Source organism: Microplitis demolitor, chromosome 4, assembly GCF_026212275.2.
Source record: "Microplitis demolitor isolate Queensland-Clemson2020A chromosome 4, iyMicDemo2.1a, whole genome shotgun sequence".
NCBI classification, from domain to species: domain Eukaryota; kingdom Metazoa; phylum Arthropoda; class Insecta; order Hymenoptera; family Braconidae; genus Microplitis; species Microplitis demolitor.
Window position 1 is genome coordinate 10,590,503 of NC_068548.1, and position 288,358 is coordinate 10,878,860.

Below are 288,358 nucleotides of genomic sequence, written 5' to 3' on the forward strand. Positions count from 1 at the left end.
CGATTGTGAAAGACACAAGCCAGAAATTCTCATGTTCTAGTCCGCGTTGTGATAAATTAAGTAATAAATTAAATAATTAAATTAACAAAATTAATAATTTATAATTAAAATTCGTTAAAAATTTCGAGAACAAAATAAAAATATACTCAGAGAAAAATTAAAACTGTAAAATAAGAACTCGAGTGAGGCGAGTGTCGAGTAAAGAAACGGAGATGAGATTTTACTGACTAAAACTTAAAATATTGTGTCTCGTGAAGTCGGATCAGTATTATATTAAAGAATTACTGTTAGTCGCCGGAAAGGAGTTGAATTAAAATTAATTAATTAATAACAATAATTCTTCTCCAAAAATTAATTAATTAATTTGTTAAGTGCGTGGCGGAAACGGCTATTTTAAATTCAGCGTGTGTAGATAAAAGTCCAGGGAACTCAAGTGCGCGTGTGTGTGTAGAAAATGATTTTCAAATTAATAGTATAGTTGATAAATAATTCGGGAGGTAACCGATTTTAAATTGTAAGTCCAAATGTAGTTGGCAATGAATTTAATCGAGTGTGTGAGTGTGCGATGCCAAGGCAGTGGCTGATTAGTTTTAAGTCGCCAAAGGTAATTGGTGGATTTTATATGCTTTATTGTTATAAGGTATAAAGGTATTAAGGTCAAAAGGTATTAGGTTTAATAGTTATAAGGTAGAAAGTTATAAGGTCTAAAAGTTATAAGGTCTAAGGTCAAAGGTTATAAGTTTATGAAAATTATAAGGTTTTATTTACAAGGTTGTGAAATAATAAAAGTGAATATTGTGATAATAAATAAATCTAGTTTATTTATAACATTATCCTTCCTCGTCCTCCTCTTACAATTAAAATTTACACCGACCCTGAATATTAAGAACCGGTTCTGGAAGACCGTTTAATCCTTCCAGTGGCGCCCTTAAAAAGGTAATTTAAGGACGACCAGAGTAACAGCTTAGCCCTTTCAAAAATTGATTTAAATTTAAGTGATGGACATCACATAAAGAACACTGGTGGCAGCGATGGGATTTATGAAGTAAAAATCCTTCTTGTTGAGTCACAGTTATAATTTTTCTACCATTATTGAGAAAAGGTCGATTTTTGTGGTTATTTTTCTCTTTTCAAAATTTTTACGTCTTAGAATTCCGAGTTTCGTAGCATTTTCTTGAGAGTGCCACACACTGTCTCCGTGGACTTGCCACACCTTAGCAGGTAGCAATTCCACGTTTTGCAAACTCAGCATTTTTCGCTCCTCGAATTCGAGTTGCGAAACGCCTGAGTTCACCGTCCGAGACTTCGCGACCAGATCGCAAAGTCAGCAAAAAGCCGCACATGGACTTCACTGTTGCAGCTTTGAGCTGTTAAAAAATTAACTCTTTCTTTCTCTTTCTAAACAAGTCAGCAATTTTGCTCTGAGTTCAATGACGTTTGACATTCTCGTCTTACGCTTTACCTTAGGGTGTGGTCACCACCATTACCCGTACCAACAAAAACAGGAGACGAAGAAATTTAACTCCTCCTTCAGCCGGTGGTCTAAGGGGTGAAATGGTCAATAACGAGGAAAGACGCGTTATCCGACTAGATGCCACTTTGCACGATGCAAACACTCCACCTTCTCAGTATGACATGACCAAGGAGTTCTATCGAGAGCTCCCTAAATTTAATGGTGAAGGTCCAAATTGCTTACAAGATTTCAAGGAATTTGACGCAGTCGTACGGAGTTGGTTACCTTGCATCTTTCTGGAACATCAGGACATGTTCGTTGCAAAAATCGTAAAAAGAATTTCCGGTCGTGCTAGAGATCAAATCGAATACACTCCGGTCCACAGTGTCGTAGAACTTCTCGAGATACTGGGAGAAAGGAATCAGGACGGCGATCCAGCTCTTGTTTGGCATAAACATCTAGCTTCAGCTAGCCCGAGAGAGGGTGAAACTATCGAAGATTTTTTTTTCAGGCTACGCAAAATGTTCAGAGGCCTGGAAGCTGCGTTACCAGAGGAGAATCGGGAAGCCATCATGTCGCAACAAGAGAAGGTTGCATTCGATATGCTTTATTCCGCTTTGCCTGACCGTCCAAAATGTCACGCGAGTTTAAAAGATCCAAAGACGCTCGAAGATATTTATAAAGCGGTTAAAGAGGAACGAACTCGGGAGTGCATATAACCAAGACGGAAACGCGAATCTAACGACTATTCGCGTCAGCCTCAGAGAGACAGAGGCTACGACCGAGACTATAACAGACGTTACTCAAAAGACGATTATCAGAGACCTCGCAAAGATTATGACGATTACGACGACCGTCGAGAAACCAGAGGACGAACATTTTCTTACTCTAAAAAGCATTACAGACCGAGTAAATACGCTACAGACAGCGAAGACAGTGTGGACTCCGACGATAGCTCAGCATCAGCTGACTACCAAACGTACACTTACACCCCAAGTAAAGGGGGACGTGGACGGACCTACGACGACGACTCAACGTCACGAACGTTTAAGAAAAGTTCATCTCGTTCACGAACAGAAGAACCTTCTTCAACGAAGAAAAAGGTAATGACTTTCTATTCTGCAGACATTGACACAGAAAAACTTGAACATCTGAAACTAGAGACTCCCTGTTGTAACTGTCCTTTCTGCCCTCATCGTGAGGCAAATAAATCTGCCTCTTCAAAAGACATTGACGAACATTTAAACTCAACGGGTGCTCGACAGACCGAGGCGACTGCGAGTATGCCCCGAGAGTCTCGCCGACCTACGAATCTTTGTCAGAAAACTCAAACTGTGAAGGAGTTCAGAATCCTTCAACGTCCGAAACCCTTACACTAGTCATCGGTAAAGGTCCACGAGTCTGGGTAACATTTCCAGACCTCTTACAGGACAGATGCGAAGTTTTGTTGGATACAAGTTCTGACCTGAATCTCCTTTGCATCGATGCTCTGGGGGATGATATCACCTTTTACCCTGAAAATGGCGGTGTGGTGGGCGGCGCAGCGACTAGCAGTATGCCAATAATTGGAACTGTAACCCTCAAGATCTTTGACGTAGATGCTTGTTTCCAGATTGTACCTAGACCACCAGGTGGTTATCTGGGCATCCTCGGAAACGAATTTTTCATCAAAGAACGAGCTGGGATTTCCTTCTATTGGAATACGCTGGTCCTCGAAAATCGACCTACTCGTCCTATCCATTTTACAATGGATGACGACCTTGATGTGGGACATATCCTGTCACTAGGGACAGGGCCAAAAATTTTTGACTCATGTAATTCCCTTCATGGAGAATTATAATGCTTTCTCATAGATACAGGGGAATGTTTGTTTGATCAATTCTTCCGCCCTTAAACCCGAAATTAGAGTAGATCGTGGTGACAAGATGCTACTCCGTGGTTTGAATGGGCAGTCCATGGAAACTATTGGTACTGAGGAACTAAAGGTTTAGGGTTCAAAAATTCGATTTCATGTCTGTGATGGGAATTTACCCTTTCATGGTGTCGGAATTTTGGGCAAAGATTTTTCGAAAAATGAACAAGCAGAGATTTCATACCATCATCAATCTCTGAATTTATCATCTCGACCTTCCCGACCTTTACCCTTCAGTCTCGGAGTAAAACCATCCCGTTCATACGTAATCCCACTCCGTATGCGGATGTCCGTGTCGGAACCTGTTCTAAATCCTGAGATCAAACAGGGCTACCTCCGTAAGATTACTCTAAAAGAGGGACTCTTAATAGGCGAAGCCGTTGTTTTAGTTCATGGCGATCAAGCGATGTGTATGGTCATCAATACTACATCAGATCCAGCAGAAATCGAAATTGAACCTCAAATGCTTGAGGAATTTGAATTTGCTCATCTTGATCCATCTGACAAATTTTTCGACATAGCGGAAATTCCATCTGGAACGCACTCACTCTCTAAGCGAGATCGTATCCAAGCAATCTTCGACAATATTCCTACCAATCATCTCAGTCGCACTGAAAAGAAGCGAATTCTCAGGCTTATTCAGAAAAATCACGATATATTCCACCTCCCGGGTGATCGTCTGGGACGTTCTAAAAAGTTTACCTGCAAAATCGAAACCACGAAGAACAAACTGGTCCGAATCAAGCAATATCGGTTTCCTCATGAACACCGCGACGAAATAAAGAAACTAGTGTATAATCTACTTAAACAAGGAATTATTCGCAAATTAAAATCTCCGTATAATTCTCCTTTGTGGATTGTTCCTAAGAATTCTGACGCTCAAGGTAATAAAAAGTGGAGAATGGTGATCGATTTTCGAAATCTAAATAAGATAACCATTGGGGATGCTTACCCCCTCCCACTCATAATCGATATTTTAGACCAACTCGGCGGGGCCAAGTACTTCAGTGTATTTGACCTTGCCAGTGGGTTCCACCAAACACCAATGGACCCCAGGGACGCCGAAAAGACGGCGTTTTCCACCCCTGACGGTCTTTGGGAATATTGCTGTATGCCTTTTGGGCTTGAGTGTGCTCCAGCAATTTTTCAACGTATGATGGATTCCACATTGAGTGGTTTAAAGGGTACAGAACTATTCATCTATCTCGACGACTTCGTAAGTTATGCATCTTCGCTTGAAGAACATGAGGTACGAGTCCAAAGACTTTTCAACCGCCTTCGAGAGGCTTGGCTAACTCTTCAGCCCGAGAAATGCAAATTTCTCTGCCCCGATATTGTTATTCTTGGTCATCATCATCGAAGGGGGTCAATCCAAGGACGACCTGATCATCCGGCCACTGGCAGACAACCCGGGTCTACTGTATGACCCGTTTATGAATATTCACCTGGTAGAAGAAAACTGGTGCATCATTTCTTCCATTAACGTCCGAGGATTGGTCGATATGTATCCCTTTGAGTGGGACCATCTCCACTCGACCGTGCTAGGTTGTACCAAAATTATCGGCTCTGGGTCCTGCGTGCACTACCTGAATATAGACTTGATAACGGAAATACAAACCTCCATAAACCAAGCTAAAAGCCGTTTGGGCCAGCTCCTTGAAGAAACAACATTCAAAACCCCGCCGTTTGACCGTAATCAACGAGCTCCATGGTTCAGGTTCGTTGGCACAATTGCCCGAGAACTGTTTGGAACCATGGACTACGAAGACAAAGAACATATCACCAAGGAGATCAACAAATTATATCAAGACAATGCAGAAATGGTGCACCTAGTACAGAACGCCATTCACCTTGTCAAGAGTGAGATCAATACTATTCTCCAAAGCGAGGCGCAAATGCAGTCCAATCTAAATAATCTCGCAGATGCCACCACGAACTTTATGAATTCCACCAATAATTCCTTGGGTAAACTCGCATATTTGATGAAAGTCATGATGCTGGGGGATGAACAAAAGGAGATTGCCAGTAACCATCTTCGAGTCCTGAAGGAAGCTGAAACCATCATAGAGGAAGCTAAGGCCGGCCGAATTTCCCCACAAGCTATATCACCAAGCCAACTCTACCGAGCAACCGTCGACATCATGAGGAAGCATCCGGGTCTGAATCCACCTCAACCAATTGACCGAATGGATATTTCAACCTTGTCAGCTGTGTCTACAGTAAAGGTAGCAAGGGCGAAAGGTTACTTACTTATTATAGTAACCTTACCCCTGTTCCATAAGATCCTGTTATTGTCATATGAAATGAGACCACTACCAAAGACGGAAAATCTCAATGGAAAAATTCAAACACTGACGATACTACCATCAAAAGCTTCCTAGTTACCAATCCAGGCTTGAGGAGATTCTACCTAGCAGATTCTGCATATATCAACAATTGCAGATCTATCGGGGACGATTTGTCTTGTCGTCCCGACATACCATTCCATCTTGCGGAAGTCCAAGAAGAAGTAGACTGCGAAATGAAGCTGCTTTTGAAGTTAACTGAAGATATCTCCAGAACGTGCAATGTCCGCATCATCCCAGAATGTAAAACCACTTGGATCAAGCTCAATCAACCAAATTCTTGGGCGTATTAGACTTGTAAGGAAGAAAAATTAATTTTCAAGTGCTTAAGTCCAGTCGAGAAAGAATATCACATCAACGGAACAGGAAAGCTCCATGTTAACGGTAGATGCGAAATTAGAACCGAAAAATACATAATCAAAAGCATAGATGAAGAGATCACTCAGCTGAACATCACCTTGCCAAGGTTAAACTTAACCTTGGAAACGCTATCAACTAATTTAACAGCTGAACCCAAAATATCTGGATTTCTCTTCAAGAAAAATGTCGATCCGCTAAAAACAGTAGACAAATTCCAACCCTGGGGAGCAGGATTGGAAGAAACGGAAAATAGAATGTCTGAAATATCGTTACACCATCAAGAAGACGACATCCACCGAACGATGACGGTGGGAAACATGTCCATCCTAGTTGTCCTGTGTGTCATCCTCGTCGTTCCAATATTCTTCAAATTTTGCGTATGCTCAAGCAAGAAGCGCTGCTTCACCTACAAGAAAAACAAGCAGCCAGGCAAGGTACATTCCAAAACAATAAAAGAAACCAGACGTACCTCAGATTCCAAATCGAGGTCCGTCCAAATCAAGGACCAACCAGAACTCACCGAGCTCCAGGAAACTCCACCAGCTCTTCCAACTCGTGTCGTCTTCTCTGCGAATAAATCAGCAACTCTAACCCGTACCACGAGAGGCCTTCGCCTCTCAGACTTCAACGCTTCGATCTAATCATCCTAAACAAGATAAGAATAATGTATAAGTCAAATCAAAGTTTCACGGAAAAATAGAAATCCTCTTTTAAAGTACTTAAATCCAGACCCAAAATAATTTTCGGGCCTTTCTATAACTTTACAAATTCTTATGCATTTACCGACACTTTACGTCGTCTTGAAAGAGGATTCCTATTTTACCGGAATAACATTTTAAGAAAATTATATTACTATATTCTAATTAAGGAAATGTTTAACATCTAAATTTATAAGATTAAGTTTCGAAAATCATATATCTAAATTCAAAATTCATTCAAATTATAACAAATTTTTAAGTCACCTGAACATTTGAGAAAACAGGAGAAGTGGTTATTCCTGTTAAAACTAAAGAAATTATTCTTAAAAATCTAACTAAGAGACAAGTGTTTACCTTTCACAGCGCATGCGCAACTCTGAACATTATTAACAGCCACTTCTCTAGCCGTTGACACGACTCCTGAGGAAACACCACTCTCCACTAAAATTCGCCTTTTAAAATTCAGCTCCAGGAAAACCTCCTTATTACTCCTATTTCACCTCCTATAATAAAAGGAAATGGAAGCAATAAATAGAAAAGATATTTTTTTTCTCCAAAACAAACATCAGGATGTTACTCACCTCATAATGGTCACATGTTCCTTAAAAATTTTAATTAACTTACCTGGCGCCATTAATTGCGCCATTTAATAATAATAATAATAAATTTAAAAGAAAAGAGGAAAAGAAAATAAAAACCGCTTTTTCTCTCCGGTTACACTCGCATATTATTTATATCCGAGATTTTATACGGTTATTAAAAAGGATGGGTAGGTTCTGGGTTTAAAGAAGGAACAAACGATCTTCAAGCTCATTTCCTCTTTATTGAAAAGAGAAAATTGATAGCCAAAAGTGACCCGAAAGTGATAACATCTCCTAAGTCACCCAGCAAACGCTGGTGATGACCAAATTGCACCATTTTAGTCCTCGAATTTTTCTCCCTCTGGCTCATCTTTCCCGTCCTCCTCAAAGCGCCAAGAAATGTGTACCCAATCTTCCATCCAATCATCTAAATCCTCGTCCTTTTTCCTCCAGAGATGTTTACTCCAGGCCAGGAAAAGCTCACGCTTCAACCGTCCAGGGCAGTAGGGCAGAGAACCACAGCTTAAATAATACTGGACAAACGAATAGAATTATGATGTTATAAACACAATTGACCTTGACTTAACACTTAAACACTTACGTGTAACAGATTGTTGCGTACACCACATGACTAATAGCACTCACAAATATGAATTTCGGGATCCCAGATTGCAAAAATTCTTCGAATATAAGCAAATTCTGCATAGGTTCTTACAAAATAATAAATGGGATCGCCAAGGTCGTACTTCTGACCAAAAGACACATACATTATGCTAGCTCCAAACCAAATGACTAAATGACTGACTTAGCGCATAAATGGCTAGTTAGCAGTAATAAGACGCGTCAGCCGAGAGAGAGGTAGCAGAAAAAGAAATAAGTTAAAGAATAAAAATATAACGGGAACTCTTTAGGAATAAACAAATAAAATTTAAACCTTTGCAAATCCATTCAAAACCTTTTTTTTTTTTCAAAAAAAAAAAAAGGAAAATTTTTACAACCATTAACGCCTTTTGAATAGCCAGGCGATAGAAAAACCCCTTAAACTGGAGTTCAACAACCGCAAATTATTTCTGTTTTCTCGAATGTCCCGGAAATTTCTCAAAACTTTCAATAAATAGCTGTCACGAACCTCGGCATTATCAGTAAGCGCAAGTGCAAATTGACCACCATATACTGAAATTCATAAGTTAACAAATTAAAATATATAAAAAAAAAAAAAAAAAAAAAAAAAAAGTAAGATTAATCCGTTCACCTCTAATAGGGTAGGAACACGACCATCAGCATTCAGCGGGGGTGATGGAGGTGCCACAGAATGGATCCAATCGATCTCACACTGGTTGGTCGCGAATAAAAAAATCGGGTCCGAATCCAAGTACCATCGGGCTTGTACCTCGATGAGAACCTCCTCCAGTGGGATCGGTAAAGGATCCAATTCTGGATCGACAATCTCGAAAAGTGGGCGGTTAAAACACATTTTCAGCAACAAATCCTGGAATTATCGAAATTCAGATCATGAACTGAACCAGACACTACCAAAGTCTCGTATTTTTTTTTTTAATTGAAAATGGGTTTTAATAAAAATTAGCCAACTTACCTCTTATTGCAACGAACGTCCACCAGCTATAAGAACAACTCGACTAAAACACTATACTCAAAACATCTTCTTTCCTTCAAAAAGAATAAATTAAATAAAATTTAACATGACCTTGCTAAATCAGCAGAAAAATTCATGTTAATAAAAAGAATCAACTATAAATTATACTAAGCTGAACAGGAAAATATTAATAATTTTTAATCTAGGGTATTGCCAGAGAGCAAAGAAGGTAATTCCTTCGTCTATATTAAAAAAAAAAAACCCCTGTAAGAACCTCTCCCCATGCATTCCACATTCATACATGACGATTATCCTCTGTTTTGGTATAATTTTATCTTTTTACTATCGTTAGAATTCATCTATTAAGAGGATTATTCATGTAAAAATCGGATAATCTACGCCGTCAACGGAAGAAGCTGTTTGAGAGAATGGTTCCTTTAACTGCCGTAAGATGGCGCCACTTGCCGGTTAGGATCTACTAAGATGAGATCAATACGGCAGTCGATAATCAACATCCCATTGATGCTATGCTACCGCGGGAGCGGCGAACGTGGGCAAAGAAGAGACCGATTAACAAGCTCCTCCATATGCCGAGCGCTCGCTCTCTCTCTCGATAACTGGCATCTCACGCGCTCACTTCTACGCACACAAGATACATCGCCTTAGCGTAACCTATACTGACATCCTAAAATTTAAATTAAAATTAAATCTAAGACAAAAATTATTAATTAATTAATAATAGATCCACCATAAATATTAAATTATAGGAAGATACCTCTTCCTCGTATTCTTTAATGTTGTCCACAACCTCCAAATCGCTCGTCTAAATTTTTCTATCGCTACCAAAGGGAGAAATCCCAGATAATTGATTTAAAATTAAGCGGCGGACATAACACATATTTGAGATTGTATATGGTTAATTAAAAGAATGGGTAGTTTCTCAGGTTAAAAGAAGGAACAAACAATTTTTAGGCTCATTCCCTCTTTATTGAAAAGAGAAAACTGACAGCTAAAAGTAATTTGAGAGTGACAACATCTCCTGAGTCACCTAGCAAACGCTAGTGATGACCAAATTGCACCATTTTAGTCCAATTCCTCAAATTTTTCTCCCTTTGACTCATCTTTCCAATCTTCCGCTAAGAGCCAAGAGATCGATATCCAGTCTTCCATCCAATCATCTAAATCATAGTCCTTTTCCCTCCAAAGATGTTTACTCCAGCCCAGGAAAAGCTTACGCTTTAATCGGTCGGGACAATAGGGCAGAGAACCACGGCTTAAATAATACTGGACAAACGAATAGAATTATTATAAACACAATTGGCCTTGACTTAACACTTAAACACTTACGTGTAACAGATTATTACGCACATCACACGAGTTATAACACTTACAAATATTAATCCTGGGATCCCAGATAACAAACATCCTCCGAATTAAGTAAATTCGGTATAGGATCTTACAAAATAATAAATGGGATTTCCAAGGTCGTACTTCTGACCGAAAGACGTGCACATTGTGTCAGTTCCAAATCAGATGACTGAATGCTCGACCTTGCGTATAAATGCCCAGTCAGCAGTAATAAGACGCGCTAGCTGTGAGAGTGTTTATTCTATCACATGAAATAAAATTTATGAATAAAATAATGAGAGTAACTCTTAAAAACTTTCAAAATTAAATTTTTAAGATTTTGAAATTTACTCAAAAAAAAAAATTTGTTTCTTTAAACTATAAAACATTAACGCCTTTTCAAAAGAAAAAAAAAAACAGGTGATAGAAGAACCTTCAAACTGGAATGCGTTCTATGATAAAATGGTAATTGGCGATCGTATTCGCTCGTGCAGACGCGGCAAATTCTAACTAACAATCAAACATCGCTAGATGTCGGCTAAATGCAGATTCGCACAACACAAACGAATTCTTTTCTCCAGCATACTTCTTTATTTTAACACCTTTTATTTTTTCAAGGTCAAATAGGAAACACGCATACATTTATGTGTACGCATCGTATGCATGCTGAGAGATAAATAACATAATAATCTTATAATCCTAATTTTTGATTAGTATCCTATGTAATATTTATATTTAAAAATAGCTATTGTTTTGGTGATGGATAAATAATAGATTTTAGGGGAAAACTATATAAAATTTATACTAATATATAAAATTATACCAAAAAACAAAAAATTTGCTAGAAAAGATTAGAAACACAAATATATCTCTTATCTTTACATAATCTCATTGTTGTAAGACATTTTAGAATTGTAAGCGTCATCGCAAGCTTTTGCGAAAGAGGGGACATAGGTTTAGAAAAGCAAGAGAGTTTTGCAGCCCTCTTACTTTCCGGGGGAGCGTTATGTCCAAATAAATTTTTTTCCTAATAATTATTCAAAGATAATTATTACAGAGCTCTTCTTTTCAAAAGCGTGCGAAAACGCAGTGTCAGCTTTTTCTACCTATTTATGCGACAAAGAAAAGCGGGAGGATAACTGCAATAAGTTTAACGAACAATCAATAAACTGTTGTCACCTTCTACCACTGACAATAATCAAAATTCCCCATCAATCGCCAAATCAAGGTTTATAAAAAGCAAGAATCGACCTCTTTATCTATTAAAAATCCTCAAAGATTGATAGAAACATCCGGTCCGATCGATATAGTGACGCTAATCACGTGAATTTGCGATTCCATCTCGGGCTGAGTTATTTTGCGCATAAAACCACTTTCCGGGTGTGTAAAAAGGACGCATTAAATATGAAATAATAATCTTATATAAATATCCGTTGATAATAAATATTCTAAAAATATCGATTGTTGCTAAATTGTGAAAATAGTAGAGGAGACCGTGGGAGATCGACCTTCACCCATCGGATAACCAAATGAGACATATTTTTTATCAAATATAATTTATTAACAAACATGCTTATGATGGCTTGGCTATCAAAAAGTGTTCATGGCTATTTTTAATTAAATTAATTTTAATCAATTTTTTTTCATCACCTTCACACTTTTGATAACCGAATGAATTTCATTTCAACTGATAGTTTTTAACACACAGAATATGCCTTCGTAGGCTTGTCTATTTATTTCTGTGCATGGCTACCTGCCAAGCAGATGTAAACAGGTAAGTCAATATAGGAAACTGTAGTGTTCTGATAACCAATCGAAATTGGTATCATAAGTAAGATATTTTAATTACAAAACTAATCGTATAGGCTTGTCTGCAAAAAATCGTTCATGAAACATTATTGTCAGGCTATAAAATTTTAAAATTAGAGCTATTTGATAGGTGCGAGAGAGAAAGTAGAGCGACCGAGGTCCGTGTAATAGATCAAGCCATAACATAGCAGCTCCACGCTACCTGACCGTTGAGTGTATCCGAGTGCGCATGCTCGCATACATGTGAGTGACAGAGACAGCATTTATTTATCACAGTCGACAGTAATTTTAAACTCTAATTTATTATAACTCTAATTTAATTATATTAGAAATATTTAAGGCTGTAAAATAATGAAAAATAAATTATTAAATATATTAATAATAAAAAAAAATTAATTTAACTAAATTTTTTTTCATTTTGCAGCTAAATTATAAAATTTCAAAGTTATAAAAAAATTTATATTCATTATTTAAAATATATTATAAAGAATAATCTATATTATTAAGAGAATAAGGAAGATTTTGGTCCCGCCATATTTACATGCTAAAATTAGTTAATGTTATTAAACTTTTTATCGTTAAAAAGATCTTGACTTGAATTTGTGTCTTTTCATAGTTTAAACTCTTTTTTATTGACAAATATTGAGATAAAACGATTTATCTATATCATTCGAATTACATTAAAATTACGCGGGAAAAAAAGACGGTCGTATTTATTTTCTTTATTTAAAATAATATTTTAATTTTCCGGCAAGGAATCTTTTTTTTCTGTGTACTTTATAAATTTTCTACCGATATTTGGGTAGTCACGTAGTGACAGCAGGTTGCTCGTTACAGAAAGCCAATTTTAAATGACATATTTTAAAAGAATTTTCTTTAAAGTCACTTTTTCCTCATTCGTTTCACACAAAAAACACTTTTTACTAATTTTTGACATCTTAATAAATATTATTTAGCACGTGTTGTTTTGTCACTAATAAATTATTTTCGACTGTACACGAGCATGCGCACTCGGATACATTCAACGGTCAGGTAGCGTGCAGCTGCTATGTTGTGTCTTGATCTATTACACGGACCTCGGTCGCTCTACTTTCTCTCTCGCACCTATCAAATAGCTCTAATTTTAAAATTTTATAGCCTGACAATAATATTTCATGAACGATTTTTTGCAGACAAGCCTATACGATTAGTTTTGTAATTAAAATATCTTACTTATAATACCAATTTCGATTGGTTATCAGAACACTACAGTTTCCTATATTGACTTACCTGTTTACATCTGCTTGGCAGGTAGCCATGCACAGAAATAAATAGACAAGCCTACGAAGGCATATTCTGTGTATTAAAAACTATCAGTTGAAATGAAATTCATTCGGTTATCAAAAGTGTGAAGGTGATGAAAAAGAATTGATTAAAAGTAATTTAATCAAAAATAGCCATGAACACTTTTTGGTAGCCAAGTCATCATAGGCATGTTTGTTAATAAATTATATTTGATAAAAAATATGTCTCATTTGGTTATCCGATGGGTGAAGGTCGATCTCCCACCAGCTCTTAGACTAAAAGATTCAGTGTACAAGTGAATTGTAACTAAATCAGTAATAAAAAAGACAAAAATCATAAGTTCAGCCTTCCGAGTTTCATTCGAGAGTAGCACATAAGTTTACATCCTACTACCCCAGCTGAGTGAGCTGCAACGTTCTGGAGGGATCTAACATGCCGCGTCTAAAAAGAAAGAAGCATCGAAAGGTAGGTGAAGGATTTACATTCTACTCTTTCATAAGATAACTAGTTCAACACAAGAGCACCAGTCTCTTCCGAGACGTTTTTGGTTCTTACTTTTCGAAAGATCCACCATAAATAATAAATTATAGGAAGATAAATCTTCCTCGTATTCTTCAATGTTGTCCGTAACCTCCAAATCGCTCGTCCAAATTTTTCTATCGCTACCAAAGGGAGAAATCCTGGATAATTAATTTAAATTTAAGTGGCGCACATAACACCTTAAATTAACTAAAAACTTAATTCTTCTTAATTAAAATCTTCATTTACTTCGGCTTTACAACCTTAGACATTGTAGAAAAAAAACTGAAATAGTTGCACTTATAACATGGTATCAACTAATTTGTAACAAAGTTTATTATCGAGCAATTAATAAAATTCTATTAATTAAATTTTAATAATATATCATCAATTATGTCAGTTTCGCTTTAGATTATTACCTACAGTACTAATTGACATTTGGTGTATTAATTTTTCAAAGTTATTTTTTATTTTTTAAATATAATTGGAACGGGGTAAAATTAAACAATTTCAAACATTTTGAATTTCAATTGTCCTTGACTTTCCCGCGGTTGGTTAATTATGAAAAATCGATTATCCCCGTAATCTAGTCTATCGACTGGTCCCCGGAAGCTCTGATTTTGGAGGTTCGTCCTTCCACCCCAATTACAAGTTAATGAGAGTGGGAAAATTTACGAAAATTGCCGAGGGGTCGCGAACTTAAGTATTTTTAGTGAGTGCACGAGGGAAATCTACACACAATCGGACGGACCGGTGAGCGCAACTGACAAGTGGCCGCACTTCAGACGAACAGCTTTACTCATCAATTAAATTGGAGAGTTGGGAGAGAGAAAAAAACGGAACAAGGAAATCGGCAGAAGGACTGGGAGAGAGAGAAGGAATGCCACGATATATCGTGAACAACAGAGTATATTGAGGTAAATAAATTATCGGCAGCGTCCATAAAATATTGATAATTAACTTGGAATTAAAATTAAATTATTATTCGTGGGCAGTCGCCATTTCCGAGTTCATTCACAAGGAATAAGAGAAGTTCTCGGCAGAAGCCAGAATTCTTTTAATAATAAACCACGTGGTCCGTCGAATAAAATTGTCGGCAGAGAGGCCAGAATTGTACTTATGATTAATAAACAATTGAGGGAAAATTTCTCGGCAGGAGGCCGGAAATTCTAATAGATATTAAGTCATTGTTATATAATAATTTCATCGATATCAATTAATAAGAGAAAATTAATAATTAATAAGACTGAAAAATTTGATTCCGTAACTAAGTGCTGTGAAAAAGTGATGAGAAATTTTAAGATTTAATTATTTAACATTGAGAAAACTATTGATGTTAGTAAATTAAAGAAATCGTTAAAAAAAAAAAATTAAAGTTGAACGCGAAGAAAGAAAGGCATGAATCAGAGAGAGATAGAATGAGACGCGTGAAGTAGAGAGAGATAGCGTCGGTTGCTCGAGTCAGTAAATCGATCACTAGATGGAAAATTTTTACTGGAAAATTTTTGTGAATTAAAGTAAATGGTTATACAAAAGAGAACATTTAAAAAGAACTACATTTAATTTTTAGAGACAAAAAAAATGTTTATTTTGAAGAAAATTTAAATTGGGTGTGTGTGAGTAAGTCCAGTGGACAATAAATGAGAAATTAAATTGTGTGTGTGTGTGTGTGTGTGTGTGTGTGTGTGTGTGTGTGTGTGTGTGTGTGTGTGTGTGTGTGTGTGTGTGTGTGTGTGTGTGTGTGTGTGTGTGTGTGTGTGTGTGTGTGTGTGTAAGAAATACAATAAATTCCAGGAGAATTTTAAATAATTAGTTCAAAATAATTAGATCCAGGGGATCTGGCAAGTTGCCAAATTTTATTTTATAAGTCCAGGGGACTCAATTTCACATAGATCCAGGGGATCAGGCCAGTGGCCAATTAAATATTTTAATTCATAAAGTCCAGGGGACTAATTAATCAATGTAATGAAGTCCGGTGGACTCCGTTAGTTGATAAAATAATTATAAAAGAAATAAAATTCGGAGGGTAAAATTGTTTTGTGATAAATAAAATTGTTGATTATATAAATTAAAATATTGTGTAAAAAATTTAATTCCTCATCATTCCTCACTTTTATACTTAAAATTTTTGATTTTTAATTGACTTATTAAAATTCAGATAGTTCATTTTCTAAAATAAGAAATTTATTTATTGAAGATTAAAAATTTGTTCATTAAAATTTATACATTTTGTATTTATTTAAATTTTGAATTAATTCATTCAAATTAAAAAATTTAATTATTTAAATTCAGAATACTATTTATGTAAATTTTGAATTAATTAATTAATTTTCGAAATTTATTCACCAAGTTTTAAAAATTTATTTACTTAAATTCAGAAATTTATTTAATGGAATTTTAAAATTTATTTATTCAAATTTAGAAATTAGTTTTATAAATTTTAAATTGATTTAACTAAATTTTAAATTTATCTCGGCATTTACCTTATTAACCGATGGCGCTAATCTTTTGTTTTTTGCATTTATTACTATTATTGTTCATCTATCAACACATTTACGTGACGTGCCGTAATCAATTACTATAATTTAAATAATATTGTGATACAATGATTCAAGTAATGAAAATTTGTGTAAATTAAAATAATGAAACAGAAGTTTATATAAATAAATGATAAAGTATAGAAATATAATGTCTAAACACTCGGATAATTATTTTATAATTGTTTTGTGGTGTCATCTACTAGGTAAGTGAATAAAATATCATTCTGCTAACCTCTATTGACTTCACATTTTCATTTTGAAAGTCGCATTAAAAAAGTGCCTGGTGGCGAGCAGCCGAACTAAAAAAATTACTAACGCTAAAAAATTTCAACATTACATTAAAATTATAAAAAAAAAATAAAACATATAAATTTATAATTTTTAAATAAATAAAATAATACAGATTTTATTATAAATTCATAATTTATGATAAAAATGTCCTAAAACGTGAAATTAAGAAATCAATTTTTTAATGACCTTGAACTGTCAATGTCGTATTCATTTTACAAAGGATATTACAAATTAGTAAAAAAATTTATCAAAAAAACGGCATCGTACTCGTAATTTTAAAGATATATAGAATATTTAAAAAATAATTCACAGTAATTATAAATTGTTTGCTAAGCGTAATATCTTGAATAAATTTCAGCATGAAATTCGTCATCTAGTAATTTTTTATTTCGACAGATGTAAACATCAGGTCTGTACTCTATTTGAGGTGCATAAAGGGCGCTTGAGAATGTAGTCGCGGGAAAATTTAAATTTGAAGCAATATTTATTTTTTTCAGAAGTAATATATTGAATAATGTATGATTATATATATATATATTACATATTTCCGGCATTGGTATCTTGTATACATGTGCAGTTCATATATTCAGGGCATATATGCGTAAAATATATTAAGCAGATATATGTAGTGGGCAAAATTATATAGATGTTAGATATATGTGGCTTCTATGCAGCATATATATTGATATATATTTTTGTATGCTCCCAAGATAAATTTTGACATGTATTCCCGCATATATATTTTTTTCGTGGGGGGACCCGGCTCGCATAAGACCTGCGAGCGTAGTGATTACAGTAACTGACCCTAAAGTCAAGGGGGCCAAGCGGTTGAAGAAGATGATGATTAATAAAAAGGGAAGGGGTAGAAAAAAAGCAGCTCTGGACCAGTTCTTCGAGCGATTTGGGGGAGAGATGACCCTCACATGTAGACGACTCCGGCGACACATCGTTACACCTCCTATGGTCTCCCATTAGAAAGCAAGCAGGGCTCGGAATCCCAGTAGACCCGTTCAACCACCAGCTGAAACATCACGAGTCTCGAACCTGCCACCGTCGACCACAGAATCCTTGATGAGTTCAGTCACTACTACTATCAAGTCCTCGTCCAGTCCAGCTACAGTCACCAAAGCTGTTGAGCTGATATCTACTACGATCACCAGACCTGTTGAACCTGGACCCAATACTTCCAAAGACAACGCCATCACTCCTCCCTCGAGCATAGATAAAAATAAGAAAAAGAACAGGGAGAGAGGGCCTGACTGGGCTAACATGGAATTTCCTGATGATTTCCTATTGAAAGGTGGCTGAGGCTATACAGCTGATGATTCTGCGGAAGAAGAGATCTATGATGAAGATATTGATGAGCTAGATGACCTCATAGATCTTGGTATCAAGAGCTTCGGAAACCCGTTATACATACCCGAAAATTCTGAGTGGCAAGAAACGGAATACCACTCAAGTACTCTCGTGTTGCTCTAATCCTTGAGGGTCCTAAAATGTTATTTTTTTATAATTTTCGGGAGAGAAGTTTTATTTTTATTTCAGAAAAATATTTAGTTTTGTTTTCTTTTTTTCTGATGAAGACTGAGTACGAGTCCAGGAGGGCATCTCATTTTGTTGCCTCCAACCTACGGGCCCATCAATTAAATTTGTTTTTCTATTCAAAAAAGTTTAATTACTTTCGTGTAAATAGGTCAGTATAAATTACAAGAAGACTGAACCTGATAAGAAGCTGCCGGTCCGATAGTTGACCTCTATCACTTGTAAAACTACTTAATAAAAGATTTTGTTAATAAAGACCACTCTCTCAAAGTGTTCCCAACTTCCTGAATGGCAATACTCACCCACATACGCCACAGTCTGGGGGCGGGGAGAAGAGCGTGACAGGGTAGAATTATTCCCTATTGATTATTAACAATCGACTAAACATCGTAGATGAGTATCGTCATTCACATATTGTAAAATTTTAAGTTTAGATTTAGTTAATAAGTGAATGTAGGGGAAGACGAACGAAGAGAAGGACCGATTAACATCACCAGGAATAAGGAAAGGGAAAAACCCCTCTGGCGACAATTGACCACAAAAGAAGCCGCAACACCATTCGGCAGTTAGTCAGCACCCGCGACCGAACAGGTAACACTTCTGAGGGCAATCGGGTGACGAGGCAGTTACGCCAGTTACGAACTAGACCTAGCGTGGCGGTTACCCCAGCTAAGCAGTCAAAGAATAGCGAGGCGTTTTCGCCAGCATCACCACATACAACAACTCCTAAGATCGCGAGGCAGATACTCCAGTTCCTAGTGTAGCGCCAGATACCAGGGTAACAGTCCAGGAAGGTGCAGAACCCCAAGGTAATTCCCGAAGTCGAGGAAGATTCACCCGACTCAATCTTAGATATCCTTCGTCAAGAATGCAGGGGACTTACGTGAGAATATCCGGGGGACTTGCACTTGTAGTATTAAAATTAACTAAAGTAGGTGTGTGTATCGCGGTGAAATTAACAGTGCTACCAAAAACAGATTCTCTGTAAAAAGTCGCGCCAAGTACACGTTTAAAATTTTTTAAAAGTAAAAAAAAATTATTCTTTACAAAAAAAAAGTCAAATCGAAAAAATACCAAGTACCTAGTATGATGCAAAATCATAACAAACATTTTCATAAAATTTCAAAAAAAAAATTGTATAACAAAATTTCAATGTACTTGGTGTGCTTACAAAAGAATAAAAAAAAACATATTTGATTTTATTAGAAATTAATTTTGCTTGAGTACATGTAGTAACGCACACCAAGTACATTGAAATTTTGATATACAATTTTTTTTTTTAATTTTATGAAAATGTTTGTTATGATTTTGCATCATACTAGGTACTTGGTATTTCTTCGATTTGACTTTTTTTTTTTGTAAAAAATAACTTTTTTTTACATTTAAAAAATTTTAAACGTGCATTTGGCGCGACTTTATACAGAGAATCTGTTTTTGGTAGGATTTATTTTTTTTTTTTGTAGTGTTATTATATTTTTCAATTTTTAGTATTATTTGGCGCATAATTCATTGTTTGTCAATAATAAAGTATTAATTAGAGATCTATACATATTTTCAACGCAATTTCTAAGTAAAAATTATAATTTAATTGATCTTCAGATAGCATTAAATTTTATATATATATATATCTAAATATATATAAAAAGTGAAATCAAACTTATTCATCTACTTTTCCTTTAAATTTAGTATAATTAATTAAACAAGAGTTCATTCCGATACTGGGAGACCGAGTAAAACACTCCCAGTAGCTCCCTCCAATTAAAAGATCGTCAGAGTGACAGTCCAGCTCCCGAGGGAGAGGTTCCCCGTCATATAATGCTACGTTATTTGGTCGTATCTAAATTATTTTACAAAATCTTATGATTCACACACCTGTACATCATATTTACTCAGAAATCGCTAGTAAATTGAATTCGCAGAACCGATTTTGCATTTTGAAATGAAAACAGAAATTTCTTTAAAACTAAAAAAATTCCTTGGCGCAAAAAAATTTTGTTTTCGACCAAAATAAAATTTTCTTGGCTTCAGCAAATTTTTTTTTCGCGTTAAAAAAATTTTTCTTGACTTAAGAAAATTTTTTCTCATCCCTAAAAAATTTTGGTTTTCAATTAATTATGCAAAAAATTTTGTTGGGCAAGTCGAAATTTTCTTGAAACGAGTAAAACTTTTTTGCGCCAAGAAATTCGTTTTATCTGTGTACTTATGTTGATAAGATCACTTAAAATACTAAGCTTTGTTCATTTTAATATTTTAGCGTGTAACGAGTAAAATTGGGGTCAATTTAAATCACGAATTAAAAGTTATTAATTAATGAACCACACAGAACCAGAAAAGATAAACCAGTAATAAATTATTATTTAAGTATGTGAATAAAACCCGTAAAATAAGTAAGCAAAATTAGAACCAAAAAGCTACAGTTTCTTCTGACATCAACTACCCTTTTCTGCTCAGATTTGGCTCGCCGGAGTCTAGGGTTGAAAAGGGGTTTTGAAATAGAGACAGTCTTGAATATACAATATTCACAAACACTTTATTTAAACAATCTTATCTTGTACATGGGCTTCGAGTCCTATTCTACTACCTCTACAATAATAAATTACGGTTTTAATTACTTAATCACGGTTTATCACGGTTACGCGGTCAATTCACACCTTCCACAACACACACAAAAGTTACGCGGACTAGTGACGCGGTTCTACCCTCTCCCGGGTGCTTCAGGGGTGTCAGGTCGACTTCCCCGTCGGCCCTGCACGGATTCCCCTCCCAGAGGGTAAGCGGATGGTCTCCGTCAAATCCCCACCTACGCGGATATGTTCACCTACCACCCTTTGGCAGAAGTCCTCGGAGTGGGGACCCTCAACTCTCCCAAAGAGAGTAAAACTTCGCTTACCTGGTCCGGCCGGACTCCTGGTAAAAGAGCTTCCTTCGTGTTGCTGGGAATGGTCTTCCTCTGCACACTCTCCAGGGAGACTAAGTTGCCAATGCGGGCCTTTATGAGCGCTTTTATTACCTGGCCCATCCGCCACACATACGAAAACGAATAAATTCCATCGCCCTCTAGCGTCGCTTGTTTAGACGTGGCGATTGAGAAATTATTCTAAGTCCCTAGGTAAATAATCAAAGGGAAACAGAAAACGACAAAATAATATTTAAAAGGCTGAAATTCTTCTAAATTCTGCGTGATAATATCAACGAGAATTGAAAAAAAAATAATTTAAATGAATATAAAAATGATTTGGAACAAAAAAGAATGTGTTTAAGAGTTTAAGCAAACACTGAATACGGAGAAACTAGCCGTGCGGCTTACACACTCGCGACGGTGAGTCGAGCGAATGGAAAAAGAATGAAAGAATAAGCGATTAAAATTCTAAGTCAATTTTAACTCTCACACATTATTTCTCATATTTTTTCTTATTTTATATTTCTTTCAATCTCTTGAATCTTTTAAACGATTCATATGGAATCATTTTTCACGTTTCTTTCTTTTCCCTTTGATTTTGCTGGCTCGGGACTTAATAATTTTCACTTGGCGCGCATTCATATTATCATACTATATACTCGTAAAAATGTAAAATCACACCAAATCTTAATAATAATAATATAACACTGCCATAGTAAATAAATCAACATAGCTATAGTAATAGTTTTAGTATATTGAAAAGAAATCACAGTAGTAATTAATAGAGATAAATAGGAATTAAGTAATAGTTGTAATCACAATATAAACATGTAGTAATTAAGTGACGTAGTTATCTAGTCATAGTTAAATAAAAAAATATAGTTTTTAAGTAGAATAAGCACCATAGTTTTAAGTTTAGTACTTGTTATAAATCACACATAGTAATAAGTAGTAATAATCACAATAGCAATGAAGTCATAATAATAAGAAATAAGAGTAACTTAAGTACAATAGTAATAGTCATAGATATAAGAAATAATACTAGTCATAATACTACTAGCTTATAGGAAATAGTAATAATACAGAATAATAGTAATAAATGAAGATAGGTAAATCACAACTGGTCCGCACACCGATTCACCATCACAAGCGACATAGCTTAAAAAAGATAATAATCAACAATACTGAGAAAATAAAAAAATATGATTGATGCAGAACTTTGAAAACTAGAAGAAAAAACGATATCAATGGTGGAAAAAAACCATGAAATCATCTTGGAAACAACGATGAAATACCGAGCTATGACGGTGAAAACGCCAAAAAACTGGAGCAGAAGTACTTTGAGGCCACTGTGGAACCACCATGAGCTCACCATGGAAATTACTGCAAACCACTGTGAAGCCACCATGGTACTACTGGAAATTCACCGTGGCAACACCGTGAACTCACGTTCGTAAGATCTTTAAACCACCGTAGAAACGTTGATAAAACACAGTGGAGATAAGGTTGGAACATAGTAGCGTGACTGTACAGAAACCACTGTAGTTCGACCGTGAAACCACTGTCGAATCTCTACCGCTACACTGTCGGAACATTGAAGGCGTGTTTTCAGAGTAAAAACACCGTGGTTTGACCATAATTCTAACATGGCGCTAAAACCACTACGGATGGCATAGACTAAAGTTTTTTCATTTTCTCTTAATTAATTTTGTTTACGCGTAATTTGAATGTAAATCGAATGATATAGATAAATTGATTTATCTCGATGCTTAGCAATGATAAAGAGTTCAAATAATGAGAAGGCACAAATTTAAGTCAAGATCTTTTTAACAGTACCAAATTTAATAACATTATTCCTTATTCGTTTAATAATATAGATAATAATAATGATAATAAATCTGTTAGCTATATAATCAAATGTCTTTTATAATAAAACTCCACAAATGTATTTTATAAATATAAGGCAAAGAAAATTCACTTCTTTTGTTTTACACTAATAATAACATTTTTTATTACAAAGTTTGCGATCCTGTTTGAGATGATATTAAATATCATTGAGAGCCCTGTTCCATGAATCGTGACTGTATTAATCCTGCGTGATCAAGCATACCTGTATGATTCATGCATGCTCATATTCAATTTTCCAAAATTTTTTTTTATAACTCCACTAGCACTTTAAACATAGCTTTGACTGGTGGTAAAGAAAATCTGCTCGAAAATGATATTAAGGAATAGTTGTTAGCCGATTCGACATATTATGACTGATCATTATATTAAAATAATATAGGTCTTCAATAAGCAGAATCTATTTTTCAAGTTAGGCAAATTTTATAATTTTATTTGCATTTCTCAAGCAACAACAAGATCAGTATACTTATCTAAAAAATTAAAGGAACAAGAAAATTTTAAAAATTTTTTAGTGATTTTTGGAAGGCTGTATTTTCGTGAAAAATAATTGTATTGAAAAAAAAAAATAAGCGAATTGAAGCTTGAAAATATTTTTTCGAAAAAACTAATTCGAAAAGTTTTCCCGGCCCCGTAGACCTAAAAAACAAAACCAAAAAATTTAGAAAAATTTTGTCTCGACCTATTTCTTATGATTCCGCAAAAACCCTGGCTCAAAAAATTATTTTGCTGAAAGATCTTCAAACTAAAGATTTCAAGCTTCAATTTGCTTATTTTATTTTTTCAATACAATTATTTTTCACAAAAATACAGCCATTCAAAAATCAATAAAAAATTTATAAAATTTTTTTGTTCCTTTAATTTTTTGGATAAGTGTGCATAATATTTTTACAAAAGTCAAAATTTATATTATTCATCATCCTTTTTACAAAATTTTAAGTGATTACTGATGGTTTCTCACGACCAGTATGTTTCTGTAGCTCACTTAATTCAAGAGCCATAGAAATCAACGGCTTTAGGACTTCATGGACATTTTTCATGATATTTGATTTATCGGATTCATAACACTCTACATAGATACGAATTGTAGCACCAGTACTTCCTGTTCCAGATAATCTATAAATTATTCGTGAATCATCATCGAATAGGATTCTGAAACCCTGTAAAGAAATTATGATATAAGTTTGATTTAGCTTCTAACTATTCAAAATTGATCATCAAGTTGTCACACGGAAAAAAATAATCGGTAGCTGCAACTGATTACTTTTCGGTAGATGCTACCTATTATTTCGGTAGCTGTCACCGATTATTTCGGTAGCTGTTACCGAAAACCAAACGGTAGCCAATACTGAAATAACCGGTAACGCCTACCGATTGCCAATCGGTAGCTGGTACCGATTATTTTTTTCTGTGCACATTAACTGATATACCTGCTTAATGGCAACACTGCCATCGATAGTATCTTTGTAGGAGTAGTTATCAGCTTTTACGACAGTATACTGTTTATTACTGTAGCTTAACTTGCTGGATATAAAATTCGGTTCCCCGATTTTGGCTTCGATTGTAGACATAACTTTATTCGCATCATCGGAGTCACAGTTTTCATAATCATAACGCAAGTAAAAGTTTCTTCCATATTTGTACCAATGATCTTTTAATATACATTCAATAGGTTTTCCAAGTTCTGATATGATGTTAAGCCATGCAAGACAGGCCCAAATGCCATCTTTTTCGCGAATATGATCGGAACCTGTTCCAAAACTTTCTTCACCACACAGTGATATGCGCGCAGCATCCATTAGGTTGCCTAAAAAAACATGTCACAGTAATAAGTTGTGAGTATCGAAAAAATACTGCTGTTATTCCATCTTGTAAAAAAAATTGACTTTAAATATTGAGTTAGTATTTACTAATAATATATTATTTATGTATTACTAACTCAAACATAATTAAACTTTCATAATCTCTGATAGATATAAAACGTTAATATAGTAAAAAAATTTATTTTGCTGTTGTCCCAATGAACAAAACATTGCACAAGGGAGGTAGCAGGGCATCACTGTAATGGTGCAGTACAGTCATAAGCACAAGTCGGGCCACAGCCGCAAAAATTAAAAAGAGGCGAGAAAAGAGAGAATAATTTAAATGTAGTAGATTCTTGTAAAACATGATGAGTGATACAAGTAAATAAAAGTAATGGTACATTTCGATAAAAAATTTTTATATTTTCAATGAAAATATTCATTCTTTACTATCGACTACGGAAGACCCTCAAAACTTCAACCGAAGTAAAATTAATTAAATCATTACCCATATAACAACTTTTTTTTAATTTTTGAGCAAGTCTGCTCTCAAGATCTATAAGTGCTAGTGTCTTTTTCTACATACGTGTCTTGCCGCAGATACTTGTGACCAGATTTCAATAGCAAGCCTAGTGCAAGCCTTAAACAAGAAATTCATGCCAGATTATAACTCAATTCTGGAGGAACGTGGTCGAGACTCGCGCCAAGTATGCATTAAACAATGTGAGAGTGCGAGAATATTGACCGTGTATCTATACCCAAAGCAACTATCAATTTGTTGACATATATATTGAATTATCAAATTAAAAAAAATCTGTAGACTATGGTTAAAAATAGTTGCGCATGGATTGCTCAAGATCTGCTCAAGGCTCAAAATCGACTTTGAGCGCTGAGCAGATCATAAGCAAGCCATGCTTAAGTATCTACTGTAAACTATACTGGTGCAAGAAATGCGTCAGACACTTTTTCATTGCATCGTGTTCAAGATATTTTTAATATTCTTGCGTACGATATCATGAGCAAGATATACACAAATTTTGACATAGGTTTCTTGATACATGATCTTGCGAAAGACACATACGTAGAAAATACACTAGCAGCTAGGGGTCTTGCTCAAGATTCTTACTCCAGAATCTTGCTCGATCACGTGTTACTAGGGTAATATTACAAGACCGAAATCTGAAATTCTTTTTTACGATTCAATGCAAAAAAATCTTGTAACGTATTGAGTAGAAAGTTTACTAGTTTGAAGAGACGACTAATCGCCTCATGGCTCAGGAACCAAGTACACTCGTTGTCGAAGGCACTTTCTACTCAATTCGTTACTATACTATTAATGCGTTATCAAATAACTTAAAAAGTCTAACTGCTAAGAATATTATTTTCAGTATTACTAGTTGATTGACAAATATTTTAACAATAGTTTTTTTTTTACGGATATTTTGTCGCACGAATTTTTTGTCAACGCATAATTTTTGCGAATATTTTTTCAGCGGATAACTAAGCATGTTATTATAATTCGAGTGATAAGTTAAAAGCAAAATTAACATTCAAATTAATCGTAATTATTAATTTTAAAAAATGTAATTATATTAATTAAACTTATTTTAATCGTCGATTAAAAAGAATGTAAACGTGCATTTCTGATTTTACGACGTGAAAATCGAGCGCAAAATCTAACTGATTCTACGGCCATCGATTAGAATAATTTGTATGTTAACTAACACTCCTCAGTCATTCAAAGCCATGTCAGAGGCCACCTAAATCAAATTCTATTTGAATTTAGACGACAGTGGGGTAGTTCCTCCCCTCCAAAATCAACATATAAAAGGACCAGAAAACACTTGCTCGAGGACTTAGGCCCTGGCCATCGCCTAGAGTGAACTGGGGACGCTTAGCGAGGTCCCTACTCTAGCACCAGGACTCATAACGATTTAGTTGAGTCGGCCTAACGATAAGTTGGTTATATCTAGTCAGTTAGCCCAGTAATCAGTTCTATCTCGGCTAGTCTGTTACCAGAATAATTTTATATTAAACTAAATTATTAATTTTATTATAAGTGATATTTGTTTTATTTGAATTAATTAAATAAGGAGATTTTGCGACTCCTTCGTCTGGTTGACGAAAACCAAATTTAATTACTAAGTGAGTGTGGTGGTTTGATGTGCAACGTCTGCCCGAAGAGGATCAACATCGAGTCCGAGGAGCTCGTAAGGATTTCACCGAAGAGGATCGACGTCGAGTCCAAGAAGCCCGCAACGAACCGGAGACCGATATCACCAGTAAGCCCACGTTCAACCAGATAAGACTTCTAATAAATTTATATATATAATTTTACCTTATAATATTCTCTCTTCAACGTAGTATTTATTTTGATTAATTATTAATTTTGTTCCCCGCATCCAATCAATATTTGTGCGCTTACAATAAATTTACTCATTGTCGATGGACGCAATTTATTTCTTACGTGCAATTAATTTATTAATAAAAGGGGAAATCTCTCTACATATTTGGGGACTTGATCAATTAAAATTATTTAATTAAAATTATTCGGGAAATTTTATTAACGGTGATTCGTGGCTACTGGACACTACGTAGCCAGGGCCCACCGTTATAAGAAACATTATAAATCAAGATACGCGGTCGAGTCTCGCGCCAAGTATGCATCAAACAATGTGAGGGCGCGAGAATTTTGACCGTGTATCTATACCCGAACCAACTATCAATTTGTTGACTTATAAATTGAATTATCAAATTTAAAAAATTCTGTCGAGTTTCGATTTAAAATGACCTTAGGTACATCATATAAATAAATGACTCGCTTTTGATTGCAACTTGAATAAAATTATTTGGTCCAGTACTTAAGAAGTTATACCCCATAGCAACGTCTCATGCGCCAAATATAAGTATTTTCCATATTTTATCATTTTATTATTGACATTTGTGCTATATATGTTGTAAAAAGAGACAGAAATAGCCAGAAACCTACAATATAAAGAGAAAGAAAATGCGACAAACAAATGAATTTTAAAAATAAAAAGCATCTTTTTCAATTAAAATAACCATATAAAAATCAAAATCGGTCTTTTAATTTTTATGTAGATATTGTTATTTTGATGAATATATTTAAAAATGTTAATAAATTGTGAACGGGTATTTTTCTCAAAATATCAATACATCAGCTTTTCAATAAAAATTGTACGAGATGCTATATTTTTTGCCGCAGTTGAACTTGATTTAATTTTCTCATAGAGTAAGAAAAAAAAATCTAGGCAACGATTGGCCCTGCGGGCCAACCTAACAGCTTCCCGTTGTTTTCGAGATCAAAGAGCTCGAAAACATTATTGTCAATACATTTTCGAGCTCCTCGAGCTTGAAAATACTCTTGAATACAATTGGTTTTGATGAGCTTCTCAAGCACAAACAATTCACGTTATATGTTCAAGCTTGAAAATTTAAGAAACGAAAGTAATTCATGAACAAGCGTTTTTTTTTAATTTTCATTTACGATTATGTTCAACAAAATAAATGAATTCAGGCGGAAATTGACGTGAGTGATCAAAATAACGATTCAAATGAGTTTTAACTCAGATCAGAGCGTTAATATATAAAGTATCTGAGAAAGAGTTTAAAAACGATGTTTCTTCAATTTTTTTTATTGATAATATCATTCAAACTAAAGAACGTATTACATAAAATTCTGTAGTGATAGAGAAAAAACATACAGACGTAGAGCTGGTATGATTTTTGGGCTATTCGGTAAATTATATTCTGAGTTATGCAGGAAAAACGAAGTAAATTGTTATTATTTTAAATTTTTCAACGTCCATATCTATTGAACTAATCAACCGATTTTGACGTTTGATGTGGAATTTGACGCGTTTTTTTATTGAGTTCTAGAGCTGCCTAGATTGAGGAATTGATCGGATAAGTCACTTTAAAATAATTAAAAAAATCCGTTTTTCTCCATTCCTTTTGCCAACGATATCTCTCGAACGAATTTACCGATTAAGATGGTTGAGGTAGCAATCGACGCGCTTTATCATGTTCCAAAGCTGATTTAAGTTTGAAAACGATCTAATAAGCCGTTTCTGTAAAATTTTAAAGAAAACGAAAAGAAACAATAATTTTTTTTGTATTTCCTTAATATCTTAGTCTATCTTATTAATCGATCTGAAATTTTCAGGAAAGTTGACCACCAACAAACTCTTTCGATTGTCAAAAGAACCATCTCAATCAGTCAATTCATTAACATGATATAGAGAGTTTACATCTATATACACACACACGCACACACACACACACACACACACACTGACCTACATACATCATTCTAAAAAAAGCCAGGATAGCTTCCTAGAACCTCAAAACGTTGACATCTGATGAATATTTAATTTTCGAAAATTGGGGTTAAAACAATAACTTCCTGAAGTATTTACTTAATAACTTCCTGAATTTTCGAAAATTTATAATTTTCTTAGCGAGAAGTTAAAAATACACATATCTATTACTTTCTACTTCTTAGATTTCTACTACTCAGATCTAAACCATTTTTTTCACTGGCTCTAACAAATTTTAGGCTACGAAAATAATTTTTATGCTAATATATTTCATTTAAAGTAGATTCTATGGTAATTTTAATAACCTAGATCTTGTTTATGCTTGTTTTATCATTCTTTACAAGACTATCAAGAATTCATATTTAATATAATCTATACTGAAAAATTTGCTCCGAAACATTACATTCATCCCGTAGGTAGAATAATTTTTCTCAAAGTCACAACTTTGAGTGAACGAATTTAGACTAAAAATCTACAATAGAATTACTAGAGATTTATCACCGTATGTGGGAATAGAATATTATAATATTTTTATGAAGTTTTTATACTTAATTAATTGGAGATTCACCTTTGACTTTTTTAACTTCCCGCTAAGAAAATTGAAAATTTTCAAAAATTCGGGAAGTTATTGGTTTCACCCCGATTTTCGAAAATCGATTTTGCATCAGAAGTCGACGTTTTGAGGTCCTAGGAAGCTATTCAAACTATTTTCAGAATGATGTGCGTGCGTGCGTGCGTGTGTGTGTGTGTGTGTGTGTGTGTGTGTGTGTGTGTGTGTGTGTGTGTGTGTGTGTAAACTCTTTGTAACTTTTTAACTAATGAATCGATTTGGATAGTTGAGGCGGCAATCGATAGAGTTTGTTGGCCATCAACTTTCCTAAAAATTTAGATCATTTGATCCAGTAGACTCGAAAATATATGCGAATTACGAAAAAAATAAAATTTTTTTTATTAGTTTTTTAATGATTTCTCAAAAACGACTGGAATGATCGACTTCAAAATCTAATCAGCTGTAGAATTTGATGAAACGCGTCGATTGCCACCTTAGCCATCTCAATCGGTTAATTTGTTCGAGAGATATCGCGGGGGAAAGAAATGGTAAAAAACAGTTATTTGCAAATATCTTTGAAATAACTCAACCAAACAATTTCAAAACCTGATCAGTTCTAGAACTCAAGAAAATACGTCGATTGCGGCCTCAACCATCAAAATCGGTTCATTGGTTTGCGAGATATCGTTGGAGAAAGAAATGGTGAAAAACGGCTTTTTCTAAATATTTTTGAAACGACTGTCGCGATCAATTTCCAATTTCAATCAGCTCTAGAATTCAATAAAACGCGCCGAGTGCCACTTCAAACGTCAAAATCGATTAATTAGTTCGAAAGATATCGTCGTTGAAAAGTTAAAAAAATAACATTTTATGTTATTTTTTCCGGATAAATCATAATATAACCTACTAAAATGTGTTCGAAATCATAATAACTCATCCTTTTCATGGTTTCTTTCGACCATATAATGTCATCGAACTTAGGTTTTAGTTTAAATCATATTATCAACAATAAAATCGATAAAACGTAGTTTTTAATATTTTTCTCGGATATTTCATATTTTATTCTTTCTTACATGAGTCAAAACTCATTTAAATCTTGAGTTTGATCCCTGACATTGATTTCTGCCTCTATACACTTATTTTATTGAACATAATCAAGAATTAAATTTTAAAAATCGCTTCATTAATGATTTTCGATTTTTAAATTTTCAAACTTCAGCATAACAGGTTACTTGTTAGAGCTAAGATTCAAAAGAAAATGCTTTTCATTTTTGGATTTTTAACTTAAACTACAAAAATAATAGGAAAAAACTTTTTTCGACTTCTAACTCTCAATTAGCTTTCGGGGGGTCACCCTGCAGACTCTAGAAAACCATTTTTATATTGTTTACTACCATCCGTTCTCAAGTTATTGATAAGAAAAAAGTTAATTAGTAACTCTGAAGTATTTAAGGTAATTTGGCACCCACGGCTCTCAAACTTAACCTCCACTTTTTTATTATTATTTGAAAAATTATACTTAAATGTACTTGAGAAAAAAAATCAGAATTTTTTACCACGTCGTTTAAGAGATATAATTAATTAAAATCATGTAATTATACACGGGCTCTTATGGTTGTCATTCAATTTTACCGGAAATAAATAATTTGTAAAAAAATTGACAAGCTTGACCTGCAAAAAAAAAACTTTTTATTAGATAATTTGATATTTAAAGCGTAGAATAAAAAAGTTTCAGAATGATTTACCACACGGTTTTTTTCTAAATTAATTTTTTAATATGATGATTAGCTATCTGTCTTTGTTTATAGACGGACACTTACTTTCTTTCATGTTTACTAGGGAAAAAATGGCAGCTTCGTTGTGCGCGCTAAATTTGAAATCTTCACTGAGAGATTAACTTATTGAATATGAATAAAATTAATGTAAAGACAATAAATAATGTAAATGAATTATTTACATAAATCCAGTTGACGTTAGTTATGTAGAGGCTATGTTTACCTATTTAAAAAGTAAATAAACATAAGATGTAGAAGAGATTATGGTACCAACTGTAAAAAATTTATGACAGTTGGTATAACCTCGAACTATTCTAGTTCTAGTCAATGTAATTTGTGTAAATTTTGTAATTATAATTATTTAACTTTAATACACATTGATTTTGTCTTAATTATTACTAATATTAATTTTAATGATAATTAATGAATACAGTTGTTTATTACTTGTAAAAAAAAAAAAAATATAAAAAGTCATTTTTTTGACTTGGGAGTTTTGAATATTTTTTTATTTATAACTAATCAATAACAACAAAATTAATTGATGGACAATATTAACACAAAATTAATAATGAAAAAAGTTCAATAATAATAAATTGAAAGTACAAAACCCAACTTCTCAATAACTTGAGAACGGGTGGTAGTAAAAAATATAAAAATGATGTTCTAAAATCTGTAGGGTGTCCCCTCGAAAGCTAATTGAGAGTTAGAAGTTTAAAAAATTTTTTTTCTATTATTTTTGTAGTTTAAGTTAAAAATTGTAACAGGGTAATTTTAATGAACACAAATAATTAGTTAATTTGAATTTGAATTTCGTTCCCGCCAATAACCGGCCAACGACCTCGTAAGTTGCGAGTTAGTGATGCGACTAGTCACCGGGTGTCGCATGGATCACTAAGGCTCGTCTGTTCGTCATTTCCTTAGTCTAAGAAAGTGAGAATAGGTTTCCGGAGAAGTGAACGAAAAGTGATACGATATAATGGACTGCGGAACGAAAAATAGACGGAGTTGTCCAGACGACGACAGTGGCAAGACGCAAAAGGATAACCAAGGTAAATATATAAGTCTACGTCCGCTTCACGTGGAACGAGGCGATTGATTAATTAAAATTTAACTGTCTAATTAATTATCAGGCCTTTGGGCTGATGATTACAATAATTAATAATTTAATAAAATACTAATGCGTATTGATCATTGACAGGTTATCAATTGGTCAAATCCATTGTTAAGCGAGAGAGAGTACGGGTGAAATTTCGAGCGGCGAAGCTAAGGAAAACCCAGAGAAGCAGAATAGCCCAGACATCGGCTGGAATCTTGAAATTGTTGGAGTTTTCCTCAAGGTAAAATTTATAATCAATTAAGGCCTTTAAATTAATTATTAGAGGGCCGAATTAATTATAAATAAATGACTTAATATCTTTCTGCTGATTTCATGAAATTAGATCGGTAGCTCAAGGCCCGTCGGCCGGTTCAACCACGCGTCTCGGCATTTCCGTCAAGTCTTTTGCCGCGTATTCGCCATCTTGTCGTAACTCTAAATTTATTCTATTCGAGGCCTCTCGACTGGAATGAAATAATTTTCCGCGTTAATTGTCCGAAAAAAATTTAATTCAATTCAATATCAATTACAAAAGTATCCCAGGCCTGTCGGCCGCTCTAGATAAAATTTTTCCGCGTTGTAAAATCGTAATTTCAGGCCTTGCGACGCCAATTCACCGGCCGAATGTTCTAGTCAATTTTAAGCGTAATTCTAGTCGTAAAATTAGTCATAAAATAATGTTAAAATAATTCTAATTAAAATAATAAACTCGAAAAATCAGAATTTTAAGACGCTAGAAAATTACGGTAAAATTATGTCGAGTAAAAATTAAGAACGGATTATTTTGTCAGTAAATTAAGTTGAGTATCGAAATACGTAGTGAGAATATTATCAAAAAATTTTGAGTAAATTAAATATATAAATTTTGGAAGCAATTGTTAATGGAAAATTTATTAGTGAAAAATTAATTAATTAATAATTAAATTAACACCAAAATTAATTAATTAATTAAAATAAAACGAACTAAATAAATCAGTGAAAATAAATAAGAATTAATTAATTGTGGAAATTTTATTAGTGAAATTTTTATATTGAATTGTCAAGTTTAGTAATTGAGTAAAAGAAAATGAGGTCATGAAATAAAATAGAGTTCAAAGTAAAGTCAGTAATTTTAAGTAAAGGAAAACTGTGTCTGTGATTTAGGTCCGATGGACAGGTTAAGTTTGTTTTAAATAATTATATATCAAGGGGATGATTTTTAAATTAATATTGAGGGTTACCGTCCAGGGGACGAGTTATTAGGTTAAGGTCAATGTCCAGGGGACAATATTAAGGTTTACCGTCCAGGGGACGAGATAATTTAACGTGGGTGTGTGGATGTGGAAAAACGTCCAGGGGACGAAAATTTAGTTTGTCATAAGTAACCGTCCGGGAGACGAGATAATTATTAGTTTCTCATAAGGAAAATATTAGTTTGTCATAAGGAAAATTAGTTTGTCATAAGGAAATTTAGTTTGTCATAAGTAATGTCCAGGGGACACATTAGTTTGTCATAAGAAATAATTATTGTCATAAAGTTGAGAAAATAAAGCAGGGTGCTTAATTTAATAAAAATTTGGAGTAACATTATTTCAGCCTATATTACAATTCCTCTCCTCTCTCACAAAATATTACAAACGACCCTGAGTAAATAATTAATCTAATTTAATTAAAATAAAATCCTACAACATCCGGTTCTGGAAGGCCGAGTCCATCTTCCAGTGGCGCCCTATTATTCGACTATAATACTAGGTGCGACCAGACTTGGCAAGAATAATCTCTCTGTCATAAAATCCAAAAATGAAAAGCATTTTCTTTTGAATTAAAATGAAAGCAAAGTAAAAAAAAAATCACATTCGACAATTATTCAATGTTTTCCACGATTTTGGAAAAAAAAAAAATTTTTTCGTTGGAACTACCCCGTCTGATCAATTATTTATTTAAAAAACAAGTGGGCCACCTCAAAATGTTAAGTAAAAAAATTTTTTTATTCTTGAAAAATTTTTTCTTTATAAGGTACAAATTCTACCCCCATGCTAAGAAAAACAAAAAAAATCTGGGCGTCGGTTGACCCTGCGGGCCAGCCCCAAAACTTCCCGCTGTTTTCGACCTCAAAGAGCTCGAAAACATTAGTGTAGATATATTTTCGAGCTCTTCGAGCTCGAAAATGCTATCACATGCAATTGTTTTTTTATGATCTTTTCAAGCTCTAACAAGTTACCTGTTATGCTGAAGTTTTAAAATTTAAGAATCGAAAATCATCAATGAAGCGGTTTTTAAAATTTAGTTCCTGAATATGTTCAGTAAAATAAGTGTATTGAGGCAGAAATCAATGTCAGGGATCAAAATCAAGATTTAAATAAGTTTTGACTCATGTAAGAAACAATAAAATATGGAATATCCGATAAAAATATTAAAAACTACGTTTTATCGATTTTTTTGTTGATAATATGATTTAAACTAAAAACCAAGTTCGATGACATTATATGATCAAAAGGAACCATAAAAAAGATGAGTTGGTATGATATCAGGCACATTTTAGTACGTTATATTATGATTTATCCGGAAAAAATAACATAAAATGTTATTTTTTTAACATTTCAACGCCGATATCTTTTGAACTAATCAATCGATTTTGATAGTTGACGTGGCAATCGGTGCGTTTTATTGAATTCTAGAGCTGATTAAAATTTGAAATCGATCGCGTAAGTCGTTTCGAAAATATTTAGAAAAAACCGTTTTTCACCATTTCTTTCTCCCGCGATGACTCTCGAACGAATTATCCGATTTTGATGTTTGACGTGGCAATCGACGCGTTTTATTGAGTACTAGAGCTGATTAGATTTTGAAGTCGATCGTATAAGTCGTTTTTGAGAAATCAATAAAAAACTTAAAAAAAATTTTTTTTTTTTTCGTAATTCGCAAATATTTTCGAGTCTATTTGATCAAATAATCTGAAATTTTCAGGAAAGTTGATGGCCAACAAGCTCTTTCAATTGCCACCTCAACCGTCCAAATCGATTCATTAGTTCAAAAGTTACAAAGAGTTTACATACACACACACACACACACACATACACACACACACACACACACACACACACACACACACACACACACACACACACACACACACACACACACACACACACACACACACACACACACTCGGACATCATTCTGATAATAGTCAGAATAGCTTCCTAGGACCTCAAAACGTCGACATCTGATGAAAACTCGATTTTCGAAAATCGGGGTGAAAACAATAACTTCCCGAAATTTTTGAAAATCGTAGATTTTCTTAGCGGGAAGTTAAAAAAGTTTTTTTTTCAACCCACCCTACTATATAAGCCCTTAATATTCATATCGAGTAATATCTACATTCTTCTTGCTACTCCAGATTCTGTGCCTCTTAGGTAAATACAGTCCAGCGGTATATGCTATGCAGGCACAATTCTACTGTAGCTTAGTTTTGTTAACCTGTACGAAAAAATATGTTACCCGGTTACTCCCACCGGGTACATTTGTCTTGCGACTTTGGATTCTGTAACTCTCGAGTTGATGGAGGCCAACGTCGTATGCTAAGCAGACATAATTCTAATCTACCTGACAGATGTGCGCCTGTGTAAGATAAAAAACAACGCCTCATGAAAAACGGGTTCGTTGTTTTCGACACTTTGGGTTTTGTAACGGTTGAAACAAAACAGTCCACTTATTTAAGCTAAACGGGCAAACTTTTCGAGTTTGTTACTCAGTGTGACGATACAATGTTTACATCTACCCGTTTTCTTCCAAACGGGGGCATTCTTCTTGTAATTCTGAAATTTACGCGCGATTGGAAAATACAGGCCACTTATTTGAGGTAAACGCGCATACTTCTTTAAACGCTCACAGATTGGATCGTTTAAAATTAAAATTACCCGTCTCTGCCAAACGGGTACAGTTTTCGTGTTACTTCGGATTCTGGGCCTCTCGGGTAAATACAGTCCAGCGTTGTTTGCTAAGCAGGCACAATTGTACTGTAGCTTACGTCTGCAGGACTATTTAAGAAAAAAGGCTACCCGCTTTTGCGACACAGGTTCGATTTTTTTTTATATTTAGGGTTTTGTAACTGTCTAAAAAAATTCAGACCACTTATTTATCCTAAACGGGCACACTTTTCGAGTTAGTTGCTCATTGCGACGATTTAATATGAAAGGCACTCGTTTTTGCAAAACGGTGACATTTTTTTTATTAATTTCGAAGTCTGTGGCCGTTTAAAAAATACAGGACACTTATTTAAGATAAACGGGTACACTGTTTGAGTCTCTTACTGATCGCATCTTTTTAAAGAGTGAACCTACCCGTTGCTGCCAAACGGGTACATTGTTTTCGTTATTTCAGATTCTTTGCCTCTCAAGTAAATACAGTCCAGCGAAATGTGCTAAGCAGGCACAATCCTGCAGCATCTTACGTATGCAAGTCTACTGAAAAAGAAAGGCTAACCGTTGATTTCGAACTGATATATTATTCTTGTTCATTTCGAGTTTCTTACTCATTGCTATGATCTAATATGTCAAGCTCCTTTTTTTGCCAAATGGAGACAATGATCTTGTAATTTCAGGTGTTGTGCCCTTTCAAAAAATACAGGCTACCTATTCAAGGTAAACGGGCACAATTCTCGAGTCGCTCACTCATCACATCTCTTTAAAAAGTAAAGCTACCCGTTTGCGCCGAACGGGTACTTTCTTCTCGTTACTTTGGATTCTATGCCTCTCGAGTAAATAAATTCCAGTAGTGTATGCAAAGCAGGCACAATTCTACTGCAGCTTACGTAAGCCAACCAAATTAAGAAGAAAGGCTACCCGATTATGCTGAGCAATTACATTTCTCCGGATACTTAACATTCAGTAACCGTCCGGAAAATACAGGGCGCTCATTGACGCTAAATGTGCACACTTCTCGAATAGCTTACTTATTGCGTCTGTTCGAAATGGAACGCCAAGCGATTTATGCGAAACGGTCACTATTCTATCGTAGGTAACGTACGCTGACCGAATTACGAAGGTAGTCTACCTATTTTTGCCGAACGGGTACATTTCTTTCGATACCTAGGATTCTCTAACCTTTTGGAAAATACAGCCCGCTTATTTATGCTGAATGGGCAAATCTTCTGAATTGCTTACTAATCGCGTCTGTTAAAAAAAAAGGGAAAGCTACCTATTAAAGCAAGAAGGTTCATTTTTTCTCATTACTCCGGATTTGATGCCTCTTTGGAAATAACAGACAGACCGCTTATGCTAAGCAGACACAATGTTACTGTAGCTTACGAATGAGAGCTTTTTAACGAAGAAAGTCTATCCGTTTATGCCGATCGGGTACTTTTGTCTCGATACTTGGGTTCTGTCACCTTTTGAATAATACAGCCCAGACGCTTAGGCTAAGTGAGTACTCTTTTGAAGTAGTTTACATATCACGTTTGTTTGAAATAGAAAGTCCCCCCATTTAGTTTAATTAGTAATGATTGTAAAGTAGCTTCCACATGTAGGTCTGTTTAAAAAAGGGAATGTTATCTACTCATACCAAACGGGCACATGATCCTCGTTTCTTTAGATTCTGACCCGTTCCATAATACGGACCAATCGTTCATGCTCAATGGGCACATTAATCTAATTACTTCAGGTTTTGGGGCTGTTAAATAAATACAGGCTACCCACTTATACTAAACGATCGCAATTCCATTTTAGCTCCCGTATTGGCGCCTGCCTAACGATAAAATGCTACCTGTTGATGCTAATCAGGCACAAAGTCTACAGTAGCTTACGTATTTGCGTTTGTTTCAGTAATGAAGGCTTCCCGTTTATGCCGAAGAGTACAGTTTTTTATTACTTCGCTTCCGGTACCAGCTTGAAAATCATAGGCACCTCGCGTATGCTAAACGGGCAAGCTTTTTTGCGTAGCTTACTCATCGTGTCTGTTTTAAATAGAAAGACCCCTCGTTTTCGGTGAAGAGGTACGATTCTCGTTTAGCTTACGTGCCTGTTAAAACTAGATCTGCCACCCGTTTATGAGAGACGGACACGTCATTCTCGATTTGTTTTTCGGGTTCTAGGTCCGCTAGAAAATATGGGGTACTTATTTACACTCATGCCATAAATTAAAGGAACAGAAAATTTTTCGAAATTTTTTAGTGTTTTTTGTAAGGCTGTAACTTTGTGAGAAACAATCTTATCAAAAAATAAAAGAAGGCATTTTGTAGCTTGAAATCTCTAGTTTCCACACATTTTCATCAAATTTTTTTAGACCTTCAGCCATTGCGTAAACATGAAAAATACCACGAAACAAAAATTTTCTAAATTTTTTCTTATCTTTAAAAGAGTCCACGGGCTGTCAAAAAATTTTCGCAGCTAAACCAATGCATAAATCGGTTAGCAAATTTAATCAGCTTTCATTTGCATTTTTTTTTTTTTTTTGAGATTCGTACGATAACTTGTCGTTGAGACATCAGCCTTCAAACAAAAAATGATCCTTTTAGGTTTGATCTTCGATATTTCAGGTACCAATGAGCGCACAGTAAATTAAAGGGTAGCGTTTAAAAACTTGAATGAATTCTCTACAAGATCCTCTCATCATTTCTAGAAAAATTTTTTTTTTATTTTTGACATCCATTAGAACTGAATACAAAAAAATGACTTTTTTTGGTTTTTCAGTAAATCAACCGCTACTCTGCAAATATCGATAAAAAAATAATGTTGCCAGGGAATTTTTTAGCTTAATGTACCCCCAATAACCCTGCAAATTTTTAAATTGATTCATCCAGCCTTTTTTCGGGGTAAATTGATCAAAGTTTTGCAAAACAATTGAATGAACGAGTTTTCATCCTTTCATTGTGTAATCGTAATCAAAATAAAAAAATATTTTTTTCCGACTTTTCTCAAATTTTTGCATTTGTTACTCATCAAATGCAAGAAAAATAAAAAAAAAAAAAAAATTTCCAAAAAATGTTAAAAAGAAAAATTTCAAATACAAAAAAACAAGTTGCAATATTATTTTCTAAAATTTTTTTTATCGATATTTGCAGAGTGGCGGTTGATTTACTAAAAAACCAAAAAAAGTCATTTTTTTGTATTCAGTTCTAATGAAAGTCAATAATTAAAAAAAATTTGTTTTTAAAAATGATGAGAGGATCTTGTAGAGACTTCATTCAAGTTTTTAACGCCACCCTTTAATTTACTGTGCGCTTATTGGTACCTGAAATATCGAAGACCAAACCCAAAAGGATCATTTTTTGTTTGAAGGCTGATTTCTCAACGACAAGTTATCGTGCGAATCTCAAAAAAAAATGCAAATTAAAGCTGATTAAATTTGCTAACCGATCTATGCATTGGTTTAGCTGCGAAAATTTTTTGACAGGTCGTGAACTCTCTTACAGATAAGAAAAAATTTAGAAACTTTTTCTTTTGCGGTATTTCTCATGTTTACGCAATGGCTGACGGTCTAAGAAAATTTGATGAAAATGCGTCGAAACTAGAGATTCCAAGCTACAAAATGCCTTTTTTCATTTTTTGATACGATTATTTCTTACAAAATTACAGCCTTACCAAAATCACTAAAAAATTTCGAAAATTTTTCTATTCCTTTAATTTATGGCATGAGTGTATGTGAAACGGGTAGAGTTTGTCACGTAACGATTCAAATCATTTAGTTATAAGTTGAATATTTTAATTATATATTTGAATTTGAACCATTACGCGGGCATTCCGCCATTTCGCCGATGGAGACAGCGGTCCGTGCACGGTGCTAGCGCATGCGCGCTGAGTATGAGTGTAACGTATTATTTGTAAGTGAATTATTATTATTATTATCATTAATATTATTTATGTTTGATATGCGATACAACTAATTATTTAATTTTCTTATTTAAATATAACTAAAAGCAAATGGTCATCAACCCAGTATTTATTTAGATTTTATTTATTTTAACTACTGCTATCTTTTTCTTGCTATCCTTTTCCTGACCTGAAACTGCTCTCTGATCATTTTATTTGTTTTTATTTTTATTTTATTTTCATTTTCATTTATTTTGAATTTGAATTTGTTCGTGGGACACACGAACTGGCGCCTAATTCGGTTTTCTAACCCAGCCTGAGAGGAACTGTGTGTCCAGTGGAGATTTGGAGCATCTCCAATCGGGAAGTTTGTTTTATTATTTTTAGTTTCAGTTTTTCACCAACGGAGGGCCATGACGGCTATTTGACACTAACCACACTCCGCCGTGAGTTGTGTGAAATAGTAGTGAACGTTATAATCTTCTCCAATTCTTCCTCTTGCATTTCATTTTCTTCTTCCTTGCATAAGTGTTTACATTCCTTTTTTCCTTCAGGTAGAGTTCTTTCGGTAATTTCCCTTTTTTATATTTCTTCAGTTCTTTTTTCACTTTCCTCTTTTTCTTGCTACATTCTTTGTCCCACCATTTTTTCCTCCCAATTGAATTTTCTTTTCTTTTCCAGACTTTTTTGCTCATTCCGTTGTAAATTGTTTGTTTCACCTTTTCCCACTTCCGTTCCACGTTGTCATTTTCATTATATATTCCATTGATCATAGCCAACTGAAATTTAACCTTGCTTTCCTCGTCCCATATAATTTCTTCCCCTGTTTCCTCTTCTCCTTCTCTACTCTTTTCTTTGCTCAGTTTCTTTTTAAAAGTGCAAGTTATCGGCATAAGATCTGATTTAATTCTGTCGATAACCTGAAAATCTTTTATCTCTTCAACATCATTTACCAGAATATAATCTATTACTGATTGTCCTACCTGAGATACAAACGTAAATCCGCCATTCTTATCTCCTTTTGTGTTACCGTTGAGCATGTACCATTCTTCCTCTTCTATTTCCTTAATTAATAATTCTCCTTTTGCATCACATTTTTTGTCTCGGGATCTTCTTTCCATCTCTTCCTCTTCCCCCAGATACCACCTCCCTTTGTTACCTGTCCTGGCATTAAAATCTTCTCCTACTATCAAACTGTGCCTCTGGTCTTCCCCTATTCCTTTTATAATTTTCTTCACTCCTCTTCTGTTGTCTACCGTCCAAATTTCCCATAGATCCTCCTCTAACTTCACTGTATTTTCCACCAGCTCCTCATCGGAGTCTGCTATTCTACTCTCTCCTGCTATCTCTTTTTTTACTCCAGTTATGATTCCGCCACTTGCTGTTCCCCTTTTTTGCTCTTTCTTCGCAAACTTGCATTTCCACTTGTACTCTTTTGGAAGCTTTTTTTCTAGTTTCTTCCATGCTTTCTGCTCAACCCAGGTTTCTATAAGTTCAATTACCTCGAATCCTCTTAAAAATTTCCAAAAATCTGCGTCTTTCTTCCCTAGTCCCACTACATTCCAAAACACCACTTTGAACTCTTCCCCGCGGACTTCACTTTTTAAAAATCCTGTCTCTCTTGACTTGTGTTGCTAAGTCTCTGCTTTATATCTTCCCAGCTTTTCCAATTTCCATTGATACATAATTTCCTGTACCCTATCTTTACCCGATTGTTCTTCTGTTTTTTTTCTTTTGCTATATCTGATAATTTCCTTTGCATCATCCTTTCCTCTATCGTGAGATCGTGGTTAATGTAAATCTTTCTATCTCCAAGGTTTTTCTTCTTTCTCATTATTTCTACTTTATCTTCCCATTGACTTAATCTAGCAATTATGACTCTCTTTTCTTCTTTTCCCTGTATCCGAATTTTTTCTAGCTTTGCTTTTACTCCAAAATTTTCTTCCAAGAAACTTTCCGTTTCCTGCTTTAAATGTCCTCTCGCACATCTAAACCTTTAATCACTATATCATTTTTTAACTCCCACTTTAGTTGCTTCTGTCTCATCATTTCCATTTTCATTATTTCGTTATCTAGCTTCTTTTGTTGTTGCGCAGTCTTTTCTCTTTCATTTACCCATACATCACCATTTAACCCTTCTTTCTCGACCCCTCCTTTTTCCAGCTCTTGTTCCTCCCGTTTCCTCATTCTCTCGGACAGAGCATCGATGTAATCATTCAATTGTCGTTTTTTTCCTCCCATTCTTTATCTTTGGCCTCCATGCAGGCTTTTAGACTGTCAATTTCTTTTTTAATTTCCTCTTTATTGCTTCCCGCAAGTTCTTTTATCTCTCTCAATTCCTTCAATACCTGACTAGGAGCATTCTGCTCCTTCTCTGATGAGTTATTATTTTTCTTTGCTGACTCCTTTTTGAAGTTTACATAATTTTCAATTCTTGTTGTCTGTCTGCTTTTAGACAGCGACAACAGCGCCTTTGCTTTCTTATCCAACTCCGCCTGTTGCTCCGCCGCTTTGTCAGTTGCCTTTTTTGCCACCACTGCCACTCTTGTAGGGCTCATTCTTTCCTAATATGTATACTAACCTTTGAACTTTACGGTTTTTTTAATTACAGACTGAGTTAATTTGCTAACTGTCCTTGATGTTTTATTAATAACCGTGATTCACACCCTTAACTTGACATTTCTCTTACAAAAACTCTCACTTAACTTTACTTTTACTGCTTATATCAACGTATAATTGCAACATGAAAAGATCTCCGACACACACACCTAAGCTCCCTCTATCCAAAACCCCTTTCTGTAGTAGATAAGTTAGTTTCATTTATTCTCTTCTATATTTCGTTCTACATATGATACTGTTTTTGAAATTCGCTTCTCAAATTAAAACAAATACAAAATAAATTTTAAATTGATTGGAATGAGAATAATGACTTAACTATCTAACTAAGAATCAACCAATTAGGTTTCCATAGCAACGCTGAGTTATTTATTTTCACACGTTATCAGTTACATGGATTAATAGTTTATGTGACAAATATTTTTTATTACTTCTAGTGAGATTCATTGTCGTATAACTTTTGTGAATCATTAATTTACATTTTTAACAATTATTGTTCCTAATATACCTTCACATTTTCAATTGCATGTTTTACTCTATTTTATTTTAATATTATTGTGTTGTCTTTAATTTTATTTATAAACCATGCATAATCATGATCAATATGTGCTTGAAGGACAGTGGTAACGGATTCGGAATATACTAGAGAAAGAACATGGAGCATTTCAGGGAATTATTGAGAATTGAATATTAACATTGCTAAAGTATTCAAAAAATTATTTCAATTGGCGATTCTTCGAATAATTCGCTTTTTCCAGGTTTGCTAACTACATGTTCGTTGCTTATTGTGCTATTCGGTTATTCGCACAGTTACTGTGTAAAATATACAACGTCACAACGAAGCATTAAAACACTCGAAAGCAATAGACCTCCGTAATGCCCCCCAAGATCCATCAGAAGATTCTTGGCAATCTTGTACAGATCAAGTTAGATAATCCTGCTTTTGTACAATTTATGGAGCGTTATATTTGTCGTCCTCTTCCGAATGCTTAACTCTTCGATGTACGTACGTTCCGAAAGTATACAATGGAGTGATCAATAGAATTCGGGAAGAAGTTAATGATCATCCGATATTTATTCCAATTGATGAGACGACTGATGTGAAAAAGCGATGTGTATATAATGCAGTAATTTCCCTGTTGTATTTAAACCAACCGAAAACACTACGGCTCATTAATGTAAAGTTTTACGATGTTCGGAATGCTAAAACTGTGGTTGAATTTTTTAACATCTTAAGGGTTCTATGGCCACATGGGATTCAGCACAACAAGGTACTTCTTTTCGTTAGTGATGCAGAACCGTACATGAGACGAGCAGGATGAATGTTACGATAAGAGTATCCGAAGATTAAACATGTAACTTGCCTTGTACATGGTCTTTATCGAGTCGCAGAAACTGTCAGAGGACGTTTTCCGGAAACTCACGACGTGATCGCAAATACTAAATCAATCATTAACAAAACTCCATTACGGGTAAGGCTTGTTCAACAGATGTACCCTAATTCAATTTTACCTCTTGCACCGATTATTACTCGCTGGGGTACGGGAATAGATGCAGCATCTTATTATCAGGATCATTATCACGAATTCAAAAGTGTGACTGATACTCTTGAGCCTGACTTTCAAAATGTCGTTGATGTGCAACAATACTATTAAAGAAATGAAACCCATCAAGACCTGATCAATGTTAATACAAACTATTCGATCATTGTAACTTCGATAACGAATTTAGAAATGCAGTGTCTTAGTTTACATGCATTATGCCAAATTGTTCGTGATGCAAGTATAAATTTATTGGGTAATCCAGCCGTAAATGATCGGGTCAAACAAAAATTGATTGATGTTTTAACAAACAACAGTGGATTTCATGACTCGTTAACTGTAGCTAAAAAGTGCATAATGCTCAATAATTTTGAGAATCTTCCGGATAATTGGGAAATTGATGATGTAAGATATATAGTATTTGTGCCAATTACGTCTTGTGATGTTGAGCGATCGTTCAATCATTATAAGAATATATTCCGTTCCAATCGAAGAAGTTTTGATAAAAGCCTTTATTTTTAAACAAGCTTGCATACGTAAGCTACCGTAAAATTGTGCCCGCTTAGTATACAGCACTGGCCTGTATTTTCTTAGCCGGCATAGAATGCGAAAATAAAACATACCCGTTTGGTATAAAAGCCTTTTTTTTCTAAACAGACGTGCATACGTAAACTATCAAAGATTTGTTGCCGTTTAGCTCAAACGGGTCATACGTCTAGCTATTGTTTACGTTCTACTATATTCAAAATGCTAATTTGACAGCTCTTACTATCATTCTAGTTTGGCAATCTACAACTTGAACATCACTGATTGCCGAACACTACCGATCAAACACATATTATTTTTTTTTTTACATGTATTGGTTTTTCCCTTCCATATTGTCCATGGCCCTGGTCATAAGAAATCCACTATTTAGTAGCATATCCCTTAACCTTTATGACAACCTCACATCGCTTTGACATTGAGCTAACCAACTTCTCTAATCAGTTCAGCGGAATTTTCTACCACTCATTTTTTAAAGCTTCATGTAAATTGTCGTTATTGGAATACTTTCGTGTTCTTATTCTACAATCCAACTCCTCTTTCAGATGTTCTAAAGGATTAAAATCTAGGTTTTGGCGTTGCCACTCTGAGACTTTGATTTTTCCGCGTTTCATGAAATCACAAACGTACTTGGATATGTGTTTAGGATCATTATCATGTTGAAGATACTACCCAGCTGGCATAGGTTGCTTAACGAATGGCAGCTTTCAAGTTCTCAATATATTTTTTTACACAAACCGTTCCATATTTTCTCTAATTCGCTCTAATGGTGCAACGTCAGAGCGTGGATAACACCCCCAACATCGTACTATCACCTTTATATTTAACAGTAGATAATTAATATTGAAAATCATATTGCTTATTTTTAGGACGTCGAACATACTTAACACTTTCATCTGACATTAAATTAAATTTTTTTTCATCATTTCACAAAACTATAGAACAGTCTAAGCTTATCCACGATTTATACTGTTTTAGGAATGCAAGTCGAGACTTTTCATTTTTTCGAAATATTAAAGTTTTTTTGTCGGCCTTCGACCTTGCAACCCGAAGAGTTTTAAGCATCGTTTGACAATAGAAATGTGAATACACATGTTGTATTTTTCTTTCAGTTCATTTTTTATCATCACAGCTAACTTTCGGCAATAGCTAATTGATAACTTTTTTATATTATTATCGACTCTAGGAGATGTTTTTTTTTTTTGGACAGCTGCACTGAGGCTTGTTTTTGACTGTCTTTCGTATATTATATACACTTTGTTCTACATACTAATGAGTTGTTGAAACACTTTGAAAATGCGAGCAACATTTGCTTGTTTAAACCCTTTTTTTTAATGCATTTATAACAGCTTGTTTAAAATCACTTGAATATTGGTTGAATTTTAGTAAATTGACATAACTACGACAAGTGAAGATAAATGAAAATAAAAGTTCCGAGTTATCTAACATCCGTGAACTTTCGAAGCTAACTGCGCGTCAGAATATTTTTGAGCTCACGATTAATTTTTTTCTTTCGATGGCATGTAATGTACGCAAACAAGTTGAAACCTGACGCGTTCAAATAAATGCAGTTACTGCTTCCTACTATATTCAAGGATTTTTTTGATATAGTTTTATTTTAAAGAAGATGATAACAAATTTCATATTGTCAAAATACTTTTGAGCGCTCCTGTATTTGTGTTAATAAATAAGTTCTAATAGTAATATCGAAGAATAAGAATTAGGAAATTTAAGAATATAAATATTGACAATTAGAGAAGTTGAGACAAGCAGCTTTTTTAAAATAGAAATATTTAGGGATAAAAATAGCCTAGAATTGTTTATGAGTAAATTTTATTGTTTGCGAGTAAATCTATTTACCAATAGAATTGTTTAAAATCAAAATATTCAGATAGAAAGTAATCAAATGAAGTTTTATTTTAATTTCAAAGTGTTTATCATTTTGCAATGCATTTATTACTGATAATTGAATTTTTACCAAAGTATTTCCATCCTGTCGGAACTTCAAAACAAGATATCCCTGTATGTTTTGCCACTCGATCTATTGCAGCACTTGTAGGCATGGATCTTGCATATCCTTTGACTCCTGTTTTTTGAAAGTATGGAATGATTTTCAAATAAGCTGCTAAAACTGCTAAAGAATCTGATGGTGTTACGAAAAATGCGTTTTTTCCGATGATCTAAATTAAAAGCCAAATAAAGATCAATTAGTTGATTAGTAAAACAATGGTTGGCATGAAATTGATGCTAATTGCTATCTTACCATATTTCTATCACCATCACCATCGAACGCTGCTCCCATATCATAAACTCCATTTCTTACAGTGTTGACCATATCTGCAGCGTATGTTAGATTCGGATCAGGGTGAAGACCTCCAAAATCTTCTAACGGAGTTGCATGAACGATGCTTTCGCTATCAACACCAAGTTCGATTCCGAAGATACGTTTAGCATATGGGCCAGTTACTGAAAACATTCATTTTTTACTAAGTTTATTCCAAGTATAATGAAGTTATTGAACTGCCATTATTGCACAGTTATAAGTAGATTTGATAAAAATCATACTATTCTACTTGTCCTCATGATGAAAATTTTCAAAAAATTTTGCTACCTCTAAACTCAGCTCGACGAGCTGAGTCAAGAAATACATTTGGTTCCAAAGTTTATGTAAGCATTCATATATATATATATATATATATATATATATATATATATATATATATATATATATATATATATATATATATATATTTATACGATATAACGCGCCGTTCTCCAACGATAACGTCCACAATTCTACACCGATCTTAAAGAAACTTAGGATTTTTTTTGTTATTCAACTTACCATTCCGATAATGTTTCCAATTTTTTTATTTTAATTTAAGTTTTCTGCTTTTAACTTTGAATTTTTTGACAATTTTTTTTGTTCCATAACCTTGAGAATTTTCGAGAATGTTAAAAAAAAATTTATTTTGTTATTAATGTTAATTTGAAAGGTTAAAATAATCAAATAATAAAAAAATCTACTTCCATTTCGGCTGCCGAATGGCCTTTTTACAAATTATTGTCTCCACAGTTTATATGATATATAGGAGTATACAATCAGCGCTTTTTATTGAAAAACTAAGAATTAATTAGTGTGAGACTTATAGTTGATAATTTTCAAAAATAAGTGCGATATTTAAACAAAATAATTAGAGGAATATGAAAAAAATAGGATTTAAAAAATGTATTTCTAGATTGTTACAAAAATATTGCATTTAAATAAATATCATATTTTTAGAATACAGTACTGTCAATATAAGAAAACTACTTTGTTTATTCGCATCAGTTACAACTAATACATGGTATGTAGCAAGAATGTGGACAATATATTGAAAAAAATCTGGACGACGGTTCGCCCCGTGGGTCAGCTCCATAACTTCCCGCTGTTTTCCAGCTCAAAAAGCTCGAAAAAAGTCGTGTGAATCAATTTTCGGGCTCATTGAGCTCGAAAATACACTTGTAAGCGGTCGTTTTTGTAGAGCTTTTGAAGCTCAAACAAGTGACATTTTATGTTAAAGTTTGAAAATTTAAGAATAAAAATAATTAATAAACAAGCGTTTTGTAAATTTTAATTCACGATTATGTTTAATAAAATAAATATACTCAGGATAAAATTAATGTAAGTTACCAAAATAAGGATTGCAATGAGTTTTGAATCAGGTGAGAGCTTTAATATATAAAATATTAGCAAAAAAATGGTAAAAACGCTATTTTTTCGATGATAATATTATTAAAACTGAAAACGACAGATTAGCTTCCTGGGTCTTTATGGTCTTTTGATTTTTGGAAATTGGGGTGAGAACAATAACTTCCGGAATTTTTCGAAAATCATCAATTTTCTTAGCGTGAAGATAAAAAATATACCAGTTTAAGGATTGATGGAGTGTAAATTAACTGCATTTCGATTGTATATTAAAAAATAATAGTTATGTTTCTTATGGAAACGTTGAAGGATAGAACTCTCACACATATGGACGATTATTATTTCTACACAGACCGCGTCAACAATCGTAAAATGCTGATCAACGAAATTTTCATTACAGCAACGTAAAATCAATTTATTAAAATAATGATTAAGTGGTTTTATTTGATAAATTAATGTTACGAGAACGTAACATAGATCTACATCATTTTTTACTATACTTGCACCCTAAGTTTACATTCCTGCCCTGTTTAGAGGGAAGAAAGTCGTTCTTTACTTTTATAAGAAAACAAATGATAGAAGTTAGCGCATACGCTATTCTTCCCTCAAATAGAAGCCAAAATTTAAACTTTCAGGTGCAGATCTAGTGAAAAATTGTACACACACCACGAAGGAAGATAGAATGTCCCAATCTGCGTGTTTGCCACCCTCGTCTTCAGCTCGGGTAGACAATTACGTATGCGAGTTGGAATGTCCGACTTTTCTACCTCAATGTGTAATATACTATTTTCCCGGAAGCCCAGGTTGATAAGCATCTGCCTAATCAATTTTTTTTTTATTTTGAGTTCGAAATACGATAGATCATTAACAATCTAATGATTTACACGAGGAGCAAAATACAGTTTTGTTTATAAAAAGTACATTTCAAAATACGCATGATTGAAATTTAAAAAATCAATTGTCTACTAATGATTTAGTTTCAGTTGATATTTATTTTGAGAAGAGCAATTTTTCACGAAGATTTCTTTAGGAATTTGTTCATAAACTGGCAATGTGAAATAGTTTTTTAAACTACAATATGGCTGATATTCAACATAACAAATAACAATAAATCAATTTCGGATTGAAAAACTTGGCTTGAAAACTGGCCCCAACAAGTCCGGATTTATAAATGTGTTATGTCCGACTTCGCAAACTTTCGTACAGTCACCTATGTTGAACACTCCACAGGAATAGAAATTCCATTTTCTCTTGAGAGAAACAAGGATGGGTTCAATGGAGTGGGACAAAACCTATTCTATCAGATTTCACAAGATGCAACTCACCTAAAAATTTCTCTTTCCCTTAAACTCGGACCCCCATGGTTGCTGCGTTCAAGAAAATTTTGAAACTAAAAATCACTCTATCGAGCACCGGTTTGCATTGCGGTTTGTAGCTGAGTTACCCCTCAGCAAAGAGTCAATCACTAGGTACAGCGGTATCCTCAAATCTCTTATAAATAAAAAAAAAAAAAAAATAAAACCGATCACGTCGCTTTTATAATTCAATTAAATTCATAAAATAAATCATTAAAAATCGCATCGCGAAAGAAAATCATAACAAAAAAAAATATATCAAGGTATACATTTATACAGTCATATATATATATATATATATATATAAAAAAATAATAATAATCACGCATCGCGGAAACAAGTATAACCAAAAATAAATATTAAATAAATGTTCAAAGAAAAAAAAACCAATTCCCTTTAAAGAGCACTGTATCTATTTCCTACGAAGGAAAATAAAGGAATTGTTTTCTTTTAGTTCAATATAAAATAAAAATTTCTGTATCGAAAGAGATAAAAAATATTAAAAAAAAAATAATAAATAATAATAAAAGTGTTATTGGTTGTGAGTGATAAATGTTAATAGAAAAGTTGCGAAAATTATTATATCCGAAAATTCAAACTTAAAATTTGGAGTGTAATTAATTAATGTATAAGGTAATAAAGATATCCCTTTAAAGAGTATTAGCTCTATTTTCTTTAAAGAAAAATTAAAGGAGTTTTTATTGCCAAATTAAAATTGGGGTTTTGAAATAAAGAAAAAAAAACATAAGTGATAATAAATTTCGTGTATTATTCATCAAATAAGTTAAGCAATAAGTCTTCACCCCACCCTCATCAGGAGATCGCTGGCACCGAGATCTAGTAGCCAATTCAAGGGTCTACAACACGGAAACTAGCGCAAGGAAAAATATAAATTTATACCTCAACACTAAAGGTAAGGTAATAATAATTGACTTCATTTCTTTTCTACTCTAATTACTTTTCTAATCAGCCTCAAAAGTTTAAGAGGAAATAAGGGAGCTATCAAGTTAAAAATTGTATGTATTGATCCACGCATTTTTGATCTTCATATACCTATAGAGATAACTCTGTTTTTATCGAAATAGAGATGAAAGAAAGTCCACATCGAAACGTATCCCAAAATAAATAAATTAAGGTTTGAACTAAATGTTTGAGCCGAAAATTGCATTGGTTAGTCCGAACGCCTAATCCACGCAACCAAAAAAATTTACTAAATAATAGTCGGACATAACAAATGTAATTACCTTACTGAAACATTTTGTGATTGACTTTTAAAGTTCATGTAGCGTTAACTACACTGTTGAAAAAAATAGTAATTCTAATTCAAAATGAATTTACATTCCTATAAAAATTTAAAAATTGAAAATCGATCAGAACACTAATTTTTTCAGAGCTTGGCATTAAAATGGGAATAACTAGAAAGCAATGGAGAATTTAAAAAAAAATTTTCAGAGATAATTTTCAGGAAATAAAATCGTCTACAAAAAAGATTCCATGGCATTTTATGATAAGTCCGATAGTTTCGTCAGAAAAGTAAAAAGATCTCGAAATTTACCCTAACTTGACTTCGAGGTCCAATAACTTATGAACAGATGGATTTATCAAAAATTATAAAAGACTTTTTTTGTAGAGCGTTAAATTCTCTACAACAATGTATGCTGGGCTTATTCGTGCAATGAGCCATTACCGAGGTAAAAAATTTCAAACTAAAAAAATTTTTTTTCCCATGTTACTTAAATGGGAAATCGAATTTTTCGATGTGTGAAACCGCAAATTGACTTAGAATTTTGTTTTAAGCGGCAATATTTTTTTTGTTCTATAAATTGTTAGTTTTTAAGGTAGGATAGAAAAAAAAATATCGCCTAAATTTGAAACACCCTATTGCACACGTTAATATTTCCGAATAAAATGTCAATTAAAGTCCTCCCAGAGAGTAAGTCGCTCTCGGTATCCATCGAAACTTTTCGGTTTATAATGATAATGCGTAGTAACAGCGAGAGATCTGACTTGTTTTCTAAGAGTGGGTATTGAAACTGACGGTGACTTACTTTCTGGAAGGACTATAAGTATGTAAACACAAACGTGTGCAATGGTAATGTACCTTTTTATTCAAAGATTCGCGTGCGCGCGCGCGCGCGTGTGTGTGTGTAAATACAATAGTATGTTAACACCTCTACGCTTACAATAGTACTGAAAAAAATTATCTAGTGAATCTAATTCACACCAGAATTACATACTCTAAGAATAAACTGCTACCAAATTTTATATCATTCCGTCAATGGTTATTTAGATCAATTGCGTCTCAAATCAATTATCGTTGGATACATTCTCGACAAATCAATTATCGCTTGGATAAACTGTCACTAGGATCAATTATTTGTGGATCAATTGTCACAGATTAATTGTCAAGGATCAATTGTCTATGGTTCAACGATCGTGTTACCGTTTATAAATATGAGAATATTAACATTTTACATATGGTCAGGATGTAAAAGTCAAGACATAGTGGATCTACAAACTATGTTTTCGTAAGTAAGAGTCAATGTTGAAGACAACGACGCATATGCGTTTGTCACATTTCCCTTTCTCTGATTATTCTTATTATCAGCCCCTAAGGCCTCTTCTCTTATTTATTTTTTATCTTTTAGTTTAGTCTTGTCTAATAAAGCAACTACGGTGTATCTAATAACTACATGGTATTAATCTTACGTCTTCATTCGATGTAGAAAAAGTTTAAGAGTAGAGTTTAAAAGTAAAGTTAAATTATAAAAGTTAATATCGAGTCATACAAAATGACAAAGAAACAAAACTACTACTTTTGGAATAATTTAGCCAAACGGAAATAACTATCAAAATTGAAAATTTAAGATCAAGAGGCCGTTGTAGAGAGAAGGTATGTGGAATGCTATCATGTTACAGCGATTAACTCAGGACCCTACACGGAAAAAAAAATAGTAATGGCTACTCTCTGAGACATTACTGAGTACTTTCTGTATAAAAAAAATTTTAGACAGTACTGTATGCTATCTAGACTGTGTCCACTACTATATAGACTATACCTACTACTGTCCGGGTAGTACTCAGCACTATCCAGAGAGTAGTGGATATAGTCTAAATAGCATACAGTACTGTCTAAAATTTTTTTTTTTACAGAAAGTACTCAGTACTATCCTAGAGAGTAGCCACTACTATTTTTTTTCCCCCGTATGTAAGTAGCCAAAAACGATACATATTTTCTTATATCTATATCTATATGGAAACCGTATACCACATATACAACTCGTTGTATATATATATATATATATATATATATATATATATATATATATATATATAACAGTAAGTTTTAATATAATTAATTATATATGTAAGTTTATAAGCTGATACATGTATGTATTACATATATTTATAATCATGTATGTATACTTATAAGTTAGCACACGTTAATATAGAATGTAATTCTAATTATTGTAGTAATTACCTCCATTTAGACAGTCTACCAGTATATTAAATTTTCTTTTTTCTGAATTCCCTTCAAAAAGTTTTTTGATACTTGAAAAATCAAAAATTTCCTTCATCAACATAACATAATCTTCAACTGAATCAATAACATCAATAATACAAGTTCGGCCATCAACTTGTACACTGTTACTCTGAATCTTTGTGATATCTATATCAATGGTTGGAGTAATACTATACGATTTTAAAGTTTTAGTAATTTCATAGATTTTTTCCGTAATATTATCAGGCGCTGGTCCACCATTTTCACAATTCAATTTTATTCCAAAATCGGCATTTGGACCACCCGGATTGTGGGAAGCTGTAAGTACGATCCCTCCAAGCGTTTTATATTTTCGAATAATTGTTGATACTGCCGGAGTAGAGAGAATTCCATTTTGCCCAATAATTAGCTGTTTTATCTGATTAAAAAAAATCACCTATAAATATTTATAATCTATTTGACAACTGTTAAAAAGCAATCGATACTTTTCTGTAGTTTTTTAATTATTCTTGTTATTCAAGAGTAATTAAGAGTTTCAGCATTACTTGGATATAGCAAAGAAAAATTGATTAATTTACTGTTAAAATTTTATTCGGTATGAAGGAAAATTATTATTGGGTTTTAATTCAGTTCCAAACAATTGAAATTGTCAATGTAGCTGAAAATCAATTAAAGGATAAGTTTTTGAATTTTTATTAATTTTTTGAGGCATAAATTGTTTTTTTTTTCAGCAATGGTCAGAAGTTTTGTCGTGAAAAATTCTAACTACTATAAAAAACTCATGAAACAATTTCTATTTCAAATTGCAGGTCAAGACACGATTCACAAGAATCTTTTGATAGATTCTATTTGGGCTTGTCCAATAGGGTGTCCGTTTTTTCCCAAATTAGATTTTTTTACTTGGCCATGATATAAATCATGATTTGTAATCCAAAAATAATATAAAAAAATACAAAAGTTTATTCTAATGCCGTTTAGCCCTGTCTAAGTAATTATACTTTCCCACTTTAGCACAATAAAGAAAATTTTATTACAACTTTAAAAATAAATGTACAGATACAACTAATACATATTTCGTAGGAAATTTACCGCTCTTAAAAAATAATATCTTATGTTTTTTTCGTGAATCCAACCATTTAAGTAATATCGATGCTCAAAGTTGATAAATTCGAAAAATAATGATTTTGATTAAAATTCTATAATTCTTCAGCCAAAAGATATATACTTAGGCTGTTAAAAATTGTTTGTCGAAAATTTACCGCTCTACAAAAAAGGTATCTTAGATTTTTTCCATAAACTTAACCGTTTAAGAGATATTTGAGCTCTAAGTTAAAAGAAAACTTTCACAAACCAACTCAAAATTTCGCTCTGATGATATAAAACGTTTCTTATATTTTGAGCGAAAATATATCTTAAACGGTTAGGTTTATCAAAAAAATCTAAGAGACCTTTTTTGTAGAGCGGCAAATTTCCGACAAACAATTATGAAGAGCCTAAGTATCCATTTCTTAGCTGAAGAGTTTGTAACGTATCTTTTTCTTAGATAACTCGATTAAACTTAACAAAATTACACATAACTCTTATTCAATAAATTTACTCAATGACTCGAACTCAAAATTCACAAATCGGACTACGTTACACTTCGCCCACCGATCACTCCTCTCATTTCCTCCAGATCCTGACGGGCGCCAGCCGACTTTTATTTCCCCGGTATCAGCAACCGGTCTTAACGTACACGTCAATTAAAACCTAATATCTAAATCCTTCGGAGATGAGAGAAATAAACGGAGGTAGCGGCATGTCCTGGTGCGTTCAGGATGCTAGGTTGTGGAGAGAGGGTCCCGGTTCTTTTTACGCAGAAGAAGCCAATTAATTAAAATTAAATTAAACAAAATAAAAAAAGGAAAACTACATAAAATATCGTGAAGAGGACGCGAGAGCGACGCGAAGGGCTCCAAGCGGCTCGCGGTCGAGTACTCTCGGTCGATCAGACAAATAAATACCTGGGTATGACATCGGGAACCTCTCGTGGACGACGAATCACAAAACTTAACACAATTCTAGATAAATAATAAAATTAAAATAAATAATGCGGTAACTCAAGACGGCAAAATCACGACAAACGGTTCCAAAACTCAACAAACAGAGCCACAAGCTCCAAACGACATCAGCCAAGGGTGTGGTCAAGGCCTACCTTTGGGGCTCTTCGACTCACCACTACTCGCTCCAAGACTCCAAACTCGACTACCGGGTCGACTCGTACTCGAGCGACTCCAAAATCCAACACTCTGACACCATTGTCAGTTCTCAACTGCTCTTCTCTCGTATCCTATTCCATCCACTTCTACACTCTACTATTTCCAGTCACTCTCACATTCTCGCTTCTCCATCCATTCTTCCCCCAACGCATACAAGCCGTGGACTCGCGGGTCTTCCCCCAGTGTCACTCCCCGTGATATCCGGAGTTAGCGAATCTTTGGCTTCCTCGAGCATCGCAAACGAGGCCTGCCATTCCCAAATAAACGTAAACGTACCCCAGCTAACTCCGGGTACCAACTCGCAGGGGCGGCGACATCTCATTCGCTCCTCCGCGATCACCACGTCAACCCCAAGAGCTAGGCCTAGTCGTCATCACTGGTCGGGAGGCACGCTATCTTGGCCACTATCCGCGACACAGCTAGACCTTCCTCGTTGAATCCACGCTCAACCACACAGACACTCCAACACAGACAACATACCGTACTCTCAACACACTGACTTCACCACACACATACTCCATACTCTCTACTCACTATCTCTTACACTCAACTCGACACACATATTGACTCCATCTCTATCTATCACATAGACTCCCACTTACTCCACCTCTAACTTTATCTTCTCGGCAATGTAACATCACAAGTTATAGAATTTTGATCAAAAAACATTATTTTTCAAATTCATCAAATTTAAGCTTCGATATCACTTAAATGGTTGGATTCACGAAAAAAGTGTAAGAAAGCTCTTTTGAAGAGCGATAAAATTTCTACCAGAACGTTTATAGTGCTTAATTCTATGTTTATGTGTTAGAGAGAAATAAAATTTTAAGCAAAACCGCCAATTTTTTTAAACAAGTGAAACTTTGATCTTTAACATCCCCCGAATGGTTAAATTCACAAAAAGAACATAAGAGACCTTTTTTGAAGAGCGGTAAATTTCCTACAAAATATACATTAGTTGTATCTCTACACTTATTTTTAAGGGTGCCATAAAATTTTCTTCGTTATACTAAAATAGAAAAGTATCATTACTTAGGCAGGGTTAAACAGCATTAGAATAATCTTTTTTATTTATTTATTTTTTTTTTTGATTATTTTTGGATCACAAATAAATGATTTATATCATGGCCAAGTAATAAAATCTAATTTGAGAAATAACGGAAACTCTATTGTCCAAGACACGTATACAAGACAATCACGTGGCAATATTGCGCAAGTCTGGTCACAACACTAGTTAAACCACTGAAATTACTCTGAAGCGTTGTGAAAAGGAATTAGTATTTGGATCCCTAGTAACTATCTTAGTCAAGATCTTGAAATCACAGTATTCGCTATGAGTGTGACTGCAGCTCCAGACAAAATATGAACTACGGGAGGCTGTCATAAAAGGTCCTTCATGATATAATGTAATTTAGATAGTTATTATACTAAAAATTACATTTATCATTAGAAAATTGTTATTATTAGTAAAATAATAATAATAATCATAATAATAATAATGATAATAATAATAATAATAATTCATTTTATTAAAAACCGTAAGATGGACGGTGGAGTAGAAGGTCCTTCATGATATAATGTAATTTAAATAGTTATTATACTAAAAATTACATTTATCATTAGAAAATTGTTATTATTAGTAAAATAATAATAATGATAATAATAATCATGATAATAATAATAATAATAATAATTAATTTATCGCGGAGGAGTATGTTTTTATACGTATGTCAAAAGCAAGAAACATAAAAGTAAATAAATATTATAAATATTAGTAAAAAAAAAAGTTATAAAAAATATGTGACAGTTTTATAGTAGTAGCAGTTTTGTTTTTTAGTTAAACGAATCAACAACAAGTAAGTATAATGATAAAAAATAAAAAAGAATGCAGTAAACATTCAGGTTAAGTTGTTTGAAATTCATATCAAAGTCAAAAAACGATACTAAGGAAAAAATCAAAATGTTTATAATAAATTCTATCAAATAAGAAAGTACTTATTATAGCCAAATAATAATAACAATTAATTAAGTTATCCACTGGAGAAGTAAAATTATAAATTTACTCTTTAAACTCAATATAAAATTGATACAAATAAAAATACTAATCTTATTCTTTATTTTATATTATTTACTCCGGGGAAAAAAAGACACAGGTACTCAATATAAATTTGGCAACATTGGGTTGCTTACCATCAAATTATAAAAAGAATTTTATCCAGAGAAATAATATATTAACGTAGTGTCTAAAGAAACAGAAAAAAACCTGTGTTCGGAATAGCCTACCGTGTGGCACGTTATCGTGCCGCACGCTTATTCCTTATTCTATCCCACCTACTTCTGTACACTTATACGCGTATATTTATGAAATATTGTTGTAAGACAGGGCGGCTGAGGTAGCCGTTCGGCACGCGCCTGGCTAGGGCGATCACCGAAGTTAAGTAGCATCGAGCAGGATCACTACTTGGCTGAGTGACCGTTTAGTCACACGTCGGGTTCGAACAAAGGTGTCTGATCGTTAGGCGCGGGATGAAAATCCAGTGATCGGTAAAATGGGAATTTTATCGATCACTGAAGCTTCACTCAAATCGAAACTGTATTAGTTAGGTTTTCTCTGTGGTTTTCCTAGCCACTGCACCCTCCATTGCACAAGGGAGGTTGCAGGGCATCACCGTATTGATGCAATACAGTATAAGCACAAGTCAGGCCACAGCCGCACAATGAAAAGCAGGAAAAAAGTAAAGCGGTTGCGATATAAAGGCAAAAAAGTTTAAAAGGCCGTAATTGCGGCTATACACTAGAAAACAATTAAAATTAAAAAATTACTATTGTAAGACAAGAAGGTAAATACGCTATCCTTGTCTAATCTACTAAGGAAATTATTCGACGCGTCTATGCACGTATGCACGAAACTCTGGGACGTACGTCGAATATATTCAACTTATTATTACAATAATAACTCAGATTCAATTATTATTCAATTAATTATCGCGATCAACTCTACTGAGGGTCCAGCGATAGCCGATGCAACAAATAAAAATGCAAATGACTTACCGGCGTTAACAGTAATTTACTTTTGAAGATTTTCAACAATAAATATTACGTAAACTAATACTTTCAATTTATATAACAAAATATTAATTAACCAAATTGACTTTCTTTTCTATTTAATTACGGCAGCTGGACCAGAACAAATTTTACCAAAAATATATCCACGGACTACACATCTTACCTTTACAATAGTCCGGTCCTCTCTGACTATTTGTCACGACGGTTTTCCGGGGAATAGGTATTACCCACGTGTTATCCCCTCAAATGACCTCGGACCCTAAATTATTAATTTAAATAAAATATTTAAATTTATTATACGACCTGAGTTGTATCATAATAATAAATTAAATAATATTTTCCATCAATAAACATAAACATAATAATTATTAACCCTTTAAACAATAAAGTAAAATTATTTCAGTACACCACGTGGTGGGGAGGGAAGTATTGATTTTCATCCCCACTATATCGACGTACTCTCCCTTCAGTCGATATTTTTATTCGCTCCGTGCGAAGTCATGGTAGGGGAAACCTAATCGATGCCAGCGTGAGCTATGGATGATTTTGGTACTAACGGAGGATATTTTATTCTTTCGGCATAACAAATACACGTGTTCATTTGAATTTTTTGTGTTTTTAATTAAAAAGAAAAAAATGAGCCACTTAAGTTGTGGTGTTGTAAGCTGTAAGCATACAAGTAGAAAAAGTGATTGCAAATTTTATAAATTTCTTGTTGCGTCATGGAAATTAAATCAGAGAAAAAAATGGATAGCTGCAGTAAGAAGGGAAAAGTAAGTACTACCATAACCTTAATTCCAATCATGAGACACTGAAAATTGCAGGCATCAGAAAATTTATAGGTTTTTTTTTATAGACAGTTTGTTTTTATTTTCAAACAATAATAAAGAAAATTTATATTTTGAGTTGTTTATTTATTTATTTACTTAATACTAAAAAAATTATCCTATGTCTGTAACAGTAAGTGTCAAACTAATATCATTCATACATCTTGTATAAAAAAATTCAGTAATGATTTCATTTCATTTTTTATTGTGTTGATGGAAGTGAGTTAGGACCAGATATTTGCCTTTGATTATTGTCCGAGGCTGGAATGCAATTTCATGGGTGATTGATTGAAATCCAGTTTTTATAATTAATTCCATTTTTTCTTTGAAACTAAATGTAAAGTAAATAAAAAATTAGTTTATAAATGTATAAAAATTCTGTTAAAAAATAATAATCTAAGTTTTTTAAGAAATTTTTATTTTGTGTTATTATTTTGTTAGACTTTGACAGTAGCTATTATAACCAACTTTTCACTGACTTCTAAATATTTCATTTGGTATTTTTTTATTGATCATACTTACTTCGTATTAGCTGAACTGATAACAACATATAATAATAATTTACTAAACTTGTCACTTGCTTTTTTTCTACATATTATTTTTATTACAATAAAAAAATGTAATTTTTAATTCGAACTCCTACTAAACTATATGTTCTATGTACTTCAACATCCTCCTTTAGTTCATATATTACTCGGCGCTGCTGTCGCGCACGGAGCGAATATATACTTTCCACACACGTGTGCTACTGACTATAATAAAAATATCGGTTCAATGCATAAAATTCAAAATAATTATAAAAACTTAAATATAATAAACCATAATATCAATAATTCATAAATAAATCATAATTAAACAATTAATGAAAATAATATAAATATTCAAATAATAATAAATTACGACAATTAAATGCGCACATGCGCTTTTTTATCAGCTAGGTGTTATTAAATTCACAGCGAGATGGGAAAGCACGCCCAGCGATTCACGTTTGAATCGCTACGTGACAATGTAATTTTAATAAAAAACTCATTATCATATAGGTCCCTGGTAGGAAGGAAATACTGGGTAAGACTTGGACCAGATCTCGGCCAGTCGTCAGCCAACGCTGCCAAGCCTCGGCGCGAGCCCGGGTCGAACCGTTGGTTAACCCTGGCGGACGACTACGATGTCGCGTAATTAGTCGAAGTGTGCGTCAATGTGACACGTCGCATTTTTAAAATGAGATAAGAACTATGACAGGCTGTATAAGTGAATTATCTAAATGAATGAAATACGATAATTATTGAGATTATTACTATTAAATTTCATAATTTTAAAAGAGTTTTTTGACACACCCTAATGGCTACGTATGGTCCTCTATGACTACATATAGCCATGTATTGGAGACCTTAGAATTCTGATAGGTCAGCTGGTGACTAAAACTATATCAACTCAAAGTAGGCTAAAATCATGGATGTTTACATGTGTCAATATGTCTATCAGCTGATATAAATAATAAGTACTTAATTGCCTCTACAATTATTGTGTTTTTATGAACTAAAAAATTATTTTCGTTAAATTTAAATTTTTTAATCTATTAAAATGGAATTTTCACCAAAAACAAGTAAAAGTCATATACATGGTTGTGTGTATGGTTGTAAAAGTCATGCTTGTAAAAATGATACTGTTCGTTTTTTTTTTCATTTTCCTCGAAAAAGTGAAAACGTGGTTGTCTTAAAAAATAAATTAGATCAAGAAGAAAAACTCAACCGTTTTGATGCTTGGGTGAAAATTTTAAAAATGGGTAAAGCCGTTTCAAACACAACGAAAGTGTGCTTTTTGTATTTTGTAAAAGAGGATTTTGTACCATCAAGTAAGTGTTTATACTTTATTTATGATCTTTAATATATTCTTTTGACTAAAGTTTTAATAAATATAATTTTTTTATTTAAGATTTTAAAGTGCGAAGATTAGAAAACAACATTCAATTCCATCAGTGAACTTGCTATCTAGTTCTATTGATATCGCTCCAAATCCATCAATAGTTGAGCAAAGCTGTCAGCGAATGCAAAGGTTGCATAATCGAAATATTCAAAAAGAGCAATACTCGAACAATCTTCAACAAAACATTCATCATGACGAACTCCATTTATCCGACTGTTCTAAGTTTACTGAAGGCGTTATCCTTATAGATAATAAAAATGAAAAAAATTAGTTGAAAAAAATCTTCATCGTCACATCAGAACTCAAAATTTGATAATTAGAAATAATAGAGATGACATTTATGAAACTCAAACAAAATATTTCGTACGCGATATTATCAATTTTATTTCAAATTTGCACTCCTGAAACTTGTCGAGTAAGAATTCTTGATATGATTGATACTTTGTATAAATGTTTAAAGCCTGCTATTTATTGGACTACTAAAGAAAATGTGTCAAGAAATATACCTCAATATTTTGAACGTTTTTCAAACAATACAAAAATTAAAAAAATTATGTTGTCAATTGAACACTTACTCCTATTATGAAAGTTATTATACATTAAAATTTATGACTACCGGCAGTTTTGATTTCATTCATCAGTAAACCATTTGTTGGTCGGACTTCAGATAATATTATTTTTGAACAAAGTTAAATTTTAAGAATGATGGATAAAAATTACGACTTAATGGCTGACCGAGGATTTACGGTTGATGAACTGTGTAAAAAATATGATGTCAATTTGATTATATCTCCATTTTTGAAACAAAAGTAACAACTTTCACAAGCTGAAGCAATAAAAGGGCGACAAATAGCAAAGGCCCGAGTTCATATTGAAAGAAATAATCAAAGAATTAAAGACTTTCAGATAGTTTCCTCCAAAATGCCTCTGGGACTCATCTTCGAATCTAAAGAATTATTTACCATTGCTTGAGCCATGGTAAATTGAAGTACCCCCATTTTAAAAAATGATAAATTTTGATATAAAAAAAGAAACATATATTTTAGCAATATAAATTTATTTTTCATCTATAAACTTATATATATTTTTATATTGCACAAAATATATAACATTAAACAAAAATACATAGTTGTAATATTAATACAAAGTTATTATGAAGCTCTATAAAGGAAACAGTAGGAAGTTATTCTTTACTTGTTTGTTCAAGTTCTTTCTCACAAATAGTATGTAACATAAATTCAAAATACAGAAATTTTAATTAACATAATAACTTTTGAGTGTATTTGTAATCGAAACTTATAGAAATACCTTTAAATGTCTTATCAAATCACGAATAAATTAAAAAATTAGCTAATGGTACATTTACGAGTGCCATATTTATCTGAACCTGAGCATAGTACAAGTGTTTTTTTTTTTTTTAGATTTACTTGGCCCCATGATTTACTTCCAACCGTTTAATTCGTTTGATTGTATCATCAACACTTTTTTTCCCTTCAGTACGACATTTTCTTTCAAGAATTTTATTTGGTTTGTTATTTTTAAATATAACTCTATCAGGAGAACATCCTAACCAAGGATTGAGTTTTGAGACAATCAAACCACATTGAGTTACTTCAACATACATTTTTTCTTTATAAACTTCACAAGCTAAAAATTCATTCCCAAGACTATATTGTGTGTTCGAATTACTAAATGGAACCCCAAAAAAATAATCAAGTGATTTTTTTTTCCAATCAGGATTTTTATTATTTCAATAGGTATAAATTCTATAGGCAGTACTTGCTGTTATCCTCAACTGTTTTTCTTTTAGCCAAACACTATGAAACTTATAAGTTTCTTCACAGATTGTTTGGATATCACAGGAAAGACAACTTAACACTTTCTTACAACGCTCTTTAACTAAAATTTTAATATTTAATTGATTCAATTCTATAAGTAATTTAGACGCCTCTTGACTATTTATTATAGCAGGTCACCGGACGGTCACAGGACCGTCACATGACCATTTGTTAAATGACGGACCAAGCAAGCGAAAATGCTGCCATCTAGTGAACATATCAATACTAATATTTAAAGCTTAAAAACCAAATGAAAATATATTTTATGCAATGGTTTAAATAATTAAAATGAATACAAATATTCTCTACAAGATCCAAAATATTATTTATTCAAAAAAACGATATCGATATGAACCTCAAATATGAAGCTATGTGAAATCTTAAAAATAAAGATGTAATAATAACTACTAAATAAAGAAACTTTTGTGATAATAATAATATGATTTATGTCATTTCATATTTATTGCATCATTTAATGGTTGAAAGTTATTTTAAAAGACAATTTCAAAATGGTACATGAAAAAATTATTTTCATTCGTCTTTAAAATGATTACCTGTACAAGCTAAAACTTAAATATCTCGGTAAATTTCGGTAATACAATGATCGATTTCTTTGATAGTTTTTATTTAAGAATAAATTATAATTGAAAAATTTTCGTCACATCGCCTATATAGATGCAAATGATCAAATTTATGACGGTTCTTAATGTGACCGTAAATTTTGCATTGATTCTCAAAAAATGCTTCATTAAAAGTCTGTAAAAAACGTCTATATAGATGCAAATGATGAAATTTGTGACCATTTGAAACGTGATGGTCATTCCAGCATCACAGATATTTTTTTAAATTATGTGACGGTCTCAAGACGGTCTTATGACCATGTCCTGACCAAAAATAAAAATGATGGTCATTCTGCATCTCTAGTCATACAGGTTACCTGCACTGTTAAAAATAATTGTAAATTTCGTACATTTTCAGTATACAATGGAGTACTAATCTTAAAAATTCAATGTACTGATAGAAAATATAATTCGGGTTCGGTAATATTAGAATACTGATTCATAATTTTATGAAAAAAATTTTGATTTTACGATTTTGTGTACAAATGTAACTTACATATCAATGTATCATAAAATAAAAAACTTTTCTTTAAGTTTTACCAAACAAAAGTATCCCTCGCGGTTTTGATTCACCCTGGAAACACCCCGGAAACACGATGGAATCACGGTGGATCCACGGCGGTTACACGGTGGGTTTTTTGTCATTTTATCACCGTGATTCCACGGTGATTACTCGGTGTATTCACCGTGATTTCACGATGATTACACGGTGTACCCACCGTGATTCCACGGTGGTTACACGGTGTATCCACCGTGATTCCACGTGCACCGCGTAATCACCGTGGATACACTGTGTAATCTCGGTGAATACACCGTGGAATCAGGGTGGGTACACCGTGTTACCATCGTGGAAACACCATGTAACCACCGTGTATACACGGTGATAAAATGGCATAAACCCACCCTGTAACCACCCTGGATCCACCGTGATTCCACCGTGTTTCCACTCCCAGGGTGTTTCCAGGCTGATTCCAGGCTGATTTAAAACCGTCAGGGATTGCAAAATTAAAAACTCCAGTTTAGATTATTAAGATTCTAGTTTGCAAAGAAAAATCCAAACCCAGTAACATTAATTTTGGATGCCGTTTTTGAAAGTAAAACGTCAGATTATAGTTTTAATAACAGTTTTTCAAAAATTTTTTTACTAACCCACGTATCATAAAAAAAAATTTTTTTTTCTATTATTGCATGATAAAATTATTGTAAAATTCAAAATTGTAGTTTGCATCATTAAAATCCTTGTTTTCAGAAAAAAATTTAGACACCGTCATATAAATTTAGGATTCTGTTTCCGAAATAAGAATATCATATCATAATATTAAAAACAGTTTGTCAAAAATTTTTTTACTAACCCACGCATCATAAAAACAAATTTTTTTTTCTATTATTGCATGATAAAATTATCGTAAAATTCAAAATTCTAGTTTGCATCATTAAGATTCTTGTTTTCAGAAAAAAATTTGGACACCGTCATATAAATTTAGGATTTTGTTTCCGAAATAAGAATATTATATCATAATTTTTAAAACAGTTTGTCAAAAACTTTTTTACTAACCCTCATATTATAAAAACAAGTTTTTGTTTCTGTTATGCTTAACAAGGATATAAAATCAGTAATAGCTTAAGATTCAAAGAAAAAAATTATTTAACATACATTATTCAAATTTTTAATTTTTTTGTTACTTTAAAAATTAATAACTAATGAAATAAAAATATTTTATAAACTTTTTTCACGTCGTCTTGTTGAGTATGTTTATAAAAAGGGCTCCAAGAAACAAAAAATTTATAGATTAATTCTTTAAACTTTTACACCGCCTTTTATGACAACATATACCCGTAAAAAAAATGTTAATTAACATATATTATATTAAGTTTAAGTTTAAGTTTAAGTTTTATTAATAATTATATTACAATTTAAATAAAATTCACGCATGTGCAATTTATGTTTATTCTATATATGGCGCGGAATTTAAATTTTTCCCTTTCCTCTTAATTATTACATGATTATTAAATAAATAATTTCATGTAAGTAATCCATTTAAATTAAAATATGATTCACTTTAATGATACTGAAGTTAGCCGATGTCTGATAATTTTTAATTTTTTTAAAAATCGGTAAATCAAAAAAAAAAATTTTTTTTAATTGTACTTCTAATTTTTTTAATTTCCTACATGTGCATATTTATTTTTTTTTTTTTTTGTAATCAACATGTTGAAAAAAAAAAACCGAAAGTTGCTGATTGTCTGTAAACTTAAGGATAATTTAGTTTTAAGATCCTGAAGTTAATAGAAAGTTATCATTTTTCGGATTTTTTGTGTTGTTGTTTGGTGCAGTCTGGTGGTGTCCAGTACCGAGGGTAGAGAGACCTCTATCCTCCATACACTATATTTTTAATTAATAGTGATTAATTAATAATTTTAATGATAAGAAATAATGTATCTGCTACTCAAGTAAGTAGTTGTAAATAATTAATTCACATTGATTTATCCACAATCATTTGTTGATATGCTTGATAAATTACTAAGTAAACTAATCTAAAAAATTTTATGACGTAAATAAAGTAGAATGATTTTTCTTTTTTATAAATAATACATAATTAATGAATATCGAAATCATAATTAGTATTCATTTTTTAATAATTTTTTTCTTCATTTTATTTCAATCAAATGTTATTCAAATTTTATTTTATTGAATGCCCATAAAAAGTTGAGCATATTTTGGTTTATCACTTCATTTTATATTTAAATGATTTCAGGAAACTTGCAAGCCAATCTTGCACAGACAAAATTTTATGCTGAAATTTGTTGCTTAGAACTGTGGGGCAGCTTCAAAACATAAAGATGTATTGAAATCAATGTATGCAGTAAAATTGTACAGAGGGTGCGGTGAAATAATGCGGCGAATTTATGAAAATCTGAGTTCGTTCAAGCTAATTTGAGTAAATACAATTTGCTCTCCTTTAAAATTTTAATTGTTGCTCAAGTAGTCGAATCACTTAATTGGCTATAAAATTTTTACTAAAAAATTGCACAAATATCACAAAGTTTTTTCTCAAAAATGAAGTTGCTGTTATGTTTGTAAAATCATTATTTAAATTTAAAACTGACCCCACGGTTACTGACAATAAAAACATCGATGATTATTTTGATGCTGTGTCTGAAAGTGTCTTAAATAATCAAGAATGAAGTTATCGAACGAACATTATCGATGATCACGTATTTAAACAAGCTTAGTGATGTTTCTTGGAGTCTTGACTTTGGAGTACTAGGGTCAACGGTGATTAGAATTGATGTCTGTCATGATCCTAATCATTGTGGAACCGATTACGGTATATCAGTTCATTATTTTTTTAAATCATTTATTTTTTGACATACTAATTAAAATATTAAAAGTATATATTATCGCAACTTGTTTTATGTGAAATATGGACAAATTATTTGTGCAAAGCTTTCTGAATTTATTGCCAATATTTCATCAGGTGTTGGTGACTTTATCATAGTTCAAATTATTACACCTCTCACACATTTGTCAAATTAATACTCCTGAACCGAGCAAGCCACTGAAAAAATTCCGTGAACTAACAAAGATATAATAATTAAAATAGTTGCCGAAGTGAGGTGAAAAAAATTTTTCGATCGTAAAGCACTCTCTGATGCTTCGCATCATGAGTCGTGCAAAAAAATTGGTTTTAATGGCATCGGAAGCATTTAGTGGATTGCAGGTAAACAGTTATTATAAATATTAAATTAGAAAATTTAATGTTTCATTGAAATATAATATATCTTACCTAATGATACGAACAGAATTTAATTTTAATTTTCATTCTGTTGGATTATTTAATGGTGTTCTCTTTTACTTTTTTATGAGAAATGTTAAGTAATATTACTAAATTAGTGTATTTTAAAATTCAATCTCTTTTAAAATAACACTAGATATGTAATTTTTAATTTAATTTAATTTAATTTAATTTTTTTAGAATTTCATTAACACTAAGGTGTCCAATAAATTTGTTTAATATAAATTCATATAAACAGTTTGTCACATACAAATAAATTAAAATTCATACTTTTATTTATATAAAAAAAATTAAAGTTATTTTCTTAATTTATTTGTAAATTTTTAAAATGCTTTGAACTGAAAATTTGTATTTCTTACATAAATGTGAATAAATATTTATTCATAAATTTATATTTATATGATACATTCAATTTTGAAACTTTTCCATTTAAAAACGAAAAATAAATTAAGAAAAAAATTTTAATTTCCCCGATATAAATAAAAATATGGACTTTAATATATTTATCTATGAGAAATTGTCTTCTTTTTCAATTTTTTCAAAGTTATTTTAAAAGAAATTGTTCAGTCGCGCATTTATAAATTTTATTATAAATTTATTATAAACTATATCTTTAAATTTACATATTTTTATTATATTTTTAAAATAATTATTTCGCCTAAACTTAATAATTTAAATTCATTTGCTTAAAATTATAGTCTAAATGTATGTTTAAAGATACACTTAAATTTTAGTTTTACTTAAGTTTTTAAGCTGCTTATTTGTTTATTGCAGCCTTCGGCTTAAAAATTATATTGAATTGTCACTAAATAACTAGATTTTTTCCCAGTCATTAAAATATTATATTTTTAGAAAATATTCAAATATTTATACCGAAAGAGATGGGTATTCTCGCTCATCCTCTTATATTCATAAAATACATTTGGGCATTTTTTTGTAGTCTGCATATTATAAAATTTAGTAGACGTACTAATATTTTTAGTAAACATTGCCATTAGGGTCCAGCCATGCCGTTACCTTAATTATCTTCAAGTATGCCGTTGGACCCAATGACGTCAAACTTTGCACCCGGCCTCTCTCGCCACCTACGCCTTCCCAAAAACTGTCACCTTTTAATTACTCCTCCCTCTGGTCATCTGACCTACTTGCCATTCGTTGAAAACTCATCCTACTTCCTATTTTCCGATTCCCACTACTAAATATTGTCATGGCCCACGCTCTGGGTCAAGCTGCCTTTGAACATTGTAAATTTTTGTAATACTAGTTGCTTCTAAAATATCATAGCGCACAGTCGCCTAAAATAAACTACGGATTTACTTAAATTTTGAGTATTTTTTGGTGCAAGATTTATTGCAAGTCTTGCACGTAACATTAATCACTTGCCGTAAACCAACCGCGAGTCAAAACATTGGTCCTTCGAGCCGGATAGTTAAAATTAATTAACTTTCCAGTGGCATTTTCTATTTTTTGTGTTATTATTACGTTGCAATTGCGCAATTTTGTTAATATCGAGTCAGTGCGTGCTCAACAAAGTTTATGTGCAATCAGTTTACATTATCAAGCATCGACCAGTGAACACATCTGCATCGTCTGTTCCTGCCCAACAACTGTTATCCAGTGGAAGTGACATCGGCTGTTCCTGTTCAACTTCTAGTATCCAGAGTCGGCCGTGCTTTCTCACCAAGTTCTGTGATCATCATCCAGTTGATAAAGTAAGTCAATTGACTACCAATTTCCTTACATTTCTTAATCATATTATTCCATTTCTCGAATATTGTTTTTGGTTATTGCCTTTATTTTGATTTCTTCGCGTTTTTTATATTATTGCTATATCAAATTCGCTATTTCACTATGACGGAAGCTCTTATTAAATCGTTGACCAGCAAACGGGCTGGTGCCAAGAGATCTTTGACTGCTTATTCTAATTTTTTGGCTAAATTTGGACCAGAAAGTGATGTCTCGGTTCTCAAAAAAGGTTTCGCGAAATAGAGGAAGTGCGTAATAAATTCCTCGCTTTTCAAGAAGATCTTGAAGGCTTACAGGAGGAATCTGATGAGCTTTTTGCACATCGTGTTGAATTTGATGAAATGTACTATAATGAATATGGTATCGCTACTAAACTTTTGACTCAGTGTTCGAAAAATTTCGCGACACCTGCAGCTCCTTCGCAAGAGTTATCTCAAAATATCGCGCCACAGCCACAAGATATCAATACTAATGATACGGGAGCAAACACCAGTAATGGGACGCTCCAAGTTAGCAATCAGGTTCCTGATCCGCCTGCAGAGATTTCAGCAATCCAGGAGCCAGTTCTTCCGGCGTACCCTGACCCTAGTCAGCAGATTGGAATTTCTCGTGATTTAAATTCTCGAAATCAACTGCAGTTACTACCTCAAGTTTCGCAAAGCTTTTCTTATGATCCGTATGCTAGTACTGCATCCGGATTGCCGACTATTTCGTTGCCAACTTTCAAGGGGACTTACGACACTTGGTTGGGTTTCCATGATTTGTTTAACTCTCTTGTTCATGAGGATTTAAATATCCCACCTGTTCGTAAGCTGTTTTACTTAAAAGGTTGTTTGAAAGGTGAAGCAGCTGAGATAATTGAGGCCATCGAGGCATCTGATGAAAATTATGAAGTGGCATGGGAGCTTTTGAAAGAAAGATATGATGATCGTCATTACATACGGGATTGTCATATTAAAGCTATTATAGATATGCCGTCTTTATCCAAGGAATTGTCAGTGCGATCTTTCCTGGATAGCTTACAGAAGCACTTACGTGCTCTGAAGGCTTTGAAGGAGCCCATAGCTTCATGGAACTCCATATTAATTGTTATACTTCGTGAAAAGCTTAACTCTTCTGCCCGCGAACGGTAGGAGGATCTCAGTACTGGTGCAGGTCGCTCTACTATTAAAAATTTCCTAGAATTTCTTAAACGGCGCGCACAGTTAGAAGGCGTTAGAGCGCAGACTTCAGCTTCAAAACATTTGCAGGAAAAGCAGAGTTCTCGGCATAATGATAATAATAATAATAATAATAATAATAATAATAATAATAATAATAATAATAATAATAATAATAATAACAATAAATCGCAGCAATCATTCATCGCTGCCACACATGAGCAGCGGTGTGTATACTGTAATGAAAATCATCAAGTGTACACTTGCAGCAAGTTCGCTGCCTTAACTCTTTACGCTCGGTATGAAGCATCAAGAAATGATGGTTGGTGTACTAATTGTTTAAAAAAGAACCACCGATCGTCCAAGTGCACGTCTCAACCGTGCCGCAATTGTAAGCAAAAACACCATACGCTTTTGCACTTTGAGAAAGGTAATAATCCTTCTGATCAAACTAATGGGCTTCAAGTTTCGTCACATTTTGCTACGGGTACTTCGAGCATGCATGCTCAATCATCGTCACAAGCGGTGTTAGTTACTGCTATCGTTGACCTTGTCAATAGTCAAGGTAAAAGTAAACCTTGTCCTGTATTTTTAGACTCGGGTTCTCAGGCACATTTTATAACTGAGGACGTTGCAAACTTTTTAAATTTAGTTAAAAAGCCTACTAACATTTTTGTCACAGGTATTGATAATACTTCTACTAATGTTAATTTCTCTGCACGTGTTACATTGCGTTCTCGTGTCAGCAAATATGAAAAAACGACTGATTTTTTAATTATACCTCAGATCAGCCAAACGATGCCTTCTATTACTATTAATCAGGCTGCGCTCGACATACCAAAAAATATCCAGCTAGCAGATCCTGATTTCTTCAAGCCTTCCAAGGTAGATGCGTTGATTGGAGTTAAATTATTTTATAAATTGCTCAACGTTGGGCAAATATCATTAAAAAACCACCCTGAGGCGGTACTTCAGAAAACACAATTGGGTTGGATAGTTACCGGTGAGCTCAATCAATTTCCTCAGGCTACAAGTGTATCTTGTCATATGGCTGTTCAGTCAGACCCTCCAGATGTAAATTTAACTCGTTTTTGGGAGCTTGAGGAGCTTTCAGCCGCTGTGGTCCTGTCACCAGAAGAAAGGGCTTGTGAAGAACATTACTCTCGCTATACCAAGAGAAATGCTGATGGAAGGTATGAAGTTAGATTGCCGTTCAACAATAAGAAATCGGCTTTGGGTGAGTCTTACTCGTCTGCGCTAAGACGTTTTTATGCATTGGAGCGAAAGTTTCAGCAGAAGCCTGATGTTCGGGATGATTATGTTGCATTTTTGAACGAGTATATAGTGGAAATTTAATATGGTGGAAACCTAAAACATGCAAACCTTCTCAATAAGACAATTTATAGATAAATTGAGAAAAATATAGATAGCCCGAACTGGGAATCGAACCCAGACCATGTCTGTATCACGCCGAGTGCTCTACCAGTTGAGCTATCCGGCACTATACTACATTCCGTTCAATTTGATGTATAACTTATTGAGCCACACCGTCCATCGTACGGTATTACACCAATTTAATATAGTGGAAACCTAAAACATATATCTTTGAGACATATGTCACTGGCAGATGACCAAGAAGCAAAAAATAAAGGATTTTTCCTTCCTCATGATGCTGTTTTAAAGGAAGACAGCGTAACTACAAAAGTTCCTGTTGTTTTTTATGGTTCTGCTCAAACTTCTACCGGGATTTCTTTAAACGATACTCTCATGGTTGGACCTAAACTACAAGATGATTTATTTATTATTCTCATGCGTTTTCGTTCTCATACTTATGTTCTTACGGCAGACGCTGAAAAGATGTATCGGCAAGTGCGTGTTAATTACGACGATGCCCAATGTCAAAAAATTCTGTATCGCGCAAATTCAACTGAGCCTATTCGGACATATGTGCTTAATGCAGCAACATATGGCACTACTAGTGCTTCATATTTAGCTATTAAAACTTTATTTAAATTAGCTGAAGATGAGGAAAATAACTTTCCTATCGCAGCTCAGGTGCTGCGCAGAGACTTTTACGTGGATGATTTGCTCTCAGGTGCAGATACGATTTCTGAAGCAATCATTTTGCGCGATGAACTCATTGAGATGTTAAAAAAAGGTGGATTTTGTCTAAGAAAATGGGCTTCAAATCAACCGTCAATGCTTATCAAGAATCAAGAGCATCCTGATAGTACCCATATGTCTTTGGATCCTGATTCATCCATTAAGGCTTTGGGCATCCAGTGGAATTCCCGCGAGGACTATTTCTTTTATTCCGTGAATATTACGCCTCGTGAGACCCTAACTAAAAGGACTATTTTGTCTCAAATAGCTAAACTTTTTGATCCTCTTGGGCTGCTTGGTCCCATTATTGTGTACGCCAAAATTCTCATCCAGCTACTGTGGAAGGCTGGTGTTGCTTGGGATGAATCAATCCCGCTTGAAATTCATTCATCGTGGTCTGCGTATCAGGACCAGCTATCATTGATTGAAAAATTACGTTTTCATCGAGGAGTGACAATACCTAATGCCGTTAATGTACAGCTGCATGGATTCTGCGATGCCAGTGAGAAGGCATACGGCGCCTGTTTATATTTGCGCTCGACTGACACTCATGGACGAGTCCACGTGCGCCTAATTTGCTCTAAATCACGCGTGACACCTGTCAAGCCTCTAACGTTGCCCAGATTAGAGCTCTGTGCTTCCCTACTACTTGCTCGACTTTATCGAACTGTAAAGCCGACTATATTGAAAGAAATTAATGAGTCCTATCTTTGGTCCGACTCCACAATCGTGCTGCATTGGATAAATACTCCAGCTTACCGTCTAAAAACGTTCGTATCTAATCGTGTAGCAGAAATACAAGAAGTTGCAGCATCGTGCTATTGGCGTCATGTCTCTTCACAAGACAACCCCGCGGATCTTATATCACGTGGTCAACTTCAATCGGAATTCATGGCGAGCTCTATTTGGTTTGAGGGTCCATCTTGGCTATTACAGAATGGCTCATTATGGCCTAACGGAGATCTCAATTCTATCGACATTCCTGAGTTAAAGCCAATAATTCCCAAAATTGCTTGTATGAAAATTGAACTCAAAGGGTATAATCTTATTGAAAGATATAGCTCATTCAGCAAGCTCCAGAGAGTTATTGCATACATAATGCGGTTTATTCACAACGCCAAATTAACTAATCAGCGCAAATTTGGTCCATTAAGTGCCGATGAACTTTCGCAATCTCATAACGTAATTATTCAAATGGTTCAATTATCATTATTTAAAAAAGATATTGAATTAATAAAGAGAGGTGAACAGCTTCCTACTACTAGCAAATTAATTTCATTGAACCCAATTTTGGATGATTGTGGTATCTTGCGTGTTGAAGGCAGGATCGCACGTGCTTCTATAGCTTCGGACCGGCGCCATCCTATTTGATTGCCGAGCCAGCATCACATTACAAGGATAATTATAAGAGCAGAGCACATAAAGCTAAAGCATGCTGGAATGCAGTCGACTTTATATTCTGTGCGTCAGATATATTGGCCTATGAACGGCCGGAGTACCGCGAGGACCGTAATTCACAAATGTGTGCCCTTTTATCGGGCTAAGCCGCGCCTTTTGGATCATCATATGGGAACTTTACCTGCTCAACGTGTGACCTCTTCGAGGCCTTTCCTTCGCGTTGGTGTGGACTATTGTGGTCCCTTTTATATAAAGGAAAAGCGTCATCGTAATCGCGGTCGCATAAAGGTTTATGTAGCGGTATATATATGCATGTGCACAAAAGCTGTGCATTTAGAACTCGTCAGTGACCTCACAACAGAGGCTTTTATTGCAAGCCTGAAGCGCCTTTTTGCGAGAAGGGGAAAATCAGTAGAAATTCACTCCGACAATGCTACTAATTTTGTTGGAGCCAAAAACGAGCTTAACGAGCTCTATAATATGTTCAATTCTGAAGCGCATCGGAGCGCTATAGTAAACTTTTGTAATGAAGAAAAAATCTCTTGGCATTTTATTCCTCCCAGGTCTCCTCATTTTGGAGGGATTTGGGAGGCTGCAGTCAAATCATTTAAACATCGCCTCGTCCGCACCGTAGGTGATGCCTTGCTTACTTTTGAGCAATTAGAGACTTATGTAATTGAAATAGAGGCAATACTAAATTCTCGGCCCATATCTCCTATGTCCTCTGATCCCAACGATCTGCTCCCAGTGTCTCCTGCCCATTTCCTTATAGGTAGTCCATTGACTTCTTTTCCAGAGATTGACTTTTCAAGCACACCATCCAATCGCTTGTCAGCCTGGCAGCATGCTCAGCAGCTCAAGCAGCACTTCTGGACACGCTGGCATAAAGAGTATCTGCAGCAGCTCATCAAATTCAGCGGATCCCAGTCTCAACCACCTAATCTCAAGGTCGGATCCTTAGTTCTCATTTTTGAGGAGAATTTGCCTCCTTTAAAATGGACTCTAGGACGCATCGTCACTGTACATCCTGGCCAGGATGGAATTGTTAGAGTAGTTACACTCAAAACCAAAACCGGCGAATACCAGCGATGTGTAAAGAAGCTCTGCCCTCTTCCCATAGATGAAGAAGATGACGACTTCACTCCAGCTGATTGAACCAGGCCGTTCAAGGGGGGCGGCATGTTCAGTCGCACATTTATAAATTTTATTATAAATTTATTATAAACTATATCTTTAAATTTACATATTTTTATTATATTTTTAAAATAATTATTTCGCCTAGACTTTATAATTTAAATTCATTTGCTTAAAATTATAGTGTAAATGTATGTTTAAAGATACACTTAAATTTTAGTTTTACTTAAGTTTTTAAGCTGCTTATTTGTTTACTGCAGCCTTCGGCTTAAAAATTATATTGAGTTGTCACTAAATAACTGGATTTTTTCCCAGTCATTAAAATATTATATTTTTAGAAAATATTCAAATATTTATACCAAAAGAGATGGGTATTCTCGCTCATCCTCTTATATTCATAAAATACATTTGGGCATTTTTTTGTAGTCTTTTAAATTTTATTTAAACACATATTTAATTATTAAATATTTGATAAAAATTAACAATATTAAAATTATTTAAATTCATATTTCAGTTCTTTGTACTAAACTACCAAGTTGACAGTTTCCTTAAATTCATTGAATTCACGTTACATTTATTCTTATATAGTATAGTGTTGTCTCATAGTAAATTTTTAAATTCACAAATTAAAAATTATTTTTTTTTTAGAATATTATTTGAATAATATTGGTTCATAATTCATGAATTAATATTATAATATTTCTATAATATATTTTAAATTCTAAAATTAATTATTTAGAATATTATTGGAATTAATATGAAAATAGTATTGTTTAATAATTCACAAAATTAAAATTATTTAAATTCGTAACATAATATTTTTTAAATTAAATAGTAAGATTATTATTTAAATTCATAACATAATATTTTTGCAATGTATTTTAAAATTAAATTAATTATTTAGATTCATATTTGAATAAAATAGTAAAATTATTATTTAAACTCATGATATAAAATTTTGTAATATTTATTTTGAATTAATTAATTAGACTTATATTTGAAGTAATATTGAAAAAAATAGTAAAATTATCATTTAAATTCATAACATAATATTTTTGAAGTATATTTTGAGTTAATTATTTAGATTAATATTTGAAATAATTCAAAAAATTAAAATTATTCAAATTCGTAACATAATATTTTTGTAATGTATTTTAAATTAATTTTTCCATCAAATAAAGATATGAAATATGCTATTTAAATATATTTCATTTTTAAATTAAATGAAAATAATTCAGAAATTATATTCATTGAATAACGATATGAAATATAATAATTATTGTAGCAGATATATTGTCATTTGAGTCACTCGTCACTCATTTAAAGTTAAATAAATTGTTATTTGAATTGTTCGTCGGAAACTCAAAAAAAACGAAAGAGAACGCACGTTCATAAACAAATCATTACCTTTTATTGCAGGTAACTTGGAAAAAAAAGTGAATTTTAATTTTCACAAACTTGTTTTTAATTTCACTAAAAAATTTTATAGATTTTCACGAGTAATTTTTAATTTATTTATTTTAATGCTCATAAATTCACAGTACACAAAGTAGGTAAAAATCACTGCAACTTTTTATTTTTAACGAAGGCAAAAATAATTTTAATTTTTAAAGTTAACTGAACTTATTGGAATCCTTGATTAAATTTGATGTATTGAAATCCGTGAATAAAACTTGAAATCCGCAAATAAAAATTGAAATCCTTGAAGTAAACTTGAAATCCGTAAGTAAAAATGGAAATCCTCGAATAAAATTTGATGTATTGAAATCCGTGAATAAAAATTGAACTCCTTGAATAAAATTTGAACTCCTTGAATGAAAACGGGATCACACCCGAAACTGTACTTTAACGAAAAAACTTCAAAACGGGGTCACACCCGACGGTAAGGGATTTACATCGCGGACTGATGAGTTTTTCTGACTGACTTCATTAGCTGGTGCAGCGACTTTTATTTGACTTGTAATTTTAGATGGGCCCCCATGGTTGGGGCCATGGGAAAAGACGCAGAAAGACTCTCTCAGAGTTTATTGTTTATTCCTTAAAAATTTTATCGATGATCCAAGTTTTCTCCGAATCTTTGTTTATTTAAATAAATCTGATATCTCATATCAGCAGTTTATTTATTTAAATAAAATAAAAAGTACTGCCATCGGCAGTTTAATTTATTACATTAATAAATAATAAAATTATAGATATTTTCCGAAATTCATAGGTAAAAATTTATAAAAATAAAATTACTATTGAATTTAATGTTTTCGATAAATTTGCTATTAATTTTGGAGGTATTACAGCCCTCTGAATAGTCTTTTCTCGATTTTATGTATTAGGATAGCAGCAGGAGTAAGTTGGTCGTTTACTCTTGCTGCAGGCGTTTCTCTATTTTACTCTGGGCTTTACTCTATTGTTTTACTCCGCCCGGTACTCAGGTTACAGCACAGTATTCGCGCCCCACTTATATGTAATGTTTCGCCTTCCCATATGTTCTCTTTCTTACAAAATGGTGTATTTAATTATTTATCATTATTTTAATTATTTTCAAATTTATATAAATATATACATACATTAATTTTCCTAAATGTTTACCAATTAAAATATATATATTATTTACATTTAAATACATATATATTTCCTTATTTGTTAAACATATTTATCTTTAGATATATATATTATTAATTGTTTAAATGTATAAATCGTATATTATTTATTAATTTTTATGTATTTTAATTTGATTTAAAGTTTAAGTTATTTCTAAATTATTTAGTTTAAATTTATCCGACTTGACATATCTGTTATTTTACTTGTATATATTTTTTTTTGTCCATATATATATATATATATATATATATATATATATATATATATATATATATATATATATATATCCACATATACATGCGTAAGGGATGAAGGATGCCGGGTTCATAACATTCTGTTCATCAGTTACTAACGGAAAGCCAAAGTTCACAACTATTAATATGGTGGCTCAAACAATGGCTACATATTGGAGCCCCGAAACCAAAAGAAGCGAACTGCGATAGTTCAAGAACCTTAATCAATGCTCTTTCATTTGCATTTAACGATCAATCAATTAAGGTTTATATTAATACCATGTGTTTACAAGCCAGTTTACTTTACAAAACTATTTTATATGCATTCTGTTGCTCTGATGATAGATTGTCAGACTGTAGAACAATTTGAAGCAATATTTAATCCAGTATGTATTGTTGCGTTGAATGAATGTGAAGATTCAGTGATTAAAGATACTAAACAAACAGTGATAAAGGCTCGAACCTTTGGTTATAGTAGAATGAATATCTAGACCATTCAAAAGTGTCAGTTCAACATTAGCAGTTTCGTCCAGTAGCCATCGTTCAGACCCAGTAATCAGAAGGACGGCAGTTCGCGCCCAGAGCCCAGCAGAATTTTCGTCGAGTTTTTTTCACATCATTTACCCTACTTAAATAGTTTCAACGTTAATGATCATGAATTCTATTAGGTGAATAAAAAAATTTTTTTTTTTAATTAAATTAATTTACATGCTTAGCTGATTGCCGGCTGCCATTAATCGGCCGATAGTCGAGCGCCATTAATGGGCCGGGGTTATCATTTGTATATTCAGCCGTTTATGGGCCATTCAAAATTGACAATGACCGGCCGTTAATCATCATACTTCGCCCAGCGATGGTCCATCCAAGGGCCGGTTTCCAAACTTTGTATGGGCCTTCTGATTACTGGGTCTGAACGATGGCTGCTGGACGAAACTGCTAATGTTGAACTGACACTTTTGAATGGTCTAGATATTCATTCTACTATAACCACTCGATTTTATAAAATATAAAGAGCAATTTTTGTTGTTTCTTATTATAATTATTTATTTTATTATAATTACATAATTCTCTGAAATAAAACTTATGAAATTAAATTGATTATTTATTAAGAGCCTAGTTGAAATATCTTGCTCTACCACCATCATTAAAAGTGACATTTATTATAAAAATGTATGTATTATTTTTTTATTAAATTAATTTTTATAAATAAAGTTATAAAGTTGCGGTTGTTGGTTGCAAATATAATAACGAACTTAAAAATATTTGGTAACAGGGTAAATTTAGTGAACACATATAATTAATTAATTTGAATTTGAATTTCGTTCCCGCCAATAACCGGCCAACGACCTCGTAAGTTGCGAGTTGTAACAGGGTAATTTTCAACCTTGCCAAATTTGGCCCCTTTATTAATTGATTTTAATAAGGGCGCCGCTGGAAGATAAGACTCGGCCTTCCAGAACCGGAGATGTTAAGTTTAGAAAATTTCAGGGTCGTTGAATTTTATGAGTGAGATAAGATGAGGAATTAAATTTATTACACAATACTTTTATTGATATAATTAACAATTTTATTTATCACAACCAATTTTACCCCACCGGGTTTCACTTTACTTATAATTATTTTATTACATCGGAGTCCACCGGACTTTATTACATTAAATACTTAGTCCCCTGGACTTTATAGAATTAAAATATTTAATTGGCCCCTGGCCTGATCCCCTGGATCTAATTAAATTTTAATCCCCTGGACTTACTATAATAAACTTGGCCACCGGCCTGATCCCCTGGATCTTAATAAAACTGAGTCCCCTGGACTTATTATAATAAACTTGGCCACCGGCCTGATCCCCTGGATCTTAAATAAAATTTAGTCCCCTGGACTTTATAGTAAACTAAATAGGCAACTTGCCAGATCCCCTGGATCTAATTATTTCAAAATTATTAATAAAAAATCGGTCTGTCGGTTGACCCTGCGGGCCAGCCCCAAAACTTCCCGTCTATTTCGAGCTCCTTGAGCTCAGAAAATTGTTGAGGATACATTTTCTCTTCGAGCTCGAAAATACTTTTGTATGCCTTTGTTTTCGAAAGAAAACGTTTTTTACGATTTTTTTTCAAACGATATCTCTCGAACGAATAAACCGATTAAGACGTTCAAGGCGACAATCGACATGTTTTATTGAGTTCTATAAATGATCAGATTTTTGAATTGATTCATCAAGTCGTTTTTGAAATACTTTCAAAATACTAAAAAAAAAAATTTGGAATTAATCGGGTCAGTCATTTCGAAAATATTTGGAAAAAACCATTATCCACCATTTCTTTCTCCCGCGATCTCTCAAACAAATAAACCGATTGAAATGTCTAAGGCGGCAATCGGCGCGTTTTATTGAATTCTAGAGCTGATTAAAATTTGAAATCGATCGCGTCGGTCGTTTCAAAAATATTTAGAAAAAACCATTTTTCACCATTTCTTTTTCCCGCGATCTCTCGAACAAATAAACCGATTGAAATGTCTAAGGCGGCAATCGGCGCGTTTTATTGAATTCTAGAGCTGATTAAAATTTGAAATCGATCGCGTCGGTCGTTTCAAAAATATTTAGAAAAAACCATTTTTCACCATTTCTTTTTCCCGCGATAACTCTCGAACGAATTATCCGATTTTGATGTTTGAGGTGGCAATCGACGCGTTTTATTGAGTACTAGAGCTGATTAGATTTTGAAGTCGATCACATAAGTCGTTTTTGAGAAATCAATAAAAAACTAAAAAAAAAATTTTTTTTTTTTTTCGTAATTCGCAAATATTTTCGAGTCTATTCGATCAAATGATCTGAAATTTCCAGGAAGGTTGACGGCCAACAAGCTCTTTCGATTGCCACCTCAACCATCCAAATCGATTTATTAGTTAAAAAGTTACAAAGAGTTTACATACACACACACACACACTCACACACACACACATACATACATACACACACTCGGACATCATTCTGAAAATAGTCAGAATAGCTTCCTAGGACCTCAAAACGTCGACATCTGATGAAAACTCGATTTTCAAAAATCGGGGTGAAAACAATAACTTACCGAAATTTTTGAAAATCGTCGCTTTTCTTAGCGGGAAGTTAAAAATTCCCCTGGAATTATTTTTTATCATTTACACACACACACACGTTTAATTAATCTATTTTCTGTCTACTGGACTTAATTCACACACACACAGAATTTAATTTTCTTAAAAATTTCTCACTAACATTTTAAATTTACTTAATTTAGTTAATTTCAATTTCCTCTTTTATATAATCATTTATTTTAATTCACCAAATTTTTCCAGTAAAATATCCCATCAAGTAATAGATTTCTTTCTCGAGTAACTGACGCTATCCTTTTCTACTTCGCGCGTCTCAGTCTATCTCTCTCGATTTCGCGTCTTTCTACGTTCACGTTAAACTTTAGATTTTTTTCTTAACAAAATTTTACTAATTTTACTGACATCAATTTATTGTACTCAATTTTAATTTAATTTATTGAATTCTCAATCTTTTCTTATTACTTTTCACAGCATTTGATTACGGAATCTGTATTGTATTTGACGTGTAGTTCCTGCTGATCTTGTTGCCGGTCCGTCCGACTCTGTCCAGAATCACCTCGTGCACTCACTAATATCTAAGTCCGCGACCCCTCGGCTATTTTCGTAAATTTTCCCACTCTTATTAGTTTCTAATTAGGGAGGGAGGATGAGCCTCCAAAATTGGCGTTTTCCGGGGACCAGTCGATAAACTAGATCACGGGGTTAATCGATTTTCGTTAATTAACCAACCGCGGGGAATTCAAGGACAATTTAAATTTAAATTATTTGAATTAGTTAATTTTACCTTGTTACAGAGTTAGTAATGCGACTAGTCACCGGGTGTCGCATGGATCACTAAGGCCCGTCCGTTCGTCATTTCCTTAGTCTAAGAAAGTGGGAATAGGTTTCCGGGGAAGTGAACTAAAAGTGAAACAATATAAGGGACTGCGAAACGTGAAATAGATAGAGTTGTCCAGACGACGACAGTGGCAGGACGCAAAAGGATAACCAAGGTAAATATATAAGTCTACGTCCGTTTCACGTGGAATGAGGCGATTTATTAATTAATTATTGGTCTACTTCATTATTAGGCCTTTGGGCCGATAATTTCCTTAATTAATAATTAAATAAAATACTAATGCGTACTGTACATTGACAGATATTCAAGCATACTAATTCACTGGGAGCAACCGAGACGAGGAAAATTTTCGAGAGACAACCAGCCGGCACGGAACGAAGCAGACCACCAGATACGTTCCTCATTCCGTTGCTGCTGTATAATTTAATAAAGGTAAAAATTATAATTAATTATGGCCACTAAATTAATTATTAGATGGCCGAATTAATTATAATTAATTTACTTAACATCTTTCCGCTGGTTCCGAAAAATTAGATTGGTAGCTCAAGGCCTTGCGACGCCAATTAACCGGACGAATGTTCTAGTCAATTTTAAACGTAATTCTAGTCGTAAATTTAGTCATAAAATATTTTTAAAATAATTCTAATTAAAATTATAAAATCGAAAATCAGAATTTTAAGACGCTAGAAAATTTACGGTAAAATTGTGCCGAGTAAAAGTTAAGGACGGATTATTTTGTCAGTAAATTGAGTCGAGTATTGAAGTACGTTGTAAGAATATTTATCAGAAAAATTGAGTAAATTGAATATATAAATTTTGGAAGTAAATGTTAATGGGAAATCTATCAGTGAAAATTAATTAATTAATTATTAAATTAAAACCGAAATTAATTAATTAATAAATATAAAATGAATTAAATAAGTCAGTGGAATTTAATAAGAAGTAAATATTGGTGAAACATTTATATTGGAACTTTTATTAGTAAAATTTTTATATTGGAAATATAGAGTCTATTAATTGAGTATAAGAAAGTGGCGTCATGAAATAAATAGAGTTCAAAGTTAAGTCAGTAGTTTCAAGTAAAAGGAAAAACTGTGTCTGTGATTTAGGTCCGGTGGACAGGTTAAGTTTCTTTTAAATAATTATACATCCAGGGGATGATTTTTAAATTAAAATTAAGGTTTACCGTCCAGGGGACGAGTTATTAAATTTAGTTAAGGTTAATGTCCAGGGGACAAGAATAAGGTTCACCGTCCAGGGGACGAGAGATATTTTAACGTGGGTGTGTGGGTGTGGAAAACGTCCAGGGGACACATTAGTTTGTCATAAGTACCTTAGTTTGTCATAAGTAACCGTCCGGAAGACGAGAAAATTTAGTTTGTCATAAGTAGTGTCCAGGGCACACATTAGTTTGTCATAAGTATCTTAGTTTGTCATAAGAAATAATTATTGTCATAAGATTGATAAAATAAAGCAAGGTGCTTAGTTTAATTTAATTTGGATTAACATTATTTCAGCCTATTCTTCGATTCCTCTCCTCTCTCACAAAATATTACAAACGACCCTGAGTAGTAAATTAATCTAATTTAATTAAAATAAAATCATACAACATCCGATTCTGAAAGGCCGAGTCCATCTTCCAGTGGCACCCTATTATTCGACTATAATACTAGGTGCGACCAGACTTGGTAAGAATAATCTCTCTGTCATAATTTTAATTGTTAGTTGTAAATAACTTTAATCGATAAATTAAAATATATTATTGATTAAAAATGAGTTTAAATCCAAAAGAAAATAATTATTAATTAGAAAAAACTATAATAATAAGTTATTTGTTCAATTAATAATTAATTAATAGATTTTTTTTATTTGACGAAGTCATGGACCGCTGATTCACTAACAGTATCCCAAAGTTACGAAACGATAATCGGCCAGTAATAAGTAGCCATTCATTGGCCAGCCATCGGCAGCGTCGTTTAAAATATTAAACGGCTGCTGGTAATTAACCATGCTTGGGCCATTACTAATTGCTAATGCTTGGCTGAGTGACGGCAGTCAGACATCAGCCGATCTACATCATTTTTTCCATTAACGGCGACTTTGTATGGGTAATAGACATCTCTTACGTTTCAATTTTCGATGAATAAAATCCAATTGATATTTGATTTTAATTTGATATTAATAAACTAAATATCAATATTAATAAAGGTTAATTAATTTTTATGATTAAAGAATTTCAATAATATGCAAAATATAAGATTAAAAAAAGAAATGCCAATTGATATTTTATTTTTTAAATTATTAAAATTCATATAACTCGGAAACTATAAACTTTAGCGACTTGACTCATGTGACTTCTTTTAATGAGAATAAAATTTCCTACAAAATTCCTTTTAACATTTTCAGTGTAATTTCATTGGTTTACGTTCTGCAAGCCAATAAAGGTCAATTTCATAGGAAAAATGACTACCGCAGCGAACACAAGTGAAACAGCTGGAATTACAGCTAAGTTACTATGGGCACACTTGAAGAACACCAAATGCTCTACAATTTGCGACTAAAACCGCGTCGATATCATAAAACGCAGCTGAGTATTAGAAAGTAAAAAGAAAATTAATTTAATTTACGTGTATTTTAAATGGGAAGTCTTGGAAATCAAATGGAAAGTATTTAGGACTGGAATTAGGAGCTCATATTTGGCAGGAATTTTCGTTTTAGCATAAAAAACAACATTTTGCTTGATGAGCAACGAAAAAAATACTTTCGCCGGAAACGAAGCACCCTAATATATATATTGGACCTATACACATAATTAAATATTTATAGGTTTCATATCATTGAAGTCTGATTAGATCTAATCATACATAGACTTATGTATAACTACATCTAAGTTTATATCAGTCATGTCTGATCAGATCTAATTACATATAGATTTATATATAATTATATATGATCTCATATATAATCATATATACTCATATATGTATATATAATCAGATAAAATCATTTTTTATCGGGTAATTTTTAATATCGATGCACTGTTATCAGCTCCTAACGTCTACTGTACAAATATAAATTGAAAAAATCCATGGCATTATTTAACTCAAATTATCAAATTACTACATCCTACATAAATAATGCATCAAATAATAAATTTGGTTCTGCACATAAATTAAAATAGAATTTATTAGATAGACATAGTCAAATCTATTATATATAAACTTATATATATGGGCAGGGGGGAGGAGTAGGGGAGAGACAAAATGAGGTACTATTAAAATAAATTTGAGAAAAACCGTAAAGGTTCGATGTAACTAAAAAAAAAAGTTTGGATAATCCAAAAGTGCACGCCTCATAACGCTTATTCAAAAATATAAAATATTTTATTATTTAAGTATCCTACCGAAGAAATTAAAATTTAAAAAATAAATAAATAAAAATAAATGCTATTAAATTTATTATTATTATTTTTTTTTTTTCATTATTACTTTTATTTATTGGAATTTTAGGGTTCAATCTTTCGCGGTATGGGTTTTAGATCAGAAACATACAGCTCATGTGCGTATATATTTATCACCTGACCACCAGCGCCCGAACAAGGCCACAGGCTAGACATCGTATAAACATAGAGATATGTCTATATTGAACAGTGTTTTTCAATATTTTTCATTAATTATAACTAAACGAGATCGAATTAAACCGCGATTTCGAACAGCAAATAATCCGGGTTCGTTCTAAAGGTAATAAAAAATAAATGGAGAGGATGGGTTAAGTTTTTTAGAGGTAATCGTGGCACATCCACACACACACACACAGACATCCGGACGTTCACGAAAAATTTCATTTAATCAGATTTTTTTTTTAGTATTAAACAAAATATGTGTTTTGAACACATCGAGTGTGATAATAAGAGCATTTCTCTTGATAATATTGCACCTGTATTACCTTACAAATATTGAATGAATTATACAAAGGTAATTTAAATCTGGAAAATTGCTTCACTTCGACATGTTGAGAGTAATGCACGACCTCCAACACTTATCGCATTATGAAGCGTGAAATCAGTAGCCTATAATCATTAACAATTGATTCCGCATCGAATGGTCATGGTCCTATGCCGATATATTTAGTAGTTTTTTCGTGCTTGGTGAACAAAAAAAAACTTTTATCATATATGTATAGATTATTGAGAGACGGAAAGAATAAGTATATAATAATTAAGGGGAAAGGGAAAAATTTTAATTCCACGCCTTATACAGAATAAACGTGAAATGCGCATGCACGAATTTTATTTAAATTATAATATAATTATTAATAAAATATTTAAAACAAATGATAAGATGATGAAAATGATAGTCCAATACTGACCTAACGATTAAGAACAAGAATATCATGAAAAATAACAACTAAATCATGAATGAGGTGCTAGATAGTAATTTTTTTTTTTGTGGAAAATTTAAAAAATTATTTTAAAAAAATCAAAAGGGGACCTAACGAAAAAATTGGTGGACCTTAACGGACCTAACGAAGACCTATCGATTAAGGTCATTTTCGTTGCGAAATTCTTAAAATGAAGTACTAAATAGTAAATTTTTTATGGAAAATTAAAAAAATTATTTTAAAAAAAATAAAAGGGGACGTAACAAAAAAATTAGTGGACCTTAACGGACCTAACAGAGACCTACCGATTAAGGTATTTTCGTTGCGAAATTCTTTAAATGAGGTGCTAAGATTGTGTAGGTAATTTTTTCTTCAATTAAGAAAATCAAGTATCTTGAATTAATAAAGAAGTGTTTTCATTCAACCGTCAAAGTGTTTTCGACTTAAGAAACGATTTCTTAACGAAAGATTTAAAATTCAAGTAAAATTAATACTTGATCGGAGAAAATTCACATTCTTGACTCAAAAAATTTATATTCAGCCAAAATAGTTTTTTTTTTCTGTGTATCTTTACAACGACTCAATCAAACATTTTCAAAATTAAGTCAGCTCTAGAACGCAATAAAACGCAAGGATTGCCACCTCGAACATAAAAATCGTTTCATAGTTTGAAAGATATCGACGACAAAAAGTTTAAAAAAAATGTTGGAAAATCCAAAATTGCACACCTCAATCGCTCATTTTATTTTTAATCATTACTTTTGCACGACTCATGATGCGAAGCATCAGAGTGTGCTTTACAATCGAAAAATTTTTTTCGCCTTACTTCGGCATCAATTTTTCAATTATAATATCCTTGTTAGTTCACGGAATTGAGATATTTTGCATACTATTTTGAAGCAGGGTTGCGAATTCTTCAATGAGAATATTTGCAATTCAAAATTAAATTTTTGATTCGTAATTGAAATTATATCGATTAAAATTACGAAATTAATTTTTAATTCAACAACTTGAATTGAAAAATTAATTTTAATTTAGAAACGTGAGATTAAATATTAAAAAATTAATTTTAATCCAGAGACGTATGATTCAAAATTTTAAAATTGATATTTAATCCGGCATGAGAGATTCAACATTGAAAAATGAATTTAAATCTACACACGTGGGATTAAAAATTAAGAAATTACTTGTTAATTCAAATACATGGGCTCAAAAATTGGAAATTACTTTTCAATTTAGATACGGTTCGCAATCAGATAAGTAATCAAGACAAAAAATTTGACAGCACTTATAACAGGAAAGAATACTGTTTTACTTGTCCTTCAAGTTTAAATATTTTTGAACTTACTCTTGATCGTCATATATAATAGAATTTGAAATAAAAAGATCATTCATAGTTGAGACATTCAAGAATGAAATTTTTTGAATAATTTTCAGTGTAAACAGAGAATTTAAAATTAAAACAACACTAATCCGATGTTCGAAATTAAAAATTTTTTATTTAATTTTTGATACGAAAATAGAAAATTAAAAAACGGAATGTAAATTTTTAATCCCCTTTAGCTATGGCTAATTAAAATTTTTGATTAACTTCTCAATTATTAATTATGGAATTTGAGATTAGAAAGTAATTTTCTACCTGGTTTTCCGAATTGAAATTGTTCATTTAATGTTTTATTTTAAAACGTAGATTTAAAAACTAAACTATTCCATTTTAACGCTACTTTACTTTAATATTTTGAATTCAAAGATATTGAATTAAAAATTAAAAAATCATCTTTAATTTGTTGTTTTTGGATTATGAAATATAAAAAAAAATTTAATTGAAGTACTAATGCAATTATAAATTTAATGCGCTATTTGCAACCCTGTCTTGAAGATAATTTAATGGAGATTAGTTCCATACTTTTAAAAAATTTATTTACTTCAATAAAAACGGGAAAAACATCAAAAAAATAGTTTAAAAAAATTTCCTGTCTGTCAAGTATGAAACCCGTATACATCATAACTTGCAAAAAAATCCAGTAATTAAATCAAATTGCATGCCTTGAGCGCGAAGCGCTGAGGCTATGCTCTATACCCACCTGAAAATGAAAATGTCGATTTCGTCATATTAAATTGTTTCTAAATTTATAAATACACTTAAATGATTCAAAAAATATATATTGTTATAAAGAAAAATGATTAAACAACAGATTTTATACATTTTTACGTCGACTTATTACGATTTTTCTAAAAATTTTCTGTTTTTAGTGACTTGTAGCGTTAAATTACTCAGGAGTCATGGGCTAGTAAACACTATAACTTCCGAAAAATACAATTTTTCAACTTAATTTTTTTTTAATATCTTCGTATAGTTGATGCGAAGACCCGTTTTGAAAATGACAGCTAAATATCGTATGGTTTAATTATAATTAATATTTTTAGATAGACATCACACGAAAATTTTTACCCTTTGAGCAGCCATATTACTTATTTTTTTAAATATACATTTATTTCAAGAGTGAACATAGCCAAGATAATTTGTTTTTTACTTATCGTTTCCTATGCATCAATTATCTTTCGATAGTATCGGTAGATGGCACGGAATATACCTATACTAAAGTATACATATTAGCAGATGGCGTTTTTCAGATAAAATGGCGGGCTATTTAAAAAACTTATAATCTGATTGTTTTTAATTAACAGTCAATACAAAAAAATATGTTGAAATTCAAAATAATATAACGGTTTTCAATGAAAAATTGTTGTATGTGTAATAAACTTTTAACTCACTTGAGTATCATTCACATAAATGCTCAAGGCATGCACTTTTGGATTTACAATTTTTTTTTTTTTTAATTCTTTGAAATATTTGTATATATCGACAATACAAAGAAAATAAAAAAAAAGTTAGGCCAATTAATTGTGTCTATCAAGAGTTATTTGGTTTACTAAGTTCCATACAGGACAATTGACGACTCGTGTCACTGGGATTAAAATAATTTATATTTAATTAATGGAATAATCAATCGACTTAAGATTGGGCCGAAATTATTCTTTAATAAATCGTCTTCGTGTTGGTATACAATTTGACTTATTTCATTGTAATCAAAAGAGTATAGAGAAAATTTAATGTGAGTGAGTGAGTCAAAAAATTTAGAGCGATCATAAAGCACCCTCAGCCCTTTCGCGCTTGAGGTGTGCAGTAGCATTTAATGTCATTTTTTCTGGATAAATCATAACATAATGTACTGCTATGTATCTAAAATCATACCGATTTTTCATCTTTATGGTCTCTCTAGATTACCACATAACGTAATACAATTTGTTTTTTTAGTTTAAATAATACTATCAACAGAAGAATTGAAAAAACACCGTTTTTAACATTTTTCTCGGATATTTTTAATATTAACGCTATAATCTGAGTCGAAACTCATTTCAATCACTTACATTGTTTTGTACCTAAATACATTGATTTTATTGAACGTAACCGTAAATAAAAATTTTAAGAAAACTTGTCTATTAATTATTTATCGAAGCGCTGAATTTTCCAAGTTTAATATAAAAAAATTTTTTATTATTGAAAAATATTCAGAGAGATTAAAAATGTCAATTCATTTGAATCTTTTTCAATCCAACTCTCAACCCGAAATATGGAACTATTGCACACTTCAAGCGCGAAAGCGCTGAGGGTGCTTTATGATCGCTCTAAATTTTTTGACTCATTCACTCACATTAAATTATCTCTAGACTTTTTCAATTACATTAAAATCGGTCAAATTTTATACCAACAAAAAGACAATTTATTAAAGAATAATTTCGAACCAATATTAAGTCGATTAATTATTCCATTAATTAAATATAAATTATTTTAATCCCAGTGACACGAGTTGTCAATTGTCGTGTATGAAACTTAGTAAACCAAATAACTCTTGATAGGAACAATTAATCGGTCTGAACTTATTTTTATTATCTTTGCATTTTTGATCACAAGAATCCTATTGAAAATTACTGTCTAAATCCTTTTAGTTTAATTGTAATTAATTAGAAACGTAAAACTGATTATTCACGAAAAGTTTAGCGGCCAATTTTATTTTTACTATTGTTATTATTATAAAAGTAAATTTTTTTTTCTTTTCTTCTCCCCATCAACTACTGGTAGCAGCACTAACGTCAAACAGTAGGTTTGAAAAAAAAGAGCGACATCTACAACAAAAATGCGGGATATTTAGAAAAAATTAAAAAAAAAAATTCAACTGGAGTCAACAAATAAAAAAATCAAATTAATGATTCAAAAGTTGAATAAAAATTCATAATAAAAAAAAAAAAAATAAAAGTATTGATTAAAAATAAAATGAGCGATTGAGGTGTGCAATTTTGGATTTTCCACCTTTTTTTTTGGTATTGAGAATGATTGAAAACTGTCAATTCATTCAAATTTTTTGCGATCCCACACGTGACCCTAAAATTCGAAACTTTTTTGGTATTGACAAAGATTCAGAAAGATTACAAATATCAATTTATTTGAATCTTTTTCAATTCTTTGGAAGTTTAAAATTCTCATATTATTTTTAGATTTAATATAATTAAAAAGTATTAATTTTATGTTCAGATGAAAACCTTGTGGTACCGGAAGTAATCAAAAAAATTTAATTCTCATTTTTTTCAATACTTTTAATGAGTATTTTTAATCAGGGTACTCAGATTTTAATTCGGGCAAGATAATTGTAATTTTTTTTTATAATAAAAAAACTGCAAAACATTGAAAGCAAAATTAGATTTAAATATTTTTTAATTCTTCGCCGGATCCTGAATTTAATATTGTTTTGTTGAACGAAATTTAGAAAAATTGAAAATTTTTAATTTATTGCAATTTTTTTCAATCCTACACTCGATCCGAAGTATCGAACTATTTTGGTATTGAGAAAGATTGAAAACTGTCAATTCATTCGAATTTTTTGCGATCCCACACGTGACCTTAAAATTCGAAACTTTTTTGGTATTGACGAAGATTCAGAAAGATTACAAATATCAATTTATTTGAATCTTTTTCAATTCCTCGAAAGTTTAGAAATTCTTATATTATTTTTGGATTCAATATAATTGAAAAGTATTAATTTTATGTCCAGATGAAAACCTTGTGGTACAGAAAGTGTTCAAAAGTATACAATTCTCATCTTTTTCAATACTTTTCAATGAGTATTTTTAATCAGGGTATCTAAAATGCAAGAATTTGTTCCCTACGATCCAGCTTTAATGGTTAAGTAGTAATTAACCTGTAATAAGGAAAAAAAAACTGCCCTGGTTAAAAATACTGATTGAAAAGAATTGAAAAGCGGTCACTCCATGCAAACTATATATTTATATATACAAACAAAAGAATTGAAATCATTGAAAAGAATTCGAATTTCATAATTTTTAATTCTTTTCAATCAATATTTTTAAACAGGGTGTAAATGAATTAAATACACTTAAATTACTTACACCATTAGCTGCAGCTATGCGTATGATTTTCTCAACTGCTTCTTTACAATAATATCGTCCATCACCTCCTACGACTAGAGCTCCATTAAGATTATCTTTTAGAACTTCAAAAATAGATTGAATAAAATTTTCCGTATAATGCTCTTGCTGAAAAGTTTTCACAGGTTTTCGAAGTCCTGAAGTTCCTGGTTTTTGATCGTAATATACTTTGGTTGGTATTATAGTTGAATACATTTTTTGTTCAATCCAAATTTAAGTATGAACGTAATTTTTATATTGATTACAGCTGATAGTTAAAAAGATTCTTACGTAATTACTTAATTTTATCAAATCTATAGGTTATCGAGTAATATTTAAATATAAACAAACTTTTAATGTTGAATATATACAAATGTATGACGGTATCCAAACACAGTAGTTTTATAGATTAAAAATAAAATATTAGCTGAACTTAAGAAATGAATGATTCAGTATGAAAAATATTGAACCAACTGAAAAAATGACGAGCACAAAATAGTACGAAAAAATTATTTTTATTGTCAGTTTAAGAGTACGTATAAATATATGGATGTGTATATTTGCTACGAAAAACGAATAAAGGTGATTGGTTCTATCTCAAGTATACTCTAAGAGTAAGAGAGACAGCTACTTTAGCTGCAAAATGACGGAAAGCTACTGACGAAATTTTACATCAAACTTGATTGAAATAAGTGGATGTTCAATTTGACGTCAACTTTTCTGCCTAAAAATTTCTGTCAAAAATGTAAAGTAACTTTTATTCATATGATTGTGAATCCAGCAGATATATATTTAACAACTTACCCTGATAGTCACCCCTAATAGCACTGTTTGCTTTAGAAAAGTTTACTTACAAAAGTTTCGTTAATTTTTTCGTCAAATTTCCGTCAATTTCGGACTTTTCCATTTTTTTACGACAATTTGTATGCTAAATTGTCTACAATTTAAGGGTAAAAATGTACTTAACAATTATTGAAGTCAAATTAACAACAAATTGATATAAAATTTACCTAAAAATTAAAGACAACTTTTTTCTAGTCAACTTTTGGAGTAAATTTGCATTCTAAGTCGGGCAGTAAATTTACGTCGAATTGAATAGCAAGTTGCATACAAATTGTCGTAAAGAATGGAAAAGTACGGAGTTGACGAATATTTGATGAAAAATTCAAGGAAACTTTTGAAAGTAAACTTTTGCTCAAGCAAACTGTGCTATTAGGGACAGTTTGCTTGTCGTGATTAAAAATACTCATTGAAAAGGATTGAAAAAGATGAGAATTGAATACTTTTGAACACTTTCTATACCCCAACATTTCCATTTGGACATAAAATTAATCCTTTTCAATCCAAAAATAATATGAGAATTTCTAAACTTGCGAGGAATTGAAAAAGATTCAAAAGAATTGATATTTTTAATCTTTCTAAATACTTCTCGATACCAAAATAATATATCACATTTCGGGGCACGTGTAAGATTGAAAAGAATTCAAATGAATTGAAATTTTTGAATCTTTCTAAAGTTCTTTCAACAAAATAATATTAAATTCAGGAACCAGCAAAGAATTAGAAAATATTCAAATCAATTCCGCTTTCAATGTTTTACAGTTTTTTCGTTATAAAGAAAATTATAATTACCTTGCCACGAATAAAAATCTAAGTAATTAGAACAATATAATTGTTATAATGCCCATCATAAATTTTATTTCAATTATGATTATAAGAATTTTTTTTGTGTAAGAAGTGTGAATTTTCAATTTCTTGATGTCGAATAGAAATCTTCATAAATTAGATTAATAGCGAATTACCTTATCGAATAATTCTTCCGATCCGAACACTCGATCCGAAATATTGAACTTTTTTGGTATTGAGAAGGATTCAAAAAGATGCAAAAATTTCAATTCGTTTGAATTCTTTTCAATCGCACACATGACCCGAAATGGGATATTATTTTGGTATTGAAAAGTATTCAGAAAGATTAAAAATATTAATTCTTTTGAATCTTTTTCAATTTCTCGGAAGTTCAGAAATTCTCATATTTTTGGATTCAATAGAATTGAAAAGTATTAATTTTATGCCCAGATGAAAATCTGGTGGTATAGAAAGTATTCAGAAGTATTAAGTTCTCATCTTTTTCAATCCTTTTCAGTGAGTATTTTCAATCAGGGTGAGAATTAAAGAGTATTCAAAATATACAAGAATGAATCCTGATGAATATATTTGAATTCCACTCTAGAATTAAAAGGTATTCAAACGATAAAAAATTTAATCCCCTTCAATACTTTCGAATTCCACTTTGGAATTGAAAGGTATTGGAATGATAAAAGATTGAATTCTTTTCAGTACTTTCGAATTCCACTTTGGAATTAAAAGGTATTGAAATGATGAGAGATTGAATTCTTTTCAATACTTTTGAATTCCATTTTAAGAATTACAAAGTATTCAAATAATCGAAATTTCAATCCCATTCAATACTTTTCAAAACCTCTGTTGGGATTGAAAAGGATTGAAAAAATTTTCAATCCCTCTCAATGAGTATTTTTAATCAGGGTGAGCAAAAACGACAATTTGTATGAAACTTGCTATTTAATTTGACGTAATTTTACTACTTGAATTAGAATGCAAATTCACTTCAAAAGTTGACTAGAAAAACGTTGTTGTTAATTTTCAGGCAAATTTTATGTCAATTTGTTGTTAATTTGACTTGAAAAATTTTTAAGTATTTTTTTACCGTCAAATTGTAGACAATTTTACGTATACATTTGCTTACCTTCTGAAATGGTAAAAATGAACATTACCGACTTTTTTTTCTCGTAAAAAGTTATTTCTCTACCTTGATAGCCAAGTTGGCGAGAAACTGGCGTGAAACTTACAGCCGCAACTAGACGCCAAATTGGCCGCAAAAGTTGGTACTTCCAAAGTTGATAGACACTTTTTGAGAAAGTTGGTGATAAAAGTTAGAAATCTAATAAGTTGACGGTCACTTTCTGAGAAAGTTGGTGGCAAAAGTTGTAATCATAAGTTGACGGAAAGTTGCCTTCAATTTTCTCAGAAACTTACTTTCGAATTGCGGCTCTTCCCTGGTGTCAACTTTCTCAGAAAGTTAGCGGTAATTTATAGCCAAAAGTTGCAAAAGCTAGAGTTGTCGACAACCTGTGGTCAAGTTGGTCGCAAACTAATGAATACCAACTTTTTAACGAGCAACTCGTGCTTTCAGGATAAATTGAGCAAAAATTCACAGAAGATTTTTTTTTCTAACTTTTGCTGTCAAATTGTCGTCAAATTTGGGCAGAAAATTACGGGTAGTTTCAATCTCACAATACAGTCAATTTCAAGCTAAAGTGGCTATCAGGGTAAGTAATTGAGATCCGGGATCTGGTTAAAAGTCAATTATCATCAAGTCGCAGTCAAGTTGGTAATTCGAGTAGAGTAAATGAATAATTGAAAATATGCCCGAATGAATTGAAAAATATCGAATGATACTGAAGTTAGCTGACGTCTAATAATTTTTGAACTTTTTTTTAAACAATAAATTAAAAAAAAAATAATTTAAAAAATTGTACTTGTAGTTTTTAAAATTTTCTAAATGTGCATATTTTTAGTTTTTGTTTTTTTGTAATTTATTTGTTTGAAAAAAAATTCGAAATTTACAATTGTCTGCTAACTTCAGGATCATATATATCGATAGTGCATTGTCGAGTGCATATTATATATTATACTCTATACCTATAGCCCCTATCTATAGGTAAATATTTTATACATTATACCTAATGCTGACATGTTGACAACTAACATGGCGGTATGTCGTCAGTGCTGTGCTGTGTCGTGGTAAGTTTTCTGAAAATTAATTTTTCTCCATGATTGCAAGCTTCATATTGATTGATAAATAATTATATTAATGTTTTAGTAGAATTCATAGTATCGTGCATGATAAGTAATAATATTTTTCTTATTGATAATACTCTCTTCTTACCAACAAATCCATTTTCTTTTATGATGTACTTAGAATACCGTAGTAATTGCCGACTGAACTTGAGACATTTGTTGTTTTATTTGATTAAATTAAAAGCCATGAAAACTTGTATTATATTCGAATGTTTTTTATTTCTGGTAAGTCAAAAATAACTATCCTTATTTAGTTAGCTTGAATTTTTTTTTCACGGTAAGATAATTTTTATAAACTATTCAGAAATTTAACAAATGTTACATCTTACCGGATATCATAGATAACCTATATTTCCTTGATATAAATTTCAATATTGAAAGCTTTTATTTATATCACGAATACTTTAAATCAACAGTTAAAATTAATTGCAACAATTATTTTATTTACACATGTACATATAAACACTAATAAAGAATATCAGTTTAAAGCTTGCAATGACAAAATTTAATCTGTTAATGTTTTTATGACTGATAATTTTTCTTTTGTTGCAGCTTGTGTAACTGTTAGTTTGGGACAATTTTTAAATTTAGCACTAACTGTAAATTTCACTTTAAAAATAAAAGTTAAAATAATATAAAATATAACACAGTCACACTCAGCACGCATTGAAGACATCTGAAGATTATCATGTTGATATCTATTTAATAATATAATTTATTGTCTCGGTTTCGTCTTATTTATCATAAAATATTTATTTTATAATAGTTGAGATTCAATTTTCAATGCAACACTATAGTTTTTCAATTATAAAGTGATTAAAAAATAAAACAACAAAACTAAACAAAACACAATCATCAAAAATCAAGTTTTTCCAATCTGATGAAATAGATGATAATTTTATAAGTTATCACTACGAAAGTTTAATAAGATGGTTAATGTATATATTAGATAAAGTACTGTACAAAAATTAACTATTACTGCGTATCGTGGATGAATACTAAAACTTATTTTCCTCAACAAAACTCTTATACGCAACGTTTTTTTTCCCAAAGAGTATTAATTTTATTTTTAAGAAATAAAATTATTTTTTGGTGCTTTGTTTTTGTTGATAAATAAAACAAATAAATTTTAATAGTAATGATGATAATGATAATAATTACTACACTTTGAAGTGATAAATAATAACTAAAATAGTATTAATTTAAGATACGAATTCAAATGATGAATTAAAAAAAAAAGCAACAATTATCATTCTTTCGTCCTCCTCGTCAATCTCGTTATATTTTGGTCACGAAAATACGACTTGATCAATTAATTTATGATTGCATTTGAAAGATGTTTTTTTTTTTTTTGTAAAGTTATTATGTTTTAATGTTTACTTGATAATTCTATAAAAAATTGATGATATTAAATAACGTAAAACTAAATAATGAACGATGTAAGGTACCAAGAACCATTCTGTGATATGTATGTTAACACTTAAATATTTGAAGACTAAAAATTTCTTTGTATAAATATATTTCTTCAATTGAGCGTCGTCAGCAGAACAAGCATTACTTGTTTTTTTTTTATATAAAAAAAAAAATAACTAAAATGATATTAAACTAAGGAGAAATTAAAATACCTTATTGAGACTGGAAGCTAATATATATAAATTTAAATAATAAAAGAACTTTAAACTCGGTCATATAAACTTTGAAATTTGTACTAAAGAAAAGTGCCGAAAGAATTTCAAAAGCATTATGTCCAATAATCCTCAGTGGAAAACGTTTCATCCACCAATTATGAATTCTGATCCTGCTATACTTGATTATAAATCAATGTCGATATCTACGAAAAGTATTATTAGTGAATCACAACAAACAGCAACTAATAACTATCGTGACGGTTCGAATTATTGTAGTGATCGCAGCTTTATGGGATCCCCGGATGAATGCGGAAAAAATTCGTCTTCATTCAGCACTTGTTCTAGTAATGTTATTACGTCACATAATGACGCTACTCGATTTTCTGATCGTACTCTGTCAAGTATGGATATTGGTATTAACTACACGACTGAGTCAACTACTAATAATTCAATATATCAAGACCAATCTGGTCCACGAGAGGCCGGAATTATTGAGAAATTATTGGTAAATAGAGATCATATCTAACTACTATATTTAAAAAAAAAACTAATATATTACTTATTATTTTTAGCATTCATATGGATTTATACAGTGTTGTGAACGGCAAGCGAGATTATTTTTTCACTTTAGCCAGTTTAGTGGTACAATAGAACATCTCAAAATAGGTGATCCAGTAGAATTTGAAATGACTTATGACAGGAGAACTGGCAAGCCAATCGCCAGCACTGTCAACAAAATTGCGCCTGAAGTTGTAAGATACATTTATATTGTTTATTTATTTAAATATCATGCACACTCAGACAAAAAAATATAAGATAAATGTCCCAATACCGGAACAACAAGGGATATACGACTGATTTTTATCGTTTTAAAAATATTCAAATAGATCATAAACCAAAATAATTTATTATATTAGATAGAATAGACATTTACCTATTCAAAAATGATCAAATTAGTTTATTTTTCTTAAATTTAATATAAAAAAATTTTTTTTTACTATGACACCCCAAAAACCCAATAACGGAACGCTGAAGTAGCCTTGCCCCAATACCAGAATTCGGTTGTCTTAATATCAGAACAGTAAATAAAATGAGTTATTTTTTGCACTAATATGTATTCATTCATAGTGAAAATATTAACAAATATTAAATAATATTAATGTAAAATGCATTTAAAATGATTAAGTGATTAAATATTTAATAAAAAATAAATATTTTGAACTGAAGAATAGAAACAAAATAAATCATTTAAAGTTATACTATAAAAATGATTAAAAATAAAAAATTGAATACAAAAATTTACTTTTTATGATTTAAATCAGAGTTTATCTATATTTAATGCATTTTTTATAACAATCATACATACTGCATTAACTATTAGGGCTCCAGTAATAATTAATATTTCACTTGATTTAGCCAGTCAATAAAACTCACCGTTAATGTCCATCGATAACTTTAATATGAAAGATTGTTCCGGTATTAGGCAGGGGTTCATTTTATTGAACCAATAGACGAACAGTAAAATTAATATAATAATACTATTTTTTTCATATTGATAATATGTTTTCTTGATTTTTATATCATTCAAGATGTATCTGCAAAAAAAAAAATGATTGAAAAGTACTTTGATACATTTTCTAAAAGCTTAAGACCATTGACTGATTTCTTAGCAAAACCATCAAGAGAAATGAAAAAGTCATGGATCCGAGACTATTGCTATAATTAACATTTTTTTTTTTTCATATTTCGAATATATTCTAAAATCTATTTTATATTCTATCTTGTAACTAAGAAATGAAGGTTTTAAATAAAGAAAGTTTTATTTAATTTCATCACGTACGAGTTAAAATATAATATAATGATTATCGAATCGTTCCGGTTTTGGGTCTTGTTTCGGTATTGGGACATTTACCTTATATTTTCAAGAAAAATTGCTTGATTTAAGTATTTTGGTTACTTAAATGGTGCCTAGCAATTATTTTCTTTAATCAACTCAAATGTTTACTTTATTCAAGTATTTTATTTACTTGCTTAATACTAAGAAATAAATCTGTCTATCAGTTGACCGTGCGGGCCAGCACGAGAACTTCCCGCTGTTTTCGAGCTCGAAAATGCTTTTGTGTGCCATTGTTTTCGAAAAAAAAAATGTTGCTTACCATTTAATTCTTCAACGATATCTCTCGAACGAATTAACCGGTTGAGACGGTTAAGGCGGCAATTTACGCGGGTTATTGAGTTCTAGAGCTGATTCGATTTTGGAATTGATCGGATGAGTCACTTTATAGATAATCGAAAAAAACCATTTTTTACCATTTCTTTCTCCAACAATATCGCTTGAACAAATTAACCGATTGAAATGATAAAGGCGGTGATTGATGCGTTCTATTAAGTTCTAGAGCTGATTAGATTTTGAAATCGATCGTTCAACTCGTTTCAGAGAAACCAAAAAAAAAAAAAAAAAAACTAAAAAAAAACTGTCTATCGGTTGATCCAGCGGGTCAGCCCCAAAACTTCCAGCTATTTTCGAGCTTCTTGGAATCTTTGGATCGCAATTTTTTACACGGGATATTATTAGATATGCCTTTTTTATCTAATGTTGTTCATATTAGTTTTTTACCTTGACAACGATTTTTTTTATAAATAAAGAATTTTTCCCTTCCTAAGATTCGAACCTAGACGGATCACGCGAGACATGACCTAAGCTTTTGGACGCTCAGCTACGGTGACCCAATTGAAATTATGAACCTGAAATTCCAAACGTTGGATGCCAACGAATTTTCAAATCCCTTGAAAGCAGAAAAAAATATTCCTAACAGTAAATTGTCGTGCCGGATGTTGGAAAAATTAGAAAAAATTCCCTCTGGATACCAGAGGCCGAATTCCATCCTCACAAATTAAGGTTTTAAGTTTAAAAATCCGAAAAAAATACTCGTACTCTTTTGTTTACTCCAAAAAAATTATGATGTGTCATTACACTTATATTGACTCAGTAACAAAACCCCGTCACTCACCGTGCTCCGGAACCTCGTCAATCCACCCTCGGATGTCACTAGTGACATTTAAAAATCCGAAAAAGTACTTGTACGCTTTTGTTTACTACAAAAAAATTATGGAAGACAAAACAAAAGCCTACAAGTACAAAAGACTCCCCATAATTTTTCGGAGTAAAGTAAAAGCCCCTATACCCGCTTAGTACTATTAGTCGCTCATTTTAACTGTTTAAAGCGTTTTTTTATAATTTTTTATAAAAAAAAATTACAACTAAAAATATTATTATTATTAATAAATAATTATTTGTGAATCTAAATATATTATATGATGTATCAAATTATTTTATAATAGATTATAGATTTGAATTAAATGACTGTTTTCAAAATTGCGCTCAGCCGGGCATTTTTTACTTTAACGTTCATTCGTTAGATTAAATTTACGTTACATCAAATTTTTCAAGAATTCTTATAACTATATCTTATTAAATACATTTTTAAAATTCATAAAATTTTATATTATGAAAGAATAAAGTAGTATGATTTATAAATTATTTTCCAAATCAATAAACTTATCATAGTTTAATTAATGTTGTCTTTGAGCGACTATAGGGCCATGTGTTGATCGTGTAATAGTACATCACAACTTTTAGTGAGCGACTATAGATACACTCAAGGATCTTATTTAAAAAATTAATAATAATTAATCATCAAAATTATTCTTGATACTAATATTTTATTCTAATACTCGAAACTTCAAAAAATAATTATAAAAAAAAAATTATGTTTTTCATTTTATTTATTAATTTATATTGAGTGATTTAATCTCACTCAAATGAAAAGTGAGCGGGTATAGAAGCTCTTACCGTAAATAGAAGCGTACGAGTATTTTTTTTTATTTTTAAATGTCACCAGTGACATATGAGGGTAGATTGACGAGGTTCCGGAGCACAGAGGATATCTAAGATTTTCTCCCGAGTCCATATAAGTATCATAGACCCCCCCCCCTCCCATAATTTTTTAGGAGTAAGCAAAAGTGTACAAGTATTTTTTTCGGATCTTTTAATTCGAAACCTTGATTTGTGAAGGTGGAATTCGGTCTTCGGTATCCAGAGGGAATTTTTTCTAATTTTTCCAACATCCGGCACGACAATTTACTGTTAGGAATATTTTTTTCTGCTTTCAAGGGATTTGAAAATTCGTTGGCATCCAACGTTCGGAACTTCAAGTTCATAGAAATTATGTTTTTAATAAACTCTTAAGGCATTCATCGATGTTGATCATCTTAATTATTAATTTAGACAACTAAATAATAAATTTTAAATAAATATTTAATAGTTTATAGAAGTCGCTCTCGAAAAAATTAATATATTTTATATTGTTATCAATACCAATGAAAAATTTCATTTTGTTATTAAAAAAAATTTTTTTTCTAAGTGCCAGAATTTTTTCCTACTTTTTAATTATATCTTTCTTCAGTTTCTTTTTTTTTTATTTGATTAAATAATTGCTTTAATGAAGTTTCTGATTGTAATAAATTTAAGAACGTATTAATTAAATTGAAGAAATATTCGCTTGCCTTAAGTAATTCATACTTCTACAAATTTATTGCTGAAGTGTCGCAATAGTTTTCTTAAAATAAAAATTATCAATTTTGTTTTAAAAAAATATTACTTATTTTGAGGAATCATGGAAAGAAGAGAAAAATTCCTTAAATTTTATTTTTATTTTCTCTTAGTGCAACCCCATTACTAGTACTTTTATTCCACATATTATCAAAGATAAATATATATTTAACTACTGATGTTCTAAAAAAATCAACTATTTTTTTTTCTAACTGGTCACGAAATTTTGGCAGAAGATATTGAAATATAAACCCAGTTGAAATTCAAGTCAATATTAGTATCAAATGGTCGTGTATTGCAATTTTTTATTTTCTATTTGAATGACAGGAAAAGAAATTTTTTAGTTATGGAATTTCATAACTCCGTAACGGCAAATTGTGCATATAATGCCAGGATATATTTTGTAGAGAATCAAGCACTCTACAATAAATGTCACGTCATTAATGACGAATCCAATTTTTTTAAAGTTATCTGTGGTCAAAGCTGAATTAACAGTAAATTTCATTATTATTTGACCTTTCCGACGAAACTGTCAGACATTACAAAATGTTATAATGCCTTTTTTGTAGATTATTTTATTTCTCACAAAGTATCTATCATAAAGTTTTCGAAAATCCTGAAAGCTGCTTCAGTTGTTTTCATCATTTAAAAATCAATTTCTTACAAGATAATGTAGTCTGGTTGATTTTAATTACTTATAAAATTGAAAATATAATTATAGAAAAATAATAATGGGTTCATTTGATTAAAAATCATCGATCAATATTGATTTTTTGGAACGAAATAATTCGTTAAAAACTAAAAAATGTTAACCTAAAATTTATTCAAATATTTTTGAGTTAAACAAATTAGTACACGGACAAAAAAATATAGTAAAATTTACTAAAAAATATGGGAATAATTACTAAATTTAGATAATAATCTTAAAAGGCTTATGATTTATATGAAAAATTCATAAACAGATAAGTAAATTTTACTATTCCGTTAAGTAAATTGTACTATTCCGTTTAGTGAATTTTACTATTCCGTTTAGTAAATTTTACTATCCTGTTTAGTAAATTTTACTATATTAGAATGAAAAAAAATGAAATAAAATTTGTATTAGCTTTTAACTTTTTATTTTTATTACTATGATTTGAATTATTATTGCTATTCATGCCATCTGTATTGGTGTTGGTGTCAATTTTTTTTTTTAAAAAATCACTTGGTTTCAACCGAGATTCGAACCCTGATCTCCCGCGCGCGAGTCCTTTCCTATGTCTGACGGCCCGATGTCTCCTTTGGCCAAAAGTTTCAGAACTTGTAATACATATTTGTATATGCTATCCCCACCAAATTTTAATTTTATCTATACATAATAGAATTTACTATACAGATAGTAAAAAAATATAATCGTGTTAGCAAAAAGTACATTGCGTATAGTAATTTTTAATATATTGTATAGTAACAAAACATATATTGTATTAGAAAATTTACTTTCTTAAATTTGTATTTATTAAAAATACTTATAGTAAAATTTACTATACAGATAGTAAAAAATACAGTTGTGTTAGCAAAAAATACATTCAGCATAGTAATTTTTAAGGAGGTTCGACCGATACTAGTGAGTCAAAGTAGTGTTTGGATTTTTTTGTTTGCTAAATTCTCCTAATAGTTATGAAAATTCATTATTTTAATTTATAATAACATAACGAATTCATAAATTAATATTTATTACTTATTCAATTAAAGAAAGTAATGAAATTACTTGGTTATTTTTGACTCATATGATTTAATAAAAAGATTTTGCGACAGCACGTTCTAACTTCTTACACATCGATATTCAAATTAAAGCGGGAAAAATTTATTTCTAATCTCGTCTCTCTTATTAATGTATTTCTATCTTTGTTTTTTCTCTCAGCGACGTTGCCAAGCCCTCAATAATATGTATCTCTGTCGATGAACGAGATTAAATAATAAAATTTAACTTGAATTATTTAAATAATTACAACGGTAACGCTATATTAAAATCTTATCATATTCCAAAAATATTCAAGTTTATGACATGTGGTTTTTTATTTCTTAAACTTGGGAGGTTAATAATGAAAATAATCGAACAAGTCATGACGGGAGCTTGTCCACCATAAGAGCCTGTGTATAAGAACTTTAAAAACGTCATTTTTAAATCTTTTTTTTTTTTTAAACTAGACGGTGGATCGTATTCAAATTTTGAGAATACATAGATAAAGTACTTCTTTACATGTATACTAAGTTTCAAATCTTAAAGTTGGAAAATCCTTTTTACATTAGATTCGGTCGAACCTCCTTAATATCTTATTATGTAATTATTACTAACTAGTTAATTTTACTAAACGTTTAGTAATAATTACAATACAGAATGTAATTTTTCATATCTGTTAGTAAAGTTTACTGTAAGATTGTAATTTTTACTAAATTTTTTTCTCCGTGTATTGTTCGGTGTTTTTTTCTTGAATGAGCATATTACTTTTTTTTATTACTCTTAAGGAAAAAAGGAAAGGGTAAAATTCATTACATTTGTTTTCATGGATAATGTTTCAGAAAATTTTTTCATAATCTATCACAATTAGTTGAGTAGTTGAACCAAAAATACTATTGGTTCAAATATATATTTGTAACACGATAGTATTCATGACAATTTTTTTAATCTACAAATTTTGTATCATAACGTTATAAGTATACGTCCTTTAAAATTTTTTAAAAAACCATTTTTTGTCTATTTCTTTTTCTATTCTTCCCTGAATTAATATTTTTCATGACATATCCGATCTGGTAGATTTGATGGTATTTTCTTCCTTGCAATAAAAAATTGGAGGACAAAAGTTACTTCCGTATTGATAGAAAATTACGGGAATGACGTTCCAAGAATAAGGTAACGATACCTAAGTCAACTTCGGTGAAAATAATAACTTCCCGAATTTTTAGAAATTTACAATTTTCTTAGTGGGAAGCTAAAAAGGTATCTTATGATTTTTTGATGAATCCATCTGTTCAAAAGTTATTGGAGCTGGAAGTCAAATTTATAGTAAATTTTCAGATCTTTTTACTTTTCCAGCGAAACTATCAGAGTTATCACAAAATTTCATGGAATCTCTTTTTTTCCCTACAAATTATTTCCAATAAAGTTTTTTCGAATTCCGTATTGCTTTGTAGTTATTCACATTTTAATGTTAAGCTTTTGAAATCGATCAGAATACTACTTTTTTTTTTTAGAGCACTCTAAGCATTCTAATAGCCACTGAAGTAGATCATTATTTTTTTTCTTCGATGAAAAATCGCGGCGTTGGCTGGGCTCGATCCTGGGTCCTTTAGATTCAAAGTCTGGCGCACTAACCACAGCGCTGAGGAATTAACATGAACTACAGAGTCTTTTTTATTTATTTAGACGCAGGTGAATGACCATATATGATTTGTTTTTCCCGAGATTATTCAGAATTACTTTGAATTTGATTAAATTTTAAAACCACATACATTTATAAATTCTTTTTGTAAGAAAAAATAGATTCCCGAAAAAAAAAACGGTCTGTCGGTTGACCCTGCGGGCCAGCCCCAAAACTTCCCGCTGTTTTCGACCTCAAAGAGCTCGAAAACATTAGTGTAGATATATTTTCGAGCTCTTCGAGCTCGAAAATGCTATCACATGCAATTGTTTTTTTATGATCTTTTCAAGCTCTAACAAGTTACCTATTATGCTGAAGTTTGAAAATTTAAGAATCGAAAATCATCAATGAAGCGGTTTTTAAAATTTAGTTCCTGATTATGTTCAGTAAAATAAGTGTATTGAGGCAGAAATCAATGTCGGGGATCAAAATCAAGATTTAAATAAATTTTGACTCATGTAAGAAACAATAAAATATGAAATATCCGATAAAAATATTAAAAACTACGTTTTATCGATTTTTTTGTTGATAATATGATTTAAACTAAAAACCAAGTTCGATGACATTATATGATCAAAAGAAACCATAAAAAAGATGAGTTGGTATGATATCAGGCACATTTTAGTACGTTATATTATGATTTATCCGGAAAAAATAACATAAAATGTTATTTTTTTAACTTTTCAACGCCGATATCTTTTGAACTAATCAATCGATTTTGATAGTTGACGTGGCAATCGGCTCGTTTTATTGAATTCTAGAGCTGATTAAAATTTGAAATCGATCGCGTCAGTCGTTTCTAAAATATTTAGAAAAAACCGCTTTTCACCATTTCTTTCTCCCGTGATAACTCTCGAACGAATTATTCGATTTTAATGTTTGAGGTGGCAATCGACGCGTTTTATTGAGTACTAGAGCTGATTAGATTTTGAAGTCGATCGTATAAGTCGTTTTTGAGAAATCAATAAAAAACTAAAAAAAAAATTTTTTTTTTTTTCGTAATTCGCCAATATTTTCGAGTCTATTCGATCAAATAATCTGAAATTTTCAGAAAAGTTGAAGGCCAACAAGCTCTTTCGATTGCCACCTCAACCATCCAAATCGATTCATTAGTTCAAAAGTTACAAAGAGTTTACATACATACATACACACACATACACACACACACACACACACACACACACACACACACACACACACACACACACACACACACACACACACACACACACACACTCGGACATCATTCTGAAAATAGTCAGAATAGCTTCCTAGGACCTCAAAACGTCGACATCTGATGAAAACTCGATTTTCAAAAATCGGGGTGAAAACAATAACTTCCCGAAATTTTTGAAAATCGTCGATTTTCTTAGCGGGAAGTTAAAAATTTAGATCTAGCTAAATCTAATCAGAACATCAAAGATCGGAATTTCTCATGATTTCGATCTGCATGATCAAAGTAGATGTATTCCAATTAATTCAGACTTTTGACGGTCTCTTTGATCTATAATTTTTTAAAAAATTTTATTTCAAAGAGCTTTGAAATTTCCATAAAAATCATAATTTTGAGTTTAGGGATTTTTCGTTTTTTGTCTTGATCTTCGTTGACTACACATACCCATACGTGGTCATATATAAACCTTTTATGAGCATATATGGTCCATTTACGATTTCAAATAAAAAAAATTAATATCTATATAAGACTATATGGATCATATATGGTCATGTATAGCCATACATAGCCCATACATGGCCATGTATGAAATCACTAGGAAACTATATATGGCCCTGTATGGTTATATATTCCTTGACTAAGTCATACATGGTCATATATGATATCTAAGATGAGTAAATAATAAATTATGTACTTTAATATATGACAATATATGCCCGCATATAATCATACATGGTCATATATAGCTATATATGATGAAACTCAATGCATATATATGTTCATATATGACCATATATAGTCATATATGGCCACGTATAGAACCACTGGAAAACTATATATGCCCATATACAGATATATGTTTTGGTCAAGTCATATATGATCATATATAATTTCCGAGACGAGAAATAGTAAATGGGGCACTCTGACATGTAACTATATATGGGTATACATGGCCATATATAGTCATATATGAACATGCATAGCCATATATGAAATCATTTGGAAACTATATATGAGCCATATATGATACACATATGGCCATACATGACCATATAAGATTCGTTTTTCGCGGGTGGGAAATAGAAAAGTGCGATGAGCGACCTTTAAGTATTAATATTAAGAGCTCATCTTTCTCCAGGCATCTTATTCCACTTCCTTGCAACTATTCAATAGGGGGTTTCGAGAAAAAATAATAGTCGTTTTTTTCGAATCAGTTGTAACGGGGTAAATTTGAATTTACCGCGTTCAATTAAGTTCAAAATAAAATCTATTATGTGTACTGTCGGTCATGTGACATTACCACCCAGGGTATTCCGGGTAGGTAGCGACTAGTCATCCGGAAATGGAAATTTCAATTGCTCGACCGTCAATCCCACTTAGACTTAAGTAGGAGAGAAAAGACAACCAAAGTCAAGAAGGGAGCGAGCAAATATAAACTGGGACCGAAACGAGAATCGGGCATTAGTTACCGGAACGACCAGACCGAACGGACCTAGTCCAGTCGAGAGTAAAGTTCAACAGCTGAGGAAACGCCACCATAAGACGCAATTATAGACGCCGACATTTAGACATTGCGAATAAAGTATCAGGTCGAAGAAGAGTACGGGAGTCGGTAAAGGCTAGAGTAAGAGCGAGGAAGCAGGAGTTGGAACGAGACGAGACAAAAGTACCTGGACGAGACTAGAACGAGACCAGGACGAGACAAGGAAAATTTTAAACGAACACCACGAGGAGGAAGAGTTGGAGTAACTTCTGTAAAGGTAATTTTATTAATTTATTCCAAGCAGAAAGCCGGAAAAATTAAATAAATACGAAGTTATATGTCGTATATCGTCGCGTCTCAATAAATTATTCGTAAAATCAAAATTAAAATATATTAATCCGGAATTAACAAGCAAATAATTAATTAATAAACTCCAGGTAGGTTGCCGGAGCTTTTACATAGTCAAATATTTCCAGGCAGGTAGCCAGAAATATTCTAGAAGTTTCCAGGTAGGTCGAGTAACTCACACACCGGAAACTATCGAATCTAGTCATAGTCGTTAGTCGAAAAATCAATTAATTATAAGTAAAATTAATAAAATAAATAAAATTAATAAGAAATTGTCTCAGGAAAAATTATAAAAAGGTCCGCAGTCAAAGTCGCCGAAAAAAAATTAATTAGGAAAAATTAAGTTAATTAATGAAATTATAATTAATTAAATAGAGGAAATAAGTAAAGAAAGGTATTAATAAAAATAAGAATAATCATTGTGAGGAACAAGTACCTGAAAAGGAGCACGGGATAAAAGCTGATAAAAAATGGCGGAACTTGAGTTCAAATGAAGTGGTAACGTCGCGATGAATTCACTGAGGAAAAATCGTTGTGTTATTAAGTTAAAAGTTACTGGTGATAAAATTAATAGAAGGAATAATAATCAATAAAAGTAGAGAAAAAAATCAATTAATAAATTAATTAATAATTATATAATTTTCTAAATTAATTTATTTATTTCTAGCAGGAAAATTAATTTAAACTCAGTGTGTGTGAAAAGAATAAAGTCCAGGGGACTGAGTGAGTGTGTGAATGAATTAAATCAGAATTTTAATGGAAAATTGTAGTAATTAAGTATCGTGAAGGTTAAGCGATTTTTAACAATTGTGTGTGTGAGTATGTGGAAATGCCAAAGGTAGTTGGCCAAATTTAGTGGAAAATTTAGTAATTAAGTATCGCGAAGGTTAAGCGATTTTTAACAATTGTGTGAGTGAGTGTGTGGAAATGCCAAAGGTAGTTGGTCAATTTTAATAAAGAAATTATTGCGGGTCAATTAATTAAATTAGGTTAAGTGAAATATTGCGGGTCAATAAAAATAAGGTTTTAATAAAGGTATAAGGTTATAAGTTTATAAAAGGTATCTAAGATTTATAAAAGTGATAAGGTATAATGTGATGAAGTTATAAAGTATAATGTTATAAGGTTTATATAAGGTATAATGTTATAAGGTTTATATAAGGTATACTGTTATAAGGTTTATATAAGGTATACTGTTATAAGGTTTATAAAAGATATAAGGTTATAAGGTTTATAAAGGGTTATAAGTAAATAAGGTTTATAAAGGTCAAAAAGGTTAAAAAGGTTATTGAATAAATAAAAAGGTTTAAAGTGTCAATCGGAGAAGTAAATTATTTATAAGTTATCCTTCCTCATCCTTCTCTTACAATTAAATAAATTACACCGACCCTGACGATTTAAGATCCGGTTCTGGGAGGCCGTTATCACTTCCAGTGGCGCCCTTAAAAAGGTAATTTAAGGACGACCAGAGTAACAGCATAGCCCTGTTATACAGTCTAATATTAAATCTGTTTAATATACAAATGATGGTTAGGTGCATTCCGCGAGATGGCTTTGTCCAAGTCGCACCTCTTGCAGTGACTCGTCTATACGCCTGTTTCAATACATATCATTTCTAACATGTACTTTCCCTTTAAATTAATTTGTATATCTCTCATCTTCTTTTCATTATCACGCACAACGTTTTACTCTCTTATATTTTTCGACTTAGGCAGTGATTGTTTCAATCTAATTCTATAGTATCGTCATTAAATCTATATATTTACTTTCTTAAATATGATAAAACAAATGCGATGATACTACTGCTCGTATTGTTGAAATTATTGGCATTCCTGTGATAATTGTCCATCTAAATATTCATTACTAATGAGTCCGTGTATCAGCAGAGTGATAAATGTTTTGACTGATATGCAGACAGATCCAAGTTCGAGCCCCAGTGACAACGAATAATTTTTCATGAATAAAAACAGTAATCGTAAACAAACAATCATTATATACAATGTATGTTGATTATTAATAATAGGTATTGAGTGAAGAGAGAGTGACTGGTAATGTAACTACGGAACTTCAAGCCAATGGTGACTCTCAAGGCCGTATCAGCTATGAGAATCGTGGTGAATGTTTTTTTTTGCCATATACCAAAGATGATGTCGAAGGAAATGTTACTTTGCGAGCTGGCGATAAAGTATCCTTTCAAATTGCAACCAATCAAAGGTATTTTTTTTTATTTTGTTATTTAATGCACGGAAAGAAAAAATCTGATAAAATTTGTTATTTTTTAAATAAAAATTACTATTTCATCGAAGCAAACTTGAAACGGCCCAAAAATAAATAAATTGTCCTCCAAATAAGTATAAATTTTAATCGCTTAATCTTATGAATTGCTAAATCACACGTAAAATTATTTTGAGTTTTACAGTACAAAGAAATAAGCATTCAATAAATTTTATTATTTGATTTACTAAAAAATCTATTTTAGAATGAAACTTTCACTGAGACTGCTATTGAATTTTTACTAATCTATCACTGAGAGAACAAAATGGTTTTTTGAACTACAAAAAACATAATTCAATGAGACCTCTACTATTAACTGCAGTTTCGTTAACTGATATGATATTAGTTAACTGTAACAGAAAAGTATAGTTAAGGTGACTATTTAGTGGTAAATTTAACAGTTTCTTATTCAGCATGCCCAGAAGAAAATTGTTATGACTATCATACTTCTATAGTTAGCAACTTGTATTCGATACAATTATCATCACAATATAAATATAGTAACCACTATTAAGAATTTATGGTTCTAGCTATTACATTAGTTTAACGCCTTCATCATTTCAACAATGATAAATTCAAAAAATTATTTTTTTTTTTTTTAATTCTCAATTCAAGTGAAGTACAAGGGTAATTACTTTTATATTGCATTAAACATATTAACATACCTACATACTCGCTCTTTTCTCTGAGAATTGAAGAAAACTTTTTCGCCACTACCCTACGGAGGATTCGAACCTAACACCTAACACACTAAACGCGCGAGAGACCGACGATAATACTACTAGTCTACGGAACCAGTTAAGAAATTTTAGTTCGCCTGTGTTTCTAATTTTTTATTCCCATATTGAATTTTTATATCCTATTAGTTTTAAAATATTTTACAAATATTTCCGAATGGGAATATTTATAAAGTATGTCAATATTCAAGAAAACATTTATTTAAATATTTCCAAGAAATATTTCTAAAAAAAAAAATATTTAAAATAATTTACAAAAGAACAATTTTTAGGATGTTTGTAACATATTTTTTTTAGTTATTTAAAATGTATTTTTTAGCAATACTTTCGAGGAAATATTTGTAAATCCTTTTTGCCACCTTTTTGAAGTTGATATATTATAGAATTATTTAAAAAATATTGACAATATATCCTGGAAATATTTTTTAAATAGTTTGGTGTTGATAAAATTTACAATTTATTTTGTACACGATAATTTTTTTTAATAACTTTTACAAGTGACAATAGTCTAATGTAAATAATTAAGTTGGATACGACATATGCAACACAGAGAATAAAATCTAATAATATTTGTTATTTTTCAAATAAAATTACTATTCCACCGAGGCAAACTTGAAACAGTCCAAAAATACAGAAATTTTCCTTTCAATAAGTAAAAATTATAATCGCCTAATCCTGTATATTGCAATATAATAATTTTATCTTAGTGTTCTTAACTACACGTTTGTCTTCAAACTTTTGACAATCGTTAATACATTAGGCAAATAATTTAATAACGGTTTTATTAATCACCATTTTAATGTTAATTAAAGTAACTTATCACAGTTCAATCGATCTACCTATTAGTAGTTGGAGAAACTATTGATGCATAATGAAATACGGTGACTATATTGTCAGAGTAGTTGCGTTGACTATTATAAGTACACTGTGAAAAATTCCCAACAAATTTTACTATGGGTGCATAGTAACACCGGAATATAAGAAAACGGATACAAAATTTACAAGTGTCCCATAGTAAACGTATGCGCAGACTACACGATTGTGGCCTATGCGCATACGTTTATTATGAGACACTTGTAAATTTTGTATCAGTTTTCTTATAGTCCGGTGTTACTATGCACCCATAGTAAAATTTATTGGGAAATCTTCAAAGTGTAGTGGGGTGGGCCAAAAAAGTGACTATTTTTTTTTCTTTAGTTACAGTGAATAGTACCTTAGGTAACTATAGTGCCATCGAGTATAATACTTGAGTTCGGAGTTTGGGAACACGAGCGAAGCGAATGTTACCAACCGAACGAAAATATTATACTTGATGTCACTAGTTGTCTACGATATTTTACATAATAAATGTTCAAAATTAGAACGTCGTTAAATGCTTAACGTCGGCATCATGCGGTCGCGATCATTTTAATAATTTATCTTCATAGAAATCAATGTTTTGTTTTTGGTTCAGTTTATTTATTTATAAAAAATTACTTAAGTGTTTATTTATTTAATTATTAAAAATAAAATTTAATACTTATTTATTTAATGAAAATTAAAATAATATTTTTATTTTATTGTTTTACTAATCAATAAACATGAAAACTAACCTAATAAAGAGTCTAATACATGTATTATTTAATACAAAAACTTGAACAAGTTTTTCTCTAAATTTAAAACTAACAAGTCTTAAAATTTTAGGTTAATTAATATCCTCCTTTGATTCCATTTTATTAAAATGAAGTATTTATTTTTACTTTCAATCACTTTTTAATAAAATTAGAGTTTAGCTTATAAATTTAATGTGACATAAATTTATCAGTTAATGACGATCCACAATCGTTAGCCAATCAATTTAATGCGCATGTGTAATCTAGAGAATTTTTTTTGCTAATGATGTAGCTTTAGGTAAAGGTGAGTTCACCTCGGTAACCTATCTTGAACATTTTGATAACTTGAATTATATAGTAGGGATATATTACGCCTATTTTCGTCGAATTTTGCGGTAGAAGAGATGCACAAATGCTTTAAGAAAGTTAAAATTTTAAGGTTGAAAATTTGAGCTCTTAATATTAATATTAAGAGGTGTCTATTTGCAATTTTTTATTTCCCATTGAAATAACATAGCAAAAAAATATTTTTATGTTTAGGATTTTATTGATCAGCATCTAATCAATGGATCGCAAAGATTGATACTTGTAGGCAATTGGACGAACTACAGAAAGGTCTCTTATGATTCTTCGCTTATTCCACTCGGTTCAAAGATATTTAATGTTAAAGTTTAACCTTAAATAGATTATTGGCAATTTCACAATATTTTTAATTTTGACTTTAAAAATATGGTTCGATAGTGAAAAAAATATTTTACTTTATGAAGTACACGTCAAATTTTCTAAAAAAATGTCGAATTTGTTATGGAATCATTGATTTAATGTTTAAAACTTAAAATTTCTTGAATATTGAATTAAAGTTGAAATAAAATAAAAGTATAACCTTAATTATCTTTCAAATATGCTATCACAATTACTACAGCAATTTCATACTTATTAAACGAAAATACTAATTACAATGAATTTCACATTCTTATGTTTAAAGTAGGCTTTGAAAATTTAAGTCGTAATACAAATAATTATTTTCAATTAAAAATTTTTTTTGTAATTATTGATTGCAAATAATCAACATTTCTTATACTTTAATTAAATTATAACTCTGAATTTATTTCGTTAGATGAACAACAACTTCTGCAAAAACAATAAAGACCTAAATAACTATTGAAGTACTTCAATTTAATTAATCCGCACTTTGTATGCTCAACTAATAAATATTCTAAGAATAAGAGATAATTTCTCCATAAATTTTTAATTGAAAATAATTATTTGTACTACAAATTAAATTTTTAAAGCTTTCTTTAAACATACCAAAGTGAAATTCATTTTAATTAGTATTTTTGTATAATAAGTATGAAATTGCTCTAGTAATTCTGATAGTATAGTTGAAAGATAATTAAGGTTATACTTTCATTTTATTTTAACTTTAATTCAATATTCAAGAAATTTTAAGTTTTAAACATTAAATCAATGATTCCATAACAAATTCGACATTTTTTTAAAAAATTTGACGTGTACTTCATAAAGTAAAATATTTTTTTCACTGTCGAACCATATTTTTACAGTCAAAATTAAAAATATTGTGAAATTGCCAATAATCTATTTAAGGTTAAGCTTTAACACTCAATAACTTTGAGCCGAGTGGATTAAGCGAAAAAATCATAAGATCCCTGATTAAGATAAATGATTTGCTCCATGTTAAGTGTATATCTATATTAGGGTGCTTCGTTTCCGGTGAAAGTGTTTTTTTTTGTTGCTCATCAAGCAAAATATTGTTTTTCATGCAAAAACAAAAATTCCTGGCAAGTTTGAGCTCTTGATTCCAATCCTAAGCACTTTCCATTTGATTTCCAAGATTTCCCATTTAAAATACACGTAAATTAAATTACTTTTTTTTTAACTTTCTAATACTCAGCTGCGTTTTATGATATCGACACGGTTTTGGTCGCAAATTGTAAGGCGTTTAGTGTTCTTTAAAAGTGCCCATAGTAACTTAGCTATGATTCCAGCTGTTTCACTGATGTCCGCTGAGGAAGTCATTTTTCGTATCAAATTGACCTTTATTGACTTGCAGAATGTAAACCAATGAATGCACACCAAAAATGTAAATGGGAATTTTATAGGAAATTTTATTCCCTTCAAAAAAAGGCCTATGACTCAAGTCGCCAATTTAATATAGTGGAAACCTAAAACATGCAAACCTTCTCAATAAGACAATTTATAAATAAATTGAGAAAAATATAGATAGCCCGAACTGGGAATCGAACCCAGACCATGTCGGTATCGCGCCGAGTGCTCTACCAGTTGAGCTATCCGGCACTATACTATATTCTGTTCAATTTGATCTATATATTAATCGATTTAAATTGTTTTAAATTCAAATTGTTTTGAATTATTACATCGTCGAATTCTCTACAAGATTAAATATCAATCTTTGTGATCCGTTGATAGATGCTGAGTAATAAAATTTTGAACATTAAAAAAATTTTTTTGCTATGTTATTTTAATGGGAAATAAAAAATTGCAAATAGGCACCTCTTGATATTAATATTAAGAGCTCAAATTTTAACAGAATTTTTTTTTTGTCATCTCAAACAATATTTTTACTGTAACTACAGAAAAAAAAAATAGTCACTTTTTTTAGTCCACCCTAATTAGTAGTTACAGAAACAATTGGATGATAAACAAACTAAAATAGTCACTAGTACATTCTTTATTTGTAGGGGTAAACTAAAAAAGTATTATTATTATTATTGCTGAAGTATAAGCTCTTAGAAATAATATTAAATAGTTACCATAACAAAACAAAAAATGTTTGTAATGCTTAGTTGATACTACTACTTTCAAATAGGTCTAGACACTATGATATAGTACAACAAACTAGAAACATTAGTTAAAATTACTATTTTTTCATACTCATCCCTTTCTAGTTACCATAAACATGCACTTTTTTCTCAGTGGCAGATTGTAAAAACTGTTTCCTTGTGTGTAATAATAATTTTTTTTTGCCACTGATTTATTTGGCTTCGTCAAAAAATCGAATAGTTTTATTTTCAAAAATCGTATCGGAAATGTTGTTTGAGATGACGAAAAAAACATACTTCCAAAGTTTGAGCTCCTAATATTTATATTAACAACTGCCTCATCGCAATTTTTCATTTAAATAACATGGAAAAATTTTTTTTTAAACCTTTGAATTTTATGACTCATCAGCAAATCATTTTATCAAAAAGACCAATATGTAATTTTGTAGAAAATTGAATGTTCTACAACAAAGGTCTCTTATTATTTTTCGATAAATTTGATTTTTCACAAGTCAAAGTTGGATTCGTGGTAAATTTTAGTATTATTTAACTTTTTCGACGAAATTATCAGACTTATCTTAAAATGTTACATCACCTTTATTGTGGATCATTCCATTTCCGACAAATTATCTCTTATATAGTTCTCGAAATTATTGCAAATTCTTTAGTTATTTGCGTTTTAAAGTAAGTAAATAAAATCGACCAGGATACGATTTCTTGAAACGAATTAAATTGTAAATGTAAATAACTAAAGAACTTTCAAAAATTTTGAAAACTTTTTCAGAAATACTTTATAGGAAATGATCTATAAAAAAGATCCTAAAACAATTTAAGTTAAGTCTGATAATTTCGCCGAAAAAGTAAAAAAAATACCAAAATTTACTATTAATTCACCTTTGACATTGAATAATTTTTGAAAAATTAAATTTATCGAAAAATAATAAGAGACCTTTTTTGTAGAGCATTTAATTTCCTGCAAAATTGTATATTGATCTTTTTGATAAAATGATTCGCTGATGAGTTATAAAATTCAAAAATTTAAGAAAAATTTTTCCCATGTTATTCAAACGGAAAATCGAAAATTGCGATGAGGCAGTTGTTAATATTAATATTCAGTGCTCAAACTTTGAAAGTAATTTTTTTTCGTCCTCTCGAATAACATTTGCGATATGATTTTTGAAAATAAAAATAATCGATTTTTTTTTAATCAGTCATATATATATATATATATATATATATATATATATATATACATATATTAGGGTGTTTCAGAAAAAAAAATTTTTTTCTTATGGTCTCAAAAGTTAGTCTTAGGTATAAAATAAATCCTCCCAAGAGAGCAGCTCGAAATCTTAAATCTACTAAGAGCTCAACGAATCCTTATTTTCCCATTCAAATTGCATGTCAAAAAAAATTTTTTTTTGTTTTTTAAAAATAAAAGTATTAAAAAAATTTTATTTCGAAAATCGAAGCAGACAGTCTTGTATGAAATTAAAGTCTCTACAAAAAAGCTCCTGATTGTTTTCTCCGGAGAACTAACAGAAAAAAAGTTATGACGCTTTAAACTATATTAAATAGTATAACTTCATGTTTCCATTATATTAAATAGTTTTTTTAATAGAAATTTAGCTTTTTTCATCTGAACTAATGTTATCTGTCAATTTTTTTTTAAACACGTGGGAAAAATTTTCCTTACTTTTAAAACAGAACTTTTTTTTTAATTTAAAAATACAGAAAGAAAAAAAATTTTAATTCTTAAAAAAAATATTTTTCCTTCGAAATTAATACGGAAAATAAGTAAGATTTCTACTTAGCATATAGATTCACTATATAAACATGTACACGTAATAAAATCCGGAAATTATCTTTACGTTAAGTTTTTTAATTCACTATTTTTTCAAGCTTCACAACGTTTTTTCTGTTATCTGTATGAAGAAAACACTTAAGGGCTTTTTTGTAGAGAACTTAAATTTGCTACAAGACCAAGTACTTTGATTTTCGAAAAAAAAATTTCAAATACTTTTATATACAAAAAACAAAAAAAAATTTTTTTTAAGACTAACTTTTAAGACCATAAGACTTTAAAAAAAAAAGAAATGTTTATTTTGAAATACCCTATTATATATATATATATATATATATATATACATATATATATATATATCTTAAATGTCAACTTAAATACACCATTTTTTTACTACAATGGAATTCAAATCTAGGCTTTGCTAGTATTCCAGTTCGGTAGCAAGAATGCTTACCATTCGGCTATAAGTACCATTTCAATATCTCTGGGTATACACAAAATATAAAAGAGATATAATACACTCGATATTACACATGACCAAATGTTGGAATTTAATTTACCACACTAAACTAGTATTAATTGAACTACACTTTGTGGTCATCGTATTGACAAATGGAGTAGCATGAAGGGCACTGTATAAGATCAATCTCTATAGTAGTTCTATTTACTATTCGACTGAGGTAAAAATTAGTTGGCTCAGTAACTATTCCATGTAGTATGGAAACTCATCTTGTGGTTTCTTAAGCCCTACAACTTTGTAACAATTAATTAGTATTACTATTTTTAGGGATAGGACGGCGCGTCTTAGCGCACTGTTGACTCAGCTTCAACTCTACTCATTTTTTAATAAATAAAAATATTATTGATAAAAAAACAATTTTATTTAACATTTGCCTTTATTTCTTAAACATAACACAGATAAAAAATAATGAAAATTTTATGTATATATGTATGCAAATATAATCATATGAAAAAATATGTATTAGGGTGTCTCATATCATATATGCATCAAATGAATAAGAAAAAAGTTACAGGGCTTTTGAACGTCAACGAAAAATCAAGTTAAAAAATATTAATTTTTGGAACTTAAATGTCAAGGAAAAGTGAAATTAATTTTTTGTTGACATTTAAAGCCTTGTAACTTTTTTCTCATTCATTTGACGTATATATGATATCAAATACTTTTTGTAGGAAATTAAATTTCTTACAAAACCGTGCTTGTCAAAATTTGAAAAAAAAATTTTTTGATACAATAGAAATGAAAAATTACGAAATAGTAGTTTATCTATCGAGTGCGATCGTGTTTAAGACGTGAGTGTGAAGATTGTACCACCACACGAGCGTCTTAGACTCGATTGTACTAGATAAATACATTAGTTTTTGTGACAGATATTTAAAATTTAGTGCCTATAAATGGCAGGTTATAAATCCGCGTTAATTTATTTGGCATGATTGTTTTGAGTATTTGTTGAAAATTAGAGAAAAGTCGGTAAGTGGACGAATTAAAATGATGATAAATTTTGTCACAAGATGACTCGTTAAGTTACTTCGATATTTTTTGGTCTTTTGCTATCGCACATGTAATCAAAAAATATTTTTTCTTGATCCCCGACCCGAAAGTACGGACTTCCTGGCTGCTTTTTGCTCCAAAAAGAACGACTTTTGGGGCTTACATGAATTATAGCGTGTTCTGGTGAACTACGTTTTTTTTCTGGCTCAGTCGTGTAACTATATTCAGAAGCGCGTTTGTGTCAGTATACTCACACATGAATAATACACTATAAAGTGTATAGTATACAGTGCCGGCGTACTGACAGCTCAATATAACCAACAACATAACCAACGCAGATCATTTTAAATCGTGATAATTACTATAATTTTTAAGAGCTAATACTACTGAGCGATATTAAGGGTATTCTCATACTGTACCCCCCCCCCTCCCGCTTTTAAAAAATTTCTATGGGATTCAACTGTTATAACCATATGAAAATTTTACTGATTAGTTAAATAAAATTGAAAAAAGACTTGCAATTGATATCAATCGGGAGTTAAATGAAATTTGTTGAGTAAATTTTAGTCTTTAAAATTTAAAAATTTAAATCATAAAATTGACATGAAAATTTAACTGAGATTTATTTTACAAATTTCGTTTAGCTTGCAATTGATATCAATTGCAAGTAATTTCTTTTTTTAATCTATATCTTAGTGAAATTACGACTACGTTTTCCTTTTTTTAATTAAAGTTTTAATTTTTTTTTTAATTAATTAATATAATTTTAATTCGGTTATGAGAATTGTAAGTAATTGAAATTTTTAAAATAGTGGGGGGCACTGTCTAAGCTCCAGGGATGACCTGGCAGGCTTCGCCTCGGTTTTGCAAAAGTCGGGCGGACCGCTCCCTCCCCCGCCTTTGTCCATATTTCCGTACTTTCGGTTGGAGATCAAGAAAAATAGTATACAACCCACGGCCAGAATGTTGGATACCCTGACACATGGAATATAAAAGCCTCGGCTTCACCTCGGCATCTATATTCCATGCGCCAGAAAATCCAACTTTCTGGCCTAGGGTAGTAATATACTACAGTCGAGTCTCGTTATGAACCCGCATAAAGGGGTGTAGGGGAATATAATTCTAAGAATTTGTGTACCCCCACTCTGTCAGCGCAGGCGACAGTCGTGAGTTGAACTTCCCCTACTTTTTAAGCGTGTGAGTGTGTACGTGATTGTTTCCAGTATCTCGTTATGAGTCCGTTTGACTTGAGTGTTATGTTTCTTATATGTAAATAGGACTAATATGATAAATAAACTCTTAATTTCTTTTCATGAATATACGGTCTCATATCGAGACTCTGAAATTAATTTTTTTTTCACGTTGTGGAGGGGGAAGGTCTTCCGTGGAAATCCTGGTTCACGGACTCATAACGAGCGGACTCATAACGAAACTCGACTGTATTTGATCCGATGATGACGTCATTATTAGAACGATTAGGTATCTTTTTTACCAGCTGTATCTTATCTAATATTTTTAACTGCCGGCTATAGGAGCCAAAAGTAGTAGATTTCAAGTGTCTGTCACAAAAAATAATTCAAACAATAATTTCACAAATAATAATTTAATTGGGCTAAAATTTAGGGAGGTTTTTTTTATAATATAAAGTAACTTTTGAGCCCATAAGAGGTTAAAAAAAAATATTTTTTTTTTTTTTTTTTTTTTTTAGAACACTAATATATATATTTTCATATGATTATATTTGCATACATATATACATAAAATTTTCATTATTTTTTATCTGTATTATGTTTAATAAATAAAGGCAAATGTTAAATAAAATTGTTTTTTTATCAATAAGGTAAAGTACCCAGTAGTTGAACAGGTTTCAAAGTAAAACGTATTTGACCTTACTTTTAATATATAAAGTTGTAATTATTAGTTCAAATTGGTGATTTTCATGAAAATATAAATAATTTTGAATCGATTGAAGCACAAAATAACGCAGATAATTGAATATTTATATTTTTATAACGTTTTTAAGATAGACTAAGAAAGGAGTAGTTGCTGAACAATCAACTCTGACAAGCCGCAGTAGTTGAACACTCCGGGAGTAGTAGTTGAACTAATAAAATATATGGCAACCAGGCACACCAAAATTTTTCAACGTTTTATTGAAATATCAAAAGAATAATAACATATTATTAAATAATATTAAAAATAATACTGTGAATACTTAATATGATCATTTAAAAATGAGAAATATTTGTATTAAATTATTTAATTACATTTTTTATTGCTAATGAATTTATTTATTTAATATTTAACAAACTTGATTGTAAATTTTACCAATTGTAACGGATTATTTTTTATTAAAAAATAAATGTTACACGGAAAGAAAATTATGGGAAGTGTTCCTATGCATTATAGGATTAGTTCCCATAATGGTATAGGAACTGTAGCCATACTATTATAGGGATGGTTCCTATACATTATGGGAACCATCCCTATATTAGTCTGGGTAAAATTCCCATACCATTATGGGAACCATTTCCATAATTGTATGGAAATAGTTCCTATATCAATATGGAAACCATTCCCATAATATTATAGGAATGATTCTCATGATGATATAAGAAATATTCCAATTGCATTATGGGAACCATTCCTATAATATTATGGGAATCGTTCCCATACTATTATGGGAACCATTCCTATAATGTTATATGAATTGTTACTATAATTTATGGGAATGGATCGTATAATTTATAGGAATAGTTCCTATATATTATGGAAATGATTCCCATAATATTATAGGAAGTCTTCCTATAAGTTATAGGAACCATTCCTATAATTATAGTGACCATTCCTATAATGGTATGGGTAGCATTCCCATAATTATAGGAACTATTTCTATTATTATGGGAAACATTCCTATAATAATGGGAACTGCTTCCATAATTTATGGTCGTAATTCCTATACTAGAATAGGAAAGAATTTCACATAATTATGGGAACCATCCCAATAATTTTCTTTCCATGTATTCATAATTTTCATCTTACCTATATGCTGTGAACTTTTTTTGGTTAGAAAATAATAAAAATTTATTTTGATGAGATAGATACGTTTTCACACGAAATCACTTGAAATTATTACACCAATTGTTGATGAATCACTCATACTTTATTTTCGTATATCTTTTTTAAAAAATAAATAATTAAATTAAATTATTTGTTATTGTACTAGAATACATTTCACACTGTTCACCTACTGCTGCTATGAAAATTACATGGACCCAATACTTGAACATGTAATACCATCTTGTTCAAGTTTTGGGTACCGCTTTGAACATTGGGAGGTATAGTTAGACGCTAAAATTTAATATAAAAACTTTAGTTTATGTCTATGCAAAAAATATATAGTATTTAGAAAAGACTATTCCATTGGGTGGTACAATTTTGTTTACTTAAAATGATGATATGTCTTTTTTTTACTGATTGTTCAGCTTACAGTATAGCATCTTTTTTATGCAAAAAATAGCATCTATCGGCTATTCTCGACATGTCAACTTTAAAGTTAAAAAATATATAATTTTTTTTATTTATAATTGGAACAACTTACAGAAATCAATTACTGTACCATTTAATAATTATAACATGCGCATATTACTCATAATGTATATACGGATTTTGTACAATAACAATTCTAAAAGTCTGTTCAACTACTGGTCCCATTTTTAGAAGTGTTCAAGTACTGGGTACTTTACCTTAATACTTTTATTTATTAAAACATGACTAGAGTTGAAGCTGAGTCAACAGTGCGCTAAGACGCGCCGTCCTATCCCAGCGCGGTGCTCGCTCATAAAAAAATATAGACTAGCTGAACCAATCGCGAGCAGTGAAATTTTTTTGCGGAATATTCATCTATAATAAATAGCGAATATGACAAAAAAAAATTTTTTTCATTATTTGAGGGAGGTCATAAAAATTTTAATTTGTTTATTTAAATGTTAATAAACAAATAAGTTCCAGATGTTTTACTGTTTCGAATATATGAATAGTAAACAATAAATCCTCAAAATTTCATTGAATTATCTACAACGGTTTTTTTGTAATTGATTTTTTAATTGAAAGTCCGCTAAATTTTTATTGCTAAAAAAATTGTTGTTAGAATGAAAATTTCAAAAAACTGTTTTGGAGTTTAATTGTTGATGGGGATTCCTCCCTGAAAAAATGTATAAACTCGAATTCCATGATCAAGTGAAAAATGGAGGAGTCCACTTGACGTGATCTTGCTCAATGGCAAATAGTAATTTTTATTCGCTAAGTAGCAATTTACATTATCGATATTTTAAAAACTGCAATACCTTGACAAAATTTCATTTGCTATTATAATTCTTAGAATACTTGAGTTCTTTTTACAATATTTACAGTAATAGTTATAAATGTTGTGAAGTAAAATATATATATAATCTTAGACCATCATCTACTTTATACCAAAATTTTCTATTTTAACTGCTAGGTTTTATAAAATGGTTAAAAATAATGATAAATCTTATAGTAATTTATTTTAAATGAATTTTTATATTCAAGTTTGCCCCGATTAAAAAATTTAATTTGAAAAATCTAAACTATTACATATTGTATTATATCATAAAATTATAATTTGAAATAATTTAAAATAATTAAAAATTCTCAACTTCGAATTAGAAAATAATATCGCAATTACTGGTTCCTCGGACAATTCAAAATTATTTAGAACTAGTTGACACGGCAGACTTCGTACTGCCTCAATCGATTGTAGAGCAAAATAAAAAAATCAACTCTGTTTCGGTTTCCACTATATAAAATTGGTGCATTATCGTACGATGGACGGTGTGGCTCAAGAAGTTATAGATCAAAATGAACGGAATATACTATAATGCCGGATAGCTCAACTGGTAGAGCACTCGGCGCGATACCGACGTGGTCTGGGCTCGATTCCCAGTTCGGGCTATCTATATTTTTCTCAATTTATCTATAAATAGTCTTATTGAGAAGGTTTGTATATTTAGGTTTCCACTACATTAAATTGGCGTATTACCGTACGATGGATGATGTGGCTCAATAAGTTATAGATCAAATATAGTATAGTACCGGATAGCTCAACTGGTAGAGCACTCGGCGCGATACCGACGTGGTCTTAGGTCGATTCCCAGTTCGGGCTGTCTATAAAGCGTTCCACGCCAAATCAGACACAATTTAGCTTTTGCGACTCGGATTTTTTTGTAACTTTTTTTAGTATAGGTTGAAAGAGGCCTTTAGGATTTTTTTCAAATTTTTTCCCTCAACCGTTTTGGAAATATCAAATTTTTAAAAATGGAGAGATTTTTTTTCAAACGCCTGTAACCTTGCGAAAAGTGGTTTAAAAAAAATTTTCAAGGAGTCAAAAAATGTTCGTTTTTAGATATTTTTTGATAAACAATATCAAAACAAATTTTGGAACCACGCTTCTATTGAAATTTTAACTTTTAAGTATAAATTGTCGATTTACAAAAAACACGTACTGATCGATTTTCCTCATAATTTTTCACAAAAAACTGTCATCTACTCTACAACTTTTCCAGCTATGCTCATAACGGCACAACGATGGGATTTATTTTTTTATTAGATTTTTTAAATTTCATATTCCAGTTTTTTTTTAAGAAAAATGTCTTAAAATAATAGCATGCTCAGGATTTGTGTTAATAATTATGTGACAAACAACTATCATTAAAATTTTCAAATTTTCTTCCATAGAATAATTATTACTAATTAGTCAATAAATAATAATTTTAATTGATAATAATAATAATTAATTAATTAATAATAATTTTTCTGAGGAAATAAAATTAGAAAATTTTAATGATAGTTGTTTGTCAGATAATTATTAACAGTAAATCCTGAGCATGCTATTATTTTAAGACATTTTTCTTAAAAAAAAACTGGAATAGGAAATTTAAAAAATCTAATAAAAAAATAAATCCCACCGTTGTGCCGTTATGAGCATAGCTGGAAAAGTTGTAGAATAGATGACAGTTTTTTGTGAAAAATTATAAGGAAAATCGATCAGTACGTGTTTTTTTGTAAATCGACAATTTATACTTAAAAGTTAAAATTTCAATAGAAGCGTGGTTCCAAAATTTGTTTTGATATTGTTTATCAAAAAATATCTAAAAACGAACATTTTTTGACTCCTTGAAAATTTTGTTTAAACCACTTTTCGCAAGGTTACAGGCGTTTGAAAAAAAATCTCTCCATTTTTAAAAATTTGATATTTCCAAAACGGTTGAGGGAAAAAATTTGAAAAAAATCCTAAAGGCCTCTTTCAACCTATACTAAAAAAAGTTACAAAAAAATCCGAGTCGCAAAAGCTAAATTGTGTCCGATTTGGCGTGAAACGCCTCCTATATTTTTCTCAATTTATCTATGAATTGTTTTATTGAGAAGGTTTGCATGTTTAGGTTTCCACTATATTAAATTGGTTTCCACTATATAAAAAACCAATTTAAGATAGTGAAAACCTAAACAAGCGAATCTTCTCAAAGAGACAATTTATAGAGAAATTGAGAAAGATATAGATAGCCCGAACTGGGAATCGAGCCCAGACCATGTCGGTATCGCGCCGAGTGCTCTACCAGTTGAACTATCCGGCACTATACTAAACTCATATTTATTCAACTTTTAAACCTTTTGTGGACTTCCACAAATAATTCAAGACCAAAATTAGCCAAATCGGTTCAGCCGTTCTCGAGTTTCAGCGAGACTAACGAACAGCAATTAATTTTTATTTATATAGATAGATAATTCGAACTCTCGAGTCATTTCAAATTATATTAAATGAGAAAATAATATCGCAATTACTGGTTCCTCGGAAAATTCAAAATTATTTGAAATGATTTGAACTTTCAAATCACTTCAAATTATATTAAATGAGAAAATAATATCGCGATTTCTGGTTCTCCGGACAATTCAGAATTATTTGAAATCATTTAAACTATCGAATCATTTCAAATTAGATTGAATTAGAAAATAATGTCGCATATTACTGGTTTCTTGATTTAATTTGAAATAATTCGAGAGTTCAAATTGTTTTAAATAATTCTGAACTGTCCAAGGAACCAGAAATTGCAATTTTATTTTCTAATTTGATTTAATTTGAAATGATTTGAGAGTTCAAATTATTTTAAGTAATTTCAAATCAGAAAATAATATTTCGTTATGTTTTATTTAAAATGATTCATTTCAAAATTTATACTTGAAAGCAAAATAATTCAGACAATTTGGAATGATTCAAAATAATTAAGAGTTGTGTAATCTCAAATCATTTCGAGTTAGATTTCTTAATCAGGGTTTACTCTCACAAATGTAGTCAACTCAAAATATTATCAAAGAGATTTTTGGATGTTGTTATTTACAGAATGATCGTTGTGAAACAACTATTGATTTTCATAATTGTCTATTCAATTATTAATTATCTGTAGTATAATTTTTACAAATCGTAAAATTTACAGTGCCAACCATAAGAATTAATAAAGACATGGAATTTTTTGCTAATAGTAATTTTTGATTTAGATAAATAATAAGTAATTATTAACTAATTTTGAGCTGCGTTTTCTTCCGTGTACATACGTTCATATCGATAATAAGACATTACAATTATTACATTGTTTCTTTCAGAGGAAATTTAGGTGCTTGTCACGTTAGACTTGAAAATCCTGCACACCCAGTTCGTTATCGTGGTGTAATATGTACAATGAAAGAAAGTTTTGGATTTATTGAACGTGCGGATGTAGTCAAAGAAATATTTTTTCATTTTAGTGAAGCTAAATCATTAAAAGAAGAATTGAAACTGGGAGACGATGTTGAATTTATTATTCAAACGCGTAATGTAATAATATGTTCTTATAAAAACAAAAACTTAGATATTGAAGTTTATCAAACCATGAAAATCAATATTTTTTGTATTTGATCGAATTGAATTTTTTGTAGGGAAAAGAAGTAGCGTGTAATATTAGTAAATTACCTCCGGGTTCTATTATCTTTGAAGAAATTAGTAATGAAATAATAAAAGGTCAAGTATTAAAAACGTTAGAAAGAGGAAACGCTGCCCGCCATCAAAACGATCCACTACCAGGACGTATCCGCTACAGAGCTGCCGATTATTCTGAAGAAGAAATTCCGTTTGGTGATAAAGATCAAAAGGGCGATTTTACTCTTAAGTATAGATTTTAAGAGTTATAATTTAATTTACTTTACTTTTATTCTCAGTGGACTTTTATTCTGTAAAATGTTTATTTTTTGCTCACAGGCATGGTGATTGGGTTCAATTTCTAATTGCAACCGACACTAGAGATCAATTAAAAAGAGCTACAGAAATATCATTACTACCAGAGTCTTTTACGGTATCTGGTGAAAGACGAGAACAAGGTATAATTGCGGCATTAAAAGATGGTTTTGGATTTATTCGTTGTGTTGATCGAGATGCAAGACTATTTTTCCATTTTAACGAAGTACTCGATATCGATAGAGAAATAGCTGTCGGCGATGAAGTAGAATTCACTGTGATACAAGTATTGACTTGATGTTATTTGAATATATTTAGTAGGGCGCTCTGTTTGAAATGAACATTTCTTTTTTTGGTTCCCATTGAAAATCTGGTTCTACATGTTAAAATGAAAATTCAGTCCAATTTTAAGCTCTTAATATGAATTTTAAGAACTAGAACGACAGCGTTGAAGTTTTTCTATAGTAAAAGTATGTCAATCGCGATTTTTTTCTTTCTCTTGAATAAAACTAAAAAAGTTCCAATCTAATTTTTAAGTTTCTCGAAACCTAACAAATAAATTAAGTCAGATTAACCTTATTAATATGGACATTTTTTACTTTAAATGACTAAGTTCATATATCTCTTTAATTATCAATTTTAGAGATTCGGCTTATATAATAGTAGTTTATCTATCGAGTGCAATCGTGTTTAAGACGTGAGTGATAAGAAGTTAAGAAGATTAGAAATTAAGAAGAAAAGAAAAAAATTAAGAAGATTAGAAGTTAAGAAGATAAGAAATTAAATTTTCAAGTCTTACACGTGGACTGTAATTAAAGGTACCGCTAAGCACATACAGGCTTTTTCGGAGAGCATACAGTTCTCTTCAAATTAAACTTTAAATCACACGGAAAAAAAAATGTTTAAATTTACTCGAATTATCAATACTTTTTATTGTTTCAAATATTACTGCAGCGCCCGGGTGTAATTTTGTTTTGTTATTATAAAGTATAAGGTTAAAATATATGAGTGAGGTAAAGGTATCATTTTTAAGAACTCTTAAATAAAAGTTCTTGAAAAGTCCATAAATAAGACGTCAGTCTTGTGACGTCTAAATGTATTCTTTTTTAAACTTCTTTATGAAGTCAAAATTCGGAGCTCTTTAAAGACGTCATGGTAAATTCATAGTGAAGTCTTATTTGCGAAGTCAGAAAAAAAAACTCTTTGAGAATTCTTTTTAAAGATGTCTTACTGAGTTCGCTAGATGGCTCATTCGACATCTTGAGAACTTCTTAAAGACTTCTTTGAGATGTTGATAACACGTTAAAATCATAAATAGTAACTCATTCAGAACTCATCAAGACGTCATTTTGCTATCTGGGTGACTTGTATAGTTTCATTAGCAGGATGATATTTTTTAGATTGCCTTTAGTAAAGATTAAATTTTGTACCATAAAGTTTAAAGTTTCAATAAAAATCTCCAAGTTGATATATATAATCTCATAGTCGATCGTTATTTTATTTTATGCAACAATAATAATAATTTTTTTTATGAGTCCTAATTTTTAATATTTCAAATAATAAAAATATATTTTTCCCGATAGGAACGTTTCATATTTTTTTTTTTATTTTTGGTTTTCTTTCTATTTTATTTTTGTTTATATTTTGAATTATATATTTCTGGCTTTTGCCGTTGCTCTCGTAGTACAAGGTTCCATTTGGGCTTACGATTTGACCCCCTCCCTTTCCCTTCTCATATTGTCTGTCTTCTTATCATCGTGCATTTAATTGATTGCATCCTTGTCTGTATTATGAATAACTGATTTAGTCGATACAGTATATAGTTGTTCGGATTTCTGTATGAAAAATCATCAGAAAAATTTCAGCCGGCTCACGGGCTTGAACCGCCGACCTTTCGCGAATAGCGTCCAGTCCCTGGGACAGAGCACTTGGCCACCACATGCGTATAAGAATTAAAAGTTATTTTCGTACTTGAATGGATGACGATAGCGCTGGATGAAATTTGCTGAGGCTGATACATACTTTTTACAAATTGACGAAGTACAGTGTACAGTTTCACATAGTCAATCTTTATTGATTTCAGTGAGAATATTTAATATTTGCTTTAATAATAAATATTCGTCAAAATTTATTTATTCCTGTTTATATCATTAAATTTTACTGTTGACTAATTTAAAAATTTAAAAACAACTTCTGGTAAAGTTTCTTATTGAAAGGATTTTACAAAATAACGATCTAACTAAATTTATTATTTTGTATACTTTATATTTTCATTATTTGAGACTTTAATTTCTTATTTTACAAACGACAGATATTTAAGCTTTGGCTGTTAATCTTTAAAGTTTAATTTTTTTAAATAATAATTTTATCCAAATAAACTGTATATTTAAAATTCGATTTATAATTATTATTTATTAAATATTGAAATCATGATATTACTATTTGAATGAATATTAATTGCGATAAATATTATAATTATTTAGATATCAAGCTTTATTTATTACAGTTCCTTTTTTCCGTGCAACAAGATACGTTAATATGAGGCTGAGTTTTATTCAATAAAAAGAAAAAAAAATATATTTACATATTTTTAGCAAAGAAAAACTTCAACGACGTAGGTCCAGTTCGTAAAATTTACATCAAAAGCTCGGAATTGAACTAAATTTTTATTTTAAAATGTAGAACAAGATTGTCAATGGGGAAGAAAACAAAAAAAAATGTTCCAAACGGAGCACCCCAATATTTATTCTTAAAATTCACTTAAACAACTACAAAGTTGATTAATATATAGGATCCTCCGACTTTTTTTTCAAATCGTCAAAGTGCGATTCGACTCAAACATTTACCTTCTGGCACTGTTCAGTTTGAAACTGTTACTGAAAGTGATTTATTAGGAACTGTTATTCAAGATATCTCTGGTATTGATCCTGGGCTAATTGGTTATACAAAGGATGGACAACAGAAGAATATTATTTTCTTCACAAAAGATTGTGATTGCAAAGTTATTCCAAAGTTGGGTGATAAGGTAACCAAATTTTGTAAAAATTACTTAGTCAATAGCCTTCATCTCTCATACACTTGAATACTTCATGATTTTAAGAACAGTGTGTTCTACACTTTCGACGAGTAATTATAATACTTTATATTAGTTCCTTGAGCTTAGGTAAATGTCCCAATACTGGTACGACGTAGGGTATACGACTGATATTTATCGTTTTAAAAATATTGAAATAGATTATAAAAAAAAATAATTTATCACATAATTTAAAATAGGCATGTACCTGTTTGAGAATAATCAAATTAATTGATTTCGCTTAAATTAAAGATATATATCAAAAATTTTCTACGATATCCAAAAGACCCAATACCAGAACAGTAAATGACATGATTTATTTTTTATGAAAATGAGTTTGAAATGTTTTGAAAAGGTAGATTTATTTTATTAGTTAATATTAAATATAAAATATTTTTAAAAATAGTTATCAAAAATATAATAATTTCTTTTTTGGCATTTGAAAATACAGTATTAACAATTATTAAATAATATTAATGTAAATACATTTAATATTTCTAAATGATTGAATATGTAATAAAAAATAAATCTTTTAAATTGAACGATAAAAACAAAATAAATAATTTGAGGTTACACTTGATAAAATAATTTAAAGAAAAAATATTAAACATCAAAGTTTACTGTTTCAATGTTCGTGTCCATACTTAACGATATCGATTAAATTCATAGGAAATAGGCCTAGGAAATGAATGAATTAATTTGAATAAATTCTCACGTTTCATCATTTATTTATGACTTCCTCAGCAACGAAAATCAAAACTAATCGTAATAGTCTTGGGCCTAATCGGTCACCACTGAGAGCGCTCAATTTAGTTCATAATCCAATGGCGAACTAATTCGCTCTATTAGTTCATTAGTTCTTTTTTTAAATAATTTAATAAAAACAATAAATAGAGAAAAACATATATTTATGATTATTGCAGGTTCTGTTTATTTATGGAACATAAAATTTTTTATTTAAATAAGAATGAAAAAATAAAAGAATTTATATTAATAATTAGTCAACAGCTAGTCTCGTTTCTAGTATAATGCGTAATTATATTACAATACTTAAAAAATGCTAATTATTACAATTAAAGTTGACATTTTTTTATAACACATCAAATCTTTTACTTAAGTAGAAATGAAAAAATTAAATAATTTATATTAATCATTAGTCAACAGCTAGTCTCGTTAAGTAATGATCTAATATATAAATAGTCTCTCGAAATATCAAGGCGCGCACAGAAAAAGTAAATAACTCGGTTGGTCACATAGCGCCAGTGTCTAGTAAAACCGACGCTAAAAAAAATATAAAAAGAACTAAGAGCGAGATCATCGATGAACTAGTTCGCATAGTTTACCTAAAGGAGCGCTCTTCCGACCTAGGTCGTTCGCGAACTACCCAAGATTAAATCGTACAATATTGGCGATAATTTCACGACGGGTGGCGTTCAAATCGGTAAAATAAACTAAAGATAAATAAACATTTAGAAAATTAAATTTAAATAGATAAAAAAGTAGATAATATAAAAAATTTATAAAAAAAAAACAAACAGTAAAAAAATACTTAGGTAATAATTTAAATGGATAAAAAAATATATTGGTAATAAAAATAACAGAAAAATGAAAACTACTCTAAAAAAAAAAATTAGCCAATTAAAACTGAGGATAAAAAAATACCGCGCATTTATATTTATCCGCAATTTTTTTTACTCAGGAAATTAATTATTTTTTTTTTTTTTTCATCTATATTTTTAATTATACAGAATTTTTTTATCAATTTATATAATTATAAATTTTTGTTTTTGCAATTTTTTATAATTATTAGCTTAATCGAATAGATTAATGTATATTTATCTTTTTTTTTATTTGTAAATTTTTTTTTTCTTAAATTAAATTATCCGTTTCTTTGCTTACCATATGTTTTTTTTTATTATGTATTTTATATATTGTTTTTTTTGATATATCAATATTTATAATTATACCAATTTTTTGTTAGCCGATTTTAAAAATGCGCGCTATTTTTTTATCCTCAGTTTTAATTGGCTAATTTTTTTTTTTAGAGTAGTTTTCATTTTTCTGTTATTTTTATTACCGATATATTTTTTTATCCATTTAAATTATTACCTAAGTATTTTTTTACTGTTTGTTTTTTTTATAAATTTTTTATATTATCTACTTTTTTATCTATTTAAATTTAATTTTCTAAATGTTTATTTATCTTTAGTTTATTTTACCGTTTTGAACGCCACCTGTCGTGAATTTATGGCCAATATTGTAACTTGTGAGCAATCACATGAGAATTGTAATAATAACATAAATTAGGTTAGATTGTATATCTTATTTTTATAATTCAAGTGTCTTATACATAGAAGCGATGAAGAAAGACCTTATATATTAAAGTCATTGCCATAATCTGACTCATTCTTATTGTAAAAATTTGACTTCAAATTAATTACTGTTAATTTAACTCTAAATATTTAACATTTAAGGTTTTCTCTACGCCACAACGTTGTAACTCTCCAGCACTCTCGCTATGAGATTTTCTCTCACGCTCATATGTTATATAAATTTTCTTTAAAATTTCAAATGTAATGGATGCTTGATATTTTTTCTATTTCTTTAAAATTCAATGCTCTATTAGATAACAACACATATTTAATTATTCTTGTATAATATTTAAAAAAAAAAATATTTATTGTTGTTCTGTGAGATTTTTTCTCATCACTATAGTAAGATAAGGTTCAAATTTTAATTTGATAAAAACCGAAGTAATTTATTTTTATATATTAATTTATCTAACGTTAGTTCTAGTTAATTGTTAAACCTAATCATTCATAAATTATATAAAACAAAGTCTAAAACTAGAATTAATTAATTGTTAATAATTGATTATAAATACTGCTGAGATTATTTACATCTAATCTGAAATTTACCGTGACATTAATTTTTATAAAACACATTTCAATAATATTTCTCATAATCCAATTCTGTTCTCCGCCAACTATTGCAATATCTTCGAATTTCAAATTATATCCAGTATCAAAATGGTGAGGACTTAAAGCTGTTTTATTTTCTTTGATAATATTAATATTTTTACAATCATTTTTATGTTGAGCTATTCTTTTCTTTAACTTTTGTTTTGTTTAACCTACGTAACATAGGTTACACTCACACGGAATCTTGTACACAATATTACTCCGGTCTAGAGTCTCAATCGTATCCTTAAAACTCGAGTATAATGATTGTACTTTCTTAACATTACAACTAGATAGATTGATGTTCGCGCCTTTAAAGCATTTGTCTAACTTCAATGATTAAGGAACAATAAATGGAAATTTCACAAATTTTTTTATGATCATGTTATCCTCAGATGCAGTTATTGTTTTTAATTCGAAATCGTTGACTAAATTATGAATCAAACCAGTTGGATAATTGTCATTTTTAAGAAGAACCAACTTTCTTCAGGTTATTTGCATGGGAAACCTGATAACTTAAAGAGAGTACATGATGTAACAATCCATCAATCACGCCTATTTTCTGTGTCATTTAGATTTAGATTTAGATTTTGTTTATTTTATGCCAAGGCACAAGCCAAATGGCAATTTTAATTGCAAATTGATTACATACGAATAAACATATAAGGCTATAAACGTGAGGACATAATATGGTCATAGACGTAGGTAATTGTTTTCAATGGTACGGTAGATATTTAAGATGCAATAAAGTAATACAAGATAACGTAAAAACTAAAATATTAACATAGGAATACAGTGTGACAGAGCTCACTTGATTTGATTTGATTAGAATCTTTTTAATTCAACCAATAATTTTAAGACAGTAATAAAGAGGCTCAACCTTGAGCAGAATAAAGTTCAGACTAATTATCTAGATTTAAGAAATAATCAAACACTTTGCTTTTAAAGTGTCATTGGGTGGTTCGACCAATATTTTAATATTCTTCCCGAACTGGTTAGTTTTACAAATCAATTGGTTTTTAATTTACTATCTGGAGACCCCAGAATCATCAGATCTAAGAATGGAATCATTGAATTATTCCCACATTCCACTGTAAATTGAGTTTTATCATTAAATCTATTAAATACTTTTAATACGTCCTGTGTTTTGTTACTCGGAAAAGCTATTCTAGTATCATTTTAACAAACCATAATTCAAAGTCCAGAGTATTTATGACCCCAGAGATCACGTGGTTCGTAACGATACTAGCCAATGTTGGACTTGGAGGATTACCCATGCTGGAACCATCTAATTGTCTATAATACAACAAACTCAAAATAGTTCTTTACTCTGTATTTAAATGTAGAAATCACTGGAGATATTACTTGATGTAAGTATTTGGCCAACCGATATTTTTCAACCTAGTGTGCATTTCAATATTCAATTTTTCTAATTTATTCAATTTCCATGTCGTTATTTTTATATCTATATTTAAAATATTATTCTGAAATGAATTAAAAATTTTTTTCTATTTGTTTTGTAAACTGATGTACCTCCGATTGTAAATTATAACTATATTTTAAATTATTGACGATATCTTTCGGATAAAGTTCTTTCATACGTTAAACAAAACAAAAGTTAAAGAAAAGAATAGCTCAACATAAAAATGATTGTAAAAATATTAATATTATCAAAGAAAATAAAACAGCTTTAAGTCCTCACCATTTTGATACTGGATATAATTTGAAATTCGAAGATATTGCAATAGTTGGCGGAGAACAGAATTGGATTATGAGAAATATTATTGAAATGTGTTTTATAAAAATTAATGTCACGGTAAATTTCAGATTAGATGTAAATAATCTCAGCAGTATTTATAATCAATTATTAACAATTAATTAATTCTAGTTTTAGACTTTGTTTTATATAATTTATGAATGATTAGGTTTAACAATTAACTAGAACTAACGTTAGATAAATTAATATATAAAAATAAATTACTTCGGTTTTTATCAAATTGAAATTTTAATTTAAACTCAATTGAGTTCAAACATATTAGTATAGATGGCATGGCAGAATTTCTCAATAATAATAATAATAATAATAATAATAATAATAATAATAATAATAATAATAATAATATCATATTTTAAAACGTTGTGGCGTAGAGACAACCTTAATTGTTTAATATTTAGAGTTAAATTAACAGTAATTGATTTAAAGTCAAACTTTTACAATAAGAATGAGTCAGATTATGGCCATGACTTTAATATATAAGGTCTTTCTTCATAGCTTCTATGTATAAGACACTTGAATTATCAAAATAAGATATACAATCTAACCTTATTTATGATATTATTACAATTCTCATGTGATGGCTCACAAGTTACGATTAGTTTTGATTTTCGTTGCTGAGGAAGTCATAAATAAATGACGAAACGTGAGAATTTATTCAAATTAATTCATTTATTTTCTAGGCCTTTTTCCTATGAATTTAATTGTAACAAAAATTTACTTTTATTATTCAAATCAGAGTTTATTTATATTTATTGCATTTTTTATAACAATCATACTTACTGCATAAAATATTATATTTCAAATAATAATTAAAAAAGCTCATGATTTAGCCAGCCAATAAAACAGACCATTAGTATCTACTAATAACATTAACGTGACTGACTGTTCTGCCAGTGTTACCAGAACCTTTTAATCCAAAATAGCAGTGGTACTAAGCACAAGTTCATTTAGATGTACGAATATACGAATTGCCCTGGTATATCCATATTCCGATAAATTATGGTATTTATCGTAATTTACAGCATTTATCATCATTTACGGCATTCGAAAGAATTACGTTATTTTACGGTACAATACTGCATTTTGTGGTAAAATTTGGCATTTTATGGCAAAAGTACGGTATTTTCTGACCACATTGCGATAATTTTTAAGTGAAGTATTGCACCATGAAACTGTAAGAAAAGCATATGGTGCTTACGGAAAAATACCGTAAAATTTCAAATTTGCCATAGAAATACCATATTTTACTGTAAAATGCGGTAAACTACGGTAATTTACTGTATTTTGGATCCGTCAGGGATATAATGAATATGATGATACAATTTTCTTTATATTGTCAAGGTTTTCTTGAATCTAATGTCATTCCATTCATATGTATATTATGGTGCGTCATTTCGGAGCAACATTTTTTTTTTTAAGTGCATGGCGAAAGATCATAGTTCAACACAAAAAAAAAATTTTTGCGCTAGAAAAAAAATTCTATGTTGATTACAGACCTAGCTCATTGAAAAATTCGATTTTCCCATTTAAATAACACGGGAAAAATTTTTTTTTAGCTTTAAGTATTTTTAACTCGTTATCAAATAAAGAGATCAAATAGACTGATACGCATTTTCGTAGGAAATTGAACGCTCTACTTTGAGCTCTAATAACTTTTGAGCAGGTAGATTTATCAAAAAATGAGTAGAGGCCTTTTTTGTAGAGCGCTCAATTTCCTACAAAAACATGTATTAGTCTATTCGATTTCTTTATTTGGTAGCGAGTTGAAAATACTTAAAGCTAAAAAAAACAATCTGGGCGTCGGTTGACCCTGCGGCCAGCCCCAAAACTTCCCGCTGTTTTCGACCTCAAAGAGCTCGAAAACATTAGTGTAGATATATTTTCGAGCTCTTCGAGCTCGAAAATGCTATCACATGCAATTGTTTTTTTACGATCTTTTCAAGCTCTAACAAGTTACCTGTTATGCTGAAGTTTGAAAATTTAAGAATCGAAAATCATCAATGAAGCGGTTTTTAAAATTTAGTTCCTGATTATGTTCAGTAAAATAAGTGTATTGAGGCAGAAATCAATGTCGGGGATCAAAATCAAGATTTAAATAAATTTTGACTCATGTAAGAAACAATAAAATATGAAATATCCGATAAAAATATTAAAAACTACGTTTTATCGATTTTTTTATTGATAATATGATTTAAACTAAAAACCAAGTTCGATGACATTATATGATCAAAAGAAACCATAAAAAAGATGAGTTGGTATGATATCAGGCACATTTTAGTACGTTATATTATGATTTATCCGGAAAAAATAACATAAAATGTTATTTTTTTAACTTTTCAACGCCGATATCTTTTGAACTAATCAATCGATTTTGATAGTTGACGTGGCAATCAGCGCGTTTTATTGAATTCTAGAGCTGATTAAAATTTGAAATCGATCGTGTCAGTCGTTTCGAAAATATTTAGAAAAAACCGTTTTTCACCATTTCTTTCTCCCGCGATAACTCTCGAACGAATTATCCGAATTTGTTGTTTGAGGTAGCAATCGACGCGTTTTATTGAGTATTAGAGCTGATTAGATTTTGAAGTCGATCGTATAAGTCGTTTTTGAGAAATAAATAAAAAACTAAAAAAAAAATTTTTTTTTTTTTCGTAATTCGCAAATATTTTCGAGTCTATTCGATCAAATAATCTGAAATTTTCAGGGAAGTTGATGGCCAACAAGCTCTTTCGATTGCCACCTCAACCATCTAAATCGATTCATTAGTTCAAAAGTCACAAAGAGTTTACATAAATACACACACACACACACACACACACACACACACACACACACACACACACACACACACACACACACACACACACACACACACACACACACACACACACACACACACACACACACACACACACACACACACACACACACACACACACACATACACACACACACATACATACACTCGGACATCATTCTGAAAATAGTCAGAATAGCTTCCTAGGACCTCCAAACGTCGACATCTGACGAAAACTCGATTTTCGAAAATCGGGGTGAAAACAATAACTTCCCGAAATTTTTGAAAATCGTCGATTTTCTTAGCGAGAAGTTAAAAATCAGTCTATCGGTTGACCCTGCGGGCCAGCCCCAAAACTTCCCGCTGTTTTCGAGCTCCTTGAGCTTGAAAACATCCTTGCAAATAAATTTTTGAGCTCTTCAAGCTCGAAAATACTTTTGTATACCTTAGTTCCGAAAAAAACCGTTTTTAGCATTTCTTTTTCCCACAATATCTCTCAAACGCATTAACCGATTGAGATGGTTAAGGTGGCACTCGACGCGTTTTATTAGGTTCTAGATCTTATTAGATTCTGAAATTGATCAGATGAGTCATTTCAAAGATAATCGAAAAAAACCGTTTTTTACCATTTCTTTCTCCCGCGATAACTCTCGAACGAATTAACCGATTTTGATGGTTGAGGGGGCAATCGATGCGTTTTATAAAGTTCTAGAGCTGATTAGATTTTGAAGTCGATCGTATAAGTCGTTTTTGAGGAATCAATAAAAAACTAAAAAAAAATTATTTTTTTTCGTAATTGGTCAATATCTTCAAGTCTACTTGATCGAATGATCTGAAATTTCCAGAAAAGTTGATGGCCGAAAAGATCTTTCGATTGCCGCCTTAACCATCCAAATTGGTTTTTTACTTAAAAAGATATAAAGTGTTTACATACATACATACACACATATACATACAGACACTCGGACATCATTATGAAAATAGTCAGAATAGCTTCCTAGAACCTCAAAACGTCGACATCTGATGAAAACTCGATTTTCGAAAATCGGGGTGAAAACAATAACTTCCCGAAATTTTTGAAAATCATCGATTTTCTTAGCGGGAAGTTAAAAATTTTCTCGTGTTATTTAAATGTGAAAATCGAATTTTTCAATGAGCTAGATCTGCAATCGACATAGAATTTTTTTTCTTGCCCGAAAATTTTTTTTTGTGTTGAACTATGATTTTTTTCACATCCATTAAAAAAAAAATGTTGCTCCGAAATGACGCACCCTAATATTTATTTAAAAGAACACAAATTAAAAAAATAATTTTATGCATTTTTTATAAGCTTAAGACTATTAAATGATTTCTTAGCAAAATCATTAGAAGATATGAAAACGTCATGGATCTGTGACTATTGCTATAATTTGCATTTTGTTTTTCATACTTCGGATATATCCGAAAATTCATTTTAAATTCTATTTTGTAAATAAAAAAAGTCTTATTTAATTTTATCGTGTACAAGTTTAAATATAATATAATGATTATCAAATCGTTCCGGTATTGGGTCTTGTTCTGGTACTGGGACATTTACCTTATGAGAATTTAAACAATAGAGGCAACACTGGATTATGTTCAACCACAGAAAGAACTGTGTAAAAGTTTATTCATAAAATTTATTCGGTTCTTAGGTCAAATTCAGTATCTGTCAGGTAAAAAGAAATAAAGAGTTAGTCGCAGTTGACATATCACTATTTGATTTAAGCGAAGAAAAGACGGAAAATGGTAACGAAAATATAAGTGGCTTAATATGTCAAGGTTTTATCGCTGCACTTAAGGATGGTTTTGGTTTCATTGAGACATTTAATCATGAGAGAGAAATATTTTTCCATTTTAGGTAAATTAAAAAACACAATGTAAAAACCGTAACTAAATAAACATAACTAAATTGCTCTTGCATCTTTTTACCTGTAATTTCAAGATTTTACACGTTTCATATGGATCTGGAATATTGGCCTTATTATAAAATGATGCTGGTAACTTTAACTTAAAAAGAATAGTAGAAGTATAGAAGTCGTAAGAGCCTGGAGACAAAAAATAAAAAAAAAAAAATTAAAACTAAGTTTTTTGCATGGAAATCGGAAATTAAAAATAATATGGAAGAAGTTTTCATGGAAAAGTTATATTTAAAAAGTAGTTGAAATGGAAGGTAGATTTTTCACTCAATCGATCTAATAAGTTACTTTCGTACACGCATATCTTATGATAAATGTTAGTGTGTAGTCATGGTATGAAATTAGGTTCGTTTTCTAAGAGTGAGGGTAAAAAAGGCCAATGACTTACTTTCTCGGAGAACTTCAGATAGTTAATTTGACAAAACATTATGTACATAATATAGCAATATAACCTTTATGCAAATAAAGTATTGCTATGTTCATAATCTACAATGTTTATTTAAACTTAAGATGGCTACTATAACCTAACGGTATTACTATTAACACATTATTATCTTTCAATGTGAACAAATTAAAAGATTATTTTATGAACGACAAGAAAAATTTAACGGAAATCAATTTTAATGTGTGATGTATAAGTCATTAAGACTTGCGACAAAAAAAAATGTTGATTTCTATATTAAAAAAAAATTTTCAATGCTTTAAAAGTATCATAAGACAGTAAAAATATCATGTTTGAGGTTCAAAATTAAAGCTTATTGATTCAGCTTTAAGATACATTTAGTATAAATTGTCTAAAATATTAAGTTTCAAAGTTGTACGAACCTTTCTGAATAAAAGATGACAATATAAAATAACTGACGGAATTAACTCATAATGGGAAATCGATAATTTTTCAGGAATGAAAACCATATTTTCTAATTTTCTTAATAATGTCCAAACTTTGAAGACTATCAAATCATGGAAGAAATGGTCAAAACATAAAGTTTAAGTTCATAAATTAACGCTTATTAGACAAACTTTAAGATACTTTTTATAGAAATTGTCTATGAGTATTAATTTTAAAGTTATATGAATTTTAGAGTGAATAAAAACGGATTTTTTGAAAAAATCGTGAAAATTTCAAACAGCTATCACTTCTAAACTAATCAACCGATTTAGCCCATCTTTGAAGTTTATCAAGATAATTACACAAATAATAAGTGTGGAAAATTTAATTAAAATCTGATGAGAAATGTAGGCACAATCGTGTCCTCAAAAGTGGGTTATACTTCGCATATATATATACGTACATAAATACCCGGGAAAAAATCGTCATGTACGGTCATGCATGAGCCATGCATAATTCAAGCATGATCGTGCATGATCATGTATGACAAGGCAAGAATAGCCATGCACGATTCACACAATATCACAGTGATCATTCATGATACTGCACGAATTATCCATCGTCGTGCATGGCCATGTAAAATCATGTTCAATCGTTCATGATCATGCAAGACGAGGAAAGAATAGTCACACATGATCCGTGGAACGTCATGCATGACCAAGCTCAATCATGAATGATCATTCATGACATGCACTGCTCGAGTTATGCAACGTCATACATAACATATAAGATCGGGTTTTATCATGTATGATCATGAATGAGAATGTATGATACGGAGAGAATCGTTATGCACAATTGAGAGTAACGGCATAAGCATACATGACCATGTATAACTCATGTGAAGTCATGCTTCGTCATGCATCACTACCCAATCAAAAAAATCTATGAGAAATTGTATGAAAATCCATTGGACTCATATAAAAAAGTATGGATTTATATAAGACTCCTTAGGAATTAACATAGAAGAGTATGGTTTTAAGAATTCATGTAGGAAACTATGAGTATCCGGATTCCTATATCGGAAATCGACATAGGAATCTGTGGGTACTTAGATTTCCATTTGGACATGGTGCACATTCCCATGGGAAATTAATGCGAAAATCCACATGAGATTCCATACGGTTTTCATATGGCTTTGGCATGGTGTGGATTCCCATAGGAGCCCATGTGGGAGTTTATATCGGTATCTATGCTAGATTCCCATATAGATTTTTTTGATAGCCCAAGACAAAATCAGCAGGCATGATCATGCATGATTCAAGCAAGATCAGGCATGGTTATGCATGAATCATGCATGGTCAAGCATGACTCATACATTCCATATCTGATCATGCAAAAAAATACCATCGAAATCCGATAGAGCTGCAATCAGATTTAATCAAAGTTTTTAACCAAGAATAATCAAATATTTTTATGAAAAATTTACCATAATTAAACATTCATTTTAATTTTGACGTTAGTAGTTGAAGTTATTATTTTTTTTTTATAGTTGATTAAAATAAATTTAATTTTTAATTTCTAGTTCAATTAATAATTAAAATTGATCTTTTTTCCAAAAAATAATTAAAATAGAATTAATTACAATTTTTTTTTTTTTTCGTTGATTGAAGAATTGCATTAATAAATTCCTGCGAAATTGGGAGTTATAGTCGATACAATTGCATATATTTTTTTTCAATTAATAATTAAGATTAATTTAATTTATAATTTGCTTGTAATTTATAACCAAAATTCTTTTCATTTATTATTAAAAAAATATGTGATAACTAAATCAAGATTGAATTCAAATAATATTTTATTTTTTACAACCCTGAGTTTTCAATATATGTTAAGAATCGTCGTAAACTGAACCAGTTAGGTTAGCCTAGTGGATAGCGGACGTGCTTTATAACTCGATGGTCGTGGGTTCGAGACTCGTCACGGGTAAAATTTGAATAACACTTTTCAGCCAGTAAACATTAATCATACATCAATACTTACAAAATAAGTTAATTTAAAATTGAATTATCATTATTTTTCTTTTTTCTTTTTAATAATTCTAGGGATTGTGCTTGATCAGGACTGATCGTGCTTGGTCAAACATGATTATGCTTGCTCAAGCATGATCATGCCTGAATATTACCCAGCTATGAGCATGCGTGATTATGCATGAGAAAGCATAATCATGCCTGACCGAGCATGATCACGCATGCTCATGACTGGCAAATATTCAGGCATGATCATGCATGAGATTAACGCATGATCATATTCTTTTAATATCTCGAAAACTATGATAGTTACAATAACGATCCAAAGCTTTTTTTGAAAGAGATACCTGAGGCTATGAAAAAAAAATATTCCAAAAAAAAATTTTGAAAAATGACAAATTTGTCAAATTTTGAATTCTTGAATTTCGTCAAAAATGACGATCGACATTAAATTTTTAGCTCAATTTTTTTTGTATAACACCTTGTACTTATTTTAAAAGATTTTGAAATTTTCAGAACTGTGTTTTTTGTTTTTGAAAAAATATGAATTTTTGAATTAAAAAAAAAAAAAAAAAATTTTTTTTCTTGATTTTTTTGTTAAGTAAAGTTAAGCAATCACGTAATTGAGTAAATTTCAGCAGTCAAAATTTCACTTACTGTCATAATAATGTGAAAAAGACCATCATTGACGGTTATATTTTTATTTATTTGATATCTATCGACTGTATTTTGTGATTATTAAAACATGTGAATTTTTGAACTTTATTGAATAACTTTTTTTTTTTATTTTTAAAGAAGTCAAGTTGAGAAATCAATCAATTTTGTGAATTTCAGCAGTAAGAATTTCGCTTATTGACATAATGTGGAAAAAGACCATTACTGACGGTTATATTCTAATTTCTTGATATCTATCAAATAAATAAGAATATAACCGTCAATGATGGTCTTTTTCACATTATTATGACAGTAAGTGAAATTTTGACTGCTGAAATTTACTCTATTACGTGATTTCTTTACTTAACAAAAAAATCAAGAAAAAAAATTTTTTTTTTTTTTTTTTTTTAATTCAAAAATTCATATTTTTTCAAAAACAAAAAACACAGTTCTGAAAATTTCAAAATCTTTTAAAATAAGTACAAGGTGTTATACAAAAAAAATTGAGCTAAAAATTTAATGTCGATCGTCATTTTTGACGAAATTCAAGAATTCAAAATTTGACAAATTTGTCATTTTTCAAAATTTTTTTTTGGAATATTGTTTTTTTTTATAGCCTCAGGTATCTCTTTTGAAAAAAGCTTTGGATCGTTATTGTAACTATCATATTTTTCGAGATATTGAAAAAATAACGTTGAAAAACTGGAAAAATCGCGAAATTTTGGATTTTGCATATCTTTTGAAGAAAAATTTTCAAATTTTTTTCCTTCGGCAGAATTGTGTTATACGGTAATAAAAAACTTCTGACCAAAATTCGTCCAAATCAAAAAGGGCCGATTCCAACCATTGGTCGATTTGACATGGAATTACCCTTATATGACTTTAAAACTAAAATTTATTGACAATTTCTGTGAAAAGTTTCTTGAAGTTCGTTTAATAAGCTTCAATTTTTGTCGTTAAACCAAATGTTTTGACTATTTTTTATAGTTATTTCATACCCTTGAAAATTTGAACAAAATCATGCAAATTACTATATCCGGTTTTAATCACTGATGTTTCTTTTTTTTAATTTAAAATTTCATAATTCATCAGCTATTTATTGTACCGGAAAGTTCAATCCTTATTCTCGTTGAAAATTGGAAGCCCTACAAAAAAAGATCTTTTATAGATTTTCGATAAATTTAATCTATCAAAAGTTATTCAACGTCAAATTTAAATTAATGGTAAATTTCAGTATTATTTAACATTCCCGACGAAAACACAATTGTGTAAGGTGTAACATGATGGAAAATTCGACATCGACTCGTGGTTTGAATTTATTGGAAATAATCAATAGTTACCGGATGAGCAAATGCTAGTGACATCTAGAATAAAAAATTTCGACTTTAACTGAGCCATCGATCGACCGCATGGAGTGAAACGAGAGATCGGGGAAGAGACTTCGGACTGAACGGCCGCGTTTTTTTGTATTTGAACAATTCGACTCCGACCAACCGACCTATTTCGATTCCGAGTTTTGAACAATCTGATTATTGATCAACGATTAATTAAAGTGACCGACACCGAAATTCCGAGTGAGCGATAGCCCGACGACTGGGAACAAGCCGAAGCCTCGGTGCGAAATCTGAATACAGTGTGCAACCGATTTGTAAGTGAACTAGTGAACCGTGGTCATGTAATAATTATTAATTAATTCTCCGTGACAACTGTATGATAGTGAAATTACGCGTTACTGAAATAAAATATTATTTTATATTTTATTTTATTCCAATCGAGCAATTCCGAGAATTACGGATTATCTCCTTCTCATTCGTTGCGGCAGCCGAGTCTTGCCATGTAAAATACTCTGACGTCACCGGTCGAGTATTTCGTTAAGAACTACGTCGAGTGTGTTGATGAAATGAACGACGAGTTTTTTTTTCTTTCGACAACTGACTGTTATTTTTTTTTGAGCAAAACTGACTGTTTCCGATCAACTGCGTTTTGTTGTACTTTGGTTTATATCGAGTCAAGCCGACAACGGCATTTATTATGTTGTGTAACCGACAATTTGTGTGAAACCGATCAGTTATTTTGTCTATTGAATATACGACTAATTTGTTTAATTCTGATCACTTATTTTATCGTAATCTTAACTGCCTGACCTTTCCCCGATCCGCCACCCTGAGCCGACATTTTTTTTGTTTTGATAATTATTTAGTTGGTGATTATAAAATCACCTGGCGCCCAACATTAAAATTTAGAACAAGGTTGTCAAATAGTAAGTGTACTCGGACTTCACTCCGGTAGATCCCCGGTGGTGAAAAACCCGTTACAAAGGTTATTAATAGCCTCAACGCTACCTTCAACATAAATCAAACAATATAAGAACGATCGCAGTGCTCTTAAACACGAAATATTTACTTAATATATCACTTGGATAAGCCTCAACAACAATAAAATAAAAAATTAAAATCTGATATTGATAACTGACTTGAAAACAAATAAATGATTTATTAGATATATGTCAAATTATTTTCAACAATGCAATTTTCAGGATGTTTAAAAATTTATAACTCGAATCTAAGCTCGATATAAAAGTTGAAATTTTCAGGGATTTTTAGAGATATAACAAAGCAACTTTCTTCAAAATTTGAAGTAAATCGAATTACGGAATAAAAGAGTAATAGCTATCGGAAAATCGCAATTTTCGAAAAATTGATCGGCTTTGGATGGTCGTATAATAACAAAACCGAAGCAATTAAGGAAAATTATGGTAGACATCAACAGAATTTACTTACACAAAACATACCACCTGTTATTTAACCTTTTATTCGGAAAACTGTAGATTTAAGAGGATTCTAAAAATAGGTAAAATTTTGCTCATTTAGGGGTTTAGTTGGAAGTTCCCAGCTAAGCCGAATATTAGTTTAGATCAAATATCTATTTTTTTTCTTGAAAATAAAATGTAGGCAAAGATCGATTCCGCCGGGACAGACTCTTTAAGTTATATAGAATCTGAAATACAAATTGTTTAAAATAACCAAAGAATTGCTTTTTATCAAATCTTAAAAAATGCTCCACCAGCCAGATTTAGGTGTATCGAGCTCAAATATATGATTTCTCGTAATTATGTCAAATTATGCACGGATTTATTTCAAAGTCATGAGTAATTATGTATAGTCCTAGATAATTTTGGATAATTATATAGAATTATATATGGCTTTAAAAGAAACTTATATACAATTATGTAAAATTGTATAAAAATTTCTTTGCAATTTTCTATATGAACTGTATATAATTGTATTAAATCTTTTTTACTTGGGTAGTTTCAAAATTTTAGTGAAGGATACTAAAGTGAAGGTCTTTTTAAAATTGAAGCCTTTGATATTAGTGCCATTAATTACTTGATCTGGCTCTAATCTAACCTTGATGCTGGTTAATTGCTCGGCAACCCTCAGAAAGAGTGAACAGACCCGAAAACTCAGCGCGAATATGCTGATGACAGCATATAAAAAAAACTTCTTGCGGCTTTAACTTCTTATAACTTGTGCACCACGCATTTTAATCAATTTCCATTATATTCATTTTGTAGCTGATAAAATAAAACCCTTCAGCTTAACTACTATCTCATTATTTAAAAGTATACTTTTAATTACTTTTTACTAATCAAAAGCACACATATGACTCACTCTGAATAAAACGTACTTTGTCATCAAGATAAGGCCTACGATTCTTGTCAGATCTCAATGAAATTTTGTACACTTATTCTTCGGGCAATTACCTTGACCATACTTGATGATGAGCTCAAATCAGCCAATTAATTTAAGAGTTGTAGGTAACTTAAATTTTTCCAATTTAAGAAGAACTCATGTTTCACCGTTTTATCTGGAAAAAAATTTTAAACCAAACATCATAGGCTATTTCTGTTGAAAGCATCTTAATCCTCCTATAATAAGCTTTCAATTTCTCTACTTACCTTATCAGTTCAATTACTTTTAATAATGATTTGATAAACTTGAAAAATTTGAAAAAATATCGAAAATGAATATTATAACCAAGACCCCCATACAAGCGTGTGACCTCCTGTCCAGGAAGTCAAGTTAAGATTCAGTTAATAAATCAACTGATTTGTGACTAGTTCTGCTAGATTATGGGGAATATCCGTTCCTGGTGATAAGGAAAATTAAAGAAAATAATGAGAGTGATGAAGGCCACTGCAATATAAGGTTTAGGTTTAGATGTAATTAATCAAGAAACGATTTTATTAAGTATACCCGACAATGAAACAGATCCACTTTACAATAATTATAATTTATTCAAGTCCGTGACAATAATTACGGAAGCTACGAATTGACAAAATTGGATAATAGATTTTTGAGTTAATTTAAAATTAAATAATTAATAAAAGTTGTGGAATGAGTTGAAGTAACTGGATCAGAACATAATTTAATAAAATTAATACTGCAGCAGTAACAGTGTGCCACGCCCAATATGGAGTCCACAGTAAATAAAACAAATGACTTGACAGAACTAATGTACAAACTAATTGGGGAAAACACAAAATATGTCCAATTAAATCACTGTACCCGGGATTAATTTAATGAAAAGGAACCCGGACACGTAAGTTTCTCGAAGCTGTTAACTTGTCCTTCTTCTATAAATAACCCCAGCCTTATACTGCTACAGATAGTTATAATTAATTTTTAAATAAACTGCTGATTAGTGAGTATGGCTACGGCCAATGCTGGATGTCGGATGCTTTTGCTGCAACTTCTCAGTTGTAGCTCATAATTTCGTCGGAAATTGAATGGGGAATTAAAAAAAAATAGTCTCATATTTTTACGATTATCGTAACACGCTTAAAAATCAAAATTAAGAATAAAACCTGGTTTTTTTTTAGGTTCTTACGAAAACATATGGCTCTTATTTTTTTTCCAAAACGCTATCATCATGCCCCAAAACATATCCGGTTACTAGATCATTCGATCAACAAGACGCAGAGAATAACAATTTTTACTAATTTTCAGTATTTTTCGATTTATTCAGACGTGGTAGTAGATAAAAATCTGAAACTTGCTGTATCGAAGTATTTCATGGGTACGAATATTTCTTGAAGTTATGAGCCCAATTCCTTTCTGGGGCCGATTCGGTATTCTTATCGTCCTAAGGCCTTTGATGAAAAAATAATCTTTATCAATATTTTTATTAATTTTTTGCAAATTACTAACTAGTTTCCACTGCAAAAAAGCACAACATCGTTAAGCAGTTTTTATTTAACATTAAATAAATAGACATTTTTTTATCTGATTGTTAAACATGAAATAACAATTTACTTTCAACAGTTATAATGAAATTATCACCTGCGTTAAAATTTATACTTTTTATAAAAAATAAAATTACTATTTAAAATCAAGATCCCAACAAACTAACCTGAGACGAAATAAATGAAATGTTTGAATGTAAGTGTCCATAATAAACACAATGTTTATATATGTACACACTGAATTGAAATGAAGTTTGATCAAGGCCATTGGCAAATAGAAATTAAAATAATATTTAAAAATAATGATTAAGATTGTTTCCAATGTTGAAACATTAAAAATCGCCCAAATTGTGATTTCTAGCCCAAACCTTAATTTAGTAGCAAATGCATAGAGAAAATCACCCAATTCGCAATAAGTGCACAGAAAAGAAGGAATTCTTGGTCAAGAAGAAAATCATTCCCAAAAATAAATTCATAAATTAAAATATCCTATTTTCTTGTTAGGATAAATTTTCTCTTGGTAAGAAATTTTTTTTTTTTAATTAAAATAAATCAAGCTCTCCAATAAAGAAATACAATCTTGATTTAAAAATATAAATTTTTGCTTTGAATGTTTTTAGTTTCTCCGAATAAGAAAACTATTAGTTGGCTCAAGAAAATTTAGCTCTTGGTTTCAGAAGATACCAACTTATTCTGAAAACATCGTTCTCTCGAATGTAGTCAATATCGATTCATTTCGATACATCGAGTTTTTAAACGAAGTAACATTAAACTTACTCTAAGTGAAAATTAATTTATTTAGAGATTTGATAACATTTAGTACAAAATAAATTTAGACTCATCTCAAAACGATTAATTTTAGATTAAAAAAATAAAAAACTCATTTTAAAATTGAATAATATTAATGTAAATTAAAAAATACTTTTGATTTGAAATATAATAAATCAGTTCAATTTTAAATTCATTTTTTAAATGAAAAATTCAATTTTCACGATATATAAAATTAATTATAAAAATATATTTCGATCTTTTATTGCAAAAATAAATGAAAGGTTATGTCATTTATCCCAGACAGCATTCAAGTTGGTATGACTGCTTTACGACGTCTTTTTGAAGGCGTCCTCAAGAAGTCTTATAATGAAATTAATTAAGAGTTCTTGAAGAGTCCATAAATAAGACGTCAGTTTTGTGACGTCTAAATGTATTCTTTTTTAAACTTCTTTATGAAGTCCAAATTAGGAGCTACTTAAAGACGTCATGGTAAATTCATACTGAAGTCTTATTTGCGAAGTCAGAAAAAGAACTCTTTGAGAATTCTTTTTAAAGATGTCTTACTGAGTTCGCTAGGAGGCTCATTCGAAATCTTCAGAACTTTTTAAAGATTTCTTTCAAATGTTGATAACACGTTAAAATCATAAATAGGAACTCATTCAGAACTCATCAAGACGTCATTTTGCTACCTGGGAAGTGTTCGGATTCCCTTATGCCGGCTTGGAAAGGATTCACCCACAGCATCGATTCCACGTATTGGTCGACATACCACTTAGTCTAAAAGAGACGTCGTTTCTTCCCCTGCCTTCCTGAAACGACACCCAATGAATCCCTATTACAAATTTTGGCAGCTTTAATCCCCGGTCAGAAAAAAGTTATCATAAAGATCTCATAAAGATAACATTTTTTGGAACTGATATTTTTAAGACTCCTCTTAAAAATAACGAAAAGATATCAGAAATATATCTAATGCACTACCTACTGACATCTTTTAGATCTCTTCGAAAAGGTATCAGGAAGATTACATTTTTCGAATATCTAAAACTTCATTATAATTAATATTTAAAATTTTTTTTGGTTTATTGTTTATTATTCATAATAAAGTAATTTATTCAAAATTATATAATAATTTACATATGATTAATAATAATAACATAGTTTTGATAATAATACTTATAATAATGATAATAACAATAATAATAATAATCATCTTCAACCTCTCTTCAACTTGTTTATCCCCATGATTATTACTGTCACCACTATTATCGCTGTTATTATTTAAATCACTATCATTATTAGTATAATCTAATTGACATTTACCATTAACTTCAAAGTTTGGTAATGATTGAAGCTAAATCATATGAGGGTCCTGGAGATTATAATTATTTCATGAATTACTTAAAAATTTACGTAAACGTCCATTTTTTTGGCTCGTAGATAATTTTTTAAATAGTTTTCTGAAGGAAATTTTTTATCAACACACTTTTTGGACATATATCTGTTTCGTAGATTAAATTAAAGTAAACATAAAATTTATGAATACCAAACGTCAGTTGATAAATTTAGGTTAAGATCAAATGTTGACGAAAAGATATCTTTTTGATCTCAGAAGGACATCTATAGAATTTATCATAAAGTTATCTTTTAGATCTCGATAGACCGATATCCGTCAAAAGTTGTCAAAAACATAACATTTGTCTGGTCTCTAAAAGATTTCTTTTTTCAGATAACTTAATGATGCCGTTCTGGCATGGATGCCGAACGGGTCTCTGATAAGTTTCGAACATAAGGTTGTTTGATTGATCAAGGACGTTTTTGAAAAATAAAAAAAAAAGAAACAGCCTTTTAAAGTTACTAAAACAAATAAAAAAGTTTCCAGCTCTTTCACTTTTTTGGGTTTATATAGTCGAGCACTACTCAATGTTTCGAAGTGCATAGTAAAATATTTTAGTGCTTTTACTATTCTTCCAAATAACTCCAAAATATTGTAATGAGTTAATTACTAACCGTTCAAAAACACGTGTTGTAAAATCATTAAATTTAAAGGACTCAGAGACTGTAGGAAGTTTGAGGATTCTTGTAAGAACTGAAAGAAAATAAAGTTTCAGTACATATTCTTAGTAACAGCTCATCATAGGCGAATTTATTCAGATTCTTTACAACAACTAATGTTTACTGAAATTACAGGCAAAAAAGTTCAGCAATAAGTTTTCTGTGCAAGCATGGCTACGAGTTGTAATGCTCCATATATTTCATAACGAATTGGTTGTAATCTAGCATAATTTTATTTTTTAGTACCTTTGACGGAGATACAAATACTTTAGAAGTCGGCACTGAAATTGAATGTATAATAGGATTAGGTAATAGCCGCAGCACTGGAGGATGTATTGCTGCTGAATCTGTCCGTCTTGTGCCACGTGGTACGATTCCACGTGCGGCCATAGTTAGTGAAGTTTTGGATGGAACTGTTATTAGACCATTACGAAGTGCAAATCCTGAACAGACAGAGTACGCTGGAATGATAAAATTAAGTGTGAATAATGACGAAAATGATTCAAAAAAATACGAATTTGGTATCATGGGCTTGCTAAACAAACGCGAATTGTTGCAAACGGGTGATCCCGTACAATTCCAAATTGATTCTGAAGGTCACGCTTGTAATGTAGTAGCTGTACGCAAAAAACGAATTGCTACAGTGGACGCAGTGAAAGGAGCTTTTGGTTTTCTCGCCTATGAAATTGACGATGGAAAAAAGTTATTCTTCCATATGACTGAAGTTAAGGATCATGCAACGCTCCAGCCAGGTGATCAAGTTGAGTTCGTACTTGTGACAAATCAAAGGACAGGAAAATCATTCGCATGCAGTATTACGCGTTTGAGGTAAATTTAAAACTTCTATTTTTATTATAATGGTAATAATTCTTAACCCTTCATTCGTTTCGCCGCGGCGTTTCACCACCACGTGTTTGATATTGCGGTGTTGTCAAGTATCATGGCTAGACAATTATAAGTTTTTTTTAGAATATTTTTACTAAAATTAAACTGTTGTATTAAATGAAAATATCAAAGAAACAGATGAATTATGGGCTAAAAATAAATCGCTGGTAGTAACTAGCAACACTGCGCAAAAATCCTAAGAAATTTAACGCCTGAGTTAACTCGCGTCAGCAGCAAATTGCCGCGTTTCTCAAGTTTTCTAACGAAAAACAATATTTTTTTGATATTTACAATATCGGGAAAATAACTATCATTCATTTATTTATTCGATACTAAAAAGTATAGTGGAAGAACTCATACAATTTCGAAAGGAAACTAGGAAACTTATTTTCTTTTTAAATAATCTTTTAATAAAAATTGCGGAGCTGCGCTCATAATACGATGGACGACGGGTTAATGGATACCATAGTATTCGCTATAAAAAAATCGGTCTGTCGGTTGACCCTGCGGGCCAGCCACAAAACTTCCCGCGTATTTCGAGCTCCTGGAGTTCGAAAAACGTACATACATACATACATACATTCGGACATCATCGTGGAATTCTAACAGATCTTGACGCTTTGAGGTTCTAGGAAGCCATCCTGACTAATTTCACGATGACGTCCGAGTGTATGTATATATTTATGTACGTACGTATGTAAATATCTATAACTTTTGAACAGATGAACCGATTTTGATCGTCGAGGTGTCATTCGACGCGGCTTGCGAATATCTTAAAGCTGAAAAAAATTGAGCTTGATCGGTAGGGTTCGTTCAGAGATATTCCAAAAATAAACTTTTTTCAAAAATGTTTTTTTCGAATAACTTTTTATGTTCTTAATGGATCGATTCCAAAATCAACTGAGCTCTGAAGCTTTATAAACCGCGTCGAATGCCACCTCAACCATCAAAATCGGTTAATTCTTCCAAGAGAAACCGTTGTCGAAAGAATTAAAAAAAAAAATTTTTTTAGGATTTTGGAAGTTTTTCAAAAACGACTGGATAAATTAATTTCGAAATCTGATCAGTTGTAGAACTCAATAAAACGTGTCGATTGCCACTTTAAACGTCTCAATCGGTTTATTTGTTCGCGAGATGTCGTTTGAGAAAAAATGGTGAAAAACGTTTTTTTTCGAAAACAAAGGCATACAAACGTATTTTCGAGCTCGAAGAGCTCGAACATGTATCTACGACAATTTTTCGAGCTCAAAGAGCTCGAAATGGGCGGCAAGTTTTGAGGGTAGCCCGCAAGGTCAACCGACAGACCGATTTTTTTTTATTTCTATAACTCATCCGCATTTTATGCTATCAAGTCGGGCTTGGTCGCGATTTACTCAGAATTAAACAATATACAATAGTGTCAATTTCGGCGAAGGTGTAGCTTATACTGGTTAGTTGGTACAAGTAGGGCTGCACTCGAGCCGAGACGAGACAAGATTGGAACGATCTTGTCTCGATCTTGATACTTTTCTTCTCGTTTTGATCTCGAACTCAAAATGTAAGTCTCGTATTGATCTCGAAAATCAGTCAATTCATTATATCGTCTTGTCTTGTCTTGTCAAGATCTTGTATTGGTCTTGAATTACTCTAAATTTTTCTTAAATTAGTTTTGAATATTTTACACGATTATATTTCATTGGTTTGTATTTTATAATTTTATAATATAAGCTATCTTTAATATTTTTTCGTACAATACCATGCGCAAGACATACACAAATCTTGACATAGGTTATTTAATACACAATCTTGCGAAAGACACATACGTAGAAAAAGACATTGGCAGCTAGAGGTCTTACTCAAGATACTTATTCTAAAATCTAGCTCAAACACGTGTTACTAGACGTGCACTTCTGGTATATCGTCAAATCAAAATTCTCATTTATTTAATGCGAAAAATTCAGAAATCAAAATTAAAATATCCATTTAATATTTTCCAATAAAATATGTAAATTTCAATAAATATTAGATAGATAGCTAAATGTATAGGTACTATCACTATCATCGTCACTATTTAATTCGTCCCTTTTTTGTTTCATTCCAATCATATTTTTTACAAATTATTTTGTAAAAGTAATCACCCAGTATGTTGACTTCCAATCAATTCTATTTGAAGTAAAATAAAGAACAATATAGTGACTCTTTCAAGTGCTAGAAACTAACGGTATAATAATATTCCAAAAATATATGAAATTACTAATATACAGTCAAATATTTTCATACTAACATACTCAGACACTTTACATTTATAGAAATTTAAATAATCCTATTAAGTTTATGTTTTATCTCTACTTTAAATAAAAGTATTTCTGAAAAGTCAAGAGACCTTAATTAACTGTCAAATTATATTCATGTGTAAACACAAAATTTTGAAAAAACTATTTCACATATATTTATTACATTGTATTGGTTCTTGTCAAGACATTGCAAGATTTTCGATGGTCTTGGTCTTGGTCTCGACATTGCAATCTATAGTATCGTTTTGGTCTTGTCATAAAAAGTCGAGATGAGATCAAGACAAGATCAATATAATCTTGATTTTGAGTGCATCCCTACTCGAGATTGTGCTGAATGTCGTTAAGTGCGTTTATGAGTGACTTTGTTCAATATTGAGAACTTTTCTAGAATATTCCGTATTCTTCCAGAATGATCGAGATTGTTCTCAAAATTTTAAGAATGATTGAAAAAGTTCTACAACATATCCAAAAACTTAAAAATATAAAAAATAATTTTTATGAATCCAGAATGTTCCAGATTACTCTAAGAATTTCGAGATTGATCTGGAAAGCTCTGAAATATATTTAAATTTTTAAAATCATGCAAAAATGATTCTGATCAGTCTAGAGCGTTCAGTCTAGAGCGTCCATCAAACAAATAAATACTTGGGTAAGACATCGGGAACCTCTCGTGGACGGCGAATCATAAAACTTAAGACACTTCTAGATAATTAATATAAATAAAATAAGTAATGCGGTAAATCAGGACGACAAATATCATGACAAACGGCTCCAAGAACCCAACACTCAGAACCATAAGCTCCAAAACGGCATCAGCCAAGTGTGGTCGAGGCTTATCGCGGTAGCTCTCCGACTCACTGCCACTCGCCCCAAAACTCCAAACTCGACTACTGGGTCTACTCGTACCGAGCGACTCCGAATCTCAACTCTCTTACACCATGGTCTTCCTTCAACTATTCTTCTCCAGTCTCCCACTCCATTCACTCGCACGCTCTACCACATTCAGTCACTCTCACATCCTTGCTTCTCCCACCACATACAAGCCATGGACTCACAGGTCTTCTCGTAATGTCGCTCCCCGTGATATTCGAAGTTAGCAAACCTTGGCTTCCTCGAGCATCTCAAACGAGGCCTGTCATCCCCAAATAAACGTAAACATACCCATGCTAACTCCGAGTACCAACACGAAGGGGCGGCGACATCTCAGTCGCTCCGCGATCACCACATCAACCTCGAGGGCTACGACAAGGCCTAGTCGTCATCACTGGTCGGGAGGCACGTTGTCTTGGCCACTATCCGTGACATAGCTAGACATCCCCCGTTAAATCCACGCTCAACCACACAGACGCTCCAAAACATACAAAGTATCGTACACTTACTCGTACTCTCATGCTCTCAACTCACCATCTACGCACTCAACTCGACGCACATACTAACTCTATTTCTCTCTAACACACAGACTCACACTCTACCTTTAACTCTATGTCTTCGGCAATGTAACGTCACAAGATATTAGACTGTTCTATAACCGGTGTCGCCTGTTGGGCTAGCTCTTGTGTAGGCCACGGTTACTCAATATTAACTAAATTTACTTAATCTTATGAGCTGGGGGGTTCGCCTCGGTCTCTTAAATTTGCGCTTATTAATTATTAAGGAAAAGGAAATGCCTGGTGGTTTATTCGGTAAAGAAATTGGTTTTTGTATTATAAAAGAGAAATATTATTTTATTTAACCAAATACCCATTCACAATATTAAAATTTCCCCAATAGAATTAATTAGTATAAAGTTTAGTATATAAGTTTTGATATTTTAATTTACGCGGGAGGAGACCAAGTATAATTTTAATTTGGGGAAGATAAATTCCCACTTACGCTGTACCTTACTGCATGATCCATTCCTGTAGTTGTAGATGCCCCTCAATAAGCGTAGGCAGCAAACGTGGCAGCAGCGTTGTAGGCCCAAATCTTCGGTGATAGGAAATCGCAGAAAATGAACGGCAATGGTGTGGTAACACTCACAAATTTTAACGACACAATATCAAATTAACTTTAACTTTACTAAATAGCCACGTATAGAAAATTGACTCAAAATGTGGTCAATTAAAACGTTATTCAAATAAATGATTTCTAAAATAATTACGGCGGCTATTGATAACGGACAAGCAACTCAAAGATATAAAATAAATTAAATAAAATTATCACTGGACTAAATGACTAGATGTAACGAGACATATCGTGAGGCCGGCTCAAGTAAATTGTATTGAGCTCTGGGTGTAGAGTAGGAACCTCGCTAAGCGTCATCAGTCCACTACCCTACTGGTCCACTCTGGGTGGTAGCCAGGGCCTAAGTCCTCTAGCAACTGCTTGCTAGCCCCTTTCAAAGGAAAAGTCCGAGGGTGGGAAACTACCCCACTATTGTCTCAATAGAATGCGATCTAGGGGGCCTCTGACCTGGCCCCGGGTGACTAAAGAGTGTTAATTAATGTAACATTATTCAAATAGATGGCCATAGGTAAATTAGACTTTGGCGCTCGATTTTCAAGTCGAACGCACTGTTACAGTTCAAATTAGGGGACTATTTTTTTTTTTTCATGAATATGGAAAAATCGAAAGGGTATCTACAAAACAGATCACGTATGATTTTTGCATAAATTCATCCAATCACAAGATATCGGATGTCAAAGTTTGATACAATTTGAAGAAATTGTTTTTGCTTGTTCTCAATTTTATAACATGTCACCTAATGAGAATTCAGAGATTCCCAATGCAGTTCTTTGTAAGAAATTCAATGCTCTACAAAAAAGGTACGAACTAAAATTTTTGCAAATTCAACCATTTCGAAGATATTAGCATCCACAAATCATACTGTCTGAAAATCATGATATTTCTCAATTTTGAATGATAGAAATTTTTTTGTCGCTTTTAAATTCACATTATTATTATTTAAAGCTCACGATGTTAAAAATACAATAAAAAATAATTTTTATAAACTCAAAAAGACAAAATATTTTATTTTTCAATCTTGATCTTAATTTAACAATGCCATTTTCCATAATTAATTTATTCGATTTTTTTTTTTTTTTTTTTTTTTTTTTTTTTTTTTTTAATGAGCCGTTTTAAACGAACTTTGTTGTCAAATAGCTATTATTTATCTAAAATTTGATTCAACTGCATTACTCTTATTTTTTTTTTTATCGAAAAAAATGAATTCTTGTACATTTTAGCAAATTCTTTGGGTCTTGTAATAACTTCTTTGCAATCCAATTTTTTTAAGATGATTCATTAAAAAAAAATACAATCGATTAACTGAATGGTGATTAAGGGGACCCGGTGGTCTAGAGGCTGAAAATTTCATGATTAAAAAAAATTTATTTTTTATATCTTAATAAGAATCAAACCATTTGAAATTTTGAGGGATTATTTTATTGTTATTGAAATATACAAAAATCCTTACATCTAAGAAAAAAAATTATTTTTAATATTTAAAAGATGGCGTTGAAGCCAGCTCCTTTAAAAAAAGGGACCCGGGCGGCGTAGAACAATTTGGCTCTTCTATGGGTCTGAAACAAAAAAATTTAATAGATTTTTAATCTGTATAAATAAACCTATCGCTGGAACTAGAATAAAAAAAAAAATTTTTTTTTGAAGAAGTAGCACTTTGAAATTTATAGTCAAAAAATTGCATTTTTTTTCTTAACACTTGTATGTTAAAAAATAGAAATATTTAACGCAAAAATGTTATTCTAGTTTCAGCGATAGCTGTTGGTGTATTGAATAACATATTTAAATTTGAAAGCAATCGACCGGATAGTTTTTTTTTCACCTACGCCAGGCAGAAAAAAGTAGTTTCGAGATAAACGCGTTTAAAGTTTTAGTTAAAGAAATTCTGAAGAAAACTAGATTTGAACATATACTTACGATTAATCAGCTATTCCAGCACCATATTTTTTTCTTGTGCGTTTCTTCGGTTCTTCTTGTTTTTCATCATATGTTGACTTACTTATCATTATTGTAACTTAGTTATAGAATTCGAAGCAGATGTTTTCTGCCGAACAATAGAATAAAAAATACTAACTCGGCCCGCCTGCTAAATAACTTTTAGAACATAAAATACTGGGAATATTATCACCATATTTTAACAGTATATTTTTGAAATACTATACTTTCGAAATATGAAAAAAAAATTAAAAAAATTCTTTCGAAATTTCTAGACCACCGAGTCCCCTTAAAGATGGGGACTGACATCATTAAATTAAGATTAAGATTGAGAAATAAAATATTTAGTCTTTTTGAGTTTATAAAAATTATTTTCTACTATACTTTTAACAACGTGAGCTTTGAAGAATGATAATGTGAATTTCTAAGCGATAAAAAAAATTTTATATTATTCAAAATTGAGAAATATCATGATTTGCAAACAGTGGGATTTTCGGATGCAAAAATCTTTGGAATGGTTGAATTTGCGAAAATTTTAAATCATACTTTTTTTGTAGAGCATTTAATTTCCTACAAAAAAACTGTATTGAGAATTTTTAAGTTTTCATTAGGTGACATGTTATAAAATTCAGAACGAGCAAAAACAAATTCTTCAAATTGTATCAAACCTTGACGTCGGATATCTTGTGAATGATTGAATTTATGCAAAAATTATAAGAGACCTTTTGTGTAGATCAGTAAATTTGCTACAAAATTTATTTAAAGAGATTTTTTTTCTTGATTTTTTCGTAAGTAATGTTACTAAATGAAAAATTGAAAATTATCAACAGCCACCTCTAAATATCAATATGAAGTGCTCAAATTTTAACTGGTGATATATTTTACGATACCCTTTTGATTTTTTAATGTTAATAAAAAAAAAAAAAAAAAAAAAAGTTGGAAAATCCAAACGTGCACAACTCATTTGCTCACTCAATAATAAAAAACATTTTCCTAAATAAAAATGACTCAAAAATAAAAATATGAAAGACTTTTGATACTGCAGGCCAGCCCCAAAACTTTTTGCTTTTTTTGAGCTCGAAAATGTTACTGTGAATATACTTTTGAGCTCTTTTCGTTCAAAAATATTCATTACTGCATCGGGTTTTTCTAGCTCGGAGAGTCCGAAAAAAAGTAGCCTTGTTTTACACTACAAGAATTCGAATAATCTAAAATACCTCGGAAGAAGTATTAATTCTTAAATTTTTTTTTTACGGTTATTGTTTATGAAACGCAAGGTTCGTCAGGACTAAATGTAAGTAATTGGAAAGAAGTTTTAAATTATATTAAAATGGAACAGAAAACGATTTTTAAAATTATGTTTAATTTTATTGAATTTTCGTAGCCCAATCTATGACAACTTTTTCTAACTCAAACAGTTTGAAAATACTAGTGTGGAAAGGTATTATTAAACTCTAAGCGCTCAAAAACAGCGGGATGTTTTGAAAGTGACGTACAGGATCAAACCGATTTCAATTTTTTTAACTTGCTAATTATAAAAAATGATTTCGGATTGATAAATCATTAAATTTGATAAAAATTTGATCCATTACTAAATTATTGCAATATTTATTAGTGATGGAGGTGGCACCTCGACGATAGCACGGGAAAGTACGAATATTGGACTCGCTCACAGCTAGAATAATTGGTCACTAATTGGTCATATTTGGTCAGTAACTTTCATAATTTGGTCAGGGTTTTAACTCTCGAAATTTTGAGTTTAAAATTCTAAAGCCATATAAAAAATTTTAGCACGGTAAATTCAACGTTCAGCGCCCAAAAACATACTGTTCGAATGGAAATTGAGTGATATTAAATGGTCAATGCCATTCATAATTTGGTCAGCTGTATGTGCGCAAGAAAAAGCGATTTTGAGTGGTGGGGCTTAAAAGAAAAAATACATAGCACCCCAAACTCGTTGGAAATGATCGTTTAGCCGTTATTTTGATGGTACCAAAAGAAAGAAAAAATGGTCAAATGTTATCATTAATTGGTCAGGAACCGAAAATTCGAAAAAAGAAGTTTAAAACTCCAAGGTCACCTGAAATATATTAGTACCCCAAAATGGACGTACAGACTCACTTCACAGCTCAATTTAATCAGAATCGAAAGTATATAAATGGTCAACATGGATTTTAATTTTATCATTGCTCCACATAGTGCTATTCATTTTTTTGGTTTCAGATATATGAACCCCTCCACCATCATCAAGTTTCTTTCTAACAAACAGTAAAATATTAGAAAATTAAGCTATACATTTATTTTCCTACGTTTTCGATACCATAATTGAACATGATATACCCTGAAAATCAGGGCTTTTTTGGATGAATGATAAAAAATCGACTAGCAACAAGCAATTGAGTAAAAAAAAAAGTTCAGGATCATCTATGTTGAATGTAAAACACCAAATAATACTAAACAGAAAAATCTAGTCAATGCTGCATGATTCTGCGTATGAAGTAATTAGGAGCATAGTTACCATTCAGATAATATTACATGCTAAAGTGTCCGACGCTATACTACTGATTATTGGTAAATGACATCTAAGAAATGGTCACCAATCAAACGAATCTAATTGTATCTTGAAGTGCATGATAATTGAAAATACTGCATTATTTCTTTTTAAATGTATTTAAAGGCCTAGCTACTAGATTGATCCACACACATGATGCTACTGATAATTGGTCAGTACAGAATAGTAAATGGTCACCCCTTTAATGACTCTATAGTAACAGTGAAGTAGGTTGGGGCTTAAAATACTGCGTTATCTCTTTTGAAATGGTTAATATAATATACTATGATACGGACGCAATGTAATAATATGTGTAGGTCATTCCACACCAAACTGAACGCTTTCAAAAATCGTTGCTTTTGATTTTCTTCATTCTCGGATATTTTTTGTACATTTTAAAATAGGCTTCCGGCTAAATTTTAAGATTTTTCAATTAATGGTTCAAAAGATATCGAATTTCCAAAATACCCGCTTTTCTGATGTTTTCTTTATCATGACTTTCTCAATAATGCTCAAAATTAAATTTTTTTTTTTTTTTCAAAATTTCCGTTTTTAGATAGGCCCTACAGAAAAGAATACAAAACAAATATTTTAAGTATTTTTTTTTCCCTCCGAACGGTAAGCGTAAACATTCGTCTCGCTCTGCGAAACAAAGTTGCCGCTTTCTGCCTCCGTCGAGGAGAAAAATAGCACACACATTTAGGGCAGTAAGCACGAAAGCCTCAGATCACATATTTGTTGACCTCGGCTTCGCATCAGCTGACAATAACACGTGGTCTGAAACATTTCTTACTTTATTGCCCTAGGTGTATAATATACTATTCATCGAAATTTTTGAATGTAAATTTTAAGACCGGAGCGGTAGTGGGCCTTCCACAATTACTGTTTTATCTTCGATTTTTGAATATTGAAAACAATTTTTCACAGGAGTCTTTTTTTATCTAAATAAAACTTTTGAACCTGTTTGCGAAAAAAAAAATATATTATTTTTTGAACCACCGTAACGTATATATATGCAGCCAACCTACTTCACTGTTACTATAGAGTGATTGAAGGGGTGACCAATCCCTGATTAAAAACTCCGATTGAAACTGATTGAAAACGTCCTATCAGATTTAATCGGAAATTTCTGATTGACAGTCAATCGGATTCAATCGGAAACTTCCGAATGATTCTGATTGAAAGTTAATCAGAAATTTCCGATTGACTTTCAATCGGATTTAATCAGATATTTCCGAAAGGTTTCGATTGTAAATTAATCAAAAATTACCGATTCCCGGGAAAAAATAATTTTACATATTATTAAATGGTAAAAAATTGAAAAATCAAATATTTTAAAATCTACGTTGAATCTACATTATCAATAAGATTTCATGTTATGAAGTAATATAGGATATACTATATTACCACCAAAAATGGCACTTGTCACTCTGTCAAAGAACAGAGGAGTGCTCGTGTCAGAATTGCTTCCAAGTCTAGAATATAATACGTCTGAACTACGTTTCTTACCAGGGACACTTCACAAGTGGTAGGCGCTATCTAGTGACGAGCACCGAACTACTCCCACTACTATTGCCTAGGACTGGTGAATTTCCTCTCCTCTACATATATCTTTTCTCCTAAGAAATTTTTCTCTTGGTTTAAGCAACTTTTTTTCTATTAGTTGGAGTATACGAAAATCCTTGCGTTAAACACCTCCATGAAAAAGAATTATTAAAAAAATATAAGTTAAAATACAAAAAATATATTTTAGAATTTATAAAAAATAGATCAGAAAACTATTTTTTTAAGAGCTTGACATTGAAATGAAAATAACTAGAAAAAAAAAAGCGAAATTTTGAAAAACTTTATTTATAATAATTTTTGAGAAATGAAATTACCTACAAAAAAGTTTCTATGAGATTTTCTGATAAAACTGATAGTTTCGCCGGAAAAGTAAGAAGATCTTAAAATTTTCTATAAATTTGACTATAAGCTCAAATAACTTTCGAACAGTTAGATTTATCAAAAAATGATGAGACTTTTGTTGTAGAGCATTCAATCTCCTACAAAAATATCTATCGTGCATAATAATTCGTTGATTGGCTTGTAAGTTAGAAAATTCTAAAACATAAAAAGTTTTTTTCCGGTGTTATTTGAATAGAAAATAGAAAAATTGATTAACGCAAACCGTAGTATTATTATTAAGAGCTTGGATTGGTACCGAAATTTTTATTTTCAGGTAGACTTTCAATTTTTGGATACCAAAAAAAAAAAAATTTTTTTTTTTTTAACCAACTTAATATATATATAATTTTTTATTGATGTTTCCTTTTATTTTCGTGATAGTTTTAAAATCAATCAGTACAGTTTTTTAAAAAAAGTTTTTATATAATCCTGAAAAATGCTTGTTTTAACTTTTTATAAAATTGATTAAATTGGAAAGACAGATAAAATTCTATACTCGGATATTTTAAAAATTACTGAATTAATGATAAATGAAATTCATATCTGCCCAAATTTTAATAATTATCAATACTATTTGAATTGTTATTTTCCGATTGAATCCAATTGAAACTGATTGAAAATTGTCTGTCGAATTTAATCAGAAAATATTCGATTAATGAATTATTATTTTCTGATTGAATCTGATTAAAACTGATTGAAAATTTTCTGTCGGATTCAATCGGAAAATAATCGATAAATGAATTATTAAGTTCTCATTGAATCCGCTTCGTTTGAAACGAAATTTTTTTTTTCTAGCCGACACAAGAAAATTTTGTTATTCATATTGAGAAAAAAATTCCCTGAAAACTTCAGCTCTTAAATTTAATTTAAAGTACTTTCTCTCGAGTATCAAATTTTTCCATTTAAAAAGTATGTTAATTGAAGAACAATTTTTTTAAATAGCTATAACTTAGCCAGATTTTAAGCTATCGTTTTGAAACCAGTTTTAATTTGCAGAGAATTTGTTGAATTTGAAAGTCTATAAAACAGATTGTTCTAACTCGATCTATGTCGATTCTGTCTGCTCCGAAAGTCTATTTTTTACTTGTTTCATATAATTTTGGTAATAGTGAAAAAAAAAACGGCTCATCATACGAAAAAGATGCATAGCACCCATCTTTTAGAAAATTTCGTCCTCTAAGGAATTGTTTATCTTACCAAAAACAGATTCTCTGTATAACATCGCGCCAAGTACGCGTTTAAAATTTTTTACTAATAAGAAAAAATTATTTTTTACAAAAAAAATAAATCCAATCGAAAAAATACCAAGTATTTAAAATCCTACCAAAAACAGATTCTCTGTATAAAGTCGCGCTAAGTACACGTTTAAAATTTTTTAAAAGTAAAAAAAAAATTTATTTTTACAAAAAAAAAGTCAAATCGAAAAAATACCAAGTACCTAGTATGATGCAAAATCATAACAAACATTTTCATAAAATTTCAAAAAAAAATTGTATAACAAAATTTCAATGTACTTGGTGTGCTTACAAAAGAGTAAAAAAAAAAATGTTTGATTTTATTAGAAATTAATTTTGCTTGAGTACATGTAGTGACGCACACCAAGTACATTAATTTCGACGCAATTAGTAAGTAAAAATATTTCAATTGATCTACATATATATATATATATATATATATATATATATATATATATATATATATATATATATATATATATATATATATATATAGAACTAAATTGCCTGATTTTGGTACTGTCTAGCGGATATAACTATATATGCAACGAAAGGGTTTAAAATTTTGACGTAAATATTGATTGCAAGTTGTTACCAACGTTCGTAGAAAGTTGACGATAATCTACTACCGCAACCTGTCACCAACTTTCTGAGTAAATTGAAGGCAACTTTTCGTCAATCCTGTCAACTAAGGGAATGCCAGCTATTGGCATACATTGGAACAGTATATGCGGCCAACTTGATAGCAAGTTGCTACAGTTGGTTGCCACTAGCTCGCTTCCAAATTGATTATCAGAAATCGCTTAATGAAGTTGTATATTTGAGCTCCAACTTAACTCCTCATAATAAACCAATTCAATATAAACCAATTCGATTTATTTCAATTGCAATCGTTTGTTGGTCGTTTGTCGATCAATGTTGACCTATCAAAGTTGTTTGAGGGTTAATTGCTCAATTATGAAAAAGTAAATAAAAATTAACCTTTAATTTTTTTCATTGAACCCCTCTATTTCGATATTTTTTTTATTTTTTTATTTAAATTGCTAGGAAACCGTTTGTCGGTGATTGTTGGTGAAAACAAATAAAACAGTAATTTATTTATAACAAAAATGTAATTAAAAAACTAGAATTTCCATTAGTAGTCTTCAATAAATAATATTTTTTTTTTTGTATAATGATATTTTCTTTTTGTATAATGATATTAAATCTTCCGTTAAAAATTAACTTAAAAAATAATTATTTGTTTCCATTGATTAAAAACCTGATTTCCAAATTTCGCCAATAAGGTATTGACAGGTAGCGCCACAATGTTGTTAGATGTACGAAAATACCCTAAAAACCACTTTAGATTAAAACTGACAGTAATTTGACAATTGAAATCATCAAAATGTGCTGCCTGAATTGGCCGACAATTTGATAGCAAAACTTGAAAATAAAATTAGCGGTTAATTTTTTTTTCAATTTAGAGGTTGCTTTTTTTACTAGAAAAAAACCCTAATAAAAGTTCCCATGAAATTTTTGTCAAATGTCTGTCAAATTCGGGCTTTTCCGTTATTAACGATAATTCGTATACGACTTTCAAAATGAATTTGCATTCGAATTCGGGTAGTAAATTTACGTCAAATTGTATAGCAAGTTGTATGCAAATTCTCGTCAAAAACGGAATAGCCCAAAGTTGACAGACATTTGAGAACAATTTCATAGGAACTTTCCCTAGGGTTTTTTTCTAGCCAAAAAAAGTAACCTCTAAATATTAGGTGTACAAAAAAGTTCTACCCGTTTTTTGTCAAAAAAAAATATATTTAAAAATTTTAAATAAAATACAAATTTTAATCAAAATAACCACCATCAGCATCTACTACCCTTTGCCAACGCTCAGGCAACTGATGGATCCCACGGCGATAAAAGGCTTGATCTTTTGTCGAAATGAAATCATCTATTGTTTTTTGCATTTCGTTTTCATTTTGTAAGTGTTTGTCAGCCAAGTAATTTTGCAATGAACGGAATAGGTGAAAATCACACGGTGCAAGGTCTGGTGAATACGCCGGGTGCGGTAAAACTTCCCACTGTAAATCATTTATAGTGTGGTGGACGATTGAACTTCTATGAGGCCTGGCGTTATCATGCTGCAGTATCACTGGTCGAGGTTTTTGTCCCGCAAATCGTCTTTTACTGTTGATTTCATCTGCTAATTTTTTTAATTGACAACTGTAGCGTTCTCCAGTAGCGGTTTCTCCTGGTTTGAGTAACTCATAATATAGCACGCCCCACTCATCCCACCAAATACAAAGCAATATTTTTTTCCCAAAAACATTACGTTTTGGTGATGATGTCGTTGGTTGTCCTGGGTCTACCCAATGTTTTCGACGTTTAGGATTCTCATAGTAAACCCACTTTTCGTCCCCTGTTACGAGTTTCCACAAAAAACGTTTTTTTTTTATGTCGTGAAAGCAACGACAGGCAGGTGTCAACTCGTCTCTCTCGTTGTTCTGGAGTTAATTCATGAGGTACCCATTTTCCTTCTTTTTGAATCTTACCTAAAGCATGTAATCTTTCAGAAATAACTTGTTGAGTAACGTTTAACTTTTTCGCAAGTTCTTGTTGTGTTTGTGCAGAATCTTGATTCAGTAATTCTTCCAATTTCTCGTCACTGATTGTTGAAGGTCTTCCAGAGCGTGGTTTATCATTTAAATTAAAATCTCCGTTTGTGAATTTCCGAAACCATCTTCGACAAGTACTGTCATCAATAACACTGTCACCATAAGTTGCACAGATTATTCTTTGAGCTTCAGCAGCACTTTTTCCTTGATGAAATTCATATAAAAGACAATGGCGGATATGCTCATTACTTACATCCATTTTTAACTTAATAAAAAAATATATACATCGAAGATTAATATATTAAAAGTTTGATGAATTTAAAGAGTACAAACAGCTGTGCATGTACATATACGTATTCATAGCTAACCTATAAATAGCTGTTAGATAACTCCATCTTTGAAAAACGGGTAGAACTTTTTTGTACACCTAATAAAAAAAAAAAAAAAATTAACCGCTAATTTTTTTTTTTCAACTTTTGCTATCAAATTGTCGGCAGATGCGGGCGGCAAATTTCGGTAATTTCAACTGTCAAATTACTGTCGATTTCAATCTGGAGTGACTGTTAGGGCAGTTACGGCAGACGTCAACTAACCCTAATAGCACAATTTGCTTGTGCAAAAGTTTACTGTACAAAAGTTTCGTTGAATTTTTCCTCAAATTTCCGTCAACTTTGGACTTTTCCATTTTTTATGATAAGTTGTATGCAACTTACTATTGAATTTGACGTAAATTTACTGCCCGAATTTGAATGCAAATTCACTTCAAAAGTTGACTAGAAAAAAGTTGTCTTTAATTTTCAGGCAAATTTTATGTCAATTTATCGTTAATTTGACTTGAAAAATTGTTAAGTATATTTTTACGCTCAAATTGTAGACAATTTTACGTATAAATTTGCATACCTTCTGAAATGGTAAGAATTAACATTATCGACCGTTTTTTTTTCGTACAAGTTTTCTTAAAATTGAAGAAAAATTAACCGCAAATTTTTATTTTCAACTTTTGCTGTGATATTGTCTGCAGATTCAGGCAGCAGATTTTAGGTAATTTCAACATCAAATTACTATCAATTTCAATGCTATTAGGGTAAGTTTAGTAATTCCAGGTATTGGCCGTGCTTAGCTGAATTAAGTCCTCTGTAAATTAAGTTAAGATTTAGCATAGTAGAAGCAAAGCATACTTATTAGACTAAATCTTAACTAAATCTTATTAGATACACGTATAGGATTTAGTTCGGCCGAATACGGCCATTAATGACAACATCTGTACCTATCATGGCGTCAAATGACACGGTTTTGGTACCACCTTTAAAAGCCACACTCTAAATCTAATTGCTTAGGAAGTTCTGCAGTGGAACATTTACGGGTAACTTAACAATAAGTTTCTGGGAAGTCTTGGCTGGATAATACTTGCGTGCAAATTGATGCAAATCAACTACCATCTGAACGTAATTTGACAGAAACTTGCCATCAATTTGAAGTGAAACTTACAGTCAACTTAACGTCATTGTCTGACAGTAACACTTGGTCGAATTGAATTCAAGTTACAGACAATTTACTGTCAACTTGCAGGTAACTGTTTGCTCTCCAACACTTTTCCTTCGAATTGGCTAATACGGCAGTAGCTTGAAGTTAACTCACGGTTGGAGGCTATCAGGGACCTCGCGAATATAACTAGAGAGAACATACAACATTCAAAATTTTTTAGCAATCCACAAATTATATTTCCTAAATGAAAGGTATTATTTGACGCAAAATTTAGTTTTAGTCAATAATAATAACTTAATTAGAGATAATCATACGGATTTTCAACGCAATCACTAAGTAAACATTATACTTTAATTGATCACTACATAAATATATATACATAGTACTGATTAAAAAGTTGGTGTCAATTAAATGTGACCAAATTGGTGACAACTTTCAGCTTTTGGAAGAGTTCCTATAAGTTGTTATCAAGTTTCTTATAACTTGGCAACCAGTTGCGGCTAATTTAAGGAAACGCCAATTTCTGCGGTCAACTTGATGACAAGTTGCGGCAATAAATTGTCGTTAGCTTGCTGTCAGCTTGGCTATCAAGGTTGATACTGCTTAGCGAATAGAACTACACCATAAGGACGTTAAACATGAGTTTTACATAATCGTAAAAGTTTTTTTTGCAACTATATAAAAGCATTCCTAACAGCACAGTTTGCTTTAGCAAAAGTTTACTTATAAAATTTTCCTTGAATTTTTCATAAAATTTATGACTATGAAACGAATTTATTTATGCTCATAAAAAATTTGCATACGAAACTATAGTAAAAAAATACAGACTGAAGCACCGCTGGTGGCGAAAAAACAAATTACTGCTACAGAAAAATTTCAATATTTACTGAATCATGGCATTTCTTACAACTTTTTATTCTTTGGCAGTGCCCTTTTCGCATGAAAAAATTTGTAAAAGGATTAAAAATGGGGGCACTATAGTATATGCTGGCCATATCATCTTTCGATTGCAAAAGGAATTTTCTAGATATTTGGTTTTTTAAAAAAGTTTTTAAAAATTGGAGCTAAATATCGTTCTGTCTACGGTATAGAGACACGGTAGGCTAGCGCCATGACACTTCACACATATACATCTGTTTGAACGTGTACTTGGCGCGAGACACTACCGTGTCTCCTGATTATACTTCTCTGCTAAAAAAATCCGAGAGATTCTTATAGCTGTATGTATAAGGCCCTATACTTAACCATACAGCACTTCTCGTAGAACTCATTCATTCTCATAAAATCTTTATGGGAATGTATGAGCATCTATGAGATTTTCTAAACAGGGTGATATTGCTAAAGTGCACTGTTTATAAGAAACATTCAGTAGAACATTCTGCAGTAAAAAGGATTTATACTATATTAAGCTTACAATTTTTATACTGTCTAATGTTAAACTACTCGTATCTCATAGATAATACGCACACCCCTATTAAAAATACACGATCGCCGCCTCGTTTGTCATCTACCGTTAGGATTGATTCTAGCGACGCTAGCAAGACGCTAGCCAGTGCCTCGTTTCATTTTTACTAAGGACTTTAGCTATATATCTAGCTCATCAGGAAGATCAATCAGAACATTCTACACGGAGAAATAAAAAATTGATCAATCAGGATAAAATCGAGAAATAAATTATTATTTTCCGATTGAATCTGATTGAAATTGATTGAGATATTTCAATCGGATTTAATCAGATTCAATTGGAAAATAATTGAAAATTAAAATTATTATTTTCTGATTGAAACTGATTGAATTTTTCTGAATCAGTTTTAATCGGTTTCAATCGGAAAAAAATTATTATTTTCCGATTGAAACTGATTGAAATATTTCAATCAGATTCAATCAGAAAATAAAAAATATTTTTTTCCGATTGAATCTGATTGAAATTCAATCGGAGGCCTCAAACGCTCCTGAACATTTCTGAATGGAAATTCGTTTCCGATTGAAACTGATAGAATTCTGATTGGGTTTCAATCAGATTCAATCGGAGTTTTTAATCAGGGGTTACTATAGAGTCATTAAAGGGGTGACCATTTACTATTCTGTACTGACCAATTATCAGTAGCATCATGTGCGTGTATCAAACTAGTAGCTAGGCCTTTAAATACATTCAAAAAGAAATAATGCAGTATTTTCAATTATCATGCACTTCAAGATACAATTAGATTCGTTTGATTGGTGACCATTTCTTAGATGTAATTTACTAATAATCAGTAGTATAGCGTCGGACACTAGCATGTAATATTATCTGAAACCTAATTTCACATATTTATATGAAATTTTTCAGGCCGTAAATTTGCCGCTACGCAATAGAGCCGTTTGTGCTCAAGCCTATTTCCACGCTGTCCGTTTTAGTTATCTGAAATAACGTTTTTAATATCTGAATGGTAACTATACTTCTAATAACTTCATACGCAGAATCATGCAGCATTGACTAGATAATTCTGTTTAGTATTATTTGGTGTTTTACATTCAACATAGATGATCCTGAACTTTTTTTTTTACTCAATTGCTTGTTGCTAGTCGATTTTTTATCATTCATCCAAAAAAGCCCTGATTTTCAGGGTATAACATGTTCAATTATGGTGTCAAAAACGTAGGAAAATAAATGTATAGCTTAATTTTCTAATATTTTACTGTTTGTTAGAAAGAAACTTGATGATGGTGGAGGGGTTCATATATCTGAAACCAAAAAAATGAATAGCACTATGTGGAGCAATGATCAAATTAAAATCCATGTTGACCATTTATATACTTTCGATTCTGATTAAATTGAGCTGTGAAGTGAGTCTGTACGTCCATTTTGGGGTGCTAATATATTTCAGGTGACCTTGGAGTTTTAAACTTCTTTTTTCGAATTTTCTGTTCCTGACTAACTAATGATAACATTTGACTAGGGTTTCACCCAAGATCGAGATTTTTCTCGTCTCATCTCGTCCCGTCTCAATTTTGCGAGACGTGACCCAGACGATACACTTCCAAAATTATTTTGACGTTACCGAGACCACATACTGCGAGACCCGAGAGTCTCGTTTTTTGTCTCGTCGAAATTTTTCCAGTCGGAAAGGAAATAGACAAGAAATATCAACGGTTAATTTTTTTCTTAAACAAAAAAAAAAGGACTGTGTAGGTAACTATACACTTATGAAACGTAAAATATGGTGACCACCTGTAAAATCTCCAATTCTATATAATGTTGCGTTTTCAGTATTTAACTTATTTAAAACAATAAATTGCCAAGTGAAAATGAACGGTAATAAAATGATCGCTCACCTATTTTTTTATGTTTAGATTTAAAACGAAGACTTTCTAAATATATATTAGGGTGACAAAAAACTGACTATTTTTAACTTCCCGCTTAGAAAATTATTAATTTTCAAAAATTCGGGAAGTTATTGGTTTTACCCGGATTTTCGAAAATCGAGTTTTCATGAGATGTCGACGCTTTGAGGTCCTAGGAAGCTATTCTGACTATTTTCAGAAGGATGTCCGAGTGTGTGTGTGTGTGTGTGTGTGTATGGATGTAAACTCTTAATATCTTTTTAATGAACTGACCGATGAACATGTTTGAGGTGGCAATCAAAAGAGGTTGGTTCAAAAAATATCAAATTAATAAAAAACCCGCTCTTTTTTTGGTTTTTAAATCATAACTTGCTCAAAAAACAAATTTATTATCGGACTTTATAGAAAAAAATACAAAATAAATATTTAAAGTGTTTTTCATTAAGATTTTTGAATTGTCAGTTTTCAGTCATGTTTTTTAAACTGTGTGTATCCTTCGATTTTCTTGAAGATTTTTTATTTTAAACTTCTATTCATTCTGCAACTTTCAAACCCAGCCTGGTAGTGTGACTTCCATAATTACAATTTTTTTTTAATTTTTAAAAATTGAAAAAATTTTTTTTCGCTATAAATTATTATCAGTGCCGATTTTTGACACCGTATACTTTTTTTTTACTTATTATAACTTAATTTCGTTTTTTTTTTGTTCTGATTGTAGGAATTCAAAAGCAGTAAGTAAAAGTTAATTTTATTTATGAACAATTATAACAAACGTTTTTATTTATTTTCGTGTTCTTTCACAAATGGTTACAAAATTATGTCATAAATGTTTTATCGCTTTCCCGGCTCGGAGTATCGGTGAGTCTAGGTGTGAGTCATGTGGGGATAGAGCCAATGAAAGTCCGTCGTAAGTCTGTATGAGTGAAAGTTTAGATGTGGTAGTGTAGAGGAGCACCCCCTTCTACCATTTTTCTGGCCCCCTCTCTAGGAAACAGACTATAGCTCTCTCCTTTTAAGAATAAGACGTACGGATCAAATTAAGAGTAGGGATTCAAGGTTAACCGGGAAAAGGTTAAATATCTTTTTGAAAAGTTGAAGGATGAATAGAAGCTTAAAATAGAAAGTCTTCAATCGAAGGATACACACAGTTTAGAAAACATGACTGAAAACTGACAATTCAAAAATCTTAATGAAAAAAACTTTAAATATTTATTTTGTATTTTTTTCTATGAAGTCCGATGATAAATTTGTTTTTTGAGCAAGTTATGATTTAAAAACCAAAAAAAGAGCGGGTTTTTTTTTAATTTGATATTTTTTGAACCAATGATCAAGAAAATTTTCAAATTCATTACTAAGAAGCCTCTTTTGAGGGGCACCAAAAAATTAAGAAAATCAAAAACGGAAATTTTTCAAACCGTCCGATTTGGTGTGGAGATACACCATATATTTTAATATAGTAGTTTTTATTTCATGAACAATTTAACTTTGTCTTTTAATCGAAAAAAGTGTATTCAAATAAATCATTTTATAAACGTAGCATTTTATTATAATTTGACATTTTTTAATTTTTTTCCGTGCATACCAGTAATTAACGATATTAGACGAAACGAGACGAGACAGATAGTAACGAGACAAGACCGAGATCGAGACGAGTGTCTGATTTTTCTCAATTTACGAGATCGAGACGAGAGTTTGAAATTCTCGCTTCATTTCGTCTCGTGTGAAGCCCTACATTTGACCATTTTTCTCTCTTTTGGTACCATGAAAATAACGGCAAAACGATAATTTCTAACGAGTTTCGGGTGCTATGTATTTTTTCTTTTAAGCCCCACCACTGAAAATCGCTTTTTCTTGCGCACATACAGCTGACCAAATTATGAATCGCATTGACCATTTAATATCACTCAATTTCCGTTCGAACAGTATGTTTTTGGGCGCTGAATGTTGAATTGACCGTGCTAAAATTTTTTATATGGCCTTGAAATTTTAAACTCAAAATTCTGAGAGTTAAAACCCTGACCAAATTATAAAAGTTACTGACCAAATATGACCAATTATTATAGCTGTGAGCGAGTCCAATATTCGTACTTTACCGTGCTATCGTCGAGGAGCCGATGGAGGTTCCGTTTACGGTGTTGCTTCTACCATCTTTAAACGAAGTTCATACATTATTACGATTACAAAGTAAACCGATTCTTGTTTCAATTATACGTACATCTTCTCATGAATCACCATCAAAGAAAGGTGAGCTCAATATTCTGTGAGCTGCTAAGAAATAATGATAATAATAATAAATGAGTATTTATATACTTTTATTTGAAGTTAGTGCCACGTTAGTTATGAACGCAGCCAATAAATTTCAAAAATCAATAGTTTAAAAAAAATTTGTCGGGGAATTTTAATAAAATTTATTAATTTTACATTGAAAATCAATACGTTGATAATTAAAAAAATTAAAGCATAATCTTCAATGAAAATCCAATATGACTACCCTAATAGCACAGTTTGCTATAGCAAAAGTTTACTTTATAAAAGTTTCCTTGAATTTTTCGTCAAAAGTCCGTCAGCTTTGGACTTTTCCGTTTTTGATGATAATTTATATACAACTTGCTATACAATTTGACGTAAATTTACTACCCGAATTCGAATGCAAATTCACTTTAAAAGTTGACTAGAAAAAATTAATCCATATCAATTTATTGTTAATTTGACCTAAAAAATTGTGAAGTATTATTTTCCCGTCGAATTGTGGACAATTTTATGTATAAATTGGCTTACCTTTTGTCATGGTAAAAATAAACATTACAGGTTTTTTTTATAGTAAAGATTTACTTTTAAATTGAGGAAAAATTAACCGGTAATTTTTCTTTTCAACTTCTGCTGTCAAATTGTCGGCAAATTCGGGAAGCGAATTTCAGGTTATTTCAACGTCAAATTACGATCGATGTCAAGCTAAAGTGGCTGTTAGGGTAGTTTAGGACAGACTGTATATATATATATATATATATATATATATATATATATATATATATATTAATAATAATAATAATAATAAAATAATAATAATAAATAAAATATGAAGCAAAAAAATAGTCGAGAAAATAAAAAGGCAGCTAAATTTTTTATGAATTATCAGTTTCCAGCTCTTATTTTTCTTTAGTAATTACAATTAAACAAAAAAAAAGAAAGCTTTTTTTACTTTTAATTGCAGATGAAAAAATATTTTTTTTTTTTAGTATTGTTTAAAAGAAAAAAATATTAAATTAAAAAAAAAATAATAATAATTCTTTTAATAAAAAGAAAATCAAATATAATAATAAAAGGTAGAAAAAAAAAAAAACAAACAAACAGTTTCACTCTTGCCGTTACACGTTGAAAAATAATTTGAAATTGGAATATAAAAAAAATTTTAAAATGGACAGATGGTGCCCCAATATGCTAGATAATAATGATGATAATAAAAAACAAATATGGCCGCTATATTTTTTCGTGAATTGTTAGTTTTTGATTTATATTAATTTTAAAGAAACCAAAAAGTTTTGAATAGTGATTTTCATAAGGGTTCTTCTGTTTAAGAATCCAAGTGTAATAAAAAAAAAAAAAATATCGGTTGTGCATTTTATTAGTTAATGTGTTTACCAACATCCGTACATACTGACGGACATCACAGGATTTGTTTATATTTTTTTTTTTTTTTAATCATTATTTTTAAAAAAAGAGACTTGAAATTGTATTTGTATTATTCGTTAATAAATTATCTTTCAAATGGTATGAATTTAAATCTTGTCGAGTATATTTGAATGAGTGTAAAATGTTTTCTACGTGAGTGAATCAGCTCGGATCGAGAAAGCGTTAGTAGAACACATCTCATTACTTCGCAAATGAGTTGTGCAATAGTCCCCTAATTTGAAACAGTCTAACAGATATATAAATATATATTACATTAATTAATTGTCCGTATTTTCTACCTAGCGAAACCACTCAATGCTCAATGTTTCGCTTTATAATATTATGGTAGAAAAGAAAGGATTTCGCAGCGCGAGTATGCCCAAAAGGGTGAGGTATCGGCTTCCGATCGACAAAGATGGACTTAGGTCTTGTTACATTAATTAATTATATATATATATAATTAATTATATATATATATATATATATATATGTGTGTGTGTGGTTCGGCTTTACTCCGCGAGATGACATTCACAACTCGCGCCTCTCGCAATACCTCGTCCCTATGCCTGTATCAATATATAACATTTCCAACATGGCGTCTTCGGTAGGGTATACGATAGACACACCTAACTGAGGAGTCTCAGCTATCGTATGCTTAGACGAAACGCCTCTCACCCCACAAATACCTTTTTCCATCTTTACTCTTCTCTTTATTACTCACAATGTTTCACTCTTTGGTAGTTGGTGACTTAGGCAGTGATTATTGCAATCTAAACCTAAGACGCTTTGTTGGAAGTTACATGCTGGAAATGTTATATCTTGAAACAGGCATAGGGACGAAGTATTGCGAAAGGCGCGAGTTGTGAATGCCATCTCGCGGAGAAGCAGAACCACCACAGGGCTCCCCTTCTTAAAATATCAATTGTCATTTTTTTTTTTTTAATATTATATTTTTCACATTATTAAAATTTCTATAACTCGGAAACTATGGACTTTAGCGACTTGACTCAGAAGACTTTTTTTAAAGGGAATAAAATTTCCTACAAAATTTCCATTAACATTTTCAATGTACTTTCATCGGTTTACATTCTGGAAACCAATAAAGGTCAATTTTATAGGAAAAATGACTTCCGAGACGCACACAAGTGAAACATCTAGAACTACAGCTAAGTTACTATAAGCACTTTTGAAAATGAACAAACGCCCTACAATTTGTGATCAAAACCGCGTCGATATCATAAAACGCAGCTGAGTATTAGAAAGTGAAAAAAAAAAAAGAAATTTAATTTACGTGTATTTTAAATCGGAAATCTCGGAAATCAAATGGAAAGTGCTTAGGATTGGAATTAAGAGCTCAAACTTGGCAGGAATTTTTGTTTTAGCATGAAAAACAATATTTTGCTTGATAAGCAACGAAAAAAATACTTTCGCCGGAAACGAAGCACCCTAATATATATGTATGTATTAGGGTGGCCCCAAAAAAACCGACTATTTTTTTTTCTCGAGTCTCTTATGAAAATTTGTTGGCTTACGAAGCCTTTAAGAAGCCACTGCAAAAATCAACTCGATAAAAAATTTTCAAGAGGTCGCTCACGAATTTTGAAAATATCAATAATGATTGAAATTCGGATTTTTTACTTCTAAATTTTTTCTTTCTCGCGGCAGCAATAGTTTAGATTTGTGATATCAAGTCTATGCTGAAAAATTCCGCCCAAAATTTAAATATTGAAACGGCGCTCAAGAATTTCGAATATTAACTGATAATATGTGACTAATACTTTGAATTAGTTTTTGCATTTTTTTATAACTCAATTACTGTCATTTCACTAAAATATAACTTTTGCATAACCAAGAATATACAGGACAGTCTTAAACAATAAAATTTGGTAAGTTTTGAATAAGCGAAAAAACCTAAAAATTAAATTAAAAAATAGAAAAGTATATAAATAACTCATTATTTCTATTTCTCGGGTTATATTTCCGTTAATTGTGATAAAAATTGATGGTGAAACAATCGAAAAGTTTTATTATCAATATTCAAGGGTCGCTCGAAAACGTTCAAAAGACAGCACTCGGAAATATTGAAAATTCTTGAGCGAGGTTCAAATATTTAAATTTTGGGCTTATATTTTCAGCGTAGTCATGATTTCACAAATATAAACTATTGCTGCCACGAGAAAGAAAAAAATTTTAAATAAAAATTCAAATTTCGATCATTTTTAATATTTTCAAAATTCGTGAGCGACCTCTTGAAAATTTTCTATCGAGCTGATTTTTGGTGAGCTTTTTAAAATATCATAAGCCAACTAATTTTCAGAAGAGACTCGAAAAAAAATGTCGGTTTTTCGGGCCACCCTGATATATATACATATATATATATATATATATATATATATATATATATATATATATATATATATATATATATATATATATATATCTATACATATATATATATACATATATATATATATTTTATATACGTAATACAACAATAATAATTACTACTCAAAATTTTTAACTTCCTGCTAAGAAAATTTCAAATTTTCGAAAATACGGGAAGTTATTGGTTTTACCCCGATTTGAGAAAATCGAAATTCCAACAAATGTCGACTTTTTGAGGTTCTAGGAAGCTATTCTGACTAATTTCAAGATGATGTCCAAGTGTATGTATGTATGTACGTATGTACGTACGTATGTAAAGATTCTGTAACTTTTGAACGGATGAACCGATTTTAATCGTCGAGATGTCATTCGATACTATAAGCACTGAAAATTTGAGCTTATTCAGTAGGGTACGTTCGGAGATATTTCAAAAATGTTTTTTTTTGAAGAACTTTTAATTCGCTCGATAGAGTAATTCCAAAATCTAATCAGCTGTAAAACTTTGTAAGCCGCGTCGAATGTCACCACAACCATCAAAATCGGTTCATTTGTTTAAGAGAAACTGTTAACGAAAGAATTCGAAAAAAATTTTGTTTTTGTTTTTTTAAAATTACTTGAAAACGACTCGATAAATCGATTTCAAAATCTGATCAGTTGTATAACTCAATAAAACGCGTCGATTGCCACCTTAAACGTCTCAATCGGTATATTCGTTCGAAAGATATCGTTTGAGAAAAAATGGTAAAAAAAGTTTTTTTTCGAAAACAAAGGAATGCAAAAGTATTTTCGAGCTCAAAGAGCTCGAAAATGTATCCACGACAATTTTTCGAGCTCAAGGAGCTCGAAATGGGCGGGAAATTTTGGGGCTGGCCCGCAGGGTCAACCGACAGACCGATTTTCTTTTCAATGACAATAAATATTTATACTGCAACTAAATTTAATTTATAATAGCATTTATTACTTAAATACAATGAATACAAAAATAAATATTCCTTTCAACAATGTTAATTCATATAATTTTAATTTTGTCACTGTAGTAATATTAATCTTTGACACAAACATAGCTGAGGCGATATTCTTCAAATATTTTAATTTTTTTTGTTGGATCGTACTGCAAAACAATATTCATTGTGCGCTCACCTTTGTCAGCGTAAATTTTACGTTTTTTAGCAACATTATTAATTCCGGCGTCCATTTGAGTTATGGTTGTCTCCGTGATTACTTGTTCACTTTTAATGACATTGATGAAAGAACTAAAAATGGCATGAATTACGCGAACCTTTCTATCGAATGAGTTAAGCCATCCTTCAATGCAATTGTTGGAACGCATAATATCGTCAAGAACTGCTTGATAGCAATTCCATAACAATAAATCAAACAAAGGTTTCGTTCACTTGTTCCCTAAACGAGATAGTTCACCTATCCAAGTACGCTCAACGTAACTCACAAAGTCGGTCAATATGTTAGCATTTTCTTGATAAAATGATGATTTAATAAGCTCTTCATATGCTTCAATCACATCGTCTATGGGAACGAATGCCAGCGCCATAATCATTTTCAAATTGATACAAAATTTCAAATCTGTGGTATATTGCTTTTGCAATCCAGATGATTGAATGTGGCTCTAAACTCACTTACAAAAATGGAAATGACATCCGATAATATTACATCCAGCAAATCGATGCTTAAAAGCATTAATAAATGCACGCTCAAAATCGACCATAACGCGCTGCGGATTCAAATTTGGGTTGTGATGTTTAATTACTTTTAATTCTCGCAAATAAAGTTTTTGACTTTTGTTAGGAGCAAGTATGTAAACAAATGGCAAAATTTTACCATTATAAGGTATATTATAATACCGTGTAATAATAACATTATACCGTGTATAGTATACAGCTGTTTGAAAATAAGTGGAACTGAACTAAAGGTTCCATCACAAAACCACATAGTACATTCAGCCAATAACTCTAAATTTTTTTCAGTAGCATATATAAGAAACCGATCAACCCCACCACCACTGTCATGTAATAAAAATAACTCATCATCATTGACCATTTTGTATATATCAGGTATAACTAATTCTTGCAATATTTTTGGATTTACAACTTCATCTTTGGACTTTTTTGCACGCTGAACTGTACGAACTAAAGATTTCATTTTTGGCATTTGAGCACGAACAGGTGATGAGACTTTATTCAACACACTAGAAATCATTACCAAATTATTGTCACAACCGTCCTTAGCCGTTTTTTTAATTGTACATTAATTTTTTTAGCCTCAGTAGTTGCTACATTGGCAACATGATTATGTTCTGGGACTTTACCTACAATTTCACCTAATTTAAAAAATAAAAATAGCAATTAGATATCACATATATAACTGATAAACGAAATTATAACATGTAAAATTTTAATTATTATAAATTTTAATTTACGCAACATACCTGTCCTCTTATCACTTGTTGTGTGAATTATTGCACCACATAACCTATTCTTATTTTCACGGCAACGCCAAGTGATATTTGAAGCATTAACGCTTTTATAAGAGTACATGTAACCTTCATTTACTAATATTGATTTACCACGTTCGGATTATATGAATTCAAGTGGCATGATAACTTTTTTTTTTTGTATTCAAACAATCGAAAAACAATATTACTTGAACCTAGTTCAGCTAGTTTTAGCTAGCTCAATAACCCTGCAAATTTTTAAATTGATCTATCTGTTACGTCCTGATTGATGTTTTGGCGCTGGCATAGTTGAGCGGTCGATTTGAATTGGACGTAATGAGAACTTACATATAATTATAAATAATTACTAAGTATGGGTGAACAGCCACCATTCGGTGGTTGAAATAAACTGGTTGTTTGATTATATATCGTTTTATATCTCAATCCGATTTATTCAATTGTAAAAAAATAATTTGAATAATGTGAAAATATACAATTGAATCAATTTATAAATTTGTTAAAGTTCTCCTAACAATAACTTCAAGAGGGTGAAAAAGAAGTTGAGTGTTTAATATTGAGCCTGACTGCTCTCAATGATTTTATATTTCAGACTGATTTCTCTTGATCGAGAAAAACTAGAGTAAGTTTCTTATCAGTACGAGGCGCTTGGGCATCATGCCCGCGCGTCGCTCGATATAGAGGGGTGGATCGAGATAACAATATTCTCGAATGATCCATACTCCGTTCTCACGCTTTCTCCATTTTTGTTATTAACAAATGAGTCACTTATCTATTAAAAAAAGTTATCTTAGAACAAAATAGGTATTTGTGCAGCTGCACGTCTCGAGAATTTATTCGAGGCGTCAGCGTTTATTTGTACATAACAAATATTACAAGAAAAATAACTTTATCAATATGTTTCAAATATTCTAAATAATATTACATTATTTTACGTTCTATTATTTTATATTATTATGTTACGTTATATTATTATATTATATTATATCCTATAATATAGCGTGACTTATTGATTATGCAACTTGCTAAATTATCAATATACATCTTAATTAATTAGTTAGGTCTCAGATCGGCCTCTTAATAATTAGTATTTAAAAATAGTCAGAGACATCTTATGAGCAATCTGGGACGTAACACATTGAGCCGTTTTTCGAGTCGGATTGATCAAAGTTTTGCAAAACAATTAAAGGAACAAGTTTTGTTCCTTTAATTGTGTAATCATAAGCAAAATGAAAAAATATTTTTTTTCGACTTTTCTCAAATTTTTGCATTCGTTACTTATCAAAGGCAAGAAAAAGACAAAAAAAAAAAAAAATTTCCAAAAAATGTCGAAAAAAAAAATTTCAAACACAAAAGAACAAGTTACAATTTTTTTTCTTGCTTTTGATAAGTAACAAATGCAAAAATTTTAGAAAAGTCGAAAAAAAATATTTTTTCATTTTGCTTATGATTACACAATTAAAGGAACATAACTTGTTCTTTTAATTGTTTTGCAAAACTTTGATCAATCCACCCCGAAAAACGGCTCGATGGATCAATTTAAAAATTTGCAGGGTTATTGAGGGTACATTAAGCTAAAAAAGTCCTTGGCAACATTATTTTTTTTTATCGATATTTGCAGCGTAGCGATTGATTTACTAAAAAACCAAAAGAAGTCATTTTTTTGTACTTTCTTCCAATGAATGTTAAAAATAAAAACAAATTTTTTTTCTCAAAAATGAAGAGAGGCTCTTGTAGAGAATTTATTTAAGTTTTTAACGCCGCCTTTTAATTTACTGTGCGCTCATTAGTACCTGAAAAATGTATGATCAAACCCAAAAGGATTTTTTTTTGTTTGAAGGCTGATATCTAAACAACAAGTTATCATATGAATCTCAAAAATTGCAAGTTAAAGCTGATTAATTTGTTAATCGACCAATGCATTGGTTTAGCTTAAAAAGTTTTTTTGCAGCCTGTAGACTCTTCCAAAGAAAAGAAAAAATTTAGAAAATTTTTGTCTCGCGGTATTTCTCATATTTGCGCAATGGCTGAAGGTATAAAAAAATTTGTTAAAAATGCGTCGAAACTAGAGATTTCAAGCTACAAAATGCTTTTTTCTATTTTCCGATAGGATTATTTTTCACGAAGTTAAAGCCTTACAAAAATCAGTGAAAAATTTGTAAAATTTTTCTGTTCCTTTAATTTATGGCATAAGTGTATATTATAACGCAAAAAAATCTAGGTACGCTAACACCCTAAACTTTGCGCTACAACTTCGTTCTCTGTTTTTAGCCTCCAGTCTCAATACTAACAGGGCGCCAGGTAATTTTTACCACTGGAATCTACCAAACCAGTAAATCTTAAGAATTAGATAAATTTTTGATCTGTGGAACTATCTTAAAACCACGCAAAGCTGAAACTGGATAATTTTTGATTTGTGGAATTATCACTAAAACCACGCAAACAAAAACTAAACTCAAACTTAATCAAAAATGCTCAGAACTCATAAGCAAAAACAAAACAGAGACTGGAAAACTAAAAACAGAGTTAAGGTATGCCATGGTGTAGCTCAGTGTGTAGGTTTATGGAGAGAGGGAATGGTCCGGGTTACATCATTCCAAATCCATGTAGATTATCAGCGAATTTGCAATTTTTATTTAACAACAATAATCTCAAATCTCTATTTAACAATTATCAAAATACTGTAGCATCGTACAAACAATTCTTCTTTATAACAAAATACTGAATCTCATACTAATAAAATTAATCTTAACAGAAAATGAATGGACATCTAAATGATGCGTAACAATACTTCGGAAATAAATTAATTAATCACTAGAGCTAAACAATAATCTAATAATATTCGGTAAACTAAAACAATAGATTATAAAATTAATATTCTAGACCATTTTCTTTAACAAACTAGTAAAAGTAACGTACATGGGCCTCATATTGACGTTAATTAGACGACAATTCGTCCAATAACCCAACATATTTCTTATAATTATTTTATGAATTAATATTAACAAGAAATCGTAAACATGACTCTAGACTGTAACAATATTCTCATAAGTCTCTCAGCTCTTAAATATTTTTTTCAATTAAAACAGTAACATAATATCTCAAGACTGAGACTCGAACTCAATTAATTATTAATAATTATAATAACTATTTCATACCTGATAACTGATGAGTAAAACATCATGTAACGTCTTACACTGTTTTAAATAATACTTCTGTACAAAAATAATTCCAATCTATAGCTTTCCGCAATGCCATGAACTGTAGCGCCATTCCTGGGTACGTCTGCTCGCTTCGAGTGACCAGAGCCGAATGCTCCCATCCGTACTCTTCGAAGGTCTCCCTTCGACTTCTTCATTCAAACCCCAAAATCCAAAACCCCAAACTAAATCTTTTCGTTATCAAATACTGACCTCTATATTCTTAATTCATAAATCAATTCCCAAATTCTACCATATTGGTAACTGGAGGGTTATAACTCACCAAACGTACTCACTAAACCTGATTTTGAGTATAGGTATCCTTGGTAGTTGCTCTCCTGGAACAAACTTCAGCTGGGATCATAAAACTTATAAACTAAGTGATCTATGACTTCCTCAGCGGCACAAGTGGTCATAGCTTGTCCTCTGAGGCCTGTCAGACTAAAACAATTAAAAATGACCAAACGGCTTCCACATCAGCAACGGTCACAAAATTACTGTTGAGGCCTGCCAAACCAAAACTCAAAATTGATCCCAATCTGTATCCATCAGATTCCTTATATATTGGAGCGCTAGCATTTCAGCTAGACCTCTGCAATCTACCAAGAAGTCTCATAGGGATAGAACTAGGTTCTATCATTAGATGATACTGGGCGACTAATTCAAGTTCCGCTCCACGGCAACACTGACTTCTCCACATACTCGAAATTCTAAAACTGTAAACTAAAACTCAAACTTTATAATTATCCCAAACTTCGATCTCAAACCATATTCCGTATTCAATTTCCATAATTCTGATTCTAATTCTTTACTTTAATTTTCTTTTCATAAAACCCAAGAAATAAAAATTTTTTCAATTTTTGACTATGAGACCTACAGACTCGAAATTTGAAATGGATATTACCAACATTACAATAAAGTCGGTAGCTCAGTTTTTAACTTCCCGCTAAAAAATAGAAAATTTAAAAAAATTCGGGTAGTATTGGTTTCAGTCCGATTTTCGAAAATCGAATTTCTATCAGATCTTGACATTTTGAGGTTCTAGGATGTTATCCTGACTAATTTCAAGATGATATCCGAGTATATGTGTGTAAATATCTGTATCTTTTGAACGAATGAATCGATTTTGATCGTTAAGGCGTCATTCGACATCGTTTATCAATATCTAAAAGCTGTAAAAAATTGAAATCGATCAGTACAGTGCGTTCGAAGATATTCCAAAAATAAAGTTTTTTCAAAAACGTTTTTTTCGGATAGCTTGGAATGTGCTAGATGGATTGATCCCACAATTAACTGGTCTCTGTAACTTTATAAGCCGCGTCGAATGCCACCTCAACCATCGAAATCGGTTCATTCGTTCAAGAGAAACTGTTGTCGGAAGAATGACATAAAAAATTTTTTTTTTAGTTTTTTCGAAATTTCTTAAAAACAACTCGATAAATCAATTTCGAAATCTGATCAGCTGTACAACTTAATAGTACGCGATTGCCACCTCAACCGTCTCAATCGGTCAATTCGATCGAGAGATATCGTTAGAGAAAAAGTGGTATAAAACGTTTTTTTTTTAAAACAAAGGCATACCAAAGTATTTTCGAGAATGTATTCACAACAATGGTTTCGAATTTCAGGAGTTCGAGAACAGCGGGAAGTTTTGGGACTGGCCCGCAAGGTCAACTGATAGACCGATTTTTTTTTATGTAATCGATGGTTATAGGTTTTTGCAGGGGCGTAAGCAATAAAAATTTTCGAGTCTTTTAAAAAAAAGACCTATAGTTTGAAATGAAAATCACCTACGATACAAGAAAATCGATGGCTCATTTTTTTTTTTATAAAATCCATTGTCATAAGGATGTGTGAGGGCGTAAGAATTAAAAATTTTCTCGTTTTTAGGGAAAAAGACCTACAGACCTAAAATTTTAAAGGAATATTACTTACGATACTACAAAATAAATGGTGTAAATTTTTTTTAAATAATCTACTTGGGTAGGGTTTTACGGGGGCATAAGAAATCAAAATTTTAACGTTTCTTGACCTTAAAAATTTAGAATCCAAAATAATTAATGAATGAGCGTTTTTTATATATTTATTCACAATTATGTTCAATAATTAGCTCAAAAATAAGTATTGACGTGATACGTTGCATCTATATCGTATAAGTATATCGGGATAAGAGCGAACATGACGATTTTTACGCAATCACTTCCAATGAACTAGATAAAGAAGAACATATTAGTTTTGAGTAATGTTGTTCAGTAATTATGATGTTATTCAATGAACATAGCAGATGTGGAATTTACATTTATTATTCCGTCAACGATATCTCTCGAACGGATTATCCGATTGAGACGTTCTTGAAGGCGATCGAAAGCTTTTATCGAGTTCTAGAGCTGATTAGATTTTAGAATTAATCGATCCGACAGTTTTAAAAATATCCAAAAAAAAAAAGGAACAAAAATTTTTTTTATCGGATTTCTTAAATATCTCAGTCTATTTGACTAAGTGTTCTAAAATTTTCTGGAAACCTAAATTCAGAAGAAATCTTTTGAATGCCGTAAGAACCATCTAAATCGGTTCATTCATTACAAATATATGAGAGGTTTATATCCACACACACACACACACACATGTTAGGCGTCACCAAGAGATTTTTTTATTATCAACAGTCAACCCAGCCTTTTGGTACAGAGTCGACTGGTTAAGCTAGCTTATATATAATGAAACTGCCAGGGTCAGGTATCCATTCGTTTCCTGGTCACTAGGAATAATTAATTGAAGGATAAGAAATTGATCAACTATATTCAGTGGTTATAATATTAACAATTGATTAACTATTAATTTTTATTAAATTCGAACATTAAATAAAATCTACGTCGCTCTATAATATTAATATTTAATCCCGACAATATTAAACGGACTCTACCTCACTCAATGTAACATGTGCCTAAAATGGCGTACTTGAACTCATGCCCACGTGGCTGTTTCACTCTCACACATCTCACAATTATAAATTTACCCGGAAAACTAATTACAATGACAATATTTCAATTAACGGTTTGCCTCGCGTACAATACACTGATTTAATCTTACTACACACTTGTGATCCCTAATCCAAGGTAAGGTGTTCAGACTTCCATCCTTCCTGCTCGAACTGACCCAATCTTCCATAACGACATAACCCTCCAATGCACTTGATACAATATTTCTCATAAGCTAGGTAAATAAGGGCTCTCCCGCCGACCAAGACTCGTCCAGCTCACGGATCCGTTGACAATGATATGTCCGATGTTTCCGTAATATTTTGTAAGTTCCACCGCAATCTAAATATGGTGTCTCCAGGTGGTGACAGAGATTGAGGCCTACCAGGCCTAATGGAATGGAAAGTCCTTCCAGAGTGGTGTCCGGCCGACGAAAGAGGAAGAGACCAAGTATCCCGGATTTTTATACACTGGTGAAACGCCCTCTATAATTCGGACTTGCACTCTTGAAGCCTTTCTCAGGATCTTGACTTAAGTAGTCGACAAGAACTGGATATGAACTACTGTAAATTCTGAAGCCGAGTGCGCAGTCGTATTATGACTAACGAGGCAAATTTAAATAATACAATAAAAAAAGAATTTTAAATGTCCCAGTTACAACACACGCACAGACACACACACGCACACAGCGCTCTGAAAATGTCAAAAAAGCATCCTAGCACCTTCAAACGTCGATATATGATGAAAACCCGATTTTTGAAAATTGGGGTGAAACCAATAACTTCCCGAATTCTTTGAAAATCGTTGATTTTCTTAGCGGGAAGTTGAAAATTGACCAATTGAATTTTGATTTGATTAGTAACGCGCGAATGGATTTCATATTTAGAAAGATCTTTTAATTACATCAGATGATGCAAATACCCTGGGCGTCTGTTGGGTTCGAATACGGCTCCTCTTGGCTAGTAGTCCTGAAAACTGCTCACTTGTTCACTGCATGAAACTTCAAAACTAGTGATTAATTTATATATTTAGAGTTGAATACCGAAAAAGATGGATTTCATACGTTTTTGTGGTGGATTTTTACAAAATTGAAAATAATTCTATAAACTTATCTGGAAGTTTATGAAAACAATAGTTGTCGGACCTCAATGATAATTATGGAAAAGTTTATAAAATTTTACAAAATTTCGTAAAAACTCAATATTGTGTAACATTTTTAACTTCCCGCTAAGAAAATCGTTGATTTTCGAAAATTTCGGAAAGTCATTGTTTTCACCCCGATTTTCGAACATCGAATTTTCATCAGATGATGTCGTTTTGAGATCCTAGGAAGCTATCCTGATTATTTTCAGAACGATGTCCGAATGTGAGCGCGCGCGTGTGTGTGTGTGTGTGTGTGTGTGTGTGTGTGTGTGTGTGTGTGTGTGTGTGTGTGTGTGACCGGACTATAACTTTCTAACTAATGAACTGATTTGAATGGTTCTTTCAGCAATCGAAAGAGCTTGTCGGCCATCAACTTTCCTAAGAATTTCAGATCATTTGATCAAGTAGACTCGAAAATATTTGCGGATTACAAAAAAAAAATTTTTTTTTTAGTTTTTTATTCATTTCTTAGAAACGAGTTGAACGATCGACTTCAAAATCTAATCAGCTCTAAAACTTTATAGAACTCATCGATTGCCACCTTAGCCATCTCAACCGGTAAATTTTTTCGAGAGATATCGCGGGACAAGTGTAAAAACGGTTTTTTTTTAATATCTTTGGAGTGACTCATCCGATCAATTTCAAAATCTAATCAGGTCTGCAACTTAAAAGAACTCGTCGATTGCCACCTTAACCATTTTAATCGGTTACTTTGTTTAAGAAATATCGTTTGAGAAAAAAATCGTAAAAATGTTTTTTTCTTAAACAACGGCATACAAAAGTATTTTCGAACTCGAAAATGTATTCGCAACAAGTTTTTCGAGCTCAAGGAGCTCGAAAACAGCGGAAAGTTTAGGGCTGGCCCGCAGGGTTAACTGATGGACCGATTTTTTTAGAAGTAACGCTTTTCATAAAATTCTAAAACATTTTATAAAGTTTTACAAAATGAAACTGAAGAACAAAAAAAATGATTTTCATCGATTTTCAAAAATTGGGCAATACTTTGTAGAATTTTTTGTAATTTTTTTTTGCTGTGACGTGAAATTCACAAAATTTTGCGAAATATTAAGTATATCTACAGAATGGTAAGAAATTTTGTCAATAGAAAAATTGCGATTCTAAATTTTATAATCTTAATATTTAAAGAGTTCAAACTTTTGCAACATTTTCTTTGTCATCCTAAATGATATTTCCGGTTTATCATTTAAAAAAATAAAATTCATTTTTTTTTATGATTGTTATATTTTAACGAATCATTGATAAAAAACTATGACTCGAAAATTACATCAGTATTGCACTGAACGAAAGGTAATCTTGGTTCAAAGAGAATTATCTTGAGTCAAGCGAATATTTAGGAAAACAGAAAATGTTCTGATTGAATTAAATTTTCTATCAGTTTTGATTTAAAAAGTTATTTTCTTTATCCAAACGGGTTAGAGTTTTAAGTTACAAATATGTAATTTTAGTTCAAAAAGAAAAATCCTGAAGAAAGTAAATTATTCTTGAACTGATATTTTGATTTTCTCCATTTACGTATAAAATATTTTATTCGATGAAATTTAACTTTTCTACGTAAGGAGTCAAATTTCTTAAACCAACTAGTGACTATTACTTGACCCAAAAATAAAACAAATTTACATCAATTTACATCAATGTGTTTACTAAGTAGTATTGTTATAAATAATTGATACGTAATTACAATATTTTTTAAAGTATTTGTCAACAACAACAAACTTGAACATACAGTTTTTAAATAAAAAATAAACGCACGTTTTAATATAAGACACAGTAACTTCAAATACTATCAATATTGTAAATAAAAAACATGTAGTTGGGTGTATACCAGGGTGCTCCAACAAAAATCGATATTTTTTTTCGTTCGGCTGTTGTAAAAAAATGTTTCTATAGATCAAAAAAAAAATCCTGTCAAAAGGACGATCGTTTATTTCAATGTTAAAAATGGCGCTCGCTCTTCGAATTTTCCCATGCTGATAGCATAGGATTTTTTTTTTATAAAATATCTTATAACTTCATTTGACGTTGAGGCAAAAATTTGAGTCATGGACAGTTTTGTAGCAAATTTTATGCTCTACAAAATTGTTCTGGGGCTCAAAAGCTCTAAAACGTACGGTTTAAAAGTTACAGGATTAAAGTTGATAACTTTTTAAAAATCAACTTTCTAACGGTATTGTTACGTCCCAGCCTGCTCATCAGATGGCTCTGCCAATTTTTAAATCTTAAATAATGAGAGACCGACCTGAGACCTATCAAATCGATATATTTAAATAATAGAATTGTTAATAATAATATATTTTCTTTAAACCTTTATTAATAGACATACATCTAAAAATAGTCAAATAGATAAGATATTTTTAATGCATTAGAATACTTATTCATCGCCGTCGATTTCTCGAAAAGAATGTCGATGAATAAAAATAAATAAATAACGAACATCAAAAAAATAGAAAAATGGAAACTAGCTTGTTCCGGAAATATCTGGAAACTTGAAGAAACATCGTCCGACTACCGACGCAACTGCATCAGCGTCGAACGATGATAACAAATTCCCACTTTTGGAATAAGGCCCTAATATCTTATCCCACTTTTCTGTAGGGTGTCGGCTCGCGTAATGATATAAAAAGTTGATGCCCAATGTATCCCTCACTTAGGCTCTCTCACATTTAGACATCAATCAGAAGTTATAGTAGTGTGGTTTAGTACACGCAAGTAAACTCCCGGTTTCATTAAAACATATTATTCTTTTGACACGAAGTTATTTGTCAAATAGTAATTGTAGAACTCAAGTGTATGTTCAACCTAATTCTTCGAATATTTTATTTTATATGAATAAATCAAGCATATTTATTTTCTAATAAACGACCAAGTTATTTCGAGCTTTCGAGAACTACCCAAGTATCAAAAGATCTACAGTCACGTCATATTTAAATAATTCGCGCCGGCAGATCTCAAGCTGACACGACTCCAGGACGTAACAGTATTGACACCAAAACTGCCATTTTCACGAAAAGTATCAAATAAAGGCTTTGTAACGATTTTCATTTATTACAAAAAAGCTTCAAAAACATCAATATCAATTTTGTACTTAATGATTAAGTAGTATGTTTAATAAATCCTTTTTGATGGAAATCATTATTTTTTGCTTGTATGACATAAAAGTAATGAAGATTTTAACTAAATTTGCTTTAAATAAAATTCAGCTACAACCGAATTTATTATTTTAACAAATTTATTATACCATTATAATGCTCTCCACTTATTTTTAGATCGATTTATGTAAAGATTGTGTTGAAAATATGATCGTAACCATACAATTATTTTGAAAAAGTTATTAACTTCAAATACCTGTAACTTTTGAACCGTACGTTTGAGAGCTCATGAGCTCTCGAACAGTTTTGGAGAGCATGAAATTTGCTACACAAATGTCTATAATTCAAATTTTTTCCTCAACGTCAAATGAAGTTATAGGATAAAAAAAATAGTCCCCTAATTTAAACAGTCTACTATCCTGTGACGTTACATTGCCGAAGACATAGAGTTAAAGGTAGAGTAAGTATGAGTATGTGCGTTAGAGAGAGATAGAGTTAGTATGTGCGTCGAGTTGAGTGCATAGATGGTGAGTTGAGAGCATGAGAGTACGAGTAAGTGTACGTTACTTTGTATGTTTTGGAGCGTCTGTGTGGTTGAGCGTGGATTTAACGGGGGATGTCTAGCTGTGTCACGGATAGTGGCCAAGATAACGTGCCTCCCGACCAGTGATGACGACTAGGCCTAGTCTTAGCCCTCGAGGTTGACGTGGTGATCGCGGAGTGACTGAGATGTCGCCGCCCCTTCGTGTTGATACTCGGAGTTAGCAGGGGTATGTTTACGTTTATTTGGGGATGACAAGCCTCGTTTGAGATGCTCGAGTAAGCCAAGGTTTGCTAACTTCGGATATCACGGGGAGCGACAGAGAAGGCCCGTGAGTCCATAGCTTATATATAGTGGGAGAAGCGAGGATGTGATAGTGACTGAATGTGGTAGAGCGTGCGAGTGAATGGAGTGGGAGACTGGTGAAGAGTAGTTGAGGGAAGACCATGGTGTAAGAGAGTTGAGATTCGGAGTCGCTCGGTACGAGTAGACCCAGTAGTCGAGTTTGGAGTTTTGGGGCGAGTGGTAGTGAGTCGGAGAGCCACCGCGGTAGGCCTCAACCGCACTTGGCCGATGTCGTTTTAGAGCTTATGGTTCTGAGTGTTGGGTTCTTGGAGCCGTTCGTCTTAATATTTGTCGTCCTGATTTACTACATTACTTATTTTATTTTTCTTAATTATCTAGAAGTGTCTTAAGTTTTATGATTCGCCGTCCACGAGAGGTCCCCGATGTCTTACCCAGGTATTTATTTGTTTGATAGACCGAGAGTACTCGACCGCGGGCCGTTCAGGCCCTCCGCGTCATCTTTGCGGTATTTCATTTAGTTTTCTTTCTTTTTCTTGGTTTTAATTTATTGTAATTAATAGGCTTCTTCCGCGTCATAAGAACCGTGATCCTCTCTACACAACCTAGCATACTGAGCGCACCAGGACATGCCGCTACCACCGTCCATTGCTCTCATCTCCGAAGGATTTAGATATTAGGTTCTAACTTACGTGTATGTTTGGTCCAGTTGCCGATACCGGGGAAATAAAAGTTGGCTGGTGCCCGTCAGGATCTGGAGGAAATGAGAGAAGTGAACGGTGGGCGAAGTGTGACCTAGCCCGATTTTGTTTAATTTGAGTTCGAGTAATTCAGTAATTTTATTGAGCAAAAAGTTATGTGTAATTTTGTTAAGTTTAATCGAGCATTAGGAAATATTTACGTTACAATATCCAGAAACTTTTTTCATAACAGCTGAAAGAAAAAAAAATATTGATTTTTTTAAAATCACCCTAGTGTATACTATTATTATTATATCCAATTAAAACTAATTAAATAACAGTACTAACTACAAAATATATAGAAACTCTTTTTATTTAATTATATTCAATAAATATTCAGTAAATACAACGCTACAGCTTTGGCGGTCAAAACAGTCATAATAATAATGATATTTTTTATTTATAGTTGCCACAAAGTTGAAGGAAATTACTATTACCAACTATTGGGTGCTTTAGAAATTTTTTTCCTGCACATGCGCATATCTAGATGTGCACTAGTTCTGTGCGTATTTTATTTCGAGTGAGAAGGATATCGATTAACTAGATCCCGATGACACAGATCTATTGATGACTTAGATCCCAATGATACAGATCCTCAATATCCAAATTTAGTTTAAACAGATACCGAAAACATATCACCCGAATACCGATGACACAGACCTTGATAGCACGAGTTGCTCGTCAAAAAGCTGGTATTAATTAGTTTGCAACTAACTTGACGACAGATTGTCGAAAACTGGGTTCGAATCCTACTGAAGCGGGTGCGGTCATTAATAAGTCTAGCGTTTTTTCTCTGAATTAAAAATTTCCAATTCGATTAGGAATTCAATTATTCGCAGATCTGATAATCTCTGCGTTGCCAAAATTATTAAAAAAAAAAAAAAAAGAAAGAAAAAAGATTTTTAATTTTAATTAAAATTTCTATACATAGACATATCAAGTCATATATGGCCATATCAAGCTATATATAGTCATATCAAACTATATATGCCCATATATTGTCAATTTCTATACATAGTCAGGTCAAGTTATATATGGTCATATCAAGCCATATATGGCCGTATAATATTATATATCGTTATATATTGCCAATTTCCATATATGTCGCATTTATAAATGGCCATATATAATTTGTTTTTCTCGGGCAAAGTCAGTTCGTTGCTCATAGAAAAACAGTCGGTTGTCGACATAAAATAAACTTATTTTATTTTTACACACACATACAACGTTCGTTTTAACAGAATACTTGACGAGTGACGTCAAAGTATTGTACACGGCAAGACTCTGATGCTGTACGAATGATACACGGATAATCCGTAATTCTTAGAATTGCTAGATGAAAAAAAATAAATTAAAATAGAAATAATATTTTATTTCGGTAAAGCGTTAAATTTCATTATATTTAAATAATTCACGTAATTAAATAATTAATTATTATTTACACAAAACGCATCTCACTTGTTCACTAACAAATTAAATTGTACACTTTGTTCAGTCTCGCGCCGATGCTTCGGCTTGTCCACAAAAGGTGGTTTATAGTTCACTCGGAATTTATTTAATGTCGGTTATTTTACTCGGTCACTTTACTTGATCGTCATACAAACGAACTTTAAAATGAATTAATGGAAATTGGTGAAATAAATATGTAAAAATTTCTTTTTCTATAATATTAAAAGCAGATTTATTATTAGTTATGCTTTCTTTATAATTTTTTTGCTAAGCAAGCTTTGGTCGCATTAGGATATTTTGGTTTTTACTCACTCACAACTTGTATCAAATATTGTTTTTGGTTTTCTCGTGTTGTTAAAATGTTGATATACTCTTGAGTTAATTTAATTGCTCTTTCGGCGACATCATTAATTACTTGTAAATCGTTAACAATTCATAAGCCTTTTAAAATGTATTTAGAAAGGCTTTAACAACACGAGAAAACTAAAGACAGTATTTGAAACAAGTTGTAAGTGAGTACAAAACAAAATATCCTAATGCGATCAAAGCTTGCTCAACAAAAAGTTATAAAGAGAGCAAAAATAATAATAAATCTGCTTATATTACAGACAAAGAAATTTTTACATATTTATTTCACCACTATCCGTTGATTCATTTTATAATTAATTCATTTTAAAATTCGCCTGTATGAGGAAAGGTATGTTATTTTTTTATTTATTATAAAACAATGTTTTTTTCTCTTGATTTTCTGTTTAGGCCATGAAATCTACATGATTGATCATTGGTACTCTAGTGATAATAATAATTATCTTTTATCTCAACGATTTTATAGCCAAAAAAGGTACAAATGAAAATAGAATTTAAAATATTATAGAGTTGGTAAGAAACACAAGTTTAACGTTAAATAACTTTTGATCGAGTTATTTTATCAAAAATTCATAAGAAAACTTTTTTGTCGGGCGTTCAATTTCCTATCAAAATAAGCTTCGATCAAATTTTTATTTTGATTTGTTTCTGAGAAAAAAAATTAAAAGTCAAAAAATCCCATGTTATTTAAATGGGAAATGCCTGTTTGTGTTGGATATTTTTTTTTTTTAGGTCATAAACTAAAGATTCAGGGGGCAATCTGTAAATAAAAATCGATTTGGGAAATAACGGACACCCTAATGTATATAGAACTGGCTAACATGTAAGAGTGAAATACGTAGGATAGTAGTGAGCAACATCTGATATGGCGCTGAGTACAATATAAAGAAAAGCCAGTACTACGTAGATAGGACTCACTGTTATCTCTATTTTTTTTTTCTACAGATGGAACTGACTGCTATCTGACATAGTAGCCAGTTTTATTTATTTTTTTCCGTATGAATGTTGAAAATAAAAAAAAAAAATTTTTAAAATGATGAAAGGTTCTTGTAGGGATTTTATTCAAGTTTTTAATGTTACCCCCAAGTTTACTGTACGATCATTGATACCTGAGATACCGATGACCAAACCCAAGAGGATCATTTTTCGTTTGAAGGCTGATATCCCAGCGGCAAGTTGTCGTACGCATCTCTAAAAAAATGCAACTTAAAGCTGATTAAATTTGCTAACCTATCTATGCATTGGTTTAGCTGAAAAATTTTTTTCGCAGCCCGTGGACTCGCTCAAAGAAAAAAAAATTTAGAAAATTTTTGTCTCGCTGTATTACTCATGTTTTTGCAATAGCTGAAGCTCTAAAAAAAATTGATCAAAATGCGTCGACACTAGAGATATCAAGCTATCAAATGCGTTTTTAACTTCCCACTAAGAAAATCGATGATTTTCAGAAATTTCGGGAAGTTATTGTTTCGTCCCCGATTTGCAAAAATCGAAATTCCAACAGATGTAGACGTTTTGAGGTTCTAGCTAAGAAAAAAAAATATCCCATTTTTTCTTAGCTATATCGAGAATATTATTCAGAATGACAGAAAAAAAATTTCATGAAAGTTTGAGACCTTAATATTAATTTTAAGAGGTCTATCATCGCTATTTTTAATTTTAATTCATAATTTGATGTTTTACGTCAGAACTGCTAAAACATGGGAGTCAAAAAAATTAATTTCCACTTATTCTTATGAAAAATTAAATTCCCTACAAAAAAGGTCTGATTGAAAATTTTCGTCAGACAAGCCGTTTTCGAATAATTGAGCTTAATGAATTGATATATTTTTTCGATTTAACATTTTTACTTTTGAATTTTGTTACTGACGAATCAACAAATATCTAAAAAAAACCATGACAAATTTCTGAAGGAAATTTAATGCTCTAAAAAAAAGGTTTCTTAACGTTATTTGCTAAATTCACTCCTTCGAAAGTTATTCAGGTTATTGAAATCGTTTTGACTCAATTTTAACCTTGAATAACATTCGAAGGAGTGACTTTAGCAAAAAACGTTGAGAGACCTTTCTTGTAAAGCATGAAATTTCTTAAAAAAATCTGCTATGGTCTTTTTTAGATATATATTGATTCGTCAGTAACAAAATTCAAAAGTAAAAATGTTAAATCGAAAAAATATATTAATTCATTAAGCTTAATCATTCGAAAACGGCTTGTCTGACGAAAATTTTTAATCAGACTTTTTTTGTAAGGAATTTAATTTTACATAAAAATAAGTGGAAATTAATTTTTTTTACTCCCATGTTCAGCAGTTCTGACGTAAAACATCGAATTATGAATTACAATTAAAAATAGCCATGATAGATCTCTTAGAATTAATATTAAGGGCTCAAACTTTCATGGAATTTTTTTTTGTCATTCTGAAAAATATTTTCGATATAGCTAAGAAAAAAAAAATAGTCAATTTTTTTGGCCCAGTCTAGTATGTATGTATCTATGTACGTACGTATGTATGTAATTATTCTGTAACTTTTGAACGGATGAACCGATTTTGATCGTCGTGGTATCATTTGACCCGGCTTGTTAAATACTATAAGCTCTGAAAATTTGAGAATCGGTAGGGTACGTTCGCAGATATTTCAAAAATACAATTTTTTCAAAAATGTTTTTTTTTTTTAATAACTTTTAATTCGCTCGATGGATTGATTCCATAATCTAATCAGTTCTGAAACTTTGCAAGCCGCTTTGAATACCACCTCAACCATCAAAATCGGTTCATTCGTTCAAGAGAAACTGTTAACGAAAGAATTAAAAAACAATTTTTTTTTTACTTTCTTTGAAATTTCTCTAAAACGTCTTGATAACTTAATTTAAAAATTTGATCAGCTCTAGAACTCAATAAAACGCGTCGATCGCCACTTCAACCGTCTCAATCGGTGAATTCGTTCGAGAGATATCGTTGTAGAAAAAATGGTAATAAACGTTATTTTTCGAAAATAAAGACATACAAAAGTATTTCCAACAATAATTTCGAGCTCAAGGAGCTCAAAAGCAGCGGGAAGTTTTGAGTCTTGTCTGCAAGGTCAACTGACAGACCGATTTTTTTTTTTTCGATACGATTATTTTTCATGAAGTTACAGTCTTGCAAAAATGTCTAAAAAATTTTTAAAATAATTCTGTTCCTTTAATTTATGACATGAGTATATATATATATATATATATATATATATATATATATATATATATATGTATGTATATACATACATCTAACTCTTTTTTTTTTCCAGTGGTGAATCAGTACAGCAACGGCCCGAACGTTTAATCAGTCGATTACGTACTATTTCGTTAGAAGACGCTGGGCCAAAACTGACAATAGTAAGACAACCAAAAGGACCAGATGGTACCCGTGGCTTTAGTCAAGAACGTTTACAACATACATCTGGTGTTATAGAAGAATAATCAATTACTCTACGTTATGTTTGATTTGAAAATAATTACTTCTTTTGAGTTCATGAACGTTATTTCTGAGATTATTAATTTAAACCAACGCTAATATTTGCCAAAATAATGTTATGTGATTGTTAAAAATGAGACAAAACATTTATGCTCCCGAAAAATTGATATGTATTTCTGGTATTACACGACATACTTGATATTGCAAAAAAAATTTTATCCATCAAAATTCAAGAAGATTAATTTTATTCACTATATATTGTGATTATATTTGATATCTAAAAGATATTTTGATTTTATATAATTATCTTGGTTTATTGGTTGTTTTTTTATGTATCCTTACAACAGATGGTTTTATTATTTATATTCTTCGAAACGAATTGAATATTGCGAATTATCCGGAGTTAGATTTCAGTTTATTGAATGTTTGAACCATAATTCTTGCCATACTGAATAAAACTGAACATTTAATAGATATTGAAAGCTTCACACGAATAATTTCAAATTATTAACGATTAGTATTTACTCCTTGTGATTTCCTCGTTTCCATTAATGATTTATTTGAAAACTGAATCAACATAACATGAATAAAAAATATTGGAAAATTAAAAAATGCACACCTCAATTGCTCATGAGAATTATTAATACTTTATATTTTTGTTATAACTTTGATGGTATTATTATTTTATTGCATTATTGATTATTATTTAACTTTTAGTATATTTACTTCTTTTGTCATTTCTAGTTTCATTTTTTTAGTTGAATTTTTATTATTTAAAATTTTTAACTTTCCCCTCAGAAAATCGAGGATTTTCGGCAAACTCGGGAAGTTACTGTTTTTACACCGATTTACGCATATAAAATTTCATCAGATGTCGGCGTTTGGAGGTTCTAGGAAGCTATTTCGACTATTTTCAGAATTATGTCCGAGTGTCTGTATGCATGTGTATATCTGTATGTATGGATGGATGTGTGTGTTTTATATCTTCTTAATAAATTAACTGATTTAGATGGTTCTTGCGGCAATCGAAAGAGATTATTACACAGAAAAAAAGAATGTCTTGGCGTAAGAAGTTTTTTCTTGCCGCAAGAATATTCTTTGCAATTTTGAATGAAAACGAAAATTTTCTTCGTTCAAGAACAAAATTTTCTTAAATTTAGTCATCTTGGCATAAGATTTTTTTTTTCTTCAACCGATATAATATATGTATCTTGAAGTAAAAAATATTTTCTTAAAGCGTGAAAAATAAACATTTTGCCCCGATATACAATTAATTATCCGAAAAGTAAAATATTTTTTCTTGAAGAATAATTTATTTTGATTCGAGATGATTTGTGACTCGAGTCAAGAATTAAAAGTACTTGACTCAATGGTAAGAAATATCTTGGCTTAAGTATTTGTTGTGTTGCGGCAAGTAAGCGTAGATGCTTGAACCAACAGCAACTGCGCTCACGGCTCAACTCAAAAATTCTCTTGGGAAAGCTAACTGTATTATACTAAAGTGGCAGTAGTGTAAACTTTACACTGTACAGTGTGCTAACTGGATATGGGTAAAGTGAACGAATGTTCAGGGAATGATCGGATAGCATGACTGGTAAAGCTCTCGCGTGATGCCGAATCAGTCTGGGTTCGATTCCTACCATGAGCAAACCATTTATTTTTCTCAAGTTGTTCATAAACCATTAATCGAGGGTGTTTACTTTTTATCCCCTCTAATGCCGTATTTTGATATTCTAAATATACACACATAATTTCCTATTTCACAACATTTAATAATTATACTAGGTTAAATTCGCTCAAAAATATAGGACGATATATTTTTTTAAGTAGAGTCATTTATTTTCTTGAATCGAGACTACGTTTTTTTAAGTTAAAAAGAAAAATCATCAACGGGAGAATTTTATGTCTCCCGTTAAGTAAATATTTTCATGATTCAAGAAAAGTTATTTTATTAAGTTCAGAATAGTAGATAAACAGGGATGTTTCCCCTCTCACAACAGGGATCTGCAATACCATCGTGAATAAGTGGGGGCTGGGGTAATCTTCCATACCGACAGTACTACTTAATGGATTATATTCAATTATACGATCATGTAAAATAAGACAATATGCAGATGTTTGATCCGGAAGCTGTTCATCAGATTCAAACTCAAGACGAATATCAACTGGTCCAAATTTAATAGATTCATTTTGTTTCGAACGGTCGATAATATAGAGTGGCCCTTGTTGTAAATATTCAGTTTTTGTCAATAATGGTTTCGATTCTTTATTATAGTATGACGTTTGAAAATTAGTATACATATCATATATTAAAGCATACTGATTACGACTAATGTTTAGATTTAAATTTCCATATGGATAACTTTGAGAATTGAGAAATAGCTTTACATCTCTGATATTACAATGATCGAATTGACTGGCGCTTTTCGTTACAACATTTTTTCTTGCAGTTTGAAATCCTAGGATCACATATCGTGGTTTTTTCAATTGTGTTGAAGTCTTGATTGGCCAAACATGTTTCGTTGTTCGAGGGAGTAGTGGGTATTCATACAATTGCCATGTGTGAAAGCTTATTGATATAGCTGGATCATTAGCAATAAAGTTGAGTGCTTGAATTTTTTGCTTGTCCGACATTGTAACGTATGGGACATTCTATTCTACCTTATTGAGAAGAACTTTCACTATTTCAGCGTTATCACCAGCAGCAGCAGGTGTATGTATATATGTATTAACATCAGAATTTGATCTTATCAGAATCAATTCATGTTTAGCATTCATGATATTACGATTATAATCTTCAGCGAATGCAAGTATGTAACTTAGTGGTATAGAAATGTTGAAATATCCATTGTCATTAGTTAATTTACTGTCATTACTGATCAACCATCCAGCATTCTCCATCAAATTGAGTTGCTCAGGACTCAAAGATATATAATTTTTCATGATACTTGTAAGACCCACATTTTTACATCTATCAATTTCAACAGCATTTAATTCATAGCGTATTTCTTCAAACATATGACAAATAGCCATATTGTTCATAGTTGCACCTGCGCCGGTACCATCTTCTTTTACAAATCTTCCACAAATGTGCAGAGAACTTTTGCTTGGTAGGATGCATAAGTCTTGATGTTGAATACTGATTCTAATTTAATCACTATTGTTAAATGTTGATGATGCATAAGGTTGATGTGAATGAATCTCATAGTGAGAAATTGATTCATCAAAGATGATTGGTTTCTGAATGTCTAAGATTCCCGCCATGGTAATATAATGCAGCACAAATTAACTTTTCTTATTTTTCCAATCTTCCACGTAATTTTAATCCTAGACTTATGAGGAATTCCACGTTCTGAGGTGTTAGCACTCTGACAGGAGCACGATGACTGATGGGCTTCAGACATGATGATCCACTTTTATAGCTGCTACCAATCTTTTTATCAAATACAATTCCCATTATTTCACTGATTTTATATGCAATCTTATTGTAATCGTTTCACCACGAAAATTCACTAAATTTCCATCTTGATCAACAATGTGCAGCTGAAGATTGTGTATTGACTGTACTGCGACTGGTAAGTAAATGATGTGAGATGGGACTTCAATGATCTTATATCCGGGTGCAACACTTGGGAAAAACTCATGAACTGTGTGAAGTTTATGGTTATTCATATATGCACCATTAGTAATATTGCACTCAACTCGCAGTGCATTGATTTTGAGGATCTTTATTGGTAAATCAGATTTGTGTATAAGGTTCGGTTCAAGTCGACGATTTCCAAATCCCAATAATGATGCGATTATATCTTTCGGTTCAAAATTTACAATTCGATTACATTTAATTTTACTATGTAATTCATTGTTATTTGCTTTGATACTCAATTCTATATCCTTAGGTAATTCCTTTATTGAATACTTTTCAATGTCACGTAGTTCATAACTTCCGGTTGGTATTGTTATAACTTTATCTGCCGCCTTTCTATTTGCGCTGGATAAATAGAACTTATTACAACCTTTATCAATATTAGGTATAGAATTGAATGTTAACAATTCCACAAGTCCCAGTACATTAATTTTTTCTGGTGATAATTCAATTGGTGGAAAATATTGAGCTTCCAATGTGGAAATAGCTCCAGATAGTGTTAGCGTCAACGAATCAGCCATGACTAACACATATCAATCAAACCACAACATTTATAGTTCATTATTAAGAAATTTTAAACACAAATGTCCACATATAACGGTATCATAATCTTGATACTTCTGATGATTATATTTAACGCTACCAACATCGAGATATTTCATGAGATCATTTGGTGGTTGGAGGTTACCAAAGCTGTCAAAATAAATGGTATCATTGCCATTCTTCTTGTATGCAACCCAATGAGTTCCCCGACCATTTTTATCATCGAGATTTATGATTGCTGACTCTTTTTTTCACGGACCAGTCTTTGGTAAATTATTTCTCATGAAAACACCTCGGAAATATGAAATTTTTAAATTTTTTGCATACTCGATGAAATCGAAATTGGTGAGAGCTCGATGAGATAGCGTTACATGTTTTTTGGTGGGGGGCTCAAATATAATCCCATTCCAGTCTTGTACGGTGACGAGTATAACCCTTTACCCAGGGCTATAGCTTCTATTGTTGAATTATGCCGTTTAGTCTCCTCCAATTCACGTTTAGCAGTCTTAGCAGCATTTACAGCTTTAGCGATACCAGCAGCGCCCCCAGCTAATGTACCAGTAGCGCTTAAGCCAGCAAGAATTGGTATTAAAAATGGAAACAATCCACCCACTTTTAGTGATGGTATTGGTAATATACGTGATGATCGTTTATTTTTTTATCCACCAACCATTTTTACAGCTTCACGAGCACCCCGTAATGCCGACCTAAACGGTGAAATGAGTACACCCTCATTCATAGTTTTTTAGCTGATTTTATAATTTGCCTGATAGGAACAAGTTTTTTTGTTTTCTTTAATGTCTTCTTTTTCTTTTTACCATTTCTTCTAGACTTCTCCCTCTTTATTTTCAACTTCTTTTTAACCGCATCCATCTTTTTCATGCCCATACCCAAACTTCTCTTCACTCTCATGGTTTTATTAACTCCCCAAGACACGGCTTTCTCACCAAGGCTGGCATCTTTTGCATGAAGACGTTGTAAAGCTTTTTCAGCAAGATCTTTATCAGCCGCATGACGTGCTGCCATATTGTCAGGATTTTTAGAATAAGCAATGTCATGCGCTTTACATGCTCGGTCTAGAGGATTTACTCCCGGATCACCTCGAGGTAGTCTTTTTGCTAATTTCATACCAGGTCCACAGTACTGATATCCCGGTACATGTAATTCTACAGGTAGTTTATTTATAACACTGTTAACAAAACCTTTACCACGCTTAGTTGCGACTTTACTGATAGGTCTGCTCTTAGCCATTGTCGATCTATGACTAATCTCAATCATATAAATACTCGATACTTATAAGTATATTGTTGAGTTAGAATTGAGTCATCAGCGGATTAACATAGTAATTAGTGTTCTTAAAAAAATAATTCAAAATGAAGTTTGAAAAACAGACAGCTAAATTACCTGTGATCAATTTTGATCACATAATTCAAGGTGATGAGAAAAAAGTCCAAAAACGTCATAGCGCGCTGCTACCGAATACTGTTCGAGCAGTCCTTTGTGGACCATCAAATTGTGGGAAAACAAATGCGCTTCTTGCATTGATTACTCATCCTAATGGCTTGAGATTTGAGAACATTTATGTATACTCTAAATCACTAAATCAGCCTAAATGAAAATTCTTAGAATCAGCATTACAGCCTATAGAAGGAGTCGGATACTTCCCATTTAATGATCATGAATCAGTTGTAAATCCAGATGATGCACAACCGAATTCTCTTATGATATTCGATGACGTCGCTTGTGAGAAGCAAGATCATGTTAGAGCATATTTTTGTATGGGGCGACACAAAAATGTTGATAGCTTTTATCTCTGTCAAACCTATACGCGTATACCAAAACACCTGATACGCGACAATGCCAATTTTCTTGTACTTTTCCGTCAAGATGAAATGAATTTAAAGCACATATATGATGATCATGTGAATACAGATATGCCGTACAGTGAATTCAAAGATTTATGTTCATCATGCTGAAATGATAAGAAAAGTGATAATAAACACGAATTTGTTGTTATTGACAAAGATAGTGAATTGAATAATGGGCGTTATAGAAAAGGTTTTGACTGTTTTATAAGTATAAATTAATCATCTCTATAGAAATTGACACAGTCTTAAAGGACATTCAAGTGTGCAAACATGGCGTGTAAAAATATGTCTCAGCAGAAAGATATGCTGCTCCAAATAACTAAAATTAGTGATGCGATAAGACAAAAGCATAAAATAGTAAAAGTTGATAAAGACACTTCTGAACAGACTGCAAATGAAATGTTTAAACCTATTGTGACACCGTTGAGAACATTAGTTGAGAATTCTAAAGCTTTAAAACATGAAGTTAAAAAAGAAGAAGAATCAGTGCAAAATTTTTCTCTGAAGAAACGTGAACATAGTGACTATCAAACTATTTATGATAATAGTGACACACATCGCGGTCAGAATACTTAGGATGACTTAAATGTGAACAGTACTAGTAGCAGCAACTTGGATGAAACCATTTTATCTTATCCTCCAACCTCTACAAGCACACCACTGAAATATAACTCTATATCTAAATATATTGATATGTTGAATAAAAACAATCCTAAAGGCTTGGATACAAGATTTGGTATTCGTAAAAAAAAGAATCAATTATTTTTTGATAATTCACCTGTTCAATTTACAGATTATGTAATATCAGTAAATAATCAAATTCATGTTCTATCTCCGGGGCTTATGGAATTGTTATTTAAAAGTGATCCAAATGAAAATTCAATTACTACAAGTGATTTAGATGTGTACCCTAAACTCATTGTTTCAACGAATACTTACAGGAAAAATTATGAATCTGAAAGAAGTCTTTATGTTGAGAGGACTGCTAAATATACTAAATATATTGCTGACTTTGTTCAATCACCACTAAAAAGAGGTAAAGGGCTACCTGACTTTATGATTGTTTTAAAGAAACGAAAATATGTGGATTATGTTTATTGGGATGATCCTAATGAACTCATAGATCGCCTTCGCCTGTTAATAGCATCTCAAGCAGCTGGCAACACTAATCATTCTAATGAAATAATTTCAATCATTGAAGAGCTACGTGAAGCTAAAATTATTTATTAAGACATACATTAACAATAATTCATCATTTATAAAATATCATTCGGGAAGGAAGGATCATCAAAATGAGTATCGATATATTTGGACGTGTATCTTCCCAATTGAATCAGACACAATTCAAAGGCTGTAGCAGTAGTGTTGGACCACCGGGAAAAGGTTTCAAGTTGACAGATGATGGACAGTTTGACTTAGACGGAAAAAGGTTATGTAATGTTGCCGAACCTAAGAATGAAAGTGATGCAGTCACATATAATACTATGAAAATTGCAATCAAACAAGAATTAGACAATGTAAAAGCAATTAGTGACTACAATAAATATTGTATAACTGATCTTGAAGATAAAGTAACGGTTGAAATAGTTAAGCTAGAGAATAAAATGACGAGTAAAGATCCAGACCTCAGTATCGAATTGAGAACCAAAGTGAGCGCATTAGAAGAGAGTCTTAGTGAGCTGAGTCTATATAATCAAACGCTATCAAATCGTGTAACAACGCTTGTGAGATCTGTGGTACGTGATGGTCAAATATTAGCTGATATTGAGCATAGAGTATCTAAACTTGAAAAAAATGGAAAATGAAAAGAAAGTAACAGCCCAAGAGCTCCACAAACAGGCTCGAAAAAATTATCTTCGTCGGCATGTTGACATTCGTGGACTTGATGAGACTTGGCAAGCTGACTTGGTTGAGATGATACCATACTCTACGGCTAATAGTGGATATAAATATCTACTTACAATTATAGATATTTTTTCAAATTATGCTTGGGCAGTTCCAATCAAAAGTAAAAGTGGCATTGACGTCAGAAACGCTATGAAGTCTGTGTTACAGCAAAGGCGGAAACCTTGACATCTTCATGTTGATCAAGGCAAAGAATTTTATACTCAAGAGTTCAAAGATCTCATGAAACATTATGGGATTCATATATACTCAACGTTTAGTAATTTAAAGGCCTCCATTTGTGAACGTTTCAATCGAACTCTTAAAAATAAAATGTGGCGTGAGTTTACAGCACGTGGACATTACAAATGGATCGATATACTTGAAGACTTAATCGATAATTATAAACACACGAAACATCGAACAATAAAAATGAAACCTGCCAATGTAACTGTTGGTAATGAAAAACATATACTTCAGATAATTTACAAACCTCTTCAAAGTGAACAGGCGCGAAAACAAAATAAATTCAAAGTTGGAGATAAAGTTCGAGTAAGCAAGTGTAAACATGTTTTTGAAAAGTGCTACACACCAAACTGGACGACTGAAATTTTCACAATTAAAACAATACAAAAAACGAATCCAACAACTTACAAACTGATTGATTATCAGGATCAACCGATAGAAGGAGGATTTTATGCAGAAGAACTCAGTAAAGACAAGTATCCAGATGTATATCTAGTTGAGAAAATAATTAAAAAGCATGAAAGTAAAATGTATGTTAAATGGTTAGGATTTGATAATTCACATAATAGGTGGATTAATAAGTCTGATTTATAAATTTATCATGTATTTTTATAGAATTAATAAATAAAAAAATAATAATAAACAATTTTGACTTTTTATTAACCATACTTATTTATTCGAATTTATTTTTACAAAACTTAGAATTAATTACATTTATCTACATTATTATTATTTAGTTTTATCTTTTTATTTGATACTTTATAACCCCAAGGTAAAGTATCGGTTGAGGTGTCACCTAATTTCCTTTTCTTATCACACCAACTTAATGCTAATTTACTTTGTTTAATTGTTTTCACTTCATGATTACTACTTCGAATCAAATATTGATGTTTTGTTATGTTTACATGATCCACCAGACAAGCCTTAAAATCATCAAACGTGATCTTTCGTAAAGTGGACCCTTTGACTCCCTTAGCTCTCTTTTTAGCCATTTTATTCTGATAGATTTTAAATGCATAAAGTTTTGCTCGTAACCCAACGAAATCGGTAATAATTTGACCATTACACTCATCTTTCATAAGTCCAATCACTTTTTTATTTTTTAATGGAATGTTGTAAACATTATTTGGTGGGTAGTCAGAGGTATCGAATTTTCCGATATCACGTTTGATGGTGTCATATATATATATTGGGTACATTAAATTGATAAATTAAACTATCAGTATCAGTGTATAATAATTTTGATTCATGACTGTTAACATTTTTCTTAATACAGTTATAGTGAAAATCATAAATAAAAGTTTTTGATAAGTCTAAGATGCTAAAACAAATGTAAATTGGTTTATTAAAGTATAGATTTACTCTCTTTAATTCTATTATGACTAGGTTTTTATCGAAAATTGTAAAACTATGGAAATTCGGTTTTGCTATTAGAGATTTTGTTCCATATCTACCCTCCCACTTGCTTACCATTCTCACATCCTTATATTTTCGAACATTTTCCATAGTTTTACCGAACACTGCATTATTCATAAGCTTGTAAAAGTTCTTTTCAAATTCATTTTTTGCTATTTTGCGACAATCAGTATTTTTATCGATATATGGCTTTAACCAAGCTGATTGTTTAAATTTCAAGACTCGATGAACTTTTATAAGCTTCATTCCTAAATTAAGACACTGTTTTAAATTTTTATAATGAATAACATATTTCTCCTTAGAATAAAGTGTTGTAGCTAATTTTGAATATTTACTGCCTGGCAGTATAAAATGTTCAGGGCACAAAGGTAAATCTTTATGCTCATCATGTAATTCTATAGGATATTTAAAATCTACTTCTAAAATATATCCAATTGACTTATTATCATTAAAAAATTTATTAACATTTTGTACATCAATATCCTCATGTATCCACTCAAAAGAATCTTGGGGCAAAGGCATACTCATAGCTGCTCCGTATAAATTATTTACATCATAATACATGAGATAAGATTCATCTTTGCTTTGATCAAAATCTTCACCCATAAATCGATTATTAACTTTTGCATATCGATTTTTTCATTGAGAAACACCGCCTCTTATACCTTTTTCAAAGAATAATATCATCTCGGGATCATTTAATAAATCTAGTTTTACATCTGTGAGCTTAAGCATAGCATCAAAAGCAAGTCCCGGTGCAGTGTAATAATGCAATGGATCTAACTCATATGTTTTGTAACAACTGCTACGGAAATTCTCAAATATATCAGCCAGTAATAAGACGTCAGTTTTTAAATATAAATCGGAATATTCTCCGAGGGTATTTATATTAATTTTATTCCAAACTTGTTTGGCATGATTGTAATCTTCGTCTGAAATATCACAATCACTAAGTTTGGAATAAAATAATTTTTTGTCGGGTAATTAAGCATCGTCAAGCTTATCAATTGAATCAATGTATTCATAGGGAAATACACCTTCACGTATAGCTAATTGAAATTGCTGTGAGTCAAAATAATATTTTTGTGTAATTTTCTTATCCCCATCGTCAAGATATGAAGCTAATTTTTCAATACTTGATGCCATAAAACGAAAAGAGTCTATAAATCTCAGCTTCACAAATGTATTTTTTATTGACTCGGTGAATGCAATATATTTTTCTTTATTGATTGGTAAAATACTGATTTGACCATCGAAAACTGTAGACAATGACCTAATTATGAAATGTGAATCATAACCAGATAGATTATGAAAAATAACAGGAATAGTATGACTCCGTTTATAATTTAAATTACATGCATTATGGGTAGGACCTCTATATTTCCCCGTAAAATGACAATGGTCGCGGCACCTTATTTCACCAGCTGACTTAAATAATTTTCCACAGATGTGACAAGCTTTTGAATTATTATGATAATATTGTTCATCTGCAGTAAGTGGTAACATTTTAACATTATTTTTTAAATAAGTGTTAACTTTTCTACCTAGAATTTCTAATTTTCTTAAAAACCATCTAATACAATCAACTGAACGATTGATTTCAAACCTCGATAAGCAATTGTCATAACTACAATGCAGGTAATAAGCAACACTGTGAGGGATATGCCTTTGCGTATCATTAGTCTCAATCTCAAGCGTACATTCCAGGTCAGCATATACTACATAAGGTACAGGATCCTTATGCTTTAAATTTTTAAAACTTAACACTTTATCTTCATCTCGCTCTGGTAATCTCATTCTTACTTTGTTATATTTCAAGCAATCTGGCTTGTGTTTCTCAAGTGAATGTTCAAATCTAAAATGATTTAAACATCGATCGCAAAACCATAATTTTGATTGACATTTTGTAAGCTGACTTTTAACTAATCTAGAGAGATTTTTAATTAAAGCAAAATGATTTATAGGTTGATAACTTTCAGGATTTTCGTCATCATCATGCAAAGTAATTTCTGTCTCGACCATTTATAAATGAATAGTTCCTTTAGTAGAACTATTTACACTTAAATATAAAGGAACTATAATATTATTATCTAAATAATCTTCTTTATTTTTTACAGTTTCTGATTCTATACCGTAAACGTTGATCTTTAAATTGTTAAGTTTTTCAAATTTAGGGATATCTTTGAGAGATATCGGAAATCTAATACCTTGATGGTTAAAAACTGCATCCACATGTTGATATGATGACACTCTTTCAGGGTGGTTATTTTTTGCTGGAAACAATGCAGCTTTGATGCACCAAAGAAAGCAGAGACATCATGATTTTTGATGTTTAGAACAGCCTTTTTGAGTTTGATATCTCGGGGTAGATTCACATATGTTGAAAAACCAACTTGCAGTGGAGCGTATCGTGATATGTTTACAATTAAGTTTATAATTTCACTCAAACTCCATCCTGAATCTTTCTGATTGAATTCTTCAACTTTTTTCAATAGCGGCTCATATACACTATCATTGAACCAATCAGTAAGTGGAGTAGATAAGTAAATTTCATCGCTTCTAGTTTTCAAGGATTTATTGTCTTTTATAGTAACGTCACTTTTAACATTTTCAAAACCGCATAAAAAAGTGACGCTTACTTTTAGGTTTCCCTCATGTTTTTGAATATTACTAATTTTTTCGATGATCAAAACTTCTGCATCATTTAAAAATGCTCTCAAGTCAATATGCCCTCGGTTAACAACACAACCGGTCTTAACTCTATTTTGGAAGGCATTTTCCAAGTCCCGCCATTGAACAAAATTATTGGTATTGAGAGCACCACCAGTCACTGGCTTAGATAATTGTAAAAATTTATCACTATACCAACACAGAAGTGAGATGTTAGTTTGTAAGTTTTTCTTTTCATGAACACTGCTTTTACGTTCTAATAATAATTTATTGAACTGTTCGCAAGTATCATTACAAATTCTTGTCCAAGTGTCACATTTCTCTTCACTCACAGCATCAAGCTGAGATAATAGTTCATAAGCTTGAGCTACTGTTTTAAGAACATTATTATATTCAGCGATAGACATTATAATGTTCTGTTGCAGCTACAGTATTAATAATAATATATAATAATTGGAGTTTTTCACAACTGAAACGTGTTTAACTTAAAAATCAACTGATGATTCTTACTGAAAACTCTTTCTTATATAGACAATAATAAAACTTCTGACCAATGGGTAATCTTGAAGTTATCATTATTTATATTAATTCTAGGAAAACAATTTCTCTTTTAAATGTTTAATAATATGACACATTCTTAAAAAATTTTAATGTATAAATTTCAAGATAAGAGTTCTTAAAAGGATGCATTTTATTTTCTTTATCAATGATATTTTTGAGTTGTATATATTTATCGTTATTATTATTATTTTCTTTTTCATGATTCATCTCCAAAAAATTTTTTAATTGAATATTTTGATGTACATACATGTGTAGCAATAAATCACTTCAACATAATTACTCGAAATTACGAAAATAATTATTTTTAACGATTTCTTACATGTTAATTGATAAAAAAGATTTTTTATTTATTGCCTCTCTTAACTGATTCCAAGAGATCTAATGCACTATCATAATTATGTGAAATTATAAAAAATAATTATTTTTAATATGTTTTTAGATGTTATTTGATAAAAAAATATTTTTTTTATTGTCTCTTAACTGAAGCAAAGAGATTAAAATAATAGTCTGATGCACTATCATAATTATGTTAGTTTATATTTTCTCTATGGTGTTGTGATAAGAATCTTAGTGAAAAAATATTTTCGAACATTGCATTAAACGGAAACGTTTGCTACGCAAGGTATACTAATAAGTACAAATAAGAATTCATTCAAATATAATTTAAACCTCTAATGAGTTCTTTGTATTGGAAACGAAAGTTAGAAATTTTATGGCCTCTATACAAATAAGACCCTTATCTTACATAAACTCAAACGTATAATGACAATTTATTTTTAGTTGAAAATTAATAATCCACTAAAAAATGCTACTCTGTTTTAAGATAGAATTAAAAAACTTACAACTGATTGTATTGATAACAACGTTAGAAAAATAAACGAATTATCACTAATTATCCTCTCCACAAATAACCATTAAATATTATATTCAACATATTATTCAATTAAATCATAAATGATTGTTGTATATGAGAAAAATATTTAAATTAGATTAAAAACCAATGAAATTAACAAATTTCTCATGTATCAAACTTAAGTATGTAAATAATAAGTTTTGAGATCTGTTGAAATAGTTTATTTAAAAGCTTAATAATTTGTATTTCTTTATATGGAAAAGCTTCAATTATAATTTTATTAAAATTTAAATAAAAAAATCATTAAGATATAGGTATATAAATTTATTTAAGCATTGTTTTCATAAGATATAAATTTTATAGAAAAAATTTTTTTGGGTGGAGCTTAAAATTTATTTTGATGGTAGTGGAAATAGTGATAAGGTTTTCGTCAACTTTTTTACCAAAACGTAACAGCTATTGGTCATTACAGGATAATTATGGGTTGTCTTTATTGTAGTTAAGTAGGGATTTCTTGTATATAAATGGCTGCATTTTAATAGTATACAACATATCTTCTACTCAATACTAAAAAGTGTAGTTGGTACTAAGTAAAATTTTGCATTTTACAGTTTTTAATTAATAGTGTAGTGTGTGTGTGTGTGTGTGTGTGTGTGTGTGTGTGTGTGTGTGTGTGTGTGTGTGTGTGTGTGTGTGTGTGTGTGTGTGTGTGTGTGTGTGTGCGTGTGTGTGTGTGTGTGTGTGCGCGCGCGTGTGTGTGTGTGTGTGTGTGTGTGTGTGTGTGTGTGTGTGTGTGTGTGTGTGTGTGTGTGTGTGTGTGTGGATTAAGTAAAATTTTTTACTAAAAAAGTTTTAGTTACAATTCGTTTCGAACTATTCAAAGTGTAGTATGTTTTATTAGTGTGGAGCTGTGAACACTTGATTTTTATTTGATTCTTCAGGGAAAAAAAATGTAAGTAATCATCAGAATTATATTTTAAAACTCTTATTATTATTATCTAGCTTTCGTTTTTAATTTTGATTGAAATTTTACAGAATAAAAAAAAATGGGCAACGTGATCAACTCATGTTACATCCCTGATGAGTGGATCGGAAGCCACTCACACTTTCTTATTTTTGAGGAAGTAGATCGTAAGGTCGAGATGTGTATGAAAAATGAGCATACGGTCATCAAGTCTGAGTGATTTTGGGACCACATCTTCACCATTGGCGGTGACACTTTGACCCGGTTAACTTGGACTGATAGTCATTGGTGGTTCAAGTTAACCCATGATGCTGTGGAGGAGCCATCAGCATCGAATTACACGCTAATTGAAGAGCGCGCAATAGATTTTTTCAAAAATCAAGCGATGTTGGGCTCGCCGACAGCTGTACCACCTCCATCGCTGGTCAACACGCTGATGGAGTCAACCGGGTGGTACGATGTGGATGAGTCAATGGACATATTCATCGATGATGTGCTGAATGATCAGCTTGACATCGATGAACTGCTGGAAGAAGCCGAGCAGCAGCAGGATCAGGAGCAGCAGCAGTGCCGACAACAGCCAGCAGCTCCATTGACTTATGAGGGTAAGCCCCTCTGGCATACCCGCAAACAACCACCATCACCGGAGATTTCAGCCAGTGAATCTGAGTCGACATCGATTTATGATGGTATTATTATTATTATTATCATCATTATAATTATTATCATTATTAATTGAAAAGTATTTATTTATCTCATTTGTTTGTTTTTTATTTAGCTGAAGCTGAATCATTGTCGGCGTTGGAGCATATACGTCAGCAGCAGTCGATGGAGATTGAAAGGATCCAACAACTTCAGCAGCAGTAGCTTCAGATGGAGCAGCAGCAGCTTTAGATTCAAGAGCAACAGGTGGAGCTTCAGCGACGTCAGGAGCGTCAACAGTCGCTGGAAGCTCAAGTAAGACGCTTCAGAATGCTGCAGGACCACGATGCTGAAGTGTTCGTGGAGCAAAGCCAGGCAATAGATTACTGGCAGCTCTAATTCCACCAACTGGAGCGAAACTGTCGAGTGCTGCTGACTCAGTTAAATAGGGAAGCGTGTGACGTCGATATGGAAGCTGAATCCAACTGACCATTGTGATTACGATTATTATTATTATTATTATTATTATTATTATGAGTATTGTAAGCGTGTATTACATTTTATATATGATTTAAATAAACACAAATTTTTTATTGATATTTTTATTATTATTATTATTATTATTATTATTATTATTATTATTATTATTACTATTTTTATTATAATTAGTATTATTATTATTTTATTATTATTATTATAATTATAATTATTATTATTATTATATTTTAATAAAGGAAAATTTTTTTTCACAAATATATATTTGTATTTATTTTTTAATTTTTATATTATTATTATTATCTTTTAAATCATAATCTACATAATAATAATTATTGTTATTATCAATTTAATAATAATTTAGTTTGGAAATGGCGAACTATTTATGAATAAATTAAGACGTTTTGAGTACATTATAATTGGAATTTATTTTTTATTCTAAACATGTACATATTATCATTATTAATATTATTAGTTTGTGACATTAGTTCTGCTCTTTTACAAAGAATTCAAATTTATTGTATTTCCCACCAAGATATCTAATAAATAAGTTTTGTTCTTCAACAATTTGATTTAATGATCCCTGGCGGTTTTGAATCACGGTGGAAACACGGTGGTAACACGGTGGATCCACGGTGGGTTTGTGCCATTTTATCACCGTGTAAACACGGTGATTCCACGGTGATTTCACGGTGGTTCAACGGCGATTCCACGGTGATTACAAGGTGGTTCAACGGCGATTCCATGGTGGTTCCACGGTGGTTATACGGTGGTTACACGGTAATTCCACGGTGGTTCTACGGTGATTCCACGGTGTACTCACCGTGATTCTACTGTGTACCCACAGTGATTCTACGGTGTTCCCACGGTGATTCCACGCTGCACCCACCGTGTTTTTACAACTGATTGAGGAAAGGAGGCTTATTACGGATAGACTTATGACGGGTAGCCGACTGTAAATAAATTGAAAAAATTTTCAAATATAAATTTATTTAACTTTTTTTTATTGTTTTCGAACATCGTATTATTATATAATATTAAAGTTATTAGAGCTTTAATGATGTTCGAATTTTCAGGGTTAGTGATAGACAAAGTGCACAAGCCGTATCAAGTTCACTGTTGTTACCGGTGTAGTGGTGAACTCCAATTTTGGCAAGTACGGCACAATACTTGATCTCAAATTTTCTAAAAAAAAAAAAAAAAAATGACACAGTTAATATATTTGCTAACTTTATCAAGTAAATTTTTAATGAATTATATTATTCATCAATCGAAAATTTCTTATTTAAAAAAAAAGAAACAAATTTAATACTAATAAAAATGCATACGTATAATTTTTCAACATCTTCGCATGCATATTTTTAAATGAAATTGTAATTTATTTTACAAAGAAAAAGAAAATTCTTGGTGCAAGAATAATTTTTTTTTATGGAATGAAAACCAACATTAAATAAGAAAATTGTTGTTTTCAATATATAGTACTAAAAATTTCCGTCAGTAAGTTAAAATTTCCTCGAGGCAAATAAAAAATGGTAAGTTAAAAAATCATTTTTTTCCGTGTATGAACAAAAAAAAAACTTGGCATTGGTTGGCCTTGCGGGCCAGCCCCAAAACTTTTCGTGGTTTTAGAGCTACGAAACCTCGTTAATATTGTGAATACATTTTCGAGCTCTTCGAGCTCGTAAACACTCTGCACTGCAATTGTTTTCTATTAACTTTTGAAGCACACACAAGTTAAAGTTATATGTTTAAGTTTGGAAATTTATAATTATTAAATTATCAAAAATAATAAATTAACTAGACATTCTTAAATTTTTTTTCACGATTATCTTCAATAAAATAAGCGTATTCAGGCAGAAATCAATGTTCATGACCAAAATAAGGATTAAATTGAGCTTTCAGTCAGATTCAAGGTAATATATAAGATATCCTAGAAAAATGTTAAAACGCTGTTTCTTCAATTTTCCCGATGATAAAATTATTTAAACTAAAGAACGAGTTGCGTTACATTTCGTGGTGATCGAAAGAAACTATGAAGATGAAAAGCTAGTATGATTTTTTGACCATTTGGTAAAATATAGTTTGTTATCCGGGAAAAACGAGATAAATTGTTATTTTTTTTATTTGCCGACGCCTATATCTTTTGAACTAATCAACCGATTTTAATGTTCAATGCGTCGATCGACACGTTTTACTTACTTTCAAAGTTGACTAAATTTTGGAATCGATCGGATAACTCACCTCAAAGATAATCGAAAAAAGCGCTTTTCACCATTTTTTTCTCCAACGATTTCTCTCGAAGAAATTAACCGATTGAGACAGTTAAGGCGACAATCGACGCGCCTTATTGAGTTAAAGAGCTGCTTAGATTTTGAAGTCTATCGTACAAGTCGTTTCTGAGAAATAAAAAAAAAATTTTTTAATTGTTTTTTTCGTAATTCGCCAATATTTTCGAGTCTATTTGATTAAATAATCTGAATTTTTCCATCATTTTGGGATGATTTTTTCAACTTCCTGCGGCACTCTTTGAAACAATCGCTTAACCAGGACTTTAAATAAATCGAAATATCATCCGAAGATCCAGGAGCATATTTTATTTCTTTTCTACTTTGTAAATGCAGGCAAAGTTCTGAAAAATTGAAAATAATTTAATTGTAATGAGATTTTTAAATAATGCAATCACATACATATTTATTACGGTGTCCCTTATTTTCAAAATTAGATTTTTTTACTTGGCCATGATTTAAATTATTTATTTGTTACCTAAAAGTAATGATAAAAATTTATTAATGAAATTTATTCCAATGTGTTTAATCTTGTCTAAGTAATGATTCTATCCCATTTAAGTATAATGATAAAAATTTTATTGCTTACTTAAAAATAAGTGTACAGCTATAATTAATACACGCTGTTGTACGAAATTTATCGCTCTTAAAAAAAAGTTCCTCACGGGTTTTTCGTATATCCAACCATTTAAGTGATATCAAAGCTCAAAGTTTAATGTATTTAAGAAATAATATTTATCGTTTAAAATTCTATAACTCTTCAGCAAAGAAATGAATACTTACGCACTGTACATTATTTTACCTCAAATTCACTGCTCTACAAGAAATGTCTCTTATTTTTTTTTAATAAACCTGACCGTTTAAGAGATATGTAAGCTTGAAGTTCAAAGATAATTTTCGCAAAAGAACTTAAAATTATGCTCTAATGATACAAAAAATTCTTCTTATTTCGAAAATAAACATCTCCTAAACCGTTCATTAAAAAAACACAAAAGATCTTTTTTGTAAAACAGTGGATTTCTGACAAAATAATGGATAGTGTGTAAGTATTCATTTCTTTACTGAAGACTTATAGAATTTTATACGATAAATACGATAAAAAACGCTCTTTGATATCTAGTTATTAAGAAAATTTTCATATCATTACCGCAGATATATCTTGTACTCACCGTAAGCAGACCGTGTAATCACCTCAGATACACCGTGTAGTCACTATGTAACCGCCATGAATATACCGCGTAATCATGGTGATAATACTATGAAATTACAGTGGGTACACCGTGGAATTGCGATGGAAATACCGTGAAATCACAGTGAGTACACCGTGGAATCACGGCGGGTATGCCGCGGAATCACCGTGTAATTGCCGTGGAATCACCGTGGAATTACCGTGGAATCACCACGTAATCACCGTGGAATTACCGTTGAATCACAGTGTAACCACCGTGGAATCACCGTGTAACCACCGTGGAATCGCCGTGTAACCACCGTGGAATTACCGTGTAACCACCGTGGAATCACCGTGTTTACACGGTGATAAAATGGCACAAACCCACCGTGAAACCACCGTGGATCCACCGTGATTCCACCGTGTTTCCACCTCAACCGTGTTTTCACGGTGTTTCCACCGTGATTCAATTCCGCCAGGGATGGTAAAAGTGTTGAATCGTCTCGAATGGCTGTAGTAGCACGTTTTGGCAGATAAACAGAAAACTGATTGTCCAGCGATGCCACAGTGCTGTCACCAAATTTTGTGTTAATCAGTTTCAATTTAGTGACCAGGTATTCGCCATCGACATTTAATTCAGCCATTTGCTTTTTAGGTAAGATGTCTTTCAAGGTTGTGGTTCCATTAGTTTTTGTGAAATCCATTTTGCCGACTGTCGAAATTTAAAACATTTTCAATAATATCATAATTCGAATTAGAAAAATAAATAGATAATACTTACGAATAAAATTTTTTTCTCCAAACTGCTTTGAACAACACATAAGCACTTTAACAGAAGGTTTTTAATAACTATTACGGGTTCACTGAGATATATTTTTATGCTTAACTTTACACACTACTACTTTTGAGAACAGTTGAGAGCTGGTGAAGAACTGTAAAGACTCGGAACGAAAATACTCTTTATAATACAAACCCCACTACGATTTTGGTGGAAAAATGGGAGAAAAATAGATAAATATCAGATAAAAGTGTAAATTTTCAGAAAACAAATGATTCATTTGTTATAAGCAAAAAAGTGAAAGTTGTTGAAGATAAGATAAGGTAAAACATGCGTTAATAAGTGAGAAACACGTCATTTGTTATAAAAATACCCCCCCCCCCCTCATCTTTCCACGTATTTTAAAGTTAAATCTTGAAACATTCAAACAATATGATAATAGCATACGTCATTTTCCCACCTAAATTTGAAAAATACCCCCACTCCAACGCCCTCTACATCCTTCTTCATATCAATCCCATACCCCCACCCCATATTCCAAGCCCCAAACCGCAGTATCAACCTCATACCCCCCTTCCCAATCCCACATCCCCCTTCCCTCAGGCCCACTCCCCACCAAATCGACTGAAAAATGCTACTAGCGCCCTCTCTCGGGTGCCGGTATAGAAGATCAACAGAAGCTGCTACTAGCGCCCCCTACCTCAACTGTAGGTATGGAAGATTACCCACTTATTCACGATGGTATTGCAGATCCCTTTGTGTGAGGGGAAACATCTCTGTTTATCTACTAAGACTATAATTTATTTGAATCAAAATTAAAATTTTGTCATTCCAATAGAACGTTGTCTTGAGTCGATAATGTAGTTTTCTCAAACTGAAAGTAAATGTTCTACTGCCACGCAAAAAAAGTTCTTGGTTTGAGATGTTGATATATATTGTGACAATTTACTATACTTACCAACCAAGACAGAAAAGTATCTTGTTTTGATCATTTTTTTTACTTGATTAGAAATAAAATATATTTGACTTAAAATAAATATGCTTAAACAAAGATTATTTAACTTGAATTAAAATTTAATTATTCTTGATACAATATTTTTATAATATTAGTCGAAGAAAATGTTCTCGGATTTAAAAAACCCAATTACTCAGCCCAAGAATAAAAAAATGAAGGCAAAACTTATCTTGGGCCAAGTCAACCTTTTTTTCTGTGTAGCCCTCTACTTTCCTTTCCATTTGATTGAATAGACTCTGAGAAAATTTAAAAATACAAAAAAAAAATATTTTGTTTTTAGATTTTTTTTAATTTCTCAGAAACGACCGAATGAATCGATTTCAAAATCTTATCAGCTTTACAACTTAATAATAATCAATCGGTTGATTCATCCACGAGAAATCGGAGAAAGAAATTATGAAAAACGATTTTTTCCAAACATCTTAAAAACGACTAAGCGGATCGATTTAAAATTTTAATCAGTTAAAAAAAAAAAACATTTTATGCTATTTTTTTCGGACAAATCATATTATGCTATACTAAAATGCGTCTGAAATCATATCAACTCTTGGTCTTTATGGTCTTTTTCGATCCCGACATAATTTCATCTAACCCGTTCTTTAATTTTAATCATATCATCAACAAAAAAATAAAAAACACTCAGTTTTTAATATTGTTCTCGGATAAAGGCCACAGAGGCAGCTGAGCGGTTCTCGTGTCGCTCGGGCGATCAACCGAGTTAAGCAGCATCGAGCAAGATCGCTGCTTGGCTGGGTGTCCGCTTAGCCACGCGTTGAGCTCGATCGGAGGTCTCTGACCGTTAGGCGCGAGATGAGGATCTATTGATCAGTAAAATGGAAAATTTATTGATCACTAAAATCGTACTCAAACCTAACTGTACTTGCAATGGTTTTCTCTTTGGTTTCCCTTGTTCCTATACTCCCAAACCCAAGGTGGGAGGTAGGATATCACTGCGATAGTACAGTACAGTATAAGCACAAGTCGGGCGACAGCCGCACAATGAAGGCATGAAAAGTAAGCAGTTGCGATATAAAGGCAAAAAGTGTAAAAGGCCGTACATGTGGCTATACACTGAAACAATAAAAAAAAAAAGAAAAAATAATTTTTCACGGATATTTTATATATTATCGCTTCGGTCTGAGTCAAAACTCATTGAAATCTTTATTTTTATTACTGACATTAATTTCATCCTAAATACATTTATTTTCTTGAACATAATCGGGAATAAAAATTTAAAAACCGCTCATTCATTAATGATTTCCGCTTTTTGAATTTTCATACTTAAACATAAAACGTAACTTGTTAAAGCTTGAAAAGTTCATAAAAGAACAATTGCATGGAGAAGCATTTTCGAGCTCGAAAATGTATTCACACTAATGTTTTCCAGCTCAAGGAGCTCGAAAACAGCGGAAAGGTAATCATTACTATTAATTTCTCTTCGTGATATCATTACGAAAATTAAACAGTATATTCTTAAAGGACTATACTTTCGAAATATCCACCGAGCAGTGCTGCCAGAACGTGCGATATTTTTACTCCTTCCAGAGAGCCGTGCGCGCGATGCACACACGCAACTATGTCTATCGGTTTGTCAGAAAACCGAAAGAAGCCGAGAGAAACCGAGCTCTGCGGGTAAGCGGAGGAGAAATGTTGCTCCCACCATGCATCGTTTCGTACCCGCTCAGAGTTGCGTGTTCAAACCCGCACTCGGATTTTTTTTTTTTTTTTTATAATTATTTTCTAACATAACGAGTTTTTAAATATTTATTTGATAAAATTTTTTAAATAATTTATAATTAAAAATTTTTTGAACAAATTTAAATGGCTGTCAAATGGTTAAATAAATATTAAAACATAATTCTCTCTTTGTATTTTTATATATTAATAAATTTTACATTATTAATTGTAATTTTAATAAATAATAATTAATATAAACCATTTATTAACAATATTAATTATTAGCTTTACTTATAACTTAGAGTTTTAAATACGATTTTTATAAAAGCTCTTACAATCGTTTGGTATGTTGACGCTGTGGACGTGCGTTAATGTTTTTGTTTCAGGAGCTTAAAGTTGTGAGTTCACAACCGCAACTGAGTCGAATTTTTTTTTTTTGTAACTAATTAATAGTTTTTTTTTTTGTAATTGTCTTTAACTAATTTTTTAAAAAAAAAAGGTTATCGACATAATTTAAAGAAATAACAAAACGCAGTTTTTAGACTTTATTTATAGTTTTTTATAATTTTTTTGCTACTGCACCCAATTCTAATGGTTAATTTATTATTATTTATAATCATTTATTACTTATACTAATTATTAGACTTGATTGTTACTTGAAGTCTAAAATACGACTTTTATATTAGCTTATATCTTCTACTTCGAAGTTTGATCAATGGGCATGTGCTTATACTTTTAGCCTCACGTTCACAGAGCCGCGTGTTCGATTCCGCGGCTGAATCATTTTTTTTTTAATTCGAATGTTTTTTTTTTAATTTCATAATTTCAATGGCACACGTATCTACATCACTCTTGAGGTACTATGTATCCTGATGCGTTCCCATTTTTTTTCATGGTGGGTCCTCCAGAGGCCTATCAACCATAATACAAACCCGGAAACTCAAATAACATTAACAATTTTTTAAATGATAATAAAATGAATATTAAATTGCATAGCTTAAAGCTGTTGCTTTTTTATAAAATAATTAAAATGATTAAAGCTTCTAACAGCAGACTAGAATCTATTGTTAGAAGTAAAGCTAAAGGCTCTAATTTCTTTTTAAAATAAATAAATTGAATAAAGCCTAAAAAACCAGATTAGGTTCAGGTGGAAGTAAAGCTGAAGGCTCTAACTTCTTAAAATAAACAAATTGATTAAAGCTTCAAATATTGCACTTAAATATTTATGAAACATCGGAGCTTAAATCTTTAGCTGTATAATAGATATATAAAATATAATTTTAGTTTTATTAATAGACGAATAATAATGAAAATAAAAATTTTCCACAGAGGAAAAAGCTGAAAAAAAGTCGAAGATTATTATGAAAATAAAATTATTTTATTTTATTAATAGACGCGAATAAATAATTAAAATAATAGTTTTCCAGAGTGGAAAAAGCTGAAAAAAAGTCGAAGATTTTTACGATTCATCCATTTCCCAATATTCGCCATTATCATACGCTTATACATTCATTTGTTGGGACTAGGTCTTCTTCTTTTCGGCACACAATTTTGAAGATGGCATCATTCCCACTAAATTTTTGTCGATTGGCATTTCTTTCGCAATTAATTTCTTCAATTTCCAGGTTGACCTTATAACGCAAAGCGAATTCAGACTTTGTGAATTTAAACTGTTCCTTTTTTTGGTTTTAACGTCAGGTATCAGAAAAAAATTCCTTTCTGATGCAGCGTTTGAATGAGGAAGGGGTCTTATGATACTTAATAAAACCCACAAAGTTGGAAACTGTACAGTACTAGCTGAAGACGTGAAGGTGCAAATTTCTCCTCACATTTCATCAAATGACAATTGGCATCATCGGTCCTTCAGACTTGCACTGACATTGTTTAAGGAACGCCATTTCTGATTGAAATTCCCTTCTGAAATCGTAAGTGTAGTACAGATGTTTTGTAATCGAGACATCCCTGATTCCCTATCAGAATTAAGGAGATCGATTTCTTTCAAAAAACTGTCAGATCAGACAAAAACGTGTCGTTGAATGAAACCGTAGTTGAATTTGTTCCGCAGCTGTTACAAAAAGTTTTTTACATTGGAAGCGAACTTGATTAATAACCGATTCAGTAGTTCTTAATTTTAATTGGCTCCTTAAATAGTCTTCGCAATCGGTTGCAACATCAACTTCAGACTCATCACGGTGATTATCGACAGATTTAAAGTCAATGTTTAAAGCCTTCAGGATTGTAGGCTTCAATAAATCTGGTTTCATGAACCTTTGAAGTACTTCAACGAACAATTTCTTTGAAGATAGTTGCAATTTATGGACTAATGTTTCACTGGCTTGAAGCCGTTCATTCATCTTTTCCAAAGGGTCAAGTGCAAATTTTAAGAAAAGCAGATATGCTTTTGTCACAGAATTATTCATGACATTTAGCAATGTTTCTGCAGCTGCAACATTATTCATAAGAAATTGTTCGGACAAATAAGTAAGCATCGCGTCCCAATTGTCCAAAATCCTAGAAGTTGCGATGTGATGAGACAACCACTTTGTCGGTGCCCACGGCACTTAGCGATTTCACGACACAGAACTGACACTACACTTTTTTTTCTCACAATTTTTTTTGATTTTCAATTTAAAATAATTTTTTAATTGTTTAAATTTCGCCAGATCCGGCTCGAAGGACCAAAATGTGAAATGAGCGAATAAACTAATTGGATCTGGTTTAGGCGAGGTGAATTAAACAATTAAAAATTACACAGATTTTATCAATAAATAAATTATAGATTTATTTACACTTATTTACACTTAAAATTATGAGAACTTATATTGAAGCGAATGCGACTATAATTAACACGCGATAGCGAATGCAACTCAGATAGTTTATTCACGTATAAATTGACACGTGGTCAGTAGCGGTTAACTCAACAATAATTAATTAACAATTAATTATTGGCGACAGAAAAGTTTATTTATTCTCAATAAATAGCAGCCTTGATATACTGTCTAAATATTGAGGATAATTCAGCGTAGCGGTTTTAGTTTAGTATCACACAAGAAATAATAAGCGAAGCGGTTCAAGCACGAGGTTGCAAGTAGCAAAGACACGTTGTAGAATCTCTGAGCGAAGCGGTTAGACAGATAGTTGTAGAATGAATAAAAATGATAGCGTCGTTGAGTCGTCGAGAAGCTTGGTGTCGACGTGGCAGCCTTGCTGCATATAACGAATTTTCCTATTGGCTTAAAAGCGCCAAAAGGTAGCAGTTGATAGCGAGCTCTCTCATAGGCTGACCAATATAAAACGAATTTTGTGATTGGTCAGCTTGTAGCGGGTTCTCAGGACAACTTGACACGATCCTGAGTTAGAAATTGTATGTGCCGGGCCCAAATAGCGAGTGACCCGGCACTATTCTGACCTTCAGTCAGTAGCGAGCTCGGCTTCTCCCGAACCGAGCGGAAATGCACGAAGCTTGATTTAAATTAATCAAGCTCGTGACTGAACATTATCCCCAGCGCTGGCGACTGTGTCGACTGGATTGTCTTCTGGAGAGTGCACTGGTAGTACACACAGCTTAGCGATTGGTCGTACAAGTTCCGTGGTAGCGGTCTTCAGCGTGACTACTCGAGTCAGGCCATCTCTGCCTGGATGTAATGCGAGTACTCGAGCAAGCGGCCAATTCGATGGTGGGAATCTTTCATCAGTCAACAAGACTGATGAACCCACTTTGATGTTGTTTTGCGGATTATGCCATTTCGAAATAGATTGATGACGTTGCAGGTACTCTGATGACCATCTACTCCAAAATCTCTGGAACATTTGTTGTAATTGTTGCCAGCGTGACAACGCAGCTGAACTATTTTCCAGTAGCGAGGGCCCAGGTAAAGCGATAAGCGGTTCACCGATGAGAAAATGTCCAGGAGTTAGAGCGGTTAAATCTGCAGGATCTTCAGATAGAGGAGCGATCGGTCTTGAATTTAACACAGCCTCAATCTGTGTTAGGACTGTAGCGAGTTGGTCGTAAGTCAATAGCGATTCACCAATAGTTCGTATGAGATGGAACTTGATTGACTTTACGGCTGCTTCCCACTTGCCACCAAAGTGAGGAGCGCTTGGTGGGTTGAACTTCCAGTCTGTGCCATCTGTAGCGAGTAAATACTGAAGTTCCTTTAGTTGCCTCGATCCTGCTGCGAATTCTTTCTTTAGCGTGGCGTCTGCTCCTACAAAATTTGTACCACAGTCCGAGTATAGGATACTTCAGGCGCCTCTTCGACTAGTGAATCTTCTAAATGCTGCGACGAAAGCGTCAGTAGAGTAGTCGGTGACAATTTCAATGTGTATAGCGGACGTAGCGAGACATACAAACACAGCGATCCATCCTTTATAGGTTTTGGCACCTCGACCTTGGAAAGTCTTCAGTGTTACTGGCCCAGCGTAGTCTATTCCAGTGTGTAAGAATGCTTTAGATGGTCTTACACGAGCGGATGGCAATTGTCCCATTAATTGTTGTGCACAAACACCTCTATGTCTCGTGCACACGACGCAGCGAAGAATATGTGATCTGACTGGAACTCGACCACCTTCTATCCAGACAGATCTCCGTAGATCAGCGAGAGTCAATTGAGTTCCCCCATGGAGTGTTCTTTGATGCGAATGATCTATCAATAGCGTACTTAAGCGTGATGACCTTGGTAAAATGGCTGGATTTTTCTGTTCATCATCCAGCAGCGAATTCTTCAAGCGACCGCCGACTCTGAGTACTCCGTTGTAGTCGACGTAGGGAATCAATTTAGCGAGATGATGATTTCGCTGTAGAGAATCACCATCTTTCAATAGTTTTAGCTCTTGCGAATAGTACTGACTTTGAGTATACTTGATCAGCAAAATCTTAGCGAGTTCCAGGTCAACTGTAGAGAGTGGTGTGTCCAGTGAGGACTGTGGCACTTTTTTAAATTTAGCGATGGCACGAAGACAGATTCCAAGCGTGCGAAGTAATGGTGACAACTTAGAGAATTTTTCTAGTAGCGTGTATAGCGGGTGTGAATCTGCCTTGAAGATGGTAAAAACCAGACCTGGACGTTCTTCAAGATGTGATACCGTCTGCGTAGGGATAGCAAAAGATGGCCAGTTATCTTTTGATTGACTGAGCCACTTTGGTCCCGTCCACCATAGCGAATGCTGTTCTAGTTTGGCTGCTGTTAGACCTCTTGAAGCGCAGTCAGCTGGGTTAAGTTTCCCAGGAACAAAATCCCAGTTGACACTTGGTAGCGATTCTTGAATCTTGGTGACTCTATTGCGAATGTAGACTTTCCATCTAGCTGGGTTGTTTCGTATCCACGTTAAGGATACAGCGGAGATTGTCCACATGAAAACTGGAACGTTTTCAAGTTTCAAAACCTTCTTGACGTAGAGTACCAGTTGAGCGAGTAAGACAGCGGCATTGAGCTCCATTCTTGGTATAGTTATAGGATTCAGTGGTGCAACTTGTGTTTTGGCACACACTAGCGAAATATTGGAACTTCCAGTAGCGTCAGTAACTTTTAGATAGACTACAGCAGCCATAGCGAGTTGTGAAGCGTCAGAGAATCCATGTAATTCGATTGATACACCATTTTTTACATTAATCTAGCGAGGTATCTGAATCTTCGAGATCTGATGTAGTTCATCTCGAAACAAATTCCATTCTTGAAGAAGCGACGGTGATAGCGTAGCATCCCAGTCAAAGTTCTGCAGCCAGAGCTTCTGCATGAACATCTTGGCTCTCACGATGATCGGTGCCAAGAAACCCAGTGGGTCAAACAAGCGAGCAATTTCAGATAAAATTGTGCGTTTAGTTGTTGGTGATGCTTCTGGAAGCGAATAGCCGAACTGGAATTTATCCTGTGTTGAATTCCAGGTTAGCCCGAGCACTTTTACCGTAGTATCCCCAAGCTCTCTTGGTGTATCTTCTTGGGTTTCACTTGGAGCGACTTGAGAGAGTAATTCAGTTGAATTACTTGCCCACTTGGCAAGCGGAAAACATCCTGTGGCACACATATTTTTTGTGTCGAGAGCAACTTGAATTGCCTCAGCGAGTTCATCTGCACCTCCATAGATGTCATCAACATAGCGCGTGTTAGTTAGCGGTTCGACAGCCTTCGGAAATTTATTCCCTTCGTCTTCAGCGAGTTGTAATAGTGCTCTTCCAGCGAGATATGGAGCCGATGTTGTTCCATAAGTAACAGTAGCGAGTGCAAATACTATTGGGATGTCATCTTCGTCAAACCAGAGTATGCACTGTAGATGATGATCTTCCTTGTCAACTGCAATCTGACGAAACATTTTTGTTACGTCAGTAGCGAATAGATAGCGATGGCAGCGGATGCGAATAAGTACATCACTGATGTCAACTTGAATCTTTGGGCCCACATGAAGTATCTCGTTGACAGATACGCCAGATGTAGTTTTCCAGGACCCATTGAATACCACCCTGAGCTTGGTGGTAGTGCTCTGCTCTTTCAGAACCCCATGATGAGGCAACAGGTAGCTGTTCGGTGGTAAATCCTTTAACTTAATGCGTTTCATGTGTCCCAAGTCTTCATATTCTTTCAGGAAGTCGAAGTACAACTTCTTGTAGACTGGATCAGCTTCCAATCGTTTGCGCAGACGTAGTAAGGCGTAATGTGCAGCTCTAAGCGAATCACCCAGTTGACTTGGCGAAGATTTAAGCGGCAAGCGAACGACATATCGACCATCAGACTGTCTGTAGTGTGTATTGACAAAGTGTTGTTCACACTCTTCTTCTTCTTCAGTATAGCGTGTAGCGAATTCTGTCTGTGGCTCTTCTTGGTACCAAAACTTGCTTAACAAGTCTTGTAGTTGATCATCAACAGCGACATGATGACCATAAGCGGTCAATTTTGATGTAGCGGTGTCCACAGATCCATATATGATCCAGCCAAGCGATGTTGACTGAGCGATTGGGTCATTGTCACTTCCTTTTCGTATTTCAGCGTTGATTATATGTGCAGCTGGTGAATGCACCCAGAATGAATGCAGCGTCATCTTGCATGACCCAAGCGAATGCCCAGCTGACACATTACCAATTCCACGTAATGGTACAGCTGCTTTACTGAGTTGAATATCCAGCTTCTTGATTAGCGAATGCGTCACGAAGGATAACTCCGATCCTTGATCAATAAGTACACGAGCTGTACATGTGCTTCCTGTTAGCGAATTCAACTTAACATTAGCGGTAGCGAGTAAAACATTGAGCGAATGAGCTGGGTCAGCTACAGGAGCGTCCTGTGCTGGTTTAGCGGCAGCACCATCGTCAAGGTGCGTTGACGTGTGATGTGGCTGATCACAATGGCGGCACTTTTGTTTAGTTCTGCAATCAGCGTAGCGGTGGCGTCCCAAGCAATTGAAGCATAAGCGGTAATGCTGAACAATCGTTCTTCGGTTAGCCTCTCGTGAGTCGAATTGAAGCGGTTCCACAACTCCGTCAGGATGGCGAGTTCAGCATCAATGGCGGCGGCACCTTGGGTAGCGAGTACAGCGTCAGTCAAGCGGTTGGACAGATTGCGCATCGTGTCGATGCGTTGCATTTGAAGAGCGATTTGAGCTTCGGCGGCCATCTTGTTAATACGTGGCACACAAAATGGACGCGATGACGTGAAACCGACGCTAAGTTTTCGATCTTTTCTGTTTACAAAGTCTTTTTACACCGGTGTGTAAAATAGATCACCCTGGGCAGCACTCTAGCAGTGCTCAGCAATGCCCACGGCACTTAGCGATTTTCACGACACAAACTGACACTACACTTTTTCTCACATTTTTTTTTTTTTTTCGCCAGATCCGGCTCGAAGGACCAAAATGTAAAATGAGCGAATAAACTAATTGGATCTGGTTTAGGCGAGGTGAATTAAACAATTAAAAATTACACAGATTTTATCAATAAATAAATTATAGATTTATTTACACTTATTTACACTTAAAATTATGAGAACTTATATTGAAGCGAATGCGACTATAATTAACACGCGATAGCGAATGCAACTCAGATAGTTTATTCACGTATAAATTGACACGTGGTCAGTAGCGGTTAACTCAACAATAATTAATTAACAATTAATTATTGGCGACAGAAAAGTTTATTTATTCTCAATAAATAGCAGCCTTGATATACTGTCTAAATATTGAGGATAATTTAGCGTAGCGGTTTTAGTTTAGTATCACACAAGAAATAATAAGCGAAGCGGTTCAAGCACGAGGTTGCAAGTAGCAAAGACACGTTGTAGAAACTCTGAGCGAAGCGGTTAGACAGATAGTTGTAGAAAGAATATTGGTAGCGTCGTTGAGTCGTCGAGAAGCTTGGTGTCGACGTGGCAGCCTTGCTGCATATAACGAATTTTCCTATTGGCTTAAAAGCGCGCCAAAAGGTAGCAGTTGATAGCGAGCTCTCTCATAGGCTGACCAATATAAAACGAATTTTGTGATTGGTCAGCTTGTAGCGGGTTCTCAGGACGTCTTGACACGATCCTGAGTTAGAAATTGTATGTGCCGGGCCCAAATAGCGAGTGACCCGGCACTATTCTGACCTTCAGTCAGTAGCGAGCTCGGCATCTCCCGAACCGAGCGGAAATGCACGAAGCTTGATTTAAATTAATCAAGCTTGTGACTGAACAAAATGAAAATGAATCGTTTTGAATCAACGTATCCAAAAAGATTAAAAAAAGATTTACAACGATTTTATTTTTCAAATATTTTCAAATACTTTTAAATCGACAAATAATAGTTGAATTTCTGGTTCGTCAAGACGACTTAAAAAGATTCAATTCGATATAATTTTTAACTTCTCGCTAAGAAAATTGCAAATTTTCGAAAATTCGGGAAGTTTTTGATTTCGATCCTATTTTTTAAAATCGCATTTCTATCAAATCTTGATGTTTTGAGGTTCTAGGAACCTATTCTGACTAATTTCAAGATGACGTCCAAGTGTATGTATGTATGTACGTACGTACGAATGTAAATATCTATAACTTTCGAACGGATGAACCGACTTTGATCGTCAAGGTGTCATTCGACGCGGCTTGTTAATATCTACAAGCCGTAAAAAATTGAACTTGATCGGTCAAGTGCGTTCGAAGATATTCTGAAAATAAAATTTTTCGAAAATCTTTTTTTTAGATAACTTTTAATGTGCTCAATGGATCGACTCCAAAATCTCATCAGCTCTAAAACTTTTCAAGTTACGTCGAATGCGACCTCAACTATCAAAATTAGTTCATTCGTTCAAGAGAAACCGTTGACGAAAGAATTCAAAAACAATTTTTTTTTTGGTTTTTTTTTAAATTTCTCAAAAATAACTCGATAAATCAATTTCAAACTTTGATCAGCTCTAGAACTCAATAAAACGCTTCGATCGCCACCCCAACTGTCTCAATTGGTCAATTCGTTCGAGAGATATCGTTGGAGAAAAAATGGTAAAAATCGTTTTTTTTTCGAAAACAAAGGCATATACAAGTATTTTTAAGCTTGAAGAGCACGAAAATATATTCACAACAATGTTTTTGAGCTCAAGGAGCTCGTAAAACAGCGGGAAGTTCTGGGGCTGGCCTGCAGGGTCAACTGATAGACCGATTTTTTTAGTTTTTTTTTTTTTTTTAATTTCTCAGAAGCGACTTTAACGATCGACTTCAAAATCTAATCAGCTCTCGAACTTAATAAAACGCGTCGATCGGCGCCTCAACCATCTCAATCGCTTAATGCGTTCTGGAGCTCTTAAAGCTCTAAAGACTGTAAATTCTACATCGTTTTTGAAGAGCGAATGAAAATGAATCGTTTTGAATCCACGTACCCAAAAAATAAATTTAAAATAAATATTACTTACGATATGAGACAATCGATGGTGTTGATTTTTATTTAAATTGACTTTGGTGGGGTTTTTCGGGGTAGTTAGAAATGATAATTTTTGTGTTTGTTGAGAAAGAGACCTACAGATTTGAAATTTGAAATAAATATTACCTACTTTGCATGAAAATAAATAGCGTACATTTTTTTTTTAATCTGGAAACCGGATGATCCTGGGGGCCAGTACCGAAACTTCCTGCTGTTTTTGAGCTCAAGGAGCTCAAAGAGCAGGAAAACACTATTACTAATATATGTTTAAGTTCCTTGAGCTCGACAATTCTTTCGAGTCTTTCTATATTTTAATCAGGTTTTGTATTAATTTCCGAGAATTTAAGAAATTGAAAATATTCAATGAGGATCGTTCTTTTAACGTTATGTACAACATCTTTTATCAAATTCTAGAACTGATTGGATTTAAGAATCAATCGATTTCACAGTTTCTAAAATATTCAAGAAAAACAAAAAACAAAAGAATAATTTGTGTTCTATCGTCGACAATATCTCTCGAACGAATTATCCGATTAAGACTTTCTTGGACGCAATCAATAGCTCTTACCAAGCTCTTGAACTGCTTTGATTTCGGAATCGATCGATTCGATAATTTCTAAAGTATTAAAGAGAAACAGAAAACAAAAAAAATGTTTTTGTTCTTTCGTCGACGATATCTCTCGAACGGATTATTCTAAGCTTGTCAGCAATCAACACTCCTGAAAATTTCAGATCATTCGATCGAATAGATACTCAAATAGTTAAGAAGCACGAAAAAAATCAATTATATGATCGTAATCTTAAGTGCCTGACCTTTCCCCGATCCGCCACCCTGAGCCGACATTTTCAACAATTGCTTATTGGTGATAATAAAATCACCTGGCGCCCAACTTTTAATTTTTGAATAAAGTTGCCAAAGTCGTAAGTGTATTCGGACTTCACTCCGATAAATCCCCGGTCGTGAAAAACCGGTTACAATATGTATATATATATATATATATACTAGGGTGCTTCGTTTGAAACGACTATTTTTTTTTCCTGGTCCATCGACGGAATAATGTTATAAACATGTAAAAAAAAATTCTCACCAAAGATGAGCTCTTAATTTTAATTTTAAGTACTCGCTAAATAAATATGAAATTTTCCCATTTACTTAACATGTAAATGTTGATTTTTTAACTTCCCTCTAAGAAAATTGTAAATTTAAAAATTCGGGAAGTTATTGGTTTCGCCCCGATTTTCGCAAATCGAGATTTCATCAGATGTCGACGTTTTGAGGTCCTAGAAAGCTATTCCGATTATTTTCAGAATGATGTCCGAGTGTGTGTATGTATGTATGCATGTATATATATATATATATGTGTATATATATATAAATATATATATATATATATATATATATATATATATATATATTTATATGTGTGTGTGTGTAAACTCTTTGTAACTTTTTAACTAATTAATCGATTTAGATGGTTGAGGCGGCAATCGAAAGAGCTTGTTGGCCATCAACTTTCCTGGAAATTTTAGATCATTTGATCCAGTAGACTCGAAAATATATGCGAATTACGAAAAAAATAAAAATTTTTTTTTTTAGTTTTTTAGTGATTTCTCAGAAACGACTCGAACGATCGACTTCAAAATCGAATCAGCTCTAAAATTTAATAAAACGCGTCGATTGCCACCTTAGCCATCTCAATCGGTTAATTCGTTCGCGAGATATCGTTGGAGAAAGAAATGGTGAAAAACGGTTTTTTATACATATTTTCGAAACGACTGACGCGATCGATTTCAAATTTCAATCAGCTCTAAAATTCAATAAAATGCGTCGATTGCCACCAAAAACGTCAAAGTCGATCAATTAGTTCGAAAGATATCGGCGTTGAAAAGTGAAAAAAAAAAACATTTTATGTTATTTTTTCCGGATAAATCATAATATAACCTACTAAAATGTGTCTGAAATCATACCAACTCATCCTTTTTATGGTTCCTTTCAATCATAGAATGTCATCGAACTTGGTTTTTAGTTTAAATCATATTATCAACAATAAAATAGATAAAACGAAGTTTTTAATATTTTTCTGGGATATTTTATACTTTATTGTTTCTTACATGAGTCAAAACTCATTTAAATCTTGATTTTGATCCCTGAAATTGATTTCTGCCTCAATACACTTATTTTATTGAACATAATCAAGAATTAAATTTTAAAAACCGTTTCATTAATGATTTTTGATTCTTAAATTTTCAAACTTCAGCATAACAGGTAACTTGTTAGAGCTCGAAAATATCGTAAAAAAACAATTGCACGTGATAGCATTTTCGAGCTCGAAGAGCTCGAAAATATCTCTACACTAATGTTTTCGAGCTCTTTGAGGTTGAAAACAGCGGAAAGTTTTGGGGCTGGCCCGCAGGGCCAACTGACGCCCAGATTTTTTTTCAATCATCACTGGTGAAAAATCTTAAAGCTAATTTTTTCTCGAATTTCATGGTTTTTTTTTTTATTCACTCGCAAACCATTAACTTTAGAATAAAATTGTACAGAACCTTTCTTATAGAAAATTTTATTCCCTACAAAAAAGGTCGTTTAGTCCATTACCGTAGAGCTAGTAGCTTTCGAGATAAATCTAATTAAATATCTCAAAGATTGAGATATCGCTGTTTTATCCGCGATTTTAGTATGTTTTTATGAAATTATGAGTGTAGAAACATATCATGTATCAGAGTAAAATATGAAAATACATATTACTCAGTTATATGTAATTATAAAATGGATGAAACAATTATTATTTTACTGATAGAGTTAGTAATTAAAAAAGCTTCCGATAGTCAAACAAAGGCATTTGGTTTGAGATAGAAAAAAATCGAGGTATGTGTAATAGGAGACAGTTTCGTATTACTGGACATATTTTTGATGATATATTAACTAAGAAATATTCTATATTTCTTCGGCCATAATTTTATAAAAAAGTACTGAAATCGTGGGTAAACAGTAGTTGAACAAGAGGAGCCCCCCCCCCCCCGATAAAACAGATTGTGGGTTCTAGTCCGTGCTAAGTTACCGACGGAGGGTAACCTGTTGGCGATCGGTGGACATACTGGTGGTCGGTAAGGCCTGTTTTACCGACTGTCCTTCGATTGACAGTCGGTAAACTCTGATTTGACCGTTGGTAAGCACTGTTTTATCGTCTGTATTGATATTGCCCGTCGGTAAACTTGTTTTGGCTGTCGATTAGGTTGTAGTGGCGGTTGGTAAGACCTATTTTACCGACTTAAACACGCTTTTGAGGTTAGTTTTGATGTTTTTTGAAGTTATGTACGATGGTGATTGCGTAAAAAAAAGTAACATACACGCATCTGTTACAAACTAGATTGGGTCATGGGCAGTCTACCAGATTAAAGGGGGTTGAGTAATTCGCATCACCCCCAGAGCTGGCACTAGCTGCCTACCATCTACAGGTTGTGTTAGTGTGTGTACTTACAAGTGTATTAATTTCAAGTCGTATATATTGAAACTGAGTTGTGGACAAGTGCATTCGAGAAGCATGCGGAGAGGATGCCATCTATTGGTTTAATTGCCCCCACCCCTCCCCTCCCTTTTTTTTGCTAGATAACGTCAGCGATTGCGTCATCCAACAAGTTTGAGCTCGTTTCTGAGTTGTAGTGGGGGTAGACGAATAATTTCTGAGCTCTCGAGCTCTCAGCACTCAGTCTTTGCTGAAACATCTAAGTGAACAGTCAGTGGAAAGTTTATACTAAAGTTTTTTTATAATATTTATTGTGTTCATTTTTTTATAAACACGTAAGTCATCATCTTATTATACTTGCATATTTTGATAAATATTTTTCATATTTTTCAATATATTAATTATTTTTAATTTACTAATTAATTAAATATCTGTTATAGGATGGATTTGAAGAGAATCAATGAAATTAGTAATTTAGAAAACATTTTGCCAACCAGAAAATTTCAAGAATTGGAAGTTGGCAAAATGTATAAAATTACGGAATTAAAAAAAATTCTAACACAGTATGGACCTCGAGTCATTGCTGCTCTCGATAATCAATTTATGGTCTACTTCCCTACGAGGACAAACAACCAATTGATTGCTGATGAAGAGACATTTAAATATCTCACCAACAACGTTGAAGAAGAGCATCTCAATCTGCGATTTCATGGAAGCAAATACTGTAAATTTGAATTCGTTCTTTTATAAACTTAAATGTACTATTATTTTTTTTAAGAAAATAAAAAAAAAATTTTTTTAAAAATGTAATTATCCTTTGACTGATTATTTCATAGTAATTCTCGTTTTTATAATTGAATTTCAAATAATAATGATAATAATTGTAATAATAGTAATAATAATAAAAAATGTCAAACTGCGCATGCACTATTTAAAGTATTTCTAACAGCCACTTTAGCTAGAAAATGAGCGTAATTTGATGTTAAAATAACCTGCTGCTGCTGCTGCTGCTGCAAAAATCGATTGATGTTTTCATCGATTTGTTGTTGATGACTGATGATGTCATCACCAATGTAGCTGAAAATTGCTTCTACTGCTGTTTCCAGAAGAATTCTCAACTCCTGGTTTGAATGGGGCACCCGGAGAATCCACTCCTGCCGGGAGTCATCAGCAATTAACTCAAGAGATACGCCACTCACGACTAATATTGGGGCATTGCGAATGGATTCACCTCCAACCAAAATCCGTACGATTTGCTCCCGTACATCACCAGCCAAGAGATAATCATCGTGATAATTTAAATAAATATTAAATGGAACTACCATTAAATAGAGTCTACTGTCGATGAATGATAATTCATGATTCAAATCACGATTCATTATTCCCTGCAATAAAAAAACAATTCGGTTATTTTTTTATCATGTATTTAGTTGCACCTAAGAACGAATTCATAACGTATTTAATTATTAATATAATATACGTTTAAAAAAAAATGGATTTTCTCCTTACAACTTCTTAGACACACACACACACACACACACACACACACACACACACAATTAAATGTGTAAAAAAAAATTTTTTTAAAACTTACGTTATATTAATCATTTAATACTATATAAATATGTTTTTCACTGATTATGTAAATAAAAAATTAATTATGTAGACAAATGCAAATTTTGGAAAAACAGATTAAAAAAAACTTTTTTCATTAAAGCATTCAATTATTAAATAAGTTTCTATAAATTAAAATTTTTTTGTACTTATTTGTTAGACACTCAATTAAAATGTGTAAAAAATTAATCGTATAGAAAAAGGTTTTGTTAATAACTTATTTTACATTAATAATTGAATGCTTAATAAATAAGTTATTTTTTTTTAATCTGTTGTTTCAAATAATTAATTATGTCTAAAAATCCAAATAATTAATTTTTTATATTAATCATTAAATTTTTCATGAATAAGTTTTTTCAAATTATGTAAATAAAATTTTTAAAAAACAGACTAGAAGAACTTATTTATTATGTATTTAATGATTAATTATTTAGAAGAAAAAGATTTTTAAATCGATTATAAAAATAATTTGTTTATTACTTACAATTTTTTATTATTTAATCGATTTATGGTTAACAATTTAAAATTTTTTCACCCAGAAAAAAACTTTCACTTTTTTATCTGCGCACTTAGCACCCTTTGTCTATCGTGACAAGTTTTTACAAGAAACTACCCCACCACTTTTCTAAAATCTTCTATGTAAGACAAAAAAAAAAATTAAAAGGCCAATCGAAAAAAATTCGATTTTTCTTGACCAATCACAGAAATTTGCATATCGTTTATTGTTGGTCACTATGAGCACGTGGGTAACAAACCCACGCTGGTTTGTTTACATTTTCAAAGAAATTGATTTAAACGACGTTTTACAAAAATAATATGAAAATATTAATTAAAATCATAGTGTATGATCGTAATCATTATTTTTTTATTCATAAATTAATTACAAATAAATAAATTTTATATTAAAAGAAAATTTGCGCGCGTAAGTTTAGACCAAATAGAATAACGCCATCTATGAGTAAAAAATGTCACCAACATTGTCTTTGAATTATCGGCTATAAAATCCCAGCCGTTTGAAATTCATTGATATTCCTTGAAACACATCGATATTCATTTAAATGAATTAAAATATAAATTATAATTACCTGTTTTTTAAAAGACAAAACACTAAAGTAATAATCAATGTATCTATTCATTAGTTGTGGTACAATCAAAATTCGTAAAAAATATACTCTGGTAGTCAGCAAGTTGGCATAAATGACTGAAACTTGACCGTAAGTTGACGTTAAATTGTCATCAACTTATTACATTCAGCATGGTGGGGGCATTAGGTTGATGACAACTTATCATCAGTTTTGACTACCAGAATGCATGTAAATCATTTGATAATTCAATTAAAATAATAATAATAATTAATTATAAAAAGTTGAACTATTTTCTAGGTTATAAAAATGTAAACAATTACTTAATATCTTTTAAAAATAATAATTGTTAGAAGAAAACTTGAGTTGCATCAAATTTAATTTTATTAATTATTTCTTAAATACCAATTTTACATTTCCAAAAAAAAAGAGGCAAGTCATTATTTTTTCAAACGCGGGGAATTTACAATTGATACATCGGATCGTTAATGGTGGCGGTAAATTCAATCAACTTGTTGTCATTAAAATGTGACAACTATTTATTTTAGTGGGTAGATGTCAACTTATCATCAGTTTTGACTACCACAATGCATGTAAATTATTTGATAATTCCATTAAAATAATAATAATTAATTATAAAAAGTTAAACTAGTTCCTAGGTTATAAAAATGTAAACAATTACGTAACATCTTTAAAAAGAAAAGGGGGAAAAAAATAGAGAAAAAATAGAATAACATCAAGTTCAATTTTATTAATTACTTAAAAATCCAATTTTTTAAAATTATTACATTTTCCAGAGCACACAAGTAATTATTGTTGTTGTTCAATTTACAGTGATATTCACAAAAATTATTGTTCAATAATTTTATATTTTTCAACGCAGGAACTTTAAAATCATCTAAATCAATTACAATTTTTTCGCTTCCAATTAAATCTTGGATCCATAATTTTTTCTCAAAACCTTTTACATGAATATATTTGTAATTATAAGTGACATGTTCAATTGTTTCTTTTAGCTTTAAATATTGCGTTTTTCCAGCATCCCAGGTGATTCCATGATGATTATATGTTACCCAGGTATTTAAGCGTTGACACAGATTTGATAATAATGTCCAATCACAAGGTGGTTTAAATAACGTACATGACATTTCTTCAACACCATCAATTTTATGTTGGACTGTAATTGAAGCAAGTTCTTTTACAATAAACTGATTGTGTGAGCCTTTAAATCCTTGCACATTTATTATGATTTCCATTTTGATAGCTCATATCTCGACAACAGACAATGAATCACTAAATAATTAAAAAATTCAGCACAGCTATTTGTTATTATCCCCCACCACACTTTTTTTAAATTAATTATATTTTAATTTCATTGGTTAATTTTAAGACTGCGCAGTAGAAAGTTCCAGAAAATTTATTTTTAGACTGATGACTCATTCGTCTGCAGGAAAAAACATGTTTTCTTTGTTTGATTTTATAACTGCGCAGTAGAAAGTTCGAGAAGATCTATTTTTAGACTGATGACTCATCCATGTGCAGGAAAAAACGTGTTTTCTTTGTTTGATTTTATAACTGCGCAGTAGAAAGTTCGAGAAGATCTATTTTTAGACTGATGACTCATCCATGTGCAGGAAAAAACTTGTTTTCTTTGTTTGATTTTATAACTGCGCAGCAGATGACGTCATACCATTTGTCGCGCCATCTAGCGTTTTAGGTTATGTTGACACGTTATTCTAAGGGATTTCACTACTTTTTGTTTGGTGATGTTGGCACTTTTGGGGCGACATCTATTTTTTACGGCGTCATTTATGACGTCACAGGTTGTTCTGGAACTTTCTACTGCGCAGTTGATGAGCCGTTTCCCACCTATAAAAAGAGGTGCGTGAGACCATACTCCACAAGAAAGAAGTACGAGTCTCTGAATGAAGTACGAATCTCTGCTCAAATATTCTCTGACATTTACTGTGTTAAAGTTTTTGTGAAGTTCTCTGTAAAGTTCTCTACGGTTTTTTAAATAATTTTTTTTACAAAAAATTATAAACAATTTTTAGTTTAAGTAAAGTGCATAGGCATTATTTTTAGTGCAACTGACACTTATTAGTTTTAATTTTGTGCAACTGACACTTATAAGTTTTAATTTTTGTGCAACTGACACTTATTAGTTTTTAATTTTTTGTGCAATTGACACTTATTAGTTTTTAATTTTTTGTGCAACTGACACTTATTAGTTTTTAATTTTTTGTGCAATTGACACTTATTAGTTTTTAATTTTTTGTGCAACTGACACTTATTAGTTTTTAATTTTTGTGCAACTGACACTCATTAATAGTTTTTAGTGCAAAAGACACATTTTTTTTCTGTGAACAATTGATAAAAACATTATTTGAAAAATGGCGCGATTAGTTGATGCACTTCACGGTTTGGTGAATTCTGTTGCACAATCATACAATGATTTACAGTTAGAGTCAGTGAATGAAGAACATTGTCAGAGGTGCTATCAGGTGTGTGTTGAGACAATTGAATATTTCAAGACTATTTTGGCAGATCCACAATCGAGTGTTCAAATTAAGAGAAGCGTTCAAGCAAGTATAGTGCTTTTGTGCTGGTATGGCGATAAATTTGCTCAACTCAGCGGCCTGGCTATAGGTGGTGATTTGAGAATGCGTCATCGACTCATCAAATGGCAAGATCTCGATAACGCTTTCTCGAACAACATTCGAACTCGATGTGTCACAAATCTGGCTCACACAGACTTGAGAGAATTTTTGAATGATTCTCGAGAATTAGTTTTCGAAAAAATCCAAGAAATGTTGGGTGATGTTGCTGGGGTGAAAATCAACGTCGAACTTGTATGTAAATTTCGAAATGAAAAAATTAATGACGTCGTTGATGAAACTAAATCATTCAACACTACAAGTCGGGAAATTACACCCACAACATCTCTCGCTGATTGGTATGCTGACCATGTCAACGAGAACCTATTAAAAAAGGTTGAAGAGTTCAATCAAAAGGACTCGGGGTGGAGATTACTTGAGATCCATAGCTTGGTTATCACGATGTCCAGATATACACCTCTACAAGCTGGAGCATCTACTTTTGTCAGACTACCCAGGGACATTCAACTCAAACGTGCAGTCTTAAACATCAAGAACCACGACGAGTACTGCTTTTTCTGGTGTGTTGTGGCGGCAACACACAAAGCTCACACCGGACATCCGGAGAGGACAACATCGTACCCTCATTACAGCAGCGTACTCAAGTATGAAGGTATTGATTTTCCAATCACCCCCAAAGATATTCCGAAATTTGAAAATTTAAATAATTTGTCAATTAATGTATACGGTATTGAGTCAGAATTTAACGGTTTCGGGGATGAAAAAAGTACTATAATACCATTATATTTAAGTGAAAATTGTAAGTCTGATGTAAGGAAAATTCATCTTCTAATGGTGCAGGCAAACGTAAATTTAAATATGTCTAATGAAAATGATTATAAAAATTATAAGCCTGTTTATCATTTTGCCTTAATTAAAAATCTATCGCGATTAGTTAAAAATCAAATTTCTAAGGCGCATTGTAAATTATATTTCTGCGTTAGATGTTTAAATCACTTTAAAACAGAAACATCTTTCAATAGTCACAATGATGACTGTTTCAAATTAAATAAAGTCCGTATGAAATTTCCTATTAATGAAAACAAAATATTAAAATTTAAAAATTATCGTAATAAAGATCCGGTACCATTTGTTGTCTACGCAGACTTAGAGTGTACACTAGAGCCTCAAGGGGATGATGATGAAATTCAAAAACATGTTCCACACAGCATTGCATTTTATCGTCACTGTAATTATGACAATAATTTGTCAAAATTTGAAATTAATCGATCATCTGAGTGTGTAAAGTGGTTTGTCAATGAACTTGGAAATTTTGCACTTGAAGTTGAGCAGTATTTAAAAAATCCTATACCTATGAAACCACTTGACAAACAACAACAAAAGAGTCATGATCGGTCAACTGTTTGTCATATTTGCGAAAAAACAATAGCCTCTGATAAAGAGAAATGCTATGATCATTGCCATTTTACGGGTAACTATCGCGGACCTGCACACATTTCATGCAATTTAAATTATCCGAAATCTCATGTAATACCGGTAGTATTTCACAATTTATCTGGGTATGATTCTCATTTTTTAATTAAATCATTAGCAACAGTTTTTGAAGGTAAAGTTACATTATTGCCAATTAATAAAGAGCGATATATCTCATTTACAAAGTCCATTAATAATATATCCGTATCTTTACGCTTTATAGATTCATTTAGATTCATGGCATCAAGTTTAGAAAAATTAGCATCTTATCTTGATGATGACAATAAACAAATCACCAAACTTCATTACCCAGATCCGGAAAAATTTCAATTAGTTACTCGCAAAGGTGTATTCCCGTATGAATACATTACAAACATTGATAAGCTTAATGACAAACAGTTGCCCGATCAAAACTCATTTTTTTCAAAATTATCCAATACTGGTATAACTGACGATAATTATGCATTTGCTCAACTTGTCTGGAATAAATTTAACATCAGTACATTAGGCGAGTACTCTGATCTATATCTCAAGACTGATGTACTACTCTTGGCCGATGTATTTGAAAATTTCAGACAAAGTTGTTTAAATAATTATAACTTAGACCCGCTGCACTATTATACAGCACCCGGATTAGCTTTTGATGCAATGCTGAAATACACAAATGTGGAACTAGAACTATTGACTGACCCCGAAATGGTACTTTTCATCGAGAAAGGTATACGAGGTGGAGTGTCTCAGTGTACTAATAGGTATGCGAAGGCCAACAATCGGTACATGGGTGATGAATTTGACGTTAAAAAATCCGAGTCATACTTGATGTATTTTGACGTCAATAATTTGTATGGCGCGGCAATGAGTATGCCACTACCTAAAGGCTCATTTGAGTGGGTAGATGAAAATGATTTAATTAATGTAAATAACTTCGTAAATACCAATGACACTGTAGGATATATTTTAGAAGTAGACTTGCACTATCCACAAGAGCTACATGAGCTACACAAAGATTTACCATTGTGCCCTGAGCACTTTTTACCACCGGGTAGCAAGTCTACTAAATTATGTACAACACTGTATGATAAGAATAAATATATAATTCATTGTGAAAATTTAAAACAATGTTTAGATTTAGGAATGCAGTTGAAAAAAATTCATCGCGTACTCAAATTTGAGCAATCCCCATGGCTAAAGACATACATCGACAAGAATACAGACTGTAGGAAGGCTGCCCAAAATGAGTTTGAGAAGAATTTTTTCAAACTCATGAATAACGCAGTCTTCGGTAAGACTATGGAAAATGTTAGGAAACACAAAGATGTTAAATTAGTTACTAGATGGTCTGGTCGATACGGTGCATCAGACTTCATTAGCAAACCTAACTTCCATAGTCTTACTATCTTTGACAAAGACATGGTTATAGTGGAAATGGAAACAACCCAGGTATATTTTGACAAACCTATTTACACTGGGTTCGCGATTTTAGATTTATCAAAAATATTTATCTATGATTTCCACTATAACTATGTCAAATAGAACTTCACAAACCAACAATCTAAGTTGATGTACACGGACACTGACAGTTTAATTTACCACTTCACAGTACCAGACATCTACGAAATCATGAAACGTGATATTTCAAAATTTGATACGTCGGACTACCCGCCTCAAAACTCGTCCAATATGCCGCTTGCCAACAAGAAGGTCCCAGGTCTGATGAAAGATGAGAATAATGCCAAAATTATGACTCATTTCAACGGACTAAGGGCCAAGCTATATGCATACAAAATTTTAAATGATGATGAAACGAAAAAACGAACAAAGGGGATCAAAGGTCCAACGTTGCGAACTATCACGTTTGATGATTTCGATAGATGTCTTCACGATCACATTAACTTGACAAAAAAACAGTACTTAATTGAAAGTTCCAAACACAACGTGACGACAGTAGCACAGTACAAAATTGCCTTAAGCTGGACAGATGATAAACGACAACTTTTGGACAACTCAACTGACACATTGCCATGGGGATTCAAATCAAATGATGATAACGATGAAAATGTTATAGCTATTAAAAAAAGAAAACTTTTGTAAAAAAAAAAAAAAAAAAAAAAGTATGTAAAAAAAAAATTAGTTTTTTTAAGTATATAAAAAAAGTATGTAAAAATTAGTTTTAAGGATATGTGTGTGTAAATAAAATGAATAAAACATTTATATACAAATGAAAAAAATTGTTTTTTTATTTTATAGATATAAGTGTATTTTTAAAAGTTTATTTACAGATCAGATTTTTCAATCCAGCTGTTGTGGGAGCTATCGAAGCCAAGCCACTTTACGTACAATTTATTTCCGCGTTTTTTTATAATTTTCTCCACTAGATATACATCTGGATATTTGACTTTGCTGAATACTTCTGCATAAAATCCACCTTTAATTGGCTTATCCTGATAGTCTACAAGCTTATACGTTGTTGGATTTGTTTTCTGTACTGTCTTAATTGTAAAAATTTCAGTCGTCCAGTTGGGTGTGTAACCTTACTCAAACACATGTTTGTACTTGCTGATTCGAACTTTGTCTCCGACTTTGAATTTATTTTTTCGTGCTTGTTGCTGAGCTTGAAGAGGTTTGTATATTCTTTCCAGCAGTTCTTTTTCATTAGCAACAGTTACATCAGCAGGTTTCATTTTAATTGTCCGATGTTTGGTATTATTGTAAGTATCCAATAAGTCTTCTAGTATATCAATCCATTTATAAGTACCACGTGCAGAGAATTCACGCCACATTTTATTTTTAAGTGTCCTATTAAATCGTTCACATATGGATGCCTTCAAGTTGCTGAATGTCGAGTACATATTGATGTTTTTACATTGCATGAGTTCTTGAAATTCTTTATTATAAAATTCTTTGCCTTGGTCAACGTGCAGATTTTTTGGAACACGACCTAGTTGAAATATAGATTTCATTGCACTGGTGACGTCACTGCCACTTTTACTCTTAATCGGTACAGCCCAAGCATACTTTGAAAAAATATCTATGACAGTTAGCAGATATTTATTTCCTTTGTTTACTGTTGCGTAAGGAATCATTTCAACTAAGTCAGCTTGCCAAGTTTCATCAAGTGCTCGTATGTCAACAAGACGACGTTGATAATTTCTGCGTGCTGGTCTGTGCAACTCATACGTTATTACTGATTTTTTGTCCTCCATTGTTAACAAAAATTCTAGCTTCCAATTCGTTTATTCGCTGTGTATTTCTACTGATTAAGTCTTTTTGTAACTTTATACGTTTTATTTTAACTTTTAGTTCTTGATTTTCTTTTTTTAATAGCTTTACAGCAGAGTCGAGTGTTACCACTTGAGAGTGTAAATGTGAAATGATCTCAGACTGTTCATTCCTTATACTATCATACATTAAAGACAGCTCGTGATATACAAGATCACGTGTAAATTTTACAGTTGCTGCATCGCTATCTTCAGCAGGTTTGCCAACATGACACAGTCTCTTGCGCTCAACATCATACTGTCCGTCAACAGTTACTTGAAATCCTCGTCCAGGTGGTCCTGGCGGTCCACTGATTACAGCACCAGTTGGTAGTGAACGTCCAAATATATCGATACTCGTTTTTTTTTGCTCTTTTCACTTCAACAGTCAGCAAATAAATGGCATAGATTTGACACAGCAGATGCTAATAAATAATCCACGCTTCTCGTAGCTCTTCGATAATTGATATGATTTCATTGTTGTGACTTGGATTTCCAGCTGCTGGAGATGCCATGAGTAAACGCAGACGGTCAACTAGTTCATTTGGATCATCCCGGTAGACATAATCCATACGTGATTTTTTCTTTTTCGCAACCATAAAATTCGGTAATCCTTTACCTCTTGATAAGTTCGCATTTTTATCGAGAAAATCGGCAATATAATTATTATACTTGATTGTCAAGTCTTCATAAAAACTACCATCTGGTTTATAATTTTTTCTATGAGTATTTGTCATTTTAATAATATCGAGATATTTATTTTTATCATTCTGCGTGACTTTTGAATCATCCGGCGATTTTTTAAATAATAATTCCAATAAACCAGGAGTAACAGAGTAATTTTTATTTTTTATTCTAATCTCATTATCGTCAAAAGTTATTTCAGAATCACCAATATAAAAATCATTAAAACGTCGACGAATACCATATCTCATATCAATATCTTTACTTCTTCTGTACACTTTAGCTAAATATGATTTTATTTCACCACTCACTGGCTTAGAAGGAGTACTCGATGCAGCAGGAAATACTTTTGTTTCTTCCAGAGTTCCACTTCTATCTTCAGAAATAATACTATTATAATTACTAGCATCATCAAATTCTGTAGCATTATTCACCGTTGAATTATCATCTTTAAATTCTTCTTTGACTTCTTGCTTGATTTCTTGTTTAATTTTATGCTTAGACGACTTGACTAGACTCTGCAGAGGTGTAACAATAGGCTTAAACATTTCACCCATTACCTTCTCAGCTGTGTCTTTACCCAACTTGAGCATTCTGTGCTTTCGTCAGATAGCATCACTAGCCTGGGATATCTGATGTAAGACATCTCTCTGCTTTGAAAGCTCCTCGGTCTTCATGTTGATGGGTTAAAGTTCACTTAATCTCTGATGACTATTTATCAAGTACAACTTAATTTATACTAATAAAACAGTCAAATCCTTTTCTATATCTACCACTATTTAGTTCACTGTCTTTGTCAATGACGACAAAACCATATTTACCATCAACATCATTCCAACATGCTGAACACAAATCTTTGAATAAATTGTATGACATGTCAGTATTTACATGATCATCATACACATGCTTCAAGTTCATTCCATCTTGTCGAAAGAGAACTATAAAATTTGCATTGTCGCGTATCAAATGCTTAGGAATACGTGTATAAGTCTGACAGAGATAAAAACTGTCAATATCTTTATGTCGACCCATACAAAAGTATGCTCTGATATGATCTTGTTTTTCACAAGCGACATCATCAAATATCATCAATGAGTTTGGTTTTGCATCTTCAGGTTTCAGTACTTTTTCGTGCTCGTTGAATGTAAAAAATTCAATACCTTCAATTGGTTTAAGTAGTGATTCTGAAAATTTATATTTCGGTTGGTTCAGAGATTTTGAGTAGAGATAAATATTATCAAATCTCAAGCCATTGGGGTGTATGATGAGTGAGAGTAGAGCATTTGTTTTTCCACAATTTGATGGACCACAAAATATAGCGCGTACACTGTTTGGCAATAAAGCGCCGTGTCTCTTAACTTTTTTCACTCCGGTACCTTGAACAATTCGATCAAAATTTATTACTGGTAACTTGGCCGCTTGACTTTTAAACTCCATGTTGCCAGTTTGCGATCACAACAACAACTCACTCAGCGAGCTATAAGTACCAGGTTTTATATCATTTTAAGTCAGTCATAATGCTGCTACTATGGAGAGCACATGTGTAAAGACCAGCGGTAAAGGTTTTATAAACAGTCTAATTAATAAGCTACCAGTTGAACTACACATACCTGGATACCAGAACTGTGGACGAGGTACAAAGCTAGCCAAAAGATTAGCTCGTGGTGATCCCGGAATTAATCCTCTGGACGTTGCGTGTAAAGAACACGATATCGCATACTCGTTTAATCGCGAAAATTTGGCAGCACGTCACGAGGCTGATCAAATACTTGCTGAGAAGGCGTGGCAACGTTATCAAGCAAAAGACGCTGGTATTGGTGAAAAAGCTGCTGCGTGAAGTGTAAATAAAATCATGAAGATGAAAAAAAGATTCGGAATGGGTTTGAAGAAGAGAACAGCTGGCAAGAAAAAAAGCCTAGTAAAGAGAAAGCCTACTAAGAAAAAAACTGGCAAGAGAAAGACTAGCAAGAGGAAGACTAGCAAGAAAAACACTAGTGTAAAGAAACAAGTAGCTCTAAGACAAGTTGTCACAGCTGCCAAAAATTCCATGACTCCTGGAAGTGATCCAATTAAAACGGCATTGAAAGGAGCTCGTCAGGCTGTTAAAAAATCTGGTGGGAAAAAAAATATTCGGCTGCCACGAATTCTACCGGTTCCATCCAAAGTTGGTGGTGTACTACCATTTTTAATACCACTTTTTGCCGGCCTGAGTGCAACAGGAGCTTTGGCTGGGGGTGCTGCTGGTATAGCGAAAGCTGTAAATGATGCAAGTGCTGCTAAAAATCGATTGGAAGAGAGCAAACGTCATAATTTGAAAATGGAGCAAATATCTATGGGTAAAGGTTTATACTTGAGACCTTACAGACGTGGTATGGGTTTATTTTTGAGACCATATCCAGTAGGCAGAGGATGCAAGTCAAAAAACAAGTAGAGCTACCACATCGACCACTTACAAACATCGACTTACTGAAATACGCTAAAGCTCTAAAAATTCCAAACTTTCGCGGTGTTTTTATGAGGAATGATTTACCTAAAACTGGTCCGAGAAAAAACGAATCAGCTATTATTAATCTTGATGATAAATTCGGACCTGGTACTCATTGGGTTGCATACAAGAAAAATAATAATAAAGTTATTTATTTTGACAGTTTTGGTAATTTACAACCACCGCAAGATCTTATGGAGTATCTCGATGTTGGTAGCGTGAAATATAATCACAGAAGATATCAGGATTTTGATACAATTATATGCGGACACTTATGTCTCAAATTTCTCACAGGACAACTATAAATTGATGTGACTTTGTGTACAACACATCAGTCATGGCTGAGTCATTTACATTAACACTGACAGGATCCACATCCGTGTTGGAGGCCAATTATTTCCCTCCAATTGAATTATCACCAAATAAAAATTATGTTCTTGGACTTGTAGAGTTATTAACATTCAATTCAATACCCAATATTGATGGTGGTGCTAATAAATTCTATGTCTCTTATCCTGTGGATAATATTGATATCGAAAAAATCGACACAAATGATAAAAATAATGTTGATGAGAAAAAAATAGTCAAGAAAAAAAGAGCTAAAAGGAATGTTGCAGTAATTACAAAGTTTGATGACAATGTCTCAGTAACTGACGATAATAATAATAATACAATGAGTGAAAATATAGAAGCTGGAAAATATGAAACTGTTGAAGAGAGAGTCTTGACAATACCAACAGGAAGTTTCGAAATCACTGACATTGAAAAATACATTCAAAAGAAATTACAAAGACTCAGCATCAGCATAAGAACCAATAATAATGAATTGCGAAGTGAAGTTAAGTGTGATCAATTTGTGAATTTTACACCTCAAGATTCTATTGGTGGACTACTGGGATTTGCAAATCGAAAGCTAGCACCACATAAAACTCACTCATCAGATTTACCAGTGAAGATATTAAAACTCAATGCTCTGAGGGTTGAGTGCAACATCACATCAGGTGATATAAATGAGCACAAAGTTCACACTATTCATGAATTTTTTCCAAGTGTACCACCAGGATATAAGATTGTTGAATTGCCATCTCACGTCATTTATCTGCCGATCACCGTACAAGCAATAGAAAATCTCAGACTAAGAATTGTCGATCAAGACGGAAAACTGGTTTCTTTCGGAGGAGAGACGATAACTATAAGACTGCATATAAAGTCTATAAAATAATTGGTATCGTGTATGAGACAAAAAGTGGTGCTGGGTATAAAACGACAGCAACATGGTCGAGCAACATCAGTCGCCGAGTACCTCACAAGATGTTAACACATCAGAACGCTCAGTTTTTACAGAGCCTAGGACTAAAATTACGTGGAAAATTAAGAAAATAAAAATTTATTTTTGTTGTTTGACGTGTACACGACCATGGCGGCAGAAATCTTAAATATTTAACGACAAATCATTTTTGATGAGTCGATTGCACACTATGAAGCACATGCTCATCTCCCGTATGCTTCATCAACATTCAACAACAGCGATGAAATAAGAATTGCTGTTCAACATCAAGATTTATGTCTACTTCCAAGTAAAAGTACACTGCATGTGTACGGAAAATTCACAAATTCTGATGGTACAGCTGTAAGTGCAACTACTCACATGGTAAACATGACAGTATGTCATATGTTTGAAGAAATACGCTACGAGCTCAATGGTGTTGAGATTAATCGTAACAAAAATATTGGCATCACAAGTCTCATGAAAGGATACACATTATTGAGTCCTGCTCAACAAAATACACTCGAGAACTCAGGCTGGATTATGGATGAAGCTGTTAACAAATTACACAAATACAATGGCTACTTTGATGTATCTATAACACTGAGTCTTTTGCTTGGATTTGCTGAAGATTACCATAAAGTTGTCATTAATGCAAAGCATGAATTAATATTAATAAGTTCAAATGCTGATTTGAATGCCTACGTTGTGGCCACACCTGCTGCTGGAGCTCATGCTGAAGCTGTTAAAATTACGCTGCAAAAAATCGAGTGGATTGTACCATATGTAACTATGGCTGATAAACAAAAAATTGAAGCTTTGAATTATATCACAAGTGATCCAGCTATCTCAATCAGTTTCCGTGCTTGGGAGCTGTACGAGTATCCTCTATTGCCAAATACTTCAAAGCACATTTGGGCAGTAAAAACTTCTACGCAGCTTGAGAAACCACGTTTTGTGATACTTGGATTTCAAACAGCAAGAAAAAATGACGCAACTAAAAATGCCAGCGTATTTGATCATTGCAACATCCGAGATATAAAATTATTTTTAATCTCTCAGAGTTATCCTTATGGAAATTTAAACCTCAACATTGCAAACAATCAATATGCTCTGTTGTACGACATGTACATAAATTTTCAAATTTCATACTACAACAATGAACCTGAGCCACTGCTAACGAAGAAGAAATTTTTGGAACAAGCGCCGCTGTACGTTATCGATTGCTCGAAACAAAACGAATCGATAAAATCTGGACCAGTGGACATTCGTCTGGAATTTGAATCCGCAAATCAATTCCCTGCGCAGACATCAGCTTATTGTGTCATTATACATGATCGCATAGTCGAGTATAATCCTATAAGCAGCATCGTACGAAAACTAATATGAAGACTGTTAAATTTAATCCAACGCCCACCATACATTACATGTATGTATGGAGATTTGCACACGAGCAAGCAAGAAGAGGCGAATGGGAACAAGCAGCAAGACATCGCGAACGATTTAAACAAAGAATTAATAAATTAAATATAATTATTGAACCTGTATTAATTAATAAACTTGCATTTATAAATAAATAAACTTTTTTTATATTGATATATAGTGTTTTTTATTACTTATAACCTAAAATATACATTTAAGTCTTACATAACCTTAAATACATAATAAACTATAGATATTTTTCTTAACCTAAAATATACATTTTAGTCTGACATAAACTATAGTCTTTATTCTTAACCTAAAACTATACATTTTAGTCGTACATAACCTCAAATACATAATAAACTATAGATATTGTTTTTAAACTAAGAAAATGTACTGCAGTTAGAGCAATCTTTTTTAAATGGATATGCAAAGCTATCGGGGATATCATCGTTGAATGTATAATGATCCCGACACCTTTGATAGCCCATTAATTTTTCATTATTTTTTAATTCTTCTGTTAGTTTGTGCCAAGCGAAATCGATTTGCTGGGCTGCATTTTCAAGGATAAATGTATCATCAAGACATGCGATATCTCGATCATCAATACACAGTTAATTCTTCAATTGATTGAAGATCTGAACTGATTTCTCATAGGTTAGTTGAATTCCATAAAAATGCCAGAACCATCTCTTGAACTCTTGGACATTTTGAAATGCGCATGAAGTATCCAATTTCTTCAAATGATAAGCATAATATGGACATTGATGTTTCAAGAAATCATTTTTTTGATAGAGTGAGAAAAACCTCTTTTTTCCAAGTCAATAATTGGAACAGCAGTGTCAATTAGATCTCCAAGCCATTTTTTCTTCCATTCACTTTGTACGTAAAAGTATCGTGCATGTTTGACCATAATTTCAAAAATTTCTTTCAATAATTCATATGGTTGCAAACCAGCTATCCATGATATTGAATGTTGATGTCCACAGTGATCAATACTTTTCTGCATTACAGCAACGTCAACTTGATCCAAAGGTGGTTCAAACAACCAATGTTCACATCGTGCAAGTCCATATGTACCCACTTTATCATAAATATCAGTAGCGCAAAGTTCTTTCACCACACATTCGCCATCAGGCATCTCAAAACCCACAAAATCAATTATGAGGTCCATGCTGTTTGTTAGCATTAAATAATAGCTTGGTTAACATGAACGTAGTTTTATGGCAAGCCTGTTCGTACTCACGGCGATCTTTGAAGCTGAGTAATAATTTCTTCCAATGCTTTACTTGTACATCGATTTCGTTCTTTTGTTCTTCGTTATGACGATCAAAGTCATTAACGTTGTCGTCGTCCATTACATCCTCGAAGTCGATCTGCGCATCATGAAAACATACATCCGTACACACATGGGGTCTGGAAAAGAAGTTTAATTAATTAGTTATTATAATTAAAAGACTATAAAACAAGTTATTAAAAAAATTATTACTACATACCTTGACGAACGACTCATCGTGATTATTTATTTGCCATACGCTTTTCTAGTTTTACCAACTTTTCAGTAGTTTTTATTAATCATCTGGACAAAATTCTCCTATCGTGGCAGCTTATACACGATGATTCTAATCGAACACTGTGAATTATTTCCGTGTTTTTCGCGAACGCAATTATATCGTCAATAAATTTACCGATAGACTCAGGAGGAGGCACGTCGCCAAAAAACCCTTCAATGAGATCTTCAAAACTTTCCGCAAAAGGGTAATTATTACGAAGAAAAGTCTTTTCACTTTCAGTTAATTCAGCCATAAATACAAGGTCTGGCACGCAAACTGTTCACTGCAACTCTTCTCAGCGTAGACTGACTGGATGCGAGCTCTCGAGCTCAGCGCTCAGACCAGGATCCCCCCACCCCAAACCATAAAACAAGTTCATACTTGTCGAATGACGTCACAAACAAAGGAAAACGAGTTCAAACCTGTTAGATGACGTCATAAACAAAGGAAAAACGAGTCCAGGCCTGTTAGATGATGCAATATTCGAGAGAAGAGTGGGGGGAACTAAACCAATGGCGTGCACTTCGCAAGCTTCTCGCATGTACCCTTAAACACCCCAGTTTCAATGTATAAAACCGGATGGGTGTGTAAATGTACTTTGTGATGACGCTCAAGGCTGATAGACTGGAAATCGTCAGCCTTGATCGCCATCACGAAGTCTTTTTTGTTTCAAAATTTCCCGCTCAGTACAGACTTTAAGCGACATCTAGTCGAAAACGAGCTCAATTTAATCGGCAGAGCTATATTATGAGCTCGAAATGGCCTCCATAAAGCTCAAACAGTGCCTGAAAATGAGCTCAAGAATGATTTACAGTGGGTAAAATAGAGCTTACCGACTGCTAATACGAGCTTACCATCTGACAAACCAGAGTTTACCGACTGCCAATCTAAGGACAGCCGGTAAAACAGGCCTTACCAGCCACCAGTATGTTCAACGACCGCCGACAGGTTACCATCCATCGGTAACTTAGCATGGACTAGAACCCACAATCTGTTTTATCGGGGGGGGGGGGGCCCTTGCTATACTACTGAAAATTTTCAAAAATTCGAAACGTTATTGGTTTCAGTCCGATTTTCTAAAATCGAATTTCTATCAAATCTTGACGTTTTGAGGTTCTAGGAAGCTATTCTGACTAATTTCAAGATGATAAACTGATTTTGATCTCCAAGGTAGCATTTGACGCGGCTTGTTAAATACTATAAGCTGTGAAAATGTGAGCTTAATCGGTAGGGTGCGTTCGGAGATATTTCAAAAATAAAATTTTTTCAAAAGTGTTTTTTTTATTTTTATAACTTTCAAAATCGGTTCATTCGTTCAAGAAAAACCGTTAACGAAAGAAATGAAAAAAAATATTTTTTAGTTTTTTTGAGATTTCTCAAAAACGACTTAATAAATCAATTCCAAATTTGATTAGCTTTAGAATTTGATAAAACGCGTCGATTATCACCTTAACTGTCTTAATCGGTTAATTTGTTTGAGCGATATCGTGGAAGAAATAAATAGTAAAAAACGTTTTTTTTCGAAAACAACGACACGAAAATATTTTCGAGCTCGAAGAGCTTGAAAACGTATTCACAACAATTTTTTCGAGCTCAACGAGCTTAAAAACAGCGGGAAGTTTTGGGGCTGGCCCGCAGGGTCAACTGATAATCTGTTTTTTTTTTAAAGCTGTACATTAAAATGGTTATAACTATAATATGATGTAGAATTTTAAAATACTTTGTCAGAGAAAATTTGTAGGAAATAATATTTTCTACAAAAAAGGTTCTAAAGTAAAAGCCCCTATACCCGCTCACTTTTCATTGGTGTGATATTGAATCACTCAATATAAATTATTAAATAAAATGAAAAACCATATTTTTTTTTTATAGTTATTTGTTGAAGTTTCGAATATTAGAATAAAATATAAGTATCAAGAATAATTTTGATGATTAATTAATATTAATTTTTTAAATAAGATCCTTAAGTGTACCCATAGTCGCTCACTAAAAGTTGCGATGTACTATTACTCGATCAACACATGGCCCTATAGTCGCTCAAAGACAATATCAATCAAAATATGATCAATTTATTAATTTGGAAAATAATTTTGAAATTCTATTACTTTATTCTTTCATAATATAAAATTTCATGAATTTTAAAAATGTATTAAATAAGATATAGTTATAACAATTCTTAACAAATTTGACGTAACCTCAATTTAATCTAACGAATGAACGTTAAAGTAAAAAATGCCCGGCTGAGCGCAATTTTGAAAACAGTCATTCAATTTAAATTTATAATCTATTATAAAATAATTTGACACATGATATTTTAATATATTTGGATTGACAAATAGTTATTTATCAATAATAATATTTTTAGTTGTAATTTTTTTTTTATAGAAATTATAGAAAAAAAGCCTTAAACAGTCAAAGTGAGCGACTAATAGTACTGAGCGAGTATGGGGACTTTTGCCTTATTACATTTTGTGATAAGTCTGATGATTTTGCCGGAAAAGTCAAAAAACCTCGAAATTTACTATAAATTTGAATTCAAGCTCGAATAACTTATGAACAGATGGGTTCATCAAAAAATTATAAGAGACCTTTTTTGTAAAGCGTGAAATCTCCAATATAAATGTATCCTGTAATTGTTTGTAGGACAAGCCATTACCGAGGTATAAAATTCTGAAATTTTTTCTTCTCATGTTATTTATATGGAAAACAGAAAATCGCAATCAGGGAGTACTTAATATTAATATGGAGTGCTCAAATTTTGACAAGCGTCTTTTTTATCCTGCTGAAACTTTTGAGTGTGTCTTTAATAAAAAAAAGTAGTCGATATTTTGAGTCACTCTAATATATATATATATATATATATATTAGGGTGATGCAAAAATAGCAAGTTTTTATTTTCTTCTCGAAAACAAGTTAAAAAGTTTAATTTAGATATAAAAAGATGCCTGTGAAAATGAGAGCTCTTAATTTTAACTTTAAGAGGTTTCGCATTGCACTTTTCTATTTTCCATAAGAATAGCATGGAAAAATTTTTTTTTGCGTCTTCTAATTTTTATAACTAGCTAACAATGCATCATAGAAAAAATCAGCAGGCATGTTTTGGTAGGGAATTGAATGCTCTGCAAAAAAGTCCCTTATCATTTTTCGATAAATCTATTTGTTCAAAAGTTATTGGAGCTCGAAGTCAAGTTAGAGTAAATTTCGAGATTTTACTTTTCCGGCGAAACTATCAGACTTATCACAAAATATTATAGTAACTTTATTGTAGACATTTTTATTTTCTACAAATTATTACCTACAAAGTTTTTTCGAATTTTGCATTGTTTTCTAGTTATTTTCGTTTTAATGTCAAGCTTATAAAAAAATAAGTCTGATCCGTAAGTTTGCAAGTTGGCGATGAGCTTTATTTCAATGAATTTCAATGATGATAATAATAAACAGAAGATTCTAGAATAATTTTGGAGTATAGATTTTTATAAACAGTTAAATTTAAATCATATTCGATAAATTTGGTAGTCATCCTCGGGCTGTCAGGTAGTTACTGTAGGTTGCTCGATTTCTTTAAACCGATAATAAAAATGAATCCATGCAACACATATTCGATCAAGTAATTTTAATATGTACTGATAAAAATTGTGTGGAAAATATTTATAATTGTTTAGTTTAATTTGATTTATTTAAACAATATAATTTCATGAGAAGGTTAGTTAACCTTCGTGAGTTTTATTAATAAGCAATGTATTATTATAATAATACATTGCTTATTAATAAAACTCACGAAGGTTAACTAACTTTCTCATGAAATTATATTGTTTATAAGATTATATTGTATATAAGATTATAATCTTATATACATTAAGTTACAAATCCATACTTGGATTTAACTAGCAACCACGAATGATGTTTATAAATATGTAATTTTTAGATATTATACAGTGATTTTACTGGCACACATTCATACTGTAATTTCTCACGTAATTCATAACTAAAATTATGAAAGTTAAACGTAGCTTTAAATACTTCAATAATAAAGAAAAAGTTTTCGTAATTATGAAGAATAATAAAAATTTTTCCAATTTCCATTTCATGGTGGTCATTTTCTTGACGAACTAATATCGCTTCTTGTTTCTCGTAAATTAAACCATTAAATTTTACTTTGTTACTTTCATACCAGGTTTTTGTTAAATTTATATTTCTCACGATTTGTTGAATAATATTGAATCAAGTTTTATATTGAACTTCGAAGATTCAAAACATTGAAAATAATTAGTAAACAAGCGTTCTTAAAATGTTTAATCGCGATTATGTTCAATAAAATTTATATATTGAGGTAGAACTCAATGTAAGTGATTGAAGTGAAGATTAAAATGAGTTTTAACGCACCAGAGTGTTAATATATAAAATATTCGAGAAAAACTTCGGATTCGATGTTTTTCAATTTTTGTTGTTGATAATATTATTTAAACTGAAGAATGAATTGCATTGCATTATGCGGTGATCGTGTAACACCTTAAAGATAAAGATTGAGTATGATTTAGAACACATTTTAGTACATTCTATTATGATTTATTTGGGAAAAATGGTAAAAACGTTATTTTTTCAACTTTTTGACGCCGATATCTTCTGAACTGATCAATCGATTTTGATGCTCAATGTGATCATAGGTGAGGTTTATTAAGTTCTAGAGCTGATGAAATTTTGAAGTAGATTGTTCAAGTCGTTTCTGAGAAATTAAAAAAAAAGTCAGAATTTTTTTTTTGTAATTCTCCAATATCTTCGAGAAAGGATTACTTGAACAAAGGAATTTGTGTTCTTGAAAATGTTTTTTTTTTAATGAAGCTTATATTTTATATTTGATAAAAAAACAGAAAAATTTCAATTTAGAAGCTAATTTCTTTATTGAATAAATAACTGTCTCAATTCAAAAGTAAAATTATTCAGCATGAAAAACTTTTGTATTTGTTCAGAAATACTTCAGACTTATCTCAAGTATTTTTGCACACCTCGAACGCGAAGCGAGAGGTAGTGCTTTACTGTCGTCAAATTTTGAAAAATGAGTTTCGGTCAACTTCTATTATGTCCACTAATTTTATGTAGCACTTATTAAAAAAAAAAAGAATTACCAATAGCAAAAAAAAACTCCGATGAACAATTCTAACGTAATATTCGCTCTGAGTAAAGCCATGGTAGGGGAAATCAAATTGACTGAAGCGTTTGCAGTGGTTACTTTCGGAGTAACGGGAGGCTATGATTACTGAAATTGTAAGCAAGCACACGTGAAAGTATTTATTTTGTTATTATTTAATTATTTATTTTTCAATTTGATTTTTTCCTTAGTATCATATTTTGACTTTGATATGAATTTCGAACAACTTAACCTAAATGCTTACTGCAATCTTTTTTATTTTTTATCATTATACTTACTTATTGATGGTCCGTTTAGCTAAAAAACAAAACTGCAATTACTATAAAACTGTCACATATTTTTTACAACTTTTTTTTTACTATTATTTATAATATTTATTTATTTTTATGTTTCTTGCTATTGACATACGTATAAAAACATACTCTGACAGCCTCCCGTAGTTCATATTTTGTCTGGTGCTGCAGTCACACTCATAGCGAATAAGTTTTTTTTATTTAGACTATTATCAAACAAAAGTTAATTCAAAAAAATTTTACTTGGACGTCAGTTGGTCTGTACGTATGTGAGCACGATATCTCTCGATAAACTTGATAAATCACTTTATTTTTTTTTTATTATCTCCGGATTTTATTTCTTAGGTACCCTTTTGAATATCACTGTTTTAAACCGTCACGTTCATTAATAATTAAAGAAAAACTCAAAACTGATGGTTTTTAATTAATAAAAATTCGCCATGTTTTCTCCACAAATATATATATAGTTTTTAGTTCATCTAAATTGCACGCTTCGCAAGCGCTACTTTTTTTTTTTTTTTTTTTTATTCTTAGGGCCAGTTTTTCAAACCGGGTTTTTTTTACCCGGCTTAGATTATATTGCTAGTATACATTATACATTAATGATATATAGATATATCACCAATAATAATTTCAACCCCGATTATAAAAAACCCGATTAAAAAAAAACTGGCTCTTACAAACAGATGACTTTCAATGTGAACTAAAGTGGTGCAAGCTAGAAGTGGCTATTTTTTTTTTCTTTGCTATCTTTTTGGTCAAATATATATATACAGTTTTTCAATCTGAGATATTAATAATTCAGAATTAAATTAGTATTGCTAGTATGTCTATCTATATATTGTGAATAGATTCACTTAAGACTGAGCTGAATTTTATTTCGGATTTGAAAAATCTTGGATTGAAAAACTGTTCCTTCATCTCTAAAATCAAAGGCAGATAGGAGACCAGGTATTAATAACACGTAGTGTACTGGTCAATGATAGATTGATTAATCTCTATATATTCTTTTCCGTCCTTTTTTTTTTTTACAGATTCTGATAGATAACTCGAATCGCTTTCAGTATAATATTATGGTTCGGAATTTTTGATCAATTTGACGGCAAGTACATGCCGACTTCAGACATGTTAATATTTTCTGGACTATAATATGAATTTAAATATAATACAAATTGTTGGAAACTTTTTATACCCTCATAGCTATATTGGCTGAAAATTGACAGAAAGTTACGGTTAGAATTTGACGTCAAATTGAGTACAACTTGATTAAATTGCATTTTAATTCGGATAGTAAATTTACGTCAAATTGTTTAGCAAGTTGTATATAAATTGTCACAAACGGAAAATCCCAAAGTTGGCAGATATTTGACGACAAATTTAAGGAAACTTTTGTAGAGAAAACTTTTGCTAAGGAATTTGTGCTATTAGGGTATTTGTAGTTGGTTGTAGTATTTTTATAGGATATAATACTGCCGTGAGATGGTAACCTGCTATTTTACCTAACACTTAGCTATTGCGCAGGCGTGAATACGTGATGCTCAAGAATTAAGCTAAAACCGTCAAAACCGTTAAGACTTAATAAATCACAAAAAAGAAGAAAGCAAAATTTTTATTTTAAATAAATTTGTTAAAGTCCAAGAAGAAAATCCTAGTAAGTATTAACCATTATAAGAATATAAATTTTATCGTTATAAATAAATATTGGGGTTATGATGACAATAAAATATAAATTATATTTATTTGCTTCCTTTACTAGTTTGTAGGTTACAAACATGGAAATAGATGATGATGCTGCATTCTTGGAGGATCTGTTGAACAATGTTGATTTACAAGGAAATCGGAGAGCTCCAAAACCTCTTCCTGATCCTCCTAACGTCAATGTTGATCTCGACCCTAATGCCCCTGAATTTATTCCGGACAATGTCATTCAAAATCAACGAGCAGCTCATGTTGGTAATAATAATCACGTTGGTGGAAGACAAAACAACCTTCCTGCCCCTGCAAAACCTGAAATTATTGATAATAGAGGAGTTGATCATGAACAGCCACTGGATCGTGGTCAGCAAGTTGATGAACAGAGACGCCAACGTTTACACGCGATAATACAGCAATCTGAGAATCAAGCTGCTAGAGCACGCCAAGCGTACCTTAATTTGTACGGACAGTTTGATAATCCAGCCGGACATCAAGGTAGAGATCGTCATATCGCGAATTATGATAGGCAGCCCAAAGAACGCGCACAGAATCACCTAGAAAGAGACCAAGTACCAGATTATGAACGCCAAAACCGCAATTTCAATGGACCAAACAGAAATAATCTTGGACCACAACGAAACAGAGGGGGAAGATACCAACGAGAACGTGATGCGGCGTAAGTCCTAAATTTATAATCTAATTTAATTTATAATTCAATAGTTACAATATTTACAATTTTATATACTAGTTTCTTAAATATATATGTACAATTTTTTTTTATTATATACAGATACTGGAGAGGACGTTTTTTGCAAATCCGAAACCAGAGCAAAAGTGTCAAAAACTTTTTGTTCCATGACAAATATTAAATAGTATGCAAAGTTAAAAACTATCACTTAAAAAGCTAAAAACTATTTATTAAAAACTTAAAAACTATTAAATAAAAAAAATAAAATATTACTCTTAAGTTTCAGTATCATAATTATCTGCAATATTAAGTATATAACGCGTTGTAAAGAGTTATCTTAATATATAGTGGTTATAGGCTGTTAATACTCATAGTTATACTCCTGAGATTTTTATATTAAATATCATAATAATAAGATAACTAAGTATATTGTTATAGCTATGTAAGTTATTTAATTTAATAATAAATACATGTTTCTTTGCTATAAAATTTATTTATTTAATAGTTTGTTTGGTGTAGAGCTGCTTGAAGGAAACAAAGGTTTGTGTACTAAATTCAGTGATTGTTCAAAACTAACAGACAATCACTGATATCACTTATGTTCACGATTAGCTATATGTCAATCAATCACGATAATAATAGTAGAAACAATAGAAACTCTATTATAATTAACCATAATAAATGAATAATTATCAAAACAACGCATTAATAGGTTAGTTGTATCACAAACTTCAGCCGCTCTCTTTTTTTTTTTAAATATTGACGCTCAAATAAAGTATGCGCAAAAACAGCGCGCATCTACATCTACGCATGCGTGAAAAAGATTTTTTAACGAAACTTGTTAGCGGATGCTTATGACAGATCCTCATGACACAAATGTATTCATGATCCAGATCCCGATGATTTAGATCCAGAATATCAAAATTCTCATAAAACAGATTTCCGATGATACGGATAATCAACGACCCACCCTGATAGCCAGAGTTGCAAATAACTTGACGTCAAGTTGTTGACAACTTTCAGCTTTTGTAACTGTTGACTACAAGTTTCCTAGAAAGTTGGCGACAATCTACTGCCGTAACCCGTTGACAACTTTCTAAGAAACTTGAAGTTAACTCTCCGTCAACTAATGTCATGCCAACTCCCTCAGAAAGTTGCCATCAACTTATAGAAATGCCAACTTTTGCTGCCAACTTGGCTATCAAGGCAAATCTCAATGACGCAAGTTGACTCTCTTACTTACCGACCGTAAGTCTTAAATCAAGAAGAAAATGTTAAATTCAAGATTTTCTATGGAATTTCTGAGACGGTAGCAAATCCTACTTTTCTATAAATTTTCTATGGTTTTTCTTAGACCGTGACGTGCTCATTTTTATTTTTAGAATTTTTATAGTTATTCTATAAAAACCCTTGGAAATTTTATATAAATTCTTGAATTCATCCTGCTAGCTACTTTAACCGTGAATTAACAACAAAATACTGCCGTATTCTAAAGGCAACTTAAAGGAAAGTAATGGAGAGCTAGCAATTACCTTTAAGTTGACAGTAAATTGTCTGTAAGTCAAGTTTCATAGCAAGTTGTGTATTAAGGTCGCCTAACTGTCGTCAAAAACAGAAAAGTCCGAAGTTAACGGACATTTGACGAAAAATTCAAGGTAACTTCTAAGTAAACTTTTGCTAAAACAAACTGTGCTAGTAGGGTCTCCATTACTGGACTCGATCGAAACGCCAACTACGGTGAAATATTCATACTTAACGACCGTAAATCATCCTTTATAGCCATTTATAACCTTTACTGCAAGTTGACTGAAAGCTACAGCTGCTGTTAGAAATCAAATTAACAGCAAAGAGTTGATGTTCGACTAGTTGACAGTAATTGTCCCACAACCTTCTGTTAAATTAGAAGTAAATTTTATTTCTTATAAATATTTAGCTCACTAATCTATACAGCCGTGTTTACGCAGAAAGGAGTAAGTGGAGTTACTGCTTTCTTCCTAAGCACGGCAGTATACTATCTTTACCATAAAATTCTTTACAAAGCTATAGCTAGCCTGGTAACCAGGTTTGTTTAGTGGAATTCTCGACAATCTCCAGTCAAATTTAAATCAACTTAATGCTGGTAAAGTTGGGAGAAATGAGCTAAAGAACATAAGCTACTTTGACTTTAACAGAAAGTTGTGAGAAAGTTTGATCAATTGATTGTACATTAGATCTTTGTACTCAACTTGACGTTAAATTCTGATATCTTGCAAAGGGGCTGCCAGAGTATCAGGAATGTATCTTAATAGCACAGTTTGCTTAGCAAAAGTTTACTTTACAAGAGTTTCCTTTAATTTTTCGTCAAATGTCCGTCAATTTCGGGATTTTTCGTTTTTGACGACAATTTGTCTACAACTTGCTACGCAATTTGACGCAAATTTAATACCTGAATTAGAATGCAAATTCACTTCATAAGTTGATTAGAAAAAAATTGTCGTAAATTTTAAAGTAAATTTTTACATCAGTTTATCATTAATTTGACTTGAAAAATTGTAAGGTATTTCTTTACCCTTAAATTGGAGACATTTTTGTTAATCAATTGGTTTATCTTTTGTAGTGTCAAGAATGAACATTTCCAGCTTTTTTTTTTCTAGTAAATAAAGTTACCTCTAAATTGAGGAAAAATGAACCGCAAATTTTTCTTCCTGACTATTGCTGTCAAATTGTCAGCAAATTCGGGCAGCAAATTTCAGATAATTTCAATTGTGAAATTACTGTCAATTCCAAGCTAAAATAGCTATAAGGGTAGGAAAAACATCTTCGGGTCATGTGGTTACCTAAGTGGACAAGAAAAAAAAACTTTAATTACGCCCTGATAGCCACTCTCTAAATACAATTGCTCAACAAGTTCTGCAGTGAAAGACTTACGGCCAACTTAATGACAAGTCTTTGGCAAGCCTTTGCTGGATAATAATAACGTGCAAGTTGATGCAAATTTAAGGTCGTCATCTGACTGTAATTTGACAGAAAAACTTGCCGTCAATTTAAAGTGAAATTTTCAAACAACTTAACGTCATTGTCTGACAGTAACACTAGTAGTCGAATTGAATTCAAGTTTACAGACAATTTACTGTCAACTTAAAGGTAACTGCTAGCTCTCCAACACTTTCTTTTAATTTGCCTTTAGAATATGGCAGTGGCTGGTAGTTAACTTACGGTTAAGGTGACTATCAGGGTACCATTGAAGAGTTTACATTTACCCAGTAGAGGCGCTTCATGTACTACTCTTGTTCCGGATATGATTAACGATACGACATTAATCAGCTATGGTTGACATCGGTTAATGTGCGCACTTATGATTAACGTCATTTCATCAGCTTTAGTTTTGACATTTGTTTACGTATTTCTTGTTGGACATTAGTAGCAGGTCAACAGAATTAGTACTATTATTAATAAAATAATAGATACTTATATTATCCATTTTAAAACTGTTGTATGTTTCTTCATTTTTTATGATCAACAAAATATTTTTGTGAAAAAATTTGCTTAATTAGGTAAGTTCTGAAGATATTAATCATAAAATTCATTTATGTTTCCTAAAAAGTACACACATTCAATTACATAATTTAATGTATATGGGGGTGTGATTTACTAACTTTTAAAATAATTTTTCTTTTAAAAATAAATTTTATTCATGAGATTTTTTTGAAAAAATCTTATTGTGGTATTATTATCGAAGTATATAATTAATGAAAGCAATTTTGACTGATTCGAACATCTATAAAAACATCAAATTTTTAAAAATTTATTTTTAGAATATCTCACTAGCCATTGAAACTATTGGAAAAAATCAAATTTAGCAATCAGTCTAGTGCAATTTCGGGTAAGTGAGAAAAATTTGATATTCCTATAGCTGTAGTAATTTCTTTTCCATTCTTAAATTGTACTTCGATGAAAATTTCTATTTTCTCAAATAACAAATTTAACTTTTAAAAATATCCATTTTATTATTTTCTTTTTTGATAAAATTGACTTAAAAAGCAAAACAAAGAATGCACGTTAGTTTTGTTAAAAAATTGTTCCCTGATTAAACAAAACAATTTATTCAATGATAATGTATATTTTTATGTATATTTATATAGTATTAAAATTGAATCGTTTTAAATTGTTTTAAATCATTTCTAATCGTTTCAAAGTGTTTTTTTTAATCAGGGTTACTTATTGGCTGAACTGTATACAATGCTGAATTTTTGTTAATTCATCAAATCTAATTAGTATTTCACACCTCGAACGCTTATTACGATGTGGTGAAGCTCTATTTATATTTATCACGAAAAAATAATACTATCGTATATCTGAGCTTAAGGCGTGCATTTTTTTATGTTTTAACTTTTCACTTGAATTTTTTATTCTTATTGATAACTAAACTTTTTTTCAGCCGTTATTGGTACTGGACAATAATTTTGTGATTTCACACAGTTCTTACTTATTATTGTGTGATATCTGCTTTGAATTAGCAGTCAATTATAAATTTTCCTGCTATTTAACAGCAGTCATCTAAAAATCAAATTTCTGCATACAATAGCAGTACTATTTACAGAATCTGCAATTATCAGCAGTAAATTTATAAAGTATCTGCTTTTTTCAGCAGTCAATTTATAAAATAACGAAAATTATTGGATAATCATTATTTCTTTTGTTTTTTACTGTAGTGTACATTAAAATGTAATGTGTATAGCGCCAAGTACACGTTCCAACTACGACTACATATTGGATATGTTATTTTATAAATATACTTAAAACCTCTAAAATGAATTAAGCCAAGTTGAAATATTATATTTTGAATACAAATATTTCATACAACGATTAAAACAATGTTAATGTACTTGGCGTGACTGACTGAATGAAATTAATTTATAACTCAACAAGTAGTTATGAGCAATATTGTTTATGGGCTTTAGTTTTGAGTTTTCTACTGTTATTGTTCTTTTCACTCTTAAGAGAGAAAGCAGAAAGTGAGTTTATTTTATCTTTTTTTATCTTTTTGTTTGTTAATTTTTTTGTTTCATGAAAAATTGAATAAACAAAATAATTTATTATTTATATATATTGTCTTTGTTATTTATTTCATTCCTTTAAGTATAAAGTTTATACGTTGTTATTATATTGTTCTTCCACTGAATTATATTTTATATTTGTATATAAATCTAATTATCTATTATCTTTTTAAAATATAAATTTAAAAAAAACTAACAATGCCTCAAACAAAAAAACAATTCGCTAACGACGGCAGTCCAACCGCATCGCGATGAAAAAAACTCGTAAAAATGAAGATTATCACCTGGCAGAACTTGTTAAAAATAAACAGCGAATTGCTGAAATGCGTAAAAATGAAATCTATCATTCAATTGAGTGTAAACGTAAAGCTAATCAACTATCTAAGAGGAGAGCTAATACTGATTACCGTAAAAATGAACTTGATAAAGATAGAGAAATGAAAAAATTACGTCGGCAAGATCCACAGAAGCGAAAATTACACAGTGACGAAGTTAATAACGCAACAAAAAATGCTCGACTCAATACAGAATCTGGAACGAAGTTACGTCAACTTCAAAAAGAAACAAAACGTCAACAGCGTATGAACGATTTATACAAGCATAGTGAGAATTATTCAAATAATCTCACGAAACAAGCAAAAAGTGGTAATAAATCTGCGCTGTTATATCTCAAAGTTTTAACAAAACAACGTAAAACACCTGAGATATGTACATGCTGTATGCGCCTATTATATGATAATATAAATAAAATTAAGAATTATAAAAGGAATGTAATCACACAAAAAAGTCTTGATAACCATACGTATAACTTTAAACAATCTGAGTTTCTTTGTGACTTATGTTGGAGTAATCTAAAAAACGGTGAAATCCCCAAACGAGCTGCTACAAAAAATCTTTCTTTTGCAGAAATTCCAGATTATTTGAAACAGTTAAGTCCACTTCAAGTAAGATTAGTATCTCCTTGGTTACCTTTTTTACAAATTGTACCTCTTCAGCAATTCACAGCAAATCCACAATTATCTCTTAAAGGTAACATTGTGAATGTTCAAGTAGACATTGGTAAAATGATGAAATGTCTACCTCGACGTCCTGAGGATGATCAAGTTATCCAAATTATGATCAAACGTAAAAAAGAATATAAAAGTAGTTATATGGCTGAGACTATCATTGTTAAAAATGTAAGAAAGTCTTGGAAATTTTTACAAAATTCTACACTATACAAACAATATGGTATTCAAGAAAATGACGAATTTTTTTCACAATATTCTCAAGAGAAGTTCCCTTTTATTGTCGATGAAAATGATAAGAAATATCTCTTGGATTCAAAAAACGAATTGTTCGATAAATTTTTTGAAAATGAGGATGATAATGAAGATAATGGAAATTTTGATCGGGATAATGTATTGATCATTGATCAAAATCGTGAAATGGCTGAACATACGCGAATAATTGCGCCTGGTGAAAATAAAATTCCAACTCCAATGTACAATATTCCACATTATGAAATTTTGTGTAATCCTCAAATTTTTGGAGGTGAACCTTTCGATGAAGCAAAAAGTCTAACAGTTAATGAAAAACATAAACTATGGCTCACTCATGAAGACCCACGTTGTCGCCAAGATCCTACTTTCGTTCTTCAGCTTGGTCAAATGACTGTTCAAAAACGAACTAGGGATTCAATGAACTTTGTTACCCGAAGAGGTTTAAAAAATAAATCTGTAGCTGCGAAAGATGTCTTACGGGGTAATATAGTCGATGAGTTAATTATTAATAATCAAGCATACAAATTTTTAGCGCCTGTTGTAGGCTCCCCTGCTTATTCTGAAGATAAACGAAAATTCATGATTGCTTTTATGGCACAAAGACCTCAGTTCAATTTGTTTTACACTTTTTCAATTTCAATAAATGATGACCCATATTTATTGAAGCAACTCTATGAGAAACAACACAATAAAAAAATTAGCTTATGTGATGTACTTCAACTTGACATTGATAATAAAGCGTTATTGATACGAAATAATCCAGTCACTTGTGCACGTTATATTCATCATTATTTCAGGGCAATACTGAATTGTTTAGAGAAGAAAGAACATGGCCCTTTTAAAAAGTATCATGTTGTCGATTCCGTTAAAAAAAATGAAATTCAACAGAAGGGCGTTTTGCATTTTCATATAGTAGCACAGTTAGCAATGCACCAGAGTACAATCCAGATGATAGTGCATCTGAACAGAAATGTGTTGATTTTATAGACCAATTTATCACATGTCGATTGAATAAAGACAATCCATACGTTATGGAATATCAGCAGCATAAACATACTTTTACATGTTATAAAGGTATGAAAAATGTAAAATCTTGTCGTTTTCATTATCCATTATGGCCAATGTCTAAAAATAAAATCTTAACTAAACTAACTCCAGAAGAACGAAATGAAAAAGTGAAATTGAATTTCGAAAAAGTTCAAAATTATCTTCTTGAATTAACAGAAATGCCACGAGAAATTCCTTTCTAACGAATTTTAGAAGAACTTGAAATGTCGGAATCTGAATACTTAAAAGCTGCTAGATATCCTCTTAAGTCTACTCGGGTATTTTTGAGACGTCAAAGCAATGAGATTTTCATAAATGTATATAATCCCGATATTTTACAATTATTAAAATCTAATATGGATATTCAATTTATTTGTGATCCGTACGCGTGTATTAAGTATTTAACTGATTATGTTGTGAAGGTTGATAAAGATATGGCGAAGTTATTCAGAACTTTAATTGAACAGTTCGCACATGAAGATTTTACTAATCTTGAAAAAGTAAAAAAATTCGGGAACACGTTTATCAACTCCAGAGTATTATCAGCCCAAGAAGCTGCTTGCATTGTACTTCATTTGCCATTTTTTAAATCAAGCCGGATTGGAGTATTTGTTCCTACTTTTCCGATTGACGAAAGAAGTCGAGTAGTTAAACGAAACAAAGAATTAGCAAAACTGGCACCTGACTCTACAGACATTTATCAAGATAACATAATTGACAAATATTGTAAGCGTAATAAACAATATGAAACTATGTGCTTAGCTGACTTTGCCACAGGATTCAGTAAGCCGAATCAACTTACAGCAAAATCTAGAATAAACAACATTGAGCAAGATGCAGAAAATGAGGATAGCAATAGTGACGATGATTATGATAGTGATAACAATGAAATTGATGTAAAAGAACGAGCAAAGCGTAAAATGTTGCGAATACGTAATTATAATAAGCATCAAGATGAAGATAATTATGTTCGAGAGCAATTACTTTTATTTTTACCATTTCGTGACGAAAAGATTGAAATCGAAGAATTAAGTTTGGTTAAAAAAAGAAAAGCTTACATAAAAAATCAAACTTTAATTGAGAAAAATCGAGCGCTTATTTATCACGTAGATGAAAACTTTATTGAAGATATTTTTAAAATTGTTGAAGACGATGTTGATAATGAAGTACAAAATCATAATGACTTTGATTTTGAAAAAGAATTAGAGGGTGATGAGCATATTGACGTATTTACTGAAGCCAAATATGTTGACTACTCTAATGCTAAAGAAAAAGACTACAAGATTAGTGTACCAAAAGTTATGAAAGAAAAAGACATTTTAGAACTACTTTTAAAAGCAATTGAACAGCAACTTCAAGTTGTGATACATTGCTTACATGCGCAGAAATCTGATACACCGATTCGATTGCTTATTTGTGGCCAAGCAGGAACTGGAAAATCGTTTTTGATCAAACTTTTGTATCAAACTATTTCTGATTATTATAACAAACAAATCGCTTGTTCAGATATTGAATCTGCTAAAGTCATATTAGCTGCTCCTTCTGGTAAAGCTGCATTTTTAATTGGAGGTACAACTATTCATAGTTGCTTTAATTTACCTGTTGATAACATGAGAGGGAGCATTCCAGCTTTAAATTCTAGTGTTGTTGTATCTTTAAAATTTGAAATGCGACATGTAAAACTTGTTATTATAGATGAAGTTTCAATGATTGGTCGTAATCGCTTAAATCAAATTGATACTCGGCTTCAACAAATTACTGGTAATAATTCTCCTTTCGGTGGTTTATCAGTTATTTTCGTTGGAGATTTGAAGCAACTTCCACCTGTGATGGATAATCCAATTTATTATACAGCACAGCATTACTTGAGAGACAGGAAATTAGAATGGATTAAAGCAAATCCAAGTAAACTGTTCCAACCAAATATTGCTGATCCTACCTATAATATGTTGTTCGCAACAGACAATTGGATTGATTTCGAATATTTTGAATTAACCCAAGTTATGCGTCAAGATAATGTAAATTTTATTAATGCTTTGAAAAATCTTTCCATGGGAACAATGACTACTAGTGATATGAAATTATTCGAATCAAGGTGCAACTTGGCTCATGTTCCGCACTATGCAATTTATCTCTTTTATACGAACAGAGACGCTGAAGCATATAATGATAATAAAATTCGTAGTATGCCAGATGAATTATTTGAACATGTAGCGGAAGATCATATTCAAAACAATAAAAAACTCAGTATAGAAATGGTTCAAAAGACTCTCAAATCTCTTCGTGGCTTACCAACTAATAAAACTGGCGGGTTACCTACAAATATTTTAACAAAAATAGGTGCTAAATCGATTATTACACGTAATATCAATACATCAGACGGATTGGTAAATGGAGCAACTGGTATTTTGCAACATGTAACAAGAGATCAAGTCTCAAAAAATATTATAACCCTTTGGTTAAAGTTTGATGACAGTAATATTGGACGAGAAACCCGAGGCCGCTATGGAAAACTGTTAAAAGAAAATAACTTAAGTAGAGATGCAAACCTTGTTCCAATATTTCCGGTCGTAGTTACTGATATTGCAGTAGGAAAAAAGATGGCTGTACGGAAGCAATTTCCGTTAATTTCTGCAGAAGCCGTAACAGTTCATAAAAGCCAAGGTCAAACTTATCCGTCAGGCTGTGTTGTTCATATCAAAGGAATGTCCAGAACAATGAAATATGTTGGCTGCAGTCATGTAACGAATCCTGATAACCTTTTCATTGATGGAAATTTCATATCACCAGCTCCATTAGATGATACCAGTGATTTGAAAGTTGAATTTGATCGTTTGCGAAATGAAAAACGTTTATTAACTTTTGAACAGCCTTTGAACGAGTTGCATGGGATCAAAATAATATACCACAATGCACTGTCACTTCGTAAGTACATAGATTGTGTTCGAAATGATAAATGGTTTCATGGAGCAGATATCATGATTTTTGTTGAAACACGTACATTACCAATGGATAATGTTGCCATCGATGGTTATGACATTATATACAGATCTGACAACAATAATGTCGGTAAAAAATTTCTTCGAGGATTAATTGTTTATAAAAAATATCAACTTGAAGTTTCCATATGCAATAATGTGATTCATGATTTTCAGTCTAAAGACAAAATTGAACACGTGGATTTAGTAACCTTAGTTGTAAATGACTTATTTATTATAGGAGGCTATATATCACCCAATGTTTCTCGAGAAATATTTAAAGAGAGTATAGACAGTATGATTAATTCCTCTAAAACAGATAGTAATTTAGTGGTCATTGGTGACTTTAATCAAGATTGTTATAGTACCGAAGTTTCATGGTTAGAAAAGTACATGAATGATCATAGAAACTTGAAAAGAGCATTGTCACCAGTGGTTCCAACAACTAATTTTAATACTCAAATTGACGTAATTTTTACCAATTTAGTTGATTATATGTCTGGCACTTATGAAAGTATTACGTCAGATCATAAACCGATTTACTCCTGTAACAAGGCGAATGAAGTACCAGATAGAACATTGGTTGATCATTTAACATCTTCTAAATTTACTATTTCTAAACCAATTTTCGTACCTAGCCAAATGAAACACGAAATTAAAGAAAATGTAAATAATACAGACAGTGCAAAATTTAAAAAAAAAATGACTACAAATTTATCTGAAGTAAAAGAAAAATCTCATTTGAGAGGTAAAAATTCTACAATGAGAAAAAAAAATTTCAATGAAGTTATTACGAGTGTTTTAGATAAAAAGAAAAAAGCTGAATTTCGAAAACCATGTTTTTTATCATCTATTCAACAAATTTTGCTCGATATAACTATCAGTTCATCTTTGGAAGAAATTTTAGTAATCATGCACCGAAATCATGAAACAATTACAAAACTTTCGATTGAAATTGATAATATCGCTGCAGAAAAGATGAGGAATCCATCGAGTAATCGCTCTGATAATGTGAATCCAAATAAAAAATTTATGCTCAATGAGGAACATTTATCAACTGAAAATTCAGAAATTAATCGTATGCTCAATGACGCATTTTTATTTGTCAATGTTGAAGGTGACGGTAATTGTTTATTCCGAACATTGGCTGACTTAATTTATTATGATGAAGAAAAGTATTCTCTTATAAAACTTTTCATTATAAATCATATCGTTCGTAATAGAAATAATTATGGATCATTGCTTTCCCGCGGTGGTATTTCGGTTCAAGATATTCATGGTTATGATTTAGAATCCCCCAGAATAGATGACTTTTTACGAATGATTGCTCAAGAACAAACATGGGGAAATGAAGGATCACTTTATGCAATTAGTTATGCACTAAAAATGATAGTGATTACCATCTGTGTAGAGCCGGGAACACATAAAAAAAATTATATCAATAAAATAATACCAAATGTTACACAGTCACTAATACCTTTAATGATAGTTAATGAAATCAATTATCATTTCATCGCAGCTCATAGGAAATTAAGTATTCCTAAATTCGATGGTAAAACGTGGCAAGGGATTCGTGTTATTGTAACCAATTTGAATTCGCTTTTCAATCGTTAATAACATTACGATAATATAAACATTGTAAGTAATATGGATTATTTAATAAAATCTAAAAAACTTATACACTCTAAGTAATCCAAAAGAAAACTGTACTAAAATTATGAAAACAATCTTTCAGTTGATCCTAGATTTGATAATTTACTGAAGTGATAGCTGCTAAGAATCTTTAGAGCAATGAAGGTCCGATAATTGTAATAAGCCAAGCTCTAGAAGTAAAAGTATTATATATGCTTTATTATATTCAAGTTATTGATAAGTACATACACACACACATATATATATATATATATATATATATATATATATATATATATATATACGATTTAACTGGTGGTTCTCCCACGATAGCGTCCACAATTCTATACCGATCTCAATGAAATTTTTTTTACATATTCTTTAGCTAAAGAGCTCGGTTCAGTTCAAAGATGAGCTAAATCGGCCAGAAAGTTTAGAAGTTACAGTCTTTTAAAGATTTAAAAAATTTTCAAAAAATTCAACTTTTCTTCATTTATCTTTAAATAACTTTGGATCCTAAAGAGATAATCTATTCTTGGTGATTGAATCTATGTTCATTCGATTTACTTTAATTTAAGCTATGTTGCTTACTGTTTAGATAATTTTTTCTAATACTTTGATGAATTTCAAAATTTTCAGAAAAATGAAGAAAAAAAAACATTTTTTTTGAATTTCTCATTTAATTACTTTCAAGTAATACATAATAGTTGAATCTTGTTAATATTTTTATGTTGCTTATCTAATGAGCTTCAGATTTCAGTACTATTTTTTTTTTATATTCGAAGAATATTACCTATTTATTTATTGAAATTTAGCTGTTGTATTCGTTCTTCCACTTTTTAATAAATTTATGTAACTGTTCCAATTCTGATTGCTGCCGTGTAACACTTTTAAAATCTCAACATTAAAGTATACATAAAGTATTTTTTCGAAATTGACGAGCATAAATATAATTGACCTTATAAGCCTTAGATGAACCTTTGAACATCACCGTCTATCTGACGGATTTAAATAATTAAATAAATAATAAAAAAACTACTACCATTTCGACTGCCGAATGGCCTTTTTATTTAGTGAGTGAAGACGAATCGCCAGTACCATATCGTTAAAAAATATTTTGTGTCGACTAAACAGATACATTTGTTTTCAACTTAATAAAAAAAAATATTCGGATAAAAAATTAATGAATGTAAAATGATTACATATTCATAATATTACATGAGCGTTCGAGGTGTGCACTTTTGGATTTTCCAAATTTTTTTCTCATCGTGTTAAAGTATTCTGAATTTTGATTTCAGTATTTTCTTCTTGGTTTAGAATGATTGAATTTTTGACTTAAGTATTCTTAAGCTTCCTAGGACTTAAGCATCCTAGAACCTTAAAACGTCGTTATCTAATGAAAATTGAATTTTTGAAAATCAATAATGTCTCGAATTTTTGGAGATTTTCAATTTTCATAGCGGGAAGCTAAAAAATTATAATTGGTTCAAACTATCAAGTATAAAAACGTATGACGGTCGTGATAGTTTCGGACTACCGTCAAAGTATTAGTCTTCAGACGATCGGTTTAGTCTTCGGATAGTTGGAGCCAGTCCTGAAACCACCCAAATGTCCTCAAAGTATCGGTTCAATCGGAGAATCGTTGCCAAAGTACAAAATGTACACATATATATATATATATATATATATATATATATATATATATATATATATATATATATATTTTAGACTGGGCCAAAAAAATTTACTATTTGCTTTTTTTCTTAGCTTCATCGAAAATATTTTTCAGAATGACATAAAAAAAATTTTATGAAAGTTCGAGCCCTTAATATTAATTTTAAAAGGTCTATCATCGCTATTTTTAATTTTAATTGATAATTTTATGTTTTACGTCAGAACTGCTAAAACATGGAGGTAAAAAAAATTAATTACTTATTCTTATGCAAAATTAAATTTCCTACAAAAAAGCCCTGATTAAACATTTTTGTCAGACAAGCCGTATCCGATTAATTAAGTTTAATAACTTGCTAAATTTTTTCGATTTAACATTTTTACTTTTGAATTTTGTAACTGACAAATCAATAAATATCTAAACAAGACCATGGCAGATTTTTTAAGGAAATTTAATGCTCTACAAAAAGGTTTCTTAACATATTTTGCTAAATTCACTCCTTCAAAAATTATTCAAGGTTGAAGTTGAGTCAAAACGATATTAATAACCTGAATAGTTTTCGAAGGAGTGAATTTTCGGCTTGTCTGATAAAAATTTTCAATCAGGGCTTTTTTGTAGGGAATTTAATTTCACATAAGAAATAGTAAAAACTAATTTTTTTTAACCTCCATGTCTTAGTAGTTCTGACGTAAAACATCAAATTATGAATTAAAATTAAAAATAGTGATGATAGACCTCTTAAAATTAATATTAAGGGCTCAAACTTTCATGCAATTTTTTTTTTGTCATTCTAAAAAATATTTTCGATATTGCTAAGAAAAAAAAATAGTCAATTTTTTTGGCCAAGTCTAATATATATATATATATGTATATTAGGGTGTTTCGTTTTCAGCGAAAGTATTTTTTGTTGCTCATCGAGCAAAATATTGTTTGTTATACTAAAACAAAAATTCCTGCCAAGTTTGAGCTCTTAATTCCAATCCTAAGTACTTTCCATTTGATTCCAAAGATTTTCCATTTAAAATACACGTAAATTGAATTACTTTTTTTTTAACTTTCTAATACTCAGCTGCATTTTATGATATCGACGCGGTTTTGGTCGCAAATTTTAGGGCATTTGGTGTTCTTCAAAAGTGCCTATAATAACTTAGCTTTAATTCCAGCTGTTTCCCTTGTGTCCGCTGCGGAAGTCATTTTTCCTATGAAATTGACGTTTATTGGCTTACAGAACGTCAACCAATGAATTTACACTAAAAATGTCATGAAGAATTTTGTAGAAAATTTTATTCCCTTTAGAAAAAGTCATAAGAGCCAAGTCACTAAAGTCAATAGTTTTCGAGTAATAGGAATTTTAATAATTTGAGTAATATAAGGTTAAAAAAAAAAATGACAATTAATATTTCATTTTTTAAATTATCAAAATTTCTATAACTTGGAAACAATGAACTTCAGCGACTTGACTTGTGGAGCTTTTTTTGAAGGGAATAAAATTTCCTGTAAAATTTCCATTTACATTTTTGGTTTACGTTCTGCAAGCCAATAAAGGTCAACTTGATGACTTCCTCAGCGAACATCAGTGAAACAGCTGGGATTACAGCTAAGTTATTATGGGCAGTTTTGAAGATCACCAAATGCCCTAAAATTTGCGACCAAAACCGCGTCGATATCATAAAACGCAGCTGAGTATTAGAAAGTTAAAAAAAAAAGTAATTTAATTTACGTGTATTTAAAATGGGAAATCTTTGGAATCAAATGTAAAGTACTTAGGATTGGAATTAAGAGTTCAAACTTGGCAGGAATTTTCGTTTTAGCATAACAAACAATATTTTGCTTGATGAGCAACAAAAAAAATCCTTTCGCCGGAAACGAAGCACCCTAATATATATATATATATATATATATATATATATATATATATATATATATATATATATATATATAAATATATATATATACATATATATATTAGGGTGAGTCAAAAAATAATAAATTTATTTTTTTTTTTTTTTCGCAAACAGGTTCAAAAGTTTCGTTTAGATAAAAAAGACGCCTGTGAAAGTTAGAGCTCTTAACATTAAGAGGTTTCGCATTTGCACTTTTCTGTTTTCCATAAGAATAACATAGAAAAAATTTTTTTTTGTCTTCTGATTTTTATAAATAGCTATCGATACGTCATAGGAATAATCGTCAGGCATATTTTTGTCGGTAATTGAATACTCTACAAAAAAAGTTTTTTATCATTTTTTGATAAATCTATTTGTTCAAAAGTTACTTGAGGTTGAAATCGGATTCATATCTAATTTTGAGATTTTTTTACTTTTCCGGCAAAACTATCAGAACTATTAAAAAATATTAGAGGACCTTCTTTGTAGACAATTTTATTCCCTAGAAGTTATTCAAATAAAGATTTTCGAATTCCGCATTGTTTTCTGGATTTTTTAAGCTATTGCATAGCTTCTATCGCGGGCCTTGAGCGCAGGGACCGAATCCAGAAATTCCGTAACGAAAAAACCTCACGCTCCCCACTCTGACGGGCACGGAGGTGTGGCTTGAAGGCCGTGCATCGTCTAACGTCATTTCAGTTCGGCAGTCTTCGACACGGCGTTGTGTGCGTGCGATTAGACGTATTGTACGACTCTACGAAACTCGCACGAATCGAGACGAGCTGCTCCGAAATCGGACGAATACATAAGCAGCTGTTTATGAGAAAGTATATAGGTGTATAGGTACTTATGTACAACAGTGAATAGCTGTACTTGAAAAATTTGTGTATATAGTGTTTTGAATATTAATGAACAAAGTGCATTTATTATTAATGAAGAAAGTCACGAAAAAATAGTGAAAGAGAATGAGTGAGTACTTTATATACATACATTTTATTATTATCACAAATACAGTATTAATTTTGAATTGAAAATATAATACTGCTATAAAGATAACCTAAATTTTTGATATTAAAATGAGCGATATTAAAAGTAGCCCTCTTTTATACACACAAACACACACACGCGTATAGTTTAAATTCTCAATTTAGATTCTCAATATGTATATATATATATATATATATATATATATATATATATATATATATATATATATATATATATATATATATACATATGAATAAATTCATTCTTCATTATGTATATAACAGAAACCATCAAACCAAGCACGTGTACTATTCAGTACCTTTGTTTTTGGTGTATAGATAATGCACATGAATGCCGTGCAGAGAAAGTATATATGATATTATATCTATATAAATGTACATCGCGCGAAATTCGATAATCACTTCTTAATATTGTTATTTTTTTATAAATAAATAATTTTGTTTTGGTGTGTCATTACACTATTTATACCTAATTATTTATACCTAGATATTTTCGTTTTATAGAGAAGAAAATCGTAAAGAGCTAAAAAGAAAAAAACTAATGCACGTCAAAGGGCATATTATCAGCGTCAGAAAGATTTGAAGAAAAATGAAGAAATAATAAAAACAGTACCAAAATCAAATGCTGAACGTCAAAGGAAATTTCGTAAACATAATGCAGAAAAATCTTACATGGATATGTAATTTGATTTAATAATAATATTTTTTATTTATTTATTTAAAAACAAATTGTAATATATGCTTCAATATTATTTAATTTAACAATTTCATCATTTTTTTTTTACAGGAAAAGACGAAAATTGTGCAGTAATAAAGTTTCAATGATAAATATTCTTGAATAACCAACAGCTACTGTAAGATAATAAAACCCACATGTATTGTAAAATAATAAAAATATTTTAAACAATATTAACTTTTTATTTATTTAATAAAAGAAAAATTTGTTTTCTTATCGGTCACCACGCTCAAAAAGTGTAACTTGAATAAATATCAAAGAAAAAGAAATACTGCATAAATAAAATAAATAAATAATTATAATTGCATAAGTTGATACAAAATGCTATGCAATAGCTTTACCGCGGCAGTCCCTGAGTGCCACACGTCTTTTTTTTTTTTATTTTATTTTAATGTCAAGTTCATGAAAGAAAGAAGGGAAATAGTTTTCTGATCGATTTTAAGAGCTTGACATTAAAATAATAATAACTAGAAAACAATGCAAAATTCAAAAAATCTTTAATTGAATAACTTCTAGGGAATAAAATTGTCTACAAAAAAGGTCCTATTATATTTTGCAATAGGTCTGATAACTTCGCCGGAAAAGTAAAAAGATCTCAAAATTTAATACGAATTCGACTTCAACCTCAAATAAGTGTTGAACAAATAGATTTATCAAAAAATGATAAGAAACTTTTTTCGTAGAGCATTCAATTACCTACAAAAATATGCCTGATGATTATTCCTATGATGCATCGTTAGCTACTTATAAAAATCAAGAGACGAAAAAAAAATTTTTTCCATGTTATTCTTACGGAAAACAGAAAAGTGAAATGCGGAACCTCTTAATGTTAAGAGCTCTAATTTTCACAGGCGTCTTTTTTTATCTAATCAAAACTTTTGAGCCTGTTTGCGAAAAAAAAAATCTAGTATTAAAGAATTAATAGTATTAAATATTCAGTATTAAGACTTATAATTTAGCGTACAGGTATTAACGATTTTGATACAGATTTTTGATTTAAGTTATAGTTTAAGAATGAAATATAGAGTAACGTTTGGCTACAGATACAGCTGTTGATAAGAAAAATTAGAGTAAAGAATTAGGATCAGATTTATGGAAAATTATTATGGGATATGGCTTGAGATTGGAGTTTGGTTAGAGTTTTGGATTTACAGTTGGGTGTATTGAGTATGTGGCCAAGTTAGAACAACCGTGGAGTAGGGCTCAAGTAATTGCCACCCGGTTGTATCTGATGTCAGGATGCTTGCCTGACCCTATGAGACTTCCATGTGGATTGCATAGGTCGAGGTGAAATGCTAGCGCTCCAAAATACGGACTATGGATTAGGTACATGAGATCAGTTTTTTTTGTTATTATGATTGGCAGGACTTAGCGATAATTTTGTGACCATTATCGCTGTGGAAGCCGCTATTTCCGGTCATTTTTTGAGTTTTGGGCTTGGTTGGTAGGCCTCAGTGAACAGTTTTGACCAGTGTGCTGCTGAGGGTAACCACCGGTCACTAAAATTTAGGAATTTGGTCTGCGATCTCAACCGAAGCCAAATCCAGGAGAGCAACCACTTTGGGATATCCATGCTCAATAGAGTGCGCCTTAGTTATTGCCTGTTGAGTATTTGATATTGAGTTGGAGTTATGAAGTGAACTATAGAGCTGGTAAAAATGGCGATAATGTTTTAGTTTGGGGAGTAAGGACTCGAGGATTCGACTCTGGTCGAATCAGTCATCAAAAATGTAGTCGCTCGAAGCGAGCAGACGTGTCCATAAATGGCGATACAGTTCATGGCATTGCGGAAAGCTACCGATTCAGATTTTTGTCACAGAAGTATTATTAAAAACAGTGTAAGACGTTGCTTGATATTTTATTCATCAGTAATCAGGTATGCACTAATTATTATAACTATTAATAATTAATTGAGTTTGAGTCCGAGTCTTGAGGTATTACGCTACCGTTTTAATTAAAGAAAAGTTGTAAGATCTGAGAGAATTATGAGAACATTGTTACAGACTAGAGTCAAGTTCACGATTTATTGTTAATACTGATTTATAAAAATAATTATAAGAAATATGTTTAGTTATTAAACTAATTATTACCTAATTAACATCAATATGAGACCCATGTATGTTAGTTTCAAGATTTTATTAAAGATGATTTTCTAGAGTATCGGATCCATCATTATTGGTCTAGTTCACCGAATACTAATCGAGTATCGGCTGGCTCCAGTCACTTAATTAATTAATTTATTTATTTATAAAATCTCGAAACACATCGTTTAGATGTCAATTTACTTCTGTTAAGATTAATTTTATTATTATTATTGGATTCGGTATTTTGTTATAAAGTAAAATTATTTGTATGATGCTACAGTATTTTGTTTATTGTTAAATAGAGATTTGAGATTATTTTTGTTAAATAAAAATTGCAAATCCACTGATAATCTACATGAATTGGGAATGATGTAACCCGGACCACTCCCTCTCACCATAAACCTACACACTGAGCGACACCATAGCATACCGTAACTCTGTTTTTAGTTTCCAGTATCTGTTTTGTTTTTTTGCTCATAAGTTCTGAGCATTTTGTTTAGCTTTAGTCTTATGTATGCGTGGTTTTGAGATAATTCCACAGATCAAAAATTTATCAATTTCTTAAGATTTACTGGTTTGCTGATTCCAGTGATAAAAATTACCTGGCGCCCTATTCGTATTGAGACTGGAGGCTAAGGGCAGAGAACGAAGTTGTAGCGCAAAAATTTATCGCATAGCGTATACAATTATTGCATTATAATATATATATATATATATATATATATATATATATATATATATATATATATATATATATATATATATATATATATATTAGACTAGGCCAAAAAAATCGACTATTTTTTTTTATTCTTTCGATACTGTGAAAATATTATTCCTGATGACCAAAAAAAATTATTGTGCAAGTTTGAGCCCTTAATATTGATATTAAGAGGTGTATGGTTACGAATGTTCGCTTTTTGACAGTTGATTCATTTACCCAAAACTCGTAAATCATCTATCTGAGAAATTTGAGCAATACACATTCTTAAAGGAAATTAAATTTCCTACAAAAAATCACTCCTAGTAAATTGACGTAAAACGAGCCGCTTCCTGGTAACCGTGCCTTAAATATTGAATTGTTTTTTAAATTCATTACTTTTATTTTTGATTTTTGTAACTACTAGAAATATTAAAATTATATCTGATCGAGATACATATTTTTGAAGGAAATTTCATGTTCTACAAAAAAGGTTTCTTAATATTTTTTGCTAAATTCACTTCTTCGGAAGTTATTCAGGTTATTTAAGTCTTTTTGACTCAACTTCAACCTTGAATAACTTTTGAAAGAGTAAATTTCGCAAAAAATGTTAAGAGACATTTTTTGTAGAGCATTAAATTTACTTCAAAAATATGTATCTTGACTAGAAGAAAATTTAATATTTCTAGCTGTTACAAAAATCCAAAATAGAAACAAAGAATTAAAAAAACAAATCAATATTTAAGGCACGGTTACAAGGAAACAGCTCGTTTTACGTCAGTAGATAGGTAGGGGGGATTCTGGATCAGTTGGGACAAGATGGACATGATCTGTTGTACCGACGGATGGTAAGTTGTCGATTTATGATAATGTACCGGCTGAGGGCAACTTATTGACTATTGATAAGATGTCGGCTGTTGGTGTGCTTATCTGGGACCTTTTTGACATCATTTTGATGCCTATTGACATTATTTGGCAGTGTTTTTACCGTCTGAGCTCACTTTTGAGCTCATGTCCGCTATTTTGAGCTCGTCTTATAATAGATGGTGTCTTGTGTATATTTTGAGTGGGATTTTGAAAACAAAATGACACCATGATGACGCTCAAGTCTGAAACCTTCTCAGTCTATCAGGCTTGAGCGTCATCACGGGGCCAATTTACTTTCTGACCAATGTTTGATATATTTAAACTAGGTGTAGTATGAGCACTTGCGAGAAGTTGTGCCATCTAGTGGTTTAGTTTTTTTCCTCTCTTTTTTCGATACTGCATAGTAGATGACGTCACCCGAAAAGTCTGAACTGGTTTTTTCCTTTGTTCTAATTCTAACTACGTAGATGATGACGTCATCCGACAAGTCTGAACTTGTTTTTGAGCTAGAGAATAGGAAATGAGCTGAGCGTTGAGCTCGAGAGCTCACAGCAGTCAGTCTACATCGAGAAACGTTCTGGTTAACAGCTTGTGCTAATGGATAAAAAATTCAGTGAATGTAAAAGAATTTTTCTCTTACATAACCGGCCATACACCGATAACCTCGAAGATGTTATTGAATCGTTATTTGGTGACGTGCCTCCTGAGGATATTGGAAAATTTATCAATGATGTAATTGCGTTTTCTAAAAATCTTGAAATTATTGAAAGTGCGCGAGGAGTATCGTGTCCAGGCTGTGCTGAAAAAAGAAATTTAGCACAGAATCTATTTGAAATTAGTGAAAAAACGGAAAAACTACAATTACGTATACTTAGAAAATCATAAAAATGAGTCCTCAAGGTTCAAAGTATGTAAGAATTATTATTAAAAAAAATACAAAAAAATTATTATTTTTTAATTAATTTAACTATAAATATTTAATTATGAACTTTTATAGACTTCATGTATGCATTGATGAGTGTAACCACGATGCCCAAATCGAATTCGAGGATATAAGCAGCAAAAGTGATATTTTCGACGATGACGCTTGTATCCCTGATTCCTATTATTTTAGGAAAACGAATGAAGAAAGAAACAAAGAATTAGCAATTCGAACGAAAGAAATTGAATTACAATTGTCTCATTGGAAAGAAATATTATTAAACTTCAAAGATCGCAAAGATTATGAACAAACCTGTCATGAAATCACATTTATATTAACTAAGCTATTGTTTAAAGCTAACAAACCGCAATAATAATGGACTTAATAATTGATTTTGTGGATTTCGAGATGCCTGATGGCAGATTTGTGATAAAAGAACTTTGTGCTACTGATATTTATGATAAAGTGGGTACATATGGTCTTGCACGAAGTGAACATTGGTTGTTTGAACCACCTTTAGATCAAGTTGATGTTGCTGTAATGCAGAAAAGTGTTGATCATCATAAGCATCACCATTCAATATCATGGATAGCCAGATTGCTACCATATGAATTATTGAAAGACATTCTTGAAATTATGGTCAAACATACACGATACTTTTACGTACAAGGTGAACAGAAGAAGAAATGGCTTGAAGATTTCATTGACTCGGCTGTACCAATTATCGATTTAGAAAAACTGAAATTTTTCTAACTCTATTAAAAGAATGATTTCTTGAAATATCAATGTCCATACTATGCATATCACTTGAAGAAATTGGATACTTCTTGTGCATTTCAAAATGTCCAAGAGTTCAAGAGATGGTTCTGGCATTTTTATGGAATTCAACCAACATACGAAAAGTCAGTTCAGATCTTCAATCAATTGGGGAATCTACTTTGTATGCATGATTGAGACATCGCATGCTTTGATGATACATTTATCCTTGAAAATGCAGCCCAGCAAATTGATTTCGTTTGGCACAAACTACCAGAAGAATTAAAAAATAATGAAAAATTGATTGGCTATCAAAGGTGTCGGGATCATTATATATTCCATGATGATATTCCTGATAGCTTTGCATATCCATTCAAAAAAGATTGCTCTAACTGTATACTTTTAGGTTAAGAAAAAAAACTATATTTTATGTAAGACTAAATGTATATTTTGATGTTAAGAAAAAAGACTATATTTCATGTAAGACTAAATGTATATTTGAGGTTATGAAAGACTAAAATGCACATTTTAGGCTAAAAAAAATGTCTATAGTTTATTATGTATTTGAGGTTATGTGAAATAAAAAAATATTTCAGGTTATGTAAGACTTAAATGTATATTTTAGGTAATGAATAATAAAAAAACAATGTATATCAATCCAAAAAAAGTTTATTCATTTATAAATGTAAGTTTTTTAATTAATATAGGTTTAATAATTATATTTAATTTATTAATTCTTTGTTTAAATCGTTCTCGATCTCTTGCTGCTTGTTCCCATTCACCTCTTCTTGCTTGCTCGTGTGCAAATCTCCATCCATACATGTAATGTATGGTGGGCGTTGGATTAAATTTAACAGTCTTCATATTAGTTTTCGTACGATGCTGCTTATAGGATTATACTCGACTATGCGAACATATATAATGAGGTAATAAGCTGATGTCTGCGCAGGAAATAGATTTGTAGATTCAAATTCTAGACGAACGTCCACTGGTCCAGATTTTATCAATTCGTTTTGTTTCGAGCAATCGATAACATATAGTGGTGCTTGTTCCAAAAATTTCTTCTTCGTCAACAGTGGCTCAGGTTCTTTGTTGTAGATCGTATTGTACTCGATTTTTTGCAGCATATTTTTAACAGCTTCAGCATGAGCTCCAGCAGCAGGTGTAGCCACAACGTAGGCATTCAAATCAGCATTTGATCTTATTAAAATTAATTCATGCTTTGCATTGATGACAACTTTATGGTAATCTTCAGCAAATCCAAGCAAAAGACTCAGTGGTATAGATACATCAAAGTAGCCATTGTATTTGTGTAATTTGTTAACAGCGTCATCCATAATCCAGCCTGAGTTCTCGAGTGTATTTTGTTGAGCTGGACTCAGTGACGTGTATCCTTTCATGATACTTGTGATGCCAATATTTTTGTTACGATCAATCTCAACACCATTGAGCTCGTAGCGTATTTCTTCAAACATATGACATACTGTCATGTTTACCATGTGAGTAGTTGCACTTACAGCTGTACTATCAGACTTTGTGAATTTTCCGTACACATGCAGTGTACTTTTACTTGGAAGTAGACATAAATCTTGATGTTGAACAGCAATTCTTATTTCATCGCTGTTGTTGAATGTTGATGAAGCATACGGGAGATGAGCATGTGCTTCATAGTGTGCAATCGACTCATCAAAAATGATTTGTCGTTAAATATTTAAGATTTCTGCCGCCATGGTCGTGTACACGTCAAACAACAAAAATAAATTTTTATTTTCTTAATTTTCCACGTAATTTTAGTCCTAGGCTCTGTAAAAACTGAGCGTTCTGATGTGTTAACATCTTGTGAGGTACTCGGCGACTGATGTTGCTCGACCATGTTGCTGTCGTTTTATACCCAGCACCACTTTTTGTCTCATACACGATACCAATTATTTTATAGACTTTATATGCAGTCTTATAGTTATCGTCTCTCCTCCGAAAGAAACCAGTTTTCCGTCTTGATCGACAATTCTTAGTCTGAGATTTTCTATTGCTTGTACGGTGATCGGCAGATAAATGACGTGAGATGGCAATTCAACAATCTTATATCCTGGTGGTACACTTGGAAAAAATTCATGAATAGTGTGAACTTTGTGCTCATTTATATCACCTGATGTGATGTTGCACTCAACCCTCAGAGCATTGAGTTTTAATATCTTCACTGGTAAATCTGATGAGTGAGTTTTATGTGGTGCTAGCTTTCGATTTGCAAATCCCAGTAGTCCACCAATAGAATCTTGAGGTGTAAAATTCACAAATTGATCACACTTAACTTCACTTTTAGCTCTTTTTTTCTTGACTATTTTTTTCTCATCAACATTATTTTTATCATTTGTGTCGATTTTTTCGATATCAATATTATCCACAGGATAAGAGACATAGAATTTATTAGCACCACCATCAATATTGGGTATTGAATTGAATGTTAATAACTCTACAAGTCCAAGAACATAATTTTTATTTGGTGATAATTCAATTGGAGGGAAATAATTGGCCTCCAACACGGATGTGGATCCTGTCAGTGTTAATGTAAATGACTCAGCCATGACTGATGTGTTGTACACAGAGTCACATCAATTTATAGTTGTCCAATGAGAAATTTAAGTAACAAATGTCCACATATAATTGTATCAAAATCCTGATATCTTTTGTGATTATATTTTACGCTACCAACATCGAGATATTCCATAAAATCTTGCGGTGGTTGTAAATCACCAAAACTGTCAAAGTAAACAACTTTATCATTGTTTTTCTTGTAAGCAACCCAATGAGTACCAGGTCCAAGTTTATCATCAAGATTAATAATAGCTGATTCATTTTTTCTTGGTCCAGTTTCAGGTAAATCATTTCTCATAAAAACACCACGAAAGTTTGGAATTTTTAGAGCTTTAGCGTATTTCAGTAAGTCGATGTTTGTAAGTGGTCGATGTGGTAGCTCTACTTGTTTTTTGACTTGCATCCTCTGCCTGCTGGATATGGTCTCAAGTATAAGCCCATACCACGTCTGTAAGTTCTCAAGTATAAACCTTTACCCATGGATATTTGTTCCATTTTTAAATTATGTCGTTTGCTCTCCTCCAATCGATTTTCAGCAGCACTTGCATTATTTACAGCTTTCGCTATACCAGCAGCACCCCCGGCCAAAGCTCCTGTTGCACTCAAGCCAGCAAAAAGTTGTATTAAAAATGGTAGTATACCACCAACTTTCGTCGGAACTGGTAAAATTCGTGGCAGCCGAATATTTTTTTTCCCACCAGATTTTTTAACTGCCTGACGAGCACCTTTCAATGCCGTTTTAATTGGATCACTTCCAGGAGTCATGGAATTTTTGGCAGCTGTGACAACTTGTCTTAGAGCTACTTGTTTCTTTACACTAGTGTTTTTCTTGCTAGTCTTCCTCTTGCTAGTTTTTCTCGTGCTAGACATTCTCTTGCCAGCTGTTCTCTTCTTCAACCCCATACCGAATCTTTTTTTCATCTTCATGATTTTATTTACACTCGACGCAACAGCTTTTTCACCAATACCAGCGTCTTTTGCTTGATAACGTTGCCACGCCTTCTCAGCAAGTATTTGATCAGCCTCGTGACGTGCCGCCAAATTTTCACGATTATACGAGTATGCGATATCGTGTTGCTTACACGCAGCATCCAGAGGATTAATTCCAGGATCTCCACGAGCTAATCTCTTGGCTAGCTTTGTGCCTGGTCCACAGTACTGGTATCCAGGTATATGTAGTTCAAATGGTAGCTTATTGATTATACTGTTTACGAAACCTCTACCACTGGTCTCTACACGTCTGCTCTCCATAGTAGCAGCATCATGACTAACTTAAAATGATATAAAACCTGGTACTTATAGCTCGCCGAGTGAGTTAATGTTGTGATCGCAAACTATCAATATGAAGTTTAAAAGTCAAGAGGCCAAGTTGCCAGTAATAAATTTTGATCAAATTGTTCAAGGTACGGGGGTGAAAAAAGTCAAGAGACACGGTGCTTTATTGCCAAACAGTGTTCGTGCTATATTTTGTGGTCCATCAAATTGTGGAAAAACAAATGCTCTGCTTTCACTCATCATACACCCCAACGGCTTGAGATTTGATAATATCTATCTCTACTCAAAATCTCTGAACCAGCCGAAATATAAATTTTTAGAATCACTACTTAAACCAATAGAAGGTATTGGATTTTTTACATTCAACGAGCACGAAGAAGTACTGAAACCGGAAGATGCAAAACCAAACTCAATAATGATATTTGATGATGTCGCTTGTGAAAAACAAGATCATATCAGAGCATACTTTTGTATGGGTCGACATAAAGATGTTGACAGTTTTTATCTCTGTCAGACTTATACACGTATCCCTAAACATTTGATACGCGACAGTGCGAATTTTATAGTTCTCTTTCGTCAAGATGAGATGAACTTAAAACATGTGTATGATGATCATGTAAATACTGACATGTCATACAGTTTATTCAAAGACTTGTGTTCAGCATGTTGGAATGGTAAATATGGTTTCGTAGTGATTGACAAAGACAGTGAGCTAAATAATGGAAGATATAGAAAAGCATTTGACTGTTTTATTAGTATAAATTAACTTGTACTTGATAAATAGTCATCATAGATTAAGTGAACTCTAAGGCATCAACATGAAGACTGAGGAACTTTCAAAGCAACGAGATGTCTTACATCAGATATCTCAGGCTAGTGATGCTATCCGACGGAAGCACAGAATGCTCAAGTTGGGTAAAGACACAGCTGAGAAGACAATGGGTGAAATGTTCAAGCCTATTGTTACACCTCTGCAAAGTTTAGTTGAATCATCTAAAATCAAACAAGAAGTCAAACAAGAAGTCAAAGAAGAAGTTAAAAAAAATAATTCAACGGCGAATAATGATACAGGACTTGATGATGCAAGTAATTATGATAGTATTATCTCTGAAGATAGAAGCAGAACTCTGGAAGCAACACAAATATCCCCTGCTGCATCAAGTACCCCTGCTAAGTCAACTAGCAGTGAAATAAAGTCTTATTTATCTAAAGTGTATAAAAAAAGTAGAGATATGGATCTAAGATATGGTGTCCGTCGATGTTACAATGATTTTTACATTGGTGATTCTGAAATAACTTTTGATGATACTGAAATTAATATAAAAAATAAAAATTACTCAGTGACTCTTGGTTTATTGGAATTATTATTTAAAAAATCGCCGGATGATTCAAAAGTCACCCAGAATGATAAAAATAAATATCTCGAAATTATTAAAATGACAAATACTCATAGAAAAAATTATAAGCCAGATGGTAGTTTTTATGAAGACTCGACAGTCAAGTACAATAATTACATTGCTGATTTTCTTGCTAAAAATGCAAACTTATCAAGAGGTAAAGGATTACCTGATTTTATGATTGCAAAAAAGAAAAGAGCACGTATGGATTATGTCTACTGGGATGATCCAAATGAGCTAGTCGATCGTCTTCGTTTACTCATGACATCTCAAGCAGCTGGGAATCCAAGTCACACCAATGAAATCATATCAATCATCGAAGAGCTACGAGAAGCAGGAATTATTTATTAGCAACCACTGCGGCAAATTTATGTCATTTACTCGCAGACTGTTGAAGTGAAAAGAGCAAAAAATGAGTATCGATATTTTTGGACGGTCACTACCAATCGGTGCTGCGATCCTCGGACCACTAGGACCACCTGGACGAGGATTTCAAATAACTGTTGATGGACAGTATGATGTTGAGAGCAAGAGACTGTTTCATGTTGGTAAACCAGCTGAAGACAGTGATGCAGCAACTGTAAAATTTACACGTGATCTTGTACACAAAGAGCTGTCTCTATTGTATGATAGTATGAGGAATGATCAATCAGAGATCATTTCACACTTGCACTCTCAAGTGGTAACACTGGACTCTGCTGTGACGCTTTTAAAAAAAGAAAATCAAGAATTAAAAAATATCTTAAAACGTATAAAGTCACAAAAAAAATTAATTAATAGAAATACACAGAGAATAAAAGAATTGGAAGCTAGAATTTTTGTTGACAATGGAGGACAAAAAATCAGTAATAGCGTATGAGCTGCACAGACCAGCACGAAGAAATTATCAACGTCGTCATGTTGACATACGAGCACTTGATGAAACTTGGCAAGCTGATCTAGTTGAAATGATTCCTTATGCAACAGTTAATAAAGGAAACAAATATCTGCTGACTGTCATAGATATTTTTTCAAAGTATGCTTGGGCTGTACCGACTAAAAGTAAAAGTGGCAGTGATGTCACTAGTGCAATGAAATCTATGTTTTAACAAGGACGTGTATCAAAAAATCTGCATGTTGACCAAGGCAAAGAATTTTATAACAAAGAATTTCAAGAACTTATGAAACGTAAAAACATCAACATGTACTCCACATTTAGCAACTTGAAGGCATTAATATGTGAACGTTTTAATCGAACACTTAAGACTAACATGTGGCGTCAATTCACCGCTCGTGGCAATTATAAGTGGATTGATATATTGGAAGATTTAGTACACAAATATAATACTAGAAAACATCGTACTATTAAACTGGAACC

General features: G+C 31.7%; 4 protein-coding genes and 2 long non-coding RNA genes across 11 annotated transcripts; 5 read left to right on the forward strand and 1 right to left on the reverse strand.

The window, feature by feature from the left end:
* Positions 1-23,092: 23,092 nt before the first annotated feature.
* LOC103571805 (phosphoglucomutase) lies at positions 23,093-96,228 on the reverse strand. 4 transcript variants are annotated; one of them, XM_053738659.1, is made up of 7 exons: positions 96,126-96,228; positions 92,141-92,426; positions 53,654-54,110; positions 47,393-47,595; positions 47,108-47,309; positions 24,510-24,886; positions 23,093-24,239 (listed from the first exon to the last, which is right to left on the reverse strand). In XM_053738659.1, the coding sequence occupies exons 2-7, from the start codon at positions 92,372-92,374 to the stop codon at positions 24,015-24,017; spliced, it is 1,698 nt and encodes a 565-aa protein (XP_053594634.1). In that variant the 5' UTR covers positions 92,375-92,426; positions 96,126-96,228; the 3' UTR covers positions 23,093-24,014. The 4 variants fall into 4 exon arrangements, with proteins under 4 accessions (XP_053594634.1, XP_014296480.1, XP_014296476.1 ...); XM_014440994.2 differs by lacking the exon at positions 96,126-96,228 and adding an exon at positions 92,510-92,780; XM_014440990.2 differs by lacking the exon at positions 96,126-96,228 and having other exon boundaries at positions 92,141-92,780.
* LOC103569521 (cold shock domain-containing protein E1) lies at positions 95,890-198,149 on the forward strand. Of its 2 annotated transcripts, none has more exons than XM_008546859.3 (11): positions 95,890-95,980; positions 96,590-98,170; positions 98,238-98,417; positions 110,704-110,894; positions 127,076-127,286; positions 127,388-127,617; positions 127,707-127,968; positions 130,474-130,707; positions 139,963-140,168; positions 152,048-152,632; positions 197,667-198,149. In XM_008546859.3, exons 2-11 carry the CDS (start codon positions 97,781-97,783, stop codon positions 197,836-197,838), a joined length of 2,661 nt encoding a protein of 886 aa, XP_008545081.1. In that variant the 5' UTR covers positions 95,890-95,980; positions 96,590-97,780; the 3' UTR covers positions 197,839-198,149. The 2 variants fall into 2 exon arrangements, with proteins under 2 accessions (XP_008545081.1, XP_053594633.1); XM_053738658.1 differs by lacking the exon at positions 95,890-95,980 and adding an exon at positions 96,171-96,262.
* Positions 198,150-212,922: 14,773 nt separating this feature from the next.
* LOC106693406 (putative mediator of RNA polymerase II transcription subunit 12) lies at positions 212,923-213,639 on the forward strand. Its single transcript, XM_053738472.1, has 2 exons — positions 212,923-213,170; positions 213,260-213,639. Exons 1-2 carry the CDS (start codon positions 212,954-212,956, stop codon positions 213,346-213,348), a joined length of 306 nt encoding a protein of 101 aa, XP_053594447.1. The 5' UTR covers positions 212,923-212,953; the 3' UTR covers positions 213,349-213,639.
* A 35,109-nt stretch (positions 213,640-248,748) lies between these two features.
* LOC128667532 (uncharacterized) lies at positions 248,749-249,747 on the forward strand. The gene has a single exon (XM_053737902.1). The coding sequence runs from the start codon at positions 248,749-248,751 to the stop codon at positions 249,745-249,747; it is 999 nt and encodes a 332-aa protein (XP_053593877.1).
* Positions 249,748-262,478: 12,731 nt separating this feature from the next.
* LOC103579187 (uncharacterized) lies at positions 262,479-264,148 on the forward strand. Of its 2 annotated transcripts, XR_549521.3 has the most exons (4): positions 262,479-262,688; positions 262,950-263,017; positions 263,573-263,765; positions 263,847-264,148. It is a non-coding gene; the product is annotated as an uncharacterized LOC103579187 (long non-coding RNA). The 2 variants fall into 2 exon arrangements; XR_008403546.1 differs by having other exon boundaries at positions 263,573-264,148.
* Positions 264,149-275,546: 11,398 nt separating this feature from the next.
* On the forward strand, positions 275,547-276,541 carry LOC128667636 (uncharacterized). Its single transcript, XR_008403582.1, has 3 exons — positions 275,547-275,634; positions 276,177-276,352; positions 276,460-276,541. It is a non-coding gene; the product is annotated as an uncharacterized LOC128667636 (long non-coding RNA).
* Positions 276,542-288,358: the final 11,817 nt, after the last annotated feature.

Coding starts and splice junctions, on each gene's coding strand:
- LOC106693406 (XM_053738472.1), top strand. CDS start 212,954: ATGGACATATTCATCGATGATGTGCTGAATGATCAGCTTGACATCGAT. Junction 213,171..213,259: donor GTCGACATCGATTTATGATG/GTATTATTATTA, acceptor TTTTTTATTTAG/CTGAAGCTGAATCATTGTCG.
- LOC128667532 (XM_053737902.1), top strand. CDS start 248,749: ATGACAGTATGTCATATGTTTGAAGAAATACGCTACGAGCTCAATGGT.
- LOC103571805 (XM_053738659.1), bottom strand. CDS start 92,374: ATGTATTCAACTATAATACCAACCAAAGTATATTACGATCAAAAACCA. Junction 47,596..53,653: donor GGTAGACTGTCTAAATGGAG/GTAATTACTACA, acceptor GAATGTTTTCAG/TAACTGGCCCATATGCTAAA. Junction 24,240..24,509: donor GCAGTGTTGCCATTAAGCAG/GTATATCAGTTA, acceptor ATTTCTTTACAG/GGTTTCAGAATCCTATTCGA.
- LOC103569521 (XM_008546859.3), top strand. CDS start 97,781: ATGTCCAATAATCCTCAGTGGAAAACGTTTCATCCACCAATTATGAAT. Junction 98,418..110,703: donor ACAAAATTGCGCCTGAAGTT/GTAAGATACATT, acceptor TATTAATAATAG/GTATTGAGTGAAGAGAGAGT. Junction 127,969..130,473: donor TAGAATTCACTGTGATACAA/GTATTGACTTGA, acceptor ATTAATATATAG/GATCCTCCGACTTTTTTTTC.